Below are 288,358 nucleotides of genomic sequence, written 5' to 3' on the forward strand. Positions count from 1 at the left end.
CTTTGCTATTGTGAATAGTACTGTGGTGAACACGTGAGTGCATGTGTCTTTTTGGTAGAATGATTTGTTTTTTCTTTTCAACATACCCCTCATGATGGGATTGCTGGGTCAAATGGTAGTTCTGTTCTAAGTTCATTGAGAAATCCCCAAGCTGCTTTCCACAGTGGTTGAACTAATTTACATTATCGTCAGCAGTGTGTATAAGTGTTCCCTGTTCTCTGCAATCTTACCAACATCTGTAATTTTTGGACTTTTTAATAATAGCTGTTCTGATTGGTGTGAGATGGTTTCTCACTATGGTTTTGATTTGTATTACTCTGATGATTAGTGATGTTGAGCATATTTTTATAAGTTTGCTGGCTACTTTTATGTCTTGTTTTGACAAGTATCTGTTCATGTATTTTGCTCATTTTTAATGGGGTTATTTGTTTTCTACTTATTCAATTAAATTCCTCATAGATTCTGGATACTAGACCTTTGCCAGATGCACAGTTTGTGAATATCTTCTACCATTCTCTAGATTGTCTTTTACTCTGTTGATAGTTTCTTTTGCTGTGGAGACGCTTTTTAGTTTAATTAGGTCTGACTTGTCAATTTTCATTTTTGTTGTAATTGTTTTTGAGGACTTGGTCTTAATTTCTTTCTCAAAGTTGATGTCTAAAATGGTGTTTCCTAGGTTTCTTTCTAGGATTCTTATAGTTTGATGTCTTAAATTTAAATCTTCAATCCATCTTGAGATAATGTTTGTATATGGTTAAAGGCAAGGGTTCAGTTTCATTCTTCTGTATATAGACAGTGAGCTATGCCATTTGTTGAATAGAGTCCTTTCCCCATTACTTGTTTTTGTCAACTTTGTCAAGATCAGATGACTTTAGGTTTGCAACTTTGTCTCTGGGTTCTCTGTTCCATTCTGCTGGTCCATGTGTCTGCTTTTATACCAGTACCATGCTATTTTGGTTACTGTAGCCTCGTAGTATAGTTTGAAGTTGGAATGCCTCTTTCTTTCTTTTCTTTTTCCTTAGCATTGCTTCAGCTATTCAGGCTCTTTCTTTTTTGGTTCCACATGAATTTTTGAATAATTTTTTGCAGTTCTGTGAAAAATGACATTGGTAGTTTGATAGGAAGTATGTTGAATCTGTAGATTGCTTTGGGCAGTATGGCCATTTTAATAATATTGATTCTTTCAATCCATAAGCATGGAATATTTTTGCATTGGTTTGTGTCATCTGTGATATCTTTTAGCAGTGTTTTGTAGTTCTCCTTGTAGAGTTCTTCCACTTTCTTAGCTAGATGTATTCCTAGATTTATTTAACGTTATTATAAATGGGATTGCATTCTTGATTTGTCTCTCAGCTTGAACATTGTAGGTGGACTGAAATCCTACCACAAAAACACACTTAAGTATATAACCTACAGGCCCTATCAAGCAACTGCACAATAGAAACTACAAAGCCACCAGTTAATAACTTCAATATAGGATCAAAATTTTATATATCAGTATTATCCTTGAACGTAAATTGTCTAAATTCTCCACTTACAAGACACAGAGTGGCGAGTTGAATAAAGAAAAACAATGTCGATCTGTCCACTGTCTTCAACGGACCCATATTGCACATAAAAACACCCATAGGCCCAAAGTAAAGGGTTGGAGAAAGATCTACCATGCAAGTGGAAAACAAAAAACAGCAGGAGTTGCTGTTATTATATCAGATAAAACAGGATTTAAATAAAAAATAGTAAAAAAAAAAAAAAAAAAAAGGACATTGCATAATGATAAAGGGTTCAATTCAACAAGAAGACATAACCTAAATACATATGCACCCAACATTGAAGCACATAGATTCATAAAACCAGTACTTATAGACATACAAAAAGACTTAGACAGCCACACAGTAATAGTAGGGGACTTAAAGACCCCACTGACCGCATTAGACAGACCATCAAGGGAGAAAAATAACAGAAAAATTTTGGACTCACACTCGACACTTGACCAATTGAACCTAATAGACATTAGATTACTAAATAAGTAATAGACAATATATTACTCCACCCATCAACCACAGAATATACATTATAATCTGCACACAGCAAATACTCCAAGACCACCCTCATGCTCAAAAATTTGGCCATAAAGCCAGTCTCAATAAATTCAGAAAATTGAAATTATACCAAACATACTGTTGGACCACAGTAGAATAAAACTAGAAATCAATACCAAGAAGGTCTCTCAAAACCACACAATTATATGGGAAATTACATGAAAATTAAACAACTTGCTACTGAGTGACTTTTGAGCAAACAATGAAATTAAGACAGAAATTTAAAAAAAAAATAAATAAATGAAAACAGAGCTACATCATACCAAAATCCCTGGAATGCAGCAAATGCAGTGTCAAGAGAAAGGATTATAATGCTAAATGCTTACCTCAAAAAGTTAGAAAGATCTCAAGTTAATTATTTAGCATAACACCTAGAAGAACTAGAAAAACAAGAACAAATCAATGCCAAAGCTAGCAGAAGAAAGGAAATAACAAAAATCAGAGCAGAACTGAACAAAACTGAGATCCAATATTTCATCCAAAGAGTCAATGGAACCAAAAGTTGGTCTTTGGAAAAGATAAACAAGATCAATAGACTGCTAGCCAGATTGGCAAAGAAAAAAAGAAAGAAAGAAAGAAAAGAAAGAGGTTCCAAATAAGCACAATCAGAAATGATAAAGATGACTGCATTAGTCTGTTCTCATGCTGCTAATAAAGACATACTTGAGATTGGGTAATTTATAAAGGAAAGAAGTTTATTGACTCACAGTTCCTTAGGGCTAGGGAGGACTCAGGAAAGTTACAATCATAGAGGAAGGGGAAGCAAACATTTTCCTTCTTCACATGGAGGCAGCAAGGAGAAGTGCAGAGCAAAGGAGGGAAAAATTCCCTTATAAAACTATCAGATCTTGTGAGAACTCACTCATTATCGCAAGAACAGTGTGGAGGTAACTGCTCCATGATTTAATCACCTACCACCAGGTTCGTCCAATGACACATGGGGATTATGGAAACTACAGTTCAAGATGAGATTTGGGTGGGGACACAGCCAAATCATATAAGTCCACCCCTGGCCCCTTCCAAATCTCATGTCCTCACAATTAAAACACAGTCACGCCCTTCCAACCATCCTCCAAAGTCTCAACTCATTTCAGCATTAACCCAAAAGTCCAAGTCCAAAGTCTCATCTGAGACAAGGCAAGTCCCTTCTGCCTATGTGCCTGTAAAATAAAAAGCGAGTTACTTACTTCCTAGATACAATGGGAGTATAGGCATTGGGTAAATAAACCCATTCCAAATGGGAGAAATTGGCCAAAACAAAGGGGCTACGGGCTCTGTGCAAGTCCAAAATCCAATATGGCAGCCATTAAACCTTAAAGTTCCAAAATGATCTCCTTTGACTCCATGTCTCACATCTAGGTCACACTGATGCAAGAGGTAGTTTCCCATGGCCTTGGGAAGCTCTTCTCTTGTGGCTTTGCAGGGTACAGCCCCCAACTCTTAGCTGGTTTTATGAGCTGGCATTGAGTGTCTGTGGCTTTTCCAGGCTTACAGTACATGCTGTCAGTGGATCTACCATTCTGGGGTCTGGAGGACAGTGGCCCTCTTCTCAAAGCTCCACTAGGCAGTACCCCAGTGGGGACATTGTGTGGGGGCTCCAATCCCACATTTTCCTAGCAGAAGTTCTCCATGAGGGCTCTTCCACTGCCTGGACATCCAGGCATTTCCATACATCCTCTGAAATCTAGGTGGAAGTTCCCAAACCTCAATTATTGACTTCTGTCTACCTGCAGGCTCAACACCATATGAAAGTTGCCAAGGTTTGGGGCTTGTGCCCTCTGAAGCCATGGCCTGAGCTTTACCTTGGCTCCTTTTAGCCATGGCTGGAGCAGCTGGGATGCAGGGCACCAAGTTCCTAGGCTTCAGAGAGAAGTGGGGCCCTGGGCCCACCCAGGAAACCATTTTTTTCCTCATAGACATCCAGGCCTGTGATGAGAGGGGCTGCTGCAAAGCTCTCTGACATGCCCTGGAGACATTTTCCCTATTGTCTTGGTGATTAACATTCAGCTCCTTGTTGCTTATGCAAATTTCTGCAGCAGGCTTCAATTTCTCACCAGAAAATGGGTTTTTCTTTTCTGTTGCATCATCAGCTGGCAAATTTTCCAAACGTTTATTCTCTGCTTCCTCTTGAACGCTTTGCCACTTAGAAATTTCTTCTTCCAGATACCCTAAATCTTCTCTCTCAAGTTCAAAGTTCCACAGGTCTCCAGGGCAGGGGCAAAATGCTGCCAAACTCTTTGCTAAAGCGTAATAAGAATCACTTTTGCTCCAGTTCCCAAAAAGTTCCTCATCTCCATCTGAGACCACCTCAGCCTGAACTTTATTGTCCATATTACTATCAGCATTTTGGTCAAAGCCATTCAACAAGTCTCTAGGAAGTTCCAAATTTTCTCACATTTTCCTCTCTTTTTCTGAGCCTCTGCCAACCTCTGCCTGTTACCAGTTCCAAAGTCTCTTCCACATTTTTGGGTATACTTGTAGCAATACCCCACTCTACTGGTACCAGTTTACTGTATTATTCCATTTTCACACTGCTAATAAGGACATACCCAAGACTCTTTCCTTTATAAAGGAAAGGGGTTTAATTGACTCACAATTCTGCAAGGTTGGGGAGGCCTCAGGAAACTTATAATCATGGTGGAAGGGGAAGAAAACATGCCCCTTCCCATGATGACAGCAAAGAGGAAGGGGAACGCCTTTTATAAAACCATCAGATCTTGTTAGAACTCACTCACTATCACAAGAACAGCATGGAGGTAACCACCCCATGATTCAATTATCTCCCACTGGGTTCCTCCCATGACACATGGGAATTATGGAAATTACAGTTCAAGATGAGATTTTGGTGAGAGCACAGCCAAACCATATCAGTGACACTACAACCAAGCTCACAGAAATATGAAAGATTCTCAGAGACTATTATGAACACCTCTATATACACAAACTAGAAAATCTAGAGAAAATGGAAAATTCCTGGAAACACACAATCTCCCAAGATTAAATCAGGAAGGAATTGAGACCCTGAACAGAACAATATTGAATTCTGAAATTGAGTCAGAAATTAAAAATCTACTAAACAAAGAAAGCCCGGGACCGGATGGATTCATAAATTCTACCCGACATTCAAAGAAGAGCTGGTATTAAACTCTACTAAAACTATTCCAAACTCTACTGAAACTATTCCAAAAAATCACGGAAGAGGGACTCCTCCCAAACTCATTCTATGAAGCCAGCATCACCCTGATACCAAAACCTAGCAAAGACACAAAGAAAAAAGAAAACTACAGGCCAATATCATTGATGAACATATACACAAAAAACCTTCAGTAAAATACTAGCAAATCAAATCTAAAATCTCATTCACCATGATCAAGTAGGCCTCACTCCTGGGATACAAAGTTGGTTTGACATACACAAATCATTAAATGTGATTCACCACATAAACAGAATTAAAAGCAAAAACCATGCGATCATCTCAATATTCATGTAAAAAGCTTTTGATAAATCCAACATCCCTTCATGATAAAAACCCTGAAGAATCTAGGCATCAAAGGAACATACTTCAAGATAACAAGAACCATCTATGACAAATCCACAGCCAATATTATACTGAATTTGAGAAAATGGGGAGCATTCCCCTTGAGAATTGGAACAAGACAAGGATGCCCACTCCTATTCAACACAGTACTAGAATTCCTAGTCAGAACAATCGGACAAGAGAAAGAAATAAAAGGCATCCAAATAGAAAAATAAGTCAAACCATCTCTCTTTGCAGACAATATGATTCCATACCTAGAAACTCTAAAGACTCCTCGAAAAGGCTCTTGGAACTGATAAATAACTTCTGTAAAGCTTCAAGATACAAAATAATTGTGTCTTTTTTTTTTTTTTTTTTTTTTTGAGAAATCACTGATGCTGAACACCATTTATAAATACTCCATGCTTTCTAGTAGGTCAACTGTCTGGCTAAGTGCATCAGTTTTCTACAGAGGGGCTTTTGAGGCTTAGTTCAGAGGGAGTATGAAATGATGGCTCTTTCCTTACTTTCTCAATATGCTCATCAAACAAACAATTTTAGACCACACCTAACACCATGAGGGAACTTGGACTCATTTACTTTTGTTATGTCTAGCCTCTACCGCAATGTCTCACACATAGTAGGTACTCAATTATTATTTATTAAATGAACAAAATAACTTTTTTCTTAAGAGTTTACTTGAAATAAGACGTTTATTTGGAAATTTCTGTAATTGGAAGGTGTTCAGAGAAGGCACAGTAGTCCAAATTGAAAATAAACCATAAACTAACCCAGAATGAGCACAATTCTGAGTGACCCTAGAAACCATCCAGTATTCACTATGCCATTTTTTTTCTAGGATATTCTGACAGATGCAGTCTTCCATATTCACCCAAGGCTGATGTGATTCTAGGCCAACTCTGCTCATATATGGCCAGAATATAGGATACAAAATAAAATAATTCATTTTCCACTATCTCTCTATATTCATATTCTCTCTCCTCTTCATTCCCATTCTTTCAGAAAATATTAAAGTTGTCAACAATGTTCGGGGCCATGGGAACAGAGGTCGGTACTTACCTTCAAGGATCTTTCAGTATTCAAATTATAGTGGGAATTAATAGCTTAATTAAATATTATAAATCCTCTGACTAAGAAGTTATGGTCATTACAATGCTTGTACAGAAAAAATGAGATTGTTTTCATCTTGAAATTTAGAACGTGACACCACAATATCTTTGTAAAGTTTGTAACACTCTAAAAGAGTCTTAAAGTATGAATAGTTATTCTTTAGATATTTCTTAAAGTTTATGTTGTGTCACTTTAGAGGATAAAGAAAATCAGGTGCTAACCTGTAAATGAGAGCTTAAAAAAAGAAAACAAAATATGAAAACAAAAAATTGAAAAATATGAAATTGAAAACAAAATATGAAAACAGAAATTGAAAACAAAATATGTTTAAGGTTATCTCCCTTTAGAAGAATAGTATATGTCATATTAAGCCATCTGCTGCAGATATTTATCAGGTAGACTGTGAAGTAGGAGGATATTCCAAAGCACAGAGGAAGCAATTAGCATGGTGTGCTTGGTGAGCACAAGTTGTCCACTATGAAGCACAGGTTGGAGGTATAGACGATGCTACAGATATATGTCTCATTTGCTGATATGGAAAATGCATGACTTTCTTCTCTCAAATGTCTTTATTGCCTATCTGTATCTGAGGCTTGAATTCTGGAAGTTCTTGAAGATATTTAATGGTCATTTTCTGAGATATGACTATATAAAAATATAAGGAAGGCAGAAAGGAGAGAATACAATCATAAAATGATAAAATAAAAATTATAAGAATATATTTATTAGCGCTAAGTGCTATTCTCTAAATCTTAAAATTTCTAATGGGATTTCAGATCATATGGGTTTTTTTTTTCCCTAGCAGATGTTTATAGACAATTTCTGCTTGCAAAAAGCTGTGGGAAATGTCCAACCTAAAGGAGGCTGGAGCGATAAATCTGTGGCAGGTTTTTGTTGATGATTTTATTCAGATGATGAATACAATTTACATACTTAGATGCTTATTTTTATTGCAAAAGCCTTTGGAAAAAATATTTGATCCACTATTTAAGGTCTCTAATATCATAAATGCCTTTTAAATTGACCTATATCTAACCCTGCCTGTCATCTCAACTCAGCCTATTCTATTAACATCACCTTTTCTAAATCCATTGCATGGAATTTAGAAATGGAATAGTGTTCAAATAATATGATGAAAAGGGAAAACAAAGAGCCTTCTAAACTGAGCTTCCCAAGTGTTTTATTATTTTTTTCCCCTCATTGTGCTGTCTTTCTCACATTTGTAGACCCAGTAACACAATGACATGATCATAGTTCATTGGTCATAAAGACTAACTCATACTAACCAAATTTAAGTAAACTGATTTGTGTTTCATCAGTTCACAATAAGGGATTTTCATTTTCAGCCATTAAGATATCCTTCTTCTGCCCAGGTAAATTGCTACCCAGTTACAGAGTCTGAGGTTGTTGAATTGGCTATTAGGATGTTCATTGATAGGCACAGAATCAGAGAAAGAGAAACAGAAAGTTTGAGGTAGGTTTTACTCATCCTTGGTGAGGCTCTTTAAATCTTCCCTGCTTCACAACTGATTACACCTCTCTAGTGAGTAAGAAATGTGTTTCTGAGATTTCATGTCTGTTTTCTTTAGCAAGTGTTGAAGAACTACTGCCAAACTCATTCTCTGCTTTTCATTTTTCTATGACTCATAAAGATTGTTTCCACTTTTCTTAACACATTTCTTCTTTATGAAGATTTTTGTCACCCAGACTTGGAAGTCACATGGTGTAACTTCCACAGTACTCAGTGAGTGCAGGCAGTCACAAAACCCTACCCATGTTCACTATAAGGGGACATAGATACCACCACTCAATCACAGGAGACTCAAGATCACATTGTAAGATCACAGAATGAGAGAAGCTGATGATGGGCATCTTTGCAAATACAGTTTGCCACAATCCAGGCTCTGGTCACAACAATTCACATTGCTTTTATAGGTAAACTGCATCCACCCCTGCCCCAAGACTTCCAAAGTGTAATTCATTACAGCATCTGCTCAAAGCCCAGTATTTCATTATTTAGCTCAGGTCTATGTTCCTTAGATGCAGTTCCTCAAATACAGCTTCTTCAGTACTTGAAGGAATTCAGTTCCTCTCAATCTAAACACCTTTGAATTAAAAGAGACAAATTATCTGTTCTCTACCTTTCTCCTCACTGCCACAACATATAACTCTGGGAAGGAATAAGATAACTACTCAAAACCAGGGGATATGATAGACAGTATTCACTGGTTCATAGCAGCTGTAATATGCAATGGGACATATTTTGCCAATACTTTGATCAGTCCTATTCGTTGGGAGTTGCTCTCAGTATTTCTTGGTTGTGTCTTCTGAGTTTCTCCTTTTCCACAAGAATAGGTCTTTGGTTTCATTTGAGAAGCCTTCTCAGCCTGCTTTCTGCCTGTAGAATATTGTGAGTACAAAGGTTTCTTCTCATCTTATACTGTTTCTGCTTTTTTCATGTGTGATCCCACTGCTTGTGCAAAAACATTTTTTTAAAATGTTGAGACTGTTTTATGAATCTTACTAGGGTTCATCCCAATTTTAAAAAGCCACAAGTAGAAGTATCTTTAAGACTGGCCCTTGCCTATCTTGGAATCCCTGAAGGCAGCTACTCACCAAAACACAAGCTTCACATTTTGGTGCAGAGAATCTGCAAGACATTCTTGAAAGCACTTGAAAGTGCTTTTTGTTTGTCTGAAAGCTTTTAATGAGGCACTATATTAGAACTTTCTAAAGTTTTAACAAAATGGCTTATAGTCCCATCCAGAGTTTGACCTTTGGTGTGGTCCTTTCTTAATTTGAAAATCATTTCCAACCTGGAAACACTGGAAATGAAAAATAGTCTTATTTTCAAGCCCAGCAAGTCCTTACTCCTTGATATTTATTAACAGGTTTTTTTTTTCTTATTCGTCAACTTATTCTTTTCATATTGTATCAAAGGCTTGGAAAGGAAGCCAGGTGACAATTGTAATATTATGCTGGAAATCTCCTTAGCTATATCATTACATTCAAGGAGCACATGAGGTACATATTCTATTTTTTATCACATTACAGAGGGCAATGGTGTTGATAAACTCTCCATCATTACATAACAAGGAACATATTCCTGTATTTGCAATAGTTTTTTTTTTTTTTTTCCATTTAAGCCTTCACTTAACAAGCTTTTGGGCTTGAGACCTGTTAACTATCTCTTAAAACTCTCCTCAAATCCATTTCAGACATCACTAACAGTCTTCTCAAATTCCTTCCAGTTTCCATTCACCACTGCACCCTCAAAACCATACCAGGTGCTTTAGGTCTTTGTCATGACAGTATCCATTTACAGGTATCAAGTTACATATTAGCTGCTCATTAATACATAACAAATCACTCCAAATCATAAAAGCTTAAAACAACAAAAATCATTTATTTGTTAACAATTCTATAATTTGGGCAGATGTAACTCCTCTTTGCTCCACGCAGTGTCAAACGGGACAGCCATTTTCATGAGGGTTTACTCACTAGAGGCTACTGCCAGCAAGCTCAACCAGGGTTGTGGGCCAGGGACTGTGGTTGCTCTTTACATAGGTCTCTCCGTGTGGTTCTGAGTCTTCCTCCCAGCTGGGTTCCAAGGCTGAGAATTCCAAGAAAACAAAGTGGAAGTATGTGGCATTTTTGTAATGCTGACTCAGAAGACGCATAACATAATTTCAGCTGAAATCTATTGGGTAAGAAGTTTCAAGGTCATATTGTTAGAATATGTGGAATGGGAGATAACTGTAACTGCCATGTTTGGAAAAAAAATCGCCTGCTACAACGATTACTATTGAGAAAGGTCCTGTTTATGGGCCATTCCTGAACTACCTATTCATACCCATTGCCCATTGTGAAATCTTCATTTTTGACTTTTTATTGATTCATATATGTGCTTTGTATATTGAGAATATTAACCTGTTGTCTATCATATCTGTTGCCAATGTATTTTTTTTTCCTGAGGACATTTCTTTTAATGTGAATTCCAGTGGCTTCTTAACGGTGCTATACTGGGATAGGCATCCCCAATACACATGCTTGAACTGTGCTGTGGCTAAGATTTATAGGAATATTTGATTCCATCGGGCTCTTATTACATATTTGAAAATAAATAATTTATAAGTTAAAATAAGAACATTATACTTGCTTTGGGGTGGGGAAACAATATCATTCTGGGAGGACATTAAAGGGAAGTATTTGCAAGAGTAAGTAATAAAATATATTTTTTATGTGCAAAGATTAGACAGTGCCTAGCACCTAGTAAGTGCTTGTTTAATGGTCAGCTTCCTTCCAATTTCTCTTTCATCAGCGTTGATCTTAATTTGGGTTCTCCCCAAACGAATCTCCCAAAAGCATTCACTGGGAGAAGGAGGTGGGTATAAGTAGTTTATTTGGGAAGGTATTCCAACAAGCAGAGTGAGGTAGTGGGAACAGGAGACAGGGAAGAGAGGAGGCAGGGAAGACAGGATGATGTTACACTGGGCTACCCATGTGGACAAGAGAGACTGAGTCCACTGGGGCTCTTTATAAAGTTAAAAAAAAAATGAACTCAGAATAATTGCATCAAGTAATGAGAAAGCTGGAGTACCAGACCATCAGATGTAGCCCCTCATTGGTTGTGTTACTCCTGAGATCGTTAAACTATTGCACTTCTACCCTTCCATAAATGCAAGTGCTTGAGATAAGAAGCCATGGGCATGGACAGGAACTGCTTATGAAGCCACAGGTGACCTCTGTGGCAGACACAGGTATATGGGCAGCACGCTGGCAGCATTTATTGCAGCGATATATTGGATAAAGTGAAAAAGGAAATAACATCTATAAAGATGAAATAACAGAAATGGAGCAAGGAAAAAAGGAAATTCATTTGTGGAGGAAAGATTAATTCCCCTCTAACTTCTAAGAATTATGTAAAATCAAATACTTTTACTATAACTTTGGGGGTCAAATAAAATAAAGATCTTCATAAAAGTTTTATATTTAATTATCTGAGACGAATGTGTGAATGGGTACATTGCTAAGTCAAAAGTAATGACTTTACCTGAGTTATCTGCATAAAAACTGTCTTTTTGAAAGAAATAGAAAAGGTATTAGAAAAGAGAATGCTGATTTACTACAGAGAGATATGACTTTGACAAAATGAAAAGACAAAACGAAAAAAATTCATCCTTCCTTTTCCCTCCTTCCCTTTCTTCTTTCTTTCTTTCTTTCTTTCTTTCTTTCTTTCTTTCTTTCTTTCTTTCTTTCTTTCTTTCTTTCTTTCTTTCTTTCTTTCTTTCTTTCTTTCTTTTCTTCCTCCTTCCTTCCTTCCTTCCCTTCCTTCCTTCCTTCCTTCCTTCCTTCCTTCCTTCCTTCCTTCTTCTTCTTTCTTTCTTTCTTTCTTTCTTCTTTCTTTCTTTCTTTTTCTTTCTTTCTTTCTTTCTTTTCTTTCTGAGAATGTACAAATCAAAGAGAATGTTGTTGAAAGATGTATATACAAAGATAGATAGATTTTTAACCTTCTATAACTTTACCTTTAATTTATAAAGGACCTCTTAAGATAATAGCATTCTTATGATTAATTGTTACCAATCTTTTAGTATTTATTTGACCCTTAGAAACTGTATACTGTTTACATTAGCTGGAAGCTGCCACAGTCTGATCATCATTCAGTGAAGATCTCCCTGTAAATGATACTAGAAGTAACTTAACGAACATACAGAGTAAAATTAAATGTCAATTTTTATTCCATACTTTTCTTCCATCTGCCAGAGTGATTTTAAATGCCAGTTTTAAAAAGTGCAGAGCAACCAGCCGGCCTTTCCGCGGGGCCTGCACATGGCCGCCTATGGCGTGTGGTGTTCGAGTGTTCTTCTGCACACTGGCTCCCAGCACTGCTGAGCCCTAGCCTGGTGGTGGCACTGGGCTGCACATGGCAGTAATCCCTTGTCCATCTGTGCCCTTTCTCTGCCTGGAATAAGACGTTTTCTGATGATTTCTTGAATTTTGTATCTTGGCTATTATATCGGCAAAAGTTCTGCTTTCCTCTTTCAAGAGAATGCTTTATCTTCTCTTTCCTTCTAGACTGCTGTATTTGTTGGTTGTGAGCCAGCATTATACATTGTTATGTTTTGGGATTTGGTGGTAATTACCTGATGAAATATGAAAGCTTGTGAGCTAGATTGTGGGAGGAAACAACAGTTTAATTTTTAAATTTCTCTGTATAAATCAAATAGCCAAAGTAGGATATTAGTAATCTACCTGGAATAAATTACGCACTTCCATCAGATTCTACAATAGCACTGTGCACACCCCCTTCACATTACTAATTGATACTTGCTTAATATATATTTTCCCCTCTTGTTTATTTTTCATAATCCCATTAGAGGGAAAGTTCTGAGAAGACAGGGACTCTGAATTTCTTCTGTGCAGATATACATCCAGCATACCTGGTACATAGCAGGTGTTCAATAAACAAATCTTGAATAATTGAGTGCATGTCAGCTTGCTGCCTGTTGATCTCATCTACCTTAAATTGTGTTGTGTTAGGAATCAATAAAATTGGCAAGAACTCTGCCTACCTTTGTAAAAATGTATCACTTGGAAGGGTCACTGCAAATTTGCCTCAGAACAGTTTTTTTAAATCAATGTAGCATATAAGGAGTTTAAAAAATGAGCAAACTAGAAATAATACACTATCTATTTCTAGCTAAAATACATATATTCTTCTAGCAGCTTGCACCCATGTTAATCTGAATTTGAAGCTGGGAGGCACATAATCACATTGCTTAAGGTCAAGGTTCACAAACGTGAAATCCAAAATAATAGGTAAAGAGCCCCAGAAGGTAGTGATGTAGATATGAAAGCAGAACTGTTGAAAGAGAAAAAATAGCAACTAGAAAAGCCAGAGTCAAAAGCTGTGGGCACTGGTGAAGGGATCATTGGAAGGATGTTTGGGAAGTTAAGGAAAGGTGATGGTGAGGCAAGGTGAGGGTTAAACTGCTTGGTCACAAGAGGTGGCTAATATGTATATTCTTGCTGCCATTTGAGTCAATAACACACATCTTCCAAGCAGCCATGCTGGGGGTCATTCCTCTTCTTAAAAACGACCACTTCCTCCAGGCTCTCTGTTGATGTACTGGCCTAATCACCTATGAAGCACTCCAATGCTTTCTACAATGTTCTTATAGTGACCAAATACCAGTAGGGCTCATTTTTTTTAAGACTCCAAACCATCTTGGTATAGTTCTGATTGTTAAAATGTTTATCTTTTGGTTTTCATTCTATTCTTAGGAACGGATAGATCATATCTTGTTACTCTTATATATGACTGGCTTCTTAAAATACTTGAAGAGAGTCATTATTCCTTGTACTGGTCTGGGTAATTATTGACCGTATCAGACAAACCCTGAAATATTAGGGTCTTAGAAAAATAAAGGCTTATTTCTTTCTCATGTGGGTCAGGATGCCTTTCTGAATCCTTTACTATGCTTTCTGGAACATGTGACCTTTGGGATTACTTTTCCAGAGGAAAAGAGAGATGGAAGCAACAGAGTAACTGTTAATTGCCATGCCCTTGAAGTGACGTATCTCTCTGCCCACTGGCCAGAACTAGTCATGTGGCCACAACCTAGTCATGTGGCCAGAACTAGTCATGTGGCCGCAACGGACTGGGAAAAGTAGGAGAGCCATTGGATATTTAGACAACACTAAATGTGTTATCTGCTATGTAATGCTCCCAGAGTTTTTTTTTTTTTCTTCTTTATTTTTTCAACTGGCTAGATTTCTCAGAACCTTGAAATATTTTCTTTTAATTTCTCTTTCAATTATTTCTTATAGGACAGAATCTCAAGTACCCTAATTCTCCAAAACCTCTAACATTTTCTATATAGTTTATTAACTGTACTTTAGTACAGTTTTTACTGTCCAACATTGTATCCAAGCACTTTTGCTCACATAGCTTAAAGACTATTGGGACAAGCAAATAGGAAATTCAAGTAGGATGTTAAGAAGAATATTGATGATGCAAGTACAGAGGTGTGTGCAGCCACACCCAAAAAAATCCCTAACCTCAACCTTGCCTGAATGAAGAGATCTAATCTGAAATCGAAGAAATTAATTGGGGTCAGCCAGGAGGGAGTAAAACTGAGGCTGCCAGTGTCAGGGCAAAGGGAAGGGCACGCATGAAATCCAAGGCCCAAGTGCACAGTGAACATGATGCATTCAAAGAACTACTGGAACCTTATTCCTACTGGAGGATGTAATGTGAACGGGAATTGGGCAGGGATGAACTCAGATTTGAGCACTGGCCCAATCATTCAGAAACCTGGAAAATATACTTACGGTTTTTACTTTATAATAAAAGCAATGGGATTCATTGAAGCTTTTAAGCAGGGAGATGGAAAGGTCAGACATATTTTAGAAAGATGTTTTTTAGCTTCAATGGTCAGATCAGATTCAGACTAGAATGGCCTAAATTTAAAGGTAGAAAGATCAGTTAGGTGACACTCATAACAATCTCAACGGGAATGTATAGTATTCTGTAAGAGGATTTTTTTTTAAAAAAAAGATACTGAGGAGTTTAGACAGCAGGTTTCCAAGATATCTTCAACTTGCTCCATCCAGAACCGAAATCCACTCGGGTTTCTGACTCCAAGGAACCACATCCAATTAGGTGTTTCTAACCTGCTGATGTTGTAAATACCATACTTTTAGTTCGAGTTTAAATATGACACCTGGATAGATGTATATTTATCCCTCTTTCAGCTAAAATTTGAGCTTATTCGGGGATCACATTTTATATCTCACTTTATTTCTATTTGCAGTTGTAGGTTTATTATAAATAGTTTAACTAATGCTAATTTAAAACACAAATATAGCATAACATATAAAACAAAACCAATTTGAAATCATTATTATAATGCACTTGTATATGTATTATAATGTACATTATTATAATATATTATTATAAAGCACAAGTACAATGATATAATGTACATTATTATGATAATGGACATGTACATGTGGCTGCAATAATAAATAATAATGTCTTTCTCTGTCAAGTAATCAGAGATTATCTAATAATTATTTATTTATCCAATATTCCCTGATCTTGCAGTGCTGCTCTGGAATGTATTTACAGTTGAATGTCTTTATTCACCAACAGGAAGAAAGTAACCAAAATATGGGTTAAGTTGATGAAGGAGTCCCCCCTCAGGAGTGATATAGCTTAGAGGAAGGTTTGCATATGATTATCTCTTTAAACTACTAATCTGGCAAGGAAAAAATATTCAAAATAATTAAGCTAGTTCATTCTTTGAAAATGGATTAGAAGTACACATCTTGAAAGTAAATGAAACACATTTGTCATAGGAAGCACTGCAAATAGTAGTGTCTTTTTGACGTGAACTGGAAAAGAGGACAAACATTTACTGGATCCCCAGACCTCAAGGAATAAAGTGCCAACGTCTAAGAGAGGTATTGTTAACCACACCTTTACCACAAATATGGAGCTTCCTTGGTCATAAAGTATCAATGGTGAAACACATGTAAGAAAATATTTGTTACATTTGCAAAGCACATGTGTGGCATATATGAGGAAGCCTTTTTGCACACATATCTGCAAGTGAGTTACATTCACCATTTGCCTAAAAAGGAGCCAACATGTGCCTGCATAGTTGAAGCTGATCACTCTGTTTTGGCAAAGAAATGAACATCTCAGTGGGAGCTGAGCACCACCACAGAGCTGAGATTCTTGTTAAATTAAGATTATCCAATCTCACTGAGGAGAAAAATAATTTACATATTGATACCTCAAGCTCTTAATTTACCAGAAAGGTCTTAATAAGAACTGTGCTTTATATAAGAAAACAAGGAAACTAAATATTTATTGTATTCTTCTAAATATTAGTGTGGCCATTAATATTCCTAACAGACTTCAATTCCCAAAGTATTTAATTTCAAATATTTAAGCTTCTTGAAGAGGAGGATCTATTAGCGTTTGTTATATTCTTACCACATACAAAGAAAGTGTTCAGTAAATATTCTTAAAGTGAATATATGAATGAATGATTTACATTGATCCTATTTTGTATTTTGTTTCCTAAACTCTAACACTAAATAGTTAATTTTATGATGCTCTTATTCTAATTAGGACTAGGTTTATAAAGCCAACACTATATCTTATAATTAAGTACAAGAAATAATTGTTTTAATTTGGAAATATTAACAAAGTCGGTTATAAAAAAATCTATACTTTTTGCATCAATAAATGTTTAATGGTGCTAAATCATTCAAAATGTCTCTTCACTTGATATTTTAAGGAAACATGTTCAAGGAAATGTTATTCCTTTTTTCTTTTACATCTGTAAAAGATTTGTACATTGGCTATTGACAAAATAATAATCCCTATCATCGTTATAAGAATTCATTTTCATAGATAGAACAATTCCATTCGTTTCTTAAGATTAAAAAGAGACTTTAGGTAATAGATTCTTATTTGCTTTTCACAAGGTCTGGGTGTGCATTGCAATATTTACTTTTAGGAACCCAAGAGGACAGGAATGTGGCATGTGTAGTTACAGGTTCTGATTGAAGAAAGTTCCCAATTCAGCACTGCCAGCCGAACGTTTAAAATTCTGTCTGCCTAAATCTTCATCGTGCTAGCAGCTCTGCATCAGTGATTTAGTAGCAAATTGGCAGTAACTTTGTATCTTTCTTTGCTTTAAATATAAGAATAGGAGACTCAAGTCTATTAGCTATCAAAGTAAGTCAGTCTCTCGAAAGCTACACTTATTGTGAAAATAATAATTATAGAGATTACTAAAAACGTGAAGTCTGTAGGATGTAAATATTCAGTGGAATAAATTTTATTAAAAATATAGATGCAAATACACAAGGATTAGAAGCTAACATGCAAAAATTAAAAGAGCTAGTTAAGATTTAGGGTTATAGGTAACTATTTTTCCTTTTACAAAATTATATTCAAGACTGTTGGAGCACTATCTTTTTTATTTTTAAAATGATACAGCAGGACAATCTGGTGCCATTATAGCACAAAAGATTATTCTAGAAACATCAACAAACAGTCTGGGATTTCTTTGTAAAAATGGATTTGATGTCTTTAGAATTGTTACAGTATTCTGTGTTTCTAATACAGGCTTTTAGTTCATACTACCTTTTCCTACTTGTCCAAAACTAAATCTTCTTCATTCATGTTGTAACTAAACTACTAAGTCCTGGGAAGTTTAACTGATAATAATTTTAAGCAAAAAATAAACTATGGATAGTAAGTATCCAGATAAACTAGAAGATTAGAAAGGACTAAAATAAAAATAATCATTAATGAAAAGGAAAACAAAATTGTCATACTCGTATCAACTATTAATCTGAGTAAACACTGAATTACATTTTGAAATTATTAAAAAATTCTTAACCATTTTTTATTTTTAAATCTTACACATTAACATGTTCTTACTCATGGAATATTTACCAGTTGGTGACAGATACAAATAATAATGTTTCATGATAATAAAACTTGAACTCATGTCTTTTGTATTTGCAACAGAGAAAAGATGAATAAGTGGTATGTGATTTATTTCATGAGTGGAATAAAACTTCTTTTTCTTTTCTTTTCTTTTCTTTCTTTTTTTTTTTTTTTTTTTTTTTTTTTTTTTTTTTGAGACAGAGTCTCTCTCTATTGCCAGGCTGGAGTGCAGTGGTGCAATCTTGGCTGACTGCAACCTCCTTCTCCCGGGTTCAAGCGATTCTCCTGCCTCAGCCTCCTGAGTAGCTGGGACTACAGGTGTGTGCCACCACTCCCAGCTAAGTTTTGTATTTTTGGTAGAGATGAGATTTCACCGTGTTGACCAGGATGGTCTCGATCTCCTGACCTCGTGATCTGCCCACCATGGCCTCCTAAAGTGCTGGGATTACAGGCGTGAGCTACTGTGCCCGGCCCCCTTCTTTTTCTTAAAGTTATACTTCTTTAGAACAATATGAAATAGTTATTCATGGGAAAAATGCAAGTTTTACATATAAAATTACCTTGTCATTTTTTTCTCCTTTCTTATCAGACAGAGATCTTTAATGTTATACAATACTCTAGTCCTGTCATCATCCACAGCCCAAGATTAACCTGAGCTTTTATTCTCAAGAAAATTTGCAAATCACTTTTATATCAAAAATAAGAAATTGTTTCCTCTATCTCACACCACCAAATAACATCATGTATTAAAATTTCTCAGTAATCAATTGAGGAATATAGTAAGAGGTTACACAAGGAACAAATAGAAAATGATAACTGAGTTTGATGTATGACTGCTTAACCTGAAGAAGCCAGATCCTGCAAGGAAGAACACTTTTATGAAACACACACTGGCCGGGCGCGGTGGCTCAAGCCTGTAATCCCAGCACTTTGGGAGGCCGAGACGGGCGGACCACGAGGTCAGGAGATCGAGACCATCCTGGCTAACAGGGTGAAACCCCGTCTCTACTAAAAAAAAATACAAAAAACTAGCCTGGCGAGGTGGCGGGCGCCTGTAGTCCCAGCTCCTCGGGAGGCTGAGGCAGGAGAATGGCGTGAACCCGGGAGGCTGAGCTTGCAGTGAGCTGAGATCTGGCCTCTGCACCCCAGCCTGGACGACAGAGCGAGACTTTGTCGAGACTTTGTCACACACAAAAAAAAAAAAAAAAAAAAAAGAAAAGAAACACACACACACAGACACACACACACACCCCACAGCCAGTTAGAAGGAAATATTGATATTATTAAATACACTAGGGTGCCAATCTGCTCATGTAATACTAAGCATCAGAATAACATTCTGAGCATAAAAGATTTAGAAAGAAAGAGAATCGTGGCTCTGGAGTGAACAGTCAATAATATGACAACTATAAAAGGCCTATTTAGAATTCAGAGATCAAAAAGGAGCTGTAGTCTTTGCGGCTCCATTAGGAATTAGACCCAAATCACTTCCCTTTTTTATGACAGTATTCAACTACGCACTTTAGATCTTCCCAACAGAAAGCCTAATGAGCCCTGTGGAGGCCACACTGCCTGCCAAGAAAATAACCCATCCTCCAAAAGCCCCAGTGACAATATTTCTCAATGCTCAAAAAAAAAACCTGCTGAAATGATGTCACTCAAAAGACTTTCTACAATCCTCCCTGGCAATCCTATAGAATGTAATGAGTGAAAAGCCAAAGTACAAAAAGGAGTTATCATTTCCAAATTTAGAAAAGAAGAAAAGTGCCATAAGTCAGAAAATTAACTACTGACTGTCAAAGATGACCTTCAAGAAGTGTCAAACAATTCTGTCGTGGCTTCTCAAACTAGCCTAGCAGGAATGCTCAATAACTAAGAAGAGGCCACAGTGCTTCCATTCACTGTGCTGCTAATGTGCAACCTGTTCTTAAAATTCTTATTGCTGCTTCATTTTGGAGATACATTTTAAGACAAAACAATCCAATCCCTAGGTCACTGAGTGAGGAAATTTGGTAACAGGAATGTTACAAAGAAGAGAGCTTTCTTTTTTCGATATTTTTCTTCTTTTTTTTTAACCTCTTATTGGCCATTTTTTTCTTTTTTTCAATCGAATATCAATACTGTTTTTAACCTTTATATTTGAGAAAAGGACAGATTGCCCTCTGGGGTATTCAGAAATCAGTATTTATGACCCTGCTAAGGCTACCCCTCTAGATTGCTATTATAGAAATAAATGGACATGCATCATGAGTAAGGTACCATATCTACCCTCAGAAAGCTTGTATTATAGTTATTATACAACAAATATAGGGTACTAAGTGCTGTAGTAAGGCAACAATAGAGATCTAAGTAGTCCTATAAATGTATATCAAGTTTAGTCTTGGAGAATGCAAGAATTTTTTCTGGAAAAAAATGATGATTAAACTGAGACCGTAAAAAGAGTATGATATGGGAGGCTGAGGCAGAGGATCACTTGATGCCATGGTTTGAGACCAGCCTTGGCAACAAAGCAAGACCTCATCTCTACAAAAAATAAAAATAGAGAAGTTATCTGGGCATGATGGTGCATGCCCGTAAGCCCTAGCTACTTGGGAGGCTAAGGCGTAAAAATTACTTGAGCCCAGAAGTTCCAGATGCAGTGAGCCATAATCTTGCCACTGCACCCCAATCTCCAAACCAGATGACAGATGAAGACCCTGTCTGTTAAAAAAAATAATAATAAAGGAGTAGGAGTTTCCTTCTTAATGTGTCAGCCTTTGATTATACAATAAAGAACTTAGAAGATCAAAGTTGTTATTTCAGCTGGCAAGTCACTTAAGCTCTGTGTCTTGATTGTCTCTACTCTGAAACTAATTTTTCCAAACTTACAGGATTATTGTAAGCATAAGAATGTCTGAGATTAGGAAACTAAAAATGAGTGCTCAGTGTGATATGGTTTGGATGTTTGTCTCCTCCAAATCTCGTACTGAAACTGTGACTCCCAATATTCGAGGTGGGGCCTGGGAGGTGATTGGATCATGGTGGTGGATTGTTCATGAGTGGTTTAATAATATCCCCTTGGTGTTAAGTGAGTTCTCTCTCAGTTAATTCACGCAAGATCTGATTGTTTAAAGGAGTCTGAGACCTCCTCTTGCTCTCTCTCTTGCTCCCTGTCGCAACGTGTAAAATGCTAATTTCCCTTTACCTTTCACCATGATTTCAAGTTTCCTGAGGCCCTCACCAGAAGCAGATACTGGCACCAGGCTTTCTGTACAGCCTGTGGAATTATGAGCTAAAATAAACTATTTTTCCTGATAAATTACTCAGCCTCAGGTATTTCTTTATAGCAAGTTAAGAATGGATTACCATAGAAAATTGGTACTGAGAATGGGGTACTGCTATAAAGATACCTGTAGATGAGGACACAGCTCTGGAATTGGGTAACAGGCAGAGTTTGAAAGAATTTGGAGGGCTCCAAGAAGCTAGGAAGACGAGGGAAAGATTTCAGCTTTTTAGATAACTGGTTAAATAGTTGTGACCAAAAATGCTGATAGCGATACGGACAGTGAAGGCCAGGCTAACGAGGTCTCAGAGAGAAATGAGGAAGTTATTGGAGTAAAGATCACTCATGTTATGGGTTCAAGTGATTCTGCTGCCTCAGCCTCCTGAGTAGCTGGGATGACAGGCCTGTACAACCACACTGGGCTATTTATTGTATTTTTAGTAGAGATACGGTTTCATGTTGCCCAAACTGGCCTTCAACTCCTAGAGTCAAGTGATCCACTCACCCGGACCTCCCAAAGTTCTGGGGTTCCAGGTGTGAGCCACTATGCCTGGCCAGTTATTCTCTTTTCTAATGAAAAAACAAGGACCTAGAGAAGCAAATGATTTGGCCGGTCATCTAGCCCACACTAAATAACTAAATAATTTAGACACACACTAACAGATTCTATGTATATGACTTTTACAATAGACAAATCTATACTTATGGTGATAAATATTAGAGCAGTGATTTCCTTGAGAAATGGGAGGAGATTTATTGGAAAGGAGGAGCAGGAGGATATTTTCTGTGGTGATGGAAATATTCTACATCTTGCTTGCAGTAGTGGTTACACAGTTATATCTGTTGAATAAAACTCAGCAAAGTGGACATAAAATTATTTATTTCATTCTATGTAAGTAATACTTTAATATAAAAATAAAATATGAGGAAGAATCAAAACTGCACATGTTAAAAATAAACATTTTTTATTAAAGAAAGGCTTGAAATTTGAAACACAGTTTTGTGTTAATCTCTTTGGGATTGTTTTATTATTTGTTTACTTTTTTACTATACATCTGTGTCCTCAAATTTTTCTAAAATTAAAATTCATTTATTTTTATTACCATCTGAAAATTTATTAGATGTTTAAAGACCTAGGAAGAATATTTGTTAAACTCATTCCTCTTGTGCAAAAGCTTGACTGGAGCATCATAAATGTGAATGCTTCTGAGTAAGAAAGAGTAAAGACCAGAAAAGAGGAGAAAGAAACAGGAGGATTAAAAATACAAGTGTGTATTATTAATCATATATTTTGAAGGTGCAAATATGATCAACCAGAATTTTGAACTTGGTAAGGTGGAAACTAAAATACCTAATTATGAAAAAGTATCATTAATATATCCTCCAAGATCAAAGAGAAAATAAATGAGAGCATGTTGAGTAAAAATATGCATAGCAATGTAAAGTTTATTTTTTAACTGAGAATCATGAAGGCAGGCAGTTTATAAAAGAGGATGTGTCCTGATCCTAGGAGAAAAGTCTATTAGCAGAGGTACTATCTGACACTTTTACTCAGAGAATGAAGTAATGGCAAGGGATGCATTCTGTTGACAGCAACTAGTGTTCAAAAATTTTGATCTATGCTAGTCAAAGTTGTGTTTCACCCGGGATTTTTGGACTTGGCAATCAATGAGAGCAAATGGTATTTAGCTTCTAATTGGATCTCCTTCTTCATGCTGACTGTAAAGGAATCTGATCTGGCAAAACAAATATTTGTTGTAATTTGTTAGCAAGAAGAGTATGTTTTTACATGACTTCAGGAGAGCAGCAGATCACTGTGATTTATTCTGAAAAGTCTCTAAACATTATTGACTAGTACTTAGTATTGTAATAATACTATGCATACCAACCTGGAGGTTTGTAATTGAGGACTTTGTTCATTCCTTTAACTGTCTTTTTTCACTTTTTTATTTTTTATTTTTTTTTACCCAATGTGGTATTTCTGCAATGAGATTGAAATACCTAATTTGTTATTGAAATATTGTAATGTGCAACTTGATTATAAACAGGTGACAGATTCTTACCAGTACAGGCATACCTGAGAGATATTGTGGATTCAGTTCCAGACTACTACAATAAAAGGAATAGCACCATAAAGTGAGTAATAATTTTTTTTTTTTGTTTTCTCAGTGCATATAAAAGTTATGGTTACTCTACACTATAGTCTATTAAGTGGGCAATAACAGTTATGTCAAAAATGTGCATAAAGGTAATTTAAAAATACTTTATTGCTAAAAATGCTAAAGATCATCTGAGCCTCAGGGAATCATAATCTTATTGCTGGCAGAGGGTTTTGCGTCGATGTTACTGGCTTCTGATTGGTCAGAGTGGTCATTGCTGAATATTGGAGTGGCTGTGGCAGTTTCTAAAAATAAGAAAACAACGAAGTTTTCTATATCCTTTGACTTCCTTTCACCAAAGATTTCTCTATCATGGGATGCTGTTTCATAGCATTTTACCCATGGTACAGCTTCTTTCAAAAGTGGACTCAGTCCTCTCAATTTGTGCCACTGCTTAATTAACTAATTTTATGAAAGATTCTAAATTATTTGTCGTCATTTCAACAACGTTTGTGACGTCTTTACCAGGCATAAATTTATTCTCAAGAAACAATTTTCTTTGCTCATCCATAAGAAGTAACTCCTCATCTGTTTATGTTTTATGAGATTTCAGCAATTCAGTCACCTCTTCAGGCTCCATTTCTAATTAATATTCTCTTGCTTTTTCCACAACATCTGCAGTTACCTCCTTCATAGATCTCTTGAATTCTTTAAGGTTATCCATAATGATTGGAATCAACTGACTTCAGACTCCCATTGATGTTGATATTTTGACCTGTCATAATGTTCTTAATGGCATTAGAATGGGAAATTCTTTTCAGAGGATTTTAATTAGTTTCCCCAGTTCCATCAGAGGAATCTCGAGGCTCCTATAGCCTTACTTAATGTATTATTTCAAAGAATAAGACTTGGAAGTCAAAATTAATCCTTGACCCATAGATTATGAATGTTTTGTTAGCTGAAAACAACATTAATCTTACACATCTTCATCAAAGATCTTGGCTGACTAGGTGCATTGTCAGTGAGCAGTAATATTTTCAAAGGAATCTTTTTTTGAGCAGTAGATCTCAAGAGTGGGCTTAAAATATCGAGTAAACCATACCGTAAACAGATGTTCTGTCATCCAGGCTTTGTTGTTCAATTTACAGAACATAGGCAGAGGAGATTTAGCATAATCTTTAAGGGCCCTAGAATTTTTGAAACGGTAAATGAGCATTAGCTTCAACTTAAAGTTGCCAGTTACATTAACTCCTAACAGAGAGTCAGCCTGTCCTTTGAAACCTTGAAGCCAAGCATTGACATCTTTCCTCAAGCTATGAATGTCCTAGATGGCATATTTTTCCAATATAAGGCTGTTTTGTCTACATTGAAAATCTGTTGTTTAGTGCAGCCACCCTCATGAATGATCTTATCTAGATCTTCTGGGTAACTGGCTACAGCTTCTACATCAGCACTCACTGCTTTACCTTGCACTTTTATGTTATGGAGATGACTTATTTCCTTAAACCCCATGAACCAACTTCTAGCTCCAAAAATTTCTTCTGCACTTTCCTCACCTCTCTGAGACAGTTATAGAATTGAAGAGAGTTAGGGCTTTGCTCTGGTTTAAGCTTTGCCTTAAGAAAGTGTTGTGGCTGGTTTGATTTTCTAACCAGATCACTCAAACTTTCTCCATATTAGACATAGAGCTGTTTTCCTTTCGTATTATTCATGTGTTCACTGGAGTAGCACTTTTAATTTTATTCAATATATTCTCATTTATATTCATAATTTGGCTAACTGGCACAAAAGGCCTAGCTTTTGGCCTTTTTCAACTTTCAATATGCCTTCCTCACTAAGCTTAATCATTTCTACCTTGCCAGGATAGAAATCGAGGGTCCAATAGGAGGTTTTGTAGCAATGCAAGTGAGAGATGTTGATAATTTAGGCCTAATGGAAACGGTGAAGGTGGTGAAAAATAATTAGATCTTGGATATATTTTAAAGTTAGAGCAAACAAATAAAAACAATTTGAATGTGTGGTATAAGATAAAGATATCCCAGGATGACTCTAAGTTTTTGATCTGAAGAACCGGAATTTCAGAGCACCTAATGAACCTCAAAATACATGAAACAAAAACTGATCAAACTGAAGGGGGAAATAGACAAATTCACAATTATGAATAGAGAATTAACTCTCTTCTAAAACTAACTAATAGAAGAAGTAGACTGAAAATTCAATAAGGATGTAAAAGACTTAAGTAACACTATCAACAAACTTGACCCCATTTACTATTAATACAATATTATGGCAAACAACTGCACAATACCAACTCTTTCCTAATGCACCTCAACATTTTAAAAATTATTACCCCTTGCTCTGAGAAAAAAATAAATTTAAATTCTCCCTAATAAGACAAATTAAGTCTTAAGTAATTGTCTCCCTAATGAGAGAAATTAAATCTTACATAGTAAGTGTCAGATAAGGTTGAGTTTTGGAGTGCCACACATCATTGTAATATCCAAGATTTTTTTCTCTTATCACCAATAATCAACTTTCACCCCCTTGAGGCCAATATCACCCTATTAAGAACACGTACTGCAGAGTTGAAGTCATAAGGACAATATAATTCCATGTATAGAAATTCTAGAATGAGCAAAATTAATCTCCAAGATGATAGAAATTATATAAAATGTGGTTGCCTATGGTGGGTGGAGGCACAGGTCAAAATTCCAGGAGTGATAAAAATATTTCATATCTTCACTGTCCCATTGTGATATCAGTATCCCATTTGTCATATCTCATGAAATTTTGTACTTGAAATCACTGTATGTAAATTTTTCCTCAATTTAAAGATTGATACAAAGATCATAATTTAACTTAAAAGAATATATTTTCACAAATTTGTCTTCCCAAATATGTACAATTTTTTGTACATAAATAAAATGTTCAAATAAATACCTGCTAGTAAGCATATAAGAACTCTTGATACTCAGTGATAAAATATTTTCATTTTGCTTTCTAAATGTTATATGAAGATTAAATCCAAGAAAGAAAAGATGGCATAAAGAATAGCATATGGAAAGTGAAAACCAGAATGGCTGTATGGACACTTGAAACATGGTTTCTACTGAATGCATATCGCTTTCACACCAGCATAAAGTCAAAAAATCGTTAAGTCAGAGACTGTCTTTCCGTTTTGGTTTAGACACTTCTCAGGGATGGTGCAGTAAATGATCTCTTAGCTTATCTATATAGGAGCGGTGTTAGGTAAAAACATAGAACCTATCTAAATTTCTTAAGTTCAGAGGATTTAAGGGTTTCTTTTTTAATTCATTCATATATACACTCATGATGAGTTCACTCATTAGTCATTTCTCACTCCTTTCTCTAGGGAGCAGCAGGAAGTTGCCTAAATTAGAATACCCAGATTCTAGTTCTATAATTTCAGTTTATATCAAAGCCCTTATGTAGGAAAAACAAAACAAAAAATTAGCTTGACATGGTGGTGGGCACCTGTAATCCCAGGTACTTGGGAGGCTGAGGCAGGAGAATCACTTGAACCTGGGAGGCTGAGGTTGCAGTGAGCTGAGATTGCGCCATTGCACTCCAGCCTAGGCAACAAGAGTGAAACTTCATCTGAAAAATAAATAAATAAATAAATAACCAAACCAAAACACACACACACACACGCACACACACACACGCGCACACACACACACACACACCAGCTTTGAAGCTTGGAGGGCTAGCTGACTATCATGAATGATGCCGGTGACTGGACAAAGGGTCTGGTGATTTAGTGCCTACCTGTCGTGCCTAAGAGGAAAATGCTGAGCTCTCTGACCCTTTTGCCTATTTCCTCTGGACTCTGCAGATTCTTTCATCTCAGAACAGAACAGAACATGGGCTGAAGGCAAACAGAGACAATGAATGCTATGAATGTGTAGTTTTCATTCAATCTGTTTGCTTCAGCCTCTTGAAAAATGTTGCATGGTGAAAGGGGCAGAGGAAAGGGAAAATCTATAAGCAGAGTCTTTATTTTGAACTCCACTATTGAGTTTGGAATGAGACCTGGAAAATGCTTATTTATGACCACCTGGATTCCATCATTAAAAATTAATTTTAGAGTGAAATAACTACTTATTTGTTCAATTTTCTTGGCTTTGATGTGACAATGCATTTGGTACATATGAAGTCATATTACTTTATTGTGCAAGAGAAATTAACATAACTTCAAATCATTCTTTTCAGACTCACTTTTCAAACAAGTATCCTGGTTTCGTTGGAAACTGATGTCCTATATATTTGCAATGTGTAGGAAAACTGCTACTTTTTGATTGTGTGCAAAAGTAAATGAGATGTCATAAAATCAATCAGCTGTGTAAAGGATCGTCTGTCTTCAGTAATGAATGGTTTCCTCTTAACACTTGGTTAATTTTTCTTGCTGTGATTTTAAAGAATGTCTCTTGAATTCAAGCTACAGATGATATATGGTATTAGCGGCCACTTATAATAATGTCACCTTGCTACTCTGACTGCTTTTGAAGTTGATTTTGGGCTTACAACATATTTTTAAAAGGCTTCGTTTCAGTGACAACATTGCCACCAGCTGATGTTTCTTCTTTTTCACTTCTGGAAAATAACTGCAGAATCTTTGGGGAAACTCAAATTGCTGGTTCAACTCTAGTTTGAAGGAGCTACCACTTCCCTCTTCATATGACTGAACTGGGAGCCCTAGCACTAGAATAATGAAATAGAGACATAAATAATAGAGCAAAAGAGAAGATAGACTCATCGAAACTCATCTTTTGTTTTATATCTGAGGTAACAGAGGTCCACAGTGGTTTCCCCAGAGTCCTACATTGTATGTCTCTAGACTTAGCAACCAATCCCCTTTCCATTGAACCTCTCTTTTATTTAAAAATTAAAGCACTTTGGAAAGTCAGTGATACAAAATGTGTTAACCATGAAATTATTATGCTTACCTCTGTATTACTAGTTTCTAGGCCTTAATTATTAATTTTAATATCTGGAGCTCTTGGAATAAATTACTGGTTTTAGCTCTTATGAATATGACTACAGTTTATTTTGTTTTCCTTCTTACCATTGGTCAGGCGATTCGTTCCTAAACCTTCTGTTTTCCTCCTTGGAATTTGCAAACTCTCACGTACTTTTTCTGTATTGGTAAAAGGTCTTCCTTTCCCTGCCATTGAAATGGTGGCCTTTCACTAAATGCTTAGACCCATTTAGATAGGCTCCTGTTTTACTGCCAGAATCTATTTCTTCCTAAATACATAAGTCTTTGATTGTATAACAAACAGGGTTAAACAAATTGTACTCATTTCATCTAACTTAGCAAATAGAATGGCTAGCCATTGGATGCAACTTCTAAAACTTCAATAAGCAATTGTCTCACACTATAATTATTTCTGGTATACCTCTTCTCATCTATTACTAGTTACCTTTTTGTACTAAATTATAGTGCTAGTGCTTTTCTTTGATGAACTTTAATGGAATTTTTAAATAGATTTTGAACTTAAATCAATACTGCATTTTTAAGAAGGTTCTATTATTAAACAAATAAAAGTAGCACATAGAAACTTCATGTTTTCTTTGAGTATCATTTGTCCCCCAGGCTTAATAATATTTGCAGATAAAATTACAGAGTACCAATTTTTTACCATTACTTACAAAAAAATAGCCTTTGAAGGAACATGAGTGAGGAAACTATTCAGTCAGAAAATGTGTGTGTCACTCTGTGATTTAATCACTTATGATGGATATTAAAAAAGAAAAAAATAAATATATATTTGAGACACCCAGGCTAGATTGTGCAGTGGCATGATCATAGCTCACTATAGCCTCAATCTCCTGGGTTCAAGCAATCCTCCCTCCTCAGCCTCCTGAGTAGTTGGGACTACAGGTGCACACCAGCATGCCCAACTAAACTTTTTAAAAATTTGTAGACAGGAGGTATCCCTATGCTGCCTATACTGGTCTCAAACACTTGAGCTCCAGCAGTCCTCCTGCCTCAGCCTCCCAAAGTGCTGCAAATACAGGCATGAGACACCACACCCGGCAGATTATGTAATTCTAAAAGTTACCCAGGAAATAACAGTAAACTCTGCTCTTCTGTTAGGATAATATAATTTTTAATAAAAATTAATACAGTGAGCTATTTTCATATTGAACCCAAGTCTAAGTCCTCTAGCAAAGCATTTTCTATTGACTCACTTTAATACAGAACATTTAGCTCATAGATAAATTAATGCTGGCTATTGCATAATTCCCTTTGGATAGTTCCCCCTGCCTCAGTCTGGGACCAACTATAAGTTATTTGGTTGCGTTTATTAGTTCTTAGAAAATGTTTTCACAACCTGGCAGATTTCTTGTATAACTGCACGCCATGCATTGCATCTCAATAAGTGACATTCTCAGCACTGAAATTTAGAGCTTCTTATTGTGCATTAACAAATTGTACAGTTGTGCTGCTGACCTAGCTAATTTGAGGAAAAGGTCTTCTCAAAAGCCAAGTGCTGCTACTGAATACTAACTTTGTTTAAATGATCTTCTATCGAGCAAAATAACAACAACAGCAACAAAAATCCCAGAAAACTCAGTCATACCTCATAAGGTCAGACCCATCACACACAGAGTACACATGTATTATTAAAGACTGGCTGTGCCCAGTAATTATGTCCAATCTGATTTGTAGCCTTAAACTATCAGGGATAAGTGTAAGCAGAACCATGTGAAAACTCTTCACCCATGTCTAAATTCTTTCTTTAGAATATCACTCTGGAATACTATAGTAGTAACCACGTTCCTGAAATAGGGTTTAGTAGCATTTCCCCTGCTTATTTCTCTCCTTCCTCTACCACCAAGTAGGATTTTCTACTCTTGATTACATAACAGACAGTGGATTTTAGAGTAGCCCAGAACCCCAGAGAACCAACTTGGAGCTTTGAGAATGCTGGTTTTACGCCCAGACTATACTCTGTATTTCTTCCCCATTTGGAGCTTACTCCATTTTGTTGCTATATATAGGTTTAGCTCTGTGACAGTAACAGATATGGCTAAGCTACATCTCCTCCTTTCATAGAATGAAGTTGTTGCTGGAAGTTCTGCTGAGTTAGGAACTACATGTGCTGACCCTTACGCATCCAGGTTAAATAATTTTCATCAATGGAACATGAATGGGATGGTCACTTTTGGACCGGGGTTCCTAAAAGTTAGTCTTCGCCAATGTCTCTCCCACTCTCTCCCTTTTCTCTTCTGCTGGCTGGAGCAGAGGACACAGAACTTTTAAGGGAATCCAGTGCCACAAGACAGGAGCCTGGTTCTCTGAATGACTCTATCAAGGAAAGCCTGTCAAATAGGGACTATCACCTTAGAGTTTTGCCTAAGAAATACACATCTATTGGGTTTGGGCATGGAAATTTGGTGGTTTATTTGTTATAGCAGCTAGCATTTCCTAACTATAATAGTTTTTATGTGTTTTCCAAGAAGTAAAATGACTCATTCATTTTTGAAACTTCTTACATGCTCAATTCCCACTCAGTACCTAGCAGAGTATTTTCATACTAAATGGGTCACAATAAAACTGTTCCTTATTGAATACTAGCTATGTGGTAATCACTATGCTCATAGATTTTCTTATATTACACAATAATCTTTAAAACATGTCACAAAATAATTACAAGGAAACGTGAAGAAATATAATCTCTCCGTGAACACAGAGAGATTGTGTATGTTGCTCAAGGTTATACAGTTAATACGAGTTTAAACCCATGTTGTCTAATTTCAAAACATTTCTTTTGCACTAAGCTCAACTGCATCTTTGCAAATTTCACTTATGGAGAGATTTATCTAGGCTAGCTTTTTATTTTGCACAAGTTGTCTCATTTAATCATCAAATAAGCATATGCAGAAGGTACTCAATCACAGAAGAGACAAAACTATTTTATAGAGTATATACAATTAAGCATTTTTTCAGCACTTGCACTGTGTACAGCTTAATGATATGTGAAATCCAAAGAAAATAGATTTATTTTCTCTTTCAGAGAGCTGGTTAGACAAACACTAAACGCAACTGGAGAACCGAAGTAAGTCATAATAGAACATTAAAATCAAGATAGCCTATAACTTGGATGTGCAAGACTTAACTAGAAAGATATTACATTAGTTTGGTAGGGCTTCCATAACAAAGTACCACAAACTAGGTGGCTCAAACAACAGAAATTTATTGTCTCATGGTTCTGGAGACTATAAATCTAAGATCAATTTGTTGGAAGGGTTGATTTTTTCTGAGGGCTGTGAGAGAGAATCTATTGTTCCATGCTTCTTGCCCAGTTTCTGGTGGCTTGCTGGTAATCTTTCACATTTCTTGGCTTGTAGAAGCATCACCCCGATCTCCGCCTTCATCTTCACATGGCATTCTCTCCGTATGCATGTCTATCTTCTAATTTCTCCTTTTCGTAAGGACTACATAAGGACTCACTTGATTAATGCATATTCTAATAACCTCATTTTCATTTGATGACCTTTCTAAGACCCTGTCTCCAAATAAGGTCACATTCTGAGGTTGGGACTTCATCATATGATGTGTGTGTGTGTGTGTGTGTGTGTGTGTGTGTGTGTGTGTGTGTGTGTAGGGGACACAATTCAAACATAACAGAGAGTCACTCATTTAATTATTGAGCACATAACTATGAAATACCTGCTGGATGCCAGGCACTGTTTTAGATGCTGGGAAAGTCAGTAGTGAACAAAACAGATAAAGTTCCTGCCCTGAGGACATGTTGTCTCACTAGTGCCTGTCTAGCCTAAGGTGCTGTCCACTGTACCCCTCTGGACTCCTTATGAATTATCTCTATACATTATTATAACAATTTAATTTCATATTTCAAATAGCTGACAGAAGATACACTCTGCCCTTTGAAAACCTGGAAGATACATAAATAATTTAGCTATATTTAATAAATGAATTCATTCCATCTAGTAGTAAAGTTTGCAAAGCCGTTTTTATTTTTCTTTTGGGCCCCGGCATGACACTTAGTGAATTAATTTTGGTTGCTCATCAAATGACATAGCATACAACAAGGTAAGCAAATTAACTCTTATTTAATGTAACATTGCTTTGCATTAATCTTGCATTTCTAAATTATTAAAATGCTTTAAACACTCCAGGCCCGATACTTCTGGTGCTAAGAAATTTGCAAAATGATATACTAATGACTTTTTAAAAAGTTATTGCCACATCTGCTCTTTGCCCAAGTGCAAGAGCCTAGTATACAGAAAATAATATTAAGCTCCAAGTGGATACAAGATACAGGAAAGGAATCTTGGGAAAAGGGTTCAGCAGGGTTCAAAAGAAGGAGATCCTCATGGACAACAGCTAACAGGAGTTATTCTGAAAAAAGATGTATATTTTAGAGCTTCTCCTAGAAGGAATCCAGAAACAGGCCTTTATGATATAAAGTGAAAAAATTAACACTTGATACTATAAAATCTGCCAATTTCTTGAGAAAAGAAAAATAAAAAATAAATTCTCCTCAGGTATCCTCTTGGACCAGTAAGGCTCAGCACTCACTATTGTTGGCATCAAGGTGACATCTGTTGAATAGTAAGAGTGTTTCTCCATCTGAATATAGGACAGTTCTATGAAAACATTCTTGGAAACATATTCCCAGACTTTCTTTTTCTTTTCTTTTCTTTTCTTTTCTTTTTTTTTTTTTTTTTTTTTTTGAATCGGAATTTCACTCTTGTTGCCCAGGCTGGAGTGCAATGGTACAATCTCAGCTCACTGCAACTTCCTGGGTTCAAGGGATTCTCCTTTCCTCAGCCTCCTGAGTAGCTGAGACTACAGGCACAGGCCACCATGCTCAGCTAATTTTTGTGTTTTTAGTAGAGATGGGGTTTCACCATGTTGGTCAGGCTGGTCTAGAACTCCTGACCTCCTATGATTCACAGCCTTTGCCTTCCAAAGTGCTGGGATTACAGGTGTGAGCCACCACGCCCAGCCCACTCCCAGACTTTTTTGTTTCTTCTTCCTGGAACACCTTGCCTTACCCACACTTATCTTCTATTTGCCTAGCTAATCTTCTTAGCTTCAGTTGACAAATTTGAGTTACTACCTTTGAGAAGTTCTCCCTAAGTCCTCAATTATAGATTAATGTCCCCTGTTATTTGATCCCCTAACACAGTGCTACTTAGCCCTGCCACAGTCTCCGCCAGTCTTCGGGGTAAATATCAACCCACTCATTTGTCTCTTCTACTACACAATGAACTTCAAGCTAGAAATCACATCTGTTTCACTGTTGTAGACCTGGTAGCTGGAACATAGAATTGCTCAGTGTTAACTTGTCAAAAGAAAAAGTGAGAATGATAAACAATGATAAACACTGTATCCAATTACTTTTTCTAATAACCTTGTTATATTTAACTTACACTAGAAAAGCACAGCGTAGAGTGAATGAATAGTAAATGAATAGGGATTTTCATTCACTCTTGCTGTTCTATCATTCATAGTTGGGTGAGATTTGAGAAGTCAACCTGGCTGAGACTTAGGATTCTAATGAATAAGATATAAATAACAATAATAGTCTTACTTCATAGGTTGAGGATTACTTGAGACATGTATGCGAAAATGTTTGTGACAGGTTATATAACTATTAGGTTTGTTCTTATCACTTAAAACATAAAATAATGTCACATGTCAGGAGGCATGAAATCCACTTTCAAAAATAAGTATGCAAACATCCCCAAATTCATTTTTTTGCTAAAAATGCTTTTGGTAGGTTATCCTCTATATCATCAACAAATATTTACTGAACTCATACTGGAAATAAAATTTCTTTCCTTTCATCAAAAACATTTGCATTTTGGGTGAAAGCACAGGAGGCTTGGCATTGTCAAATGCATTTCTTAATTAAATAATGAGTCATTTGATCCTTTTCATTTTCTAGATTGCATCCTTTGGACGGCATTTGTTCAGAACAGAATCTTAATGTTGTTATTGTTTTCTCACTAAGCTCAGAGAAACTTTCGTGAGATAAAGTAACGAAACCTACCACTCTTTTTGGCTCTTTGTATGGTTATTTTTTCCTTGTGGCACAGTATCAACTTACTATTTTAGTTTCCTATTACTGCTGTAATGAATAACCACACAATTAGTGGCTTGAAAGTACACAGGTTTTTTCTCTTACAAATCTGGAGTTCACCTACAATCAAAATGTTGACAACACTGTGTAACTTCTGGGGGCTTCACTGGGGAATCAATTGTCTCACCTATTTCTGTTTCTAGAGGCTGCCTGCATTCCGTGGATCATTATCTTTTTTTTTTTTTTTTTTGTACCATTTGTACCTCTTGCTTCCGTTGTCACATCTCCTGACATCTCATGACCCTCTTGCCTTCTCCTCATAAGGACACTTGTGATTACCTTGGACCTACCTGTCTAATCAAGGAAAATCTCCCCATCTCAAAATCTTTAATCACAACTACACTCCCTTTTGTAATGTAAGGTATCATATTCATAGGTTCTAGAGATTTAGACCTCCTTGAATCCTAATGAACATCTTTGGGAGACCATATTTCTATCTACTTCAATGCTCAAAACCTTTTTTTCTTTTTGAACTATTGCTACTAAAAGCACCAGATTCACTATTATCTGTGATTATAAATAATCCTTTCTGGGTTGCATCAGGTATCTTAATTAGGTTGTATTACATAGCTTTAGTTGCTATGTAACAAATTAAAACTTTGTGGCTTGAAAGAACAGTAGATACTGATTATCTCACATAGTCTCTGTGGGTAAGGGATTCCGTAGTGGCTTAGCTGGGTGGTTCTGGCCCAGGTTCTCTCAGGAAGTTTCAGTCAAGATGTTGTCATGCTGCAGTCATCCGAAGGTCTCACTGAGCAGCAAGGTCTGATTCCAAAATGACACACTCACACATATAGCAAGTTGATGCTGGCTATTACTGGAGGCTTCAGGCTTCAGTTCTTCACCAAATGGACCTCTGCATAGGCTTCCTAAGAATCCTCATTACATGGCAGCTGAGTTCCCCTAGAGAGAATAATCCAAGAAATGGAAAGGTGAAAACCACAATGGTTTTGGATCTACCCTTAGAAGTCATCACTATCAGTTCCACAGTGTCCACCTGACCACGCAGGCAAGCCATGAGTCAGTGTATAGACGACTATACTGATTTGCTTTAATGCGACCCCCAGAGCAAATGCCAGAGAAAAGGCAAGTAGGCAAGGCAAAAAAAACTTTATTTACAAGCCAATGTGAGGGAGGGGCGAGGTTCACCGGCCTCCGGCGGTGGAGGCCGACGAAGTCCCTCTGGCATTCTTGGGCGAGGTTCCCCGGTCCCGCGCAGGAGGAGGGGCCGAGGAAGCTCGCTCCGGCGTTCTCGGACGAGGTTCCCGGGTCCCACGCACGAGGAGGGGCCGAGGAAGTTCGCTCCGGCGTTCTCCGACGAGGTTCCTGGGTCCCGCGTACGAGGAGGGGCCGAGGAAGTTCGCACCGCGCGCCCGCCGGGAGCGGCTTTTATGTCCCGGGCCCGGGAGTGGGCGGGCAGTGGGCGGGACATAGGCGGGTCGGGGGCAGGGTGGTAGGCGTGGCTAGGCGACTTCCGGTTCTTCCCTGTCAGAGGTCGGGTTGCGCCTGCGCAGTCGACCCGTGTCTTTCCAGGGCGCGGGAAAGTTGACAGTGAAGAACCCGGAACTGCGCCATCTTGCCTCCGTTTGTCCAAACATATACGACATCATGAATACCAGGAGGGAAAAATCTTTCTGGGCCATTTTTGAGCTTGGTTGTATACATAGGTTTATACAAATGAGTGTGCCTTTGGGTGTGCTTGAGTGTTAAATACATTTGAGATTAAAGGAGACACAGCTCTTCAATTGGTCTTAATAAATGGCAAAAGGAAATTATGAACTTTTTCTCAGACAGAACTTTATTTCTTAATATATTCAGTCACATGTATAGTATTTTATGTTAACAAAATATAGTTGTGTATATTTATTGGTTACAAAGTGATGTTATGCTTTTAAAACATAATATGAAAAGATTGAATTAAGGCAGTCAACATATCCATCATCTCAAATTTCTAACTTTTTAAAACACTTTTATTTTAGATTTAGTAGTACATGTGTGGGTTTGTTACATAGGTAAATTGCAGTGTCATGGTGATTTGGTGTACAGATTATTTCACCATTCAGGCAATAAGCATAGTACTCTATAGGAACTTTTTCAATCCTCACCCTCCTCCCTCCCTGCACTCCCAAGTAGGCCCTGGTGTCTGTGGTTCCCTTCTTTGTGTCCACATGTACTCAATGTTTAGCTCCCACTTACGAATGAGAACATGTGGTATTTGGTTCCTGTGTTAGTTTGCTTAGGATAATGGCCTCCAGTTCCACCATGTTGCTGCAGAGGACAGTGACCTCATTGCTTTTTATGGCTGCATAGTATTCCATGGTGTATATGTAGCACATTTCCTTTATTCAGTCTACCATTGACGGGCATCTAGATTGATCCCATGTTTTTGTTATTGTGAATAGTGCTGTGATGAACATGCACATGCATGTGTCTTTAAGGTAGAATGATATATATTCCTTTGGAAATATCCCCAGTAATGGGATTGCTGGGTCAAATGGTAATTCTGCTGAGTTCTTTGAAAAATCACCAATGTGTTTTCCACAGCGGCTGAGCTAATTTACATTTGCAGCATCAGTGTATAAGCATTTCTTTTTCTCTGCAACCTTACCAACATCTGTTATTTTTTAACTTTTTAATCATAGCCATTCTGACTGATGTGAGATGATATCTCATTGTGTTTGTTTATTTGTTTGTTTTTGAGATGAAGACTCTCTCTGTTGCCCAGGCTGGAGTGCAGTGGCATTATCTCAGCTCATTGCAATGTCCTCCTGCCAGGTTCAAGCAATTCTCCTGCCTCAGCCTCCCGAGTAGCTGGGATTACAGGTCCCTGCCACCATGCCTGGCTAATTTTTGTATTTTTAGTAGAGAAGGAATTTCACCAGTTGGCCAGGCTGGTCTCAAATTCCTGACCTCTAGTGATCCACCCACCTCAGCCTTCCAAAGGTTGGGATTACAGGAGTGAGTCATCATGCCTGGCCTCATTGTGGTTTTTATTTGCATTTCTCTAATGATCAGTGATGTTGATCATTTTTTCATATACTAGTCGGTCATGTATATGTCTTATTTTAATAAGTGTCTGTTCATGTCCTTTGCTCACTTTTTAATGGGGTTGTTTTTTGCTTGTTAATTTGTTTAAGTTCCTTACAGATTCTGGATAGTAGGACTCTGTCAGATACATAGTTTGCAAATATTTTCTCCCATCCTGAAGGTTGTCTGTTTACTTTGTTAATAGTTTCTTTTGCTGTGTAGAAGTTTTTTAGTTTAATTAGGTCCCTCTTGTTAATTTTCGGGGTTTTATTTGCAATTGCTTTTGGAATTTTTGTCATGAAATCCTTGCCAGGGGCTGTATTCAGAAAAGTATTTCCTAGTTTGTCTTCAAGGGTTGTTTTAGTTTTAGGTTTTACATTTAAATATTTAATACATCTTGAGTTGATTTTTGTATACGGTTCAAGGAAGGGTTCCAGTTTCGATCTTCTGCATGTGAAAAGATATTTAATCTAGCACCATTTATTGAATAGGGAGTCCTTTTCCCATTGCTAGTTTTTGTTGACTTTGTTGAAGATTAGATGGTTGTAGGTGTGCAGCATTATTTCTGGGCTTGCTATTCTGTTCCATTGGTCGATGTGTCTGTTTTTGTAGCAGTACCATGCTGTATTGGTTACTATAGCCTTATAATATAGTTTGAAGCTGGGTAATGTGATGCATTCAGCTTTTTTCTTTTTGCTTAGGATAGCCTTGCCTATTCAGGCTCTTTTTTGGTTCCATATACATTTTTAGTTTTTCTCTAGTTCTGTGAAGAATGTCATTGGTGGTCTGATAGCAATAGCATTGAATCTATAAGCTCCTTGGGCAGTATGGCCATTTTAATGGTATTGATTTTTCCTATCCATGAGCATGGAACATTTTTCCATTTGTTTGTGTCTTCTCTGATTTCTTTGAGCAGTGTTTTGTAATTCTCATTGTAGAGAACTTTCACCTCCCTGGTTAGCTATATTCCTAGGTATTTTATTCTTTTTTTGTGGCTATCATAAGTGGCGTTGCATTCTTGACTTGGCTCTCAGCTTGGATAGCATCGGTGTATAGGAATGCTAGTAATTCATGTACGTTAATTTTGTATTCTGAAATTTTGCTGAAGTTGTTTATTAGCTCAAGGAGCTTTTGGGCATAGGTGAGAATCATACCATCTGCAAACAGGAATAGTTTGACTTTCTCTCTTCCTATTTGGATGTCTTCTATTTTTTCTCTTAACCGATTGCTCTGGCCAGGACTTTCAGGATTATGTTGAATAGGAGTGGTGAGAAAGGTCATCCTTGTCTTGTTCTGCTTTTCAAAAGGAATGCTTCCAGCCTTTGCCCATTCAGTCTAATGTTGGCTGTGGTTTTGCCATAGATGGCTCTTAATATTTTGAAGTATGTTCATTCAGTGTCTACTTTATTGAAGGTTTTTAACATGAAGGGGTGTTGAATTTTATTGAAAGCCTTTTCTGCATCTATTAAGGTGATTGTGTATTTTTTTTTTCAATTTTGTTTATGTAATGAATCACATTCATCGATTTGCATAGGTTGAATCAACCTTGCATCCCAGGGAGAAACTTTACTTGGTTGTGGTGGATTAGCTTTTTGAAGTGCTGCTGGACTCAGTTTGCTAGTGTTTTGTTGAGAATTTTGTCATTTATGGTCATCAAAAATATTGGCCTCTAGTTTTACTTATTTATTATTTATTTCTTTATTTTCCAAGACAGAGTTTTGTGCTGTTGCCCAGGCTGCAGTGCAGTGGCACAATCTCAGCTCAGTGCAACCTCCGCTTCCCAGGTTCATGCAATTCCCCTGCCTCAGCCTCCTGAGTAGCTTAGATTACAGGTACACATCACCATGCCCAGCTAATTTTTGTATTTTTAGTAGAGATGAGGTTTCACGATGATGGCCAGACTGGTCTCAAACTCCTGACCTCGTCATCTGCCCGCCTTGGCTTCCCAAAGTGCTGGGATTACAGGCGTGAGGCACTGTGCCTCGCCAAGTTTTATTTTTTGTTGTGTCTCTGCCAGGTTTTGGCCTCACAGGATGATTTAGGGAGGATTCCTTCCTCCTCAATTCTGTGTGATACTTTCAGTAGAAATGATACCAGTTCTTTATACATCTGGTAGAATTTGGCTGCAAATCCATCTGGTCCTGGGCTTTTTTTGATTTGCAGTCTTTTTATTACTGATTTAATTTTGGGACTCATTATTTGTCTATTCAGGAATAAATTTCTCTCCTGGTTCAGTCTTGAGATGTTGTATGTTTCTAGGAATTTATCCAATTTATCCATCTCTTCTAGATCTTCTAACTTGTGTGCATAGAGGTGTTCATAGTAGTTTCTGAGGGTATTTTTTTTCCTGTGGGGTCAGTGGTAAAGTCCCCTTTGTCATTTCGAATTGTGTTCAGTGGATCTTCTCTCTCTCTTTTTTTTTTTAATGTGTTAGTCAAGCTAGTGGTCTATGTATCTTATTAATTCGTTCAAGCAACAAACTCCTGGATTCATTGCTCTTTTGTATGTTTTTTCCCATCTCAATTTCCTTTAATTCAGCTCTGTTTTTACTTACTTCTTGTCTTACGCTAGCTTTGAGATTGGTTTGCTCTAATTTACCTGTTTCCTCTAGTTATAATGTTAGATTGGTAATCTGAGATCTTACTAACTTTTTGATGTGGGTATTTCATGCTATAACCTTCCCTCTTAACACTGCCTTAGCTGTGTCACAGAGATTCTGGTGTGTTGTATCTTAGTTTTCATTAGTTTCAAGCAACTTCTTGATCTTTGCATTAATTTAATTATTCACCCAAAAGTCCTTCAGGAGTTGGTTGTTTAATTTTCATGTAATTGTATGGTTTTGAGCAGTTTTCTTAGTATTTATTTCTATTTTCATTGCACTATGGTCCAAGAGTGTGGTTGGTGTGATTTCAGTTTTTAAAATTTGTTAATGATTGTTTTGTGTCCAATTATATGGTTAATTTTAGAGTATGTTCCATGTGCAGATGAGAACAATGTATGTTATGTTGTTTTTGGGTGGAGAGTTCTATAGATGTCTATTAGGTGTATTTGGACAAGTGTTGAGTTCAGGTTCTAAATATCTCTGTTAGTTTTCTGCATTGATGATGTGTCTAATGCTGTCAGTGGCACGCCGAAGTCTCCCACTATTATTGTGTAGTTATCTAAGTCTCTTTGTAGGTCTCTAAGAACTTACTTTATGAGTCTGGGTGCTCCTGTGTTGGGTGTATATATATTTAGGATAATTATATATTCTTGTTTAATTGAGCCCTTTACTATTATGTAATGCCCTTGTTTGTCTTTTTTTATGTTTGTTAATTTTTTAAACTTTTTTTGTGGTGAGAATATTACAAATAAACTCTTTTAGTGAAACTGAAATTTACAATTTCAATGATTAGCTATCTTCACACTATGCGATTGATCTAAAAATAAATCAGATATATTCCTCTTTTCTAACTGAGGAAGTGCTCTATATTATTCTTCTTTTTAAATTGACATATAATAGTTGTACATATTTTAAAGGTACGTGTGATATTTTGATACCTTTACATAATGTGTACAGGTATCCATCATGTCAAACATGTATGTTTTCTCTGTGTTGGGAACATTGCAATTAATAGTTTTTATAAATGTAGATGTAGAGGCATAGGAGGTAAATTTGGGGGACCAAAATTCTTTACATACTCCCGAAGAAAATTTTTAAATTTTTGTATTTCTTAAGCTATGAATACATCCAATTAAAGTTACATTTAATTAATTTTAAGCTATGTATTGAACAAATGCAACTTACCAAAAATAAAACTATTTCATGAAATTATGACTATTCCACAAAAATTAGAATACATATTTGTCATATAAATAATAGCAGTTGTTTAAGGCACTACTTACAGCTGAAATGGTGAGTGGTCAGGTGACCTGCAACCCATGATGCGTTACTTCCTATTGACTTTGGAATGGCTGGTTTTATAAACTAAAGAGAGGGCTTCTAGGTAATAAATTCTCATTAGTCTTTGTTGATAGATTGTCTAGATTTCTTTGAATAAATGAAGGCCTCTGCAACGTCGCCCAGCAGGTAGAAAACACTTAGCAAATCCTCTTCAGATGATACATTATGGGATCTACACACAATTGCCATTTTCCAGTTCTACTTTTTCTTTAGACTATTAACCTGGAGAAATAGAATAAATTATTTCTACAGACCAACATCCAGGTTATAGCTTCCATTCACATTTAAGATAAAGTCTAAATATATGCAGACTTTCATGACTGGGTGTCTGCAGTCCTCCCCAGGTTCATCTCCCTGACCTTGCCAGCCCTCCCTCCTAGGATACATATTATTTTCTCTGACAGTATTAAATGATCAACATTCTTTAAAATTCACCAATCACTGTATCACCTCCATGACTGCGTATGTTCATGCCTCTTCCTGAAATAATATGCCTATCATTTTTCCCCACTGATTTCTTACTGATTCTTTAGGTCTCAGCTCAGGTGGCTCCTTATCTGAAAAGTACTTCTTGAGCCTACCATTCTGAGTTATGTATCTCTCTTATGTGTCATGACATAATTGTTATAATATTATAACATGTAAGATCATATTATAAGACTGAAACTGTGGCTCATAATGCCCTCTTTGCATTTCTTTGTATCCTAAACACAAAGTACTTGCTCACTAAATATCTGTTGAATGGGCAGATGGTCAGTTATATGTATAAATGAATGGCTAAGGTATAAGTCCATCAGTTAGAAGCCTGAATCTACCTGTAAAATTATCAGCTTGTGATTAACATTGAGGATGCACTTTATCTGACCTCATACTCAGTGGGGTTATGATGATAAGCGCCACTCACAACAAAATTACCTAGTAAGGTAATCCATTCATTATCATACTTAAAGAAGGCAGTAAGGCATCTCCAAAACCCATGAGGTAACATTTTGTCTCAGAATTCTGTAATTTAAAGTTTTTAGGGGACATTTATAAATCTAGTAAAATTTAAAGTAGGTTCTCAAATTCCTAGGACTTTTTTGGTTTCTTGAAGCCCACTATCAAAAAGTAGTTAACAGATCCTATGGAAAATAAACACTTGTTACTAGGAGAAGTAGTAAAAGTTAATGGTGAATTAATCACGAATATACTTACGCATGGTTTCACGGTCCAAGGTTTCAGTGATTCATGGTCAACAATGTTCTGAAAATATCGAATGAAAAATTCCAGAAGTAAACAATTCATACACTTAAAATTGCATGGCATTCTCAGTAGTGTGATGAAATCTTGTGCCAGCCTGCTCCATTCCAGCTGGGATGTGAATCACTTCTTTCTCTAGTGTATCTAGGCTGTGAATGTTACTTGCCCAGTAGTCACTTAGTAGCTGTTTCCATTACCAGATAAATTGTCATGTTATCGCCTTTCTTGTGTTCAAGTAAGCCTTATTTTACTTAATAATGACCCCAAAGCACAAGAATAGTGGTGCTGTCATATTGTTATATTTGTTCTATTTTATTATCATTTATTGTTGTTAATCTCTTACTGTGCCTAGTTTATAAATTAGATTATTATAGATACATATGAATAGGATGAAACATACTATATATACATTTTGGTGTTAGTTACTAAATGTCTTGGAACATATTCTCTGCCAATAATATATGCTGATAATACTATTGTATCAGGAAACTGTTTGATGCATTAAGAAATCCTTCCTATTTGATAAATACTTTAAAGGTTTGAAGTGCCCTTAGGTATACTGGATTCCATAGTCCTATGCAGTTGACAGACTGGATCTGAAGAAACTGAAGTTCAGTATGTTATTCGTCCAAATCAGACAGGCAGACAATGAGCATTTCTTGATTACCTTCTATGTAGATGCTGGTAATATGAGCTCCCTGGCTTCAGAGAGCTTGCAGTTCTATAGGACAGACATACATTAATCAAATAAATAAAAATGTATACATTTCCAATAGAATGCAAAAGAGAATTTCAGGGTGCAACAGCAGACTATTATCAGAATAAGAAGTATACTTAGGGGGAAAATTTTCTTGGAGAAAGAGATACTGAAAGTAAGATTAGTAGGATGAGTAAGAGGTTGGTCCTATAGCAGAATCAGAGTTGGAGTTCCAATACCCTGATTTGAAATTCAGTTATCTCTAATGCAAGACATGTTAGGAAGGAAAATTTAGTGAATGGTCCACTGCAAGTTATTTCACATAATTCCATCACAAAAATGTTAGAAATTGATTTCTAACTGTAGTCTAATAATCTAGTAAATTAATCCCTAAGAACATTTTCCCTCTGCTGAGGAATCACCTTAAAGTGAAGAAATGTAGCAAAGACAAAAGGGAAATGGACATCTGGTCATCAATAATTTTTCTTCTTTAATATAATTCGACATTTTCCCAGCCTGGAAGTCTCATTTTTCAGAATTCTCTCTCGTTGCTTTCAGAATTCATCACATTTCTACTTAGTGTGCTAGAGAATACTGACAAATTGCATACTTCAGTTTTATATGTAATGTTTTCTCATAGTCTATTTTTCTTATTTTCTGGTTCTAACAGGAGCCAAAAGTGTTTTGAATACCTCATCATCTCTTCATTTGTCTTCCCTCTCTAAACGACAGAAAGGGTGGTAAGAAGAGAGAGGGAAGGAGGGAAGAAGTGAGGGAGACAAAGAGAAAGAGAGAGAGAGAAAGAAAGAACCTCCATCTCATCACATGGAAACTGATTTTGTTATCAATAGGTGTGAAATCTTCAAAGTTGTTAGTAGTTCGGGGGTTGGTTGAGACTGCCAGAGATGCAGCAGTAACACTTTCTTATGGCACCATAGGAAGCGTCAAGACCGACCAGACACTTCAGCAGCCAGAAAAGCAGATTTACTGCAGCCATTCTTTCCTGGGCTATTTATAGAGACCACGATTGTTGTCATCAAAAGTAAGATTGAAATCAGACTCTCTTTTGAATCTCTGTGAACATCTTTGAAGCTCTCCTGTGAATCTCTTTTGGGGTGGCTTTTCCCCTCCTGCTCTTGTAATGCATCAGGGCCTGGAGGTGGCGCAGGAATGCCTTTTGCTCCTCCTGTCCCTTCCAGAACATTTTATTTCCTTTCCAAGCCCTACCCCTTGTGTGTTAATCTCATGTCAACAAATGACACTCAGATATAGCCCATATACCAATCTATCTGCGAACTAAAGTCAGCTTTTTCCTTGAAGATGTTAAATCCTGGCTTACTGTCCATCTCTTCCTCAGTACTCCTATCATAACTGTGTGTGATTTCAGTAATCATATAGGTTATTTTTCTAAACCCCAACATTTCCATTTCCTTAACTGTTCTCCTCAAATGATATTTTTTCCTCTAAACCGTCTCTGACATTCATTCCAATGACTGAAATCACTCCATAATCTTAAATGTAAGCATCCTAATCTCTGAAAGTATCTGTTATATTTTCTGCTCATTCCTACTATTGTTCTGACTTAGTGTTTCAACCCCCTTTGAGAATTAAATCCATTGATTCTACCAGCTTTTTACTTATCCTCATGTCCTCCCTTCTTTCCTTAAATTCCATTGTTAATCTTCATAATCATTTCCTCAAATACCTTTCATGTGCTTGATTGAGGCAAAGCCTCAATCCTGGTTAAATGGAAATCGCTGCTGTCTTGCACCTGTAGCTGCTCAGATGAAAATGCATGGAGAAAAACAAACAACCAGGATTACTGGTCTCACTTAAATTCACAATTGATTACTGTAATTGTGCCTGTATATGCTGCTCAGCAGTAGTGCTCTTTTTCCCACTCCATTCATTTTTATGTTTTCCAGAATGAATACTTAGTACTTCCTCTTCTCTCCTGAAGCTTCTAACTCCCACCTCCTCTTCACCGTCCTCATTCTCAGCTGATAACGCAATCAGAATTTCCCAAGTTTCTGTCATTCTGTACAATCTGTGTTCCCTTCTATTACAATAGAACTGCCTGTCCTCTGTTTTAAAGCCAACCTCTTTTTCCCTTTGGTGCTAAATCCCATCACCTTTTGCCCAATTAAAAATATCATTTCAACAAACTCTCTTTTTTTAAAATATCTGAATGGTAGTTATTTTCTCTCTATTAGATTTTTGTTATTGGTATAGAAAAATGCTAGTATTTCTTATATCTTAAAAAATTCTCTTAACCCAACTTTCCCATTATTTCTCTTCTTTTAGAAAAGCTATCCTCAAAACAGTTATCTCCACACACTGGCTTCTTCTGTATCCATTTTCTCTTACATTCACTATAGTGAGGCTCACACTCCTACTGTTTCACCTCAAGCGTTTTTCAGGTCACAAATTGACGGGTTCTAAATCAAAGGTCAGTTCACAGTTTTCACCTTAACTAAGTGGAAGTTTACAAATTTGCTTATTTTCTCCTCCTTGAAACACTTTCTCTCCTTAAAACACTTTAGTAGAGATGGGGTTTCACCATGTTGGCCAGCCTGGTCTCAAACTCATGACCTCAGGTGATCTGCTCGCCTCGGCCTCCCAAAGTGCTGGGATTGCAGGTGTGAGCCACCGTGCATGGCACAAGCATCTTAAACTAGTGGTTGTGATCAAAACTCAGCTCATACTATTTCTGCTCCAAACCTGGTTCTTTTTTAATCTCCCTCATTTCAGTTAATGGTGGCTTCATCTTTTTGCATACTCAGGCCAAAATCTCAAATTAATCCTTGACTTCTCTTGTTCTCTCAAACCTTATGTTTATCTATCAGCAAATCCTATTGTCTATGGTTTTACAATGTATTTATAATCTGACCAGTCCTTACACTCTGTTACTATCCTTATCCATGCCAACACCATCTCTCACCTGGATAAATGTAATAACCACCTAACTGGCATCCTTATCTCTCTTCTTGTTTCTCTTTCTTGCCTATTCTTACATAGCAATCAGAGTGATTAAACATATTTTCTAATATTTATGACAATTTATTCTTTGACACATCTATTTAGAAGTGTGTTATTCAATTTTCATATCTTAGGGGACTTTTCTACTTTAAAATTGATTTCTAGATTTAATTTTATTGTAGTTAAGGAACATACTTTTTGTGATTACAGTCTTTTAAATTTATTGACTCAATTTTATGAGCTAGCTTATGATCTGTTTTGACAAATGTTCCATGTATACTTAAAAGTAATATATTTTCTGCAGTTGTTGGATGTAGTACTCCATAAATTCCCATCAGATCAAGTTAGGTAATAAAATTGAAAATTCTTCCAATTTTCCGTATCTTTATTGAACTTTTGTCAGTTAAATCTATCAATTACTGAGAGAAAAGTGTTAAAATTGTCAATCCACAAGTATTGTGGATTTTGCTATAATTTTTTTTTCCTCTTTTCATTTCTTTCAAATACTCTGAAACTGTATTATTCAACTAAATGTATTTAGGGTTGTTATAGCTATCTTATGAATTGACACTTTAATCATTATGAATTCTTTCTTATCTCTATTAATCCTCTTTGTCTTTAAAGTCTGCTTTGTCTGATATTAATAGAGCCACAGAATTTTTAAATTGGTGTTTGCCTGGTATATAATTTTCTATCCTTTTACTTTCAACATATCTATGTCCTTATACTTCAAATAGAACCTAAATGCTAAAATGGATCCTAAATGCTAAAATAGATCCTAGCACTGTAAACAGCATTTAATTGGTCTTTTTCTAGTGGACAATCACTGTCTTTTAAATAGAGTGGTTTAGTCTATTTAGATTTATTGAATTTACTGATGTGGTGGAGTTTAGGCCCTCCGTCTTGTTCCTTGTTTTCTATACGTCCATGTTTCCTTTGTTCTATTGTTATTCTAAACAATGTGTTATTAGAACATTTAAAAAATAACCTTTCATATTTATCCTCATGTTTCCCATCTTCGGTACTCTTCATTACTTCTGGTAGGTTCAGATTTTTATCTGGGGGCATTTCTCTTTGACGTGAGAATTTCCTTTGTATTTGTGTAGTGTGTGTCTGCTGATATTGAACTTACTAAGCATTTATTTGTCCAAAATATCTTTATTTTGCCTTCATTTTGGATAGACATTTTTGTGGATAGATATGTTTCCTGGAGAGATATATATATATATATATATATATATATACATATAAAATAATATTATATATAGTCATATAAACTAATACTATGTATATATTTCTCTCTCTATATATATTCATTCTAGGCTAGTAGACTTTTCCTTTCAAAATATTAAAGACGTTCTCCTATTATCTTTTGGCTTCTATTTATTTATAATGAGAAGACAGCTATCATTCTTATGGTTGTATCCCTGAATATAATGTTATCTGCCCTTTGCTGGTTTTAAGATTTTCTCCCCCTCTTTTTTTTTTTTTTTTTTTTTGTATGCTTCTGTTTCAGTTTGATGTGCCCCGTGTGGCCTTTATATTTACTAAGTCTCCTGAAATTTGCTGGACTTGTGGGTTGATATTTTTAATAAAATTTAAAAATGTTTTGGCCATTATCTTTTCCAATCTTTTGTGTCCTCCATTTTCTCACTGTCTTTCTGGATTCTAGTTGCATGTATGTTAACGTGACATTATCTCACTTGATATGAAAACTTTAGCCTGCATTTTCCATTCTTTTATTTTTATTCTCTGTATGTGAGATTAGATAATTTCTACTGACCTGACTTTGAGATTATTAAAACTTTTTCTGCTTTTTTAAGTCTGCTGTTAAGCACTTCAATAAATTATTTGTCATAGAGAGATTTTACTTTTAGACTTAAAATTTCTCTTTGGTTCTTTTCTAGTCTTTCAGCTTTTTGCTGAAAATTCTCCATCTGTTTGTACCTATCTGTATTGTTCACTAAAGTTTTTGACATACTTATAATAGCCCTTTTAAATCCTTTACTGCTAACTCCAAAATTTGGATTATGTATGGGTCTTTCATAAGCCAATTTTTTATTGATGGATTTCAGGTTCTTGCTTCTTGCATATTTAGTAATTTTATTGATGTTGAATGTTGCAAATTATATATGGTAGAGCTTCTGGATTATATCATTTCCAGCTCAAGAGAGAGCATTGTACTGACCAACAGTCAAATTTGTGGCAGATAACTTTGATCTAATTTTCTCTGAGTCCTGGCATGTGGTCTTTACTCTTAGGCTATGGTCCTAACCCCTGAGGCATGGGCTTCCTAGGTTCTCAGCTGAATACTAACGTTGTTCAAAAAGGTGTCTTCATCTGGATGGATGGGAATGCCAATATTTCCCCAGCACCGTAAGACCTTTGAAGTCTCTATTCACCTTTCAGTTCCCCAACAGTTTTTTTGCTTATCCTCACAGAATCATGCCCCATGCATGTACAACTTAGAATTTGATCAATGTCTTGGCAGGAAACTTCTATGCAAATTTCTCAGACTTTCTTGATGTGGTTTTCTCTCTTCAGAGCCTTGCCCTAACAACTCCAAGGTGACATTAAGTCCTCAAACTCTAATATCCATCTTTTTAACCCACTTATCTTTTTCTCTATCCAGTTATGTAGAGGTTTTTTGCTTATTCAATTTTCTGAAAAATAATTTGGAAATCTCCCCCAGACAGAAAGGCATAATGAGTGAATGAGTGAGTGAAACCGACTCCATGAGGCTCCCTTCTTTCAAGGATCACAGCCTTGTGCTTTCCATTGTTCAATATCTGAAAACAGTTTTTTTAAAATAATATTTTTTCCAATTTTATAATTCTTTACTATGGGAGGGTAAGTACAATACTAGTTATTTGATTGGGAACTGAATCGTGATTTGTTATTTTTAATCATTTTTGACAGTTTTAAGTTTTCCCCTAGAAAAAATTTTAAAATGGCAATTTTTTTCGGTCCTAGGAAAACATGCTGTAGAAATTCTGAGTAATTAATATAATGAGATCACATTTTAAGTGCTCACAATGGTGGTTGTGGTAGAGATGGTCATGGGGTATGTACATGTGTCTAGGGTAAATTCTCAAGTTGGAATATAAGACATACGTTACATATGCTCATAATTGTTATTGAAAATCCCACAGAGTGGAGAGTCACATGTTGTCTCTTGGGAAGTCTAACAGATAGTTGCTCTGCTTCTTTGAGCATCAGATGACGAAGTTAGCTAGTGTTTATGGTCCACGTTATTAAAAAAATTCTTCTATCCGCAAGCCTTAGATCACAAAGTGCTTATAGTAGGAGAGAAACTTGGGAGATTGATACCTACGGAGGAAACATTAGGTTTATATTTCCTGTCTTGTACCCTCCTTGGGGAATGCGCTGTTTAGTAAAATGATGGACTTGTTTTTCTTCTATCTTTTTCCTATTTCGTAGTGAATTTTATTCTCTCTCTCCCCCACCCCTTTTTCATCTGTGAATTTTGTTTTCTCTTCTTTCTCACTCTCTCTGCCCTCACATCCCCCTCACTTGAGTACAGGGCTAGTGGCATTTTTCATAAGTTACATATGTAGACTGGTCTCCAGTAGTGTGTATAGCCAGAGACCTGTGTAGATGAATTGGTTATAGCATAGAGTTACAGGTTTGGGACCTGTTATTCTACAGGCTGATGAGTTTCTTTTCCTTGGTTACCTGGCCACAGATATCATTCTGACACTCATAATTATATTCAGGTGGTTTTGTATTAGATCAGTAGAAAACCCATGATGACTCTAATAATAATTCAGTGCAAGTGCCATGCTACAGGTTTTCAGGTATGGAGGATGTTAGGACAGTCTCTTTGCTATTTTGTTACTTGAGTCATTAATTCTGGTCAGCACTGATGGCCATCTAATTCCAGCTTGTCTTGAGTAATTGGAGAGGAGGATAATTAAAAAATTAGAAAAAAATTTAAAATATTTTTTCTGCCAATTCTTTTAAATTTATCAACTTTATCTTCTTTTTATCATATAATGATAGGTGTAGTTTTTATATAACTAAAACTTTATTCACCCATTTATGCCTGAGGTTGCAATTTTTTGAATTTTTGCAATCAAAGTTTGGCGATGACCTTGAGCAGTAGAATATAAATAGCTCCCACATGCTTAGCATTCCAATAATGGAACACTAGGCATAAATGACTAAGATAAAATTAAAGTATAAAACAAGCACACATATAGAATATGTATAACTTAATTTGTTTTGATTCATGCATATTCTTGTGAAATTGTCACCACAATAAAGAAAGTGAATACATACATCATCTCCCAAATTTACTCATGTCCCTTTGTAATCCATTCCTCCTCCACTCCCATTTCAATGAAACTACTGATTTGCTTTCTATCACTGTAAATTAGTTTACATCTTCTAGAATTGTATATAAATGAAATATAATGTATATACTATTTTAAGTTCTTTCACTCAGCATAATACTTGTAGATTCTGGATATCAATTTTCTATTGGTTTCATAGTTTGCAGATATTTTCTCCCATTCTGCAGATTATCTGTCCACTTTATTGATTATTTCTTTTGCCATGTAGAAGCTTTTTAGTTTAATTACTTTCTGTTTGTCTATTTTTGTTGTTGGAGGTGGTGGTGCTTTTGAGATCTTTGTCATGAATTCTTTGCCTAGACCAATATCCAGCAGTTTTCTCTAGGATTTTTTCTAGTACTTTTATGGTTTCAGCTCTTACATTTAAGTCTTTGATCCATCTTGAGTTGATTTTTGTATATGGTGAGAGATAGGGGTCTAGTTTCATTCTTCTCAATGTGGCAATCCAAGTTTTCCAGCACCATTTATTAAAAAGGGTGTCTTTCCCCCAGCATATGTTTTTGTCACCTTTGTCAAAGAACAGTTGGCTATAGGTATATGGCTTTATTTCTGAGTTTTCTATTCTGTTTCATTGGTTTATCTCTCTATTTTTATACTAGTGTCATGCTGTTTGGGTTACTATAGCCTTCTAGTATAATTTGAAGTCAGGTAATGCTATGTCTCCAACTTTGTTCTTTCTGTTTAGAATTGCTTTGGCTATTCAGTCTCCATTTTGATTCCATATGAATTTTAAGATTTTTTTCTACTTCCATTAAAATGGCATTGGTATATTTGTATTTTGAAAGGGGTTGGATTGAATCTGTAGTTTTCTTTGGGCAGTATGGTTATTTTAGTGATATTAATTCTTCTGATCAGTTAGCACAAAATATTTTTTATTTGTTTGTCTTATATATAGTTTCTTTCATCAGTGCTTTATAGTTTTCCTTGTAGAGATCTTTTACCTCCTTCATTAAATACATCCCTGGGTGTGTGTGTGTGTGTATATATATATATGTAGCTATTTACATGGGATTGCCTCCTGAAATTGCTTCTCAGCTTGATTGTTATTGGTGCATAGAAATGCTAATAATTTTTGCACAAGGATGTTGTATCCCGAAACTTTACTGACTACGTTTATCAAATCTAAGAGTTTTGGAGGAATCTTAAGGGATTTTGGTGTAATATCATACCATCTAAGAAGAGAGATAATTTAAATTCCTTTTTTCCAATTTGGATGCCTTTTATTTCTTTCTCTTGCCTGATTGCTCTGCCTAGGACTTTCACTACTATGTTAAACAGAAGTGGTAAAAGTGGGCAACCTTGTCTTGTTCCACTTCTTATGGGACTGCTTACAACTTTTCTCCATTCAGGATAATATTAGCTATGTGTTCATTGTATATGACATTTATTATTTTGAGGTATGTTTTTTCTGCTTTTTTTCGGGGTTTTTTAAATCATGAAGAGATGCAGAATTTTATCAAAACTTTTTCTGCACCTATTGAGATGATCATACAGTATATTATTCTGTTTTCATACTGCTGATAAAGACATACGTGAGAATGAGTAATTTATAAAGAAAAAGAGGTTTAATAGACTTACAGTTCCACATGGCTGGGGAGGCCTCACAATCATAGTGGAAGGGCGAAAGCACGTCTTACGTGGCAGCAGGCAAGAGAGAAGGAGAGCTAAGCAAAATGGGAAACTCCTTATAAAATCATCAGATCTTGCGAGATTTATTCATTACTATAAGAACGGTACGGGGAAAACTACCCCATGATTTAATTCTCTCCCACTGGGTCCCTCCCATTCACATAGGAATGATGGGACCTACAATTCAAGATAAGATTTGGGTAGGAACACAGCCAAACCGTATCATTCCACCCCTGCTCCCCATGAAATCTCATGCCCTCACATTTCAAAACCAATCACACCTTCCTAACAGTCTACTAAAGTCTTAACTCATTCCAGCATTAACTCAAAAGTTCATAGTCCAAAGTCTTATCTGAGACAAGGCAAGTCCTTTCTGACTATGAGCCTGTAAAATCAAAAGCAAGTTAGTTACTTTCTAGATATAATTGGGGTACAGGCATAGGATAAATACACCCATTCCAAATGGAAGAAATTGCCCAAAACAAAAGGGCTACAAGCCCCATGCAAGTCTGAAATCCAATAGAGCAGCCATTAAACCCTAAGGTTCCAAAATGATCTCCTTTGACTCAATGTGCCACATCCAGGTCACACTGATGTGAGAGGTGGGTTCCCATCGTTTTGGGCAGCTCTGCCCCTGTGGCTTTGCAGGGTACAGCCTCCTTCCTGACTGCTTTCATGGGTTGGCATTGAGTGTCTGTGACTTTTCCAGGTGCACGATGCAAGCTATCAGTAGATCTACAATTCTGGGTTGTGGAGGATGTAGGCCTTCATCTCACAGCTCCATGAGGCAGTGCTCCAGTAGGAACTCTGCGTGGGGTCTCCAACCCCACATTTCATTTCTGCACTGCCTTAGCAGAGGTTCTCCATAAGGGCATTGCCCCTGCAGAAAACTTCTTTCTGGACATCCAGGCATTTCCATACATCCTTTGAAATCTAGGTGGAGGCTCCCAAACCTCAATTCTTTACTTCTGCACTTGCAGGCTCAACACCATGTGTAAGCTGCCAAGGTTTGGGGCTTGCACTCTGAAGCCATGCTCCGAGCTGTACCTTGGCCCCTTTTAGCCAAGGCTAGAGCAGCTGGGATGCAGAGTACCAAGTCCCTAGACTGCACAGAGCAAGAGGCCCTGGGCCCAGCCCATGCAACCATTTTTTTTCTCCTAGGCCTCCAGGCCTGTGATGGGAGGGGCTGCCATACAGACTTCTGACATGCATGGAGACATTTGCCCCATTGTCTTGTTGATTAACATTTGGTTCCTCTTTACTTATGCAAGTTTCTGCAGCCTGCTTAATTTCTCCTTAGAATTTTTTTTTTTAATTTCCTATCAGATAGCCTGTAAATTTTCTGAACTTTTATGCTCTGTTTCTCTTTTAAAACTGAATGCTTTTAACAGCACCCAAGTCACATCTTGAATGTTTTGCTGCTTAGAAATTTCTTCTGCCAGATACCCTAAGTCATCTCCCTCAAGTTCAAAGTTCAACAAATCTGTAGGGCAGGGACAAAATTCTGCTAATCCCTTTGCTAAAACATAGCAAGAGTCACCTTTACTTCAGTTCCCGACAAGTTTCTCGTCTCCATCTGAGGCCACATCAGCCTGGATTTCATTGTCCATATCATTATCAACATTTTGGTCAAAGCCATTGAACAAATCTCTAGGAAGTTCCAATCTTTCCCACATTTTCCTGTCTTCTTCTGAGCCCTCCAAACTGTTCCAACCTCTGCCTGTTTGTCAGTTCCAAAGTCACTTCCATATTTTTAGATATCTTTACAGCAGCGCCCCACTCTACTCTGTTAGTCTGTTTTCATGCTGCTGATAAAGACATACCTGAGACTGGGTAATTTATAAAGAAAAAAAGGTTTAATGGACTCATAGTTCCATGTGACTGGGGAGACCTCACAATCATGGTGGAAGGCAAAAGGCACATTTTACATGGCAGCAAACAGGACAGAATGAGAGCCAAGCAAAAGGGGAAGCCCTTGATAAAACCATCAGATCTTATGATACTTATTCACTACCATGAGAACAGTATGGAGAAAACTGCCCCATGATTTAATTATGTCCCACTGGGTCCCTCCCACAGCATGTAGGAATTATGGGACCTACAATTCAAGATGAGATTTGGGTGGGGACACAGCCAAACCATATCATATAATTTTTATCCTTAATTTTTTTATGTCATGAATCACATACATTGATTTGCATGTATCAAACCATATATTTATAGTATTCAATATATTACATGAGATAGTCACTATTATAAAATAAGCTTTGTGTTAGATGATTTTGCTTAACCAGAGGCTAATGTTCTGAACTCATTTAGGGTAGGCTAGGCCAAGCTATAATGTTGGGTGGATTGAGTGTACTAAAGTGTATTTTTGATTTACAATATTTTTAACTTACTATGAGTTTATTGAGGTGTAACCCCATCATAAATTGAGGAACATCTGCATATGTGTTCCAAATATTTTCTTGCAGGCTCTGGATTTCCTCTTCATTTTCTTAATGGTATATTTCAAAGAAGAAATTGAGGCCAAGGCAGGTAATTTGACTTGCTTAAAATTTCCCAGTTAGAAATATCAGATGTGGAATTTGAACTCAATTATTTTTGTTTTCCAAATCCTACCTCTTAGTCCTTATGCTTTATTACTAAAGAATCATGAAATTATTTATTTATGCTAAAATATTTTAATAAATGCCTCTTATTTTGTAGTTTCAGCACTTGAGCGGTGGTTTTATATAAACAAACAACACATGATCCCCATCTACTTTAAGATCCCAAGCAAATATAAGGAAAAATAAAAAATCTAAAAAGGTATGTTGAATGCTATCATAAAGGTAAATAGCACAGGTAAGGAAAACTATTACTATCTGGGATTGTTGAAGAACTGGTCAAATAGAATTGCCATTTGGTCAGTGTTCAAAAGATACAATGGGTATGAATAGCTGAAAAGAATAGTGTAAACATGGTAAAGCCAGAGAGGTGTGAAAGCAAGTGGTCTCTGCAGAATTGGGACTAAATATTAGGTTGCTTGAGAAAGTGGCAAAAAGCACCATTTTAAATAAATATTTTGTTCTGATAATATCACATGCTTTGATGCATAGACATTAACCTACTATGAACATTACCTGATTATGATAGAAGCATAGATTTTAAATAGTTATTTGGGCATAAGTTTCAATGACTGGCAAAATGAGAATGAGACTTGTGGTCAGGAAGCAATTGAAAGCTTATTGTAATACAAGAAGAGAAATTAAACTGACAGGAACTGTTCAGGGGAAGAGGAAGGGCTGAGTTTTAATGAATAATCAATAGTTCAGTTATGGAGTATGTATCATCCTCTTCAAGTACAATTAATTGGCCAAATTAAACATAGTTTATTAGATTACTAGCTAGCTATGAAAAACCCTGAAGGAAAAGAGTACCCAACACTCCACATATTAGGTAATTGGGAATCATTATTATTTTATAACATGGCTGGGCTATAACATTGGCTCAAATGCCAACAAGCTGAAAAGAAGGCAAGAAGGTCTGTAATAAGGAACAAACACAGAAAACCCATATACGTATATAAAATGAATGTATGACCCAGACAAAAGGCAAGGTCATTCTAATATTCTACAATATTGCCAATATACTGTCTTAGGCATTTACATGAGCTGGGCAAAACTGCTGTAATCACTATTAAACGAGGGTGCCGCATGATACGTTCCTTGCCCCACAGTCCAGTAGACTAATGTGTCCTAACACAGTCAGTCAAAGGTCTTAGAGAGCCAAAGGCTGCATATGTCCTGAGAAAAGTAACCAGAGTATCATTATTTTAGAATTGAAAAACAAATGATAGCATGTTGCATTGGATACACAGACCTAACTTGTGTATCCTCAAGTGGTTTATAAAAATCAATCCAACTAAAGATTATAAATTTTCTCGTAAAATTCAGATTTCTGGATTCTCTTGAAATATTAGATGATCCAGTGGTGAAGGGTCTTAATTCTGGTATCACAACAACTGACATGAGCTACACATAGCAATCTTCACCCATCTGTCTGGGCACATACCCCTCATTCATACAATGAAAAACATATTTACAAAAAGACCAAGGTATCACTCATTCTTATCTTCCTGGTCTTCTAAGCATTTGCTTTCATGGTCTCTGATTTAAGGTGCAAGTGAAATCTCAAGTGCCAGAGTATTTCATAGCTGGATCCAATAGAGAAGAAACAATAGGACTCCTAAAGGATGAGTAAAGAAGTTGGAATTACTTATTTTGAAAGATATAATGAGAAGTTTTGAGAAATATCATCAGCATGAAGGCTGACACCTGGAAAAGAAGATCTCAATTGCATTAAATTAAGTAGGATTTCTGATGAGGTCCTACCTAAGGCAAAATTACCAAGTGGCCAAATTTTACTTAGTGTCTAAAAAGCCACCTTTCCCTTTGCCCCTTTCTTTCTCTTCAACATTAAGTTATAGCATCACATTTTCTGGTCTTTATGTAAAATGTGCATATATTTGTATATAATGTATATATTATACATGTACATTTACAAAATATCTTCCAAAATATTCTCAGTGGCTAAGAAGAATGGGTTTCTATAATTATCTCTGGTTTTAATTATGGGGTACTGTCAAAGGCTTGGGTTTTAGATTCTTTTATTCTTTCAACAAATATTTATTTAGTTCCTAAGAATCTAGTCATGGTCAAGGTTCTTTATTTCTTGAAGCTTAAATTCTAGTAAGGGAATATATGTAATAAATAATAATGATACAAGTAAATATTTCTGCATATTGATAAGAGTTATGAAGAATAAATGAGTTGTTGGGTTGGAGAGTGGCCAATGGCTATAAACAATGGCCACTTTCTGTGTAGCAAATTTCCCAATGGAGATACTGTAGTTGGTTTTAAAAATTACTTAAAACACAGTGCCACCCAGCCACCTAGCTAGGAAGTTGCTATTTGACTATTTCATATTCACTATATGTAAGGGTCATCCCAGCAGTTGTAAATCTGCCAAGTGTTGCTATACAAAGATTTCTAGGATTCAGCATATTTAATTACCTAATTGGAAGCACTCCTTGCATCTAATGGGCATTTTTTTCTTGATACTTTTTTCCCCACTTATCAAAGAAGCCAGCACTTTCTTAAATGTCTAAGGTTTGCTAAGGCCAAAAGGTTATTTTCGAAGCAATGAGTCTATAAATTGCTAAGTTTTGTGGTGGAGGAAATAGAAAAAGTATATTTTGGAAGGGAATGAAGTATGGTAATCACTCTAGGCAGGCTTAATTATGGAGAAACTAAAAGGTGGGCATGTGGGAGGAGACTTGAAACTTAATTTAGTCTCTTCCATAATTTTGTCTAAGTTCAGCTCTGTCAATATGCTTAGGATATCCTAACTTTGATGTGCTCTATCTCTAGGATTAATTTTTCCCTTCCAGAGAAGACATAATGTCATTAGAGTAAATCATGACTTCTCATATAATTGCTCATCTGCTGATAAGGAAGATAGGTCCACCTGATTCCAGTCATGAGCAGATTGTGCCTTCCCTATTCACCGAGTTGCTGAGTGAAGCCTGATTCTGAAGCTGCATTCAGGTATTATCAGTGCCTTCTGTTCTTGTAATGTCTCAAGAAAGATTACAATAGAAATCAAGAGAGATCACTAGACATAGCAGCAAAGAAAAAGAGAAAGCATTATTTTAGCTTGTGCACAAGGTAGTCAGCACCACAAAAGGAAAAGGGCAGCCTGCTCCCCAAGGGTAGTATGTGGATTTCTTTTATGTGGACTTTCTATAGGGAAGGATTTCATCAGGGCATGTATAGGAGGGTTTTTTCTAGCACTTCTGCAATGACTCTACATGTTTCTTCATACACCACTTGTAATATTACAATTTTAAATCTCCACCGCTGGGTGTGTGACTTTTAGTATTAAAATGAGGGGGAGGGGCAATTATAAGTTAAAGCTTAAGTCTACCTGCACATGTGGAGCCACAGGGAAGTCCTTCGCCCCCTAAAGCAGGAACTTCTGGTTAATAGCTTTTGGGGTTTTTTGTTGCTGATTGGCTGGAAGTTAGGTAAGCTACAGTTTGAGTAAAGCGTTTTTGATCTTTTTCTCTAAACCACATCAAAACAGGAAATGAGCCAGTCTGCCTGTCTGGCTGACTCAGTGAGAACGGATTCAGTCATAGATTAGCAATGTCTGCCATAAAAACAGAAATAAAAGCTAAACCTATGAGGGCGTGGGACATAGAGTTGTGGCAAAATGAACTAAGAATGATTTATCAAAATGCTACCCTTTGGAGCTTCTTGACTTATAGATAAGCAGGAATAGTAGGCTAAGCATGTTCCCAGACCAATTTCCCAGGATACTTGGTAGATCTTGGAATAGGCTTTTCATGTAGAAAAGCAAATAGGACTGAGAGGTGGCTGCCCTGGGATGGGAGGGGCCTGTCCTCAAATTTGTCTCTCTCCAAACTTGTCAAAAGTCAAAAATCCATTCTTGAAAGAACAAGTTTTCACAGTGTGTAGAGGGTTAATTAACTCATCCATTGTTTTCAGTGTAGGCAGATGGAAATCACACAAATAGAATCCTATTTAGGCTGTGCTAGAAACGAATTGCAGTCTGGCAGCACGTCCTGTACCTTTAAGAGACATGAGCCTTGTTTCCCTTTATTATTTTTAATTTTTCATCAACGATCTCAACATGTCTAGTTTTTGTTTTTTGTTTGTTTGTGTTTTTTTTTTTTTTGAGACAGAGTCTCGCTCTGTCGCCCAGGCTGGAGCTCCACCTTCTGGGTTCATGCCATTCTCCTGCCTCAGCCTCCCGAGTAGCTGGGACTATAGGCGCCCACCACCACGCCCAGCTAATTTTTTGTATTTTTAGTAGAGACAGGGTTTCACTGTGTTAGCCAGAATGGTCTGAATCTCCTGACCGTGTGATCCACCCATCTCGGCTTCCCAAAGTGCTGGGATTATAAGCGTGAGCCACCGCGCCTGGCCAACAATGTCTAGTTCTTAATATGTAAATGAATATTCATAGAGAGGCTGCCAGGTAGATGTTAGGCAATTTTATGAGTAACTGATAACAAACAATAGATGATGTTGAAGTCTAGATAGCAAAGAAAGTCTTCTGTGACATTCAGGCAGTTCAGCAAGAAGAAGATGCAATGACTAAAAACAGTTTTTAAAAATTGTAATATAATAAGCATTATTTTTAAGTAAACTCTATTTTAGAATAGGTTTACAAAAATTGGTGAATGTGGTATAAGAGAATTCCCATATACTCTAGTAAACCCATTTGGACATTTTACATTAACGTGGCACATGTTTCATAGTTAATGAACTCAGCGATACATTATTAACTAAAGTCCATACTTTATTCTGATTTTCTTAGTTTTTATCTAATGTCCTTGTTCTGCTCCAGGATCCTATCTAGGATATTATATTATATTTACCTGTCTTATCTCATACTGTTCTTGGCCATGACAGTTTTCCAGGCTTTTGTTGTTTTTGATGATTCGGACCACTTTGAGGGGTACTAGCCAGGTATTTTGTAGAATGTCTCTTAATGGAGATGTGATTGATATTTTTCTCATGATTAGACTGGGTTTATGGTTTTGAGAATACTACAGTGGTAAAGTGTCATTCTCAGTGCATCACATGGAGGGTACATACTATAAACATGATTTATGGCTATTAATATTATTTTTGATCATCTGGTTGAGGTAGTATTTGTCATGTTTTTCCATTGTAAAGCCCCTCTGACCATCTGTATGGACCCCTTCTCTTGGCCTAGGGCATTCCAAAGTTAGCCTGGAAATCTCACTCAGGCCATGATGGAAAGGGGGAGTTGGACATGCCTCATTATGCCCACCTCCCTTTTGGAATTCAGGCCCAGCTGACTGACATTAGCATCAACACAGACCTTAACACTGATAAGACAGACTCTTTAAGTCTGATAAGAAACATTTACAATCGATTCTCTGAAGCCTGCAACATGGAGTGTTCACCTGCATGTTAGAACCTTGATCTCTACAACCCTTTATCTTAACCCAGACATTCCTTTCTACTGATTCTAAGTCTTTAGACAACTTAACTCTCAGCCAATTGCCAGTCAGAAAATCTTTGAATCTACCCATGATGTGGAAGCCCCCACTTCCAGTTGTCCCACCATTTTGGACCAAACCAATGTACATCTTACATGCATTGATTGACGTCTTATGTCTCCCTTAAATGTATAAAACCAAGTTGTAGCCTGATTACCTTAGGCACATGTTCTCAGGATTTCCTGAGAGCTGCGTTGTGGGCCATTGGTCACTCATATTTGGCTCAGACTAAATCTCTTCAAATACTTCACAGAGTTTTACCCTTTTTATCAACACTCTTCTTCATATCATCCTTTCTGTACAGGAGTCACTATATGTAGGACACACTTAAGGAGTGGGAGCTATATTTCACCTTTCTGAGACTGGAGTATCTACCTATTCACAGTTATGCTGTGTAGATGTGTCTATTCTTCCCTCATTTATTAATGTATTAATTCAATCATTTATTTACATCAGTATAAAGTCATTGTTTTTCTTTTAATATATGTTATGTAATCCGTACAATATTGTATTATTTATTTTCTTGCTCAAATTGTTCCAATATTGGCCATTGGGATAACGTTTAGTTGAGTCCTATGTCACTTTAACATCCACCTATCACATGTCATGGGGTTCAGGACACATTACCCCAAAATATGACCTTGGCATTTGAGAAACAAGCAGAAGTTGGAGGATCACTCTCATCTTCCCGCCTTTCTTCTCTTCTGCATCAGATCATAAAAGCTTCCTCCAGAGGCATCTCTTTAAGCTTGGTCCTGAGGTCCAGAAACATCCTGTCCTTGAAGACACAGAGACACTAAGAAGAATCTGAAGTTAGGCCTTGCTAAATTCAGTCCGATTTATTACCATAAGATCATCCCTCCACCTTGTTTAACTATACTTCTGCACAGGTTTCCACTCTTTAAACCTAAGCATAAAAATACACAAATTTCCCTGTTTCTTTGGGTCTTCATTTCTGAAGGGTCGTTCTCGAGTCACTTACAAAAAGTTAACTTACATGATTTTCTCTTGTTAATCTGTCTTTTGTTATAGGTGCCCCAGCCATAAACCTTACAATAGGTGAGAAGATACTGCTTTTTCTTCCCTACGTGTGTGTGTGTGTATGTGTATGTGTGTATGTGTGTGTATGTGTGCCACTTTTTTACTGCTCCAGGCTCATCTTGTGTATTTTCTCTCCCAGTCCGAGAATTAACATTTCTTTAAGGAGTCCTACCTAAAAGGTATGTACTTTTATTGGAGAATGGTATTAAAACCAAGATAAAGGCACTGGGTGTGCTCATTGCTACTGATTTTCATTTCTCTGATGACCAGTGATGATAAGCATTTTCTCATGTGTCTGTTGGCCACATAAATGTCTTCTTTTGAAAAGTGTCTGTTCATATCCTTTGCCCACTTTTTGATGGGGTTGTTTGATTTTTTCTTATAAATTTGTTTAAGTTCTTTGTAGATTCTGGATATTAGCTCTTTGTCAGATGGGTGGATTGCAACAATTTTCTCCCATTCTGTAGGTTGCCTGTTCACTCTGATGGTAGTTTCTTTTGCTGTGCAGAAGCTCTTTAGTTTAATTAGATCTCATTTGTCTATTTTGGCTTTTGTTGCCATTGCTTTTGGTGTTTTAGTCATAAAGTCTTTGCCCATGCCTATGTCCTGAATGGTATTGCCTAGGTTTTCTTCTAGGGTTTTTAATGGTTTTAGGTCTAACATGTAAGTCTTTAGTCCATCTTGAATTAATTTTTGTATGAGGTGTAAGGAAGGGATTCAGTTTCAGCTTTCTACATATAGTCAGTTTTCCCAGCACCATTTATTAAATAGGGAATCCTTTCCCCACTTCTTGTTTTTGTCAGGTTTGCCAAAGATCAGATGGTTGTAGATGTGTGGTGTTATTTCTGAGGCCTCTGTTCTGTTTCATTGGTCTATATCTCTGTTTTGGTAACAGTAGTATGCTGTTTTGGTTACTGTAGCCTTGTAGCATAGTTTGAAGTCAGGTAGCATGATGCCTCCAGCTTTGTTCTTTTCACATAGGATTGTCTTAGCAATGTGGGCTCTTTCTTGGTTCCATATGAACTTTAAAGTAGTTTTTTCCAATTCTATGAAGAAAGTCATTGATAGCTTGATGGGGATGGCATTGAATCTATAAATTACCTTGGGCAGTATGGCCATTTTCATGATATTGATTTTTCCTATCCATGAGCATAGAATGTTCTTATATTTGTTTGTGTCCTCTTTCATTTCGTTGAGCAGTCGTTTGTAGTTCTCCTTGAAGAGGTTCTTCACATCCCTTGTAAGTTGGATTCCTAGGTATTTTATTGTCTTCGTAACAATTATGAATGAGAGTTCACTCATGATTTGGCTCTCTGTTTGCCTGTTATTGGTGTATAAGAATGCATGTGATTTTTGCACATTGATTTTGTATCCTGAGACTTTGCTGAAGTTGCTTATCAGCTTAAGGAGATTTTGGGCTGAGATGATGGGGTTTTCTAAATGTACAAATCATGTCATCTGCAAACAGGGACAATTTGACTTCCTCTTTTCCTAATTGAATACCCTTTATTTCTTTCTCTTGCCTGATTGCCCTGGCCAGAACTTCCAACTCTATGTTGAATAGGAGTGGTGAGAGAGGGCATCCCTGTCTTGTGCTGGTTTTCAAAGGGAATGCTTCCAATTTTTGCCCATTCAGTATAATACTGGCTGTGGGTTGGTCATAAATAGCTCTTATCATTTTGAGATACATTCCATCAATACCTAGTTTATTATTGAGAGTTTTTAGCATGAAGCGCTGTTGAATTTTGTTGAAGGACTTTTCTGCATCTATTGAGATAATCATGTAGTTTTTGTCTTTGGTTATGTTTATGTGATGGATTATGTTTATTGATTGGCATATGTTGAACCAGCCTTGCATCCCAGGGATGAAGCCAACTTGATCTTGGTGGATAAACTTTTTGATGTGCTACTGGATTTGGTTTGCCAGTATTTTATTGAGGATTTTCACATCGATGTTCATCAGGGATATTGGTCTAAAATTCTCTTTTACTGTTGTGTCTCTGCCAGGCTTTGGTATCAGGATAATGCTGGCCTTATAAAATGATTTAACAAGGATTCCCTCTTTTCCTATTGATTGGAATAGTTTCAGAAAGAATGGTGCCAGCTCCTCTTTGTACCTCTGGTAGAATTTGGCTGTGAATCTGTCTGGTCCTGGACATTTTTTTTTTTTTTTGGTAGGCTATTGATTATTGCCTCAATTTCAGAGCCTGATATTGGCCTTTTCAGAGATTCAACTTCTTCCTGGTTTAGTCTTGGGAGAGTGTAAGTGTCCAGGAAATTATCCATTTCTTCCAGATTTTCTAGTTTATTTGCATAGAGGTGTTTGTGGTATTCTCTGATGGTAGCTTGTATTTCTGTGGGGTCGGTGGTGATATCCTCTTTATCATTTTTTATTGCATCTATTTGATTCTTCTCTCTTTTCTTCTTTATTAGTCTTGCTAGCAGTCTATCAATTTTGTTGTTTTTTCCAAAAAACCAACTCCTGGATTCACTGATTTTTTGGAGAGTTTTTTGTGTCTCTATCTCCTTCAGTTCTGCTCTGATCTTAGTTATTTCTTGCCTTCTGCTAGCTTTTGAATGTGTTTGCCCTTGCTTCTCTAGTTCTTTTAATTGTGATGTTAGGGTGTCGACTTTAGATCTTTCCTGCTTTCTCTTATGGGCATTTAGTGCTACAAATTTCCCTCTACACACTGCTTTAAATATGTCCCAGAGATTCTGGTATTATGTGTCTTTGCTCTCATTGGTTTCAAAGAACATCTTATGTCTGCCTTCATTTCATGATTTACCCAGTAGTCATTCAGGAACAGGTTGGTCAGTTTCCATGTAATTGTGTGGTTTTGAGTGAGTTTCTTAATCCTGAGTTCTAATTTGATTGCACTGTGGTCTGAGAAGACAGTTTGTTGTGATTTCTGTTCTTTTACATTTGCTAAGGAGTGCTTTACTTCCAATTATGTGGTCAGTTTTGGAATAAGTTCAATGTGGTGCTGAGAAGAATGTATATTCTGTTGATTTGGGGTGGAGAGTTCTGTAGATGTCTGTTAGGTCCGCTTGGTGCAGAGATGAGTTCAATTCCTGGATATCCTTAATAACCTTCTGTCTCATTGATCTGTCTAACATTGACAGTGGGGTGTTAAAGTCTCCCATTATTATTGTGTGGGAGTCTAAGTCTCTTTTTAGGTCTCTCAGGACTTGCTTTATGAATCTGGGTGCTCTGGGCACTCCTGTATTGGGTGCATATATATTTAGGATAGTTAGCTCCTCTTGTTGAATTGATCCTTTTACCATTTTGTAATGGCCTTCTTTGTCTCTTTTGATCTTTGTTGATTTAAAGTATGTTTTATCAGAGACTAGGGCCGCAACCCCTGCTTTTTTTTTTTTTTTTTTTTTCCTTCGGTTTGCTTGGTAGATCTTCCTGTATCCCTTTATTTTGAGCCTATGTGTGTCTCTGCATGTGAGATGGGTCTCCTGAATACAGCACATTGATGGGGCTTGCTTCTTTATCCAGTCTGCCATTCTGTGTCTTTTAATTGGGGCATTTAGCCCATTTACATTTAAGGTTCATACTGTTATGTGTGAATTTGAACCTGTCATTATGATGTTAGCTGGTTGTTTTGCCTGTTAGTTGATGCGGTTTCTTCCTAGCATAGATGGTCTTTACAATGTAGCATGTTTTTGCAGTGGCTGGTACCAATTGTTCCTTTCCAAGTTTAGTGCTTCCTTCAGGAGCTCTTGTGAGGCAGGCCTGGAATTGACAAAATCTCTGAGCATTGCTTACCTGTAAAGGATTTTATTTCTCCTTCACTTATGAAGCTTAGTTTGGCTGGATATGAAATTCTGGGTTGAAAATTCTTTTCAATAAGAATGTTGAATATTGGCCCCCACTCTCTTCTGGCTTTTAGGGTTTCTGCTGAGAGATCCGCTGTTAGTCTCAGGGGCTTCCTTTTGTGGATAATCCAACCTTTCTCTCTGGCTATCTTAGCATTTTTTCCTTCATTTCAACCTTGGTGAATCTGACAATTATGTGTCTTGGGGTTGCTCTTCTCGAGGAGTATCTTTGTGCTGTTCTATTTCCTGAATTTGAATGTTGGCCTGCCTTGCTTCGTTGGGGAAGTTCTCCTGAATAATATCCTGAAGAGTGTTTTCCAACTTGGTTCCATTCTCCCCGTCACTTTCGGGTACACCAATCAAATGTAGATTTGGTCTTTTCACATAGTCCCATATTTCTTGGAGGTTTTATTTGTTTCTTTTACTCGTTTTTCTCTAAACTTCTTTTCTTGCTTCATTTCATTAATTTGATCTTCAATCACAGATACCCTTTCTTTCACTTGATCGAATCAGCTACTGAAGCATGTGCATGTGTCATGTAGTTCTCATGCCATGGTTTTCAGCTCCATCAGGTCATTTAAGGTCTTCTCTATACTGTTTATTCTAGTTAGGCTGTTCGTCTAATCTTTTTTCAAGGTTTTTAGCTTCCTTGCAATGGGTTTGAACCTCCTCCTTTAGCTTGGAGGAGTTTGTTATTACCAACTTTCAGAAGCCTACTTCTGTGAACTCATCAGTCATTCTCCATCCCGCTTTGTTTCATTGCTGGCGAGAAGCTGTGATGCTTTGGAAGAGAAGGGGTGCTCTGGTTTTTAGAAATTTTAGGTTTTCTGCTCTGATTTCTCCCCATCTTTGTGCTTTTATCTACCTTTGGTCTTTGATGATGGTGACCTACAGATGGGGTTTTGGTGTGGATGTCCTTTTTGTTGATCTTGATGCTATTCCTTTCTGTTTGTTAGTTTTCCTTCTAACAGTCAGGTCCCTCAGCTGCAGTTCTGTTGCAATTGGCTGGAGGTCCACTCCAGACCCTGTTTGCCTGGGTATCACCAGCAGAGGCTGCAGAACAGCAAATATTGGACAACAGCAAATATTGTTGCCTGATCCTTCCTCTGGAAGCTTCATCTCAGAGGGACACCCGGCTGTATGAGGTGTCAGTCCCTACTGGGAGGTGCCTCCAAGTTAGGCTGCATGGGGGTCAGACACCCACTTGAGGAGGCAGTCTGTCCATTCTCAAAGCTCAAACACCATCTGAGAGAACCATTGCTCTCTTCAGAGCTGTCAGGCAGGGACATTTCAGTCTGCAGAAGTTTCTGCTGCCTTTTGTTCAGCTATGCCCTGTCCCCGGAGGTGGATTCTACAGAGACAGGTGGGCCTTGTTCAGCTGCGGTGGGTTCCACCCAGTTCAGGCTTCCAGACTGCTTTGTTTACCTACTCAAGACTCATCAATGACAGACGCCTCTCCCCCAGCCAGGCATGCTGCCTTGCAGTTCTATCTCGGACTAGCAATGAGCAAGGCTCTGTGAACGTGGGACCCACTGAGTCAGGCACAGTATATAATCTTCTGGTGTGCCCTTTGCTAAGACCATTGGAAAAGTGAAGTGTTTAGGTGGCAGTGTCCCAATTTTCCCAGTACAGTCTGTCACGGCTTCTCTTGGCTAGGAAAGGGAAATCCCCCGACCCCTTGTGCTTCCCTGGTGAGGTGATGCCCTGCCCTCCTCGGCTTGCCCTCCATGGGCTGCACTCACTTTCTGACCAGACAATGAGATAAACCAGTTCCCTCAATTGGAAATGCAGAAATCACTCATCTTCTGCATCAATCACGCTGGGAGCTACAGACCAGAGCTGTTCCTATTCAGCCATCTTGGAACAGAACCCAATATAGTACATTTTAGCTTCTCAAAGTACTATAACTTTGTTTCTTACTTTACTCTCAGAACCATCCTGTGAGATAAGATAACTCTTATATACTTTCACTTTACAAATAAGGAAATTCAGGGACAGAATGTAAGCGGCTAGCACAAACCCATCCTTTTTAGCAGTGGAAATAAAGCAAAAAGCTAGATTTCTCTATTCTAGATTTTTTTCACTGCCTAATCCAGGGTTTTGCAACCTTAGTACTACTGACATTTTAGGCCAGATCATTCTTTGTTGTGGGACTTGTCCTGCAGCTGTACCATACATTGTAGGATGTTTAGCAGCATCCCTGGCCTCTACCCAATGAATGCCAGGAGCAAACTTCCCCTCCCCAAGTTGTGACAGCAAAAATGTCTCAAGACATTTCCAGATGTCCCCTGGGGAACAAACTTGCTCTCTTTAGAGAACTACTAGCTTTAGTACATAATCCACTTTTAAGCAATGAAGGCAGAGATGCCTTGCCTCCAAACTTCAGGAATGTGGATATCAAATATCTAAAAATTTTTAATCTATGTTTTAAAATAATGTATTAGAAATGTGTTGATATGAGTTATCTTTGTGTCCCCACCCAAATCTCACCATGAATTGTAATGCCCAGGAGTTGAGGGAGGGTCTTGGTGGGAGGTGATTGGATCATGAGGACAGTTTCCACCATGCTGTTCTCGTGATAATGAGGGAGTTTTCAGGAGATCTGATGGCTTAATAATGGCAGTTTCTCCTGCTTTCTTTTGCTCCCATGGAAGATATGCCTTGCTTCCCCTTTGCCTTACACCAAGATTGCAAGCCCCCTGCGGCCTCCCCAGCCATGTGGAACTGTGAGTCAATTAAACCTATTTTCTTTATTAATTATCCAGTCTTGGGTATCATCTTTATAGCAGTGTGAAAATGGACTAATACATATGTTATAGCTTATTATATCATTCACTAAATTGCAGATGTATTTGTTTAAGAAATAGGGCACCATTTGCAACAGTAATTTAAAGTAGAAATCACAAAAGTGCTGATTTCATGAGTATAAATTAGTATAGAGTAAAGTTCAGTCAGATTACAGGATATAGATACTAGGATTTTAGTCAAGATCAAATCCATTGAATGGGAAGTCACTGTTCTCTGTGGTCATTTTAATTATATTTTTTAATTAATTACATAAGCAGTACTGTAGAATTACTTAAGCATTTGACAAAGGTAAAGAAATGACTACAGTGTTTTTTTAAATGACAACACATTTGCACATTCCAGATTTCACTTTTCCATGTTCACTTTTAATCTCACACATTTACATTTATGATTTTTACATAACAGTAATTGTAGGGTATAATTTGTATTTTTTTAACATAAAATTATATCATAAACATTTTCCTGTTGCTACAGAATGTGCGTAATTATCATTTAATGCCTACATAATATTCCATGTAATTGGTAAACCATAATTCATTTAACTGTTCTCCTATTGCTGTGTATTTAGGTTGTTTTTGCTATCACAAATAACACTGTTACAATCATCTTTGTGATTATTAAATTATATTACTTTTGGAGACAGATTCACAGGAATGAAATTACTGAGTCAAGGTTATTCGCATTTTAGTGGCTCATGAAATGCAATGCCAAAGTACTTTCCAAAGGGATTTATACTGCCAGCAGAAATATATATTTGCATCAGAAATATTACGTTCTTGCCAGAATTAGGCATTTTAATCTTTTCTGTGTTTTATAACTGAATTGTTACAAAATTTATTTTGAGTCTTTCATTTTTGATGCTGGAATACACACACACATCCCAAAATTTAAAAATAATTTCCGTGAGTTTATATCAGGATATAAACAGTATAAAAAATTCTCTGACAACGTCTGGATTAACCTGGATAGAAGAGAATTTAGCTTACTATTGCTTCTGTTATCCTTACAATGTTCCTGGGAATTTGGTGAATTAGAAATAAAAAGCAATAATGAAAAAAAAGAAGAATTGAAAAATAGCAATGTTATTTTTCAAAATATACGTTGTTAAAGTGAACAGTGTTAGAGTTTCAATGGCTGGTGGCCCAGCTGCTACGTCTATATGTCTTTAGTATTTCAAGATTAGAACCAAGTACTCGGAATAAATATAAAGGCATCTGAAAAGGTATGGATCTGATCCCAGATGCTGTCACCATATGTCTTATGAAATTCCCATTTAAAAATACGAAGTCTATATCATTTGACTTATCTCGTGTAATATACAAGTTGTTCTCCTATAACACAAAACACTGAATCATAAATAAAGCAAGCTAGTTAAGATTGTATGAAATTTTTATAGCATTGAAGTTTCACATTCAATCACTGCAATTTAGGATCCCTGAGGTTTAAATTTCGTTTGTAATAAAACTGTTTTAACATCGAACCATATGCTAGAATCATTCTCTAAGAGAGCAGATATTATTATTTGAGATCTGTTTGGACGCTCGAAGATTATTCTTCGTCATGACATCCATGAACCTCACATTTCACTTTTTTACTTTTAGTAGTGAGAAAAAAAAAAATTCGACTTAAAGATATACTTATCCACAATCATAGATATACTTATCCATAATCATAGTAACACTTTTGGTGATCAGATGACTTTAATTTGAGCCATAAATAAAGGGCCATCTGAAATCAGAAGTACAGGAAATAAGTCAGAGTAGCAGCAATGAAAACATCCCTCACAAAGCCCAGACATTTTACTTTATATGACAGAAGTAGAGTCCATTTCTGCCTAATTGACTTAATTTTACATACAATAACACCATGGTTATCTGTGTTACATTGGCATCTTTTAGTTCTTCTGCAGGGCATAACTATGAGAGATGAAATTTCAAGACAGTGGATAGCTGTTATGGATTGAATTGTGTTTCACCCCCCCAAATTCATATGTTGAAGTCCCAGTCCTTAATGTAACTGTGTTTGGAAATTGGGCCCTTAGGGAGACAATAAAGGTTCAATCAGGTCATAAGGATGGAGCCCGAATCCTATATAACTGGTGTCCTTATAAAAAGAGACACCATAGATCTCTCTCTCCATGTGTGTGTGGAGAAGGCAGTCATCTGCAGCCCACGGAGAGAGCCCTCACAAGACACCAATCCCACTGGCACCTTGATCTTGGACTTCCAGTCTCCTGTGGGAAAATAAATTTCTGTTGTTTAAGTCACTCAGTCTATGATAATCTTTTATAGCAGCCTGAGCTGACAAATGCAATAGCAGATTGGAAGTAGGTGAGCAAGTTTCTAAGATAGTTTTCAAGACAAGAAATAATGAGAATTAACAGCAGAGGACAGATAAAGCCATTAAAAAAGGTGAACAGATAAAAACAAAACAAAGCAAAACAAAAAAGCAACCAAATAAACAATCATAGTTTCTGAGATGCTTTAGACCGAGGGACCTAACTCCCCGATATAGCTCTTTATAACTTTCAAGAACTTTATTAGAGCACCAACAAATGATTCATGTTCAAAGGTTGTGGTGGGTTAAATTATGTGTGTATGTGTACCAAGCCAGAATGTGAGCAATATAATTTTAAAAGATGGTTAAAATATTAAATACAGGCTGGGCACGGTGGCTCACGCCTGTAATCTCAGCATTTTGGGAGGTCAAGGCGGGTGGATCACCAAAGGTCAGGAGTTCGAGACCAACCTGGCCCACATGACAAAACCTGTCTCTACTAAAAATACAAAAAGTTAGCCAGACATGGTGGTGAATGCCTGTAATCCCAGCTACTCAGGGGGCTGAGACAGGAGAATCGCTTGAACCCAGGAGGCGGAGGTTGCAGTAAGGTGAGATTGTGCCACTGCACTCCAGCTTAGGCGACAGAGTGAGATTCCGTCTTTAAAAAAAAAAGAAAGAAAAAGAAAAAAAATCAAATACAAATAACTTTGAGAAAACATCACTTTTCCTCATCCCCCTTCCTCTGAATAGCTGAAGTGATACTCTAATACAAATACTTTTCTATCCATTGATCAGAACAGTATTTTAAAATTTGGCCATAGGAAAACAAGTGACAAGAGAAATACATCTAATAATCAACTTAGGAGACTACAAAGTTCTTTGCTGTGTATACTTAATATAAAGTATAGACAATGTTTATTTTAAAAGGAAGGCATATATATGGGATTTTATTCATATATATAGGGTTTTATATATGTGTGTATAGGTGTGTATATATGTATTAAAAATAGGTATATATCTATATGTATTAAAACATATATGTATTAAATACATATATACACACACCCCTATATATATGTATAGACAGGACTGCCTGTGTATATTTACATATAGGGATATATATGTGGGTGTGTGGGTTTGTATATGTATATCCCTATATGTAAATACAGACAGGCAGTCCTTACTTTGTATGGCAGTGTGAGAACAAAAAACAGACCATGCAAGCTGAAACCAAGAAAAGTGATCTTAATAAACAATGGAAAAAAAGTATAATTAATGTTACCTCTAAATGTTTACATTTTGTTTACATTTAACAAAATGTTTACATTTAACAAAATGCTTACATTTTGTTGAAGTATTTAAAACTCTCTCTCTTTTTTTTTTTTTTTTCGTGAGACGGAGTCTGGCTCTGTCGCCCAGGCTGCAGTGCGGTGGCCGGATCTCAGCTCACTGCAAGCTCCGCCTCCCAGGTTCACGCCATTCTCCTGCCTCCGCCTCCCAAGTAGCTGGGACTACAGGCGCCCGCCTCGTCGCCCGGCTAGTTTTTTGTATTCTTTAGTAGAGACGGGGTTTCACCGTATTAGCCAGGATGGTCTCGATCTCCTGACCTTGTGATCCGCCCGTCTCGGCCTCCCAAAGTGCTGGGATTACAGGCTTGAGCCACCGCGCCCGGCCAAAACTCTCTTAATGACAGTTTTAAATATAGAGAAAAATAAAAAATAGCTGATATTTATTCCATACTCTGTTATCTAAAACAGAAATGTTGAGAATTAAATGTCTTATTTCTTTGTAAAAATTATATCGAGTAGTTTTATTATAGACTGAATGTTTGTGTTTCCCGTAAATTCAAATATTGATGCTCTAATCTCCAATGTGGTGGTATTTGGAGGCGGGGCCTTTGGGAGGTAATTAGGTTTAGATTAGGTCCTGAGTGTGGGGCCTTCATGATGGGATTAGTATCTTTACAAAAGAAAGAAGAAACCAGAGCTCACTCTCTCTCACCATGTGAGACAGGTAGAAGGCACAGGGAGAAGGCATCTGTCTGCAAGCCAGCAAGAGAGCCGTCCCCAGAACCTGGCCATTGTAGCTGGCACTCTGATTTCGGATTTCCTAGCCTCCAGAACTGTGAGAAATAAATGTCTGTTACAGTCAAGTGCCACATACTGATGATGTTTCAATCAGTGAGAGGCCACACCTATGACGCTGGTCCCATAAAATTATAATACCATATTTTTACCATAACTTTTCTATGTTTAGATATGTTAGATACACAAATACTTACCATCATGTTACAACTTCCTGGAGTATCCAGTCCAGTAACATGCTGTACAGGTTTATAGCCTAGGAACAATAGGTTATATATCTTAGAGTCTAGGTGTGTGGTGGGCTCTAACATCTAGATCTGTGTCAGGACACTCCATGATGTTCACACCACAAAATAACCTAATGATGCCTTTCTCAGTACACGACCCCGTCCTTAAGTGATGCATGACTGTATTTAAGCTGCTCAGTCTATGGTAGTTTGTCACTGCATCCCAAGCTAAGACAAGTTTGAACAGTGTTTACCACCACCTTCTTGTCATATAACTTAGGATATGGGGCAAGCATCTTTTCCGTGCCTACGCTAATTGCCATATCCTTTTCTAAATTTGGATCCATTACTAATTAATTTTTTATCTTTTGTATTTCCAGTGTTGTGAAATATCTCCAAGAATTCCTTTAATGTGAGGTTTTTTTAGTCAGAATTATTTCCTTTACAATGTCTTCATATTTTTCAGTCACAACGTTTTCTCCCATTTATATTAATAAGCTGAGTTTATATCAATTCACTGAGTTTCTCTGGTTGCATTTCTAGAGTCTCTCAGATGGTGGTGGTAGTTTCAGCATTTCCAAGGTTGGCTACGCTATGTCTTTTATAAGTCTATTTATATTCAATATTCAAATTTCACTTTCAGTATTGCCACCTTTTTGTCTTTGCTGTAGTTCCATTTTTGTTGACCAGATCCTGTTTAAATTATGCATTCTTTTGTAAGATGTCATGTGGATTTATTACTGGGAGACGAGCAGTCAGCACATACATGCTTTGCTGTCTGTGCATGAACAGAACAGCAAATATTCAGTGACAGATCACTGGAAGACTTTGAAGGAAGTGAGATAACTGGTCACTAATCATATGTGCATTTGTTATTTTTATAGTGATTTCTGGACTGAAGAACTGGCAGCAAAGTTTGTACATTTGATCGTTACTCTCAGTTATTATGCTGTAACTAAAATTTGAAAGCTGTTTTGGAGGGAGTAGTGTTATTTGACTAAATCATAGTAACTGAAATTTCTAAAAATCAGAATTATACAAAGCAAGCATATGCATATATATACATGCGCACACACATCACACGTACATATACAGAATCAATGTGTCGTTACCTGATCTTATATTTTAGTTACTTTCCTATTCTTTCTGCCTAGATGGTTTTTCTCCTTTATTTTTATTTCTGCTTATAAAATTATGCTCTCTTCCTTCATTATTGCCTATTGAAGAAGATCTAGGAAATTTGTAGACAAAACTTCAGCAAGCTCCCTGTTGCTGTCAGGTGCTGGACAGACAGTTCTCTAGACAGCCATCACAAGGGCATTTTGGAATGTCCTTGGTGATCGGTGGCATGGCCAGTATTTTACAGTTACAACAAGCTTGCTTTCTATTGTCATTTGTGGGTTTCTCATGTTTATCAGAATAAATTGGTACTGGACAAGTTAGGAACTCAACTCTGGGGAGTACTGCTTGAACAAGTTTAGTAGCAGTAAAAGTGTATGATATATTGAATGCAAAAATGGCCCTTGTTCTCCACCCATCTCTGTGTTCACCTCTTTGTAATGTGACTTTGTAGCTCCTCCCTCACTTCTTAAATCTGGCTGGCCTTGGGACTTGCCTTGGCCAATTGACTGAGATGGCCAAGTGACAATGTACTACTGCCTTGCATGCCTCTACTCTCTCAGCCCATTCTGCCAAAGAGCCTACCTAGCCTGATGGAGTTTGAGAGACCACATAGAGAAAAATGAAGTTATTCCAAGAGAAGCCATCCTAGACCAGCATACAGCCAGATGACTCCCATATATGAGACAGCCCAGTGAAGATCAGCCAGAGCCTCCCAACACAATCATGGCTGCATGAAAACTTCAGCTCAGACTAGAAAAGGGACTCGGCTGAAGCATAGACTTATGAAGGATAGTAATGCTTATTATATAGAATTTTAGGGTTTTTAAAATTACCAATAGTTGAATAATACAATACTGTTTATGGAGGCACTGATTTTGTTTTCTTAAATTAACCTAGCTGCTGTTGTAATCTACAAAAATGCCCTTTCTTTAGTCCTCAGCAGCAGATTAACTCCGAGCCAGTTCTCCTACTTGAACTTAAAAGAGATCTCTTACAGCTCCATCACAGAGCTGCTGAAGTGTACAGTCTGGAAGGGCAGAGGCCAGATCGTTTGATGCACTGTTTAGTCAGCACATTGCAAATTATCTGCTTCACAGGATCACTCAATAAATACACCAAATGAATGAAGGCTGAAAGTGCTTCTTCACAAGGAACAATACATCTAGAGATACCTGATTAGTGCTCAAAACATCTCACCATTTCGAAAAGGTTTTCCTTTAAAAAAAAATTCAATTACAATTTCATTTTTGCTCCTCCTAAGAAAAAAAATTCTTTTTCTACAAGCAATAAAAGTTTCCATGCAAAAATGAGAACACATTTATAAATAAAATAATATGAAGGTAATCATACCAGAGGATGGCACCTGTCCATATCACTTGTCTAAAGAATGAGACCTGGCCGAGCGCGGTGGCTCAAGCCTGTAATCCCAGCACTTTGGGAGGCCGAGACGGGCGGATCACGAGGTCAGGAGATCGAGACCATCCTGGCTAACACGGTGAAACCCCGTCTCTACTAAAAATACAAAAACTAGCCGGGCGAGGTGGTGGGCGCCTGTAGTCCCAGCTACTCGGGAGGCTGAGGCAGGAGAATGGCGTAAACCCGGGAGGCGGAGCTTGCAGTGAGCTGAGATCTGGCCACTGCACTCCAGTCCGGGCGACAGAGCGAGACTCCGCCTCAAAAAAAAAAAAAAAAAAAAAGAATGAGACCTTTGAGACACAGCTTTGAGTTTTCCTGTGAATACTAAAGGCGGTTGTGTCCACTCATCTATATTTTCTTATCTGAAGCTCCTTTGTGAGCAAGGCCACAGATTTGAAAGACAGGAATCTGAGTTTAGAATTTAGATGCTATGATCCATTCATGGCTCATAAGACTTGGGGTAAAGAGAGCAGACTTATTATTTTATTCAATGTTGGCCATGTCCTGAGGATCTATTAGGCTAAGATCAGACTATAATCTAAAGTGGACAGGAAAGAGTAATTTGAATACTCTCGTTTTTCTTAAAAGAGATTCATTCACTTAAAGTCTGGAGGAAATTCCCTTAATTGATATTCTAAAAGAACTGTAATTTGGATTCATTAGAAAGCCCATGCCTGGCAAATTTTGAGATCAATATTTTCAAAGCATAAATAGAACCATTTGGTATATTTCCAGGGCAATTTTTTAGAGCATGCAATCAAAATGTAATAAATGGTGCCTTAGAGGCAGGAATATGCTAATTTACATCCAATCTTAAATGCTTTGTTCAACATAGAAGTAAGCCTATACAGTGGATCATATACCCGCTCAGTGTCTCAAATAGTTTCTAGGGGGTTGTGATTTGGAAATAAGGATGTCGGTAAGATCCCACGATGGTCCACGAGATGCAGAGGATAATTGAGCTGTCCAAGGAACTGGTCTAATCTGATCCATTGTGATCCATTTCCAAACATTCTTCAGTCACTCTGAGAATTCTTTCAAACACATTAACAAGCATTCCTTATTCCTCTACCCACTATCAAGACCAATATATTACAAAGTCAAAAATCAGTTTTCAATTGAATTTTTAAATTTTTATTTGAAAAATACAATACACAGCAGAGAATTATTTCCTCCCCTACTGTTCTTTCACAAAGGAAACTGTATGGTAAATGTAACTGAGATATTTGGCTAGGATAGATCCTGAGAAAAGAGAGGCCCAGTTAGAAGTGGAAAATACAAAGTCTGTCAAAGAAGATTCACCTCTCTTTTAACATAAAAGAGCCTTTTAAGTTATCATAGGAATCAGATAAAACATGTGCAGAATTTCTGCCATGCAAACAGAGACTACTGAAATTTTCAAGTTGACCAAATTACACTGACCTGGGCCCCAAGTAAGTAGAATAAAAAGGAGATGTCTTCATCAGAAAGATATGTGTTTGCCTGCTTTTACTAGCCTACATATGTACATATTTACATATTAATGTTTTCTGAAATACGATTTTCATTATTCTCAGTAATAGCATCATGAATAAGGGCTATTTTCTGGCTTTTGCCTTATTCACATGTATCTTGCCTTTTTCATCTGAATTTTCTTCATGACAGCATCACTCACTGTACAATCTTGAGCCCATGATGTGTAAATAGTAGAGATGACTTTACTCTGGTTCTGGGTTAAATCTGAGTTTTTGAAGAATTTATAACACTTGCATTCAGATCAGGTTTAGCAAGGTGCAAAGAAGCAGCCTTGACATAGGAATATATAGCTAAGGCTTCCAACAGGAAAAACATTCCTGGTTGGCTCCTTGGAAGTCTGATGTACAATGAATAGAACTGATAAAACCCTGGAAGCCTTACTAGTAATCCAGCTTTCTAAGACATTATGATCATCCCCTTCATTTTCATTCTCAATAAGTGAATTCCCTATTATTGTTATTGCCTAAAAAAATTTTAAAGAGGGTCAGGACATTCAAAGTTTCTTCATGTTCTAAATTTCCAACAGGACTGAATTGCTCTAGAGGTCTGAAATTAGTAGAAATTTGGATTTTCTTTTCTTTTATTTCTTTTCGGCTCTACTAGAAGTGTTTTAGCTTCCACCGTGACAGAAATGGGCAAATAAAATCTATTTGGGGAGCAATGGACAATCTTTGGTTATATTTATTTGCTGATTTCTGTTGAAATTACAGAGAAAATTAAAAGTTTGCTGTCTTTAGTACTGCAAAGTTTAGAAAGATTCATTTCAGTCAATTACTGCCAAAGTTACTTTGCCATATAAGCCAAAGTTACTTAGGGTAGTTTTAATTATTGCAAAGTTATTGTTGAGGAGTTTGCCTTCCTTATATTATGGTGATTTTAATCTGTAATTCCACATGCTAAATGTAAGTTATGTCCCTTGGGCCCTCTCCTGAGTGGGAGGCTGGGGCCTGAGGGTGAGGGTGGAAGGAGAGATGTTGAGTTTAGGCTTCTCTTTTACAAAGAGCCTCACATCTAGACTCTTGATATTCATTATTTTAAAACTGGATTACAATTATTATATAGTTTTGTATCTGAAAACTGTTCATTCTTAAAACAAACATTTAAAATACAGCAGAGCTTTCATAATTGTATTCTGGCATTTATTTTTTGAACCATAGGTAGTTGCCCAGGATTCTACTGAGCTCTAAAAGGCCTCAACGTCCAAAATGAGATGACAGCTGTGCTATATTAGAAAGGAATATGAGTTCAGGGTCAGAAAACCTGAATTTAGGCTTCAACTATGTCTCTTACTAGTTTGTGATTTGGCATGCTATTTACCCTGTCATGGCTTCATTTTTCTTATCTGTAAAAATAAAGCCATACTCTTCATGTTTATACCAGGTTATTATGAGGATTACATAAAATAATTGGTGTAAATAAACTTTGTAAACTATAAAGTACTAAACAAATGCAAAGTAAAATACATTAACGATATTTCTAGCATTTATATAATTTAAATTATGTGTCAGGGTATAGTTCTTTCCCATTTAAATTATGTAGAATCTTTAGTAGTAAAAAAGCCTAAGAGCAGAGCCTTTGACCACTCCTGAGACACTGCTACCCATGGGAAATTACTCAATAATAAGGGACCAGTGCTGAATTTACGGATTTAAGCTATCCTAAATACTGCCTGCATTCAAAAACAAGTCTTGAATTAAGCCACAATTGTCAGGAGAAGAAGTCCAAATAAATAATTTTTAATTATGATACATTACTTATTACAGTAAAAATTGGCATTTTCCCCTTCAAAAGCAGAAGCACCAGTCTTAGAATGTGTAGTATGAATGGTATTTTAAGTGAAATGTAACATAATATAATGTGGAGACATTATTTTACTATAGAACATACTTTCTAAAAGGAATTTCACACACTGAAATGTTAGAATGGAAATAATGTCATGCTGAATAATAAAATAAAAACCCCCATGACTTTCAAAGTCCACTTCAAATTAAACATGGCATACTGCTGAAATTAAAAAAAAAAAAAAACAACTAGCCCAAAATAGAAGGTTTTCATATATGTAGAGGTTTCTCTTAACATAATTGCAGTGATTCTGTGAGAAACTAAAGTGAATGTTTTATTGAAGGATTTTGTTCATTTGGTCATCACATTTTTGTTGAACACCTACTTTGTGCTAGGCTTTGTTGTAAGTGCTGGGGACACAGAAAAAAGAAAGACAATCCTGCCCTCGAGGAGCTCACAGTCTAGTGGGGGAAACAGATAGGTGGACATTGATTTTAAAATTATAAAAAATATTAAACAACTTTATAAACTTCCTTTGCAATCAAACAAACTTTGGGTGTTATGAGTGGATGGTAAAAAGGGATGATGTCCAATGCAGTGAAAAACCATCTGCTTCAATATCATGTGACTTCTGCGAAGGCAGTGATGTGGTTCTGCAAAAAGAAAAAGGAATGACAAAGTGAGAGGCTTGGGAACATTAGCTTTGTAAAACATGTAGTACCTTTACAAATAATCATTAGCTTATATGCTGAATGTTGAAGTTGCCAAAACATCCAGCATTATTAAAGTAAGTTTTATGTATTAGTACATAATTTTCGCTGCTAATTACATATTTTATTCAATAATCTTAATTATCCAAATAGATTAAAATGTTATACCTGCTTTATTCAAAATTAACTCTGAAATTTGAAAAGATAAAAATGGCAATGCCAGACACGTTAATATTCTGTTCAGTGTTAATGGAATTTTAATGCTGCATGTTGGAGTTTCAGATTAATTGCTCCCTGAGAGACAGATGGTGTAGAATGAGGTGGTGAAATGCTCAGACTAAAATGGCATTTGCTAGTTGACAAAAATCTACTTAAACACTTCATTTTTGATGCATGAATCCTGACTCCAGACTGTGGTCTCTGTTGTTTCCCTCTACCATAGAATTCTTTACAGAGCCTTTTTTTTTTTTTTTTTTTTTTTTTTTTTTTTTTGGAAAGCAACAGAATTATGTACAAAGAAACTCTGTGGAATGGCTAATATTTAAACAGATTCAGGCATGAAACAGGCCATGTCATGCCTGCTGAAGTATTGCAATGAAAAACTACTATTACATAATTAATCATGCTACATATGGGCTTATGTCAAGATCTAACGTGACTGACAGCCCCAACGAATAACATCAACATTACAAAAGGGTTCTACCATCATACTACCCATTTTAAATGTGTTTTGTGTAGTTTTTGTATGGCTTTTGCATTGGCTTTTTTATAATAAATGATATAATAAACAGAATTTCATATGATGAATGTATGCCATAAAATTTTCTCAACATACATGTAGCTTTTTTCAAGTTTAAGTATTTTAATTCATCAAAGCATATTTAAAATGTGTGTAAAGAAATTAAAATTCATTTTCATCGAATTTAGGCATATTAAACCACACAAAAGGAATCTCACTGATTACAACTTAGGGCATTATCTTCTAGGCTTGACCCACTTAATACTAGAGAAAAACAAAATTAGTAAGAATCAGGAGTGAGCAGAGCATGCTGAGATTTTCACTAACCCCTGATAACACTTTAGAAACTTTAATTTCCCATTTAAAAATGCATGATGAAAATGCCTGAAAATTCAGTAGCTCATCTCTAAGTTTTCTTTTGCTTTCCTTACAAAAGCTCAGGCATGACTTTAGGGTAAAGATGACTTGTCAGAGTTGCATAATGCACTATGAGTCAATTAAAACAATAAGAACTGTGGAAATCATACATCACAGTTTTACTTCCAGTGGCCCCACGGGTACTTGAAACCAGTGACTGAGAAAATGCAATTTGATATAGAGTGTTTCAGCACAATACCGTCATGAACATCACACTTCTTAATAGGATCTAGAACAACATAATTTCTGGAAAGATGTTAGGATAGAAATTAAAGATTAATCAGTCAGTGACAACTGGTGGGTAGAAAAAGGGTCAATAAGGGGCAGTAGAGAGAAAAGAAATGAGGTAAGAAAGAACATGGGTGGTGTCCCAAAGGCCACTGGCCTTGGCTTCAGTGTTCCCATTGTTGACCTAGATAATGAAGGGAGGGTTCACAAGGCTCATTAAGTTTGCTGAAGATGATCTTAAGGGGACAACCACCAATCTGGAAGGCAGAATTAAATACACATTAAAGGACTTTAATAAACAGAGAAATAATCAGAAGAAAATCACTGATGATCAGTGCACAGCTTGACAGAATAGAGGGAAAAACCAAGTGCACAGTGCAAGCTGGAGAGTATGACAAAGAAAACTGTAATAACTGTAGGGTGACCATATAATTTATCATCTAAATATAGACATGTGGAAGGGGGAAAAGGGTGCTAATACTACACAAGGACAACAGGCTTAAATGAGGATTGTCCCAAATAGTAATATAAAGTCACCCTATACTGTGGTTTAATGTGTCCACTAAAATGCACATGTTGGAAACTTAATCTCTAAGGTAACAGTGTTGATAGGTGGGGCCTAATGGGAGGTGATTAGACCTCTAGGGTTCTGCCCTCATGAATGAATTAATGCCCTTATCATAGGTCAGGGTTTGTTATAAAAAAGCAAGTTTAGTCCCCTTCTCTCTTGTTCCCTCTTTTTGTGCTTCCACTATGTTATGATGCAGCAAGAAGGTGTGAGCACCTTGACCTAGGACTTCCCAGCCTCCAGAATCCTGAGCTGACACATTTCAGCTCCTCATAAATTACCTAGTTTGTGGTATACTGTTATAGCAGCACAAAACAGACTAAGAAACCTTCATAATGAGGCATGGAATATATAACTGTAGGTGAGCTACTGGGATCTAGAAAATACTGGAATTCAGTTTTAGCATTTAAAATCATATGCTTCAGTGATCACTAGATCTCCCTTTAACTGCCCATAAATTTTAAGCCATATTAGTCTTTTCCTATGCCAAAATATTACCAAGTTAAACTACAAGGACAACAGTTAATTTCTAGACTGACTATATTTTTAGATCCCAGGATTCTAGGGAAAATTCTTGCCCCCTCCCCCAAATTAGCAGCCTTTCCACTTCACATCACTTAAGTTTTCACTTCTGAGATGACTTCATTTTTTCCTATTTGACTGGGATTAGAAGTATCCTGCTTGGGGCTCATTGTTTTAAGGTAGTTGTGGTTAGCAGACAGATAAACAGATGAAAATAAAACACTGAAGTGACTGTGCCTAGGGAAGAGAAAATTAAGGAGAAATTTAATCATAGTACATGACAGGAGTGTACAGACATATTAGAGAGCTTCTGTTCATTCACTTTACTGTTTAAGAGCAAATTAACCTATGTCATAAATGAAAGAGATGGATTATTTATCTCAGTAGTTTTTTTTTTTTTTTTTAAAGTTTAATTCTCTTCTGGCACAGGGGTGATTTTCCCTGAAGGAATCTAAAGAAGGGCCAAGATAATTACTTGAGGTCCTTTTATAAGAATCTATTATATGATGCTACATTATACAACTTACATTACCAAGGTGTATGTACATGCATAATTTGAAATGTACAGACGGCCTAATTCCTGTGCAGGAAGTTATTGTCTAGTCACTTCCCAGCAGCATTTTTCCCAGTAACATGGAAAACCAGAATTATGTTTACTATTTTCAGATTGTTGTCTTGAGAAATGGACTGCCTATGAGGCAAAGTAGTTGACCAAGTGTTTTTCTTTTTCAATATGGCTAAATTCTTAATATGCAACATTAAACCTTATTAGATGATAGTGCAAAAAAGTGGTAGGCAAACCAAAACACTCATGCTTAAAAGTTCTATTCAGAATCACGAGATGAAAGTGGTCATAAAATTTACTGTCACAATTCCTGGTACCTTCTGCAATTACATTAACAGAGGCCTACCATGGAGATGACAAAGCTTGGCCCCAAATAGCTGAAGATTAGAATATGCTACATGAAGCATCCATTAGAAAGTGTTCACTCAGGTGCACAGCAAACCAGTGAGCAAAATACTGAGTCTGATCCTTGAGTGCAGGGGTCACAAGGGAAAGCAAACACTTTGTTTCTGGGAAGTTGTACTGGATACTTAAATTTAATAAATTTGAAAGTCTCTATAGCATGTCCATTTTTAAAAGCTTTAAGTTCTGCATGAAAATCTCTGTTTTACTATTTATTCTATACCTCCACATAGAAAATACAGTCTGTAATTTTAAAAAATGTTACTTAAGACAAAACTGTCATGATTAATGACATGAAACTTTGGTGATGACTTGCCATCTGGCAAGATCTGTCACTCAACAATCAACAAATCAGGGGGAAAATGTGGGAAAATGCAAAAAGAGCACTCCAGGGAAGTGTTTGGAATTACAGCTATAGGAATACAAGCAAAATGCCATTGTTAATGGCTTCTTAGTTAAGAAATGCTAAATTCATATTAATGGTGGAAAAATAACATGTATTTGAAAGATTAATAATTATAGCAACAACAGCAGCAAGCAAAAGCTCTAGTTCCTATATTGCTTTTGGTTGTAAGGAAAACCTGCACAGAAGGACACATTTTTCTGCATTTGTCTTAGCTTCGCAACCCAACTCCAACACCAGTGCGCTCCAGCGCACATACGTTTATTGCCTTAATTGAAGGTGTTCACGGTGGCTTATTCCCATCATCCAGCTGAAGAGCCTGGCAAGACAGTCTTTAAAAGACCTTTCCTGTGAATTTCCTTCTTCACCATTCTCAAAAGGTTGATTTCGGCACACCTATAAAATGTGTTTTACATATTACTTAAATGTTTATTTAAACATTGACTTAATTTATTCAAAGTACTAGTTTATTTAAAGTTCTATGTGGTTACATTGTTAGGCCAAATGCTGAGATTAAATATTATTCCAGTTTCATTCTTTCAAGATGATTGATGATAAAAAGCTTTTGTGTTTGAGTAGAAGAGGTTATCAACGATCAGCATAGGTTTTTAACCTAAACATAAAATGGAATCTGTGCATCTGTCTTTCATGCAATGATTTATGTCTTTGACTCTGTTGCTGAGGAAACTGTGTGGTACAGTGGTCTTTGCGGTCAAGTCATCTGAATGTCAAGTGTTTAAATGTAGTCTCCATCACAACTGAAATTTTAGCAAGCAATTTAACCTTTCACAGACCCAGTTTTCTCATCTGTGAAATAGAGATAAGAATACATACTTTTTGAAAGGATTTTTATTAAGATTAAATGGGATTATATACACAAGGGTCCCTGTCCCTACTCAAACATATTCATCATTTATTTATAGTTACTAATAAAAGTCACAAGCTAAAAAGGAAAGTTAAAAAAAGAAAAAGTAAAATAAATAAATAATTTTTAATTGGTTAGAATTTTACAAATAAAGCTCACTATCTGAATATAAAATACACTATTCTACCGATCTGCAATGCTCATATCCAAACAAACTTTAAAACCCAAAAAATGTTTCTTTTAAGATTGGTGCAAACTAATTTGGTGGCAAAACCTGATCTGTTGTGAGGCAATTTACACACTGTTTTGCTGCAGAAATTCTCATCTGTGATTACAATTGTTGCTCCAGACACTGCTTGTGTAACCGAATATGCATATTCCTAAAACACAAAGTATTTTGAATTCTGTAAAAACATCTGACACTAAGGATTCTGGAGAAGGAATCATGGTCCAATAAATTAATCAATTCTGACATAGCCTACATTGCATCAGGAAAAGATAGGTGGATGTCATGATCTCGAATATTGTCCCTATTTATTTTGCGATTTGCTTCTTTAACTCATTCATTTGCTTCATTCACTGTGCCGTTTAAAGAGGGGAAAGTGAGCAGAAGAGAGGAAAAAAGCAGAGTATATGGAGTATGTGTTGGAAGGTTCTACTTTGTCACGTTGTTTTCCTTCTGCTAGCTTGTGAAGTTGGTGAGTATTTTTGTAAAGAGAAACAATGTTAAAACCATTTAAGAAGACATTGGTTAAATTCAGATTTGAAGCTGTGAAACTGATTCTAAAATTTATGTTCAGCAATTTCTTGTTGTTTTAAGAAGCTGGAGACATAAAAGCTATCATGGAACAGAACCAAAGTTTTCTTGGGAAAGGTGACTTTTTGGGGGGATTATTAACCTTTCTGTACAGTGGTTCTGTTTCAGTTCAGAGTTTTATATTGGTTCAGAGTTTTGTTTCCATTAAGAAGTTTCTTTTTTTTTTTTTTTTTTTACTATTCAGAGAAAAGAGCTAACAGCTACCTTCTGAAAGAATCTCTCGGCAGCTTTCTCTGATAATTAAATCAGAGGCAGGCCCAGTTTTTATGAGAGCATTAGCTACAGATCTTATGAAGTATTTCCGAGTCCTGAGAAGCCAAAGAAGCTTAAGGCTTTTCACACCAAATCTTTAGAGGCACTGATTCTCTGCTGTGGCTTCATGCTGGAATCATCAGAATCTTTAAGAAAATACTGATGCAACCCCAGAGACCAGGATTTAATTGGTATGAGGCATGGCCTGGTTACCGGAATTTTTAAAGGCTCTCTGGATGATTGTAATATACAGCCAATATTGAGAACCACTGTGTGAGAGGTTCTGTAGGCCCCGCTGTATCCAGATCAAGTGCTGGCTCTAAATCCAGATCACCTGATATGCCTCATGTAGTACAACTCCTGGGGCCCAATCCCAGGCCTTCTGGATCAGAATGTCTTGGTGTGAAACCCAGATATCTTCTCTTTTTGCAAATGCCACAAGCAATGGATTGTCTTTTATGCCTGTCTGAGTACCACGGCCTAAAGTTAAAGAAAAGTGATTAATGAAGTAAGCGTTATCCGGGATGTAAAATCAATTCCTTCTTTAAGATGCTATCCTTTCAGTGGCAAAAGAGTATTGCTTAAAAAATTCAGTGAACTTGAATAATTCCAAAAAGTACATCTTTGAATTCAAGCCTTTTGACATTAACTGCACATTATATGTCATGCTTAAAGCTGCACAATGCATAAAGGTGTTAAGAAGACCTTCAGCAAATACCTGTTTGTTTCAATCTTCTTTTTTTTGAGACGGCATCTTGCTCTGTCACCCACGCTGTAGTGTGATGGCAAGATCTCGGATCACTGCAAACTCTGCCTCCTGGGTTCAAGCGATTCTCCTGCCTCAGCTTCCCAAGTAGCTGGGATTACAGGTGCACACCACCACACCCAGCTAATTGTTTGTTTCACTTTAACTCAATGTTTCCCAAATGTATTGACATGAAATTTCATGGAAGTCTATTAATACTAATGTGTTCATGGTATTTGTCTTCTAAGTTTGTTAATCTCCTCAACTATAATAACCTTCCTCTCTACCACACTTCTATCCCATATCCATAGCTATATTCTCAATCAGTAATCATGTTTGAAATGTAAAATCCCAGCTTACCTCCTGTCTTACCTCCCTCACACAACAAGGTTTCTTTGTCCATGAGGAAACTTCCTGACTACTAATTTATGCATCTGATCCAGTCTATCATGCTCCTTATGAATTCTGCTTCTTTTTCACTCCTTCTGGACCCCATGGTTGATCATATGATCAATCTTTAACAGCATCCTCAAGTTTCTTGCCCTGGTGCCCTAGTCTTGCCTGCTAAACAAAACCGTTGTATGAACTGGATTATCCACCTGGAACGTTCTTCTCTCTCGCCCTCACTTGGCTCATGGTCCTGCAGCTCTCTCCTAAGATGATGTTTCAAGCATTGCTGCATTGCTTCAAGCATTGCTGCATTGCTTCAAGCATTGCTGCATTGCTTCAAGCATTGCTGCATTGCTTCAAGCATTGCTGCATTGCTTCAAGCATTGCTAAAGGTCTCCCTTTAAGTGTTCCTCTGGTATAGTCATCATCATCTTCTGTATATGATTACAAAATTCTCTCTGTCCCCACGAGACATACCATAGTGCTCCGTATTTGATATTTGTTACATTTCATATATTACAAATCTGATTCTAATGATAAGGTAACTCAACAGTAAATTGTATCCATGCCTTGTTTCATATACTAATACTTTAACCTATAAAATTGGCTTCTTCTTAGTTATTTCATTTTCCTTTAACTTTTTAAAATGCTTTAGATTTACTAAATAAGCATCCTAACGGTACTTGACAGAGGAGAACCGGAGGATGTGGATAATGGACCAAGTGCATGATAAATTCTTGTAGAACCAGGAGTTGATTAAAACTCCTCATTTAAAAACTTGCTTATTTTCACAAAAAGGCACCAGTTGATAAGAATCTGAATGAGCTACATCAAGATTCATTTCAGAACCATTCAAAATCATAAGGGCCATTAGAAATGACACAGATAACTTGAAAAATGTTTTATAAAGGTAAATATATGCTTACCATACAACCTGGCATTCTCACTGCTAGGTATTTATCTAAAAGAAATAAAATATATGTATTCACAAAAAACTGTATGTGAATGTTTATATCAGCTTTACTCATAATTGCCAAAAATGGAAATAACCCAATCTTCAATTGGTAAATGGATAAACAAACTGTGGTGCATCCACACAACAGGATACTACTCAGCAATTAAATGGGAAAAACACAGACTACAGATGCATGTAACAAATAAGTCAGACTCAAAAACTCAAAATGCATGAGTCCACTTATATGATATCCTGAGAATGGCAAAACACGAGGAACCAAAACAGATCAGTGGTTTCTCAAAGTTGGAGACTGAAGGAGGGATGACTAGAAAGGGGAAGGCAGAAACATTTGGGAGTCACAGAAACGTTATCTAACTTGATTATGGTGATAATTTCATGAAAGTAGGCATTCGTCAAAACTCATAAAACTATATGCCAAGAAAGGATGTTACAGGATGCAAATTATGCTTTAATAAATCCCAATTTAAAACATTAGGACCACCAGCCATAACATGAAGTCTAAAGGCCAAGACATGTCTAAAATTTGGTTTGTCAGTTATTGAATTATTGTTTTAACATCTGGGTGTTTCAGTACTAAAGAAAAATACAAAATAAGTTTATTAAAAAATGTTCGAAAATATAAATTGAAACGAGAACTTTATTATTTTTGGCCTATATGATTGTAAAGATTATGAAGAACAATATTCTCCATTGTTGCGAGAACATACGGATATGAGTTCAACCAAAAGCCTTAAAAGTGTTCATACTCTGTTTCAGCATTTCTATGTCTATGACTTTATCTTAAATTATTAATTGAGCTTAGAAAAATATATATTTAAGGAACATTTACTTTAGTATTACTTGTAATTGTGGGAAATTGGAAGTGGAAGCAATTATCTGTGTAACAAATGTAGTGGTTTATATATGGATTATAACTTTTACAAAAATAATGTTATTATGCAGCACAGTGACTATGATTTGGAGCTCTGAAGTGACAAATATGGAACATATTTCTGTGAAAATGGAAAGTAAGGATTCATATTCTTGTTTCAGAACACAGACCAGTTGTGTGACCTTGGGTGTATTACTTAACCTATGTCCCTTTCTCTGTAAAATGGAAATAAGACACACTCAAATGACTTCACATATTTTATATGTGAAGTTCTCTGCATAATTCCAAGCACATATTAAGCTATAATTGAAGATTAGCTTTTAATATTATTCCTGATATGACTGTTATATTTATTGATCTGAAATTATATGTCTATGATGCATTGTTATGTGAATAAAAGCAATAAAATATACAGGGAAATTCTGTATTCAACACAAACCCACACACACGTTCATTGGGTCTTGAAGGTTATTTTAAGAAAATGTTTCCTCTGATTATTGTGATAACCCTATAGAGATACTTCCTATTCATTTTTTGTTTGGCTTATTCAGATTTTCAGATCATAAATATATACAAATTATTTACTAATTACTTCTTTCATCAAAACTATGAAAAATAAACTTCTTGTTTCATAAAACTGTGAATTGAGTCATTGCCTATTTGCCTAGTTTTAGTCAAATACAATTTTATATTTTTTCAACAAAATATTTTCACAGAACTGTGATTCTCTGATTGATTTTGAAGGCCCTCCATAGTGTCTCCAGGATGGTCCCCAATAAGGAAACAGACCTGTAAAAAGAGGGAGATGAACGACTGGGATCAGCTTCCCATCCATGTGTAACTAATTATGTGTGCATTGGAAATTATTTTTAAATCTGTCATTGATTATGCTCTCCTTAATTAATGACTGAATGAATCATATAATTTAAAGATACAGTCATCAATTCTATGTTTATTCACATAAATCAGATGAGAAAGTTTCTAGTCTATATTCCAAAGTAATTTAATAAGAGATGCTTTTATAAAAGGCCTGTTAGATAACTGAGGGGAAAAGCTGTCTTTTATTCTTCATGTAGTATGTAATAATTCATAAATAGTATGGAAAAATAGATACTGAGTATACTGGAGTATAAATAGGAAAATGACATATGGTAAAATAATAACAGAATATGCTAGTATTTTTAACCTAAAATGTTGATGACTGTTGGAAATTTTTAAGCTTCTACTTTCAATTTCCTTTTTTTAAACAAAATTAAATTTTACAAATGAGAACACATTATAGCATGTAAATATTGATTTACTTCAAATATTTTTCATAAATGCTCAAAGCTTAAAGAAAAATGCCTACATATGAATATATTTAGTTCCACTAACTATTCCAATATCTAATCACTAATAAGATTGTTTTGACAAGGTCCTATATATAACATTTATATTACAGTTCAGCAGCTCTGTAAAACAAAGATTTGCATTATAGAAAATCAACTGAATCTTAAATAGATTGCCAGAGTTACTCACGCACAGCATTCTGAAACCTCAAAGGAATTTATCACAGGAAACATAGTAATGTATAATCATATTTGTCTTGGCAAGAAACCACAGGATTGTTTTGCTATTGCTATGACACTAATATATGCAACATTTTATACTACAATATTTCCTGCATATGTGCAACGTATGAAATAGACAATCCGTATAAACTTTTAAATCCATGAAGTCTTTGTATGGGAGTATCCTAGTGTGAAATTAAAAAAAAAATCTCATTAAAGAAATTATTGTTGCGGGAGGGAACTAACTTGTGTGAAGCACCTATGTGCCAAGAAGTTTATCTGTGATGTGTTAATTCCAACAATTATCCTACAGGGAAACCAACATTGAATCAATTCTTCAGATACGAAGAGGAGTGATTTGTCTAACTCCACTTCAATATTATGCAGCTGCACCAGGCTTCAAACCTAGCTCCAAAATCCAAGCTCTCTGTCCGCCCATCACTCTGACTAAATTCCACTTCATGTTTCACCATGACCACTGTAATCTTATAAAATCTGCAAAAGAGTCAATCAATGTAAAGTTCAATTCCTTGGGTCACTGGGAGCTCTTTCAGAACATTCCTATCGATGTAATTTTTTTTTTGCAGTTGCCATGAGAATTAAACATGGCAATTTTCATCTGTAATAATATATACTCATTATAATATTTCTAAATTTTTGGAGCTATTATCACTTCTTATCACTGTCATTCAGCTGATGTTTCTGTTAAGAGGGGTGAGCTTTTACATGATGAGCTTCACTGGGTAGTGTAGGTTGGTGAAAAGCCCCTTATCCTAGGTATAAAACTGAATCTTGTAAACTATTTCTATCACGACTTTCCCTTTCTTTTTGGCAAGAGACAATTCCCTTTGGTTCAATTGATTAAGAGCACATCAACCTAAGAATAAATAGTGGCTGGGTTTAGATGGAAAAAATCATTTCCTCAAAAAGCATTTTCAAATTAGCCAGGAGTGGTTATTGTGGCCTGTCGTACCTGCCTTAATAAAACTATACGGATATTAATTTCCCTTTGATCTACTAGAAATATCACATTTTCTGTCAAATCCTATTCATCCTTGTATTTATTTTTAAGTACTTTTGTTCCTTTACCAGATAAAGCCTTTTTTTTCTAGATTTTCTATATGGCATCAGTTAAAATGCATAATTCATACATTATCTCCCTGTGCTGACCTCTGCCAGTCTCATAGACTCAGCATTGGTCCTTGGAGTGAGAATAAGCACAGGCAGGAGAGGACTACAGAGCTCAGTGCTTTGCTGCTGGGGTGACTGCAGTCTGTCCTATGAGGATTGTCTGGAAGGAATGCCAGTGCACACCTTACCTGTTAATTATAAAGGACAGGAAGCTGTGAAGAAAGAACAGGGAAAGGCCATAGATGAAGGATCAGCATACACTATGGGTAGGGGAGAGGGATGGTTTTCTTAGTGACACTCTGGCTGGGAGCCCTTTTCTACTGTAAATCATGAGGTGAGATAAGTCCTCTAAATCAGCACCTTACAGCAGACTTTGCCAAATGACATCTGGTCAGTCACAATGGCATAACATGGCTTGGTTTTACTGAGATCTAGTAAGCATCATCTGCAGCATTCAACTGGATTCTTACGATAGCCTTTCAGATTCTTTTGTTGTTTCATATTGCTCTCTTATTCTCCTCTCTGAACAAGCCCTTTCCTTCCTTAAAGTCCTTTTTGGAAGGTACCCAATTGCTTACAGCATAAAAATCAACTTCTTAATGTTGTATAAAACATCCTTCATAACCGTCATCCAAGGTCACACAGAACACTTTTCCATGTATTTATTTCCTAATTGTATTTGCTCTCTATGATTTGCCTATTCATGAACTTCACCAATCAGGATGTTTTCTATATTATAGACATCAACTTTTTGACATGTGTGTTGTTTATATTTTATACTTTGTAATTGGCCTTTTGTAAATCATTTTAAACTACTCTTGGTAACTTATTTTTTAAAATGCTTGAACATTTTTTCTAGTTACCAATGCCAAGAATGAAGCACTGATAATGAGTCCCACCTTTATGAAATCTGGAGAATTTTATATTTTTACATTTTTGCTGGTATTATCTAGAATTTGTCTCATTTTGTCATCTTAGATAATTTTCTTTTCTTATATATCTTCTACTTAAATTTTATAGTTTTGTACAGTTTCTGTTAATTTATTTTACTAATTAGTTTTAATTTTACTAATTAGTTTTATATTGAATTGGTTTCTATTCTTTCTGCCAATTCATTCATATCCTAATTTGATCTCTAGTTACTGGTGTATTACTCAATTAATTGCTAAACATTTTCTGTACCTTTTTGTGAGTAGTTAAATCCCTGAATTCTTGCATATCTGATATTTATGGTTGTTTTAATACTTAAATGACCTTTTGGGTAGAAATAGGATTACATCATGAACTAATTCCTTGAAAATTCTGAAGACATGACTACATCTAGAAAAGATAGAGTAGGATAGATGTTGCATCTAATGTTATGCAGACACAAGTCTGGGACCAGCATGCTGTCAGCCTTGGATAGGTCAACAACTCCTTCTGTCTTTGTGGTTGTATTAGTTTTCACTAGGTAATGCTATATACCTAGTATATACACAGTGTGTGGCTATATGCAGTGTGTGTATATATATTATATATATTATTATATTATATATGTACACACACACTAGGTATATAGTATTACCTAGTGTGTGCATACATATATTGTATATATATACTGTATATATAAAAACATATATATATATATATATATATATAGTATAACAACCCCAAAGGCTCAGTGACTTCCAACAATAATACTTATTTCATCCTCATACTACATGTTGTTGGTCAGGTTCTTAATCTGCTCTAGGCCACAGGTTGGGGGCAGGCTGGCTTCTCCCATCTTTCCATTTTACAGCCCAGGCTGAGGCAGCAGTACTTGTCTGGAAAATGATCTTTTCCTGCAAGAAGGCAGGGGCAAGAATACTGGCAGAAACTCATGATAGCTCTACATGTTTCTGATTAATAAAGTTTATATCAGGTCTATTCACATGTTATTGACCAAGTCCAAAGTAACTGGAGTAGGAAGAACACTCTGCCTAAGGAAGGAAATAGCTAATAACTGGGAACAATTCTACTACCTATCACAGAACTTATAGGGTTCTTTCTTGAGTACTGAAAATCAAAAATTTCACTGAGAAACATCTAATCCCAATACATATTTCAGTAGTTATTTTTTTATCTGTTTAACCCTTCCAGCTTAAAGATTCAAGTATTTATTTGGAAGAAAAGTTCCTTTAAAGTGTATTTCTAAATATTGCTATTGCCCCACTTGTCATCTTCTTCAGATACAATGATTCACATGTTAGGTTTCTGTGGTATGTCCTCCACATCTATGATCTTTTCTCAGATATCAATTTAATTCTCATTTTTTAAATTATAAAATAATATAACCAACAACTTTTTCCAGCGTGAACTTTGTTCTTTGTGGTTTCTAGTATAGTTTTAATCCCACCATGGCATTATTTGTTTTCTTATATTACATTCCTGATTGTGTCAGCTTTCATCTGACATTCATTTCACAAGTTTCCTTTAATTTCCTTGACTGTGGGAAGAAGATGGTATCTACAATAAATTTAACTATATTTATTGTTATATATATATATAGAGAGAGAGATATATATAATGTGTTTTTTTTTTTTTTTTTTTTTTTTTTTTTTTTTTTTTTAAATGAAGTCTCACTCTGTTGCCCAGGCTGGAGTGCAGTGCCATGATCTTGGTTCGCTGTAACCTCTGCCTCCCGGTTTCAAGCGATTCTCCTGCCTCAGCTTCCCAAGTAGCTGGGACTACAGGCACGTGCCACCAGGCCCAGATAATTTTTGTATTTTTAGTAGAGGCGAGGTCTCACCATGTTGGCCAGGCTGGCCTCAAACTCCTGACCTCAGGTGATCCACCCGCCTTGGCCTCCCAAAGTGCTGGGATTACAGGTGTGAGCCACGGCGCCCAGCCAAATTTCTTGTAATCTTTTTGTTTGTTTGTTTCTTAAAAAAACAAATTGTCCAAATGCACAATTTGGCAGAGAAAAATAAACCAAATACTTTCAGAAATGTCGTGCGAGCCCTAAGGAAGGACAGTGCTTTAAATTACCCTGGGGGAGTTTTTCTGAGGACCTTTTGTCTATCTGAACACATCAGCAGTCAATCCAATAAGGAAGCACTGGAACCTCCTCAGAGAGCAGGTTTGTTTGTTTGTTTGTTTCTTAAAAACAAACAAACAAACCCCCACCCCCCAAAAAACCCCATGCTCTATTAAAATATCTCTTTCTCTCTCTTCTGTGTCATTTGAAAGGATTTAAGTTCTTGTCCTGATTATTCATGCTTGAAATAGGACAGATTTAGCTCAGTTCATTTTCCTAAAATGAGTGGGAAAGGATTCATCAGTTATCTCTTAATGATAACCATGAATTGCTAGGGAATCCTCCACTTAGATCATGAGCAGAAAAGCTGGAGGATGTAGTTTTATATCATCAGTCTGAGAGGATTGTGAGAAGCAGCTAAGATCATGAGCATTTTCAGGAAGGTCACTTGGTTTCTACACAATTTCATTCATTATGTTTGTTGAAACCAGGAAGACTACCGATCAGTTCAGTCGAGCTTCTATTCCAGGAGTATGTGCAATCCTTGCAGGTAGGTTTTGGTTCTGAACAAAGGGAAATCTTCATCCAGGTGTGAGGTACCCATCCAGTTCACAAAAGCTTTCCTTCATCTGGCATGAACCCCTAATAGTGAGAAGCCTAATCTGAGGACAGCTTCTTGTCTCAGAGCTTTCTTTGGGCATTTGCTTATTTGCTAACTCTGTCTCAATACGGTGTTGATCCAAGGTGTTGAGATGTTCTCCAAATGAAACGAACTCTTTACTCTGTTAGAGATTGTTCCTCGCTCTCACTCCCAGTCTTTGGAATTTTGGGATATTATTGGGGCTGCATAGAATTTTAGCTACTCGTACGGCACTGTATTTCTTAAAGAGCAAAGGAAAAATGGCATTGTCCTTTGTGGGATTTCCTAAAACTGGGTTTATTTGTACCATATCTAGTCAAAATGCCAAAAGAATTTTACTTTATCTAGTTTTCACTCTTGGTGACACAGTTATTAAGCTATTAATTCCTAGGAAGGAAGGAAGGAAGGGAGGGTCAGAAATGTGGATAAGGTCATGGTCCACTAACCTCAGTTGCCTCCTTCAGTTTAAACATTGCTCTGACTGGTGTCTGTTTCTCTCTTTCTTTCCTTCCTTCCTTCCTTCCTTCCTTCCTTCCTTCCTTCCTTCCTTCCTTCCTTCCTTCCTTCCTTCCTTCCTTCCTTCCTTCCTTCCTTCCTTCCTTCCGTCCTTCCTTTCTTTTTCTTTCTTTCTTTCTTTCTTTCTTTCTTTCTTTCTTTCTTTCTTTCTTTCTTTCTTTCTTTCTTTCTTTCTTTCTTTCTCTCTCTCATCCACATGTTCCTTTCCATACTATTAAAGATAGATAGTATTTCACATAATTGATTTTATTATATGTACATTTAATATACATATAAAGTCTTTTTAAAAAACTTTCCAATATGTATTGGAAAACTTTCCATGTCTTGATTTACCTCATCCATTTTAGCTGTTAAATAATAATTATTATTATAGTTATGATTATTAAGGGTTTCACTGGTACCAGACACTGTTTAAGTGCTTTACCATTAACTTATTGAACTCATATAATGATCAATTTATGAAAGAGAAAACTGAATCACCAAGCATTTAAGTGAGTTGCCTAAGGTCAAAATTATCCAAAATTCTCAGCTAGTTTGCCTCCAGAACCTACAAGCAAAAGCACTACACTACAATGTACTGGATCCCATTGATTTAATAATTCACTACTCATATATATTTAAGCTTTTCATGATTTAATGTGACAAAGAGTGATAGAAAAGTTACTAGTAACCTGAATATTTAGTGGATATTAGGATACAATGGACCAGTTTCCACAGATGATTAATTACTTTCACAAACCAAATGTAATGAATGTTCAGATATACTTGGCTTTCAGAAAAATCAGGACTTTTCCTCATAAACTATGGTAATTAGCTATATGAAAAACTCCCTATAATTAAGGAATAAATTGCTGGCATAAAAATAAAGAATGCTTGTATGCTATAATTACACTGCAGCTTATAGTTTGTCAAACATGTACTTTGAACATAAAAGGTTATATAAGTACATAACTTCTAAATGAAACCCTTTGCCTTCTCCATACAAAAGTGACGACCAGAAAATGACATCTTGGCATAATAATGCTAAAACTCTTGGTCATGCTTGCAGACCAAACTTCCACTCTGGGCTCCCTTACTTTTTTCAGAGGGCCAGCTTTAAGGTCTAATGCCACTCTCCAACTATCAATTATTAAGATCAAAGTACTGGGAAGAATTTTGCATTTACTTATTTACCAATATGAGCCATGATTAATGCAACAAGGTGAGTACTCGCTTAGTGACGTTCACCGGTTCTTGGAAACCAAGTTTAAGTAGAATGAAGTATAATGAAACCAATTTGACCATAGGCTAATTGCTATAAGCAGAAATTAAGTTTCTATGGCATATTTCTGGTCACAAAGACATCATCAAACTTCTAAATAAAGACCAAAATGGTTCTAATATAAAACACTGGAATAAATGTGATTATACATACATACATTTAAGAAAGATTAATAGAAACAAGCATGATAATTATCTGCCCAATTATTTTGGTTCAGGGTAGCATGTGGCCACAACCTAGCATAGCAGCTCAGGGCAAAGGCAGTAACCAGCCCTGGATAGGATGCCATCCCACAGCAGGTGCACTAACACACACACATCACATTCACCCACACTGGGACCATTTAAGCATGCCACTTCACCTAATAGGTAGTCTTTGAGAGGTGGGAGGAAAATAGGGTAGAAAAGCCATGCAGACATGGGGAGAATGTGCAAACTCCAGACAGCAGCCCTAGCTAGAGAGTGTGTGTGTGTGTGTGTGTGTGTTTTGTTTGTTTTTTCTCATCGGTGTTAGAAAGAAATGATATTGAATGAAATGATGTAATTCGAAGACCTGCTGTGTATTTATCCCAAATACTCCTTATCACACACAAAAAGAGAAAGCTATTGTAGGCTTCCCTTAAGTGGTAGCCTTCCTCCCTTTCTGCCTGATGAACACAAATACATGTCCTCTCAGCAGCACAGTTCCAAAGGCATGCCTGAGATGTGTTCTCAGCATCTGGCCTTGTGATCATCCCATGCTCTTTTTGAGTGCAGGGGGCAGAACTTGCACTGTGCAGACAGCATTCTGCCTGGGAACAGGAATACAAAGATGAGAGAGTAAAGCTGGAACTCAGCAGGGTGTGGTGCCAATGTACTATAGTGAGTAAGGGGAGAACCGAATCAGATTCAAACCATTTTTATTTCCTAGCTACCGGAGTGAAAACAGAGCGCATAAATTTGTTATAAACCAAAAAATTAATGAAAGAAACATGCCACTTAACCTAATATGTACATGAATACATATATTAACAAATACTCATCTCTAACAATTTATACATGAATAGAATATTTTTGCTTTTACTATCAAATATTTCAAAGCTCCCTATAAATAAAAATGAACTAGCATAACATTGACAAGAACCTTTTAAATAATTTAATAGATATAATGATGTAATGATATATATGAATATTTGGCAATGCTAGAAAGCTACCAAAGAACACTCATGCAAATAAATGTTAAAAGGTAGAAGGCAGTGATTATTACTGAAGTTAATTTCAGACGTATACAAAATCAAAAGGTTGTAATAGTTACCCTGACCATATTATTCAAAATATGTCTAAGATCTCTTCCTATATTTCACAACCCTTATTTTTTAGAGATGGGGTCAGAGATGGGGTCTCCCATCTGTTGCCCAGGCTGTACTACAGTGGTGTGATCATAGCTCACTGCAGCCTTGAACTCCTGGGCTCAAGCAATTATCCTATCTCAGTCTCCTGAGTCTCTAGGACTACAGGCACATGCCACCACACCTGGCTAATTTTCATTTTTAATTTTTTTTTGTAGAAATGGAGTCTCGCTATTGTTACAGCCCAGAGTGGTCTCGAATTCCTGACCTTAAGGGATCCTTCCCCCTTAGCCTCCCAAAGCACCGGCATTACAAGCATGTACCATTATCCCTGGGCTAAATTCTACTGTTTTTAATCTTTATTTAGTAAATTAAACAAGATCTAATTTTGTTCAGATTATTCAGCTTTCAAACACATTTTCTTACATAGGTATGTGTCTCAAAATGTTACATTGTATAATTTTTCTCAGCTGCTTATCAATGATCTGGACTTTTGTAAATTACTTAACCAGTTGGAAGTTCAGTTTTCTTAACTGTAAAATGGGAATATGCATTGTAATAGGATATCAGCTAAGTCACTATAGAAAAGAAATTAGAACAATTCAATGGCTGAGAGGAGAAAGTAGTTCATTTCTTTCTCAGAACCATCTAGGCTGGGTGCTAGCAGGATAGATTGGCCATCTTACAAAGGGATTTCCGAGGTTGCTCCAGTCATTATCTTTTTCATTTGGTGAGAAAGGGTAGAGAATGTCCGGGGCAAGAGTCTTCAAAGAGATAAATCAGAGGTTGAACTTATTCCTTCTGCTCACATTCCATTTGTCTAAACTTGGTCTCATGGTTACACCTAACTGCAAGGGAAGCTGGGAAACATAGATTGTAGCTGGGCAGTCATGAATGTAGCTAAAATTAGGGGATTCAATTATTAAAAGGAAGAAGGGGAGAAGGAATACTGAGTATTAGCAGTTCTTACCATTATAATGAGGATCATGTTTAAAAATTGCTGTGAGTACTGAAATTGTATCTGTAGAGCATAGAAGTATTTTGTGGGATTTATATAAACCATCAGCACAGGGCTTGACACATACTGATGATCATTAAATGGTAGTCATTATTAGTGTTAGTATATTATTATTATTATTAAATACTTCTATCCTTACCTGAATGCTTGAAATCTCTCCAAAGTATCATGGGCAAGTAATTATTTAGCTATTCTGGAATTCCTATAGTAAAAGGAAATTTTATCTCTCTTAAGGCAGCCATTTCATTTTCAGAGTTTCTTCTTTCTAGCCATTATTTGTCTTCTTACACTCACTTTTCTTTGCTTTGTCCTAACTGTGATCTCAGACACCATCCAGAACAAATCTCACCCCTCTGTCATACAAGAGTCCTTCAGATTCTTATGGGAAGCTATTGCTTCTTTCATGAGTTTTCTTTAAGCACTTTTTTTTGTTCCTCTAACAGTCCCTCATAATCCATGTTGAGTACATCCCAAAGAAATTCATTCACTCATTTAACAAATATTTATTGAGTATCAACTATTTTATCAATGCCCACTTTAAAACTGTGTTGTCAAGATCAGTACACAATATTCAAAGTTGGTCTGACCAGAGCCTAGCAGTGCACACCATCAACCCCCTCATTCAGGGTATCATTTTCCCCAAGCAGGCCTTAAGACAATTTAACTCTTTTGGCAGTCTTATCACGCTGTTGACACATGTTGACTTGGTGCCTATTACACCCCAAGCCTTTTTCATTTGTGCAATTAACCTAGATGTACCCTACTTTACACATGAAGTTTTTAAAAAATCCGAATACAAAATGTTTCCTTTATTTCTAGTTAATTATGAATTGCATCTCATTGCAGTCACTGAATAATTTTTATTCTTTCGTTGAATATGTTAATTATCTTTCACAGATACACACAATCTGAACACCTGATTAGTGTGTAACTGACTCTTCAGCTAAGATACTGACCAAATGTGGAAGTGAACAGGACTGAAGAGAAGCCACTAGTATACCTCAGAGCAATCATTTAACTAGTTACAAATGCACATAACTGCACCAACATTTAGGAAAGATTATCCTATGTGGTTCTTCCAAAAGTCTCAAGAAAAGTTTTTGTCAAATACCTAGTTTCTGTGCTCACCTGCCATGCCCAATGAGGCCTTGGCCGACAAGGCCAAGTGCTACTCTCTGGCTGCATTCAGCCCAATGGAGTCTCAGAATCTCCCTCATTAGAAGAGCATGACTGGTGTTTTCCTAATGTCAGACCTTTGTGCACTGAGATTCAACAAATCTTTATTGAACTGTGAATGTGTGTCAGGCATTGTGCTGAGCACTTTCTCATATAAATGGAACATGGAAGACATGGAATATATTTTGTAAAAAATGCAATATATCCTCAAGTAAAACTTTTTATTTTTCCTATGTGTGAGACCAGTACACAATGTTCCTTATTTAGAAACTACGGCAAAGTACTAAATGGATTTCACATACAGGTACTCCTCACCTTTTAGCATGAGGAAGACAAACAGATATATATATTTTTTTTTATACGGAGTCTCACTCTGTTGCCTAAGCTGGACTGCAGTGGCATGATCTTGGCTCATTGCAACCTTTGGTTCCCAGATTCAAGTGATTCTGGTGCCTCAGCCTCCCAAGTAGCTGGGACTACAGGTGCATGCCACCGCGCCCAGCTAATTTTTGTATTTTTTTGGTAGAGACGAGGTTTCTCCATGTTGGCCAGGCTGGTCTTGAACTCCTGGTCTCAAGTGATCTGTCCACCTTGGCCTCCCAAAGAGCTGGGATTGATTACAGGCCAGGTGTGAGCCACTGTGACCAGCCTACAAACAGATTTTTTAAATGTGATATATATTTTTCTATTATTATGTCTTTAGTGGCTAAATTCTTGCTAAATATCACATTACACTCTGAGGCTAAGTAAATCAACACAAACTGTGTGGACATGCTCCAGATATACATACAGGAATAATGATTCATTTGCTCTAAATATTATAATTTCGAATTTAAATTGTGAATCACCTGTACAGATGTTACCTTTTCCAAAGGACTTTCTACTCGAGGAATGCTGATTGTTGGCATCTGTGCCAGATTATCCATGTGTATATGCTCATTTTCTGCTTGTCTTCCTTTGAAATTATTTACCACGCACACAACCTAAAATTTCAGAAAACAATTACAGTTAAAGCAAACTGTGCTCACTGTGACTTTCACCCTTTTGAGGAGCTTAATAAATCTAAACATGTAAGAAAGTATCAAAATTACTTAAATGTTACATGTATATGAATTTATACCCAGATTTATTGTATACATTTATTGTAAAGTTTATTGTATAAATTTTAATAGCTGCTCCAATGCAGATATGTTTAAGAAAACTCACAGTTAATATGTAGCTCACTCAATTATGACAATTTTACTATTCCAAAATTTTCATTAAAGTATAGTCAATGCTCAAATCGATCATAACACCATAACCTTATAAAAATTCATAGCAAGCTATCCTTTTCCTAATATGGTTAACCTACAACTTAATTTAAATGCTAATTATTTTTCATTGCTTCAGTATCATTATATTCATAATAAACCTTTTACAATTGGCACTCTCTAATTTAGCAGCATTCCTTAATTAACCTAGTTTGTCATCTATTATTGTGTCCCATATATACTTGGCATACCAACAGTAGCTTAATGGGGCTACCACTGAAATAGAAAACCCTCTACATAAAGAAAATTGACCCTTGTTTCAATGGACTATATCTCACAGGTGACAGAATTTGAACTAAACCAGAGGTTCTCATACTTAATGTGCATAAAACTACATTTTTGGCATTGTTAAAAATGCATACTCTGAAGCCCTCCCCTAAAGATTCTGATTTAGTAAATGAAGAATGGGGTCTAGGAGTTGGCACTTCAAAAATACATTCAAGAAGCTTCTAATGCAGGTGAATCATATTTAAGAGATAATGAATTAAACATACCTGGAAAATTATTTGCTACTGTTTGCTTATGCAATAAACAAGGTATTCTTGGGAAAGGTATTCTTGAGTTTTATTTTCTGTGCTTCATATTCTATTACAAATCAAAATATAGGACTTACTTGCAGCTATAACCTAACATTCATTTTGTAAAGTACTTAACATATAATTATACATTTACAGTTCATATTTTCACAAATGTTACACTGAAAAGTCTTTTCTTTAGTAGAATTCATTACTGAATATCTTCAAAGGCCAATTAGATCTTGGTTGCTTTCCAGTTTTTAAATAAAATTTACAAATCCATAAAATAATAACATGTACTGAGACTTTATGTCAGAAAAATACTTCTTTGCAAATTGTTATAGACTTCTTATCCTTCCACTTCCCAGAAGAACTACAGATTAGAAACATAGATCAAAGCCTGATAATTTGATACCTCAACTTTGCAGTTGCCACTTTAAAGATCTTTAAAGTAAGGGACAGTAAAGGCTTAGAGATGGGTACTTGATAAAACTACTACCTCATGATGTTACCAGCTTCATGACCTCAAAAAAGTCGAACAGATACTGATTGCTCTAGAGATAAGGTAAGCAAATTTTTCGTGTAAAAGGAAGATAGTAAATACTTTTGGCTTTGCAGCCTTACAACCTTTGCCGCAACTGTTCAACTCTGCCTTTTTGGTGCAAACATAGCCATTGACAGTTCATAAACAAATAGGAGTGTCAATATTCAAAAATAACTTTGTTTACAAAGATAGGCAGCAGATCAAATTTGGTCTGTGGGCTGCAGTTGGCTGACTGACCACTGCTCTAAAATACAAAGGATACAGTCAAGAATTTTAGCCAGCAATAACAACAATGAAACAAATGAGCAGTTTCACACCCATTCCATGAAATACATACACATATACACATATTTCCCTTTTCACTGGTATTAGAAATTATTGGAAAATTGGGAAGATGAATAACATTGCTAATAATTATTTCGAAGTAAAATTTGTTAAAAATGAAATAACTGTACATAGATATATGGCTCTCATGTGATAAAAGTTTATCTAGAGACAATATGGGCTTCTGGAATGATAATTATTTTACATTATGTAGGTTTTGGAAACTCTTTGAAACGATGTATTGGTTATCTCTTTGCCTTAATTAAGGATCAAGGTAATTCCACTGAAGCAGCTAAGAATTTGCATATGAAATACTTAAGTGACTAACCCATAGCAGATACTTATCAAATTGTATCTACTAGCATCATGATTATTATTCTTATTCTTAGTATTTTAATTATCGGGAAATAAATTACCTAATCCTCTGTAGAGTTAGACTCCAATATTTAATAAGTCTTGTCTGCTAACATTTACAAGTATGGAACAGATGTCCTGTTTGTAAAAATGGTAAGAAAAAGTGAGGGACCTGGTTTTTGATCTTGAGCATGCCTGAGTCTATACATTCTCAGACAGTTCTCTGGGTCTCAGTTTTATCAGTTTGAAAGTGAAAAGGTTGCAATAGATCACTAAATTAACATCATTTCTTTGTCTGGCAAAGGTATGACAACTCAACAACTACTCAAAACTAAACTCAAGATCTGCCCCCTCCAGCACCCACTCCAAACTTGATCTTTTCTCTGGACACTTTCAAGGAAAGGCAACATGCCACCCCACCCCTCAACACCCACCTCCACCCCAATGCAGCTGCACAAGGCTAAAAACTTGAATTAATCCTTTACACCTCTTACACATGACCAGTTACTGAATCTGCTCAATGTTACTTTCTAAATATCTTGATATCTAAGTATCTTGATTTCTTTTTTTTTTTTTTCAAATGTTTGCAACTTTATTTTGCTGTTCATAATCCATGGCCAGGAATAACTATAGTATCTACAGTTTGGTGGGCATTGACGTAAAGGCTCCTGAACAGATTTGGTGGAGAGATGCCAATATGAGTCTGAATTACAAGGTTCAAATAAGATAGCATATGCTAGCCTGTATCTCCAGTTATTTGGCATGAAATATGTACTCATCAAATATTAGTTACCTTCTACATTGATGAAACGTCTGCCCCAGGTCTTTCACTTATAACTTTACAAGTTGTGTTAATCCATGTATTTCTTATATTTTCTTCATTTTATCTCCTCCACCAACTCCAAAAACTAAGCAACTACCACCTGTTGCCTGGATACGTACACAGCTTTATAAACTCTCTCTCTAAATCTCATCTTGGCCCCTCTATTTCCACCATAATGTGAGAATGATCTTTGCAAATGCAAACTGGATTGTGTTACCCCCTTAACGCCATTCATGGCTTGGCTTTCCACATTTCTTAATGTGTAAACTCTGGCCCAGGCCCACTTTTGCAGCCTTCATTCTCTGTTTTCAAAACACTTTCTGTTAGCTTTCACTTCCTGCTGTTTGGATACTCCTCACCTTCACTGTCTTTGGATGCCATATCTAACTCAGCCGTGATATCTCATCTCAGCTTCACTTCCTCATGGATGCCTTCCTTGAACTCCTAGCTAGGACGGTTTATTTTGTTTTTGTTTGTTTGCTTTTTGCTCACATGGAGCTGTGATTCTTTTTATCAGAGCACTTAGTATGAAATTAAACATCATTTAAAGTAATACTTTGATTGATGTGTCTCTTCCAAGTTCCACAAATGCAGAGATGTTCTTTTTTGCTCACCGCTGTGTTCCCACTGTCACAGTGAAGGATCAGATTAATGAATGAGCAAGCATCTAGGACAGAAATTGTCAAATTTTCTGACGTGCTTATACAATTTAACGTTACTCTGCTTTCAGACGTTCTGTTTTTACATGAGTGACTTCCACATGTATAATTCTTGTAATTCTATTCTCTCCTACCAAGATGATATGAGTAAATCATCACTATATATATTTTTTCTTTTTCCTGTCGTGATGATTACTTAATCTGATCCATTCTTGTTCATTTTCACTCTTTGTGGTAAATGAAACATCATTATTGTATGGGGTTAAGTGCATGGGCTTTGGGGTCAAACTGGTCTGGATCATAATCCTGGATCTCTCAGTTACTAGCTTTGTGAACATGGGCAAGTTACTTCATATAATCAGGCTTCAATTTTTTTTAAACCTGCAAAATGAAGACAATAAAAACATTTCACTGAGCTGTTCTGAGGGTTAATTGCAATAATGTAGTAAAGAGCACAATAGCTATTATTGTTACTGTTATATATGATAACATGACAAGCTATTGTTGCGGCTCAATAAACTTGAGCTATTCTGCCTGACACTGTCATATGTATCATAATCAATCTACAAATATTGTTCAACTAGTATTTGTTTTGTATCTTGCTAAGTATGGTGATTCTGTCTAACCTGAAACAAAATGCCCATGAGATAAGAGTAATATAATTAACACAGCATTAATTCCTTATTAAATTATAAGAGGACAGACTCAAAGAGTGGTAGAAATTCAGAAAAAAATGGAAAAATCAGCCAATCAGGGAAACTTCCTGGGGAAACTGGATCTTGTCTGAGACAAATCTCAAGTGTCTAAAGGGTTTGAATATAGTCACCAAACGTGAAGACTGTGGTATTCGATGTCTTGTCTGCACTAGGCTGCACTTCTTACATGTGGGATTTCACTTAATCCTTAAAAGAATTCTAGGAAGTAAATAAAACATTCTTTATTCATTCTTTCATGTATTAATTCATTCATCATACATTTATTCAGTACCTCCTCTGTACCAGACCTTGTTCTAGTTACTGGGAATATGCAGTGAACAAAACAAAAAAACTTCACAAGGAGCTTACATTCTAGTGGGATTGATAGGAAAGCAAAACCAAAAAAGTTCCATATGGTACACTGCACACTAATTTATTACACATTAATTAATATTACATATTAAAGGCTGAAACATCCTATGTAGAAAAGTAAAGTAGGGAATGAGGAAAGGAATCCTCAAGGAGAAGTAGTCATTTTAAACATGGTTCAGGGAAGGCCTCACTATTTTAGTAAGAAGTAATAATGTCTACAATTCAAAAGTTATGGTCAGAGAGCAAAGATACAAGACATGGAAGAAATATTTTGATAGTGGAAATGAACCTGGCCTAAATGAATCACTGGTGTGTGGAATGAAACAGGAGAAGGAGCCAAAGGCAAATGTTAGGCATGGAGTCTGGGTGACTGGCTATTCTGGGTTCCTTTAACCAAGACAGAGATCTGGAGTAGATTAGCATTAATTTTATTTCGGAATCACTTTAGAATTCTGCACACACTACAAGATAATTAGAAACACCCTAGGATATTACAACATATTACAGGCCAGAGCTGAAGTTACTGCTCAAAATAAATGTCTTGAGTTTCCCAAATGAGAAAATTGGGAATCATCAAAGAAGGCTCCCTGTGCCTCATCCATATCACCTTCCATGTTCCACCAGGCTCCAAAGCATTCCACCTCCTAAATATTCTGGAGGACATGATGGATATCCTCCCTATTTGTGCCACTGAGGACCAATCTGCACCATCCTGTTTCCCTGGTTCTGCATAACCCATGTCTTCTATCCTCAACTTTGTCTTATCGTCCTGCAAATATATTTTCAAAACACAAACCTCACATAGGGCAAAAGGGACTGAGAGGAAGCCAACTATAGTTTATGGAACTCTTTCCAGTCATTCATGTAGTCATTCACTGAACTCGTACTACTTTGTTTAACCTTTATAGAGCCTTATAATGATCCTTTAGGGAGGCTGTTATTTAGCCACATTTAAATATACCTATAGGCATTCACATTCATAAATGGTTGTGAATGAATGCATAAATGCATTTTTAGTCATTATATAGGCATTATTTACATATAATCTTTTCATGAAGTCATTTTCCTGGGAAAACGGGAATGTTCAAAGGGCTATCATGGAATGTTCTCAACATGTGCAATTGTAGGGTCTTGAGCTCAAGGGGGATCCAGAGCTCAGCTCAACATTCACCAGACAGGGAAGCGACTTGGAAGGCACCAGCACTCTGGTGTTGGCCTTGTAAGGTAAGGTGTTCACTGGAAGTACAGGGAAGGTGGCAATAGCCACAGATAAACAAGAAGGCTGATGAAATGCCAGTGAATATGTTATGGACCCGCAGAGCTGAAACACAGTTGCATCTGACACTACTGCTTTGAAATTTTGACGACGTGTATGCTCTTGGCTTTGCCTATAATATTTTTGTAAGGATTTATGTAAAGTTTGTTGTTGGTTTTGCTTTCTGAATGTTAACCAGTTTCAACTGTGTGAGTGAATGCAAAAAAAAAAAAAAAAAAAAAAAAAAGGTTTTGGTTCAAGCCAGGGCTCCAGTTTTCATGAGGCTACAGGATACCTCCAGGAATGAGAGAAGGTTGAGTCTAAGTCTCCCAAGGACCTTGGGAATCACAGAGAATGGTATCAAAAAGAAGCACAGGATGCAGTACAGAGATGAGGTCATGGTGACTACTTTACCACAGGAGATTCTAGAGGAAATAACTTATTTAAAATGCCCAGTACATAAATTATGTTTCAGCATTTGGTAGCTGGAAAGATTCACTGAAGTGTTTGCTTACTGATTATTAACTAGTAAAATGAGGCTAACAAAGTAAAGTCACATGTAAGGGCAATTTAAATGTAATCAAAATGGACATAAAGTATTTTTTAAATTATAATGTGTCAATGCAAAAATATGTTTTGATTCATAGTCTACATATTGTTTCATTTGTGTAAAATGTGGTATACTCATAATGACTAGTGCACATGAGTACAGAGGGAAGTTCGCGCTGTTTATCACATACTTATAAAATGTTATATACTCATGACTTATACTGCACTTTAATAGTATAATCTAATAGTATAATCAGATTTTATGGTATAAACATCAGTAAGTATTTGGTACTGATAGTAAGTCAGAAAAATACTTAGAAATGCATATAAACCCTTGACGATTATCTCTCGTTAAATAAATAATGATGAATTCTAAAGTCAGACTAAAATACATTTTCTAACAACCAAAACCTATGGAGATATTCCTAGAAGATTTTATAATAAGAGCATAAATGGAATGCTTACTTCATAATAAGTCACTGTGTATGCTGTTTACTATGTGATGAAATATGATTTGACACGGTATGGTCTTGAAAACTATTCATGAGTTTTCAGTTACTGACGTAAAACGCCTCATCTCACAGGTGAGGTTGACCTGTTAGAAAGCACTGGGACATGGAGGCTCAGGGAGAGTACAGCAGGGAGGCACTAGGGGACTTTGGGATGCTCTCCATACCACAGGATGCCAACTTCCCTGAGGAATTAAAAAAAAATATCCAAACCAGTCCTGAAACTTGCCTATAACATTTTTGAAGATTTATATAAAGTTTGTTATAAATCCTTAAAACATATTATAGGCATTTTTTACCCCAGTCTTAAAAACTATTTGGGAAGGACAGTGTGTTTTTTGGCCAGTTCTATTTTATACGAAAATATATTGTTCAACTGTAAGTGTAGGATTTGTATTTTTTTCATCCCCAAACCTGACTTGTGGCAGAACAAATGGGCGGGGGAGGAAAAAATGAATGACTTAAATGAATGACTTGTTTGATATACTACATTTAGACAAACCCAGTGATTCACACTTGTATTTTCTCATAGGTGATTATGCAAGTTAATTAAAAGCTCAATGATATATACAGAAATTGGCACTTACCAGAAATACTGCTATAGATATTCCAACCAGAAAGCCTGCTATAACATCTGACCAATGATTTCGATATTCTGCTACTCTGTTGAGTCCAGTAAGAAATGCCAAACACATTAAGCCCAAGCATAGAACTGGCTTAGCAAGTCTGGTTCCCTTGGCTTTGATTGTGTTGGTAATGTACATCTGAAATGTTAAATAAAAAACATGACTTTTCATGAAGGCATTTCCTTTATTAGCATAGAATATCATGTGTATATACAAACATATATTTATAGACATACATATGGCTGTATGGTTCAAATCATTAACTGGAGTTTATTAAGTTTTTCAAATAAGTTTCTTAAAAGCAGAATTCAAGAGTAGCAATTGTTTCATTTTACTTACCTTATATGGCAATCTGTTACAAACGGCCAATTCTTAATATAAGATTATTAATCATCTAGAAACACCAAGCACAGATAGTCCAATTGTCTTTTTTTCTTTTTATTCTTACTATATCCATTCTTGTTTTATCTGAACTTTCATTTTAGATCAACCTCAACAATATTGTTAGAAGGGGGAAAACTCATGAAGTGTTTAAGTGTTTTTAATGTTTCCATTTGTGTATGCCATATTTAGAGGATGCATACTTCATAAAAATCAGGATTGTGAATATAGCTAGAAAAAATAAAGTGGAATAGACTTCTACCAAACAGATGTTACTTTGAAGAAAGAATTTAAGATTCAATGTAATGCCAAGGTTGCTTTCATGTTGTTAAATGAAGTTGTGAAATTACTTTAACTACATTTTATCAGCTAGGATTAGGACAATAAAATACTTAAGTACAATAAGGGAAATGTGTGAACTAAAAACAAAACAATGAATAGATACCTACATTTCTGGCATCTGGACATACGCTAATGAACATATGGTGTCAACTGACTGCAGGGAATGAAATGTCATAAGCCACCATGCTCAAGAATTATTTGATCCTTCACCCATCTAACTTATTCTATAGCTCAACCGCTCTTAATTTTATGCATTACTTTATAAGCAAATTTGTTGACTGTATTCAATTATTATTTCAAGTCATTAGTAGAGCAATTGTAAAAGAGATAACTCTGATAATGTAATCAGGTTTTATGGTATAAACATCAGGAAGTATCTGGTACTGATAATATACTCAGAAAAATTTTTAGAAATGCATATATACCCTTAACTATTGTCCCTGGTTAAATAAACAATACATCTGCTTAAGAGAGTAAACTAAAATCAGAATTTCAGTTTTAAGTTCATACTAGCCATTTTAGAACACTATGAAATCCAGTAATTATCTTCTCTATTTTTTTTTTTTCTGGGCAAAGTTTGCAGCCCTTGTAGCTGCCAAAAGGGGCTGTTTAAATATGTAAGCAGTCCAAGTGATACAAGTCATCTCTCTAGCCAAGTTCTAGCCTTTTACAGTCCATCCCAGGTCTCAATAGTCTGGGGTGGGGGGAGCTGAACTGTCACCATCTTGGCCTGTGACCTTCAGAGCTGGGTCTGTGTGTCTAAGCCTGTGCTTGGAAAAGCTTGATAATTTCAGTTATGGAGGATAAGTATACATGAGAGGGGAACAGGAAGAGATGAGAAAGAGAAAATGATGCTTTTGCCAATCTGAGAGAATGTGTTAAAGAGTTCTGCCCACATGAATAACAAGGCCAGGCTATCACACCACTTCAGGTTTCAGCCACTGGGCTGAATTTCAAGGATTATATGAATTTCAAGGGTTATAGATTTAATTTTAAAGTAGATCATAGCAGTGCTTTATAATGTACAAATTTTTCTGTAGCATAATCAGTTGGCATGGATGTTACAAAAGAAAAATTAAGAGAGCTTTCACTTGTACTCAGCAACTCTTTAGTACTTTATGAACATAAGTGCCTTTTAAACCAGTCTAATTGTGTTATCCTTACAGAAAGTCTATTATTCTTAATTTGCAGAAAAGGAAATTATGGCATAATAATCTATTAAGCATGTTGGATACAGAACAGGAATTGATTATTTATGCTCTCTTGGTTTTTAATTCACTTATGAAACCATCTAGGTTGACCAGATGTCAAATGTAGCTAAAATAAAATGCAAATAGCAGGGTGTGTGATTTGAGCAGGATGGGTATTCACTCAGTCCTCTAGGGTCAGTAGATGCTCACTACCTCGCAGGCCAACCCATTTAATCATTATTAGCAGAGCTTATTCATCCATTCCACAAATATCCATTAGCACTAAGATGCAGAAAGCCAAAGCTGATCATTTGCTCCCTATTAAGAGCCTCGTGTATATTCTTCTATACTTTTTCTCTTTGCTTATACAAATATATACAATAATTAACACACATATAAAAAGGTTTTGCTTACTTGTTTGCTTTTACTAAAATATAATCATAATGGCCTATTAGTCTGTAATATGCGTTGACTCACTTGTTATAATATATATCTATTTTTTGTGTAAATTGAGAAAACACTGAACTATTATTAATAACAAAACAATACTATTATAAAAATAAATGAAAATAAACGTGCACACACATATTTATTAAGCGCCTACTATGTACCAGAGACTGTGCTAGGTTTCTTCAAAGAGGAGACATCTATGGTTAGATTCTGAAGAACGAGCATGAGAGTTCCGGGTAAAAGTGAAGTGGTGGGGGAACCGTATCCTAGACAACATATGCAATCCTCCTCTGTGTTCTCAAAGCACCTTGTTCCTCATCTGAGAACCCTGGCCACAATGTATGGTTATAATTTATTTTCACTGGTTCCTTCACTAGAGTGAGGACATAGAAGCCAAGTCTAGGCTATTCATTGTGGTCTAGCTTTTGGAGAACCTTTTTCCTTCTCTTGTTTTCATGCTTCTTTCACCTTTCTTATGCTATTTAGCCCTAAAGACATCCACTAATTGTTTATTTGCAGATGATTATATGTATTCTTTTATTATTTGTCTCTTCTTTTCTACAGATGAAACAGCCTCAATTCCCCTCAGTATGGGAATAACTCAGTGGCCAGATCCCTCAGCACTCTGCACACTCTAGTGCTTTTGACATCTGTTAGTACTTCTCTCAAAGAGTACAGCCCAAAATTAAGGAAACCGGTGCCCACTATCAACTGACCAGCCCAAAGTGCAGCTGAGACTTTTCTAGATTGCACCCTATAGTCTTACTCATTGATCCATATCTCATAGTCAGGTCAGGATTGGATTATCTTTAAACCGATTTCCAGATTTTGATGACTTTGATGCAACCTAACAGGGCACTGGGTTTGATTTGTGTGTGTGTGTGTGTGTGAGAGAGAGAGAGAGACAGAGAGAGAGAGAGAGAGTGTGTGTGTGTTTTAATAACTTCATAGCATTATTGGTCAAATTGTGTTTGTGGTCCACTGAATCTTCCATGACTTCTTCACATGAACTGATGCCTTATCAAGTTCCCCTTACCCTGGGCTCCTGAAATTGTTCAAAAAATCAAATTTATTATTGTTTTCAAAACAATATTTTACCTTGTCAACACCATTTTGAACTTTTATGCTGGCATCTATCATAGTATATTAGTTATCTTTCTCCCAGATTCTAGTTAGCTCCAGACAGATCACCAATAACAAGACAGCATCAAGGACAGAGCCTCATGGCACTTCGCCTGAGATCTGTCTACAAACTGCTACTGACATTTTTCATATAAAATTTTTATTTAAAAAATGAGGCATTCATTTATTAAGCCAACCTTGTAGTGTCCTGAAAGTTTTATTTATGTACCCAGACTTGATATTCTTGTTTCATTGATAAATTTGCCAAACAGCAATGTAAAGCTGTCTGATGGGGTATGTAACAAAATTGTGATGCAATGGTGGAAAGACCATGGACTTTGCCAGACAGACCTGTGTTCACTTAGTTCAGACTTTTCAGGACTGTGATGGGGGTCAGGAGTGGTAATGGTGGTGCAATAAGCAGTGGGATATTGAAGTCATAAATTTTCTGTACGGTGCTATAATCTAGATTGCATAAAACATGCAATAACTCTAGTTTCCATAACTGATCTAAACTTCATCATAAGCACCCATCTTCCACTGAATAGAAATGGGATGGGAGAAATTCTGAATAAATGCTTAGTTGTTCTGTTTCTCACTATTCTCTCTTCTGGAAAAATGACAGTGGGGTCTAGTTGGAAGTCTGCAATACCTCAAGGTCAAGGTGGGGAGGCAACCCACCAGCCTTCACTGGCCTCCACTGCCAGGTGTGTATCCCACTGCTTCACTGGTGCCCTACTGACAACCACTGTTAATGTCCTTGTGGCCCCACACTGACCTGGTCCATTTAGGCTCACAGGAAATAAAGATCCTTTTCATCTCCCGCACATCTTCCTTGTAGTCCCAGGTGGGCTGTCTACCCTCCCAAGCTCTGCTGCAGGGTCCCTGGGCTCCCACTGTCTTCTCTGCGGACTTACCTACTGCAGGTGTATTAAGAGAAATTGTTTTCCCAGTTTCAAGCCAGAAATGAAGTACAAGCTCTTCTACTTTCTGTTATCTCCACAACCTCTCTGGAGTTTCTGTTATCCAGTGATCAACTGCCTTCTTTGGGTTTCTAATGTATGGGTGCTCACCTAAGTGGGCAGATCAAGCCCTTCCCTCTCATCCAATCCTCCACTTCCTAGGACAGAAAGTACTCCCTTCCCTTCCCTTTATAAGTTGTGTTTTCTCTATAAAATACTCAGATAACAAAATATAATAATAATACTTACATTACATATATTTTATTACACTCAAAATATTCAGATATTCAAATTTTGCTTTTGATATGTAAAGCTTTGATATTTAGAAATTCCTGTTCTCTCTTGACAAAGCTAGCCTCATTTAATTACTGAAGCTAAGCATTTCTTTTTCCTCTTATCTTGAAGTCTTTCCTTGAGGCACTGAACCAATACGGTAGCCAGTAGCTACTGTAGCCATTGGCACTTGAAATGTGATGAGGCCAACTATAGTACCAAATTTTCAATTCTATTTGATTTTAATGAAAAGGATTTCAAAACTGGTACTCAATTAGATTGTTAGAAAATGTTAATATATGTTGGAAACAAATTGGGCTTCACATCTACTTTTTACACTGTAAATTTTATATCTAAATACAGAATAAGGATTTCAGATGAAAATGTAGCGTCTGAACTGAGATGTATTTTGCAAGTGTCAATACACTGGATTTAGAAAATTTTGAAAAAGAAAAATGCAAACTATCTTATTACTAACATATTGATACATGTTGAAATAACATATTGATACATGTTGAAATAAAATATTAATACATGTTGAAATGATTGATAACAGTTTGGATATACTGGGTTAAACAAAATATTGAATATTAATATCACTTTTTTACTTTAAAAATGTGACTATTAGACATTTTAAAATCATATATATATGGTTCACTTTCTATTTCTATTGGACAATGCTGACCTAAACAAGAGCATCATAATTTAAAGGGTATACAAAATGATCAGTGAATATTCCAAAAAAGATTTTACCCATTTCAGCAATTATTGCTACTTTATTATTTTTATTTATTTTATTGCTTCAAGTTGGGTACTGATCCTAAATCCATTTTCCAGGCTACCTGAGCTTCATTAGACAACATTTATCCACATATTTTTATTTATTTTTAAATATTTGTTAATATATTACCATTTCAAACGGCACATAGTGCAATAAAATGATACTATCATGGAATTATTTAGAGTTTTCTAAGTTAAACTATCATATACAGCCTATTTTTTCAGATTCTAATTATCATAATGGCTACTTTTAAAAAAACTTTACTTCATCAAAGTTAACCGGTTGTTTTGTATTTTATTGATACCTTTAGAGACTTGGGAGATTTCCGTATTTAGTCAGTGTAAGCTAGGAGGAAAAGTTCAGCTTTAGGAATTTAATAGTCAGGGTTAAAAGTTCAATCTACTACCAGTTAGCTCTGTGACCTTACACAAATTACTGAACTTCTCTGACTCTTATATCACTTGTAAAATGAAAATAACTATACTAATCTGTAGGATTTAGAATGGTAGTCACAAAAGAAGTGTAAGTTTCATTGCCGTCACATGGCACCATGAAAATTTTTGTTTGCTTTGTGATGAGAATAAGCTAAAAGGATTAAAACAATATATTTGGATTAAAACTATGTACGTGTTAGGAGAAATAATGTATTCTAACTTATGGGCATGGGGATAAAGCTCCTTATTGTATTCGAAAATCAAGAGTAAACATCCACTTTCTTTACAATATCCTTAATGGGTACCTAACAAAAGATTACATCATCATGAACACAGAATTTATCCTGTAGCTGATGTCCTTGAATGAAAAACACTGAGTCACAAATGTGATGTAAGTAACAACAACCTCAGTGTTCAGGACCAGCTGGTACATGAAGTTAAGATCTGAATATGCTCAGTAACTCTGCTGCCCACAGCACAAAGGCCGATTGATGGCTTGGTTATGAATAACAGCTCCTTCATCACGGACACATTTACCTAATCCCTAAAATGCAGCCATGGCTGATTTTACATGGAGACTATTTATCTCCAGTATGACTGCCCCCCAACCCAATAAATATACTGCACATGTGGCATTTCATCCATCAGCTAGAAGAACAATACACTTTTGCTTGACATTATCATCTATGAAATCAAGGACCATACATATTCACCACTTAACACTTGTTTTCCATACACTAGATAGAAAGTGAGATGATATTTACATAAAGATAGCTTGTGATCTTATTTCTGGGTTTTATACAAGCACAAAAAATATATAATAAAAAAGCTGTGTAGCATCTGAAGAATTACCTGCAAGCAAAAGATATTTGATGGCTATAATTCTATCTCATCATCTCCAAGATTTAAAATTCCCTGACAAGCAAGTAAGGAACTAAAATCAACATGTTAAAGACTAATCTGGAAATTTTAAATACTAAAAAAAATTATGCACAAGACTGTTGAGTGAATTGAAGGGTTAGATCTGGTATACCTTAAACAAAAATGAAGTAGAACCTGAAAAATTTAAAACACATAAATAAAAAAATTAAGTTTACTATCAGGGACAAGAAATTAGTAGTATAACAATAAAAGCATATTTCAGATATCTCTGAGTAGTCCTCAAAGATGTCTGAATTTGTACTTAAATCTTTAGGACTCAAAATATTTCTCAGGATTTCTTCAGATAAGGAAAGAAACTATAATTAATGTTAATGTGATTATCTATATGTCTGATCTTTGTATGATCTATACTATGTATATAATATACATATATAGAACCAGAAAATGTTAAATATTAAGTGACAATTGGATTCTAGATCATGAGATACTGTCGAGATACTGTCTTAAATTATATAATAACAGAAAAAGAATCATCATACCTTAGAAAGATAAATATAATATTGCAGCACATATGGGTTTGTGATCAGCAACAAAATACTGTAATCAACTCCACACTAATTTCAATAAATATCATTAATATTAATGACAGTGTGACATTTCAAAGGATGTCTTAAAATTAAGAGTGTGCTTATAGCATATTTCTGACCTCATTCCTAACCCTCATCGGTGAGTAAGTAAAGGGCAGGGGAGAAGCTTTCCTAGTTGGGTCCTCAGGAAGTGCTCTTCTTTCCCCTCTCAAGGCTTGCGATTTTCCTCCCCAACTCCTTCAATTTTCATTCAACCAAAAGCTTCCTACATCCATTCCCACTGAGTCCCCACCCAGCTTCCAACTCTCACTTTACTCCCTTTCAAGAAGGAGGAAGGTGATGTGGGTGAACCTCTGTAACCTCTCTTCTCCCACACCTACAAGGTTCTACCATTCACAACAAAAACTGCGTTTAAGGCATGTTAAGTTATCAAAGGTGTCAAAACACATCTCTCTGCTTAGTGCCTGCTTGCACCTCAAATCACATCCTCAGCCTTAGTCCCAGCTATTGGAGGAGCAGAATGACTCTTTCTCACTTTGCTACCAGTATTCTGTTCATAATTATTATAAAAAGAGTTATTTTTACATAAAAATATTTATCTTTTTCTCCCATGCTAGCTTATATGGGATAGAAATATCCTTTTCTCTTTGTAACCTCAGTGCCTGGTATGGTTCTTGGCTCACTCTCAGTAACAGCTAATCATAATAAAAGTTAAAATTTCATGAATGCTTACTATGTGTCAAGAACTGTGCTCAGTGCTTTACATGCACTCAATCAGGTAATCTAAACAATTCCATGACATTGGTACTCAACAACAGAGGTAACTAAGACACAGAAAGGTTAAGTGACTTATCCATGGACTTAAGGCTTGAAGGTGATGAAGCCGGGATTCATACTCAAGCAGTTCAGTTACAGAGCCCATGCTCTAACAAAGATGCTATTAATATATGCCGTACAGGAGTCGAGGATCCTCTCTCCCTCAGCCTTGGAGAGGAAGGCGGGGCTGAAGTAGTCCTCAAGCAGAGGTAAGACTACTTACCTTCAACAGCATGCCTGAAGCGGGAGCTGAAAATGACTCAGTGTGTCAGTCTGAAGGCTGTGCGGGTGGAGGCGGGGGTGAGTACAGAGGGGAGTAGCAGGAATTAGGCCAGAGAGGTTAACGGGGGCCAGGTTCAAAAACCTTTGTGTGCCAAGTGAAGGAGTTGGGATTTATATTAAAAGGAAAATGGGAGTACATAAAGGGGACATGAGAATTTGACAGGAGTACCTTTGAATTTTAAAGTATCACTTCGGAAGAAGCGGTTCCCAGTGCTGGATCATCACATCCTGAACTAGAGTCATGGCTGCAGTCATGAACAGACTGGAATATTTAGGATGTTAAACTGGCCAGAATTCTTGGTTAATTGGATGCGTGCTTATGTGCATCCATGAGTTTGAACTGCGTGAGGTCATGGGTGGAAGGTGAAAGTGCAGTGAGGGAGGAATAAAACATAACAAGTCTCAGGCCTCAGTGGCCAAGAGAAGTTTCTAGGCAGGAAATCTATAGTTCCACTTGGAAGTACAATTATATCCAGACATACAACAAGAATCAAGATGTTCCAAGTGCTTTCTCATGGAAACACTGTACCTGATGGTAGTCCTATAGCACGATTAATAATATATTTTAAGTACATTATGGGTTAAACAGGGTTTTGAAGGCTGAGTTAGATACCTAATCTCTGTGTATGACATGATTTCCATCAGGTCAAAGTTTTAAACAACTGAGTTAAAACACCAACTAGGCCTCCATGGAGACAGGGGATATGTTTGTTTTGCCCGTTACTCAATACTCAGCCCTGGCACAGGGTCAATCAATGGATGAATAAATGAACATACTGCTTTGGAGAGCTGGGCTTGTGTATATCACACTGCTTATATCTAATTAGAACAAAAATATATACAAAATGTACAGCAACTCTCGCAATGAATAGTTTATGTGACCTTTCAGCCTTATGCATTACTTTAGCTATTTTTTAGGTGTGTAGTAGTTGCTGTATTTTGGAAATGACCTCTAAGAAACTGTATATTTTCCAGGAATCTATTGATTTTTCTAAAAAACTAATGTACTTAACAGGCTGTGGTAAAAGAATCTCTACTTTCCCTCCAGCCTGCAGTACGCATGCACATTAGTTGCCTATAATGAGTGGATAATGGCCCAGATAGCATCAGAGGATCTGAGTTCCAGTCTTGATCCTTCAGTACATTAGGGCTATGATGTTAGGTGGGTGATGACTTATCCTCACTGAGTCTCCTCACTGGTCAAATCTGGAAAGCAGCAAGGTCTGCTTTACTACAGCTCCACACTCCTTTATCAGAGCCCTCAAGTAGAGAAGTATTTCAGAATTCAGAACATTTTAAGATTTTGGGTAATATGATCTATGTACTGCCCATTGATACCTCCTGTGTGGTCAGGGCTGCACCCTACAATAAAACACATTCCCATTTCTACCTCAAAACAGATGGCTACTCACAGGAAGCAGAATAAGTAAAGAACTCCAATAAATTCAGGTCAGATAAAGTTTTTCATCCAGGGACAAACAAAATTTTGTCTTTCCTTGCATAGAGAGGGCTTCTTAAAAAAAAGATTTCAGAATTAAGAATAAAGTTTCAGAATGAAACTGAGCTGTTCTGAGGACCAGATGAGACAATGACACTAAAGAACAAAGTGCAGAGATGAAAAGCCGAGCTTTGCATAACCAAAGCTGGTGTTGTAACTACTTGGCAAGCTCCAGTTATGGTGGCAGGAAGGCATTTACATCTAGCTCTGAAACCTGAGAAAGTGCTGAAGACACACTGACCATTCGAATAGCTGGAGAATGTTGGTTGATTTGGGAAGGCCTTTCCTGGTAAAGGGGCAGCCAGGGTTGGGGTTGTCTCTGATGCATGTAGTGAGGTGAGGAAAGGCACCAAGGGGCAGGGAGTCAGGCACGATTTGGGCAACATGAGCAGATACGTATCTGGTTAAAGCTGGAGAATCATGGTGGGAAAACTAGCTTGGCCTTGAAAGCTGTGTGGAGGAATTTGTTACTTGTGCAAAAGGAGAGGGGGTAGTGTCCTAGGTGCTTGAGGGGCTAAAGGAAGATGTTTCTGGCAGGTGGGCACCAGGGAGCAAGACAGAACACAGGGATCCTAGGCTCTGACTGGCAGCATCAAGAGACACAGAAGTTGCAACCAGAAGGCAGAGAAGTTTAACCATGCTTCTGGGATAAATGTCCATGGGAATGTGGGACACAGGAGAAATTATTTCACAGGCCTGTTCTCCCAACTCTTGCTTTTCTGGGACCTGGAGCTTGGGTGGCAATAGGACACAGTGAGGGAGCAGAGCAGGCGTGTGCTTGCTGATAGGTAAGAGCCAATGGATGCAAGCTTGGCATCCCTGGGCAAAACACAGAAGGAAGAGTGGATGCAGACTGTATGTTTCATGGCAGATAAGAAAAGATTTCCTAGAATACCACTGAACATGTAGTATACAGCAAAAGCTATTAATTAAAAGTTTAAAAACAGCTTGAGGCTTCATGAGAAGGAAAAAGTGTGCAGAATACATTCATTCATTCATTGCTACTCTCATTCATCCAGTTTCAATTACTATTTATGGTGTCTTGCTTATGTCCTGGATAATGAGTTCGGGCTAGCAATATAGAGATAGGGAAGTCTGTCGCTGCTGACCTCAAGGAGCTCTTCGTCCAAGAGAAAGCAGAGACACATAAAAGACTAATTAATAAGCATAACTGAGGTGTATGTTGAGGAGCACAAATCACAGAAATAATTCACAGGAAATAGAAGTCAGGTTGATCAACAGTTTCTTCTAAGTCTCGAGTATAAAAAGACTCTTACCCTCAAGCAAAATGGAAACAACAACCGACCCGGACATGAGGGCAGCGTTAGGCAAAACTTTCTGTAGGGGCCCTTTTTATGAGAGAGTTGAAAATGAGGGGGCAGGAGAAGAAGAGTGAGGGGAAAGGAATTCCAGGCAGATAAGAACAGGAGACACTATGTGTAAAGAAAGGGTTACAAATTCACTTAAGGTAAAGTCAGGTAATATAAAGGAGCCAAGTGTCCCAGTAAAGGCAAAGCCAACAGCAAAGGCACAGTGATATAAAGCCAATGGCTCCAGCCTTGTGTTGAAGACACAATGAGTGAGGACTGAGACTAACAGATGAGAACATGTGTCTTCTAGAGGGGAGAGCAGTGCTCAGATCCAAACAGTTATTGCCATTACTGACCATAAGTCCAGGGCCACCATATCACTCATATTTCAAGAATAAGGTGTAAAGTTCTGATATGATATTTATCAACTTTAAAAGCTTGGAAAGTCATAAAATATTTTTTTAAATGTGCTAGACTATTGTGAATAGTGCAAAGACTTGGATACAACCCCAATGTCCATCAATAATAGATGATAAAGAAAATGTGGCACATATACACTACGGAATACTATACAGCCATAAAAAGAATGAGTTCATATAATCTGCAGGGTCATGGATGAAGCTGGAAACCATCATTCTCAGCAAACTATCATAAGAACAGAAAACCAAACACCACATGTTCTCACTCCTAAGTGGGAGTTGAACAATGAGAACACATGGACATAGGGAGGGGAACCTCACACACTGGTCGTGGGGTTGGGGGGGTAGGGGAGGATAACATTAGGAGAAATACCTAATGTAGGTGATAGGTTGATGGGTGCAGCAAACCAACATGGCACGTGTATACCTAGGTAACAAACCTGTACATTCTGCACATGTACCCCAGAACTTAAAGTATAATAAATAAAATGTGCTAGACAAATACTAACAGATTTTCCAGTTGGACTAGGAATGCACCGTTAGTTCACTTCCCTAAAGCAGTGAGCAAGAGCACAGAAAGCTCACCAGACGGCAAGGAGTTAAGTAAATTCCTACTGCACTCAGAAAAAAGTTCCAGCTTCCAAGCATTAGGAAAAAGGTCTTTCCTGACATGGCCTTTAATTGCTTTTCCGCCTCATCCTATCCCTCCCTTTCCAGAATCTATGTTCTAGCCATGTTAAACTACTTATGATTTGCTCCAATTTGCTCTGTTATCTCATCTCTCAGACTCCTTGTAGTGGGTGGAATAGGGGCCCCCAAAAAGACACATCCAAGTCTTAATCCTGGGAACCTGTGAATATTCCCTTAGTTGGAAAATCATCTTTGCAGATCTCATTAGTTAAAGATCTTAAGATGAGATCATTCTGGATTTAGGGTGGGCCCTAAAGCCAACAGGAAGTATCTTTAAAAGAAGAAGAGAAGACAAAGACAGAAGAGAGGGTGGGATACATGTAAAAGGCCATATGAATGATATGAATGTGACCTTGTGGAGGCGGAGACTGGAGTGATGCTATTATAAGCCAAGGAACACTCACAGCCACCAGAAGCTGGAAGATGCAACAAAGTGTTCTCCCCTAGAGCCTTCAGAGGGAGCAGAGTCCTGCTAAACCCTTGCTTTCAGATTGCTGGCCTCCAGAACCATGTCAGAATAAATTTATATTGTTATAAGCCACCAATTTCGTGGTAATTTGTAGCCCTAGAAAATGAATGCAGTCCTCAACTACCCACCATCCTTGCCTGTCTCTTCCTCAGATATCACTTCTGCCTCCTAAAAGCCTTCTGGCTGCCCCATTACCCTGTGCCCATGCATGAGAGCACTTATTATACATGTAATTGGTGGTGCTGGGTTGTTTTTGGCCTCCTACTCCCAGCTGCATCTGGGTGTTAAGCACCCTCAGAGTATGGGCTGCATGTCTTTGCCTTTTAAGTTCCTAGACCCGCTGTGTGCTCAGTAATTGTTTGTTAAATTGGCTAACAAGTGAATCAATTTTCATTTTCAATGTTTTGTAATTTAACTAACTTATAATTGTTTGGTTTTATGACCTATATTTCTTCTCTAATACGTAGTCTAGAAGTTATAAATTGATGTAAAAATATAGTGAAATCGGTCGGGCGCGGTGGCTCACGCCTGTAATCCCAGCACTTTAGGAGGCTGAGGCGGGCGGATTACGAGGTCAGGAGATCGAGACCATCCTGGCTAACACAGTGAAACCCCGTCTCTACTAAAAATACAAAAAATTAGCCGAGTGTGGTGGCGGGCGCCTGTAGTTCCAGCTACTCGGGAGGCTGAGGCAGGAGAATGGCGTGAACCCAGGAGGCGGAGCTTGCAGTGAGCCGAGATTGCGCCACTGCACTCCAGCCTGGGCGACAGAGCGAGACTCCGTCTCAAAAAAAAATAATAATATATATATATATATAGTGAAATCAAGATTCAAATATTTTGAGTTCTTTTAGAAATCTCTTATTAGACACTAAGATAACTGGTGACAGTGAAAATGACTAATCAATAATAATAACAATCTAGATCTGTTAATGTAAAGGAAAAGATAAAGGTCACTACAGAAGAAAAATCCTGGGAATTGTCTGTGACCACCAGGTCAGTACAAGTCAAGAGCATGATGTGTCTGATCAAACAATGAAGCAAGCACACTACAAACAAAAACTAATGCCATATTTGGTTCATTATCACTGGATCATTTTTGCGGTGTTTGTACAAACATTAGGTCTGTGACATCTCTCCTCTGTAAAGTACTTTATGGTTCATAGAATTAAAAAAAAATTAAAGCTGAAGGAAGTTTACAGAAAATCCAGATGCTTCTTAACCACATTCATGAATTCTTAGGTAATTCACAGAGGGGCTTCTGGAGCCTTTATTGAGTTGGGCGTGGATTACATGATTGCATGTTATAGGACTGGGTATATAATTTGTAGGGTCTAGTGCAAAATGAAAATGAATGACAGACCTGTTTTTCAAAAATCATTACAAATTACAAAGTAGTGACAGCAGAGCATTAAACCAAGCATGCAGCCCTCCTGAACACGGGCCCTGTGTGAGCTGGTAGATGCTGGAGACAGGACCTGAATCAGGTCACACATCCATGAAACCAGGCCAGCACATCATAATCTCCATTTCAGAAAGTTGCGTAGGCAATTTATATAAAGAATGAATGAATTTCAACCAGCAAGAGTAGAGGCTATTAGGAAATTTTTATTAGCAATCCAGGCAAGCCATAATGAGGGCCTGAACTAAGTCTGTACAAGTGGGAGGGGAGAGCTGTTTTATCATCCTAGGTAATATGACTGTTCACCTTTACTATTTAATTGTCTTCATTTTAAGTATATTTGTAATAACCCCCAATTTATGATATCAACACCACAGAGCTTCATGTAATAGAAAGTACCCAATAAGAAAACTTTATGGGATAAGGAAAATCAATTACAAGAACAAGTCAAACGTCCCTGTGATTCTATGTTGAAAATAGCCCCACTGAATTAGTGGGTGTCACTGTAAGTAATTTAAACTTCATAGCAAGGAATATGAGAACACAGGGGCCATTAAGAATAGTTAAATATAAGAAATATGCTTGCTTTATGTGCAGTGGTTCCTTTCGTGTTCCTTATCTGGCAGGTGCACTCTGATTACTTGCTCACTCTTTACTGAGAAGTCAGCAGTACCAGAACACTGTATTATGCCATGGCCATGTAGGTAGCAAAAGACCACGCTGGAAATCAAAATCCCACTCTCTTCCAAAAAAACTACAGAGACATTCACCACCCGGAACGAAGTGCCCAGGGTAAGGGACCTGGAATTCTGCATGGATAGTCACCTCAACGTGCACCTGAGTTTACTGGCTGCGAGGGGGAGGCAACGGAATGAAGCAGTTCCAAGAATAGACATGGGGGATGTTCTGGATTCAGATCCTGTCTCCAGCATATACCAGCTGTGTGACTCTGGACAAATATACCAGCTGTGTGACTCTGAGCAAATATACCAGCTGTGTGACTCTGGGCAAGTTATTGAATTTCTCTGAGCCTCAGTTTTCTCATCTTTAATTTGAGAATTATAATAGTACCTATGGAATTTGACTATAAGGATTAAATGAGATAATCTATGTAAAGCACTTAGCACAGTACTGGCATAAATAATAGAAAGAAATCACTTATTATTCACACAAATACAGTGAACCCTTCTGTGAAAAAAATGAGTTAAAAGGTCTTAAGTTTGAGGGCTTTTTAGAGTGTGTAAGGAGCATTCTGAAGTGGGTTGCTGAAGGGTTCTGTGCTGTACAAGATGCTGAGGACATGGCTATGAGCAGCCACAGACTCAGCTAGAGACAAGGAGTCCTCCAGCCAGCATCTCCAAATTCAACCCAGTTGTCTCCATGTCTACAGGCATGTTGGGAGTACTCAGAATTATTTATGGGTGTGCAACAAAATTTCCTGATCCTCAGGATGTGCATGGATCCACTTCAGGCAGTATCTCCAACTATGGGATTGCTTAAAAGTTTTCCCAGTTGAGACTGGAGAGGTGAACAGGCTTAGTAGGAGGACGTGTGGGGTCTTATATAAATGCCAAGGTGCATCAGACAATCTCTCTTGGCTTTAACAGAATTGTCAGAGATAATGCAAATGGGTACTTTATTTAAGGAACTAGACCTATTTATTCAGAACAATCGATCCAGTGCTTTGTGTAGGCACAACCTCTAAGTCTTGGGTATTTTTTCTGCATCGGAATACATTGAGACAATAGATTTATTAGAGGACAAGGGCAAGTCATCTATTAGAAAGTCTTACTTCCAAATAATGAGCACTGAATATATGGCTGTTGTTGTTTGAACCAATCAACATATTTTTCTAAGTCTGGGTTATATTTACACGCCAGCTGGCATTGTGATCGCTATAGAGAAACAGTCTGTAGCCTCAGAGATGTTACAGTCTACATGAGGTAGGAATACACACATGATAACTGGACAAGGGTAATCTCTAACCTTTTTAAGTGCCACATCTACCAAGACCTGCAGAGATCAGAACATGGGCAGTGGCAAACTAAGGGTGGGGCATACCAGCAGTCTGCCCAGGTGCAGGCAGTGAGGGGATGCAACAGTAAAACCTACTAAATGTCTATCTGCTTTTTACTGTTGCCATGCTCTAGCAGTTCTAAGCAGTGTCAGTGATAACACACTCCTGCCCTCTAAATCTCCCGTTGGTTGCGGCACACTGTATTCTCCAAAGATGGCTGTAACAGTCTCTAACCCCTTGCATTCTTAAATCTTCCCTATTAAGTGGTGGAGTCAAATTTCCCTCCCTCTGAATCTGAGCAGCCTTAGCAATCTTCTTGTAATCAAGAAAACACATTAGATGTGGCACCATGAGTTCATAAGATTGAGCTCATAAGATGCATTTCTGCCCGGTTCACTGGAACACCGGTGCTTGGAGTCTTGTAGGAAGTTGCACTCCCTGGAGCTGCCACACTGTGTGGAAGCCAAGGCATGTGAGAAGACTACAGGTAGGCTGTTGTGTTCTTCACCTCCTGCTAGCCCAGGTGCAGTAGGGTGAATGAACAATCCTTCAGATAATTGCAGGTCCTGGCTATCAAGTCACCTTTGAAGTCAGCCTTTGAGTCTTCCCAGTTAAGGTTGGAAACACTATGGAGAAGAGAAAAGATAGCCACACTTTGCCTTTTTCAAATATCTGACCTACAGAGTCTGTGAGCATAGTAAAATGGTTGTTTTATGCTAAGTTTGGGGTGGCTTGTAATGGAGCAATAGTAAACAGAACATTGATATAAGTTGAAATAACTGTTGTAGTTATTGTTGAGTATTAATAATATGTATGTAAGCTTCAAATAAGCACACTTTTGTTACATAATCTCTAATAAATACTGTATTACACATGGAAATTAATTCAAGGAATGCCCAGCTATATACATTTGCCCCCTAGCAGATATGTGGACTCAGCTACTTACAATCATCTAGAGAGTAAGCTCATAGAGGTTGGGAATCATTTGTGACTTTTGCTACATTTAGTGCCTCCAGTCAGTCCCTGTCGTGGTGCATTTAAACTGTAGATTTGAAAAAAAGAAAAAGGAAAAAAAGACAGGATAGCATAGTAATTATAAAAATGAAGGAGAACTTGAGCTATTTCAGTTCTTCCAATCTATGTGACCACCTGGATTTTTTTTTTCATGTCTAAAACTTAAAACAGTAAACTAGTGTGAATGCAAAGTATAGTATTTTTGCTGGGTGTGTTGGCTCATACCTATAATCCCAGATACTTGGAAGGCTGAAGTGGGAGGACTGCCTGAGCCCAGGAGTTCAGGGCTGCAATGAGGAATATACATAATGAAGCAGCCTGAGAAACAGGGCAAGATTTTCTCAAAAAAAAAAAAAAAAAAAAAAAGAAGTATAGTATTTTTACTGGGTAAGTACAAATTTTAGTCTATACATAAAATAGCATACTGAATATTTATAGCTTTAAAATTAAAATACATTTATATATTTATATAAATGTAAATATATATTTAAATTACTTATTATTTATTCAAAGTAATATATATCATTCTATCACAAAGACACATACACATGTATGTTCACTGCACCACTACTCACAATAGCAAAGACACAGAATCAACTATGGCCTCATAAAAGAAGATGAAGTTCTGCCTGGTGCACTGGAACACTGGTGCTTGAAGTCTAAAGTCCCATCAATGATAGACTGGGTAAAGAATACGTAGCACATATATACAATGGAATACTATGCAGCTGTAAAAATGAATGAGATCGTGTCCTCTAAAGGAACATGGATGTATCTGGCAGTCATTATCCTTAGCAAACTCATGCAGGAACAGAAAACCAAAACCAAATACCACATGTTCTCACATATAAGTGGGAACTAAGTGATGAGAACACATAGAAAGGAACAGCGCACACTGGGGCCTATCGATGAGTGGAGGGTGAGAGGAGAGAGAAGATCAGGAAAAATAACTAATGGGTCCTAGGCTTAACACTTGGGTGATGAAATAATCTGGACAACAAACCCCTATGGCACATGTTTACCTAGATAGCAAACCTGCACATGTACCCCTGAAATTAAAATAAAAGTTAAAAAAATTAAATATACCTTAAAATGTTTAAATTTAACAATGCACATATAGTATATTTTTAAAATATATTTACCTATTCTTATCTTAAAACTAAAAAATAAATCAATAAAATAATGATTATTATCACATAATTATTACTTAAAATAATTTTTCCATATAGACGAAGAGATGCTAAAAGTGATTTGCTTTTGTGTCAAATATGCTAGGTGCACCACTGAAGATGCGCAGATTAATTTTAAATAAAAAGATGAGAAAAAACTTTAAAAAGGGGATCAGCCTTAATCTAGGTTGCAAACGTAAAAAGAAGTTTTTTTTTTTTTTTCCCCCACTACTTAGCATCTAACCCCCTTCTTGTGATTGGGAAATTCTCCACACGTATTGTCTCCTGTGTGGGAAGCATATATTGTATCCCACTACCAAAGCTAAACAAAAATCTGAGTGTGGCCTTCCTCAAAGCCTTGGCAGGCCGGCCACTGGCACATGATCTACACTTAACCAGATGCTCTGCAAACGATGCAAAGAAGCGGGTGAAGTGAAACATCCCTGCCACTGGCAGCTGCAGTGGTGGCAGCGCACGTGGAGGCATGGAGAAGCGGTGGTGTCAGCGATACCAGGGTCCTGCAGTCACAGCCGTGTATCCTCAGCACACCCTTCCTGTTGTCTGGTCTTGGCTGTGGTTCTGGCTGCTTAGGTTCTATTGGTTCCTGCTCATTCCCTGGGTCTCATTTTCAAGCCTCTCCTTTCACCTCATTTTATTTAAACCAACTTGACTCATTTTCTATTATTTATTGTAGAGAACGCTGATGGATACACAAAAAGGTGAACACAGTTTTGATGGGTGGAGGCACTGGAAATGTAGGTTGAGAGAAGAGCATAAAGAGTCTAGTGTAACTGGGTTCGCATGAAGTGACAGAGGGCATTATGTAGTAAGGGAGGGGGTTCAGGTTGGGCACCATGACAAAATACCATAGGCTGAGTGGCATAAATGACAAAACTTCATTTTCTCACAGATCTAGAGGCTGGAAGTCCCAGATGAGGGTGCTGGCATACTTGAGTACTGGCGTGGGCTCTTTCTGGCTTGCAGATGCTGCCCTCTTGCTGTGTCCTCACATGGTGGAGAGAGCCAGGAAGCAAGCTCTCTGCTGTCTCCTCTTATAAGGACACAATCCCATCATGGGATTATGATCTCATCTAACCCTAATCAGTTCCCAGAGGCTTCATCTCCAAATACTATCACTTAGGGGTTAGGGCTTCAACATATGAATCAAGGAAGGACAAAATTTAGTCCATATCTGGAGGGAAGACAGCTTTTTAGCCAGGTCTAAGAGGGCCTTGTATAGCACACGTAGGAGTGTAACGCTTGAAAGGGCTTTCACTGGGAGGACAGGTTATGGAGAGATTTTATGCAAAGGGAGAAGTGCTGATAACTCATGCTTTAGGGATGTTACTCCAGTGGCAAAGTGCAGAATGGACAGGGATGAGAAAAGAATTATGTTAGGAAACTTATTGGAGATGATCCTGCAGTAGTCAAGGCAAACAACACAAAGAAGCTAAATTCAACCAGTAGAGTAACATATATGATGAGTCTGGATTTGAGAGATATTTCAAATATTTCAAATATTTCAAACCAACAGAATTAATCAGACATCTGGATGTGCGGATGTGGAAGAGGGAGGAGTTGAGAATGACTCAGAGATTTCAGGCTTGGGTAACTGGAGGGTAGGAATGCCAATAATCAAATCAGAAGACACAAAAGCAGGAGATGGTTGGGAGCAGTGGTAAGATTGTGGTTTTGGTTTTTGAAATTCTGCAAGTAAGTGCGGAGACACTCCAGAGATATGTTCAAATTAGGCATAAAGTCTGGAGCTGAAGAGAGAGGTTAAGGTCAATGAAGGAGTTGTGGGGTTCACTTGAAAGGCATGGAGGTGGGAATAGATGAGATCACTGTTGGAAGGGATAACAGAGGGAAGAAAAGATCTAGAACAGAAACTCGCTAACTGCTGGTAACAGTTTTCTGACATTGCAATAAAGCACTTAATGAGAAGAAAAGCAAATTTGAAGAATATAATGTTTCCAACATATTAAAAAGAGAAAAGCTGAAATACAGGGATTAATTAAGAGTATCCATGCTATTGAGAAGGCCAGCAAGACAAGGATCTGAAGAGGCTCTTGATAAGATCTGGGGGATGAGGTCTGAGGAGTGGTTTCAGGAGAGTGAGTGTGCATGTGTGTATGTGCGTGCATGCGTGTGTGTGTTGTGAAGGTGGAAGGGGCAAACCCCATGTAACTGGTTTATAAGGTGAGAAAGTGTAAAATAGTCTTTCCAGAAATTTCTTTCAAAGATGGGATGGTAGTTGAATTAATGGAATATTTTTGTGCGGTTGTGGGTTTTGTTTTTTTGATAGTGGAATTTTTAGCCTGTCCAAGGAGAACATATTTCCCTAAGATGTACAGAAGTTAATAGCATAAGTCTCTGTAATAGAAAGATGCCTGATCTTTATTTGACAGAACAAATAAAGCAGTAGATACACTGTACATAAAGTATTTAGCATAGTAAGAACACAATAATTATTTTTATACCCCAAATTGCTGTATTATTATAGAGAGATTTCTACTTGTTCTTTGGAGGCTTTTGTTCTCTTTTCAAGAATTTCTTTAAACGGCATAAACAAACAAACAGCTCAAAGCAGACGGCTTACAAGAAGAAGGTAACCTTTATTGTAATGCAACAGAAGAGGTACCAAGAAATCTCCTCGATTTAAATGCATCCTCAATTTAGAAGGAGTTTGATAACTGCAATTACAGCGAGAGAGAGAGAGAGAGAGAGAGAGAGAGAGAGAGAGAGAGAGAGAGGGAAAGTCTCGCTCTGCTGCCCAGGCTGGAGTGCAGTCTTGGCTCAATGCAACCTCCGCCTCCTGGGTTCAAGTAATTCTCCAGCCTCAGCCTCCTGAGTAGCTAGAATTACAGACATGCACCACCATGCCTGGCTAATTTTTTTTTTTGTATTTTTAGTAGAGATGGAGTTTCACCCTCAAGTGATCTGCCCGCCTCAGTCTCCCAAAGCTCTGGGTTTACAGGCATGAGCCACTGCACCCGGCCTACAGTGCTATACATTTTTTTCCTATATGTTAAGGCACTTAAAATGTAAATATAGACACAGGGAGGTTCAGAGACGGTACTATATCATGCTGTTAATCTCTGGCTGTGCATTAGCTTGTTAGATCCTCTCTGCATTAGGACTAGGTGAAAGCAGTGTGTCAGCCACAGAGGTAAGTTTCTCTCATCTCTATTTCAAGAAATATTGTGTCATTCTGCTGTAAGGAGACCAGTGAGCTGAGGTTCCACCTCTAGTGTATTGGATGGTAAAAACTTCCTGCTGATCTGGCTCCTACAAGCATGGAGAAAGTGATAGTTCTATCTGAATGAGGGTGAACTGCCTGAATTGTCTTGGGAAATGGGTAGAAGAAGGAATTAAAAGGCTCCAGGAAGTGGGCATTGCTGGAATGTACACATCACGTGAGAACTGAAGGCCCACCAGATGATTATTAGCCTTGAGGGGTGGACACATCATTCACTGAGGCGTCAGAGTGTACTGGTGAGAGGGACACCAGCATCACTCAAAAGTTCAGTGATGCCTTTCCTCTGCAGGTCAGGGCTAATGGTAGGGGAGGCTGTCACAAAGCTGGGTGCCTTAATATCAATGGGGATTACAGGGTCCCTGAAGAAAGAGAAGCCAGATGCTGGGCTTAACCACCAAAAGCCAGTGGATTCCAACTGTCACAACAATGCACAAAGTCAGAGTGACAGCCAAAGGGACTTAATACACAGAAAGTTACAGAGGTGGTTTATAGAACATAGAATCCAGTACAGGCAAAATAGGGAGCCACGAGATTACCTAATATATATCATCCCAAGAAAATGGGAATGTATGATCTGAGGGTGGGTGCCCCAGGGAAAATCTTCAACCCTTTGCACCGTTACCAACACTGAATGACTTCATTGCCTAAAGAGGCATCAGGTCCCCAGAGGGAAGGACGCTGAAACACTACAGGAGGTATCCATTGTAATGACATCCCCTGTCCTTCTTCAGAAAGACCCACAGCCATTTACTCAGGTTGCCATACACTGGAGAAAAAACAATATCCAGATAATTTGAGGATGACTGGACACAGGGTCTGTGTAGACAATGATACCTGGAGACCTGAATTAGTGTCACCACGGCCCCCTATTAGAGTAGGGACATATGAGCCTAGGTAATAAATGAGTCCAGGCCAAAGTCTGGCTGAGAGTGAATCTCTTAAGTCTGTGAGCATATCCAGGGGTCAATTTCTCAGTCCATGAGTGCATAAATGGGGATGCACAATACTTGACAAGAGGAGTAACTACTTATTAGGGGAATTCAATTGAAGTCTTCTGAAACTCCAAGATAATAATTAAAAACTACTACTGCATTATTGAAGGGAGAATGGTGAAAATTTAATGTCACCTCTTAAGATCTCAACAATGCAGGAGTGCTGGTTTTTCTATTTCCACGTAATTTGCAAGACTATTCAGATCCTGAAGGATAAGTGTAGACCACTGAATCTTCCACCAACTAGTATTGGCCATTGATTTGTTTAATGGGTTCTTTCCAATTCCATTCAAAAAAGAGGATGAGGAATAGTTCACATTCACCTGGTATAGGCAATTCCTTACATCATAGTTGATGTCAGTGCTATATTAACCCTCCCACTCTCTGCCATTACTTAGACTAAAGAGATACAGATAGTTTGGATGTCCCACAGTTTAGATGTCATTGATCATTTATATACAAGACATCATGCTGGCAAGATAAACAAGAGGCGGCTAGTACACTGTAGGCCCTGGTAAGACACACGCATTCCAGATTTGGGGAGATAAATCCTACAATATTCAGGGCCTAATGACATCAGTAAAGATTTTAGGGATCCAGTGGTCAGTGGCATGCCAGACATTCCCTCCAAAGTAACTGATAATTACTGCATCTCATACCCCCACCACAAAGAAGGAAGCACAGTACTTTGTAGATCACTTTGGGTTTTGGGAAAAATACATCCCATACCAGTAAGTATTGCTCTGCCCCATATACTAAGTGCTATTGTCTGAATATGTATATCTCCCTCACAAACTTATATGTTGAGATCCTAACTTGCAAACTGATGGTATTAAGAGGTGGTGTGCTTAGGTTTTGAGGGCAGAGTCCAGAAAGCTAGCTCATACTTTCCACCATGTGAGGGCACAATGAATAGAGACCATGTATGAACCAGAAAGCAGGCCCTTGCCAGACACAAAATGACCAGAGCCTTGATCTTCTACTGTCTAGTCTCCAAAGCTGTGAGAAATGAATTTCTTTTGTTTATATGTTGTACCCAGTTTATGATATTTTGTTAGAGCTATCTGAATGGACTAAGATACTGGGTGGCATACAAAGCTGCCAACTTTGAACAGAACCTGAAGCAAGAAAGGGCTCTGCAGCAGCAGGTACAGGTTGTGGGGAAAGCAGCTCTGGTACTTGGGCCATGTGATCCAGCAGATGTTCTAGGGATTGATGTGTCAGTGGTGGGAAAACATATAGTCTGGAGCTTATGGCAGGTTCCAGTGGGGGAATCGCAATGTATGCCCCAGGGGTCCAGGAGTAAGGTCATGTCACCTGCAACAGATAAGTGTGTTGTTTGAAAAACACACTCGAGCATGTTGCTGGGCCTGACATCAAATGACCATGGATTCAGAGTTGCTCATTATAAGTTGTTGTTGTTGTTCTGTTCCACCTTGTCAAAGTGATATTACCTACCATGGAGTTCTACCCAGCTATAAGCACTGCCAGTGTTGGTTTTGTTGTTATTCAGTCAATTGTTGCAAATGGAAAAGAAGTTAAAAATACGTAGAAGTTGTCACTTTAAGAAGCAAACTTATTTAACACCTTAAATGATTTGCAGAGCAGAACATATAAAAATTATAAATATGCATTCACTTAAAATTAAAGAACAACTAAAATCCAATAATCAAGACTATTTATATGACTTTTAGTGCTTGAGCTACCTGGTCATCTGGAAAATAAGACATGAGACAGGAATTTCTGGAGCACACACGTTTTCAACTATCTTCCTAATTCATATTACTAAAATCAACTAACAAGTTTCCTTCACCTACTGTGCATGAGGCACTGCACTCTGAGGGTAACTCAAAATTAGGCTGCCTTCTCTTCAATGGGGGTACATTCCAGGAGGTAGTATGATATAAAAGACCAAATATCGACTCTGGAGCCACAGTGGCCTGGGTCACATTTCTGGTTGTAAAACATACTAGCTGAATAACCCTGGACAAGTAAACTAGCTTCTCGTAGTCTCAATTTTGTTACCTGTAAAATAAAGACAGTCGTACTTTCATTTCAGCCACTCTAAACAATTAGCCATATAAAGAGGTAATGTAAAGTAACTAGTACAATAGTAGGCCGATAGTCACTTTTCAATAAATGGTAATGGGTTTGAAGTAAAACAGCAGAACAATTGGCCCATAAACTTGGCCACATTTAGCCATAGTGTAAGTAAGCTGGTGATGGTTTAGAAACTCTGAGGTGTACACTACAGTACTGGTTCTAGGTCTAGATCTGACTTGCTTATTCCTATGCTTTAGGAGAAAGTGCTTAGAGATTCCCTAGCAGCTCCAATCTGTACTCACCCTGCCATGGCTCAGGCTTGGCAGCTCACAGAGTCCTAGCTTACTCCATCCCTCAGAAACTATGACTTTCATTTCATTTTACCTGGTCCTGGTCGCATCAGTATAAGGGCTCCCAGTCTTAAGGAAACCAGCTAAATCCAAATCCAAATCCAAATCCTGACATTCTGTCTAGGGATTTTGATTTTACACCCGAGATTCTGTGCTGATCTTCTTAAAAGCTTTCCTTTGCCTTTAGTTTCTTTCAATTTTAATTCCCTCTTTACTCTCTACCAGACCATTTTTAAGCTCCTGAAGGAGTTTATATCAGTATGTAGAGACTTTATGCATTCTAGGTATTCAATATATATTTATGGAATTGAATCAAACACAACCATTCTGAAGCACTGCTTCTGTAATGTCATTTCTTAGTTCCACATTGCCTATTAATTCAAGTCATAAAGCCTCAGATTGGTTTACCAAGTCTTCCTGGTTTATTCACTCTTGCTAATCCTTAAATCCCGCAGTTCCAAATATACGCCCCTGTGCTGATGTTCCCCCTTACCTGTTTCTGATTGTTTCAGTGTTTCTTGTTTTTTGCCTTTACTCCTGCTATTGCCTTTCCCTGGGACACTTCTTCTCCCCCTATCCAAATAATGTCCATCTTCAAGACTCACCCGAAGTACCACTCACCTCTGAAGCACTTCCCATGATGCTTGCCAGCAGGACCTCATCCCTCCTGGACATTGGGTGGGACTCGTCATTACCAGATACTCTAACAATCATATTCCATAGAGAACTTTATTATACGCACTCCTCAGGGCAGACTAATCCAGCATTACAGAAAGCATAGTACCTAGGGCTCATGACACTTTGAAGTACCCGTGAAAATATCGTAACTTTTTTTAGAAGCAGAAGGTAAATGTGAATTTTTAGGTTAAAGAAAATGTTTACTGTATAGCATTTATATATTATTTTTATAGAAATACACTTGTAAAATATCCTTTTTAATTTTATTTATTGTGGAAGGGGCCCATGAAGGCAAAAGTACCTAGGGTCCATGGAAGTCATAAATCAGCCCTATCTTATATTGTCCTATAATAGAAAGTCCTCTTTTCTTAATTAGAATGTTCAAGATGCTATCAACAGTACCCAAGCTGACGTTTGCTAACATCTAAGAAACCCCAGACACATAAATATAATTCTGTGGCATATTTTTCAATATTTCAAAGAGCCTAATCAAATAGTATATTTACCCATAATAAGCCCACTTGCATTAACTAAAATGTCAATGTTCTTTGCTTTTGGCTGGGAGTATACTAAGTCATTTGGCAACACTGGTGATCTCGTGCTGGTTAGTGGTTGTTGAAGACATGGGAATTTCTGTGATGTAACTGAAGAACCAGAAAACCATTATAAAGCCACACGTCACTCACAGAATACCCAAATATAAGTGTCTTTTACAGAAGCCAAGTAAAATTAAGGTAAGGATGCAGAGTATCCCTGGGTCTTTAGTCATTTACTTAACTGTTTATCATCATCTAAGCCATTTTAATAGTTTTATGTGTGTAATTGCAAAACAGCATTATTATATTTTATGATTATGAGCAATTATGTAATACCTGGGCCTAAGATAGAATGGGAAAGTATGTTAAAGATTTAAAAACTGTTTTAAAGATTTTAAAACATGCAGTTCATGGAGGAGTGTGGGGAAAGGGAGACAGGGTTAATACTGAAAGGGGTCCATGGCAGTGAAAATAGTGGAACCCAGTGGATACTTCACGAATGTCTTTTGTACTGTTCCCAACTACATCAATAACACTTAGCTGAAGGCTAATAGGTGAAACATCAATCAACTAATAATAGTGGTCATGGCACCAGTAGTCATAGCAATAGTATAGCAGTCACATTATGAGTGCATGCTCAGTAAATATTTTTGATGTATTACATAGTAAATACTTCATCAAATTTGCTTGTTTGAAATTTAGAGCATAGGGACCTTATACATTTCAGCATTACATTATTCCAGGGAGCTTTAGAGGAATGGCTTTCTGGTTGCAGCCAGATCTCTTTTGCCAGTGAAAAGAAGCACATGATGGCAGCCCGGAGCTTTTCATTTGGCTCACCCTATTGTTTCTCCTCCAAACACAATCACTGACCAGTCTCATGAAATCACCTGCTACAAGTAAACTGACATGCACTCCCTGAATTCTTATACTTCTGAGTGAGGGCTTGCTCATGCTCTTGTACGGAATTAAGTAGTAAGTCTCAAAAGAAGAGGAGGGCAAATAGACACTAGTGGGTTGTGTTTATTTAACCCTTGTTTCAGCAGCCTGTGAGCAGTGGTTGTTGTGCATGGGACTTTGTGAGCTTATTATAAAAGATGACTGTGTGGGAAGTGAGAGTGGGATAATGCCAATGACTGGCCACCAATGGGGAGGGGGAGAGAGGGAATGATATTTTAGAATTTCCACCAGTATTCTGGGAAAAGACTGGGATAAATTGTTTAATGCCACAAATTCTTCCCATCCCAGTATACTCTCCTTATTACAATATGACTTTGCTGCACCTCCCATCTCTAGGTGGAATCTATTTCTCTACTCCCAACAATCTGGGCTGGCCTTGTTATTTATCTGGACAATAAAATACAGTGACAGAGATGTGTAACAAGCTTAGGAACCTAAGTCTCAAGGTACCCTGCAGCTTGGGTCATTACCCTATTGGAAGGCAGCTCTGAGATGCCATCAGGGAAGATGACCTCTTGTGAGAAAGACCTCTTAAGAAGGAGAGAGGCCCAGCTATTTGTGCTGTCTTGGCTGAGCCCAAACCCTAGATCTCTGAATTAGCTGAATGTGTCCCATGAGAGAAGCAAGGATTGACTAGCAGGAAAACCGCAAGTCAACCCTACATATCCTGACAATAACAGATTGTTGTTGTTTTAAGGTCTGGGGTGGTTTATAATGCAGCAACACATAGCAGAAACAGAGGCCAATACATATAACTGACCCTTTTTTCTTGACATTTTCAAAAATCTAAGGTCAGAATTGGAAGTGACCCAAGGAGGTCAATTCATGTCTGCCTATTTCAAAAATTTATGAGGTTAACTGGAAATTCACCAAACATAATTTTTCATTCTCAACCTTGATGTTCATTTTCTTTTAATTGAAAAAAAAAAACCTGTAACCATTTATATGAAAATAAATACCACAAAGATAAATTTAAACATTCTAATGTCACTGAACACTGAATTGTAAATTTGATGACTGAGGGTTAAATAACTCTCACAATTTTTTTTTTTTTCCTGGAGAACCAACAGTACTTACAAAAACAGGAATAGAGCTTATTATTATTATTATTATTCCTGAAAGTTCTCAGTAAAGCAAAATAAACCTCCATGATCAACTTAGCCCCAAAACCTTAATTAAAGTCAGATGTTAAGGGAGAGTTCAAATTCCTTAGTTTTATTTCCTAATCCACATAAAGAAGCATCAGAAACATATTTCTCAGTTATTATTTACGTACTCCATAACAGGGCTCATTGATTTTTATTTACGCATTTATGTATGTTTATAACACCAACACCAAATTAAATAAATATGCCTTTAACTAAATACAGCCATAAGGCCATTTCCACAGAGGACACTGAATATATGGCTGTTTTCTACTATTTACTACCCATCAACATTCTGGCAAGCATTTCATGAGACTGTATTAGTTTGAAACACCCCAACATTCCTACTATCAAGTTTTCCCAAGGTGCCTCTAGTGAAAGTGGGAAAACATATATTTGTATGTAAGTTCAAATATAATGGCAAAAGCTGCCTATAAGGCTGACATGTGCAGCAGGAGTTATATTCAGAGTTGCCATAGCAGCCACCCACACTTACACACACACAAAGGGGTGGTGGGGTAAGAGAGAGAAACAGCAGAGAACAGAATCTATTGTTAAAAAGACAGAAGTACCCATCAATGTAATTACAAGCAGGAATCCTAGTTTGTAGTCTGAACCAGTGTTTAAAGGTAGAAGATTCCCCAGTGCTGGAATGTCTATTAAGGGATTTTGCTCTAAATGATCTACCATCTGCACCCTTGGCCTTACAGTTTACTGGATGCTGGTATTATGCAGGAAAGAATTCAGCTGCAGATACACACACTAGAGCTAAAATAATCTAATGTTTCCTTCTCTGGAACATTCAGAAACATTGTCACCAGAAAAATTTGTGGTTCTATGGATCTGAGAAAGTTACTTTACTTTTTGAGTCTCTTCATTTATAAAATAAGTAAAATAATATCACATACTTTAAGAAAATGTTACGAGAATTCAATAAAGTATCACAAATAATCAATTATTAAATAAATAATAATTATGATAAATAACTAAAAATACAAAGGAATTAGTAAAGTATTAACTAAGTTAGTAAAAGTGAAGCAATTGGTGCCTGACACATGGTAAATGTTCAACAAATGTCTGCTATAATAATTATTATCATTAATATTTCCCAATTTTTATTACAGAACAGTATGATTTATAATTCAGAAGTTTATAAAACAAATGCATGCTGGCGGCAAGTAGATTGTAGCAAGACAAGATGTTAAGATTTTTCTAGTGTATAAACAATAATACTTTCTCCTGTAGCAATGCCTTTGAAACACTATTTTGCCAGAGTTAAAAGGCCAAGTATATTATTATAGCAGCACAATCAACACCACTGGCAAACGTTGGTTACACAGCAAAATCTAACATGTACTGTGTTTTAAATTTTTATTGATTTATTTATTTATTTAGAGACAGAGTCTTCCTTTGTTACCCAGGGTGAAATGTAGTTGAGTGATCATAGCTCACTGTAACCTCAAGCTCCTGGACTCAAGAGATTCTCCCGTCTTGGCCTCTCATGTAGCTGGGACTACAGGCATGCAGCACCACAGCTGGCTGAGGTTTTGCTTTTTTTTTTTTTTTTTTTTTTCCTCTCTCTCTTTTTTTATAAAGATGGGGTCTCCTAGGTTGCCTAGGCTGGTCTCAAACTCCAAAGTGATCTTTCTGCCTTTTGGTCTCCCACAGTGCTAATATTACAGGTATGAGCCACCACGTCCCATCTGAATCTAATATCTATTAGTATTAAAATATTTGTATAAGAATATTTGGGGTCAGAGAGTATTCTTGAATTTGTCTCCCATCATTGACTTGGCCATGTATTTATCACAGATATATTTGCAATTCACACCCAGATACAAACATAAACATCAAATTTAGATGTGATGGCAATGAGTGAAAAGTATTTTGTGACTTCTGATTCACTCAAGTTTCAATCTCTGTTTTAAGGCTGAGTGCTTCATATTCTAGTAGAGGTGAAACATATAGTCAAGCAATTTCTTTAACAGGAAAGAATATGCATGGGTTACCATACTTCATATCAGGCCCAGAGGTACCTTAGAATGTGCAAGAAAAAGCAAGGCTAGTGGGCTAAAGGAAACAGGGGAAATTAGAATAACAGAATTTGGGGGCACAGTGGGATGGCAAGGAGAGAGTTGTAACGGACAAACTTTAGAAACGTTAGGAAGCAGTGGAAGAGAAAATAAATAGGATAGGATTAAGGAAAGAATCCCTGACTCCATAAAAAGTTTCTGGATGGGAGTTTTAAAATGTCCAGGCAGTGAGGGATAGAATTAACTTGGCTTAAAAACTTTAAAAATGTTAAAATGTATAATCTATGGTTCTAAAGTTATCCTGTCATTCTAAATGTTATGCATAACGTTACATTTCTCTTCCTAAATTGTCCTTCTATTTAGTAATCTTTATTTGAATCTCAAGTAGAGATGTCACCAGGTATTCCATATATTCTCTCTGCCTTTAGAAATAACAAGATTGTATGGAAAACATTTCCATTATCAAATAGCTCTCTGAGGGAAGAAAAATAATTCCAAGTTTTTCCAAATCATTAGAAATAATCAAATTTGGTTTCAAATTGGTCCTGAGACTTTACAGATCTCTAGTTAATGAGCTGAAATTGGAAGGAAGTAGATTTAGCACCACTGGGAAGGAGAACCCCAGAAGACATTTAAATTCTCTGGTCTGGCTGGGTGCAGCAGCTAACGCCTGTAATCCCAGTACTTTGGGAGGCCAAGGTGGGCGGCTCACTTGGGGTCTAAAGTTTGAGACCATCCTGGCTAACATGGTGAAACCCCGTCTCTACTAAAAATACAAAAATTAGCCGGGCGAGGTGGCAGGCGCCTGTAGTCCCAGCTACTCAGGAGGCTGAGGCAGGAGAATGGCGTGAACCCGGGAGGCGGAGCTTGCAGTGAGCGGAGACGGCACCACTGCACTCCAGCTTGGGCAACACAGCAAGACTCTGACAAAAAAATAAAAAATAAAAAAATTAAAAAAATCTGACCTTATAAGGGTTTGTGGAAAAGCCTATAGGGAACACCTTTGGAGTCCACCTCCTGAGCTGCAAGGCACACCCTTGTGAGGAGGGAGAGGTTGATGGTACCATTGCTGGGGACAAGAGCTGCCTGCCAAGGCTGCCCTTCTTTCTCCTTCTGTACATGGGTAATGCACTCACTCACTTCTAACTAAAGGTCCTAGGATAGCTGCACGGGGGCCTGGCTCTTGCCACAAAGATGATGGCCAATACTTAAGATTAAAGGAAAAAATAGAATTTCTAAGGACTCTTTGGTTAGTTCTATGAGAAAACATTCAATGCTAATTGAGATATGATGATGATACAGTTGCCAGTAACAATAGTGCTTTCTAGAAAAAATAAAAGGACCCCTTTCACCCCTAGCAGGGACTATGAGAGCTTGGATAGGCAGCTAAGAGGCCTAGGTAGTTCTCTTAATCATGCTATTACAAGTTCATGGGGAATGCTACAGAACAAATTTGTTTCCACTAAGTCCTATTTAATATAAAGACAAACATATTCTCAAATAGAAATGCTAATGGCTATATTTTTTAATACAATCAACTACCCACACATAATCTCATGAGAGACAACTGTCTTAATTTTGTTCAGAATACCAACAGCTATTATTAAAAATAGATTAAATGGCCTACAGAAAGATATGAATGTGCTTTAAGTGACTTTCATTATGGCAGGGAAAAAGAATTTCTACACTGGAAAAATTAACAGTAATACAGACTAAGACAACAAATTTATAATCCTTACTTACGGTCAGATACATAGCTGCATAGACACTGAGAGCTGCTTCTTTGGATGGAAAGGTTTTTCGCGCTCTCATGATGAGATCTGGGTTGCCAGTACAGGCCTCTTCCCCACTGATGAACTGTGTATACTGTTGACATCCAAGTGCTGTATAATTGGGCTTACACAGGGCAAGGAAATGTGGGGCCAGATTTCCTGTGACTACTTGTCCAGCATTTACAAAGATATCTGTAGCAAACAGTCCAAATGTATAAATTCCTGGGGAAGAAAACAAATAATTTTAACTTCTTGCTTTGTGTGTGTGTGTGTGTGCGTGTGCGTGTGTGTGAATTTCAGTTTATAATAAACGAAAATGGAAATACCTTAAAAACTATAAATGTTCCATACGTATACATAGTTCCTTTCATTTCATTCCTCTCCAATTCTTTCCTTGGCTTTCTGGAGTGGTGAAAGTGGTAATTGCGCTACTACTACATGGTTTTTGTGCATGACAGGTTTATAAGACATAAGATAAAATAAGAACATGTATTCTCAGACTCCGGGTAATGCAATTGTTTCCTGGAGTCGTGTGTTCCTTGAGAAGGTGTAGTCTATCATGCTCTACTAATGTCAGCAATTTTATTTTTTCCCCTATTTTTGAATTTTTTTTTTTATCGCACTAACATAAAGCAAAGCAGTTGTCTCTCTTTGATTACGCTCTTACTCCCATTCAGACTGATGTTAACGCTGCTGGAGGTGCTAATTAGCAGTAAATCCAGCGTCATCGGTCTTCATTTAAATATGGAAAATCTTAAGTAAAGCAGAATGCTTTCAGAGCAATCTCTACATTGCCTTCAGAAACACATTTTGTTAAAGTCATAGAGCAGCTAGCAATTTATTTCTACCTTATCTTTTATGGATTGACTTTCAACTGATCCAATGTGGGCTACTTAGTAAACAAGGCAATCAAAATTATAGGTTTTTAATTATTTTTACAGTTTTAAAATTTATTTACTTTGGTTACCTGAAGGTATAGAACTAAGTGTGTAGATATTTTTTCCTCCTTTGCTAAGGAACTTCCCAATTTACTTGAATACCAAAAACATTTTCTAAATTCAAAGTCATTGGTCATTATTGTTAAAACTTATTTTTCTATTATACAGGCAAAACAATTTTTGGCATTAATTTAAATTAAACTTACAGCTACAGTCTTTAAGGATGTGGTACCAATGAAAAGCAATTCATCCTTTTATAATTTTGGGAATAAAATCCAACAGGACCTTTTAAAACTATCCCAAATGAATACTTCTAAAAGTATTGATTTATTAAAATGTCATATACTTATGTTACAATAATTAGATGTTTTTCTTTTTAGTCATATATTTCTGGATTGTTTGTTTCCCAAGTCTTTTCATCATTGTTAGCTGTTGTATAGTATATCACCGTAAAAGTTGTACTAGATCAAATAATTTTCCAGTATTAGATGGATAGCTGTTCTTTTAAATTTTTAAAATATTATATAAGATTACAAAAGGTTTACATACAAAAACCGCCACACAGCAAAACTCTATGTATATACAAATGGAAACGAAACAAAGATATTAGTTCTCTCTTCACCTAAAAATTCTAAAAGAAAACAATAAGAAGCCCTTTTTTAACATCTCACCAGCATTCCTCTATGAATCATACAAAGTAAAGGTTATCAAAATCAGAAATTTGAGAGAGGCAGAGAAATTAAAGAGAACCGAGCTCAATAAAACTTCTCCTTCCAAAATCTCATGGCCAAGCATGGGAACCTAAATACAAGTCTTCTTCATTCATACGCATTTGAAATCTAGGCTGTTTGGTGCAATGGGTTTTCCTGTTGGTAACAGAAATATTTGATAAGAATGTGGAAATGTCTCTTGACACTCTAAAGTTCCCAAATGTGTTTTCGAATTAAAATGTCAGTGCACCAGGCCCAAGGCTAATACTGTAGTTGACTACAAAGATAATTATTAAAGTGAGATCCTTCGAGTGTATCTACTCCACTGACCTAAAGAATAAAGTCACTGCACAGAATGATGTACTATTATACAGTGATGCTTCGCTTACATGTTTCCACTTTATTATAGCTAGAAACATCCAAATCATAAGGGAACAAGAAACAAATGAGGCTTTTGTATTTTATAAAATCATATAATAAGAAGCATGCAGAGACTTAAAAGCATACTGTAAGCCAAATATTCTTTAGAAATATGTGTGCAAATGCAGAAAAATATTTTACTTAAATAGGTACAATGTAATTTGCTTAACAGTATTTAGGAAAGCATCGATTTCTTTAAATACTTTTAATTCTGAGCATATTGTTGTATATTGCTTTTTTTAAATTAAATGACTTATACAAAAAGAAATTAGTCAGGAACACAGTATTGATACATGTGAAAAAAATAACTTCTAGGGTTTCATATAAAAATTGTCCCTTCAACAGGATAAATGAGGGCTTTGGAGATACAAAACTTGATGTCAGTAAAAGTAACAGTCTCGGATATGAAGGCCTTTCGTCTTCAGAGAGATCCAAAAGCCTGATGACATTTGGCTAGTCTTTAATGGGTTTATAGATAGATTAGGTGATCTATGCATAATATCTTCAAAGTCTTCATCTTGATCCCTTCAATAGGAGAACTATGTTGAAGAGTTCCCTTCAATATGAGAACTATGTTGAAGAGTTACATTATCTTTAGTGCATCTCTTAATACTAATAAAAAATTATCTTAAATGGCATTTAGTAGATACAGATATACTTATTTTTATCTGACAAATCCAGGAAACAATTATTTATATTACATTGTATTGTGTCAGTTAAAAAAAAATGTGTCTAGGCTAAGTTCTCACTGAATTAAAATGATTTTCAATAATTCATACATGCATATATTTATTATTGCTAGTATTTCAGATTAAAAGTTAAATTATTAGTGAATCTTGTCCTCTACTAAAATCCTCAATACGTTTTTGTTTATATAAAAATCAACCTAGAAGGAGCACATGGAGTGCTACGTTTCTTCTATTTGCCAAGTTATTTTTCTATCCTTCGTGATGTTCAACGACCCACCTGGATTATCACCACCCTCCCACTAAGTACGGTCCAAAGATTTTCATAAACACAGTAATCATGTAACTTTTGGTTCTTAAAGAATATTAAACATCCAAAGGTGGTGTTCTTTTTGCCTTAAAGGAATGTGGAAATGACACCCTAAAGTGGGATCTTGCTATATTACAGAGAAAGTAGTATGTAATGTTTACTTTAAAAATTTTTTATTTCAGTAGATTTTAGGGGAACAGGTGGTGTTTGGTTACATGAGTAAGTTCTTTAGTGGTGATGTCTGGGATTTTGATACAACCATCACCCAAGCAGTGTGTAATGTTTACTTTTAAAAGCAAATTAAAACATTTCAAAGAAAAAAAAAACAATATTTGCAAACAGTTAAAATGTGAGTCATTTTAAGGGTTAGCTTATACACAGACACTGTTTCAGAAATATTACAAATAATTTAATGAACACATACCAAGAAATCGGACAGTTCGGCGCACCAGCGGGTTTATATAGCAACAGTCTCCAGTTAAAATAGTTTTTTCCTGGTTTTCAAAATCCCTTGTGGCTAGTTGTAGGCAAAAGACAGCAGTTTCTCCAACTATTATCTTGAAAGAAAATAAAAGATTAAGGAATATTAGAATTTAACCAGTATAAATGTAAAATACTTTCATTTTAAAAAGGTAAAATGGAGCTCTTTTGAATGGTAACAATCTCAATGTAAAACGGAGCCATAATCGATTTCCTAGATCCTTTGATTACAGCCTTTCCCTATGTATGTAAACCACATTTTTCTCATATTGAAAAATTATGAGCAAAAATAGACAACATTTTTTGTTTTCTAAAAGTCTTAATTAAAAAAATAAAACATACAAAAGATATGTAAGGAAGTACTCATTTATTTTTGGTGTGTAATTAAGCTCCATGTTTTATTTTTTTAAGTTACTATCTTATTTAAATTTGACTCTGCTACAGAATTCACAACAGATTCTCCATGCAAATATTTTTTAAAGCGTCGGATATACACATACTAATTTAAAATCATATTAATACTTTTATAAATGAGAAAAAATAAATCTGCACATGTTTGACCTTGAGAGCCTCCTGTTCTGACACATTACTAGGACTTGTCATAATTAATATACTACTTATACTTTAGTATAAATGTTATTTTGATCTTCATTAAAACCATATGAAACTACGAACAGCATCCTACCCTTTTTACAAGTAAAGAAACACCAAGACTTAGAAGACAAGTGAGTTGCCCAAGTGCTGGCAACAGGAACAAAGTTCTGTTACAGATGCTTTGCTCTACTCCGCTGACTTATTAAAGGACCTGGCTATCTTACATTGGTATTTGTACCATTGGTTGTGATTTTTACACATGGTCCTCAAAATCACCTAGTAAGGTATTACAGCAAGTATTATTATTCCATTTTACAAAAGAGGAAATGGAGATTTAGGGAGTTTAAATAATGTGTTCCTTTTAAGGCCAGTCAGAAGCCAAGCAGAAATTTCTGACTATTTAATACTGTGAACAACAGCACGAGAAATAAGATTAAGAGAAAAAGAAACTGGAGCTAACAGTGTGTCAACTAATTTGTCATTGTGAAGTTTGCTTTTATTATGTCTTGTCAAGCTTAATTAACATGTTATACAGGGAGTCTCTGACATTCCCTGGGGAAACGCTTTTGGGGTCTCTATGAAAAGTAGTATCTATGATTACAAGATATTCAAAATAGAAAGAGTGAGGCAGAGAAGGAGGTTACAGGAGATTAGGTGTTTGACCTACTTTTACCCCAGTGTGAACAGAAGATTATGAGACATTTCTTCATTTTCATCCTTCTTTCTACCCCCTTTTCCTCTTTTCTTACTATACTTCTTTTTCCCAGTAGCCCAGGGTTCAATGTTAAATCAGAAGACGTTGAGTGGAACTAAATTAAGAGAGACTAGTCTTGCCTATTTGGTGAGACTGGATTGAGCTGGAAGAGAGAAGAACTTCCAACTTCCTCCTTAATTTTAACTCTGGCATTGGTGAAGTAGAGTGGATGTGTGATGAAACAGTTCATCCAGCCAAAGGATGCACAAGAATTATTTTTCATGAGTATCTGAAGAATCTGACAAGTAGATGAACTGTGTGTTTGATACCTTATCTCTCTTTCTGAATAACTTTTTTCTCATGTCCTACCTCCTCTTCATTGCACCTTGAAAGAAATTACCATGATGATGTTTTCTGGGTTTTCAGATTCAACTTCTTCTGGGTCTGTTTTACCACAGAATGTTCCAAACTCTAACAAAGCATCATCCACTCCACTTCATGATCTGACCGGCTGTGCACATGATGGCTGTGCTCTCAGCCTCCTATTCTCCACTGCAGCTTCCACTGGGTCTCCATCCCCAGGCAGGCCCCACTCCATGGTACACTGAACCCCAACCCAGGCTAACATGCTAAACTCCCTAGAATGTAGTAGATACCCAATCATTCTTATTTAATGCATAAAGGCATCACATTTTCAAGAAACTCTCAGCTTCAACAGATCAGAATGTCCTAGTCTGCTATTAACCTTTTGCCTGACTTCTAATAACCAACTTCGGGCTTGCTCCTGTGATGAAGGATCTATCCTGTACCTAGTTCCTAAAACCGGAGCCTGTATATGAAGTCCTTGACTTGATAATTCTTTTTAGTTACCAGGGTCTTAACAGACCAAGAACTGCCTTGTTGGGGCCACCTTTCCCGGGGCTCTCTTCCCAGTGGCTTTCTAACTGACCTCTTGCTTGCCTGCATCTCAGCACATTTCACATTGCTGAATTTCCGATTTGTGTCCTGGGCATTTCTGTCAGAACAGTTTCTCAGTCACTGTCAGTTGGCTGCTACTATAAGAAACACACTTGAACTATGTTAAGCAAAATAGTAAGTTTATTCTAGAGTTAGTTTCCTCAGAATTGAAGGGCAGGGAGCTTGGGGATTAGGCCCATGAATGGAAAGTCCTCAGGAGTCCAGGCAACAACTGTCGCCATTTCATTCTCCCTCTTTCCCTGGAGTCACACTGTCTCTCATCTCAGTTTCTCTGTGTATGCCTTTCTGCCAGCCCGTGTTCCTGATTCTGAGCATACATGATTTCCCCAATTGTCTTCAAGAAGCTTATCTTGAATTTATCAGCTCAGTTCAAGGAAACAGTTCAACTGATAAGATTTTCCAAACCTCAATTCCAAATTCCCAGGAGGTTTAGGTTGAGATAAGGCATCTCCCCCAGTCCAATGAGCCAAGGTTAAGAAGGTATGTCATGTACATGAAAATGTCACTGTGGGTAGAGAAGGCAGTTCTCAAACACAGAGTTGCTGTGCTCAGATGCCGATGTCAAACGCCTGTCCATCACATCTTGCTGGACTCCCTCCAGCCAATTCTTGGTCTAGACTAGCTCTTTCCAGCATGTTCTCTGGATACTGTATTCTGTCCACCTACTTGGACTTCATCTCCAAGGACCTACTTGGACTTCTGCTTTCCTCCAAGGGTGTGTCTAATTCATATGCCCTAGTTCTCTTTCCCCCAGAGCTCACTGTGATATCCATGGAACCGCTCATCAAAACCATATTCTCTCTTAACTTCCCCCACCCAACTTCCTGAGTTAAAACTCCAATTATGTACTGTTCTCAGATAATAATAATAATAATTATTATTATTATTTTAGATGAAGTCTCACTCTGTCACCCAGGGTGGAGTGCAGTGGCGCAATCTTGGCTCACTGCAACCTCCTCCTTCCAGGTTCAAGCAATTCTCCTGTCTCAGCCTCAGGTGGGACTATAGGCACATGCCACCACACCAGGTTAATTTTTGTATTTTTAATAGAGATTGCGTTTCACCATGTTGGCCAGGCTAGTCTCGAATTCCTGACCTCAGGTGATCCATATGCATCAGCCTCCCAACGTGCTGGGATTACAGGAGTGAGCCACTGTGCCCAGCCTGCTCTCAGATAAATTCAAATAATGAAAATAAAATAATTCTAATTATGATGAATGTATTTATGTAAATGCCTTCTGAGTTAAGGGCACGGTGCTAGACACTAACGTTTGAAGAAAGGTTTATAATCTAATGGGGTAGACACAAGCAAATTGATTAATAATGGTACAAAGTTGCACAGGCTGAGCTTTATTTGACTGGTTTGGCCAATACATGCTAGGAGAACGTTTAGGAAGAAGTGTCACTGCGTCACTGAGGGAATTTGTGGTGGCAATGAAACATGTCACTCAAATCTCCCACTGCAGAGATGTTTACAGACAGATGGCCCTGGCTGCTGCTCCTCTGGATCCAGTACTGTATCCATGCTGAGGCCACACTTCTACAGGCTCCTCCTAGCTAATGACTAAGCATGGTGGGGGTACTAAGGTGAGCTTAATCTTCTGAAACATGGGATACCTCCAACTGGCAATTTTGGTTTAAAGATTCTCCATGAGCCTGACCAAATCCTTCTTAGAGTCATGCTTCCTATACAATCCACTACCCCAGTGAGACTACCTAACCTAGTCTGAAGTGTTTCCCACCCAGTCTTCCTTCTTTCTCCCTCTCGTGCACGGAGGGGGGCAGACCTCCATCACAGTCTGAAGGCTCTCTTTGCTGTCTCTGGCTTATCCCTCAACTTCTGCTTTTCACAGATTTTTTTTCTAACAACTCTTGTACTTCTAATCTCACTTGATAATTGCTTCTAGGAGAATATAAACATACACAGCATCAAAGATAGACAGGGTGTGATCCTTACTACACTTAGAGCTTGTTATTAGATAAATGTAGAGAATTCAAAAACAACTCCAACTAGAAAGTATTTGGAGAGAAGGAGGTAACCTTTCTCCTATTAGCTCTCAGCTTGACCTCAACAGAGGCTAAAGTAGATTGAGTTTGCCTTGAAGGCAGAGGCACAGCAGGTAGCATTTGGTAAATGTTAACCACTGTCATAACTGTTGAAAAAATTATTGGCAACAAGAGCATCATTAACAATATATATGTAATTGCATGCAGTTTATATTTCTATTAATAATTGATATTCATATCTATTCTTTCTTCCTAAGTTTAACACACTACTAGGCACGAAGTAGGGAATTTTCATTTTCTACTGTCCTATATATCCGCCCTTATGACTAATTTAATACCAGGTCATATTGACTCTAATGCATATATTTCTCTTTTTCCTCTTGAATTTAATCAGAGACTCTGGTCAGTGAGTTACAGACCTAAGTTTTATATTATCTGGTATTTTATTTTGGCTCTCTTTTCCTGACAGAAGCTCTCCTTAGGAGGACTTCATTCCTCCTAAGACTTTACCAACCTCTGCTCCACTAAGGAATCCCCGATCTTCATATTTCCCCTAAACCCCAGATGCAGGTCTCCATCCACCTATTAAACAGCAACATCTCAACATGCTTATATCTACCTATTGGAAGGCCATACAGCCTTTACACCCAAAATAAAATCCATGTGTTCCTCCTAATCGTCCATGTCACCATCTCAATTAATCCATTCAGTTTCTACTTGGACTCAAGCTAAAACTCTCATTCATACATTTACGTATCATGCTGATACCTCCAGTTCCCTCATTTGTCTCTTTTTATCAATTGCTCTTATTTATATTATTTTTAATTGACACAAAATTATATACATTTATGGTGTGCAACATAATGTTGTGAAATACGTATACATCATGTAACGGTTAAATCAAGCTTATTTAACATATGCATTACCTCACATAATTAGCATTTTTGTGGTGAAAACACTTAGAATCTACTCTGTTAACAATTTTTAAGTTTACAGCACATTCTTATTAACTATAGTCACTATGATGTACAAGAGATCTTATTTCTTCTAACTGAATCTCCATCAATTGCTAAATCCTGTTGATTATATACCTTAACTCTATTTCAAATAAGACCACTTTTATCACTACCTCCATTTTAAAATCCAGTCCCTCTTCACTTTTTTCCTGCATTAAAGGATACGCAGAACTTGCATTTGTGCTTCCATTTTCTCTGCTCTTCAAACTGTTACTGTCGGATTGGTCTATTGAAAGCAAATTTTGTATAATCCAAATTTTCCTTTCTTTTTCTGGAAACAGGGTCTCCCTCTGTCACCCAGGCTGGAGTGCAGTGGTGCAATTACGGCTCACTGCAACCTTGAATTTCTAGACTCAAGCCATCCCCCCACCTCAGCCTCCTGGGTAGCTAAGACTAACTATTAGAGGTATGTGCCACTACGCCCAATTAATTTCTTTTATTTTTTATTTTTAGTTTATGTAGAGATGAGGTCTTGCTATGTTGCTGGTCTTGAACTCCTGGCCTGAAGTGACCCTCCCAAAGCACTGGGATTACAGGCATGAGCCACCACACCCAGCCCCACATTTTCTATTTACAATTTTCAGTGTGTCCTCATAGCTTGTGGATTAACTAAAATTTCATAAGAGATCATTTATTGCTTAGCCTAAACCTATCTTTTACAGTTTCCGCAATTCCTACATAGTCTTCAGACACTCTGTGCTCTAGTCACAGCTAAGCATTTTCATTCTCCAACATATCCAGTATTTCCATACATCCAGGTTTCTATGCTTGGTCCATGGCTTAGTATATCTTGGTAGGCAGTGCATGGTTCTGTGCTATTCTATTGCAACTTTATTTTATTCCTGGTGCAGTTCATCCTTCCCTTCTCTGTGTTCCAATGGGACGCTGTACATTTATTATGATAATTTCCGTATGCTTTTATAAGTATCAGTAACATCTGTGTCTTCCACTCAGTTGAGAGCTTTTCTGAGGTATGGATTGCATAACATTTATCTTTAAGCTTCTACTATTATAGCACAGTGACTGACAATAAATGTGAACACTGTATGAATGAATAAAATGCAGTTCAATCTTCCCATCTCATAGATAAGGGAAACTACAGAGAGAGAGAGAGAGAGAGAGAGAGAGAGAGGTTGAACATGCCTGAGTCACATGGTAACCGGCACAGCCAGAGTCTGAATCCAAGTTCAGAGTTTTAGTTTGACCATAGCCTCTGGCTGGGAACTTGTGAGCCTCTCCTCAAGCTTTTCCAAGTTAAGATAGGTCAGTCTCTGCTGCTCACTTACAGGTCACACACTGGAGTCCTACCACATTCCTAGCATCTTTACAGTTTCAAAAGGTAGGAGATGGGGCATAAAGCACCTCAGAAGGACTTCTGGACTCCTCTGGTGTCCAGGTATAAGAGAGTTGAGTATAGAAAAAAATATTTTCCTGATCCTATTAACGTACAAGCCAGTCTTCCAACAAACACCAAAAACATTTACATCGTCCTTTCTAACCCCGTTGTAATTTTTTGAGACACTCTTTTCACTGAAATGTCTTCATGTCTTCTTTGCATATCCTTGGCTCTTAGGTGCCACTGAGGATCTGGTGTTTTGGTCGTTTTCTCACCTTTATTAAGAATGGATTCTTAATTCTGGAATCATGGGCTACCATTTTCACTGATTCCCAAAGCAGCCCTGGGGCAAAGAGCATAAATGGTTTGCTTTCCCCACTGGGAGTGGGAAATATGAGGTTTCAAGGTCACAGAAGCCAGAGATAGAGATGCTAAAAGCTTTGTCATGTCATAATTTTCTTTGATAAAACTTCCTTTCTTCTGTGAACTAACCAATGAAAGCTGTTTCTAGACAGAGTTGAGAGGATGGATGGTATTAACTGAGATCGACTGAGAAGCAGCATGGTCCCTCCTCCCTCCCACAGGCACCAACTGTCTATAGAGCAGGAGAAAGAAGCAGAACCTTGGGGAGGACACCTGTGGTCCCGGTGGGAAGGATCAACTGGCCTCCCATGGATCAGCCTTTCACGGAGGTGATCCTCCCCCACCTCAGCAAAAACTCTCCACTGCCTGGGACATGAAAGAAAAAGGAGCAGAAAAAGGACTCTGCTGGTAGACAGAGGGCAAGCGGGCACAGTAAGTGCAGAGCTGTCAACCCTCACCCTGTTTCTCTTACATCTGCCTTCCAAATCCCCTCATCTGGGCCCACTAAACTCAACCATCCCTCCTCCTCCTCTGCCAAGAGAAGCAAAGCACCTGCCTGTTCCCAGTTGTACAAGAAGCCCTCAAACAACTTCCAGGGAAGATGAGTAACTGTTTGTAGTCCTTATCAATCTGACATGGAATGTGATGAGATGCCCACCAAGGGCTCAGAAACTAATACTGAAGAGCTTTCACTGCTTTATTCAGTTATTTTGGAAGCAGGCTCTTGTTCTGCTGCCCAGGCTGTAGTGCCATGGTGCAATCTCGCCTCACTGCAGCCTCAACTTCCTGGACTCAAATAATCCCCCCGCCTCAGCCTTCCAAGTAGATGAGACTACAGGCATGTGCCACTATGCCCAGCTAATTTTTGATTTTTTTTTTTTTTTTTGGTAGAGATAGGATTTCATTACGTTGCCCAGGCTGGTCTTGAATTCTTGGGCTTATGCGATCCGCCTACCTCAGCCTCCCAAAGTGCTGGGATTACAGGCATGAACCAGCACACCTGGCCTCACTACTTTATGCATTCAGAGCTGGGTCTGAGCAATCTGTGGTGTTTCTTAGTCACAGTCCCATCCTTATTGTAATCTGACAGTCCATCTCATTGGGAGGAAGAGTTCTGCTCCTGTACCCCAACCTGATAGAAGCCCTGCACCTCACTGACAGATCATCTCAAACTTGAGTATTACATTCCTTATTGCACTCCATCTCCTTGCTGGACATTACATTATGCTTTATTGATCTCAGTGTTGAACATTATGAAGCTCCTCAAATCTTGCCCTGCCCAACAAGCTGGATCTACACACTGTCTGTCCCTTCCTAATGACTCAACTAAGTCTCCATCCTGTCTTTGAGGACAGGTCTGGTATCCAGCCTTACTTTTTTTCTTTTTTTCTTTTTTATCAATTACCTTCTTTGGTAATGAGTAAAAAGTCCCATTCTGCTGATGAATAGCAACCTACAAGAATGCAAGTGTGAATCATAAATGTCTCCAGGATGCACACATCACTTTGTTCTCATACCTTAACCTTTGTTATGCATAGGCCAACTTTGTTATCTACAGTCCTTGATGACAAAATACTGAAGTTTTACTAGGAAGGGAAAAATTGGTGTAGGTTTTCATCAAATGTCAAACTCCAAATAGCTCTATGTTTTCATTTATAAGTACACAATTAGAAATTCCTCTCCCCTCTAACTGGTGGTGACTCAAAGATATTCACGCATCCATTTGAAATTGGTACAAGAAAGCCATTTCAGATGTAATGCAGCAAAACAGAAGTTATGTAATCAGTGTGATAGTATTTGGCATGCGTTTCACATCCTTCAGAGAGGTGTGAAATAATATCCAAAAAGCAAAATTAATCCACAGAAGTACACTTATGGGACACACCTAAACTTTAAACTCTGAAGGTGGGAATCCAGTGAAATGTGGGGTTTTATTTGTTACAGAAGCTGGAACTTGCTAATTTCCCTGTTTTTAAAAAGAGACAGAACAAGTCTCAGTCTCAGGGTCTTTTGCAGAAAACAATGCCTGGCTAGAATTTTTAAAACAATGTAGACTTTCTGTATTCATTTCACGGTTCCCTTCTGCTTATCAAGTGATACTGGTTTTCCATTTGTAGTAATAATAAAATGTGTTCTTTTATAATAATTTGTTAGTAAAGTGAACTGATTTTAAGAAAAAATGAATGCTACCTGAGTTGGTATGCAGCTATGATGTAAGGCATGAAGGTGATGTCCTGAGAGGAAAATTTGGGAAACATTTAACATATAATAAAAGCTCATTTACACTGTTGATGTACATAGGGCCTAGGTTTTAGGCACTGTTCTAAGTGCTTTCCAAATACTGGCTAATTTAATCTTCAAAGCAATCTGATGAGGTAGGTGCTATTATTGAAATCCAGTTACAGAAAAAGAAAATAAAGAATAAAGTAACCTATATATGTTACTAGGCATGGTTATAATTGTGGGGATGTGGCAACCAGGAAACTCTAATACTCTGGGAAGAGGGCAGTTTAAGGGAAGTGGAGGGACAAAGGCTGCTTAGATGGAAGGATATGAAGTCAAGAATTGGATTTGATCCTTTGAATTGTGGATTTGATCCGTTGAGTTAAGATTCACAGTTTTTGGAGATCCCTGTAAAATGTAGATACCAGAGGATAAGAAACATGAAGCTACCATCCCAACCACTGGGTGGGATGAGCTTATTAACTCACTTTTCAATTGGGAAAGATATGTGTCTATTTTGAGAGCTCTACAGACAGTAGCTCTCAAATGTGGTCCCCGAACCAACAGTATCGGCAATCTGGGAGCTTGACAGAAATGCCCCACCCCTACTGACTCAAGAACTCAGAGGGTGGGGTCTGGCCATGCATTTCAACAAGCCCTCTAAGCTCTGTAAGATATTTCAAGGGGTCTAAAGCTCCTTTTTATTACGTTGTAAATTTGTCAAGAATATGTTAAAAGGGATTTTTAGATACTGATTCAAACAAATAATTATTATGTACTAGTACTGTGCAAAGAGCTATTCTAGGTATTGCAATAAAAGGGTGTGATTATAGAAAGAGAGGTTAAATAAATCCTAAAGTAAAAATGAATCCAACACTCTCACTTTCTAGCTATTTTAAGTGAGATGTGAAGAAATGAACCATCCTGAGAAGGATGGCTCACTTAATCAATGCTCAGCACCCAGGAAGGCCACTCCCATCCTGTCTGTGAGTCTACTGCATGGCCCTGCATGGCCCACTGTGTTTAAAACGGGGAGGTCATCAAAGAAACTCATAACTTCGCTTGCACTTACTTATGCATGTGCCACATGTAAAAATACTAGTAGAAAAATGAAGAAGGGATGAGATTAGGGGTAAGTGATGATTGAGAACTGAGTGTACACCTCACCAAAACTTGCACAAAAAGAGACTCAGTGCTCCTTTTTGAAACAATCTGGCAGAAAGGTATCTAATCTTTCTCAGCCTCATGTAAGTGGCGTAATCAATATTAACCCTCCAGGACCTGAGAACTTGAGAGTATAGGATGGAAATGTACTGCCTGGAATCTCTGTCTCAAGCACTGAAAAATGACAAATGTTTGTCCCTCCAAGGCAGTACAGTGAGTCTGAACTCAAGAGCCAGAATGCATGGGGGTGAGTGTTGGCTTTACCTCTTATTAGCTGAATGACCTTAATTAAGTCATATAACTTCCCTTCACTTCAATGTTATCATATACAAAATGGAAACAACAGAAATAATGCCATCAAGGGGCTGTTGTGAGGTTATTGTTATAACATTCATAGTAAAGGGGCTGGCACAGAATAAGCACTATGTAAATTTTAGTCATTATTAGGTAGCCCTGAGGGCTCTTTCCAAGTCGTATCTGTGATGGATTAGTGTTTGTTTTAAGGGAGTAAAGGAGTCTGGGATGCCCAGAATAGGGTAATAGAGTTGTCTGATAATTTGGGATAAAGTAAAAGTCCTGTCACTAATCTTTCACCGCACATGTAGATGCAGGATCAGTGGGAAGATAGAGAAAAAGGAGATTCAGTCTGCTGAACAAGAACACCAAGATTCACACGCTACGAGCATTCTTTTTAAACGACAAGAAGCTGGTGAAACCATTAACAAACACTTCCCTAGCTAAAGCAAATGCTGCTGACTAAACTTTACATGATGTTTATGCTTTGCCCAACCACTCACATAAATGTAGCAAACATAAGCTCTAAGAAAAATGAATGATAAGAGTACTGTAATATAAACTCATGTTATATACTTACAGTTTGCTTTTAATTTTAACATATAAAGTCAATGTCTCCATGTTCACAGATCTACTGTTGGCCAGTACTGTTATAATGTACCTATCATTCCTCAAAAGAGCAAGCTTATAATTAATAAAAAATTAGTATATAGGTTATTAGTAAGATTTCCAGTTTTTCTAAAATACCCATTAGAATTATTTTCCCCTCTTATGAACAATAAAAAAGCAACATGATAAAATTTAAATACTCTCTTGGACTTTGAGATGATGGACATTTTAGAAATAAACCTTTGAAGCACAAGCAAAATTTAACTGTTCCCTAGGTCAATGTTTCTCAAATAATATTTATGTAGCAGGATGTTAAGTGATATTTTCTAGCCAAAAAAAATTCTGGTGAAAAAACATCAGCTAAAACCTTACTTGTTCATCAAGATTCATAAATTATATTACTAGGCATTATATGCCTGTTTCAAAATATTTCATGTACTCCATAAATATATAAACCTACTATGTACCCACAAAAGTGAAAAAAATAAATTTAAAAATAACGTTAAAAGATTCATAATTTCCAGCAGCCGCATGATGGCATTATTTTATTGTGTTCAGCATATAGAAAAGGACACAATGGCACAGAAAGATTATATGACTTATGTAAGGTCATTCAGCTAATAAGGTACAAAGCCAGACCCAATCCCATGTAGTCTAGTTTTGGAGTTCAACTTGACATTATAATATTTTATTATTTTGCTTTATGTTAGGAAGAAAAGTCTAGCAGCTTAAGCTTCCTCACATGACATTCTGAATTTATGAGTATACTTTCCTCCCAACTACTTTTCTTGTATGAATCAAAAGCATGACAATCTGTTAAAGAAAATTGTTAACTTTATTGTCCAGTGTTTTCCAAACTTATTTGAGCTTAGAAATATATATTCTACAGACAATCCTAAATATCTGGTAGAACTTGGGGCCCAGAAACACTATAGGGAATAGGCAAAAGCAAAAGTCTTCTTCTTTTCTAGAGGACAGAAGCTTAGACTGAGGAAAGACAGTGTAGTGTAGCTACGATATGATAAAGAAAAGAATCAGAGGTCTTCAGAAGGCAAAAGTAAGGCTGAGAAATGCCGTCTTTAGAAAGTAACAAACTCATTCACCACTTCCCTGGTTATTAGAAAAAGAAGAGCGGGAACTTTAAAACGAACGAGAACAAATATTACTTCACACAATGGGATAGAAAAAATATGATTCTAAAAGTCAACCCAGGTAGGAAACTAAAAAGACATTTAAGTAGAGTTTTCAGATTTATGTGCAGCAGAAGTGGCTAGGGGAGCATATAAGGATTTACCTGATCTTTCAGATCTATGGCTTAGAAGAATAACATTCTTTTTCTTATAGTATGGAAGACCTATACTTTTCCTCACTAGATTTCCTTGGAGTGTCTCTGACAACTGTATCTGGGGAGAATTATCCCAGACCTGAATCAGTGGGGTGGCTCTTTGCCAATGTCTGGTAGCAGACAGTAAATCCTACCTCTTTTTCTTTTTCTCTTTCTCTCTTCCTCTCTTTCTCCTTCCTTCCTTCCTTCCTTCCTTCCTTCCTTCCTTCCTTCCTTCCTTCCTTCCTTCCTTCCTTCCTTCCTTCCTTCCTTCCTTCCTTCCTTCCTTTCTTTCTTTTTCTTTCTTTCCCCTCTCTTTTCTTTTTTTTGCTAATTCAGAAAAATCTATGTTGCTATGTGGTTGAGATGTCCTCAGTTCCAAAATACATGTTTCTGTTGTACAATGGGACTGCATTATTAGTGGTCACCTGTAAGTGCCCTCCTGCTGCATTCAGAGAATATATATTCAATTGACTAAACTGTGATACTCTGAGTTACACTCTCCTTTTCATGAAAATAGGCTTTTGAGGTGACAGCTCTGCCTAGGAAAGCAGAAACAGTATTCCTTGCAATTTCAAATTCATCATACAGATCATTCCCTTGAGGCCATCTTCTTCTGGTTTTCTTGGCTTTCATCTCTCCCATCTTTAAACAGACTGCCAGAACAAATGTCTTTTAAGGCCACTTATTTTTTGCTGAAAAAAGGACTAGACATTTGAAGGACTTTATTTTTAAAACGCTTTTCACAGGAAGAGTAAATGTTGATTACATAGGAAATCCTTCTATTTTACCAAGCCATTAAAAATGTTTGATGAGAATACACAAAGAAAAGCATGATTGAAACCCAAAAATAAATGAATGAGTCTTGGAACATAAACTCATTTTGCAGTCTGGTCTCATTTGTGCTTGGGATAAATGCAGCTTTGCAGCTTACTGTTCACGTGTACCAGGAAAAGGTGCGATTATAATTTAAATGTGAAACCCTAACAGCTTGGAATGGGCTGAATTTATTATGCAAGCCAATTTAAGGGTTTCCAATACACAATGGGAAATATATTTAGAAAACAGATTATTATTCCAAATGTCTTTAATTTCAGTTTATAATATATATGTATAAATGTTTTTATTATACAGATTCATAAATATATTCCCTTTCCTTGTCATTTTAAAAAGCGACAAATAACATTTACCCTACACCAAGTACTGTTTTTTTTGTTTTTTTTTTTTGAGACGGAGTCTCGCTCTGTCGCCCAGGCTGGAGTGCAGTGGCCGGATCTCAGCTCACTGCAAGCTCCCCCTCCCGGGTTTACGCCATTCTCCCGCCTCAGCCTCCGGAGTAGCTGGGACTACAGGTGCCCGCCACCTTGCCCGGCTAGTTTTTTGTATTTTTTAGTAGAGACGAGGTTTCACCGTGTTCGCCAGGATGGTCTCGATCTTCTGACCTCGTGATCCGCCCATCTCGGCCTCCCAAAGTGCTGGGATTACAGGCTTGAGCCACCGCGCCCGGCCTGACCAAGTACTGTTATAAACATCTTACATACATTAATTTGACTCGGTCCTCACAACTACCTTATGAGGTCGACATTATCACCTCATTTTACAGGTAAGGAAACTGAGGCACAAAGAGGTTAAGTAATTTTCCCAGGGTCTCACAGGTATTAAATGACAGACCTGACAGTCTGACTTCAATTTTAATATTATATTCATCATAAGAGATTCTTGTAGGAATGGAGTCAAAGCACTTTATGAGATACATATTAACCTACTTTATCACTCAATGTCAAACTTGACATTATAATATTTTATTATTTTGTTTTATTTTAGGAAGAAAAGTTAAAACTTTTTATCTGAACTTCTGCACTTATAATTTCTTTCAATAAGCATTTCTGCATAAGGCATCAAAATGCTTGACAAACCAATAAGATGCTCTAATAAACAGTGACATTTATTCAAATGAGGAGTAGAGAACAAAGTCTGTATTGGTGGGCATTGTGATGAGGCCTGGAATGTTCATTTCTGCAGTGTTTTCCCAGACTACTACATCGTATTTTTAGAAGCAGCCTGCTACTCCAAAATGTCTTTTGAAATATTGGTGATGGGGCAGTTTGGTGAGACGTGAAGAAAATAACATGATTTCAGATAATATTAACAGGAAGTTCATTTATGAAAAATAAACTTCGAGAAGAGTTATACATTCATATTACTTCTCAAAACAATAATGATTATATATTTATTTGTAGATGTTGCATAGCATAGCAGAAGCCCATAGAAGTGGTGTGTAAGTCTTCCTATTGATTCTAAATGTTAAGGAAAAAAAAGTATGACTACACTATCTCTTTCACATATAACTTACTCAGTTTTTATCCGATTTCCCCTCCCTTCAAGATTCAGATTAGCATTTCCACTTTTTTTTTAACTCTGAGATAGGAATCCTTGACTTTTATACTTGTGAGGCAATCTGTCTTATCTAGCCCCTTCATCCTTCAGAGTATTTGTCCAAATGTCCAAAAATCATGCACAATCTTAGATTCTGCTTTTCTACTGAGTCCTATTGTGGGCTGCTAAAATATTGAGAGTCATCGCATCCCAGCAGTTAGCATGAGTGTTGCTGAGAACATAAAATGCCAGCTGCAAGCCCCCTGGCAGCAAGGTCTATAACTCTGAGCGGCAATGCCCAGAGAAATTTTTATAAGCAGATTCTCTCTGTTCTGTTCTTTCCATTTCATTCAAAAACAGAATCAGTCTTTCTGACCCCTTCATTCTGATGAATATTTTCATGTTAAGAGTTCTCATGTTGACCCAGAGCAGGCAAGGCCCCCTCATGGTCTCCCCAATGGGACCATCTGTGTTTCTGACTGGTGACAACACTTCAGAGGCTTGAATGAGCCCCCATTTGCAGAATACAATACTAACTTCTGTGCTACATTCTCCACCTGCCACCTCTGACTTAACCATGGAGGATCATGAGTGGGGTTGGGCCTGAACCAACCCTCAATGGGAAGAAAGAATTCCTAAAGGATGTGAGAGACAAGGATCCTCATTTAGCAGCCTCTCTTCCCTAGTTCCCTTGGTACTACAAGACATTTCAAAATCACAGTTTTTGACCAATTATTTGTCACATTTCACAGCTGGCAGATATTTGAGAATTCTGTAATCCAATACCAAAAGGTGAATTTGCAATATATATTTGAAATCCTATGAACAAATACTTAGACATTGCCTCAAAAAGCAACAGAAAACAATTCTACTTAATGAGCAATTCTGAGCACAGTTTGCCGGCCAGCAGTTTTAGATGGCTATTAAAATCTCAATCAAGTTTTCTTTCAAAATCTTAATTATAATCTCCCCATATGATCTTAAGGAAAACAGTATTAAAGTGAACCTGTTATGTGCAGTACTGATACTGTTTATAGCCTATTTAACATCAATTTTTATAATTTATGATACCATTAGAATATTGAGGTAAATCAAAATTCTTAACATTCTGAAGTCAAACTAAAGCCCTATTTAATAATTATTGTTTAAACTTAAACTTATAAGTAGCAATGCTGTTGGCCTAATCAATGTTAATTATCTTTCCTTCTCAAATAGCCTTAGTTTTGTTCAGTTACCAACCTGCTTGAATGGCTATGATCTTCAGGGGAGTCAGGGCCATACTTTGCCTCAAGGGATGAATGATTTGTTGGGTCCTGATGGCCCTGATCTGGGACTAGTGTAGGCCTGGGCATGGCATGAGATTCTGCCCAATGAAGCATGAGGAGACTTCTGGTGGGGACAGATGCTTCTGAAATAGGGGTTTATTTCTTTTAAAGGGACTCACAGAATACTTTTTTTTTAAATGCTAGACATCCTTATATTTGGATGTGATGTTTAGAAAAAGGGTGGTCATTGTGCAATCATGAGAGGAGTCAGCCAAGAGTAGAACAGACACATACTGTAGCAGAGTGGACAGAGAAGAGACACCTGGATCTTTGACCTGTTGTTCAGATATTGAATTAGTCATTTCTGAGCCATCCTAACTTGACACTGCTTGTTATGTGACAGAAAAAAAATTTCCTAATTGTTTAAATATCTAAGCCACAGTTTCCTGTCATGTGCAGATGAAAGCCATTTAATCGTTACAAAGACCCTGAACCTGTGAAGTACCATAGAAGATAAAATTTAAAATATACAAATAACTATCTATAAATACAAATAACTGCAATACCATGTTGGTAAATGTAAGGACTGACAGTAGGAAGAGAATACCTTAAGTTAGGGACAGTAGGTTAAGGAGAGAGGAAGAAAGTCTTATGAAAGTTGATGTTTTCATATGGCACATGGCTTGAAAGGACAGGGTTATGCTGGTCACAAGCAAAGTTAAACAGAGTGGAGACTGGGGACTAAGACTCAGAGAAGCAACACGCGGAAGAGCTTTACAGGTAGGGTGATCATATAATTTATCATTCAAACTACTATACTTTTGAGTGTAAAATGGGAGGCTTAATAATAATGATACCAAGACAAAAGAAATAAACCAGGACTGACCCAGGCAAACCAGGACATAGGGTTGATGCAGTTATAGTGCAAAGAAGAATACAAATGAAGTCTTAGAGGAGGGGAAGTATAGAATATCCTTGAATAACAGCAAGTGGGTCCACGTGGCTGGCATGCAGACTAGATACAGGGGCCTAATGGGACATTATCCTGGGACCATGATGTAAATGGTTTGGGATCCAAGTGAGGTGCTGGTACTTAATTTTGTTCACGGTGGGAGGCCATACAATTTCTGGGCAGGGGAGGGGTGAGGTCAGACCTGTGTTGCAGGAAAATCAACCTGGAAAAAGGCAGGGGAGACTGGAGAGAGGAGGTAGAAAGCCCAGAAAGTGGCTGGTGTAGTAAATCCTTTCCGGGTAGCGAACCATGTTTAAATCAGTGGGAAAGCAAAAGGGCACATGCAAATAATGAGGAGAAAAGAGCAAAGGGAAAGGAAGGCTCCAAAGTCCATTTTTAGATCACTTACACTTGGGGAGTGGGCAATAAAGAGAAGCAAACAAGAAGGAAACAAAGCACACTGGGCAGAAGTGTCAGCAAGTCGGAAGAAAATTATCATGCCATGGAAACCAGAGGGGACAGACTTTCAAGACGGGGGTCCTTGATCAGCCACATTCAGTGTCACAAAGAAGTGAAAGAAGTAAATATTTAAGCAAGCAGGTTGTCATTGGTGACCTCTGAGAAAAAGCTTGACAGTAATGAAAGCACAAAACCTTTTCACATTGCCTTTGCCTTTCAGAAAAAATGTATTAGTTAACTCAATGGAAGGATTCTTCACACACACAGCAAACCTGACATTAGATGACTTGGCAGTGGGTTTGACTTAAACGATGAAATCAATTAGATGAGGAGTAGAAAATGGAAGAAACTCTGAAATGGATTACAGGTGCTTCATCCTATTTCATTCTTAGGTCTGTCCCACCATCTTCACTCTCTTCACAAAGTCGCAGGTGCTTAAATGTATTTCTTTTCCCTTGCTCTCTAAACTGCCTCTGATCTCTGAAAACTCCGATCTGAGGCAGGAGAGAGTTACAGAGCTACAGCCCAAGCTGTGATTCAGTATCAAGTGTCCTCTGCTAATTCAGGTTGTACATTCTGACCTATATCTGGTAACAAGATGTATGCATTATTCCTGAAATGCAATTTCTACTTTGTACCTGAATTCCATTAGCAGATCCCTATTCCTGAGCTTTCGCTTTGATCATTTACTTCGCACCTCAGTTGCTCTAAGGCTGGGACTGTCTGGGACTGTGATTCCTGTCTGTCTTACAGGCAGTGGAGTTTTGCTGCTTAACCCTATATGGTGGCTAAGGCACTGTTCTCTTACTTAGCAACAGGTTTTCTCAACACCCACCTGCTCCTAGATTCCTGGGAACTATGTTCTGCCCACCTACTAGGACAAGCCACTACTCCCCACAAGACCTCCCTGATGCAGTCTCTTTTGTAACTATTCTGTTTAGAGATCATGTTCTGTTGCAGGACCAGATGCCCAGAGAATCATTAGGAGAGTCTACCCTTCTAAGCCTTGACTGTATCCATGCCTCAAATATTTCCACACCCTAGTTCTTGCTGACTTAATTCATCTCATTGGTTTATAGAGTAGGACTCTGCCTCACCCTGTCCTGATGCATAATAGGTTTTTGTGTCCGATCTCATCTTTGCATAAAGTATTCAGGCAAGTGGTAACACTTGTAAATTGGAACCAGAGGAAAACAGATTTTGCATTGTTCTCTTCCATCGACAAAAATCACGGCATGTGATTCATGTCCTTGGAGATGTACAGGAAGCAGGGAGAAGCACTGATCCATGCATACAGATGAACTGAAGCCTTTTAAGGTTTCAGTGGAATATTTGTTGCCAGTATTTGCAGTATGAATAAAGTTGTCAATAGAAGTACAAATATAGCCTACATGTTATTTGGAGATAGCACAGCACTCACTTCTTTCAATATCTATCCAATCTGATCTGATGCCTCTGAGCTTCCCCTGATAGGAGTACTTACCGGGAAAAAGGGTCAGTTGGAACCCATACACATGAACATAATTTGTACCTTTAAGAAAAGTCAAGGAAGAGAGGGACACTTCTTGATGTCCAGCAAATCAGGATATCTGCACCCAAGCTCTACCAAACCAACAAGGAACAAATATGTCCTGTTGAGGGTAGTGGTGAACAACATATGTCAATATTCATAATCTTCTTATACAATTTTCCCACTAATGTGAGATCGTTGAGGACTTCCTTTTCATTATTGGATCCCATGCCTAGCAAGTTGCCTGGCATGTAATATACATACACTAAGAGTTTATTAATTAATATGTATGTTAAATGGACTGTGATAGAGTCAGGGCAGTTGTGGCTCCACGGAATACAGAGGCCCTGCAATCTGTAAGGCACGTGCTGAAAATGGGATCATCCTACTAAACAGAAAAAAATAAAAAAGCTAAATGACGCCATGAATAACCTTTCTCAAACAACTTTTTTTTTTTTTTTTTTTTTTTTACATATAAAACGAGCTAACAAAAGGAAGAGGGGTTGGGGAAAGAATCCACACATAGTAATGAATCTTTTCCTCCCACAGTGAGATACATGAAAGGGAAATCTGTAAAGTGCCCTGATTCAAGTTTAAGCTTCAAAAATGTTCTAATATTTTCACATCCTTCTCTATGTCCTAACATTAATGAAAAAGTGTTTTTATGAAAAAGTGATGTAAAAATGATATTTGACTCAGCACTTTGGGAGGCTGAGATGGGCGGATCATGAGGTCAGGAGATCGAGACCATCCTGGCTAACACGGTGAAACCCCGTCTCTACTAAAAAATAGGAAAAACTAGCCGGGCGAGGTGGCGGGCGCCTGTAGTCCCAGCTACTCAGGAGGCTGAGGCAGGAGAATGGCGTAAACCCGGGAGACAGAGCTTGCAGTGAGCCGAGATCGCGCCACTGCACTCCAGCCTGGGTGACAGAGTGAGACTCTGTCTCAAAAAAAAAAAAAAAAAAAAAAAAAAAAAAAGATATTTGAAACAGGTACAGTAAACCAAGTATTTGAGAAAATGGCTTTAAAAATCTATTCAGATACATCTTCTAAAGTACAGATCAAAATAGTGCATAGCAATTCAATGGTATTTCCTAAACACACAGAAAAAGTAGACTAGGAAACCAAGTTTCTTTAATTAGCAAGAAAAAAAAAATCTAGTTCTGCCCTGTTTGATGAAACCACCACTTGCCTTGAACACTTGGCGACTGAGCACCAGAAAGGTGGCTAGTCCAGATTGAGGTGTGCTGTAAGTGAAAAATTCAGACTGGATTTCGAAGACATAGTACAAAAATGATAACTTATTAATAACAATAAAAATAACTTATTAATACACGTGTATATTGATTATGTGTTAGAATATTTTGCATATATAGAGTAAAATAAATTATTAAAATTAATTTCACCTGTTTCTTTTTTTAAAATGTGGCTACTAGAAAATTTAAAATATGGTTCACATTATATTTCTATTGAACATCATGTGTCTAGATTCTCTTCTCATGTCCCCTGGCCCATCACAGCAGCAGATAATTGCTCCACAATAATAATTGCTCAATAGGTCCCAGGTTTAAAAGGAGCCAGAGTGGAGGAGAGAGCTGCATAGGTATCATGGATATAGATTTTTTGAGGCCTCTTTTGGCACGCACATCTGATTGATTTTTTAATAGAAATATAAATATGAGCAGAACTTTTAGATACATTTCATCTTGTTTCTTTATTCCAGTGACTTGGTCGTTAAAAGATAAAATTCCCTATGATGGAGACTCCACCAGGCAACTGGGCATACATCTGTGGATGGATTAAATAAATACATGTGAAACTCTAGTGTATTTGATGGGCATTTTAATCAATTGTCCTAGTATTTTTCATGTTCCTGAGTTAGATCCAGCTTAAACATGTCAATCACATCTGAGGTCTAACCTGTAACAATCCACGATCCATTATTCCCACATATTCTATGATAACTAAAACAAATAATCACAATGGAATCAACTCAAAAAATTGTTCCTTATTTTTTTCTCCCATCTTCCTGCCCCAAAGCAATGTTCTCATTGGCTCTATGAATGTATGCTAATACATCTAGAATTTCTAACCTGTTTTTCTTATTATGACTATTTGCTTATCATCTAGGATGCTAGGATGCTTAGATAATAAGCAAAAAAGACCATCATGTCTTTATTGACATAAGTTATTTGAATGCAGCAAGTTCAATACATTCTTCTTTGTGAATCACATCCCCTTAGCTGGTTCCTCATGCTGATATTTGAATATGCCTTCCTCTTGGCATGTTTTTATTCAGGTTAATTTCTCTATACGTGGTGAACCGATCTCTAACATTTTCTTGGAAGAAAGGTTTATCTTCTGGTAGAGACCTAGCCTCCGACCCAGAGAAGGCTCTTAAGGAGCATTCACATCATATATATAGTATACATATACTATAGTAAATGAGGCTTTAGAAAAGTACCTTTTCAATCAGTCTTAAAAACCAGTAACCAAAGAAAAAAAAATAATGGCATGGTAGAATATCAAGAATGCTAACTTTTTCAAAATGTCCATGCATAATCAAATCAAACTACCTCTGGTGCTATAGCTATGAAATAGACCATGAATGTGACTTTAGATATAAGTTGTAAAATCTTTTGCTTGCTCCAAATTTTGTCTGTCAAATGCAAGAGGAGAAAAGTAGAAATGATTTTTAATTCCTCTGGCATCGACACTGATTACATTCGACAATGAATTCCTGACTCTATCTTTGTATCACTAGACCTCTTCCCAGTTCCTTACATAGAGAAGAAAATCAACTAACGATTGCTAAAGAAGGAATGAAGGAAGAAAGGGAGGGAGGGATGCTACATTTTCAATTGTGTATTTCAATTGTTCAAATAGTGCTACATTTTCAATTGGTAGCTCAGCCTTTGATTTTCACACAGAATTTCCATCCCAGCTTCAATCTTCATCTTCTCCATTAATGATGGTTCGATGTTGCATTGGAATTTGTTTCTGCTACATGTAAATTATTGCTCTCTTCACTCGTTCATAACTCTCTTTCTCTTTCTACAAATTCCTCAATACTATAAAATGGACTAAGTAGAAGCTCCTTGTCTTCAGAATTCCCCATGGACCCCTGTAACACGTCTCTTGCCGTTACTGGAGAGTGATGGAAAAAGAATGAATCTTGAAGCCCGGCAAACCTGGTTTCAAATTACTTAACTTTATGCAGATTACATGATGGTTTTTAAATCTGTTTCTTCTTTTGCAAAAGGGTAATGATAATACAAAATGGTAGATCTGTTGTGAAGATTAAATCAGCTCTCCTTACCAAAAAAAATTAAGATGTTCAAAAGCACTAGCTTCTATACAATGAACACATACCATAAGGAAACTAAGAATCAATGAAGTCAAACAATTCATTCCACATTATAAGAATTAGTAGGAGAGCCAAGATTCAAACACGGGCATGTCTGATTCTAAATCACCCTCAATGAATATTAGTTATCTTTCCTTCCCAACTAAATCCAAATACACCTGACAGGATGACATGAAAACATTCTGTCATTGAATTGCTAAAACGCATGTTCTCACAGAAGCCTTCTCCATATCCTGAGTTCGAATTGATTATTTTCTTCACTGGACTACCCCAGCATTTCACCTCTACTCATTTATACCTGAAACAGTGACTGAGTACCTCCCAGGTCCCAGGCATTCTTCTAGGTACTGGAATGAATTTTTGAAAGTTTAGCGTCTCATTTAGGTTATTTCTTTATGATTTTAATGTTGACTGTAAACTTCCTGAGGTCAGAAGAGCCCTTCTAATTTATCCTCAGAGCAGTTTTCTTGTTCTTTACTCACTGCAAAGTACTTAACAAAGGTTTAAAAATGCTAGGGTTATGTTCTAATTTAAGTTTTGCTACTGTTTTGGTTGCATGACTGTGAGCAAGTGTAATTTTTAAGCCTCAGTTTTCTCATCTCTAAATGACCGTAATATCCATGCCATTTGATTATTGTGAGCTATTCTCTAAGTGATAGAGCCTATACAAATGTAAGGAGCCATGTTGTTGCTATTATAGGCATCACATTATTATTTAATATATGAATGCTAGGATGAATGTTCTGCACATGGCTTCTGTATTAGCAAATGTAAGGTCAGATTGTTTGGTTCCATATCAAGGCTTTCATAATTATATTACCTCACATCTGTTGCTCAGACTCTCCTCAGAATCAATTTCTGGTCCCAGGTTGCAGATTTCTGTCTCCTACAATGGATTTCTGGCCTTTGACTGCTGGTAATCCGATGTGCTCTGCACCCCAGATCGTGTGCCTGGGACCTCATCTCACCATGCTCTATACTTTGCCCTCTCTTGACTTTGAAGCTGATCAGCCTGCCTCATCTTACTAAGGTGTCTTTTCTCAAATTCACCACATCTTTGCTTCCTCCAAACTGCTATGATCTGCCTTAACTCTCAGCATCCTGGCTCCAGGCTGCCCTCGTTTCTATAACTCTGGCTCAGCACTGCTCTATCATGTCCAAGTGACCCCGCCCCCCCCATTAGAGCTATCGGCCTGATGCCTGCCTGCCTGCCCATAATCCAAGCAGCCATCCTTATCTTGGTCTTCCTGGTCCTAAATGCACCACTGGTTTCCGTGGCAGTCTCTATAACCAAAGCCCCCTCAGGCATCAAGGATACTCTAGGCCCTTTTTCTCTTGAAAGAAGCAACAAAATCTTGTGATCTGTCTCAATCTTCAGTTTCCTTCTTCCTATGTCCAGGTTTTCTGGCTTGACCTGCCTATATATTGCCAAAGCTTTTACTACTTTTGTTCTTCATAGTGTGTTCTCGCCATGCCATTAACACGACTGCTTTCACCTGCTTCCTTTGCGAACTTTTATGTGTTTTCTCTTTCAAACTCCTTTAAGATCTCTCTCACAAGTGAAAGAAGCCAAGACTGTAGTATATTCACATAAAACTTACGCAAATCCAATTAATCCAATCAAAGCTTATTTATGTAAAAGCCTGTCTTATGTGCTCTTTGAAGTCATTTCCCATAAATGAAAATCTTAATTAGATGACTAAATTTAGAAGGATAATGCATCTTGCAAGAAAACCAAACACATTTAATCCTTAATAGTATAAACTGGAAAAACCTGAGTTTTACCTGCCAGGAATAGTACTGTTTGACTTCACATTAATTACAATCAGTGTTTTTCTGAAAGAACCGCAGTATCATATTCTCAAAGTTATAGAGCAATATATAGGTGCTTGTGTTACACTTTAATTTCCAATTTATAATGAGAAGATTGAAGACATGTATTATACAGGTGAACACACCTGTTATGCAATTTAGAAAATGCAAGTTAAGATGACTTAATTATAGAAACAAAACATAGCAAGAGAAATAAAAATAAACTTACCAAGTTAAATTTTAATTCTACATTTCCAACACAAACTTTCATAATCGCACAAATATTTATCTTTTAGCACGTCCACGATGCAAATAATGGTTTAACGTCATGTAGTATGTTTGTGACGAAAGTTAACTTCTTAGTAACCATCTAATTAAAAATGTATTTCACAGTATTAATTTTTATTTCAAAGTGAGAAAAACCTAAAAATTCTGCAAGACACTTAGCAGCTGAGACCCATGTGCTAAATATTGCCCTAGATTCCTTAAAACTCTAAACCAATATTATATTTTTTTATCTTTAGTTTACTAAACTAAAATTGGTCACAGAAATAGAATTACTTGTATGACAGAGGTAGATTTACAAGCCCCATTTTGCAGATAAAGAAAGTGAGGGTAAGATGTTAGATTGTGTATTTTAGGTTTACCTCTTCAAGCTGGTAAAGGAATCTTGACTTCAACTTCTCAATATCATTGTAACACATTTTCGACTAAACAACTTTATATTCTGAACCTAACTACCTCTGTGCTATACACCTTCCCAGTCTAGGCATTGTTGTAGTTCCTTCAACCTACCAAGTTTTCTTCAGCCTAAACAACTTTGCATGCTGTTTGCTGGGAACACTCGTCCTTTACTTCCCTGACTAGCAACATCACCTCCTCTCAGAAACCTTCTCTTTCATGATTACCTCTTTCATTTTTTTTTCACTCCACTCCACCTCATTCCACTTTCAGTTACACATACCTCCATCAGGATTAGTTAAAATATACAAATACAGGGATCCTTTCTTCTATCTCTGACTATCTAGAACCCATGACACACACAAAGACTTCTCCAAGAAAGACTTGGTAAATGTTTTTAATAACTATATGAAGGAATGAATTACTGCTTACTGACTTAAGCATGCTTAAGCCATTGTGCTTTAACATGATTGCTAATAGGCCATTTCATTTTCAACCCATATGATAAGGTGAGAAGCTAATTTGCACTTGTTTGATATTTCACAAATTGGGAAATCCTGAATTTCAATGAATGGTATCTATAAACAATAAAATCCTAATTTTATTTTATCTGTTCTGCCTGAAGTTAATTGAAGTTGTAAGTGATTGCCTGCCCAAGCAGCACCAAATCTTCCTTTACTCATTAATGTCGTTCTCTAAAGTACCACTAATTTTTACCACAATCCCAACAAAGAGACTTTTCTCAAAAATAGTTCCATGTATTGAGTCAAATGTTTCAACTCTTACTCTGTGATTACTGATGAAAACGTACAGAGTATGATTCAGAGATCCTGAGTGACAATAAAATCATGACTCATCTCATTTAGAAACTCTGCCAGCCATCTGAATGCACAATGAGAACAACATCCAAAAAAGTGTTCTAATTTTATCATATATACACATTATAAGATGTAAATTGTACTGGTGTTGTTAGGTAAAATTTATAGGATGCCAATGGTTTGGACTCACCTCCTGCACCAGGCTCAGTGAACCAAACCAAAATGGCGTCACTCATACTAACATTCCATGTCATCAAACAGAAACTAAGTTGTTTATCTGACCTTCCAAGAAATCAGAAGTGTGAGAGACAATAGCCAATTCCTCAAACAAGCCAGTTTTAGCTGGCAGGTTAGGGAAGTTCCTTCTGCTTTAACCTTTACACAGAAAGTAGCTTTGAAACAACCAATCTGCTTTTTGTTTTCTATTTCTGCTTTCCTCGGCCCTTTTCTTTCCATAAAACCAACCTCCTCTGCCCAGCTCATTGGAACACTCATTCTATTTTACAGAATAAGGTGTTGCCAGATTCCAGAATCACAAGTAAAAGCCAATTAAGATCTTTAAATTAAATGTGTTGTAATTTTGTCTTTTGATGGTTCTTGAAACCAAAGAGACTTGAATATCACTGCTAACAACTCCAGAGATCTCTTGAGGAAAGCAGGAGAGGCAGTGCTGACCCTTTTGAGGTCCCCTGTCTTCCTCATGGAGCTCCAAGGGTTGTAAGTTCCTCTTAGGTAGGACTCTGATCTTTTGTATCAACCCGCTGCTTTTATGGGTTTTTGAAGCCAGACTTAATTTGTGCTGTGAGAAGACATTTGACCTTGGGGTAGGTACCAAGGGTTAGTTTGGGGCGGCTGAGGAGTCACTGGTAAAAGCTGCAGTTTTAAAGCTAACTGACAGCTACCGCAGTAAGTGCTTATTACTGCAGAGGGCATAAACTCCAGTTTTTGAAATTCACATGTAATTTGAATTCTGTTCTCTTAATTTATTTTTCTTGTTCACTTAGGTAAGGGAGGTTTCAGGTGCCTGAATGAGTCAGACAGAAACTAGAATATCACTATCTAAGTTGCTCAAGTGTATCTCAAAGTCAAAGCTACAGCTTGACTGGTGGGCTCAGTTCAGGCACTTAAGAGCTATTAAAGCAGCGTGGCAACAGAAAATAAGACTATTAATGTCAGGATAAGCTGGACATGGAACAAGGCAGTGTCCACCAGCATCAAGAGGGTGTCCATGCAATAAGATACCCTGTCAAAGCATTACATGACCCAACTCTGTAGTCTTTCCCTCCTAGGATCTTATCTTTATTCTAAGAGAACCAAGATTCAATGTAAAAATGGGATCCTTAATTTCTAAAGAACTGACTACACCCCATGCCTACCTTTTACACGTATAAGTATTAGTCCCTGGAAGCTTCAAATGCTTACAAAAATGGTGAAATCTTATTAAAGGTAATTTAGAATTAATGTGGCCATTATGTAGAATGTTCCAGATGAACAACACTGAACTTTAAAGAGTGCATCTAAAATTGAGGGCTCTCAAATTAAGCCCACTCAGGAACACCTATCAGAAGCTTCTAAAAAGATTTCAAAACATTTTATTGACTCTTTAAAAATATTCTTTTGCAAAGGTGAATAAAAATCTTAAGTGACTAATTGAGAAGAAAATTTGAATCCACTAACCCTTTCCCTTAGTTACTATCCTATCCCAAAGGTGAAAAGAAATCTAAGATGTTTATAGAAGTTAGAACCTCAGGTAGAACAGGTTTGCTTCTTTTTCAGAGGTATCCATGCTGAGTCCAGGCAAAGAAAATACTTTCTCTGCTCTATTTGTTAATAGGTTCCGCCCTGAAGTTGGTAATCTAGTAAGGAAACAAGATAAGTTGAGAAAAAGCTACCTAGCTAACTAAATTTGTCTCCAAAAAGATATCTTTCTTGTTCTGAGCTGGCTATGTAAAAGCTCTTCATAAAAATTTATATTTACAAGAAAAACTACTCAAAATTCTTACAACAGAAGAGCTCATTGGTCTCAACAAGCCTGACCTTTGACCATTTTGTCTTAACCTGGCTTCCTACCTACACCTTTTCCTGTTTGGGATGAAGGAGCTCTTAGAACAATGGATGACAGCTATCTAGGTTTGGTGAAGTCTCCTCTCCTTTAATAAAAGATAATGGTCCCTGATTGCTGGAACTTCCTAGGGAGAGGACTGATAATAACTGAGTTCCTCTGGGATGATCTGTCTTTAGGCAGATAAGGGGAATTCAGAAAGCTCCTCCTTGCTTTATACTGTTTTTCAGGTGCCCTCAAACTAATCAACAGAGTTACGGGCTGCATAAAAACATTTTGGTCATTGATTGACTACATGGATGACTGTGGTTTCAAAACCTTTTCAGTGGAGCTGAAAAATTCCTTAGTGATATTACACCATCAAAACATTGTAGCACAACTACTTTATTTTTTAAAATAAATTTAGTGTAGGCTAAATGTACAATGTTTATGAAGTCTACAATAGTATACAGTAATGTCCTAGGCCTTCACATTCACTCACCACTCACTCTCTGAATCACCAGAGCAGTTTCCAGTCCTGCAAACCCCTTTCATGATAATTGCCCTATACAGGTGCACCGTTTTTTAATCTATCATACCATATTTGTACCGCACTTTCTCTGTTTAAATATGTTTATATATACGGATACCACTGTGTTACAACTGTCACAGTTTTGAGTATAGTAACAAGCTGTACATATTTGTACATAACCTAGAAACAATAGATTATTCCATATAGCCTCAGTGTATATACATTATGCCATTTAGGTTTGTGTAAGTACACTTCATGATGTTTGCACAATGACGAAATCACCTAAGAATACATTTGTCAGAAAGTATCCCTGCTGTTATGAGACATCTGACTATATACAACGCAACATATTTTGAGGTGGCATTTCCTCAATTCCTTCAATGGCTAGTTTCGTTTAAGGAACAATTGAAGTATAATTGTTAAGAATGAGTAAATTTGGAGAATGTAAATGGGATACAAGTTTACAAATGCACTTGTCACTGTTTCAAAAATATTTTTTCAGTAACTTGAAATCTTAAAGTCACATTATATTAAATTAAGTAATGGATATTTATGAAATGTCTGAGTCATTTCTAAGTTAGCTAAAATACTGAAACATTAATTGCTGAACATATGTTTAAAGTATATATACTTTGGCATCTTATTTTTATACAGTATGGAGAAGCTAAATATATTTAGGTCTGTTAGTAAACATGAAAAAATTGTTCTAGGGGAAACATATTTTTAAAAATTATAAAATGTACTAACATTCATAAAACGTTAGTATAAGACACGGAGTTCAAAATTGTTTAATTCCTAGGTTTTCACTAAAACATAAGGTTACTAGGAATTTAAAATTCTAATTAACATGTGGTAATTAAAAGTAGGAAGAATAAGGGGAACTCCTCTGGATGTGAGAAAAGTAAGGCTTTTTTTATAAAAGAAGTTATAAAGTATGAGGATATACTTTTGTTAAGGGAATAAGAGAATAATCTTTGTTCCAAAGTAGAGTGGTTATTCCAAAATGAGAAAATAGGAAAAGTATAGGACAAAAACTGAATGGATAAGAAAATTGTAGAATATTTGTGGAAGATGAATCTTGTGAAAAGAATTTTATGCGTGATAAAGCTGGCTAAAATTAGAAGGTAACTCTTTATGTTTTTCTAAATAGGGAGCATTATGCATCAAAAGTACACTGATGCAAAATGCAAGTTTGATCCTCTGTTACAATGACAAGGTTTTCTTGGAGTGTTGATCTGCTCTTAATAGAAATTACTAAATTTTTTTTTTTTTTAACCTTTTAGGTAACTGGCCTAGGAAACAGGGATTCTCTGTTATCAGAATGATTCCCTGTGCTTCAAATTTTCTTTATTAGTTGTTTGATTACTTAAGAAAATTGAGTCTTCTCCATATTGAAAGAGCTACGGTTTTCTGACAACTATATAACCTCCTGTATTTCCCTCTTAAAGTCTTTCAGTTATCACTCTGGATAAACAAATGACTATTACTTTACAGTGATATGTAATATTGTTTTGATCAAGTGTTTTAAGTACTTTGATATTGACAAACTTCCCAAAATCAAATGCTAAATTAAGTCTTCCTGATCTCGAGTTAACTTTGGGATTTTCCACTTAAGCCCTGGAAAAACCTCTAAGGATGTGTCTCTTACGTAGTATAAGAGAGGTATTAAAATAATTAGGCTTAGTTGATATGTTAAATTATATGGGAAGCACTTTCAAATATTAAATGATTTTTCTTTAAGTGATATTTATGGGTATGTTACTAATGAGTGTCCTAAAATATTGTATGAAATTACCAAAAATCTGATCTGTTATTAGTCATAGTTTTGGTTTTTATTTTAAAACATGGTATACAACAGGAATACCATATTTCCCTATGAGTTGTACTATTATCATAATGAACTCAAAACAGATCTTTAACTATGGTCATTTTAAGTCCTTTTGTCCACAGTTAATTGCTTTATTCTAATGCTTTTCTGAAAGCCTTTTGCAAGCAACTGTAATTCCAATGTGTTATGCATTCAAATAAATTCATGGAAAGGACTCTGACAAATACTGTTTTCTGATAACTTTAGATCATACCATGGACTGGGTAAGAATTTCTATCACCCTAATAAAGAAACCAGTGGGTTCATGAAACTGTTAGCCAAAGGCAAGCAGAATAAAAATTAATTATACGAGATGAAATAAATTGATAAAGAATTATGCACTTTACAGTTTTTTTTTAAAACATTGCTTATTCTTTTGATTTGTTTTTCTAGGTTTAAGAAATTTTTTTTCTCTTAAGCTACCCAAAATTTATAGCAATCTGGTATAGTACACTTTCATGAACAAAAATTGAAATGTTTACTTTTTCTCCATAACTGATCCCTTCAGAATTTGGAAACTATTATGGGCATTCTTATTTTTATGGAAATACAGTTATTTGCACAAGTTCAGTACGAATATGTTCTGCTTATAACAGTATAGAGTCAGAAATATTGGTTATATTACCAAAACTTTGACTGGGATATAGTATATGAGAAAATATCTAGAATCAATCTATATGTACTGCAGGTAAAGTCTAAAGTCCACTTTGATTTGGCTTCCCAGCCTTGAGAGGTTTTAAAAAGTCAAATCTGAAATTCTTTGTCAAAAGTTGCAACAAAGCAAACTTACAAAGAACCTATGTGGTCAATTACTATTCTTGTTTCATTTATGTAAGTAATCAGGCCAAGTTTAATGAGATTAGACCTACGTTGCAAACAAATTGGTCTTACTCTAATTATCTTTATTATAAATGGGATAACTGCAGAGAAAAATCTTATGTTTATGAAGAAAAATTATACTATACCTGTTATTAGGTTATAGCCCTATTCATTGTTTTCAAGATTTATTATCAACTTGTAGGTTAGACTATATATCTAATTTCCTCCAATATCGGGCTACAACTCTCTAAGAACAAGATCTGCTTTGTTCCTGAAGCCCTATAAGCTAAAACTGGACAACTCAATTTAAATTTCAAGGAATAAGTCTCATGCCTGATATGTGGGCCATACTGAGAGCTCACCAAACACCCAATACCATAACCAGAAACATTGACACTATAAATTAGGAGAAAAAGTTGATGACTTCATACCATGTACTACTTTTCTCAAGATGTCTGAACATATCATAATGAGATTCTTGCTTCTCTTAAGTTTTCCTTGCTTATGTCTATATTTTCTCCTTGGCAGGATCACACTACAGTTGTAATTTCACAATCAGTGCCTTCTGTGGGTAATTTGATGAAATATTGGATCTGACATGCCAGACTCAGATCCTTATATGAACTAAGGAATCCTTTAGTCCACCCAGTACATAACTTTAGCAACATTCCTAACACAACTACTGTTCAAGTTGTACCAGTGGTCCCTTTTATGGAGTAAGACTTCTAGATCTGTTTGTCCTCACTTCTCTTTAATTTAACAGAGTCATGGGTTGTCAGATTACCTACTAACTGAACAGGGAAGAGTCTGTGCAGTTGCTGACACTTCTCACTGCACATGAATAAACACATGAAGCACTGTAGGAACTCAGTTGCAGAAAGTTAATAAACAGCTTATTTAGTTAAAATGGGCAGAATTATCACATGCTCATTCTTTGATTTGTTCAATTTTAGTTGGTTTGGTTCATGCGGACCCTGGCTAAGAAACATATTCCAAACTCTTGGAATTATTCTCCTGATAATCATAATAGTACTCTCCTTGGTATGCTGTATTATTTCAAGTGTTAAATGTTTGCATTCAATTATTCATGGAATGTCAAATGGTCTCTTTGACTGGAATAGAAAAACTTCAAAGAAATGCTTAATCATGAGGACACTGTAACCCACAAATGGTGTGTTAAGACCCGAAACCCAGAATAATAGTAACAGAGTTGTGGTAATGCTCCAATATACCTAAAGAAAGAGTGTGATCAAAAGAGGAGAACTGTTAAATAAAATGTACAAAACACGGGCTTGGACTGAGCTCCTGCACTAGGCCTAAGGAACCAAACTAAGTGTAATCATCCATGCTAAAGTTCCATGTCACCAAACCAATCTAAGTTATTTATCTGACCTTCCAAGAAATCAAGAGAATAAGAGACAATAGCCAAAACCCCAAACCAAGCCAGTTCTGGCTGGCATGATAAGGAAGTCCACTCTGTTTTAACCTGTATAAGAGAAGTGACTGTGAAATAACCAATCTGCTTTTTGTTTTCTGTTTCTTCTTTCCCCAGTCCTTTTATGTCTATATAACCAGACTCCTCTGCTCAGCTCATTGGAACTCACTCTGTTTTATAGAATGAAGTGTTACCCAATTCAAGAATGACAAATAAAAGCCAATTAAGATATTTAAACTAAAATTGTTGTAATTTTTTGACAGTGGTTTGATTTATAAAGGTGAAAGGAAGATGATCTTAAGTCATCTGATTAATTTCAGAAAAAAAATTGTTAAAAAGTGTACAAAGTATATAAAATATCACCCTTGAAAAAGAAAGAGCAGGCCAGGCATGGTAGCTCATACCAGCACTTTGGGAGGCCAAGGTGGGTGGATCACCTGAGATCAGGAGTTTGAGACCAGCCTGGCTAACATAGTGAAACCCCATCTCTACTAAAAATACAAAAATTAGCCAGGCATGGTGGTGCACGCCTGTAATCCCAGCTTCTCAGGAGGCTGAGGCAAGAGAATCGCTCGAACCCAGGAGGCGGAGGTTACAATGAGCTGAGATCACGCCACTGTACTTCGCCCTGGCTGACAGAGTGAGGAGGTTCGTCTCAAAACAAAAAAAACAAAAAAAGTAAAAGCACATACAGTGCTATATAAATGCTTAAGTAGTGACAATTTAAAGTTATGAATATATGTGCTATGTACAATTAAAGATATGGGAATGTGAAATAGTAATTACACAGGCAAAATATGACAATGTTAAAGATTTTTAAAACAAAATGATGAGTATGTGAAATATTCTCCATTTGAAGTAAGTGAGATTTATTTTGGACTGTCTTATACAGCTTTGATTAAATGAAAAATGGAATGAATATACATGAGGAAGATATTAGAAATCAGTGATGATTAGGAAATAAAGTAAAACTAAAGACAAGTTTTGGAAAAATAATTTGGACTTTATAACCTAGGCCTCTATGGATGGGCAGTGCACCTAAATATATTTTCTCATAAAAATTATATTTTATTCAAGTGCCCAGGAAATTAATAATAGTCTTAAAGAAACAAGAGTATCTAAAATAATTTTAATTTCCATTAATCTTATTTTTTTAAATACACAACTATTAGGGTTACTTATATCTACAATTTTAAAGGCATTGTGGTAGCCAGGATGTGGTGAGCAAGAAGCAAAAATATGCAAGACAAATATCCTAGTCTATGGGAACGTATAATCTTTTGACAGCCAAAATGTGTGTGTATGTAAGTAACTATAATGCACAACCATGTAGTATACTACATCATATATACTACATACAATTGAAAGCATTTTAATAATCATCTGATTCCAAGACAGTAAACCCAATTAGATGAGGTTGCCTGGTGTGTTCTCTTAAGGTTTAGAAGCCCAGCTTAGTCTCAGCAGGAGAGAAAATGCCACGATCTCTTAGCAACATTTATTGTTTTCATGAAGCAGGACAGTGTCACAATACCATGTTTTACCTACTTGGAAAAAAAAAAAAAGATGAATCTACTCTAAGGATGAGACAAATTAACCACAAGGTATCTTTATACCCACCCCAAGTCTAATGCATTGGGGAAAAAAAATAGCATGCAAAATAGGTACACTTTCTGCTCTACTTGCAAGACTGAAAGTACACTTAAAATACAACATTCAGTAGCAGTGACAATAGTTAAGAACGTAAGACATCTTGTGTACAGTCAGATATGGGCAGCCAGAATAGTAGAAGGGACTCAGGTCCATGTTCTATGAAGTTAAAGATTCTCAGTTCAAAAAAAGAAGAGTCAGAGAACTGAAAAGTAACTTCAAACACTATGAGACCACCTAAGTTGTTCCAAATAACTTCAAAAGGTTGAGTGAGGTCAGTGAGGAGATTCAGAGAGACAGACTTTATTTCATTGGAAGGTAGAGCATCCCAATAGTCAGACTTGATTTTTACATAGAAACAGCTGCCTGGGGAAGCAATGAGTCAGTATCCTGTCCCAGTTGGAGTTCAAACCTTTGCTAACTAGATAGCTAATGATATAGAGGCTGACAAAAAAAGGACTAGACTTTCTCAAGGGCTTAAAGCTAGTAAGCAGCAGAGCATGGAGGAACATTTACGCGCCTGCCTGTTAGGCCAATGAGTCACTGTTCATTTCATTTGTCTTGCTTTCTCTCCAGCAATCCATCACATACCCACAGGTACCCTTTTATCTTATGCAAAGTATATAAGATAAGGGAAAAATACAGGAGTTTATAGAAAAGATGGATTACTGTTGAGTAGAAGCATTAAGGAAAGATTATGAAAGTGATAGTATTGGAGCTATCTAAATTAAATGATGGAAAGTGTTTAAATAAATCCAAATTAAGAACAGAGAAAATAACATCAAGTACAGTAGCTCACAGAACTGCTTTATCAAGTCACTGCTGCTTGCCAGGAAATGGTACCAGGCTGGACCAGTCCTGCTATTATGTTAGCTATTATTTTGAAAGTACTCCTAGGAACAGATTGTGTCCCTTCAGAAATAAATATGAGTTCAAAATATAAATATATTATGTGTATGCTTTTCTCTTAAACTTATACCACTGAATAACTCTTCTGCCTTTAAGTAGTTGTCAAACTAATGACTATGTCTCAGGTGCAACAGATATTCTATATGTTACTTATGCTGTTATATTATGTGTGAAAATCACAGTGTAAGAATTCAAAATCTGTGCATCAAAAATGGGTAGATTTTGGTTATATCCACTTGTAGCAAGTTTCAAATGTAGTGTTACTTTTTGTCTGAAAAGATTTGATGTTAGAAACAAAAAAGCATCATCATCAAGCCAAATGATGTGGGTGTTAAATGCTCTTTTTCCCTGTCTTTTGCTACCTCTTCACTATCACAGTATTTAACTATAAATACAGTGTTCAGTAAAATCTTTTGAGACAACAGTATAGTCACTCGGAAAAAACTCTCATAGTAATCACATACTCTTCATCTATCTTCCAATTAATACTGCCATAAAGAAAGATTCATTGCAGATGGCCTTAACATCTCTAGGAAGTGGCAAAAAATAAGTAACATAGTACTAGTGAGAAGGGCCATCCCTTTATTAAAAGCACATATGGAACCACTGTGTCGAGGTATGTCACTTCCTTTATGTGGGGTCACAGGTTAGCAGCTTAATCTTTCTGTGCCTCAGTGTCCTCATTTGTAAGCTGAAATAACAATGGGGTCTCATAATGCTGATGTAAGGGCTGTGTTACTTAATATGTATAAAGTAGTTGAAACAATGTCTGCTACACACTAAGTGCTCTATATATGTTAGCTACTTGTGTATTTGTGTCAGCTCATTAGTTGCATAACCTTGGGCAAGTCACTTAGTCTCTCGAGGCATTAATTTGAAAATTACGAGATAAAACTATATAATCTCTAAGCCCTTCTTCATCACTAAAAAGTTCCAGTTATAAAGAAACATGTTCTCTTTCACATTGGATTCATGAATCTTTTCAAAAAATGGGATGACAGAAAGAGCCTGATAGTGTGCCTTGAAAAAAGTGTCTACTGAATTCTCATATCTGTATTCTAGATTTAGCCCAGGAAAAATAAAAAGGGAACCCCAAGTAATCATGTGATAAGGAGCCAGAGAGAAGAGGAAATAAAGATCTCTCTGTGAAAGACCTAAAAGATTGTCACATAGTTTTGACTAAGTCTCTTCATTTTAGTGACTGAGCAAACTCAACACTGCGAAGACACATGTGAACGCAGAGGACATTGTCACCAACCCAAAAATACTGTCTAGTATTTTTTTAATTGGAAATTTTAGGAGTTCATTTTAAATTACAAGATGAATCCCCAGGTGCATTATTTCCATCCAGGACTGCTCAATCTTGGTGTGTGTGAGAACATAGTGTACTGCTTTGAGGAGATCTCTGGAAATACAAGACGTTTCTGAGTGTAAAAGGTAATTCTATGAACCCCAGTGTGAGAAAATGCTAAATATGAAATGGATATTAAAAAGTACAGTTTCTGCTGGTACTATCAAAAGCACCCTTTAAAAAAGGGATCACTGCACTAGAACACAATTTACTCAGCACAGAGGTTCTGGTTATATCAACACAAATTCGATTTTCCTTAGGGAGGAAATGCCACATGTTATTTTAGTGTTATGCAGATATGTCAGGGGTACCTTTGTACATAACTGCTCTATAATTTCATAAGTATTTTATTTCTAGATATTTCTTTCAAAGATTTGAAGAAGGAGTGGTGGGGACTGGGCTTTATCCTAGTTTTAGGATTTGGCACAAGTCACTTAACCTCTTCAAGCCTTAATCTCAAGGTATGGTGCACATGGAAGGTGTTCACCAAATATTTGTCCAGAGAAAGGAAAGATGAGAGAGGGAGGGAGAAAGGAAAGAAGGGGGAAATGAAGGGAGAGAAGGAAAAAGAAATGGAAGGAGGGAGGGGAGAGGGGAGAAAGAATGGAAATAGAAAAAGTTCCCTCCTTTACTCTCCTCTTTTTGTACTTTCATTCTTTCTACACTGTTTCAATTCCAAGTGTTTTAGATATTTCCATACCATGCCAAACACAAAACAGGTCATCAACAAATTAATGAAAACTTGAAGAATTCAATAGACTAGCAAATGTAATTGTGGCAATATGGCAAATAAAATTCAATCACTTCCACAATTATTAAGTTACCCATTAGCTAACAAAGTTTGTATGTCTATTCTAGAAATAATGAGGACAAAGAAGACCTAGTTCCTAAGTTATGAAGTTTGTAATTTACTTTAAAACACTTCACCATAATCTGTATGATATGTACTTACCAGTTTGTTTAAATTCCGATTTAAGGAGTAGTCAGCTAAAATGCTATCAAAATGCCAAGTCCTACATAGTCACCAGCATTTTATCAGAAAGGCCCCACTCCAAAGTCTTTTTGCTATCTGCATGTTAATTAACAACTAATTTAATTAGCATTGTGGATGTAAAAAAGAATTTTTCATTGATGAAAGTAATGACTGAATTCGCATGATGAATGCTAAAGATGAACTCACTGGTATAATCAAAGATTTTCAAAAGAAGATATACTTGCAGCCAACAAGAATATGAAAAAAAGCTCAACATCACTAATCATTAGAGAAATCCACATGAAAATCACAATGAGACACCATCTCACATCAGTCAGAATGGCTATTATTAAAAAGTCAAAAAATAACAGATGCTGGCAAGGTTGCAGAAAAAAGGGAATGCTTATATTCTGCTAGTTAGAATGTAAATTAGTTTAACCATTGTGGAAAGCATTTTGGTGATTTCTCCAAGAACTTAAAACAGAATTGTCATTTGACCCAGCAATCCCATTGTTCGATATATACCCAAAAGAATATAAATCACTCTAGCATAAAGACATACGTACATGTATGTTCATCGCAGCACTATTCACAATAGCAAAGACATGGAATCAACTCAACTCCAACATTGAGTATATATGGACACAAAAAAGGAAACGATAGACACTGGGGCCTACTTAAAGGTGGAGGATGGGAGGAGGGTCACGATCAAAAAACTACCTATAGGATACTATGCTTATTACCCGGGTGATGAAATAATCTGTACACCAAACCACTGTGACATGCAATTTACTTATAACAAACCTGCCTATGTACTTCCTGAACCTAGAATAAAAGTTTAAAAAGAGACTTTCAAGCTATGTGGGTTAACTAAAATAGTTTGGAGTACTTCCTACTTTTGAATGAAAAGGGTATAGGACTCTAGTAAGGCCTACACCTTCTCCCCGAATGGCTTATTCTTAACGGATTTAGAGTCTAGTCCTTGGTTTAAAGGGGTTTCTGCTTGGAGCATGTCAACTTGGGGACCTAGAATCCCACTGTGGCTGTGCCCACTTTCATACAAGATTTCATGAACTAAAAACTTCTCAAGGACAGAGAGTTGGGAATCAATTGAACTTAGAGAACTTAGAGAACAGAATATGTAAACTGTTTGCTTAATAAATTGTTATTAAATAACTGTATGCACAGCAGAATTTATTCTGACACTTGAATTTAATTCGTTATAACATCATCACCACGAACTTCAGTTGGTGCCTGGACACCTTATCTAGTAAAAATAACCTAAAAGCTGGCCATGACAAAACTGGTTTGAATCAGATAACACTACGTGACTTTGAGATGTTCAAGTCTAGTTATAGAAATGTAAACAAAATACAATATAAATTATAATATAAAGTTATCTGAGTTTCACAACTTGTATAAATGATGAAAGGATCATAGAGGAGAATGCAGTTATTCAACTTAGAGACTCCAAGAGACCTACATAAAGGCATTGGTGCTAGCTTGGAAGAATATATCAGAATATTCCAGGAAGTTGTTTCTGTTTTTGTAGGGGGTGGGGGAAGCATAACAGAGGTGAGAAGAAAGGAACATAAAAATGAATTCATACAAGAAATTACAAGTGTATTATACACACACATACACTACCCCCACCCACACATACACACACATGCTTTAACTCATACATGTTGTATCAGTGAGAAAAGCCCACAATAAATTATCTATAGAGTTTTAAATGTACCTGGCCTGGAGAGTAAAGCTCTAGAATCCCGCTTTTGCCACCAAAAAAAAAAAAAAAAAAAAAAATGGTGATTTTACTGACAGTGATTCTCAAACTACATCTGTCATAATAAGACTAAAAAAGTAACCAGCCTGCTGAGTGAAAACTGGCGTTCTCATAAAAAGTTTAAACAGTACTGAATATAGAACTCCACTTCACATATGTTAAAATATCTTTCATAATAATGATACTCCTTATTATTTTCCAAAGTCTGTTATAAGGGTGCTGCTAACTATAGGTTAAGATCCTAACTCTGACCTCAGAACTTACCTTCTCAACTGTATAAATGGGAAGGATAAGCTGGGAAAATCTTGTTCTACTGGCTATTCTACTGGTCTTAGGAATCAATAAAGTTTTATCTTTAAACATAGATGTTTTTCTTCTTTTTATGTTTGGTTGTAACTAAACTTACATATTAACAAGTATGTGGATACTGTAAGGAACATATTGGTGTTTACTCAATATGTTTTAACTCTCCCTTGCCTGCTAGGAATGCCATCATTTAAGCTATAAGTCAAATCAGGGGGCAACTGCAGCCAACAAAGCATCAGACCTGAAGTAATAGGTTCAGATCCTAGATATGTGATTTACCAACTGGAGCAAATTGCTAAAGCTCCCTGGATATGTTCCTATATATGCTATCTAAAAGGATTAAAGAGTAAATGGTTTACCTCATTCATTCAACAAAAATGATTAAGTACACATAGTGTCATTTGCTCTGCATTATCAATAAAAATTATTAGCATTTATGTTAAATAACTAGCTATCACTTATTGAGCACTTAGTGCATGCAAATATTTAACACTTATCAGGTATCAGGTTAAGTATTACCTCAGTCTTACAGATCAAAAAAACTGAGACTTGGATATGTAATTTTAAGTATTTTTGTCTGAACTTCCGAAGGGCAGAGATATGCCTTACTTACTTTAGAAGCCCAGGCAATAGCACTATACCTATTACATAGTAGATACATTGTCTTCTTTCAAAACTTTTTGCAAATAATGTGTTGTGGCACAGTACCAATTTAAAAATTCATATGATACATGACATACTTAATATATGGTATCAGCTATGCTCCCTAGAAATGTTATTTATTTCAAATTACAAAATGAACGAGATGATTCTTTCTAATCATGTTGACAATACTCAGAGCTTATTGAAATATTTTGAAAATAGTATTGCATTAATAATTAGGAGACCATTGTACATTTTTTTTAAATCTTTGCTATTCTTTCTACAGAAAAATCAGAAAAGAAGTGTACAAATCTTACTCATTTTTCCACACCACAGACTTAGGCTGGCAAAGTAGTGCTACAAGCAGTGCTAACCATCTCCAATGACCAGGTAGCCACACAACCCGTGTAACCTGCTCACGTTATATTTTCCTTATATGTATGAAGTGATTTACTGTCTCCATAGTGTTTTCTCAACCATTTCATTCTCACAACAGCACTGAAAAGTAGGAAGAAATAAGTCAATATTTTTCAGGTAAGGAACTGGCAAGAGAAGCCACATGGACAATGAGCAATGAAAGACAGAGGGAGAGACAGGAACAGGAAAGAGAGAGAAGGGTAGGAGAGGTGAAGGGAGAACAAAACATTACTGGTGTTATGGGTCTTTGCTTTTCCCTCAGCATCACCATCTCCTTAGCAGTATGCAAAGGAGAGAAAATAAATGGAAAAAGAGACAAAGAGGAATGAAGAGAGAAAGGGAAAAAGAAAGGGAGGGAAACAGGAAAGAAGGGAGAAAATAAATGAGCATGAGTGAAAGTATCTAAGTGAAGCAAAATCCTAAGAGACACAAGAAGAAGTTTAAACAGACCCACATATCCCCAAAGAGTAGTTCTTAACTTTTAGGGGATTTTGGATATATCCGATAATCTACTAAAAGCAGAGGCTCTTACTAAAAAAACTGCATATGTATATACATACATGCAATATTTTACACATAATTTCCTTGCATTCACTGCACCCCCAAATCTGGTGCCAGGTCTCATTTTAAGAAACATGCCTTAGTAACAGAAGTACCTTCACCTCTCCATATACCATGGTTTGCAGATCTAGAACCAGAGGGTGGTTCCGCATAAATGTGGTACTTGTAGCACTGTAATAGAGTGTGCTACTGAGATGAGATGCATGCCTTCAAATCAAAACAATAGAAATATCTTTGACTCCCTTCTGCTGCCACCTATTCCTCTACAACATTTCCAAGCTTAATAGGAAACAAACAATGTCCACACCACCCATTGAAATGATCATCTACAATAGAACACGAAGCTTTCCATCAAAGCAGGAAAATTAAAATCGAGGATAAAAGGTTTGAGAAAATTTTGATTCCTGGTATTGAATCACTATGAGTGAAAATCTTTAAAGACTAATTAACATGTTAGGATAAAAGTATGTAACAAAAAGTGAAATGCACAGCCTTTGGTGATTATGCCATTGCCATCATCAGACTCCAGATGGGTCATCTAACCTCTTTACTTCCAAATCTCCTTCATAAATTTGTTGTGAAAATTGATTATATTAATGAATTTAAATAATTAGAGTCTGACATACAGTAATCTCACTAAACTTCCCATTTCTCATTTATAAAATAAATATATTTAATGTTAGTCCTCTATATGTATAAGGAAAGTACTATCCTGGGGAGTAGTAAATGAAGTAACACATTAAATGCACCTAACACAGCGGCTGGTGTGTAAGAAATGCATGACGAATTTTAGCTAATATTAGCCCACTTGGACAAACAGAGGAGTCACCAAAGATAGGAATCATTAATTTCATTCTAAGAACTGAATTTTGATTAATTTTTGCTTTTCTTCCTATTCAGACTCCCAATTTGTGAAGGTCAGCAGACTAAACTAGGTGGTTTCTATCTACATTTAATTTCTTACTGGCCCTGGAATCTACTAACAAACTAAAGTATTTTGCTAGGTGCTTTAAAGAGGTTTCCTGATTAATCAACACAGGCTTGGAAAACCTAATAGGAGCTAACACATACAGCTGGGCACTGCTCTGATACTTACACATGTTAACCCATTTCATACGCAGTAATCCTGTGAGGCTACTACTCATATTTACCTCAATTTTACCATCGAGAAAACAGAGGCATAGAGAGGCTAACTGTCTCAAATTCTCACAGCTGGAAAGTAGCAGATCTGGCCTTCAAACCCAAGCAGGCTCCAGAGTCTGTGATCTTAACCTCTACAGGTACTGAGTCTCCGAGAGGTGGGTGTTTTTATGTCCAGTTTATGAATGAGAACATTTTGACTGAGGTTACATGGCTAGTAAGTGGGAGAAACCAGGATAAGAATCCAGACACATCTGAAACCCATGTCTGTCCTTTGTCTCCTACACCACACAAGAGTGTTCCAGGAATGGGGATGGGCAGTGAGCCCAAGGCCGGGTTTGGGGGAGAAGAGGTCTATGGGAAAGCTCTAGGCACGTTGATCCAATGGGGAGCTCTGGGTATGAGATGACTTTCTATCATCTATCTTCACCACATACAATGATGCCAGCACCCTGGGGATAGCAGCAGTAGCTACATTTCTCAAATCTGAGTCTCCAGGTCCAGAGGGAGCTTCCTGGGGTTGCAGATATAAATAATCTGAGATGCACCTTAACATTCAAACCTGCCGTGCTCAGTGTCAGGGGCTGCCTTGGTTGGTGCTGGTTTTCTTTATCTTTATTCTAGCTTTGTGAAGATGGTGATCTAGCTTCATCTCCTTTAAATCATCTATGTTGCTCAGAGATCTAAGGAACAATAGCTGCTAGTGGCCACTGTATCCAAATTTGGGGAGCAGAAACCACTGCCATCACCAGTTCTTTTAATCAATGAACACCAAGGATCACTAACTAAACTTGTATCCATACAAGCAGTGTCCAGTGCTCTGGCAAATGCTATAGAGAACCAACTGAACAGTACCTATTTTCAAAGAGTTTATAAACTATATCATCTGAGTAAATAAGCCCAAATTACAGGTGTTTTCTGAAAATGCAATTGCAGTAACGTTAGACAATGCAAAATAAACTTGGAGATGAAGGGTTTGAAATTAGGTATTTTGATAACATTAGAGTCCTATACACTACTACCTAAAAAAAGTCCTAAAACACCACCCATCATACTTTTTTATCTCTGCTAAATTCCTACCAAATTGAGAATATCTCTCAGCCTGGCATGGCATTTCAGGCCTTATCAATGTGACCCCAGCCTTCATCTTCAGATGCATACGCCATTTTCCCCACACACCACTCTTAGAAACAAACCAACCAACTGCTGTTTCAAGAGTACAGTCTCCATTTGCTGCCTCCACGGGGTTGTTCACGGAGCTGTTCACGGAGTGATGTCCTAACTCAAATTCTATTTCAGCCTCTCCTTCAAGACACACCTTAAATGCCACCATCTTCACCATGAAGCCTTTCCTCTTGTCTCCAAACAAAAGTGGTTTATCTCATCCTCTTCTGAACCACTAGAGGTCTTTGTGGTGTATGTAGATGCATGTATATGCATATAGACATACATATGTATAACTTCTGTCGTAATTATTTATATTATGAGCTGTGGTATGGTTATCTAATTTCACAAATTAGGCTGTAAATGCCTTAGGATCAGTTACTATGGTTAACTTCTGAAGTTGCCTTTATAACCTCTACTCAGCCAGATATAATGCTTGGAACACAGGAATTCAATAAATTTTTACTGATTTTTTAATAATAATAATGTTAATTATGTAGTGAACTCCTATAGAGTATCAACTATGGGCCAAAGATGACATTTACATATTATAACTAATTTGATATTCAAAACTTTGTCACTAAAGGGAATTGAAGCTTAAGGAGCTTAAATACATTGTTCAAGGTTACACAGCAAGTAGAGTTCCCAACTGTTAACAATGCAGCAGAGTGTACTTTGGATTTGAATCCAAATTTACTGGACTCTGAACCTGGGCCCCAAGTCAGCATTACATAAAAGTGATAAAATTCAAAATATATATTGTTTTTAATTTGTACACAAATGAATTTAGCAAGTATGAAACAAATCTGTAGATTGTGGTAGTGAGGAGAACGACTTTTCAAAATTACCCTCAAGAACTAGAAATGAGTTTGAAAGTTAAAGAGATATATACATGATATAGATATATAGATCATATATATATCTAGATATATATATGAACCGTTATTGCTACAGGACAAAAAATGTAAAAGAGACTTTTTGAGACATTTATTTAGAAGAATGATACATGAGCAAATTGAATTTTCATCCTGTAATAGAAAAACTACACTTGAGAGTATGATAGAGTAGGGGGAGAATTCTGGGTGTAACATTCTTAGCCTTGGTCCTTGGAGAAGATACTTAATCTTTCTAAGCCTTCATGTTCCCCAATATTAGGTAAGAATAATAATTATTGCTTTCGGAGATAATGCAAATATCAGAAGGATATAAGGTATGTAGAAAGTTTATTAGAGTATACAGAAGAAAGTAACAACACATGATGGGTACTGTTATTATTATTATTATTATTATTATTAGTTTGATGCCCAAGTGAGCATGCTAGCCCAGTGTTCTTAGGAGGAGTGGAGAGGCAGAGCTGCCCTTACTGCTCCCAGATCCTCACATGGTGACAGAGTGCACTATTCCTAGAAGCAGAAGGGAAAATAAACGCCAGCAGCACAGCTATCCTCCAAAACCCGCCACTTCCTTCTCTTCTAAACTGATTCCCAAATCTATTCTCCTGTACCTAAAATAACTAAAAGCCAAAACATCGAAATCAAGTTGGATTCTGACTTCAGAAAAATCTATCCACTTTTATTCTCAATGCCTGCCTGACTAGCTAGCTTCCACCTTCTTTCAGAGAACAAGCTCTTTGGAAGCAATGGAAGTCGCATGACATTCAGGCATCAGTCCTATAGGCATACAAATGCCATAGCCACCTTTATTTTTGTTTTCAGACATTCCTAATTCATTATCTGAACCTCATTTTCTTCAAATATTAATTGGAGATAATATCTCCTGAAAGAGCTGCTCTGAGAAATATACATGACTATGACTATTTGGTACCCAAAATAGAGTAGGCACTAAATAGTGACTAATTCATTCCTTTTCTCCGTCCTACATTCCCCCAAGTGGAGAATCATCCAAATCTTTGGGCTGGTGTGTTCTTGTCTCTAACTAGCACCTGCCATCATGATTGGATGGTTAGGACTGAAAAGTGCTATCTGATTTAAATAAGACATAGAATGATAATTAAAGGAAGAGTTACAGACATCATTGATTATAGTTATGACCAAACTAATGAACTGAAAGTGATAATCTTTTCCTTTTTTCTTCAAAACAATCCTTGAAAAATATCTGAGCTATTTAGTCTCCTGGAAAAAAAAACGTATATGGGAAACCCTGATCTCCAGAAAGCAAAAAGGACCCCAAAATGTCTCTGCCAGCTTGTCAAATGGAGAAAAGAGAACACAAACATGAAGGCTGGATTTGGGGCTTCGACAAATTTTAGCAACTTATATATATAGTAAAACATTATCTGGGGCAAGGTCTAACACATTTCAAACTATTATGCTAGAGGCAATTTGAAGTCAACTATCACAGGACATGTGATAAAGTTACTTTAAGGTTATCAAGAAATTCCTTGATTTGTTCATTGAATTCTATTTTATGTGTTAGGAACTTTTCATTATTTTGCAAATAAGTAAGTCATTGCTCCTAAAATAAATTTAAAAAATGATGAATATCCAAACGTAATGGATTCAACAGACACTCTTAACATTCAGTTTAGACATTTAGCTACCGAAAATAAAACTTCATTTTTCCTTTCTCCTTCATTTTCTTATTTCCTGGTTGTTACCTGCTGAGGGAGAGAGAGAGAGCGCGCATCACAGGAAGGGAACCTCCAATACTTTGTCAATTTTAAAGAAACCATAAAATATCAGGTTTTCCTAAGAAATACTAACAATTCTCCTAAGAATAAATATGTAGAATATTCACATATGTAAATTATAATAAAATTAATATTATGTGTAACTTATCCCAATAATTTCACATGTATATAAGTGAAGTGTGGGTATATATATATATATACGTGCGCGTATCTGTATAGCCATTCCTTCTCTCTCTCACACACATAGACTCAATAAATCCAAAAGGCATGTTTTGTGAGGTTCTAAGAGAAAAGGACTTAAACTGCCCAGGGAGCGGAGCAACCTTTAAATAAATCTGAAGTGCTCTTGTAATTGAGGCACAGCTCCTGCTTTTCAGCAAGGCACTGGTGCTGAGGCCTCTTCATTTAGAAATTCTCAAATTCTTTTTTCAGATATTTGTTCCCTGGTCAGCTTAGTCCCATTGGCACCTTCATCTGAAAAGGAAGGAGGTGGTGAAGTAGAAATACGTGCCCCGACTCGGGAAGCGGGAATCCCTTCCACACCCCAGCAACTGATCCCCTCTCTCCTCGCCGGCCCGCCAGCCGCTGCTCTTCTTCCAGGCGCAATAGGAGAGGAGGCAGTGAGTGAGGCAAGGCCACAGAGTGAATGGAATCAAGGTTCACCCCCAAAGCTCACCTCCTTTGCAACCCCGATCCCCACCCCTCACCACCTACGGCCCCTCTTCCCTTCCATCCTCCGCCCCGTCACCCAAAGCTGAAGCCACCGCGGGGGGTGCGGTTGTGCGGGGGTGGCGTGTGGGAAGATCTGGGGGCTCCCTTCGCACCCACCCCTCACGCGCCCTAGAATGTCCTCTGGGGAAGGGGCTGCCCATAACTTGGAGGAAGTTAGAAGGCAAAACCTACCGCGCCCCAACCCTCCGCGGGGCCTCAACCCCGAAGGCGAGGGGCGAGAGAAGGGAGTCGGCGGCGAGAGCAAGCACCCCGGGACTTACCACGAGCACGGGGACCCCGGCCGCCAGCGAGTAGAGGAGCACGGGGGGCACGGCGCTGCTGTCCTCCGGGCCCGGGTAGGGCTTGCGGTAGGCGCTGTCGTGGCAGAAGAAGCCCTGCACGTTCACGGTGAACGTGTCCGTATACTCGAAGTAGTACGCCAGCATCACCGTCCCTGCCATGATCACCATCTGGAAATAGAGCATGCTGCTGGTGAGCGCCGCGGGCAGCAGGGGCATGCACGCCTCCCGGGCCGGGCCGAGCCGAGCCGAGCCGAGCGGGCGGCCGACGCGGTGGGCCCCCTCCCCGGTCCGCCGAGGCAGCCACCGGGGGCGCGGCGGCGGGGGCGGCGGGAGGACTAGGCGCGGCAGGCGGGATGGAGCCGCTGGAGGAAGAGGCGGAGGCAGGTCCGGGCTTCGAGGCGCCGGCAGGCTGCAGAGGAGGCGGCTACCCCCGGACGAGCCCCCTCTCCCCTGCCCGCCCCCTGCCCGCCGCAAGCGCCGCCCGCCCCGGCGCGGGGTCGCTAGGGAGGGCGGGGAGTCCCGGGCGACGGGCAGCGGCCGCTGCGCCCCTGCACGAGACCATTCGAGAAGCGGCGGCGCTGGGTCAAGCCCCCTGGCCAGCCCGGAGGAGGCGGCGTGGGCGGACCGGGCGGCAGCCGGCGGGACAGCTGCACCTGTACCCCTCAAAGGGCGGACGCTGTGGGGCTGGAGAAGCTGCTCGCGGGGGTAAAATGAAAAAGGGGGGAGGGGAGGCAGTAGAGATGGAGCTTCCAGAAACTCTTCCGAGGCACCAGCTGAGCGGTTTAAGAAACCCGCACAACGCCTGGGAAAATGGTGCGTGGACGCGTCTTCCGAGCGCAAAGCCCACCAAGGCGCAAAGTGCCTGTGCGGCGCCTCGAGTTTCAACCGGTGCGTCCAGCCTGCATTCCTCGAATTCCTTGACCCAGCCCGGGGTTGTAGCCTGGCGGTGGTTTCTAGGTGCTGTTAGAAAAATCTCAGAATTTTAGATTCGGGGTTTCTTTGCCTCCTCTGCAGCCTCCCAGGGCTTTGTATGTATATATATATATATGTATAAATAATAATAGAAATCATAGCCCAGTAGCTCCCGAAGCGTCATCTCTTGTACAGCGGCCCCTTCCTGGATCCATGCATTCTCTTGCTCGTCTTTTCAGTCTGTCTTTATTAGCTGCTTGTGAGAGGAGGCATTGCAGATTCCAGGCACTGAGCGGTTCCAGCCACCGGGGTAGGAGAAAGGACTATTTGCCTCATCTCGTTATTTATTCCCTGAATTCCAGGGAGCTGCAGGGATTCCTCAGGGGTCAGGATAAAGGAGAGGGAGACCAATGCTGGCTCACAGCACATGCATACAAAAATTCATACGTCCATGGGTGTCCACGCCTATGCGTGGGTATGTAACTAACTATGGAACTGCATATATGCAAGGAGCCTGTTCTGTCATGCCATGTGGGTCCCTGCTGCAAGCTTAGTCAGCAGACTCTCAAGGGGTCTTTCTTTGAACCTCAGGCTGACACCCCTCTAGTCCAGTGAGCGGGTGAGGAAGCATGAATACAAGCAAGAGGAGGAAAATATTTTTAGAACCCTGCCCTGCTCATTAAAACCTGGAATCACCTTCGCAGGGTTCTAGAATGTGGTTCATTGTAATAGGCTGTAGCTTGATGAATTTTAGAGGTGGGCCTTTGTCATCAGGAAAAACAAAACAAAACACTGTTGGCTTAAAAATCTGTTGAAATCTGGCAAATGATTGGTAGTTTTGGGATGGGATAGTAATGGCAGTGTGAGTTTCTTTGCATACCTCACCCTCCGCATTGTTACAAACATAATTCCACAACTAATTACTTAGAGCTACAGGATAGACAACACTAAGCAATGTGTATAACAAGCAATTTTGGGCAGTGGGAGTGAGCTGTTCCAAAATGGACATGAGCAGCTTATATTATGAAAATATAACTACTACAAAGATACACGTTTTAAGGCTTCATTAAGAAAATCATTCTAAGACTGTAAGGGTATTTAAACTGCTACTCTGGTTCTAACTAGGAATCCCCCCAAACTATCTCATTCATTGAGGAATGCTCCTGAATGCCCCTGAAGTCTTGTTTATAGACATTTTTCCAATTTTTGGAAGAATGATGTTAATTTTTAAGGGTAACTCATTTCCTCAGTCTAATGAAAGTGTGCACTATTTTCACAATTAAGACTCATTGTAATGTGCTGTTAATGCATATGCAGTGCCCAGCACAGTACATGCAACACAGCAGAGTCCTTGTCTGACCTGTTCACTACTGTGTGCCCAGCATGAGCACTGCACTGTATTGCTCATTATGGTTATTTAAGAAAAATTTGTCAAGTAAATCAATGAACTGGCTCCTCTAAGAACAATGGGAAACTGTTTTCACATAGAAAATTTGTCAAGGGTTAAGGAGTCAGAATCTGGATAAACACAGCCCACGTACTTACATGGTCACACTGAAGTAGAAGGTGTAGGTTCAGCATAAGAGCAGTGACTCTGGTATTGCCTCAGTGCAAATGCTAGCTCTGCCACTTACCATTTCTGGAAGCCTGGGCATGATGCTTCAACTCTTTCTGCCTTAGTTTCATCACCAGTAAAACTGAGATAATACTAGTACCTAATTTACAGGGTGGCTATAAGGATTAAATGATGCTAAGCTTATTATGTCTGGCACATTTAGTAAAATTTAATTTCTAGGCATAAATGTATCTAACCTACCTCAAGTAACTCAGGGCATTTCAACAGCCATCACCAGTCACTTTCTTCTCATTTTATTGCTTACAAAATGATTCTGGTTGAACCCATATTTTTGTAAGTGTGCAAATATTTTTTATAGATTTGTGCACATTCTGTCTTCTCCTTCAAGTGCTATCCATCTCAGGAATAAGATATTATATTCCTTCAGAATTCTAATATCCCCTAATATTTGTCTGTTTTAGATGGTGAAAGAATGTTGTTGACTGATTCATGGTTGACTAACCACCCAGTGCTGAAATTCAAAGTTAATATTGAATCTTAACACATGTTATAAGGATACCAGTATTAAATTCACCTTCCATGAATATTTGAGCAGACTAGATATTCATAGAAGTGGTTCAGGGTGGATGAAAGAGCATGAGTTATGTGCCCTTGGGCTAATTCCTTTACCTTCCTAAGCCTGAGCTTCTTTGGGGGCAAAAATGAAGTATTTTTTTTTTTAACCTTTGGGCTTATTTTGGCAATTAAATGAGAATATGTGAGCTGCCTGGTCCAAAGTAGGCACTTATTTAGGTGTTTCTTCACTTTATTTTCTATTAAGTCATTTAAGCTAATTCTTTTCCAAAATATATCTTTCCAACTACAAAGAATTCCTTGGAATCCTGCCTCAATTTTTACTTGTTTCTGGCTCTTTCTAGATGAAAAAAGCACTACTGATATTTAATCCTTTACAATCCTGCCTGAATCCTTAATTTCATTCTTAGGCACATCACTGTGCTTTCAAATGTATTATAGCTGTCAGTCTTAGCAAAACACCGTCTTGTCCTTCAAACTGTCCCTTATCTCAGCTGCTACCAGCGTGAATAATCTAGGTTAAAAATGTGGACTTTATAATTTTTATTTTCCAGTTTCTCATCATTCAAATGATAGTTAGATGTGCACGACTTAACCACTCTCACTCCCACCTTGTTTCTCCACCATAAAACATGAACATGGTAAACGTTAAGACAAATCTTGGGAGGAACATTTATCAATTCCAACACCTCTCCTCTCTCCACCCCAATACTATATGCTCTGGTAAGAACTAGTAAGGTGCTCGACTAGCATGGGAAGATATAGTCCTCATCCATATGGTTTATAACTCTTCTTCCACAGACAGAAGATGGACATACAAAAAGTCGAGGTGGCGGGGACCTTTATCTTGGTAGGAAGTACAAAGACAAACTGAATAGTCCTTGGATGGGCGAGGATAGAATATTTCTTGATGGCTTAGATAAGTGAATATATTCTCCCTACTTAACTTTGAAAACCTAAGGTGCCTGCTAGAAGAGTACAGAACATCTGTACCTGGCTCCTCAAGATTATTATCAACTGGGTCCTATACAACAAATATTTTATTGTTGAAAGAGCTAGATTGAGATTTTCCTCTAAGGGCCAAGGATTTGACTTTCATTGGTTTATAGACATAGTGTTGGTAGCAAAAACATACCTGAGCATTTCAAAAAAAAAAAATACAGAATGTTAAATGTTGATTTCCATGTGTTTCGGGTAAATAGTGCATAAGCCCAGACATTCTCCTGAAATGTTCTCATTCCGTATGCAAAAACAGAAAAAAAATTATAGCTGAGATGGTGGAATATGAAGGATTGAGACAGTTTTACATAAGACAAACTAGGGAAGCATCTTCAAAAGAATAGATTTCTCCTTTAAACAACAACAAGAACAACAGCAACAACAAAACCTATATTCATAATGCCAAACCTGAGCTAGAGCTAGTTAAGGAGATGCAAGGGTGCACAAAGTTAGATGAGTTTGAACTAATGCGGAACTTTAAATATTAACGTATAGATTGGTGGAAGATCTCATGAGGATAAATTTGGAAAGAGATTTTTTTAATAGGCCAGGTAACTGCTTCCAGAATAAGTAAGAGTATCTGATATTTTATTCTAAAATTATCTAAAAGCCTACAAAAGGCAGTATCTAGCAGCTTATTATTGGACTGAATCTGGGGAATGAACAAATACACTGATCTACTAACTCCCAGACTACTTGATATGAGGAATGCCCCTGAAGCTTGAATAAGAGAAATAAGATGTAGAATCTGATTAACTCAAGAAATGTTGTGCTTAAAGACATTTACACAAATGCAAAGATACAAAATTCTGAAAGGCAAATTTGAAAAGGTAGGAATATTTGGGATTACACCCTTGACCTCTTCTTATTGATACCATACAGTATGAGATCCTCACAAAATGATTTCCAGTGTTTAATTTAGGACATAGCTGCTTTTTAAGCAAACAGGAAGAAAAACAGCTAGGGTAGTAATTGGAGTGTCTGTCTTTGAATTTCCAGTTGTTATGGGATGTTTAATTCAAAGGCCAGATGCTTCTGACCTGGACAAGTTGTACTTATCTTGGGACCACTGAGATGTCTTTAAAATGCCTTACTCTGTGTCTGTATTATAGCTTATTCTGTTCTACATTTCCAGTATTTTAAGTTTGCACTTTTAACACAGTTATCACAAGCAAAATGTATATTTTATTAGAGAATCCAGTTATATTTCACCGAGGGTACAGATATGAAATTAATGGACCAGGTGAAAAGAGCTAAAATAACCTAAAATATTAAGGCTGGGAAAGAAATGAAATACTTAACTGATATGTAAGGGAACACTCCTATGTGAACATAACATTTTTAAATTATTAAGTTAGCAAAAGTTAATTGGAACATGCTCATAATGTTTACTGTGTAAACCTGGCAATTACTTAGTCTGTCTGAGTCTCAGTTTGCTCATCTCTAAAATCGGGTGAATGAATCTTAACTATGCAAAGATGTTGAAAGGCTTATATTTATAAAATGCTTCATAAATAGTAAAGCATTGGGAAGATCTGCATTAGAAAATATGTGATCAGGAAAAGAGAATGCCTAATCTAAGTGGGTCCTGGGTTTTCTTCTCATCACTGGGTTCCAGCTCACAAAAACTCAGATTCGTCACTGCCTGGTCTGTTTCCACATCTGTGAATATTGGATTGTTTACTATATGTTTTCATCATAAAAATACACATTGTTAAGTATAAATCCATGAGTCTATAAAATCAGAGGATGTTTCAAAATATTCAAATTCCCTGAGAATAACTTTAAACAATTACTAAGAAAAGTACATAAGAGTGTGTCAGTGAAATATGGTGGTTAAATGCAAGGATTGGGGATTCAACAGATCAGAGTTTGTATCTTTGCTGTGTAGAATTGTGACTGTGGGACTTGACCAGGTCATTTCAGTTTCTCAGTGTCTACAGTGTCCTCAAATGAGGCTAATGTTTCCTACTTCACCGAAATGCTGTACAGAGCCTAGGCCATTCTTGATAGCCACTGACCATTACTGCGATTGTTATTCATCACCACACTGGTATAATTCAGCCACTGCTGGATCAGCAAACCTTTCATTGATCCATTTGAAATTGTGGCAGCATTCCTACAGAAGTGTTTTTGTAACTTCACGTTTCTTGAAGACACTTGAAAGTCACTATTTGTGTTATGATAAATGAGGACCACTCTAAACTAAATCACACGTCCTGTTAATACTTCGAGAAACAAAAGTTCTTTAGCAGTGATACAGAACACATGGGGCAACTAAGCTGATGACAGCTGCAGGTTCTTTGTCAAAGCTTCAGACTGTGAATGCTCATCAGTATTTGCCTGGTTGTCCTTCAGTGTCCTGCACTAGGTAAATGACCGAAATAAAAATATGGCAGAAACTAGGCACTCAAAATCATTCTTTATGTTAGTACTTGGACCATAATCAACTATTGATTTTCATCTTTAAAAACTGGGATCAAGAGCAGATGAACGAATCAAGGTTCATAATCTTGATTGATGAAAACCTGATTTATTCATAACTGGACCCCCTGCCACACTGGAAGCCTCAGTTAAATGGAGAAGATTTAATAGTATTCTGCACACCACTTTTTGGAAGATAAGTAAACCAAAACTAATGCTGTTACACCTCTTCAGTAAAGTGGAGATAGTTGTGAGGATCAGAAATTTGTGAGTAAAATAGCACTCCCCTCCTTTCTGATGTATAGTAGTCACTAAATAGTCTTGTTGTTGTTTAAAAAAAATAAACATATATCAGGCACTTTTTTACAAAAGGCCCAGAGTTTACCCTGCCATCAGCACTTAAAAATAATCAATCTTCTTCTACATCTTGTTCTGCTGCAGTAATGAACAGTAAGAACGGAGCATTAGAATAATGACCCCTATGTCAGACCATCAAAGATAAATGCAGTATATTCAGCATGTTTTGATTACTAATTTAAGAGTCCTGACAGAAAAGAGGGTTTCTATTAATAAAAGCTGTAGTTCCCCAGGATACCCTCTTTTATGAGACTTTTATGAAGTTAATTGAGTTTTTACTATTTGTGTTCTGCTATCTTTATTAGAGATCTATATAAGCCTAAAGATGTATTAAAGCAAGTCATCAGTGACTAAAAAAAACAAGTGGAAATATTTTGTACTTATCCATTAATTAAACATGTAAAGCATCATTACACATTAAAGCATTGGTTATAATGGTTGATTGATATAATAATGAAATGTCTTTAGAAATACTGATACAATAACAGTGATACTCAGAAAAGTAAACAAAACAATATTCACAGTGATATGCTTCTCTTCCAAATACTTCCCCCGACTTTCTTTCAAAATGATTTTGTTTAATTTCACAGTAGTATAGTATATAAATACTTATTATTAATTATTATTATTTTTGGGAAAGAGTCTTGCTCTGTAACCCAGGCTGGAGTGCAGTGGTGTGATCATGGCGCACTGCAGCCTTGACCTCGTGGACCTAAGCCGTCTTCCTACTTCTGTCTCCTGAGTAGCTAGTAGCAGATATGCACCACTACACCTGGCTTATTTTTTGACGTTTTTGTAGAGAGGACATCTGACTCTGTTGCCCAGGCTATTCTTGAGCTCAGGCTCAAGAACTGTTCTGAGTGCAAGCTATCCTCCTGCCTTGGCCTCCCAAAGTGCTAGGATTACAAGTGTGAGCCACTGCATTTGGCCTAAATAATTATATCTATATGTATTTTTTGAGGTGGAGTTTTGCTCTTATCACCCAGGATGGAGTGCAGTGGCATGATCTTGGCTCACTGCAACCTCCACTTCCCAGGTTCAAGTGATTCTCCTGCCTCAGCCTCCTGAGTAGCTGGGATTACAGGCGCACATCACTACACCTGGCTGATTTTTTTTTTTTTTTTTTTTTTTTTTTTTGTATTTTTTTAGTAGAGATGGGGTTTCACCAGGTTGGTCAGGCTGGTCTTGAACTCCTGATCTCAGGTGATCCACCCACCTCAGCCTCCCTAAGTGCCGGGACTACAGGTGTGAGCCACCATGGCAGGCCAATAATTATGTTTTTAAAGTTAAAATCTTCCATGACTTAGTATCTTCCAATTCGACAATTAAGATGTTATTTTCTTTCCTTAATGAAAATTATATTCCTTGCTTATAGTTGTAAACTCTTGGGGAGAATATAGACCCATAATTTGGTAATCCATTCAAGTATGATGAAATTTAGGGCAGAGTTTTCACCATCACCAAAATAGCGTTCTGAAAATCATCTGAAATTTTTATGGAAAAACGCCCTTGAGACAATTGCTGCGATTCGTCCACTTTTTCATTCTTCATGACAGAATACCTCATTCAAAGCAGATGATTAGGAAACTAGACAGAGCATGAAGGAAGGTCTGTTTCTCCTAAGTCTGTTATCATTCTCAAAGACAAGAAGAGCCAGAAGTGAACCTTGGATTGAGCTACAATTTGAATCCCATTCATCTTAAACAAAGAAACCAGTCCCAAAGTAATTAACTAATTGTCTGAAGTCACGTTAACTATGGAGCAAGGAAGAGAACTTCTTGGTTTTCTAATTTCCAGTTTACTTTATTACTGTTATTATTTTCAGCAAGACAAAGTCCTGTTTTTATCATAATCAAGTAGCTTAGTTCTTTGGACTGAGTGTGTCTGTATCTATTATATTTAACTCTGTCTAAATGACTTTGTATGAGAAAGGATTCCAAGCATGTCCTATATCTAGGTTCTCTGAATCTTAGTCCAGATGTTCTTCTACTGTAAAATATTGCTTCTTGGCCAGGTGATGTGCCTCACACCTGAAGTCCCAGCACTTTGGGAGGCAGAGGAAGAAAGATCACTTCAGCCCAGGAGTTTGATACCATCCTGGGCAACATAGCAAGACCTCATTTTTATAAAAAATAAAAATGAAAAACTAGCTGGGCATGGAAGTGTGTGTCTATAGTCTCAGATACTCTGGAGGCTGAGGCGGGAGGATCGCTTCAGTCCCAGGAGGTTGAATGCAGTGAGCCATGATCGTGCCACTGCATTCCAGCCTGGGTGACAGAGTGAGATATTGTCTCAAAAAAAAAAAAAAAAGAAAAGAAAAAAGAAAAAAAAGCTTCTTTCTGTATCTACTTGATTAATATAAATGTTAAGGAATAAAAGTTTATGTGGGAAATTTCAGTTTGCATAATGGGCCTAACAACAATGTGTGTTTTTGTTTGAGAGAAATAAATGAGAGAACATGTACAAATATACTTTGTAACTTATGTTACAAAGGGATCTGCCACAGGTGTATTTGCAGTTTCACTTTTAAGCCTTGTTAACTGTTAGGAAACATGTCGCTAATGGTGGCATTTCAGGGATGTGGTAAAGTGAATTTGGGGCAAAGTGGACAAAATACATGATAAGCACAGGACTTTCGTGCGCTGTTACAGCATGCATTACAGAGACCTCAAGAAATTTCAAGCTTGAGTCTGCAGACTTTTAAACCTAACATATTTGTAAATCTACAAGAGCATAAAATTACTCTTTTGGAAATAGAAATGGAAGTTACTCTTGAGTGACACAGAGTTTTCATTTTGGTGTTCAGTGGACCTGCAGATGAGGCTGTAGGTTTGAAGAGTAGGTGCCCCTATATCTCTTTAATCTTTGATAATCTGTCTTGGTTACCTAACCAGGATATTAGAGGAGAATTGGGTGTAGACACCTGTATCAGTCTCCTCAAGCTGCCATAACAAAATGACAACAGACTGTAAACAACATAAATTTATTCTCTCACACTTGTGAACACTGGGCGTCCAAGACAAAGATACCCATCAGGATTGGTTTCTGGTGAGGCCTCGTTTTCTGGCTTGTGGATGGCTGCCTTCTTGCCCTGTCCTCACACGGTCTTTCCCTCTGTGTGTGCACAGAGAGACATTGATTTCTGCTGTTGCTGCTGCTTATGAGGACACCAGTTGAACCTGATTAGGGCCCCACCCTTATTTCCTCATTTAACCTTAAATTACCTCCTTAAATACCCTGTCTCCAAATACCATTACGTTGGAAGTTAGGGCTTCAACACATGAATTTAGGGGGATACAATTTAGTTTATAACAGCTTCCGGAGTAACTTAGACTCTACTTGGGAGGGTGTTACACACTAAATTCTACTTAAAAGAATCCACAGCTCTCCTAAGTCAACATCTTGGGATTTTTTATTAGGTTGAACCATGTGAAGCTGCCATTTCTTTAGGTGAAAAAGACTTGCTCACTGACAACTTTAATTGCATCAGTCTATACAAGGTCATGTAGGTATGCTTTATTGCTGAACCATCTAGGTGATCTCATAAATTATAACATTGAAAAATAAATCATATGTACTCATTTTTAATGATGTCATGCCTCCCAATCTGACAGATTTGAACTCTTTAAAGTTAAGTGTGAGACAAAGTTAATTTTTATTACCTCATTATAAAAGTCAAAAAGCATGAATTAAAACTGAATTAATGGCACATAACTTTAATGATTTATTTGGCAAAACAACTCCACTAAAACCCTTTTCAATGTGATTTTCATACTATAAATATTGATAATGAAGGTCACTGTTACTCACTTACATATAGCCAGAAGTAGGAAATGGCAAAATATGAGGAGTTTGGAATAAGCACACTCATATTTTTTATCTTTGGATTAGAAATTTAATTGCATCTTCTTGCTTATACTGATAAAGTCATATGCTATGCTTCAGGAATTGCAACAAGTCAATTACTGACAAGTGATGCGGTCTAGTATCAACTGAGATAAGGATGCTTAGAAATCAGCTTCATCAGAAGACTTTCCTAATGCTGTCTGGACCACCCAAGCCTTTTTTGCACTTAAGTTTTGCTTCCTTCTTTCTAGTTGGATATGACTGCATGAAAAGGAACAGATAAAACTTGCATCAATCATTTATCAGCATCAGATTACATGGTGTCACCAGTTCTGCTGGTTATATTTCAAACAGATGTACCAAATTCCTGGCCTCTGGGAACTCACTCCATAAGATAACCTTGTACTAGAAAGTCATGTTACCTAGTGTTTTGCACTTGTATAGAAACCTACTTGTTAAGAATTTATGATATGCAAAGATCTCTATTATGCATAGTACTATAGATTGTCTCTGGTCTGTTAAGAAAATCATTCATAAAAACGTCAGTATTAAGAGTTTCCACACCTATAAATCAGGATGATGACAATTTCTAAACATATACCAGGCTACCTCAACTTTATGACAGATGGGGGGAAAGATAGACATGTTTGGCTATTTACTCTGTGCCAGACACTTTACATGCTTTAATTTTATATACTTATTTTGAAAATCATATGAAAGTAATATCATTACTCTCTGCTTTGCAAATTTTGAGGGTTTGAGTACTTTCCTACTTGCCCACAATTCATAAATAGCAGAATTGATGTTTGAATCTAGATCTGGCTAGTTCCCAAGGTATTTCTATTACATCATATTGACAATTTTTAATATGTTATACCAATTCCAAAAATACCATTATATGTATTCAACAATACATTTGAGTAAACAAGCTGTGATATATCCATATAACAGAATACTAATGAACAATAAAAGAAAAAAAACTCCATAATTTGGATGAATCTCAAAGACATTATACTTCAGGAAGGAAGCCAGTACTGTACTGTTCTGTTTTTATATCATTCTTAAAAAGACACATCTGTAGTGACAGAGAGCAAATCGGTGGTTCCCAGGGCTTTGGTGTGACTATGAAAGAATATCACGAGGAAATTCTTTGGACTGATGGAACTGTCTTGCATCCTGGTTGTTACAGTGATGATCTGAACTATATATATATTATAATACATAGGCCTGTATACCAAAAACATCAAGGAAAAAGAAATATCTAAAACATGGAAAAAGAAGAAAGGATGACAGTATACTAAAGCTTCCAATATTTTTATAGTTTTATTTTTACATAGAAGGTGACGTGTTTTGTGAGAGTCTTTAGTCCCATATGGACAGATACATATTCTGAGGTATCTGCATTTGGAAGATGATAAAACATGATGCTTAGGAATAATGGAGACTGACATGTAACAGTCTTTTGAAGTTGGTATGTACTGTGTTTATCCTAAGGAGTATGGTGGACACCTCAGTCAACAAATCAATGCATTAAGAGCAGATTCCATTCAGTAGCCAGAGAGAACTTAGATAAGTCCTTAAATCCAATAGTTCCTTCCCAGGATAGCCAGTGGGTGGCAGGAATAGGCACCCTGTCTCAGTGATTAGGGAGACTGTACCAATTCCTGTGGAGAACTAGGGGACTAGGAAAGAGGCATTGGAGGGGAACAAAACACATTTGTGTCAATTGAACCTAGAAAGTGGAGTTTGGCAGGATGCTGGGGCTGGTGAGGGGCGGTAGAGTGCCAGAATCCAATCGGGTCATATCACCCTCTGACCACATCCACTGACCGTGTCCACTACCTGAATCTAACAGCTTATTCAGAATTAGCTTAGGAACTTGCATCTTTAAAGGTTAATGACGGAGGCTTGGGGGAAAGAGCTGGCTCTTTAAGTGGTTTACTTGTAGCTTCATAGGGTTATTGAACCTTCCCAAGGGTTCAGGAATGCTATTAAATGAGTTCATGTATGTGAAGAGTACTATAAACATTAGGGTATCACACAGGAGTTAGTCATTATTAACCTTGAAATTGGGAGACTGACTCAATGGAATATAGTTAATTAAAGGATTAACATCTGTAAGGTAACCAAAATACCAAATGCTCAGTCTTTCAAGTTTTTACACATGCATTTCAGGTAAACATAATCCATATGTGCTTGTACATTGTGTAAATATTCATATTGCATATTAGCAAACACACATAAATGCGTTGAAAATTGTGACTTACTCAGTAAAACCATAGCAGCCCATCTTGATTAGAAGATTACCCTTTCAGAAAAACCATTAAAATGCAAATATATTAAATAAATCAAATTTGGGGGGGTCAGATTTTCTGGGGACATACAATCTTTTAGCAATATTGCATCTCTACAAAATTTCCATCTGAATTGTACTAATGATGTGCAGACTGAGAGTGCAATGAAAGAAAAATGTCTAAGACTATGGGATTTAGCTGTACCAGATGTTATATGTTCTGACAACTAAATCAAAAGGAGATGGATAAAAAAATCTTTGCACACACTTTATATATATTTGCTAGGAGAGATACACTCTATAATAAGTAATTCACAGGGAAAATAAAATAAGTGTGTATTATTTTTAATGAAAACAATTCACGTATATCAAAATATTAAGTATATTTACAGCATTATGCTAATATTTTTATGAGGCACACTGAGTAAAGGCCTGAGTTCTGTTTTAACAATGACTTTTTCAGGCAAAGCCCCTCTCCACCCAACTGATTCACAAATGTTATATTCACAGATGTATGTTCTGACAACAAAATCAAAAGAAGATTGATAAAAAATCTTTGCACACACTTTTTATATATATGTTAGGAGAGATATACCCTATAATAAATAATTCACAGGGGAAATAAAAAAGTGTATGTTATTTTTGACTAACATAATCATATATATCAAAATATTAAGCATATTTACAATATTATGCCAATATTTTTTACGAGGCATACTGAGTAAACGCCTGAGTTCTGTTTTAACAATGACTTTCTCAGGCAAAGCTCCGCTCCATGCAACTGATTCACAAGGGACACTGAGAAGGTCACCTTTGATGTATCTGTGGCTACCAGCCTTCTCAAATGAAAATGACGATTTAGGCTGAGATAGTAAACAGCTATTTGGTCATCATCAGTATCTTGTTTTGCTGAATGCTTAGTCTTACCCTTTTGAAGTCATCCAAGCAGGACTGTTCAAAGCCACTCTCTGAGATAACCCACTGCAGAGGAAGTCTGACAGACTCTCAAAACACTAGTTGTTTGGCCGGGCGCGGTGGCTCAAGCCTGTAATCCCAGCACTTTGGGAGGCCGAGACGGGCGGATCACGAGGTCAGGAGATCGAGACCATCCTGGCTAACACGGTGAAATCCCGTCTCTACTAAAAACTACAAAAAACTAGCCCGGGAGGCTGAGGCAGGAGAATGGCGGGAACCCGGGAGGCGGAGCTTGCAGTGAGCTGAGATCTGGCCACAGCACTCCAGCCTGGGTGACAGAGCAAGACTCCATCTCAAAAAAAAAAAAAAAAAAAAAAGAAAACACTAGTTGTTGTTGTCTTGTTGTATTCTGTGACTTCACCTTTTTTTAACCCTGACAGGGCTCCCAAACTTTGCTGCTCATTGAAATCGCCTGAGGAAATTTAAAACTCTTGCTGCCCAGGTCACACCCTATACCAATTAAATCAGAATGTATGTGGGTGGGAGCTAGGTAGTCACAGTTTTTAATAATCCCCAGGTGATTTCAATATGTAGCAAAGTTTGGGAACCACTGCTTTATGGCCAATCTGATATAGAGTATAGTGCATGACACAGCCAGCACAGCACTTGTATTTGCAGAATAAATCAAAGAATCTAGCCTCAGGATAAAAAGCCTTCTAGCTGTTGCAACCTTCTAGTCCTGCACCCATTCTTGCTGTAATTTCCTCAGCATTCAATCTCTCAGATAGTTTGTATACAAATGTTAAACCTCATTAAATATGGATATTCAAATGAAAATAATAACACTACATTACTTTTAAATTATTGGATTACTAAAGATATATGCAATGATAAAAACCCATGTGAGTGAGAATGTGCTGAGATGAATATTTTCATGCACTATTTGTAGTACAGCCTTGTTGGAAAGCTATTTGGTGATAGTGACAAAAACTGGCTTCTTGACCCAGTAAGTCTATATTTTTAAATCTGTCCTAAGAAAATAATTGGGACCTATGAAATTAAATTATGGTTTAACCACACTATTTACATCATAATGAAATGGAAAAATTTTAATGTCCAGAAACAGAGCATGGTTGAATAAATTGTGGAATAGCAACTCAGTAGTAGATCATGAAGCAACTAAAAATATTACGAAAAAAACTTATAAGAACACTGAATGAAAATCTTTTATAAGAATTAGAATTAGACTTTTATTCTCTTTTTCTTTTTCTCTATTTTCCATATCTTTCTTTAGAAAAAAAAATCACATTCATAGTGGAAAAACATAACAAAATGATACTGCTAAGAAGATCATAACATAGGTCTAAATTGACATTTGAAGCCAAGATGATGGTGCCTAAAATAGGAAATAAATTGCGTTTTGCAAGGGATTTCTGCCTGTGAAAGGCCCAGTCTTGTTTAGCTCTGTCACAATTACACAAGTACTATCGGGGTTTAGGGGCAGTGCCCTCACGCAATGATCTGGATTGGTTAGGGAACATTTTACAGAGAAGGGAGGATTTGAGTGGAATCATTAATAGGTTTGATTAAGAGGAAAGATTTTGGCAGGAGTTTCAAAACCTCAAAACTCAAAATAAAGAAAGGAAAGGCAGAAGTGAGATAGATGTGTTTCCAAGGCAAGTGGAAGATTGACTTAGCCAAACCAATCAGTGTTAGGAAGAAGTGGAAAACTATTTTTGACAAGGGGACTGAACCCAGATGCTAACAAGCTTTAGCAGAACAGATCTAATAGTTTGGGCTGTATCCTAAAAATAATGGGAAGCCATCTAAACTATTTGATCAGGAAACAGATAAGATTAAAACAGCACCCCGTGATGATTATGTGGACATTGGTATGTATAATAATTCACAAGGTGAAGGGATAGGAGGCACACATACAATCAATTGGGAAGCAAAGGCAGTGATCCAAAAATGCAAAAGTGATCTTTTGAAAATTCAGTCTGATCAGGTCACCCCTTTGTTTAATCATGTCAATAACTTTCTTTTATTTCAAAATAAAGAAAATATTTCTTAACATGTTGTTCAAGGCTCTACATAGCCTCTCCCTACCTCTCCAGTCTTCTGACTCTGTACCATGTTCTCCCAAATCAGCACTTAGCTTCTTGCAACCTCTCTTCACCATGCTACCTCCAATTATAAGGCATCTGCACATGTGGAGTGTGACCTAGAGTGTTCTGCTCTGCTTTCTTTGTCTAATTAACTCCTACTCATACTTTACATTTCCACTTGAGTGTCACTTCCCAGAGAAGTCATTTCCCACCTCCCTAATCTTCTGATTATAGGCTCACATAGCACTAAGTGTCTTTGAGACACTGCAGTTGTCTGTATTGAGTCTATACATTTGTTTGGGCTACTATTTGATAACTCTTCATTCACTTTTCTAAGTCCCATGAAGGATGAATTGATGTACCTTTCTTTTGTATCCCCACTGCCTAAAAAATGTTCTGACATTTGGTATGTCCTTAACCAATAGCTGTTAAATGAATGCATGAGAAATAAAAAATGGAATAGGATGGCAGAAGTACAAATTGGAGAGAAAGGAGAAACACGAGAGATGTTTTAAAAGAAGAACCAATAGAGCAAAGAAGAGTGATGAATAAAAGATGATGCGAATGATGATTACTGAAGTGTCATAGTGCCACTGACCAAAACAGAGGGGAACATGGGGTAGGGAATGGAGAGAGAGAGTAGGCAGTTTTAATAATGGAAAGTTTAGACACACATAATGACTTGGAGATACAGACTTGGGAATTATTTACATAAAATGATGATCAAAACATAAAAATGGAGAATATCCCACACTGTGTATGTACACATGGCTTCATATTTCCTTGTGGAGAGACTTCTACTAGAGTCCTATTCATGGTGTCTTCCTCATTTCTGCCCAAGTGGGAGCAGTGATTTACCTTACTGGGAGTGACAGTGACATACATTGGTTCACATTTTTCCACTAGGCAAATGTTATTTACTTAAAAGATGAAAGATCTGGAGATATGTCCCCTCTTTTTGTGGGAAGGCAGGAATTCTGAGTATATATGTCTGCCCCACAGATCTATTTTGTTTCCTTGAGTAGTTTCTTTCAATCTTGGAGCTTGGACTAAGAAGGGAGGCAGAGGATGTTAACATTCCTTTTTAGTCACAGATCTAAAGAAATAGTTAATATACCTTTGCTGATCTGCTATGTCTAATTTTGTAACTAGTTTAAAATTATTTGGAAAGCCTGGTACAGTGGCTCATGCTTAAAATCCCAGCACTTTGGGAGGCCCTAGTGGGGGGATCTCTTGAGACCAAGAGTTCAAGACCAGCCTGGGTAACATAATGAGACCCTGTCTCTACAAAAAGTATTTTTGAAAAATTATTGGGCATAGTGGTGTGTGCCTGTAACTCATGCCTGAAGATGAAAGGCAGGCCTAAAGTGTCGCATCTCCAGGACACATGTCCTGCCCTCCCTTGCCTCCGTCTGCTCCCCATACCACCCCTTTTTATTCCCTTTTCCTTTGGAAAAAATAGCAAGAATACACACAGTTTTATTTTTATTTTTTAGCAGCTAAAATATATTATGAATATGACTCCTTTTAAAAGAATCTTATGTCAGAGCAACTAAAGTTATGCCAACTTCACCGATTGATCCAATGCCATGTTTTGAGACTGAAATAAGTCACGGGCACATCAAATCAGCATAGCATGGGAAAAAGGCAAAGGAGAAAATTAATTTCACAAAGTTTTTCATGTGGTCTAGCACTTGTCAGTGAAAATTAAGAATGTGTTATGTGCCCTACCTTTTTTTTTTTGATGAGAAAATGTTAAAGTGTTTCAAATATGCAGTAAACAAAAGGCAAAAGCAATGTAATCATTGACAAGGTTACATATAAAACATTTTATTTATTAATGATAAAGTTATATGTAACTTTATCTGAAAACGAACACTATTTCCTCTTTAATTTAGCTCTGTTATCAAAATCTTTCTTTTAGATCATAGAGTAAGTGACATATTGGTTTCATATAAAATCTTTATATTGAATAATGATTTTCTTCAAGCAATTTGAAGCACAGAAAAATAAACTGTATTAACAATGAGCTTTCATTTGTTTTTATTTTTAAAAATAAGAAAATTGAGTTATAAAAGGAGTAAGATAATTCAACAATTTCCCCGGAATCAATGAGTTAGTCTCAATTGAAAATGAGTTCCTTAAAATTCATAAAAAGACTGAAATCCATAAAATAATGAATAAACAGTCATAGTGGGGTGCCGATTACTTTCAGGACATGATAATAAGAGCTATAACTTAAATGTCTCTTCCATGAGAGGTACCGTACTAATCAACCTATTTTTTGTAGTATTATTAGGAAACATTTCAAACTTTCAGAAAAATACAGAAGTAATGTCTTAAAAGAATCCCAGTGACATCCCATAACTAAGTGATGTTAGTTCGGATGTTTATCCCTTTCAAATCTCATATTGCAGTGTGACTGCCAATATTGGAGGTAGGGCCTTGTGGGAGAAGATTGGATCATGGGAGCAGCTCCTTCATTAATGGTTTAGCACCATCCCCTTGGTGATAAGTGAGTCCTCCTTCAGGTAATTCATGGCAGATCTGATGGTTTAAAAGAGTCTAAGGCCTCCCTCTGTCATATTCTTGCTCCTTCTTTTGCGATGTGATATGCTGGTGCCCCTTGGCCTTCCACGATAATTATAAGCTTCTTAAGCCTCTCATCAGAAGCAGATGCTGATACCATGCTTCCTGTACAGCCTGTAGAACTGTGAGCCAAAATATACCTTTTTTCCTTATACATTACCCCCACTCAGGTATTTATTTATAGCGACTCAGAAATACACTAATACAGTATTTTTAACAACTCTGCTTAAAAAGTCATGGAAACTTTCCAAAATGTATATAATTAGAGAATAGTATAATAAGCCCTCCTGTTCTTACTGCCCACCTTTGATAATCATCATGTTATAATCAATCTTGCTTTATCTTTACTCTCATTCTCTGTTTCCCCCAGATTATTTGGAAGCAAATCCCCAACCTGTCATGTCATCCACAAATAGTTCAGTATATATTAATTAATCCACAAATAATTCAGTATATATGCAATGTAAACATATATGTATACATATGCTTTTAAAAAATAAAACTAAAATAATGACTATTAAATATTCAATATTCAGTCAGTATTCACATTTCCCCATTGTCTCTTTTCTAAATAGATTCTTCAAATAAAGAACCAAATAAAGTTCAGATTTTGCAATTTCTATATTAATTTATAAGTTCCTCTTCCATATGTTTTTCCCTTGCAATTTATTTTAAACCTTAATCATTTAAACCATAGAGTTGCCTGTAATCTCAGCACTGTGCAAGGCCAAAGCAGGTGGATGACTTGAGCCCAGGGGCTTTAAGACCAGCCAGGGCAACATGGTAAAAACCCATCTCTAAAAAAAAACCCAGAAATTGGCCAGGTGTGGTGGTATGTGCCTGTAGCCCCAGCTGCTTGGGAGGTTGAGGTGGGAGGATTGATTGAGTCTGGGAGGTCAAGGCTGCAGTGAGTTGTGATCATCCATTTACATTCCAGCCTAAGCAACAGAGAAAGACCTTGTCACAGAAAGAAATAAGAATTTAAAAAAATTGAAAATAAGCGATAGAGTCCCCACAGGCTAGATTTTGATAATTGCAACCTGATAGGGTTGATTGACATGTTCCTTTGTCCCCTGCAATTTCTATGTATTAAAAGATTAATCTAGTGTTTTGTATTTTTTTTTTCAAAAATACCTCATAGGCATTGGTATGTACTTTCATTAGGAAATACATAACATGTTTTGTTTTGTGTTTCTCTGTTACTGATATTATCCACCATCGATGATTATCTCCTAGATCTGTTTCTTCTTTTAGGGGTTGAAAAATGTTGAAATTTTATTTTTATCATTCATTCCTCATTTATTAACTATAGTACATATATAAAGAGAAACTTCACCTAATCCAAAATTTATTCAGTAGTACAGTTTATGTAGTAAAAACAGGATAAATTTTTCTTTAGCCCCCTTTTAGTATAAAAAGTGAGTTGGTTTCCTAGCATCCTGCAAAGGTGAACAATCTAGATATTAATATATTTTATATAATATTTGTATATATATTTCATGATATATACATTTTAATGTATTGCATACATTGTATATAATATTAATATAACTGATTATGTTATTAGTATTTAATATATTTTATATTACTTATACATCATTATATAATTATGTATTATTAATATATAATATATTTTATAGTTATAAATCTATTAATTTAAAGGCATTTAATATATTTCAATTCATTATGTTGTTATTCTTGACACTCTAGTGATTCACTTTTTGGCCAGTAGAAGCCTCTCCAATTGATTTCCTATATCCTTTTCACAGAACTGTAATTACAGTATCACCATTAGCTTCCTTCTGGTATAAGATGTAGCAGTTATCGTATATATATTTTGTCTCAGAACTAGAGCTAGCTATTTTTCCAAGGTGCTTTGATTCCTTCTAGGGGAAATGGTATTTATTTAGAGACCAAAATCTGGTCAATAGGGTTGCCAATTGTTACCTATTGGCTGGCCATTGTTTCCAGTTCTTTTCAGTAGAAAGAACTAGAATTTTTTTTTCTTTCCGAGAAAATATGCCACGAATTTATACTGACATTCCAATTCACAGTCAAGAATACAGGATTTGTGCTTAATCTCTTTAATCTTACATCTGTACTTTCTCTCATGCTGAAATCCTGCTTCACAAGGATATCGACATAATTATGCATCTGTTTATCACACATCACACAAATAACAGACCAACAACATCGACATTACCACAAATAATATAATCATCGAAAAGAGTTAAGTGTTTTCGTTGTTGTGCTTTTTCCCACAACAGTGGGGCAGTTTTGTCTGCTTGGTTGGTTTTAAGCTATTTGCCACTAGAAATATAGAGACAAATAAATTCCTGTGTTTTGAAGTTATTTTAAATAGTTCCTCCCTATGTAGTTATGTCACCAACTTGAAAAATAGTAAAGTTCATTTGTTTCATTTTGCTTTTAAGTTTTAGGGATTATATTTTTTCTTCAAAATACATTATAGCTACATAAACTATTTATAATATGATTTGGAAGCAAATTCTTCTTTGGTCTGACCTTGAGATGACAGCAGTCCTAGCTGACATTTTGATGGTAACCTTGTGAGAGACCCTGAGCCACAGCCACCGTTAAGCTGTGCCTGAATCAGTGACCTATGGAAACTGTAAAATAATAAATATTTATTGTTTATAGCTGCCAAATTTGGGGATAGTTTGCTACTGGACAATAGATTACTAATATACTGCATTTATTTTCTTGCTCATATGTTTAGCCCAGTTTTTTGTAAAGTTGCTGGTACTTTTCTATTTTTCAAGACTCTCTATATGTTAGGGCTATTATGTTACTACATGTAATATAAGTATATTCTCAGTTTGAAATTATTTCATGTTTATGTACTCACGTTTTTAAATCTTTTCTCTACTTTTTCTCAATCTTGAAAACAATAAAGTTTTCCCAGTACTAATGTATCCATTCTAGTTTTTGTATGTCTTTATTCATTACATTCTGGCCTTTCACCCATTTGGAATTTATCCACGAGTTGCAATAGCATAAGACAGTAAAACATTATATAGCTTAGGCACCCTGGTACAGTAGAATCATAATGAAAATTAAACAGATCTGGGTTTGATTCCCAGCTCTGCTTTTATAAGCCCTGTAACCCTGGGCAAGTTATTTAACATCTGTGAGCTTCAGTTTCCACATCTCAAAAATGAAGTAAAATGAATTTACAGTGTGGGGCATAGTGTTTAGATAGTCATTCTATTTTAGTTGGTGCTAAAATTATTGCTCTCATTCTACTTCAGTTGCTGCTAATATTGCTCTTATTGTTAATATACATTTTGTGACTCACCTATGTTTGCATTAAACCTATGAGTAAAGCTAAACTGCAGTTTGCTGACCACTAACCAAGCCCCAACTTTCATAAAGTTTGTATGTGTCTGGGAACTTCATGTAAGCTTATGAGAATGTCATCCTTTGAAAATTAAGATTATAATGGGTCTTTTGTACTCAAATGCAAGCTCCCTGAGGGCAAAGTGTGTGTGGGTGGGGTGTGTGTGTGTGTGTGTGTGTGTGTGTGTGTGTGTGTGACAGAGAGAGAGAGAGAGAGAGAATGAGAGAACTGCTTTCAATTTCATCACTGTATTCAAGATCGTTCTAATGAAGTTTTCAAGTGTTCCCCTAGCCGTCTTCTTAATCCATTTATTCCTTTAATATCTGGTTTTTTCCTTTGTTGTTTTTTCTTTCTTTTTTTTTAAGCAGCACTTTTTGAGAAGAGTGGATCATATCTACTGAATTGAATTCCTTGTATCTCGTTCTCATTTTATTTCATGGTAATATGGCTTCTGATCTCACTGCTCCATTGAAACTGTTCTTTGTAAATTCAACTAAATGCCCAATTTTTTAAAACATATTATTGTCTTTATAGTACTTGACCTCTATGAGTTAGAAGTTTAATATTATGAATTATTCCTTCCTTCTCCAGATTCTTCACTTCCTTGACTTCCATGAGGCTGCCCTGTCCTGGCTTTTCTTCCATTTCTCAGATTTCTTCATGCACTTCCCTTCCTCCATTAATCCCTTAAATGTTGGTATTTCCTTACATCAGAAATTATATATTGCCCCTCATTTTCACGTGGGACTCCAGCATCTTATGTTCGTGATTTCTGAAATTCATCTTCTTTAACTTCCTTTGTTTCTCTCCATAGTGCTTGTCACCATCTGGCATTTTTGCCCTCCTCAACTAGGAGGTAAACTCTATGATGGCAGATAAGTGATTTATTTTGTTATTTCTCAGAATCTAGAACAATGCTTGGAACAATATTCAAGAAATAATTACTGAATGAATGAGCAGATTTTCCCATTCGTTTATATACAAGTGTTTATATTTGCATGCCCACTTTGTGCCAGGCACTCATCTAGACACTGTGGATAGAGCAGCAAGCAAAGCAGACAAAATCTTTGTGCCCCAGGGAGCTTGCATTTGAGCACAAAAACAAGACATGTAAGTACAATGCAGTGTAGGTTAAATAATGATGAGTACAAAGGAGAGAAAAATAAAGCTGAGAATGAAGAGATGAAATGACAAATGAGAGTTGAAATTTTAGATACAATCACACAATTTTAGATACAATGGTCCCAATGAGAAAGAAGATAGCTTTTGAGTAAAGATCTATAGGAACTGAAAGAACCCACTACAGGTTTACCTATAAGGAAGAATGTTCCAGGAAGAAAGCACGTCACGTGTAGCAGTTCTCAAGCTCCTCCCTTGAAAAATAACAAAGAACTTGCCTGGGTGAAGTAGGAATTTGCCTGGCTTGAAAAAGAACAAAGGCACCTGTGTGGCTAGAGAGGAGTATGTGAGAGGGAAAGTATACTTAGGTTTACATTCTGGTATTGTCTGTTCCTAGCTGTGCAATTTGAGACAAATTAAGCTCTTTGAACCTCAGTTTTCTCATCTGTGAAATGGTCAATTTACCATATAGGACAGTTGTAAGAGTTAAATAAGGCAATGCCTATACAATGTTCGAATTTGGTATAACTCATAAGAACTTTCCATAAATATGAGCTCTTACTACTATCCTTTATGCAATAGAGAATTAGTGAAGATAAAATGAGGATAAGGTCAGCCTCCAAGGGAGGCAGTCATATCACTAGAGAGGCAGGTACTAAAACAAGAAAAGCAGAACTGGGGCCCTACTGGGGACAGAGGCTGTAGGTCAGTCAGTGGCTCCCCTAATTAGACCAGGAGTGACAGCTAAATCAGACCCAAGAGGCAACTCTCAATTGAGGCTGTCAGGAGCTGGCTGAGAAGAAAAGTAGGACGCACAAGGGACAGTTCTCAGAAAAATGCTTTTCAAATAGCTTTTTTGGGTTGGGTGATTTGAAGTTACGTGGCTCTCCTAAGCAGCAGTACTTTTAGTGGATGTTTGGTGTTACAGGTTGAATTGTGTCCTCCCAAATATATATAGAAAAATTCTAACTCCTGGTACCTCTGAATGTAACCTTAATTTGGAAATGGGGTGTTTAAAGAAATAATCAGTGTGAGTTCTTTTCACATCGCTTTTTTTGGGGTGGGTGATTTGAAGTTACATGGCTCTTCTGAGCAGCAGTATTAAAAGTCAATGCTTGGTGTTGCAAGTTAAATTGTGTCTTCCCAAATATATATATTGAAATCCTAACTCCAATTACCTCTGAATGTGACCTTATTTGGAAATAGGGTCTTTAAAGAGGTAACCAGTTTAGAACGGGCTCTAATTTGTATGACTAGCGTCATTATAAAAAAAGAGAAATTTGGATACAGAAACAGACCCGGATAGAAGGAAGATGATGTGAAGATGAACAAGGAGAAGATAGACATGGAAAGCCAAGGTTACTATAAAACATTAGAAGCTAGATGAGGCAAAGAAGGATTCTCCCTCCTAGAACTATCAGAGAGAGCGTGGCTTTGCCAACCCCTTTATTTCAGACTTGTAATTCCCAGAACTGTGAGACAATAGACTTCTATTGTTTTAAGCCATCCATTGTTTGGTACTTTGCTATGGCAGCCCTGAGAAACTAACAAATTTGATGATACAAAATAACATCCAGTTCTTCAAGACTAATATACATTAGGCAATGTGCTGAGCACATTTTTTAATTTTAATTTTTTAACTGACAAAAATGTTATGACCATCCTGGCTAACACAGTGAAACCCCGTCTCCACTAAAAATACAAAAATTAGCCAGGCATGATGGCATGCACCTGTAGTCCCAGCTACTCGGGAGACTGAGACAGAAGAATGGCATGAACCCGGGAGGCAGAGCTTGCAGTGAGCCCAGATCACGCCACTGCACTCCAGCCTGGGTGACAGAGTGAGACTCCATCTCTAAAATAAAATAAAATTAAATTAAAATTAGAAATGTTATATAATCATGTCATACAACATGAGGTTTTGATATATGCATACATTGTGTAATCATTAAATCAAACCAGTTGGCATATCCATTACTTCACATTCTTATCATTTTGTGGTGAAGACATGTAAAGTCTCTCTTAGCAATTTATATATATATATATATACATACATATATATATACTGTATTACTATTAAATATATTTTCTGAATTTATTTCTTCCTTCCAACAAAAATTTTGTATCCTTTGACCAATATTTCTCAAATCCCCAGTTGATATGGTTTGGATTTGTGTCCCCTGCTCAAGTCTCATGTTGAATTGTAATCTCCAACTTTGAAGGAGGGGCCTGGTGAGAGGTGATTGTATCATGGGGGTGGATTTCCCCCTTGCTGTTCTTGTGATGATGAGTGAGTCCTCACAAGATCTGGTTGTTTAAAAGTGTGTGGCACCTTCACCCTGCTCTCTCTTACTCCTCCTCTGGTCATGTGAGATGTGCCTGCTTCCCCTTCACCTTCTGCCATGATTGTAAGTTTCGTGAGGTCTCTCCAGAGATGCTTCTTGTTCAGCCTGCAGAATGTGAGTCAATTAAACCTCTTTTCTTTATACATTACCCAGTCTCAGGTATTTCTTTATAGCAATGTGAGAATGGTCTAATACACCACCCCATACCCTAGCCCCTGGTAATCACCATTCTACTTTCTGGCTAAGCACTTTTCATGGATTTTAATATTCATTCCTCATAGTTTCATGGGTTGTGTACTATTATGTCCATTTTATAAATGATAAAACCAAGGTTTAGTGAAATTAAAGCAACTTGCCTGGGACCACACAGCTAGTAAAGGGGAGAGCCTAAATTTGAACCCAGTTTACCTGACTGAGAGTTCACGCTTTTAATCACTACCTACTGTTTTCCTGGTGCATACAATAGGACACAGGAGCTTTAGAGTAAATGTGGAGCAAAATCCCAGTTCAAGAATGTTGTTATCTTGAAAGTGATGTCAGCTAGATGGGTCTGACAACCTCTGTCCTGGCTGTGAACCCTGAAGCTGCCCTCTAACTCAGCTCTGGCCTCACCCTACCATGGGCTGGGGGCAGTCTTGCTCACTCAGGGATCTGGTGAGAACCATGTCCATCAATAACCTCCCTAACAGGTCTGCTGACCTTGGACCTGGATGTAGACCCTGAGCAGCCCTATGATTTGGTTGTAATCCTGCTCTACTGCAGTCTGTGGGGCAGTTCTGCCCACCCAGGGACTTGCAGGCAGTCATACTCGTCAGCACCCACAGTTGCAGGCCCATTTGCCTCAGACCTGACTGTGTGCCATGAAGCAGTCCTGTGACCCAGCTCCAGCCTCCCTCTACTTCAAGTAGCTGGATAGCATGCCCAGAGGGCTTGTGCCTTAACTTCATCCCCCAAGGACCTAGATGGAATCACACTCATCTATACCACTGGAATAAAGGCATCCCATAGTTTGACCTGGCTCCAGCCCTGCTTGACTATGCTCTCAGAGGCAGTCCCATCAACCTATCATCTCAACAGGAGAAGGTATTTACCTACCAAAATCAGCCTGTAAAGAATGAAAGAGCTGTTTGCTCCTTCAAATACACAGACACCAAGGCAAGGCTGCATAGATTATGAAGAATTAGGAAAATATGACACCACCAAAGAAAATTAAGCACTAGTAACCAATCCTTAAAGTGAAGTTCTATGAACAGCTTGACAAAGAACTCGATCATCTTAAAGAATATCAATAAACTACAATTTAATAGACAATCAAATGAAATTAGGTAAGCAAATGTGAACAAAATGAGAAATTTTATTTTAAAAATAGAAACTATTAAAAAGAACCAAAAAGAAATCCTGGAGGTGAAGAATACAGTGAACAGCAAAATTCAATAGAGAGCTTCACCAGCAGACTCAATTATGCAAAAGAAAGAATCAATAAACCTGAAGACAGATCATTTGAAATTAGCCAGTTAGTGGAATATAAACAAAAAAGAATGAAGAAGATTGAAGAAAGCATACAATATGGTACACCATCAAATTAACCAACATATGTATTGTGGGAATATTGGAAGGAGAAGAGAGCAAACAATTCAAAGCATATTAAAAGGGTCATACATCATGACCAAGTGGAATTTATCTCTGTTATGTAAGAATGATTCCACATATGCAAATCAATCAATATGATACACCACATTAACAGAATGAAAATTTATACTACATGATCATCTTAATAGATGTAGAAAAAGCATTTGGCAACATTTAACATCCATGCTTAGTAACAACTCTCAACACACAAGGCATCAAAGGAATTTAACACAATAGACATCATATGTAAAAAGCACACAGCTAACATCATAATTGATAGAGGAAAACTCAGATCTTTTCCTCTAAGATCCAGTAAAAGGCACAGATGCCCACTCTCACCACTTCTATTCAACACAGTACTGGAAATCCTAGCCAGAACAATTAGATAAGAAAAATAAATACAAGGTAACCAAATTGAAAAGGGAGAAGTAAAATTATCTCTTTTTTTTTTGCAGATGACACAATCATATATGTAGAAACTTCTAAAGATTCGACCAAAACAGTACTATAATAAACAAGTTCAGTAAAGTTTCAGTATACAAATTAACATACAAAAACTGGTTGCATTTCTATACACATACAGTGAGCTATCTGAAAAGAATTTCATTTACCAAAGCTGGAAGCAGCACACTTCCTGGTTTCAAAATGTATTACAAAGCTACATGATCAAAATTGTATGGCACTGGCATAAAAACAGACATACAGGCCAACAGAGCAAAAGAGAGATCTCAGAAATAAAATCCAAGCATTTACAATCTATTGGTCTACAGCAAAGTTTTCAAGAACACACAATGGGGAAAAGATGGTCTCCTCAATAAATAGTGTTGGAGAAACCATATATCCACATGCAGAAAAATGAAACTAGAACTTTAACTCACACCATATATAGAAATCAACTCCAAATCAATTAAAGATATACATGCAAGACCTGAAATGTAAATCTTATAGAAGAAAACATAGGGAAAAACTCCATGACATTGGTCTGGGCATTGATTTTGTGGATATGACCCCAAAAGGACAGGCAACGAAAACAAAATTAGACAAGTGAGATTGTAGCAAAGTAAAACACCTGTACAGCAAAGGAAACAATCATCTGAGTGAAAAGGCAGTCTACAGAATGGGATAAAATATTTGCAAACCATGTATATGATAAGTGGCTAGCATCCAAAATGTATAAGGAATTCAACTCAATAGCAAGAAAACAAATAATCTGATTTTAAATGGGCTAAGAACCTGAATAGACATTTCTAAAGAAAAGACACAGAAATAGCCAACAGGTATATGAAAAGTGCTGAACATCACTAATTGTCAGGGAAATGCAAATCAAAACCCCAAGGATATATCACGTCATGCCTGTTGGAATGTCTGCTATCAAAATGACAAAAGATAACAAGTGCTGGTAAGGATGGGGAGAGAAGAGAACCCTTGTACACTGTTAGTGGAATTATCAAAGCCATCATGGAAGCAGTATGGATATTCCTCCAAAAATTAAAAATAAATCTACCATATGATTCAGCAAATCTCAATTCTGGTTAAATGTTCAAAGGAAATTAAATTATTATCTTAAAGAGATATCTGCATTCCCATGTTCATTGCAGTAATATTTGTGATTGCTAAAATGTGGTTATAATTTAAATGTCTGTGGACAGGGAACGGATAAAGAAAATTGGGTATATATTTATACAATAGAATATTATTCAGCCTTTAGAAATAATAAAATCCTACCATTTGCAACAGCACAGATGAGCCCAGAAGACATTATGCTAAGTGAATTGAGCCAGACACAGAAAGACAAATACTGCCTTATTTTGTCAATATTTGGGATCTAAATAGTTAAACTTACAGAAACACAGAGTAGAATGATGGTTGCCAGGGGGGCTGGAGGGTGCAGGAAATGAGAAGATGGTCAAAGATAAAACGATTCAGTTATGGAGGATGAATAAGTCCTGGAGAGCTAATGTACAGCATGTTGACTATAGTTAGAAATGCTAAATTTTAAACTTGAAATTTACTAAGAGGGTTGTATTAGTCCATTTTCATGCTGATAATCAAGACATAACCAAGACTGGGAAGAAAAATAGGCTTAATGGACTTACAGTTCCACGTGGCTGGAGAAGCCACAAATATGTTGAAAGGCAAGGAGGTGCAAATCACATCTTACATGGATGGCAGAAGGCAAAGAGAAAGAGCATGAATGGGGAAACTCCTATTTTCAAAACCATCACATCTCATGAGACTTATTCACTATTACAAGAACAGCACAGGAAACACCCATCCACGTGATTTAATTACCTCCCACCAGGTCCCTACCACAACATGTGGGAATTGTGGGAGTTACAGTTCAAGATGAGATTTAGGTGGGGACAGAGACAAACCATATCATTCTGCCCCAGCCCCTCCCAAGTGTCATGCCTTCACATTTCAAAACCAACCATGTCTTCCCAACAGTCCCGCAAAGTCTTAGCTCATTTCAGCATTAACTCAAAAGTCCACAGTCCAAAGCCTCATCTAAGACAAGGCAAGTTCCTTCCACCTATGAGCCTGTAAAATCAAAAGCAAGTTAGTTACTTCCCAAATACAAGTATTGGTTAAATACAGCCATTCAAAATGGGAGAAATTGGCCAAAATGAAGGGACTACAGGCCCCATTTATGTCCAAAATCCAGTGGGGCAGTCACATCTTAAAGCTCCAAAATGGTCTCCTTTGACTCCATGTCTCACATCCAGGTCACTCTGATGCAAGAGTGGGTTCCCATGGTCTTGGGAAGCCCTGCCCCATGGCTTTGCAGGGTACAGCCTCCCTCCTGGCTGCTTTCACAGGCTGGCATTGAGTTTCTGTGGCTTGTTCAGGTGCACAGTGAAAACTGTCAGTGGATCTACCATTCTGGTGTCTCAAGGATGGTGACCATCTTCTCACAGCTCCACCAGGTTGTGCCTCAATGGCAACACTGAGTAAGAGCTCCAACCCCACATTTTCCTTCTTCACTGCCCTAGTAGAGGTTCTCCATGAAATCCCTGATTCTGCAGCAAACTTCTGCCTGGGCATCCAGTTTCCATACATCTTCTAAAATCTAGGTGGAGGTTTCCAAACTCCAGTTCCAGATTTCTGTGCACTTGTGGGCTGAACACCACATGGAAACTGCCAAGACTTGGGGCTTTCACCCTCCGAAGCCACACTGCAAGCTCTACATTGGCCCCTTTCTGCCACGGCTGGAGCAGAGCAGTTGGGATGCAGGGCACCAACTCCCTAGGCTGCACACTGCATAGGCACCCTGGACCCAGTCCACAAAACCATTTTTTCCTCCTAGGCTTCCAGACTTGCGATGGGAGGGGCTGCCATGAAGACCTCTAACATGCCCTCGAGACATTTTCCCCATTGTTTTGGGGATTAATATTTGGCTCCTGCTTATGCAAATTTTTGCAGCCAGCTTGAATTTCTCTACAGAAAATGAGATTTTCTTTCTTGTTGCATAGACAAGCAGCAATTTTCCAAATTTTATGCTGTTTTCCTTTTAAAACTGAATCCTTTTAACAGTATCCAAGCCACCTTTTGAATGCTTTGCTGCTTAGAAATGTCTTCTGCCAGATACCTAAATCATCTCTCTCAAGTCCAAAGTTCCACAAATCTCTAGGGCAGGGACAAATGCCGCCAGTCTCTTAGCTAAAACATAACAAGCATCACCTTTGCTCCAGTTCCCAACAAATTTCTCATCTCCATCTGAGACCACCTCAGCCTGAATTTCATTGCCCATATCATTATCGGCATTTTGGTCAAAGCCATTGAACAAGTCTCTAGGAAGTTCCAAACTTTCCCACATTTTTCTGTCTTCTTCTGAGCCCTCCAAACTTTTCCAACCTCTGCAGCTACTCAGTTCCAAAGTCGCTTCCATGCTTTCGAGTATCTTTTCAGCAGCACCCCACTCTCAATATCAGTTTACTGTATTAGTCCATTTACCTGCTGCTGATAAAGACATACCTGAGACTGGGAAGAAAAATAGTTGTAATGAACTTACAGTTCCACGTGGCTGGGGAAGCTTCACAATAATGGTGGAAGGCAAGAAGGAGCAAGTCACATCTTACGTGGATGGCAGCAGACAAAGAGAGAGAGCTTGAGCAGGGAACCTCCTGTTTTCAAAACCATCAGATCTCATGAGACCTATTTACTATCATGAGAACAGCACAGGAATGGCCCACCCCCATGATTCAATTATCTCCCATAAGATTCCTCCCACAACATGAGGGAATTGTGCGAGTTACAATTCAAGGTGAGATTTGGGTGGGGACACAGCCAAACCATATCAAAGGTAGACCTTAAGTGTTCTCACCACACACATACACACAGATGCACAAATGTTAACTATGTGAAATGATGGTTATGTTAACCAGTTTAACAAGTTGTACACCTTAAACTACACAATTTTTGTCAATTATACACCAATAAAGCTGAAACAATTTAAAGAGCCAAAACACAAAAAAGTGATATTGTCATCTTAGTAAATGACATGCACCATCTCTGTTATGTGTCATATTCCTGGATAATGCCAAAGGTAGGCTGTTGTAGTAACCTTGAAAAAGAATAAAGTTAGAATTAGATGATCTGGGTTCAAGCCTCTACATTTTAATTCGTTAACTATATGACATTGGGGCAGACATTTAACTTTTTTATTTATTCTTCTGCAAAAGTGACTCCTGATGCTCTAATCCCTCTTTGTATTTCTTTATATTCATTCATTCATTCATTTATTCATTCAACAAATGTATCTTAAGCGATTACTACACACTGAAGAACAAGATATGGCCTTGGTATTTCAAAAGGGAAAAGATAGTGCCTTCTCAGAACTTTCAGTCCCAATTTCGTACTTGTATTACATTATTGTAGTTGATTATCTTGGTCAACATTAGGGATGAGTCATATATTTTTTACTATTTCTTTATTAGTATATACAGCAATTAAGAGCACTGATTTTGGAAAAGACAGATCTGAATTCGAATCTTGGATCATCATACCCTGTTTATGTGACAATGGACAGGTTACCTAAGCTCTCTACACTTAAGCTTTCTCATTTGTAAAATAGGAATGTTAATGCTTACTGCATATTGCCATTTTGAGGGTTAAATGAGGTAAAATATACAAAACAAACAGTTCAGTTACTGTCAAATGGAAAATCTTAATTAATCTGACATGATTATTAATCGTTTGGCACATTTTCTGCAACATAATTACTCAAATTGTTAATTATTGAAATAATATAATATAAATGAAGGGATTATATAAACCACTGGGTTATAAAATGTAACATATTGTCTGCAATATCTGCATATCCACTAAATCATTCTCTGTTACCACTTGTTTTCTAAAGGATAATGTTTGTTAACCATTTAGAATGCTGCTAAATTTTAATTTTTTGAAAATATTGGTGATAAAAGAGATTGTTAATATTTGTTCCACAAGTTAGAAAAGATAACTCAGTGTGAAAAAGCTGGTGCTTTGAGAGCTCACTTATACACAAACCTTTGATTGGCTATTTTACTTGTATTAGTTACTTAGTTAAAAAGTAGTCTGTATTTAGCTGGCAAGATGGCAGAATAGGAACAGCTCCAGTCTGCAGCTCCCAGCAAGACCAATACAGAAGACAGGTGATTTCTGCATTTCCAACTGAGGTACCCTATTCATCTCACTGGGACTGGTTAGACAGTGGATGCTGCCCATGGATGGTGAGCAGAAGCAGGGTGGGGTATCGCCCCACCCGAGAAGTGCAAGGAGAATGGGAGCCTCCCTTTCCCAGCCAAGGGAAGCTGTGAGGGACTGTGCTAACCGGCACAGATACTACACTTTTCCCATGGATTTTGCGATATGCAGACCAGGAGATTCCCTCTTGTGCCTACACCACCAGGGCCCTGGGTTTCAAGCACAAAACTAGGCAGCTGTTCAGGCAGACACTGAGCTAGCTGCAGGAGTTTATTTTTTTTCATACCCCAGTGGCACCTGGAACTCCAGGGACAGAGAACTGTTCACTCTCCTGGAAAGGGGGCAGAAGCCAGAGAACCAAGTTGTCTTGCTCAGTAGGTCCTACCCCTATGGAGCCCAGCAAGCTAAGAACCACTGGCTTGAAATTCTCGCTGTCAGCACAGCAGTATGAAGTTGACCTAGGATGATCAAGCTTGATGGGAAGAGTCGTCTGCCATCACTGAGGCTTGAGTAGGTGGTTCTCCCCTGACTGCACTAAAAAGTCCTAGAAGTTCAGACTGGGCAAAACTAAACACAGTGTGGCAAAGTGCCTGTGGCCAGTCTGCCTCTCTAGATTCCTCTTCATTGGGCAGGGCGTCTCTGAAAGAAAGTCAACAGCCTCAGTCAGGGGATTATAGATAAAACTCCCATCTCACTGGGACAGGGCACCTGAGGGAATGGGCAGATGTGGGCATAGCTTCAGTGGACTTAAATGTTCCTGCCTGCCAGTTCTGAAGAAAGCAGTGGACACTGACAAGGAGGGTTCTACCAGCACAGCGCTCAAGCTCTGCTAAGGGACAGACTGCCTCCTCAAGTGGATCCCTGAACCCTATGCCTCCTGACTGGGAGAGAACTCTCAACAAGGGTTGACAGACACCTCATACAGGAGAGCTCAGGCTGGCATCAAAGTGGTGCCCCTCTGGGATGAAGCTTCCAAAGGAGGGAGCAAGCAGCAATCTTTGCTGTTCTGCAGCCTTCCCTGGTGATAATCAAGCAAATAGGGTCTGGAGTGGACCTCCAGCAAACTGCAGCAGACCTGCAGAAGAGAGGCCTGACTTAGAAGAAAAAACTAACAGAAAGCAATAATATCAACATCAACAAAAAGAACCCACACACAAAACCCCCATCAAAAGGTCATCAACCTCGAAGATCAAAGGTAGATAAATCCACGAAGATGAGGAAAACCCAGCACAAAAAGACTGAAAATTCCAAAAATCAGAATGTCGCTTCTCCTTCAAATGGTTGGAGCTCCTCTCCAGCAAGGGCACAAAACTGAGAATGAGTTTGATGAATTGACAGAAGTAGGCTTCAGAAGGTGGGTAATAAACTCCTTTAAGCTAAGGGAGCATGTTCTAACCCAATGCAACAAAGCTGAGAACCTTGACAAAAGGTTATAGGAACTGCTAACTACAATGACCAGTTTAGAGAAGAACATAAATGACCCGATGGATCTGAAAAACACAGCACGAGAACTTCATGAAGCATACACAAGTATCAACAGCTGAATCAATTAAGCCAAATAAAGGATATCAGAGATTAAAGTTCAACTAACTGAAATGAGGCATGAGACAAGATTAGAGAGAAAAGATAGAAAAGGAACAAACAAAGCCTCAAGAAATACAGGACTATGTTAAAACATCAAACCTACGATCGATTGGGGCCCCTGAAAGTGACAAGGAGAATGGAACCAAGTTGGAAACACACTTGAGGATATTAACCAGGAGAACTTTCCCAACCTAGCAAGACAGGCCAACATTCAAATTCAGAAAATACAGAGAATACCACTAAGGTACTCCTCAAGAAGAGCAACCCCAAGACACATAATCATCAGATTCTTCAAGGTTGAAATGAAGGAAAAAATGTTAAGGGCAGCCAGAGAGAAAGGTGAGGCTACCTACAAAGGGAAGTCCATCAGACAAACAGTGAATCTCTCTGCAGAAACCCTACAAGCCAGAACAGAGTGGGGGCCAATATTCAACATTCTTAAAGAAAATAATTTTCAATCCAGAATTTCATATCCAGCCAAACTATGTTTCATAAGTGAAGGAGAAATAAAATGCTTTATATACAAGCAAACACTGAGGACTTTTCTCACCACCATGCCTGCCTTACAAGAGCTCCTGAAGGAAGCACTAAATATGGAAAGGAAAAACTGGTTCCAGCCACTGCAAAACACACCAAAATATGAAACCAATGACATGATGAAGAAAGTGCATCAACTAATGTGCGAAATAACCAGCTAGCATAATGATGACTGGATCAAATTCACACATAACAATATTAACCTTAAATGTAAATGGGCTAAATGTCTCAATTAAAAGACACAGACTGGCAAACTGGATACAGACTCAAGACCCATCAGTGTGCTGTATTCAGGAGACCCATCTCGTGTGCACACACACATAACCTCAAAATAAAGGGATGGAGGACTATTTACCAAGCAAATGGAAAGCAAAAAAAAAAAAAAAAAAAAAAAAAAAAAAAAAAAAGAGAGAGAGAAAGAAAAAAGAAAAAAGAAAAAAAAAAAAGCAAAGGTTACAATCCTAGTCTCTGATAAAACAGACTTTAAACCAACAAAGATCAAAAACAAAGAAGGGCATTATATAGTGGTAAAGGGATCAAGGCAACAAGAAGAGCTAACTACCCTAAATATATATGCACCCAATACAGGAATATCCAGATTCATAAAGCAAGTCCTTAGAGACCTACAAAGAGACTTAGACTCCCACACAATATTAATGGGGACTTTAACACCCCACTGTCAATATTATACAGATCAGTGCGACAGAAAATTAACAAGGATATTCAGGACTTGAACTTAGCTCTGGACCAAGTGGACCTAACAGATACTTAGAGGATTCTCCACCCCAAATCAACAGAACATACATTCTCCTCAGTACCACATAGCACTTATTCAAAAATCGACCACATAATTGGAAGTAAAACTTCTCAGCAAATGCAAAAGAATGGAAATCATGACAATAGTCACTCAGACCACAGTGCAATCAAATTAGAACTCAGGATTAAGAAACTCACTCAAAACCGCACAACTACATGTAAACTGAGCAACCTGCTCCTGGATGACTACTGGGTAAATAATGAAATTAAGACAGAAATAACGAAGTTATTTGAAACCAGTGGGAACAAACACTCTACCAGAATCCCTGGGACACAGGAAAAGCAGTGTTTAGAGGGAAATTTATAGCACTAAATGCCCACATCAGAAAGCGGGTAAGATCTAAAATCGACCTTCTAAAATCACAATTAAAAGAACTAGAGAAGCAAGAGCAAACAAATTCAAAAGCTAGCAGAAGACAAGAAATGACTAAGATCAGAGCAGAACTGAAAGAGATAGAGACATGAAAAACCCTTGAAAAAAATCAATGAATCCAGGAGCTGGTTTTTTGTCAAGATTAACAAAATAGATAGATTGCTATCAAGACTAATGAAGAAGAAAAGAGAGAAGAATAAAACAGATAAAAGGGGATATCACCACTTATCTTACAGAAATGCAAACTACCATTAGATAATACTACAAACATCTCTATGCAAATAAACTAGAAAACCTGGAAGAAATGGATAAATTCCTGAACACATACACCCTCCCAAGACTAAACCAGGAAGAAGTCGAATCCTCTGTATGCTGAGTGCCAGTCTCCTGGGCCCACTGTTCTTTCTCTATATTTTGTCTCTGTGTCTTATTTCTTTTCTCAGTCTTTCATCCCACCTGATGAGAAATACCTACAGGTGTGGAGGGGCACCCATCCCTTCATCTGAAGTTCTGAAATCGAGGCAGTAATTAACAGCCTACCAACCAAAAAAACCCGGGACCAGACAGATTCACAGCCAAATTCTACCAGAGGTACAAAGATAGAGCTGGTACCACTCCTTCTGAAACTATTACAAACAATAGAAAAAGAGGGAATCCTCCCTAACTCATTTTATGAGGTCAGCATCATCCTGAATCCAAAACATGGCAGAGACACAACAAAAAAAGAAAATTTCAGGCCAATATCCCTGATGAACATTGATGCAAAAATTCTCAATAAAATACTGGCAAACTGAATCCAGCAGCACATCAGAAAGCTTATCCACCACGATCAAGTCGGCTTCATCCCTGGGATGCAAGGCTGGTTCAACATATACAAATCAATAAACATAATCCATCACATTAACAGAACCGATGACAAAAATCACATGATTATCTCAATAGATGCAGAAAAGGCCTTTAACAAAATTCAACACCAATTTCTGATAAAAACCTCTCAATAAACTAGGTATTTATGGAACGTATCTCAAAATGATAAGAGCTATTTATGACAAACTCATACTGAATGGGCAAAAGCTGGAAGCATTCCCTTTGCAAACCAGCACAATACAAGGATGCCCTCTACCACTCCTATTCAACATAGTATTAGAAGTTCTGGCCAGGGCCTATCATGGGGAGGGGGAAAGGGGGAGGGATGGCATTGGGAGTTATACCTGATGTAAATAACTAGTTGATGGGTGCTGACGAGTTGATGGGGGCAGCACACCAACATGGCACAAGTTTACATATGTAACAAATCTGCACGTTGTGCACATGTACCCTAGAACTTAAAGTATAATAATAATAAAAAAAAAAAGTTCTGGCTAGAGTAATCAGGCAAGAGAAAGAAATAAGGGGTATTCAAATAGGAAGAGAGGAAGTCAATTGTCTCTGTTTGCAGATGACACTATTGTATATTAAGAAAACCCCATCGTCTCAGACCCAAAACTCCTTAAGCTGATAAACAACCTCAGCAAATTCTCAGGATACAAAATCAATATGCAAAAATCACAGGCATTCCTATACACCATTAATAGATAAGCAGAGAGCCAAATCATAAGTGAACTCCCATTCACAATTGCTACAAAGAGAATAAAATACCTAGGAATACAACTTACAAGTGACATGAAAGACCTCTTCATGGAGAACTACAAACCACTGCTCAAGGAAATAAGAGGGGACACAAACAAATAGAAAAACATTCCATGCTCATGGATAGGAAGAACCAATATTGTGAAAATGGCCATACTGCCCCAAGTAATTTATATATTCAATGCTATTCCCATCAAGCTATCATTGACTTTCTTCACGGAACTAGAAAAAGCTACTTTAAGTTTCATATGGATCCAAAAAAAGACCCTGTATAGCCAAGACAATCCTAAGCAAAAAGAACAAAGATGAAGGCATCATGCTACCTGACTTTAAACTATACTACAAGGCTACAATAACCAAAACAGATATATAGACCAATGGAACAGAACAAAGGCCTCAGAAATAATACCACACATGATCTTCGACAAACCTGACAAAAACAAGCAAACAAACAAAAAACAAGCAAGGGTAAGGATTCCCTATTTAATAAATGGTGATGGAAAAACAGGCTAGCCATATGCAGAAAACAGAAACTGGATCCCTCCCTTACACGTTATACAAAAATTAACTCAAGATGGATTAAAGACTTAACATAAAACCGAAAACTATAAAAACCCTAGAAGAAAACCTAGGCAGCTGGGTGCGGTGGCTCATGCATGTAATCCCAGCACTTTGGGAGGCCGAGGTGGGTGGATCACAAGGTCAGGAGTTCAAGACCAGTCTGGCCAAGATGGTGAAATCCCATCTCTACTAAAAATACAAAAATTAGCTGGGCGTGGTGGTGAGCATCTGTAATCCCAGCTACTTGGGAGGTTGAGGTGGAGAACAGCTTGAATCCATGAGGTGGAGGTTGCAGTGAGCTGAGATTATGCCACTGCACTCCAGCCTGGGTGACAGAGCAATACTCCATCTCAAAAAAGAAGAAAAAAAGAAAGAAAACCTAGGCAATACCATTCAGGACATAGGCATGGGCAAAGACTGCATGACTAAAATACCAAAAGCAATGGCAACAAAAGCCAAAATTGATAAATAGGATCTAATTAAACTAAAGAGCTTCTGCTCAGCAAAAGAAACAAGTGCCAGAGTGAAAAGGCAACCTACAGAATGGGAGAAAATTTTTGCAATCTATCCATCTGACAAAGGTCTAATATCCAGAATCTACAGGGAAATTAAATTTACAAGGAAAAAACAACCCCATCAAAAAGTGAGTGAAGGATATAAACAGACACTTCTCAAAAGAAGACATTTATGCAGCCAACAAACATGTAAAAGAGCTCATCATCACTGGTCATTAGAGAAATGCAAATCAAAACCACAATGAGATACCATATCACACCAGTTAGAACGGCAATCATTAAAATGTCTGGAAATAACAGATGCTGGCGAGGATGCAGAGAAGTAGGAGTGCTTTTACACTGTTGGTGGGAGTGTAAATTAGTTCAACCATTGTGGAAGATAGTGTGGCAATTCCTCAAGAATCTAGAACCAGAAATAGCATTTGGCCTAGCATTCCCATTACTGAGTATATACCGAAAGCATTATAAATCATTCTGCTATAAAGACACATGCACACGTATGTTTATTGTAGCACTATTTACAATAGCAAAGACTTGGAACCAACCCAAATGCCCCTCAATGACAGACTGAATAAAGAAAATGTGGCACACATACACCATGGAATATTGTGCAACCATAAAAAAGAATGAGTTCGTGTCATTTCAACAACAAGGATGAAGCTGGAAACCATCATCCTCAGCAAACTAACACAGGAACAGAAAACCAAAGAGCACAAGTTCTCATTTATAAGTGGGAGGTGAACAGTAAGAATACATGGACACAGGGAGGGGAACATCACACACTAGGGCCTGTCAAGTGTTAAGGGGCTAGTGGAGGGAGAGCATTAGGACAAATACCTAATGCACATGGAGCTTAAAACCTAGATGAACGGGTTGATAGGTGCAGCAAACCGCCATGGCACATGTATACCTATGTAACAAACCTGCATGCTCAGCACATGTATCTCAGAACTTAAAGTAAAATTAAAAATAAATGAATAAATTAATTAATGAATGAATAAAATAGTGTCAAAAAGTAGTCTCGCATAATGTTGACAGAATAAGTTAAGCAATAACCATAAAATATTTGAACAAATTATTAGAAGTAGATATTGCTGCCTACTTTATTTGCTTCTATCTTGACTATCTCTAAAGTCTAAATTAAATCTTCTTATCTAAAGTTGGGCCCAAATAACACCTATTCCAGAAACCATTTGTAACTGCTAGCATAAAGTAAACTTCAGTTTCTGTTTCTCTTACTCTTCTCACCACAGACCATGGGGTATTAATATTTGAATATTGGTCTTATTTCTTCTGTTGGGATCTAGATTTCTTGCAAGAATGAGATATATTATCATTGCTTCCCATGACACTTTATATAGTATTTTGCATAGAATATGTGTCACATGAACGAACTAAAGAAAAAATCAGTGCATGAATAAATGAATGGTTACATTTATGAATCATTACGTTATTTAGAAACATTCACTATAAGCATTACCAAGATCTTGCATGTATGCTATTTCTAAATTTAGAAGAAAATGTTAATGTATTATACTCAGGCAATCTCCCCTGAGTCCTACATGCCACCATTCACTCACTCACTCATTTATTCAACTTTTTTTTTTTTTTTTTTGAGACGGAGTCTCGCTCTGTCACCCGGGCTGGAGTGCGGTGGCCGGATCTCAGCTCACGGCAAGCTCCGCCTCCCGGGTTTACGCCATTCTCCTGCCTCAGCCTCCCGAGTAGCTGGGACTACAGGCGCCGCCACCTCGCCCGGCTAGTTTTTTGTATTTTTTAGTGGAGACGGGTTTCACCGTGTTCGCCAGGATGATCTCGATCTCCTGACCTCGTGATCCGCCCGTCTCGGCCTCCCAAAGTGCTGGGATTACAGGCTTGAGCCACTGCGCCCGGCCTTGTTTTTTTTTTTTTTTTTTTTTTTTTTTTTTTTTTTTTGAGATGGAGTCTCTCTCTGTTGCCCAGGCTGGATCTTGGCTTACTGCAACGTCTGCCTCCTGGATTCAAGCAATTCTCCTGCCTCAGCCTCCTGAGTAGCTTGGACTACAGGTGTGTGCCACCACACCCGGCTAATTTTTGTATTTTTAGTAGAGATGAGGTTTCACCATATTGGTCAGACTGGTCTTGAACTCCTGACCTTGTGACCCACCTGCCTCAGCCTCCCAAAGTGCTGGCATGAGCCACTGCACCCGGCCTCAACATTGTTTTTTGAGTACCTATTATATATAGTTCTCCCTCTGTAGCTGCAGTGGATTGGTTCCAGGACCTCTCTGAGAGACCAAAGTCTGTGGATGCTCAAGCTTCTGATATAAAATGGCATAATACTTGCATAAAACCTGTGCACATTCACCTGTATACTTTGTCATCTCTTGATTAATACCTATACAATGTAAATGCTATGTAAATTGTTGTTACATTGTATTCTTTATGGAATAGTGACAAGAAAAAGTCTGTACATGTTCAATGCAGACACAATATTTTTTCCATATATTTTCTTTCTGTGGTTGATTGAATCCATGAATGTGGAACTGACAGATACAATGGGCCAACTGTATCAGGTACTGCACAAAGCAATGAACATCATTCTTTACTTGCCAACTTGAGTGTTCTTTTGAAAGCAGAAAATCTCCTGTGTTTCACTATTATCTTCCAGACAAAGTTGAAATTTTTTAGCATGGTACATATGTATCTGCCTTCATCTCATTCATGTTGCTAATAGTTTTGTCTTTTTCAGAAGACAGAAAAAAGAAAATAAGTATATCACTATGTAATCCAATAAATCTGATTATTTTCAGAGCAAGGGGTGCAGTATTTATTAAGTACTAATTGAATAGCTTTAACAAGTGCTCTGGGAATCTAAAAGGGAAGATTTGATGGGCATTCTGCTCTCCAGGTTCCTCCTTCTCAGTTTGAACTTTGGTCCCTAATTTCAGAACTTCCTGACTGAAATTCAAACCTTATTCAAAGTTTGTTTTCTTAATGTTTTAATGTAAATGGTATAAAATATTATTTGAAAATGTTAATTAGCTCGAGTGGATTTAAACTGTGCACTATAAGTTTCCTAAAGAAAAAAAAAAACACAGTAACATTTCCAGGTTTTCATATCAAGTCCTTATTCTTGAAAAATTCAAATTCAGAGATCTTCATAGCTGGCTAAATTTTCACATTGGTTAAAAACACCATATATCTTATTTTTACACTTTAATGAACTAATTTGTATCAACATTTTCTGTTTTAAATAATGATTTTCTCATATTCTTTTTTTTTTTTTTCAGACAGTATCTTGCTCTGTTGCCCAGGCTGGAGTGCAGTGGTGCAATCTTGGCTCACTGCAGCCTCCACCACCTTGGGTTCAAGCAGTTCTCCTGCCTCAGCCTCCTGAGTAGCTGGGATTAAAGGTGTGCACCACCACACCCAGCTAATTTTTGTACATTTAGTAGAGTCAGGATTCCATCATGTTGGCCTGGCTGGTCGGTCTTGAAGAACTGCTAACCTCAAGTGATCTTCCCACCTTGCCCTGCCAAAGTACTGGCATTACAGGTCTAAGCCACCACGCCTGGCCATCTATGCTTTATTTATAAACTGATGATACAAAAAGTCTTCTGAGGTTTAATGATACACGATCCTTGCTCTTTAGAAAACTAAATATGTGTATAAATATGATTTTCTCATATAACTGAAGCATTCATTACAGACAGCCTTTAAATAGGAAGCTCTTGATGAATTTAAATGCTGACAGTTCATCAATTAATTGACAGAATATCCTGAAGGGCAGAGAAATGGCAAAGGTGTTATGAAGGATTGTCAATTGCAAATCAATCAGGAATGCAGATAAAATAAACTGTTCTAATGCAAGTCAATGTAAGTAGATTTGCCCTTAATTTGCATATGGCTTTTTAGAAATTTACCTAATTAACAAAAGACACATTTTCATAATGTTAATTCAAAGCATTAACATTTCTATGCTCTTGCCTCCAGGTTGCAAATTTCTCAAATTAATCTCTAAATTTTTTAAAACATGATTTTGGCCCAAAGAGACTAGGCTTTCTTACACAAAATTAATTACATGTATATAGTAAACTCTTTATACATTTCCAAGCTCTAAAAACTCCTCTGCCACACCACATTGTCCAGCTTTTTTGTCCAGCTTTTATGCAAAGTTCAAATCTGCTTTTTTTTGTCAGAATATTTTTCCTGCCCTTCAGTCCTATTTTTCAAACTCCAAACAAAAAACATGTTTACTAAATCCTCAAACTCAGTAGAGCATGTTTTCTTTAAAAACTTCTTTAGGGAAGACCTTGTGCTAGGTACCAAGCTAAGTGCTGATAAAGCAGTGCTAAGCAAATAATACTTTCCCAATATTATTTAGGCTCCAATCTAAAACCATCTCCAAACTCCCTCCATTACATACAAGCTTCCAATTATTCCTCCCATTTAAAATCACACTTTAGGCTGCATTCTCTGAAATCATTATTTTAGTTTTTCTTTCTTTCTCCTCATTCTTTATATTCAGTTTGCTACATAGTACTACCTTCTACAGAATTTTGGTAATATTTATCTATTAATTTATAAAAAATTCATTGAACAACTACCATGTGTCAGTCACTATTCTAGATTGTGGAAATATATAGCAATGAAAAACAGACAAAACATGTTACATATTACAGGGGAGGTATAGATAATAAATAAAAGTAAAGTGGTAAGGAAAGCTATGAAAAAGTAGTTCCTGGAAAGGATTAGAACGTGTCATTGTGAGCAGATTAATTTTAGTAGTCAAAGAATGACCATCTTTTGCTCTGTATATGACATAGAGTATCCCTGGCCTCTTACCATCTCTTACTTGCAATCTGCAGTCTCCCTGGTTCCACATCTCACCCTCCCATTCATCTTTTTTTTCAGTCATTCCAGACTACTCTTCAGTGGGGATGAAATTGATCATATCACACATTTTATAAGGACTTCCAATGGAGTTTATGTTAAACATTGACTCTATTCTAATGAACTCTAATCTAAACATAGATTCAATTCTAAAATCATCTGTTTGTTCCGAAACTCCTGACGTCACCTGAAAATGATTTCCCACTCCTCCCTGATGCTGACTCCCAAGCTTCATGATCTTCCTTCTATATCTCTGTTCATGCCATCCCCCTGTCTTGGAATTCTCTAACTCCTTCTTTTCAGTATTCTTTCTACCCTTAAGCTTCACCTCAAGCCTCACTTTTCTTTTGAAATTATTCTGTCTAATCTAGTATTTATACACAGTCTCTCTCCCCAAATTTCCACATGAAGATTGAAAATCAACAACTGGCCGGGCGCGGTGGCTCAAGCCTGTAATCCCAGCACTTTGGGAGGCCGAGACGGGCGGATCACGAGGTCAGGAGATCGAGACCATCCTGGCTAACACGGTGAAACCCCTCTCTACTAAAAACTACAAAAAACTAGCCGGGCGAGGTAGCGGCGCCTGTAGTCCCAGCTACCCGGGAGGCTGAGGCAGGAGAATGGCGTGAACCCGGGAGGCGGAGCTTGCAGTGAGCTGAGATCGGGCCACAGCACTCCAGCCCGGGTGACAGAGCGAGACTCCGTCTCAAAAAAAAAAAAAAAAGAAAGAAAATCAACAACTTAGTTCTGCATTCTGTCCCAACTTACGTTACTCTGATTACCACGTGTTAGGCTCCATCCTCCTTCAGCCCTCAGTACTGACATCAGCGCTACTCATCACGTGGTATCTTTGTCTTCTGGGAGCAGGCACAAAGTTTTTGAATGTTCCTTTAAATAGACCCCATTTTCTATAGTAAAGGCTCCATGTGTGCTTTATGTCCACGTGTACTCAATGTTTAGTTCCCATTTATAAGTAAGAACATGTGGTATTTTGTTTTCTGTTTCTGTGTTAATTCAGTTAGGATAATGATCTCCAGCTGCATCCATGTTGCTGCAAAGGACAGAATTCTGTTCTTCTTCAATAACAAGTTGATTGATTGTGAATATTTTTGTTTGTTTGTTTTTGTTTCTTAAGACAGACAACCTGGAAACACTGCCTTTCTTAGATTTTAGGTGGCTAACCTCCCTGTTCCAACAAAACCTTGAAGCCCTACTTGAAATATTCAATCTCTCGTAGATTCATTTTATCACTACCTACCTCCAGTGAATATTTTCGTTTCCTACATCAAAAGTTTTCACTAAATAATAAAGTTACAAAACTGTAACTCCAGAGAACATTATTTAGATTACTTCTTCTAGAGAAAAATATTTTTAAAAAATAATTTCAGCACTTATATTAGATTCAGCAGGTGCATGTGCAGGTTTGTTACTTGGGTATATTGCATGATGCTGAGGTTTAGGGTATGTATGATCTGTCATCCTGGTAGTGAGCATAGTACCTTATAGGTAGTTGCTCTGACCACACCCCATCTTCCTCCTCCTTCTTGTAAAGGCCAGGGTCTATTGTTCCCATCTTTATGTCCATGTGTATTCACTCAATGTTTCACTTCCACTTATAAGTGAGAACATGTGGTATTTAGTTGCCTGTTTCTGTGTTAATTTGCTTAGAATAATGGCCTCCTGCTGCATCCATGTTGCAGCAAAACATAAAAAGAACGTAATTTTGTTTGTTTTTATGGCTGCATAGTATTCCATAGTAGATGCATACCACATTTTCTCTATCTACTCCACCATTAATGGGTACCTAGGTTGATTCCATGTCTTTGCTCTTATGATTAGCACTGTAATGAACATATGCGAGCATGTGTCTTTTTGTAGGATGATCTGTTTTCCTTTGGGTATTCATACGGTTTGCATCTGTGTCCCCATCCAAATCTCATGTTGAAGTATAATTCCTAATGCTGGAAGTGGAACCTGTATTTATTGATGGATTTTTGCCCTGGGTTTCACAGGCCATGTTTATTGTATATTGGTGTTATAATTTGTGATGTGAACTAGTAGATGATGGTTAAGAGTAATGACTGGCAGGTAGGTTCTTACTCAACCATGCATCTCCTTTGTATTTCAGCACATTTGCAGCAGTTCTTTGTGGTATGGGAGGGGGAGAAAGATGATCCCCTCGCCATGTCTCCTCCTGGGCCTTGCAGAAGGCCCGCACTGGCAGAAGGCCCGCATTTCCTTTGCTAGGTATTCTGAGCCGCAGGGCTCCATCAGGCAGAGGCCACAGCTGGCAAATAGGTCACAACCTTCTAGGACCAGCCCTGTAAAGGAAGGCACATCCTGCTCTGGCACTGGCCCACTAGCCCATGCATCTCATCTCTCTGTGTTCTCAGAGTGGGGCTCCTTCCCAACATGAGAACCAGCTTTGAATCTTGGTTCAGCACTCCTGAGCTGCACTGCAGCCCTGTGGCATTGAGACCAGCCCGTGGCTCCATCTCCAGTCCCTTGAGGTTGGGCGCCAGTGGTGCTGGAGGATCCAAAGTACACCCAAGCTTCCAGGAAAGTACTCAGATGGGCCCCATGCAAAACACCCAAGTTGGGCAGCAGAGGCTGCACTGTGTACACAACACTGCAGGAGCGGCCAGGTGTGGGCTTTGGGAGGGACTGGCAGGCAGGTAGACCTGAAGAACAGATGTGCTCCAGTCCCAGTGGAAAGTCTGCTGTGCTCTCTCTTGGCCCTGTGGTCAGCTTGGACTAGAGCTATTCAAAGGGAGATGGGGAGCCTTGGGAGTTGAACACCTATTAGTATGTCCACATTCCACTGCAGCTGCCCTGTGCGCTCAAACTGCCTGGGCTCTGGGCAGGCGAGAGCTCTGACCCTGCCTACTTTTGGTGCAGATCCCCCTGCCAGTTCAAATGTATGGAGGTGGTGGGCTCTCTTGTAGTTAGGATCCCAGGGGTGTGCAGCAAGAGTTGGCTGTTCGTCTGTCTCTTCATTCACCCCTTTCTTAGTAGCTACTGAGGGACAGGCACTAGCCCTGGCATTCAGCAACCCCACACAGGTCTCCTAACTTTCCCCTTCTTCAACCTTGGTGTCTGAGCCGTGGTTCCATTGACTCAGTGTTTTCTCTCTAAAGATCTTTTCAAAGTTCGTTGGTTTACTTGATAATTTGGTCTCTCTCCATGGGAGTAGCACTTCTGGATGCCTCAAATGGCCCATCTTATCTCTCCTCAATATTTACTTTTATTCACTCTCAAAACTTCCTTTAATCCTAGACTGCATTCTAGAATCTATAGTTGGTTTTAAATTGTAACACTTTGTAATTCATACCAAAATTCATCATTGTGTACCAAAAATCCAAAAATAAATTTATCTTTTCAACCTTGTATGAAAAATTGTGATTATATTTTGTCATCCCTTGATAGTCTACCTGTTTCAGACACCTCTGGGCATGGTAAAATTGTGACCAAAAATTTGCTTATCACTCTTCAATTTATAAGACAGATGAAGGCAAGGCAATCTTAGTCTGGTCCAGTTTTCTGTAACCCAGGAGACCAAAGAATGTAAGCATGAACGGGCCCTCTAACAGAGTACACGTGTCATGTTTTATGTAGCTAATCTGTCCTTGGGTGCATCCTCATTGCCTAATTTGTAAGAGGTACACAGATAGAAATCTGAATTATTTAGATTGTTTTCTGTGCTCTTGGCTGCTTCATCCCATAGTATCACATATAGCATGCCTCATAGAAACAAAAAGTTTAAATCTTGTTGGAACTTTGCCTAGGGAGATTTTGTTTCTTTTTTCAACTCCACTGCCATAACTTCAGAGTCTCCCTAGGATAATATACACACAAAGAGAGAAAAAGCTGATTCTCTGCTTTACTTAAATGCTTCTGGGTACGATAAAATAACATTCTGTTCCTTTGTATATCAGTATGATTTCACCCAGCTTTACCTTCTATTGCTAGTTTAAAATTTGAGTTATTTTTAAAGGGAAAAAATACAAGTACATATAATGCATATTTTTATTATTGCTAACTCTGTTCATTATGTAGCTCTATGCTGAAAGGATTAGCATAGGCTTGTAAAGAGAATGAGAGTGATCCATCCCAATCATGTCTAATCTGCATCTAGCACCTTAACTGGAACGTAACAAATCCTTGAAAGGGAAATTTCAGATGTATGAATAAATAAATAAATGCAAGTTCATTTTTTAAATTTAATATTTCTACAATGAGGGCTCTTCTGATAATTTTTAAGTACATATCAATATTTAAACAAAAATGATCATATTGGGAATTGGAAGAATATTTTGAAGTATTTCAACCATAGCAAACTTTAAGTAAATCATGTGAGTTTTCAGGCATCATTCAGAACCCAAGGTTGTGACTAGTATAAAAATGAAAGAAAACAAATTGATCGAATTATGAAAAAATAAGTTGTCTTAATGTCCACATCAATTTAGCAATTCTATTTTTATATCCGTCAAATCGAGGTGAATTCTTTTACTCAGGCAGGATAATCTTCCTTATTTGGTCAGACTGAGCTATTTCTTGGTTCCTGTTTATACTCTCTCACTTCACCTAGGTTTCCCTTCCCCATCTCTCTGTACACAAATTCCATCTATCCTTCAATAACAATTTAAATGGCACCTCTTCCATAAGTACTTCTCATAATTTCAAACTTAAAATATTATTTTCTTTATAAAATTGTAGCTATTTGCTTATGAAACTTGCTATAATGACCATTAATTAATTTCAAATACTGAAAGCCTGCTTAAAGTTCCAGCTCTGCATTTACTAACTGAATAGTCAAAAGCCTGTCTATCAGCCCTTACGTATCTCATTATACTAACCTGACAGAGAGGAATACTAGTTCTTGTGGCAGAGACAATGCTTTTTCTTTGTTATACGATTTCTTTTTTATAGGCCCATTGGAAAACAGGATTTTCTAAATTCTTTTGGATTCACCTTCAGATCATTTGACTGATTCTAATCAAGAAAATGAGAGCAGAAATGACCAGACTGAGGGAGTTATCATGTGGTCTGCCTCTTTCACTGCACCCTATCCCTTATCCAGTAGCCCTGTGTTGAGATGGATGGACTAGCACTAAGACTTGTAAATGGTAACCATTGTCAAGGATTTTAGTCTCTCTGATCTATGCCTGAAGGTGGATGCATGCTGACCCACATGGCACTTGGCTTGAGTGAGAAATAAACTTGTGTTGAATTATGTCGGGTTAATTTATTATCACAGACAGCTTCTCTTACCTGACACCTTGACTCTATGAAATATGAGAGTATTTCTTACATATTACAACGGAGACAAGAAAACATTTAGCTTTACCACCTATTCATTTTCCTGATCTACAGGTTCTTTAAAAATGGATTGGAATGCAATTTATACATTGAGGGCAGTGCAGCATGATGTTTAAGGATATGGGTTTTAAATCTGAATCTCATCCTTGCCATATACTAACTCTGTGACTTTGTAAAAGTTGCTTAATATCTCTATATCATAGCTACTCATCTGTAAAACAGGGTGGATAAATGCACCTACCTCATAGAAATTTTGCAGAGCATAAATTATTTAACACACACGAAGTGCTTAGAAAAATACCTCTCATAAACCAATGGTTCAAAAGAGTTTAACTGTTCTTATTCTTTTACAAGTTCTTCCCAAAATTTAGTAGTCTTTTAGAAAATGAATAGGTGGTAAAGCTAAATGTTTTCTTGTCTCCGTTGTAAAGAATTTTCCTAGATGGCCGGGCGTGGTGGCTCAAGCCTGTAATCCCAGCACTTTGGGAGGCCGAGACGGGCGGATCACGAGGTCAGGAGATCGAGACCATCCTGGCTAACACGGTGAAACCCCGTCTCTACTAAAAAAAAAAAAAAAACTCCAAAAAGCTAGCCGGGCGATGTGGTGGGCGCCTGTAGTCCCAGCTACTCAGGAGGCTGAGGCAGGAGAATGGCGTCAACCTGGGAGGCGGAGCTTGCAGTGAGCTGAGATCCGGCCACTGCAATCCAGCCTGGGCGGCAGAGGGAGACTCCGTCTCAAAAAAAAAAAAAAAAAAAAAAAAAAAAAAAGAATTTTCCTAGATTATAATGTGACTACTTATTATGTCTATAGTCAAATGTCCTATAATTTATTTTCCATATTTATTTTTTCCCTTTCCTTTTAGCTTAACTTTTTAAATTAAGAATTTCCCTTGAAAAATAAAGAAGCAACTTTTATTTTTGTGTCATGTAGTTGTACAGATGATGTGGGACCTGGTTGATCCCAAATAAAGATACTCATACATCTGCTGAGTCTGCAAAGGCAGTTGCTCTCAGACATCTATTTGCACAAGTTTCTTTGAATATGGCAGAGTATGAAGGCAATGAAGGCAGACAACGTGACTTCCTTTCCCAGACCAATACTTTAACCTAAGTAAATCTCAGCCTTGTAGAGGAAAGGACAAGAGGCATAAATTGAAGGAGATGCTTTTATGAGGGACATTGCAAGAAGAATATCCATAGTCCTGAGTCAGATGTGCCTTCACTTTTAATTAGGGAACCTCAGCATATATGATCTAATAATTAATGCTTTGTTGATAAAGTTGATATTCCAGAATGAAAATTTTGCTCATTTAATGTAAAAAAGTAAAACCCTACCATATGACTATACATATTTTTGTTTTGTTGATAATTTTAAGCTTACTTAAGCTTAAATTGGCTTAAATATCTTGTAAAATGACCTAAACCAAAGAATTTTGAAAATGAAAGTACAATATTTCAACAAAATGGAATAGTCAATCTTTACTAAATTCATCAAGCAATTCATTCAGTTGTTCATTCATTCATTCATTCAACAATTATTTATTGAGAAACCACCATATGCCAGGCATTGCACTAGACCCTGGGTCTCCACTGGCAAGCAATATAGACATTGTTTCTGTCCCATGAAGCTTAGTCTAATGAAAGACACATAGAATAAGCAAGTAAATAAGTAATTGTGAGGCAAAAGGTATTATGAAGAAAATTCAAAAATATTATGAATAAAACTCTGACAAAGAATACAATGAGAGCAATTACTTTGGGTAGTCAGAGGGAGCCTCTCTAAGGAAAAGCCATTTAAACTGGGACCTGAAAGTGAAAAGAAGCCAACCCTGCAGAGTTTGGGAAAGAGCATCCTAGGCACAGGGATGTTCATCCGCAAACCTTTCAGCAATGTTTCATGCACAGAATGGTAGGCAGTGAGAGAAAGTGGTATTATTAGCCAGGCTAAACACAGAATCCTATAGCTTATGGTAAGGAGTTGAACCTTTTTCTTTAACACATTGGGAAGACATTGAAGTGTTTTGCATAAACATGAATTGATTTGTCTTTAAAATAAATCATACTGGCTGTGTATTTAAAAGATTTGACAACTGGAAGACATGTGAAAGTTGTTGCTATAATGCAGGAGCTTGGGCCAGGGTTGCAGCAATAGACAGACAGAGAAGTTCATACACTGGAGAATTATTTAGAAGGTAAAGTCAACAGGATTCAGTGATTGATTTGATTGAGGGGACAGAAAGCATGGTGAGAGAAAAGAAATGCCTAGGATGATTTCCAGGGATAGTGGAACTAGATACGGTGCCCCTGGACAAATGACATAAACATGCACGGAGGTGAACAAGACAGAGGGGGTCAGCAGTGAAGGAAAGGTTCTGTCAATTCCAGCTTCTTTCAAGTTTCTAGATATTTATAGATTCACTCTAGAACTTTAATATCATTGCTTCCTTAACAGGGGATTATATGGGAGTGAGGGAGGCACATCTAGAAAATTACACAGAGAATTTGGGAGGGCAAATTTCTACTTTTTTCATTAATTTGCTCTAGCCTATATTGCATCTGTAGGAATTAGAACTATTAAGTCCTGGGAGATGGGATGTGGGAGTGTGGGTAGAAAGTAATAGAAAATTAGTGGCATAAAAATAAAGCCTGCAAAAATATTAAAGGTTGGGTTATTGAAAAATTTAAATTGATGAATAAAACATTTAAATTCAAGTTTCATAATACTTCATTAAGGCTTACTGTTTCCAAAAATATTTCTAAAAATAAAAACTTCCATGTCTCACTGAGCTGAAATGGTGTTTTTCCAGACCTTCATGCTCAATAGTTTAGGCAACTCCATTATTTTGTAGAACTCTAAGTGTGTTTTCATTAATGAATATGTGTTTTCATTAATGATTATAGAAGTAAATAAAGGCAAATGAGAAAATAGTTCAAGTAGTTAATTCAACTGCAATTTCTACAGATCAAAGTTTCAAAAGTGTATATGTGATACATTTAGTTAACTTGATGCTTAACTTAATGAAAATTTCTTAAAATAACGTAGGTTAAATTAAATGTTAGAAAATTCAACTAAAATGTAAAGTAATAGTAAAAGCCTTTTGTTTGATGGTTAGGAATGAGGTTATTGAATAGTAATCATGTTGCAGATTTAAGCTCTCTGAATGTGTTTCTGCATCTATAAAATATTAATAATATTCTTATCTCAGAGTTGTAAGATATAAAACAGATAATGTATATAAAATGCAGGTCTAGTGTTTGACATCATTGGTTGCTCTAAAGAAAATAAAGTGTATGTATGTGGAACTACATACATAGTGAAAACAAGTTATAATACATTATATAATGGAAGATCAAACATGTTATTTAGCCAGTAAATATCGTTTGGATTCCCGCGAGTGAAAGAACAAGTGGAAAGTGTGATTATTGATAACTTATTGAGAGATTTTGCTGTAAAGAGGGGCAGAAGAAGAAGATAGTAGCTGGAAAAACATGTAGGGTAAAGAAAGCCTTTTTCTTAAGATGGGAGATATTGTGGCATGTCTTTATGCTGGTAAAAAATTATCTACAAAGAGGGGAAAAATAATGATAGAGGAGAGAAAGGACCAATTACAGGAAAATACCTTAGAATAAGTGAGAAAAATATATCCCTATGCAAAAAGGTATGATTTGTTCTTAGAGAGAAGCACAATCAATTTGTCATTATCCTAGGAAAGAAGACAAGTTATATGAATATAGATGTACATAATTTGGTAAATTTGGTAATAAGAGCATGGGAAAATTGTATTGTTGTTGCTTATATTTTCTCAATGACATAAGAATCAAGGGCATCCCACATGGATGAGGGTATTGGAGTTCTATGAGTGAGGAGAAAATGTGAAATATGTACCTAGGATATTGAGAAAGTGAATTAGCTGAAGAGATGTGGTAGAATAACTTGCAACTTAAGGTCTGTGTTGATTAATTTAAAATTACAATGGTTATTGTGACTTTTTTCCTCTAGCCATGTTTTGCTACTTGGGGCAGGAGAGGAAAAGGAAAAAAATGAATTTAACCAGGATTGATATTTTGATAAGGTATTACAATGGAGAGATACTAATTCCAAATGGAGAAATCAAAGATTCGTATAGAACTTGAATGGCCAAAATATTTGGATGGTCTTTCCAAATAGAAGGACAGTTTTGGAAAACTAAAAGTCTAAGTGAGTCAAGGAATCATGGAGATCATCACATAGATGGGTCTAATTAGCCTCTATATTCTAAATATCCTAAATCTTTTAACGGAGTGAGCATGGGTGGGAGGTGATGAAAAAGAGGGAGGAGGGAAAGCTCTACCTGTTGGAAGGGACCAAATGTTGGTGACTTTTGACTGATGTCTTTTGTTAACACATACACACAAAAATTATGAACTTTGAATTTGACAAAATACCCTATTGGATGCATCCTTTTTACCCACACAACTAAGACATTTTTGTGAGTTTGAAAACCTGCACCCAATTTAAGAACTAAATGAAATGTTTTTTAAAAAGAAACAAACAAAAAAACTTTGTCGTTTGGACAAGATTTTAACTTTTAAAATTCCTTGCAGATAATAACACACATCAGTAAAAAATGAGATTGATCAGGCAACCATGTGATTAAATATGCATTTTAGTATGTTTATTTTTTTTCTATTTCATTTTTGAAAGTAAGTCATTTTTATGCCTTCTCTATTTGATATTTTGGTGGACAAAAAATACCAGCTTATGCCTTGTAATAAACCAAATGTTATTTCCCTGTTCATCTCTTCTTTTTAAAATTTTATTACATTTTAAATGTATTTTAGAGACAAGATGTTGCTATGTTACTCAGAATAGACTTGAACTCCTGGGCTAAAGTGATTCTCCTGCGTCAGCCTCGAGAGTAGCTGGCACTACAGGTACACCACCATGCCCTGCTAGGGATTCATCTCTTTGTGCCCCACCCACCACACTCACCCCATTCCACCAGTGGAATCAAATGAATATAGAAAACAAAAGGTTTTACCCTTAAATTTTTGAAACTCCTGTAATGTTCATATCCCTAAATGACTCAATAGAGAAAAAAACATTTTTTTTTTTATTTATTGGGATCTGTAACCCCTTTAAGGAGATTAATAATGCTCTCAAGTACAGAAGATTAAATGATCAGGATTTCACTTGATGCTAATTTTTTTAATTCTAAAATTGTATAACTTTGTGATTAAATCAGTATAATCAATAACCCATGAATAAGTTACCATTAATAGCTTCATTTTTATTTTCTTTGCATGGTATTTTTTCTATTAGATGCATAATGCATAATTTCTTTGTTATTAAATTGAAATATAATTTAAATTGTATTTCTGTATAAATGATTTTCTCTAAATAATTCTCCTAAATGATGGAAAGAATGTCCTGGCCAATGTACACAAGAATTATTGTAAAAAATATCTCCACATTGTTAGTGTAATAGCATAGTAATATACAATTTAGAAGGAATATGTGTTTAGTGTTTAAATGTTTGTTCTTTTATTTTTTAAGAGAAATGTAAGACATACAGGGTACGTATCATAAATTAGTTCTGTTGAAAATTCATGTTGTTATCTTACTTAATCCTTGTAACATCAGTATGAGATAAGTGTTACTATCTCAACATTATTTATGAAGATTTCCCTCAGAAACACAAAATATTTTCACAATATTGCATAGAATATAAATCCTTGAGCAAATAATTAGATACATAGGTACATAAAATAATGCCTACATAAACTACTGCCAATTCAAAATTTGTGGAAATATTTTTAAATAAGTGATTCTACATCTTAAAAGTATATATCATAAACTGTAACTAGATATTTACCATTTATTTATGGAGTATATTATAAAGTGACTTTCTGCATCAGAGATTTAAGTACCTGGATGTCAGGGTTCCTTATACGAAGGAGTCTATTATCTCTGTTGTTTGTATAATAATTTTGATTTTGAAATCTTACCTTGATTGAGTAAAAGAAATTTATCATATAAAAAGCTTGCCTGCCAGATGTTTGTGCACGGTATGGAGGTTGTAAAGTGAAGCACCAGGAAAGGAGGCTGAGGCCAGGTGGGAGTAGGGGAAGAGGAGACAGCAGTCTACACCAGTGAAGGCAGCAGTCAACTGTAGATGAATCATATATGGGATACTGGGAAACTCTTTCTTGAGGAATTTGTGTGTTGATAGTGATTTGCAGGCCTGTAATGAGTTATTGCTTGGCTCATTGGCAAGATTTCAAGTCAGAGGAGAGTCAACAGTCCCAAGAGGATAGCTGTGAGGTCCCAGAAACAAGCCAGGATTCTGACTGGATTGAAAGAAGTCATTTCCAACACCTCCACTGATCCTGTGACATCAGGATCCATAAGAAGTTCTACATATTCTTAGAAACAAGGAGTGCAGATGAAGAGAGGTGCTTATTTCGACTGAGTTCCAATAGAAGGATTTTTTTGTTATTAAACTAGATTTTAAGATTGATGGACTTAATAGCCTTCACAGAGGTTACAGAGGCAATTATGAATTAATTACTTGACTAAAGACTATTTGTGACATAGATGTCATCATAGTTTGAAATCCTTACTATCTGCTTTAATTTTTAAATTTACTTTATATTCTTTGAAGTTTTTTTGTTGTTATTAATTTTTAAATTCTTGAGCTAATTGACTTGTTTATACCTTGTATAATAATGAGGACGTCCATGATTAAAATATTTTCTCTGAGGAATGCTTTTTTTCCCCTATCCCATAACTTTAACTCTTGAATTTTAGAAAAGTTTGAACCTGCACAGAAGTAGAACAGTGTCATGACCCCCCAGTGTGCATCAATTACCCAACTGGAGCTATATAAATTGATAACCAATCTTCTTTCATGTATAGGTGTCCAGATAGATGTCACACCATTGGATCATTTTGAAGTGAGACATTGTATCATTTTATGTAACGATTCTTATCTTCTTCTGTAAGTTGGTATGTCTTTTAAATATACTGTACAGCTTTCTCTCTCTCGCTCTCTCTCTCTCTCTCTCTCTCTCTCTCTCTCTCTCTCTCTCTCTGTCTGTCTTTCCCCCTGCCTTTCCTCTCTGTGTCTCTTTCTCTCCCTGTTCCCCTTTTTTATTGAAGAAAAACTTATTCTATTATTCAGTAGCATTTCTCTCAGTAGAGATTCCGATGATTATTTCCTTTTGGTGTCAACTTATTCTATTATTCAATAGCATTTACCACAGTATAGATTCTGATGATGATGATTTTTTTTTTTTTGGCGTCATTTGCTAGGTTTTCTCTGTCTCTTATTTCACTTTAAATTGATTTGTATGTTGAGAAGCTTAAGCATATTCATTTCATAGGTGGAGTAATATGCTTTCATCAAGAGATACATAATATGTTGATTATGTTTTTATCATATTAGCAGCCATGAATGATTACTGCCTAGATTGTTTACATTCGATTTACATTAGAAGTTGCAGAATGGCCATTTGCAATTTTATCATTCTTTATTTATTAGCTGCAAAATTTCCACAAAAGAGAAACTTTCACTCATCAATTATTTGATTATTCTGAGATATAGTTCCTATGGGAAAAGCAGGTTGAATTATTCCTTTTGCTAATTTTTTTTTTCAAAATATTGAGTTGGTTCCTTAGTGTTTTCATAGGTATTCAAGGAATATTTTGGGGAGTTGGAGAAGTACTTAACCTTATAGATTCAGGAATTTAATTATACATGATTTGTTTCCATCCAGAGCAGATATTATTATTATTGCTTAAAATGCTCATCTTTGTCCAGTGGAACCCTCTTCATGTTTACTACTGAGTCGTTCTGATATGAAATTTGCATGCTATGAGAACTTCCTTACTTTCTGTTATGACAAATGTTCCAGACTTATCTTGTGAATTTCCTTACCCAGACCTGAAATTAGTTTTCTTCAGTGAGATACCATAATTACAGTACTGATGTCATATCTCATAAGTTTTAATGGAAACTCCTTATCATTGTTTTCTAAATAATCTGCAATTACAACTTTAATTTCTTCTTTGACCCAAAAAGTATATTTAAAAATTTTTCAGTTTTCTTCAATTATCTGTTTTCTTTTTTGTTGTTGTTTTCTTGATCAAAGAAAACCATTTTTACACATTTTTGCTTTTGTGGTTTAACGAATTTCTTATGGCCTAACATATTTTAAAATATTTTATCAGCTGTTGAAGAGAATGTATTGTATCTGTTGTAGGATCCTTAAGTTGTTTTATATCAGTTAAACAAATTTACACCTGTATTATTGAAAGGCTGATTCGTTGCAGTTTATCTATATTGACACCTATGTGATAGTAAGACCCTAAAATAAAAGCAGCTTAAAGAAGTCCAACATTTCTTTCTGTCTGTCTTTCTCTCTGTAATAACCACAGAATAAGCAATTCAGGGTTAATATGGAGGTTCTTTCATCTTATTGCTCTGACATTTCCAGAATGTTGCCTTATCCACATCGAGGAGGGCTCCCCACCATGCTCACATCTCAGCCAGCTGGAAGGGGAAAGGGAGCAAAGTGGTAGATACACTTCTTCCTATTCGGGGAATGGGCATGGACTAGAAGCCATGTACAAATTCTGCTTATATCATTGGACCAGAACTTGATTACATGGCCAATTGAGACACAAGGGAGGCAGTGAAAGAGAATCCTTACTTTAGGAGCTCTGTTAAAATATTCTTACCACAAAAGAAGATGAGAGGAGATATTTGGAGCAGGGGGGTGAGGAAAAGGGGGAGGTATCAATTAGCAGCCTCTAATATGACCGAAAAGATGTTTTGTCCTTGAAATTAAAATTTTTCTAACATTTGTAGAAAGGATTCGGTCTCTTTCATTAATTTTGGCCTTTGAAACATACTAATTTGCTTTGATATAAATATAAGTTTTATTCCGAATCAGGTAAATTTTCTTCAGTCTCACATGTACGGTTCTTTTCTTCAGGCTCATTTATTTCTCTAAGGTCTGCACCTCTTAAGTTCAGATGACAAGCACCTAAGTGCACAGTTACAAAAAACATCATTTTGCTCAGTGGAGGGATTCTGGCTGGATGATTTTTATGGGTGAAGAGGAATCTCTAAGTCTTGATTGAAGCTTTGACTGATGATTTCTGAGAATCTTCTCAACTTTAGGATTATATCTGATACTATAAAATGTTCATACAATGTTGAGCTTATTTTCTCTTTTGTGTGCTTCATATGGAGCTTATAGACCCTGTGAAACCTACAAGTATTCTAAAAGAAGTCAAAGCTGCAATGACCAAATCAAGGTGAAGTTGTATTATTTGCGGGGAAATATTTGCCTACACAGAGCATTTGATCTTGACTGAAGTACTTAGAAGTCCTCTGGAGCATCATAGGACAAAGTCTCTTGGCTCCTATCCCTTTTCTTTTCCAAGGTGGTGCCTCATGAACACGTTTGGGTGTCCCTTAGTGCAGAGAGATTTGAACCAGGTATATACTCATTCCTATTTGGTTGTGTCCTTACCACATCCAGACTCTGTGTTGTAAAACAAAGCTATAAAAGACTTGCCTGTGTCCTTGTGGATCTTATGGCCTAGATACATGATCTAGGCATCTGATTAGAAAATTTATCTTGAAAAGTGTTTTACCTCTGATTACATATGTACTACAAATAGCTGTGAACGGTAGAAAAGGATTAGTTCTGATAAAGTGTTAAAAGTTAGCTATCGCCAGATGTGGTGGCTCATGCCCATAATCCCAGCACTTTGGGAGGCTGAGACAAGTGGATTATTTGAGCCCAGGAGTTCTATACCAGCCTGAGCAATATGGCAAAATCCCATCTCTACCAAAAAAAAAAAAAAAGAGAGAGAGAGAAAAAAAAGGAAGAAAAAAAAAAAAAGTTAGCCAGGCGTGTACCTGTAGTCCCAGCTACTCAGCAGATTGAGGCTGCCAGATCGGTTGACCAGTGCAGGTTGAGGCTGCAGTGAGCCTTGATCATGCAACTGCAACCCAGCCTGGGTGACAGAGTAAGACTTTGTCTCCAAAATAAAAAGAAAGAAAAGAAAAGAAAAAAAGAAAAAGTCAGCTATTGGTGAAGCACAAAAGTAATGTTTACATAGACCAGTGTTAATGTTAGTTCAGCTTACTGAGGAAGTAAAGTAACCTAAGGTCATCTTGAATTGCTGATTAAATAGATGAATCACCAACCAATCAGTCTACAGAATTTTGAAAGAAAATAATACAGTATAATTTTTTAAAATGGTCTTTATATAGATACGGAATTATAGGGGTACAATAGTTTAACATCTATCTAACATATACAGATCACTAGATTTTTCCCTTTACTATTTTGGAAAGAAATTATATAACAGTTCCAATACTCTTTCTTATGAAAACAATCAGAGGCCAATTTTCAAATTGAGTGAAAGCATTAGTTCCATAAATCATGTGATTTTATTTTTGTAATATATAAGTGGTTGAGTACCGCTTTGTGAGATTTAGCACAAAAGACATTTATTGAGACATAAAAATTCCCTAGGTCTTAAAGAAAAACTTAGTAAAGTACTCACAGTCCATGCCCAGTGGGCATGCAACCTAATTAGACTGATAGACTTAATGTAATCCTAGGAACTCACACTACATTAACAGGTCAGTTAATTACATTTTAAAACTGGGCCGACAATGTTAAAATCACATGAGATTCATTATGCCTTAATGCAAACTGGGCATCTCTAAAATTGTAAATAATTTGAGAAAATAAAGACTACTGACAACAATTTGTATACTACAAAGCGGGATCCAGACACCTTTTCACCTGCCAAAGGATATATCTCTATTATGTTTGTTTGCATCAATTGCTCAGTCAGCCTCAATCAAAAGCTTTTGCAGCCACTTGGTGGTGGTGGTTCTGCTTTCTGGGCTGTGAGTTAAGCTAATCTAATCCTATGTACATCACTAAGTTAGGTCAATTCTTAAATGGAAAATTCCAGGGGAGATTAAAGGCCTTTTATAGCACAAGCTGGGAATATAGGATTTGTATCATACCTGACATGTACACATGGCTATCACACCAAACACCAATTGTGACATGGAGACATAAATCAGTTGCACTGAGGCCTAGGTCAAGTGCTGTCTAAACAACTCTACCTCAAAGAGGACATAGCCTCAGAGCATGTTCCTTCTGACCTCCTCTTGGAATCTTAGGCAGAATAAGAGCCTTAGATAAAACTTCCAAGTCTCTCTTAACTCCCACATGCCATGGAAAAGTCTTGGAAAATACCACATGCCCACAAAGCCAGGTGAATGTGGGGATGTAGAGATAGTTGGGAGTCCAGCTATGGTAACCGCTGGAGTTCCACAGTGGTCTGGCAGGCATCGATTGATCTAGGAATCAAGTACAGCTAAGTACAGTACCCTACAGTCACACCCAAGCCCTCTCAGCACCAGTAAGTAAAGGTAAGCTTGAGTCAGGAGGGGAGGATCTCTGGGCCTTGATCAGATCCAGGAGGATGCAGTGCATTCCCCAGGCACAAACGTTAGTATGGTACACCAGCAGATAGCAAGACCTGTGAGTGCAGCAGACCTTTTCTCAACCACTATGGGTTATGTAACCCTCCCCCTTTTGCAATTTGAGACCCTCTTGGACATACCAGAGGGACAGGTGGGAACCCTGAAAGATGCACAATTTGCCCAAAAAAGATGGTCATCTGTAAAACAAAGTTTAAATTGTTGGATCAATATAAGTTACTGAATTAAACTAAATTATATTTTCTCAGCTCTCCAGCATTGTTGGTGAGGGTGGCATGAAGACAGTCTTAAAGAAGGATTACATCAGTTAGGGTTGCAAGTAAGCCATATTTTCTGTGTAAATTTGTGACCCTTTTACAAACATAAACACTGATTTAGTGCAAAATCAAGTTGCTATGTCTTTGTTACTAATTGCCATGTGGAGTTTATTGATGTTAGGACAGTCAAGAGTCAAATATAAAATTCAAACTATCAAGTCTGAAAAGCTGTCAGAAAACTCACTATGTTCAAAAATTCCAAAGATCTGAATTAGATATTAAATATCTAGGCATATCTGAGTCAGGTTGCTGAATCACAAAATAGTCATTCATTAATTACGAGAGCAGCAATTTCTGTTTTGTCTACTACTATATCTCCAGAACCTACAATATAACCTGGAATATAATAAATGCTCAATAAATAACTATTGAGTAAATGACTGAAGAATGAAATATGGATGTTGAAATTATAAATACAGAGTTCAGGCTCATATGTTAGCCATGATACATAGTAGTAGACCAATCATCAACTGGAAGTAAAGTTATGAAAGATTAAATGTCTGGCTACTCATAGCTGTTTTTCTTCTACTTGTTTTTACTGTGAGGTCAATCCCTGAGTTTGGTTTACTGACAGTTTTTCTGGTCCTAATTGGTGGTCTAAAAAGATTCCATAGCAAAGTATGGGTAAAGCTGTGGCAGTGAGTTGACTCAGGGCTGCAAGGATCCACCTCTGTTTTCCCATGGGTATAAGATACTTCTCTACATATCTAGGCCAGATATTACTACCCTTTAAAAAAGTGTAATGTTCTTCTTCATTGTGACATAATCCAGCAGATAATTTATTTTTGACCTAGTTGTTTTAACTAGTGGTTGAATAACCTAGAGATAAAACAAAATTTCTCACAAAACAAGAAAGCGTTGTTGAAAATAACAGAATGTTCTTGCAAAATTAAAGACTGTGTTTCAAAAAGTGCTGTACATGTTATCTTATTTGCAATTCTCTATATTTAAAAACATAGAGTTTAATGAAAAATATTAACAAAAATAGTTACAAAAGCACAGAATAATGGAAAAGTTTATAACAACAATGGAAATTACATTTATAGTCAAGCTAGTTTCAAACTCTTGCAAGAATTTTTAATGGCAAGATCAGTGAAACTGAATTGAGGAGTAGATCATGACTTAGACTTGCTTTGCCTTCAGAAACAAAATAGATTTCTCAGTATATGCTCCCCCTTCAGACACATTCTGATTTGTATGTACCAGCAAATGTCCCCGATTTTTAATACATCTTCTGCAAAAGACTAAAAAATGATCCATTTGTTCATCTTTTGGATTATAATGGGACAAATGCACAAATATATATGTAAAAGAATATTCATTTTAGCATACATTTTAATACTGGAACTAATTTAAATGCTGATTATTGGGAATGGATATATAAATGAAGATATATCCATACAATGGACTACCTCAAAGTATTAAAAATGTTGATGTCTATATGTGTTAACATAATTCTTTTGTTTTTATTTTTGTTTGTTTGTTTGTTTTTGAGACAGAGTCCCACTCTTGTCACCCAGTCTGGAGTTCAGTGGTGCAATCTCGGCTCACTGCAATTTCCGCCTCCTGGGTTCAAGCGATTCTCCTGCCTCAGCCTCCTGAGTAGCTGGGATTACAGGTGCCCGCCACTGTGCCCCACTAATTTTGTATGTTTAGCAGAGACAGGGTTTCACCACATTGGCCAGGCTGGTCTAGAACTCCTAACCTCAGGTGATCTACCCTCCTCGGCCTCCCAAAATGCTGGGATTACAGGTATGAGCCATTGCGCCATGCCTAGATTTTTTCCAATGATATATTATTAAGAAAAAACAAAATAAAACACATTCTTAAACATTAGTAAGTGCTTTAAAAGTGGACGTAACACTTTACCTTTTCTAAGGTATGTGTGATTACAACAGAAAAAAACAAAGAGATTACACCAAAATATTAAAGGAATTGCCTCTTGGAAGTAGCATCACCAAAGATTTTCATTTTCTCTTCCTTAAGCATTTTATCATTTTTTGCAACGACTTGTCTTATATTATTTTAAAATCAAAGCAGTTTTTAAGGAAAAAAACCTTAATGTTTGTATATAACTGTGAATAAATGACCAAGCACTATTATAAAATATAAAAGGGAAGTAGTCACACAGTCACAAGTTAAATAGTAATCAACACACAAAGCTCTTCCTCCACACTGTAGGAAAGACAGAAATATGATGTGAATTCATCAACAGGCTGTCCTTCCATTATAACGGTGAGTAGTCACATCTTTGGCTGAGTGTGTTGAATTTAGCTGTTGTTGAAGAGCACAGTTATTCCCTCTCTCCTCACATGGCTATAGAGGGTTAGAGACTTTTGCAATATGCTTGAGAAAAGAGCAGCAATTATTTCAGTAATGAGAGTTAATTTATGTGAAATCATTTAGTCTCCATGACAATTCAGTTAGAGAGTTTGGACCACTAACCACAAGGAAACACTGCCTTTTTCTAGTAAAACAAACATTTTCTGATATCTCCACCTCTTTGTTTACTCATCTCTATTGCAGGAGTGACTGATAAAATGAGGAATTTTGTGTATCTTTATTAGGGATATAGATGTTCTATTAAAGTGTGGACAATGGGTAATTCATCTCTTTCCTCTAATTTTATCTTTTAGTTTCATCTAAATTTTGTAAAGTTCACAAAATACTTTAACCTAATTAATCATCAATACCCTCATCTGTATAACTTGGAAATAAGCATGCCTACCTTTAAATCTCTAGGCATAAGATCTGGCACCTTGTAAATGCTCAATAAATGTCCGATGTCCGTTGTTACAATTAATATTATTATTGCTTTAGATAAGAGAGGAGAAGAAGAGAAAACTTTGAGAAACTAGTAAAATTTTAAAAGCTCAGCTGGGCATGGCTGACAGAAGTAGGGGAACAGAGAGAAATAGAATACTCTGGGGAAGTGCCAAAAAGATGGCAAAGAGCAGAATTTGGGATGACATGGAAGGAATCTAGGAATTGAAGTTCTACCAACTCCAAAATTCCAGAAAGGCAGTATTGGGCGAAGTGCACAAAGAAAGGAAGCATTTGTCCTCTCTTAACCCGCTAAGGCACAAGCTTTGTAAAAAGCAGCAGCTGCTTCAGTTCAAGAATCTCCTGAAGGAAAATCTCCAGCCAAGGCAATTGTGATGCAGAGACAAGGGAAAGAGCCCTCTAAGGCACAGGATTCATAAGCCCAAGGAATTCTAGAGGGGGAGGCAGTAGCAACAGACAAATGGCACACTGCTAAAAATGCCTTTAGATATTTTTGTGGTCAGAGAAATCCAGAAACGAAAAAGCAGAAGATTGACATTGTAGAGAATGCAATGCAATGAATTCTGGAGGATGGACTCTTTAAATATGGGACACTCAGCTCTCCAGAGGAAGAAGAGGTTGTATCCCTAGGCAGTATGCTCACCCTTTAGCATCCACATGCCAGCATCATAAGGCTCCGAGGAGATATGGAAATGAAAAAATGTGAAATGAATATAAAATGAAAGAAAAGAGTTTCAAATAAGGCCTGAAGGTTGGTGAGGCCATCACAGCAAATTTATATGTATATATTTTTGCAACATGAAAGAGTGTATTAAATGTAGAAGCAATGCTGTAATTAACTTCTTAATTAAAATATTCTCATACTTACATTTAAGTTCACAGGTTAAATATTCAATAAACTAACCTAGATTATTGGGCATTCTGATAAAGCTGAATTTAAATCTACTCTCTTCTGCTTTTCTATGGTTCAATGCTGGCAATTGCAATATTGCATTATATTATGAACAGAAATAACAGCTTTGGGGGAATTGAAATTATTTTGTCTATTCTGAATTGCATGGGTGAGGGCTGCAGCTGAGATCATCATATGTATCCTATTGACTTTTTGGATTCTTTGTCTGATGGCATGTCACACATGATGTGCCTTGAAATTCAGTGACTTGAAATTGGAGTAATTAAATTTTAAAGTTGCTATACTTATTCTCATGGAAAAGGGCCAATCTGCTTCTGAAAGAGCCCAGATTCCACATGAGTGAAATTGTTCTGGCTGAAAACAGAAAACCATTGGATAGAAAAGATTTTAGATTTTAATTTCTTTAAAATCTAATGAACTTTAACCTGGTTTTGTTTTAGGTCCCTAATTTCTCTCTGAGAATATAATAATCCAGGGAATCCTAAGCGATTGAAGTTTGAATCAACCATAAAGTTATACTGTATTATTGGAGGTATTTTTGTTTGAATTTTTTGGTATATTCTCTAGTAAGAACTATGTGACAATATGGCTGGGCATAATTTAAAGTTGGAAATTGAATAGAGAATGAGCTGTTGGCTAAAGTGCATTGTACCCTGCAAGTTACATCAGTTAATGGTTTATTCTGAGCTACGCTGGAAATTTCTGGGAACAAAAATGAAACTATTCACTAATGTCCCAGAAGGAGATCCAGAGGGGCAGTGGTAGGGAGTGAAAAGAGCCTTCCCAAATAGGAAGTGGCGCTCCTCTGATACTCTGCTAGTCACTCCTCTGAAAAGATACAGCCACAACCTTGGTTGACCATATGCTTGGTTGTGGTCAAAGGTTAAGGGAATAAAAAGTTTGAGAATGTTCAAGAAGAAAGCTCATTTCCTGACTTCTTTTTCTATTATTCCTTGTAGAGAGGAAAGTTTGAACATAGTCACACAGGAGCAGAGGTAAAATATGTAATTGGTGAGTTCTTGAAGAGCTTAATATCTGTGAGCCACACTGGGAGGCAGAGGGTCACTAGTTGAACTGCTGCATTGCTAAGGGTGTCCCTTTTCCCTCCCCAATGCCAAAAATCCATTTACTCTCAAGTGCTAAGGGCCTGACTTGCGCTTCCATCATCCTTTTGTAACCAAACCAAAAAAGACCCCTGGCAAGCCCAGCTTGTCATCTGCTCTCTCTGATCCAGTGTCTCTACCTGTGAGTGGATGAATCATCCCTAAAAGCCAGGTAGCATTAGTTCAGAAGAGGGCATAGGAAGTGCCAATCTGGCCTCAAATCTACGCAGGGCTCTCTATCTAGCTTTACCAATAATAAAGTTGGCACTGAAATTTGTTCTTTATTTAATCTCTTGATTCTATTTCTCAATTAGCTAGCACCAGGAGTTATACAACACATATGCCCATTTTAATTGAAATATTGCTATTTTAGTTCTCAAAGAACCATTTTCAAAATTAAACCAAAAAGAGAAAGGGATTTAAGAAAGAATTTTTAAATTAAGATTATTAAAACAAGACAAAGAACTTTAAAATGTAGGAAATTATATAACAAGCACAACCACATGGGCAAATAATTCTGTTTCTGTCTTCAGAGGGAAGAAATAAAGGCAGTCTCCAAATATGTATAAAACATATACATGTATGTTTATATAGCTGGATGACTGGACATATGCAGAGAAGACTTAATTTTAAGGAGAATTTAAACGTTTTAACCTATTATAAGTCAAATTACCCTGGCTACACAGAAAAAAATCCAACCTTTGAAAAAAGTCTTATTTCCTACCACAGCACCCCCACCCTAACTCCACATACCTGGCCATGAATGATTCTGAGAGTACCCAAGAAATGTCTCATACAACAAGACCTAATTCAGCATCAATGCTGCTCCTCTGACTGTATGCTCTATATGGTGCTTCGCTGATGCAGCAGTTTCTCTACTAGCAGTCTTTGCAGTTCCAGAGTGTGTCAGAGGCCGCTTGCTGATCACCACACAGCTCGTTGGTTATGAGACACTCGCCTCTTGCTTGTCTGGGCACCCAAGGTCTCTGAATGCCCACACTAAGGCCTTAGTTGCAACAAAGCTGGATGTGGTCTGTGAAAGGATTTGAAAGTTGTCCTGTGTCCCTTCACATATTTTTTAAACAGATTTTTGTTACAGTGGTGAAAATTAGTGTCGCCTGTGCCACAAAGTGTTTACACACTTTACAGGAAGCAGCCTCTGATACACCCTGGAATTGCAAAGACCACTAGTAGAGAAGCTGCTGAATCAAGGACGCATCCTATAGTGCTTTACAGTGTTCAGTGAAAAAAAACAAAAAACAAAAATCTTCCTGTTTTAACTGTGAGATCCATGAAGCTGAGCCTAGAAGGAAATCATGCGGCAGCCAAGACATTGTACCCAGAGTTCTTTCTCCTCTGATGGCTTTGTTGTTGGGTCGGGACCATTTGCCTGGTTCCTTGGAATGAGTTCCCTAGAGCTCTTAATCTCCTGCTCACAATCAGACTTCTTTGGGGACAGCTCACCAGTTCATCAGATAGGATCAGATATGTTTGACACTGAGCAGAGGACACAGCTTATGTTCTTTCGTAGAAAGCTTCTTAGTCATGAAAAAAATTTCTAATAAATCTGTTCTATAACTTATGTAACCTCAGCTCAACCCTAGCAGTGGACAATAAGAAGACAATAGTTTATTCTGAGATTCCTCCAACACTATTTATAATTATTTAAAAGCAGAATATGGAATCATGTGGCTAAAGGGACTCAGGGAGCAGCACCTCAATACCTCATTAACTGCTAGCAGTGTCACCAAGACATGTTTTTTGTTGTTGTTGCTTTTGTTTTTGTTTTTGTTTTTGTTTTTGTTTTGAGACGGAGTCTTGCTCTGTCACCCAGTCTGGAGTGCAGTGGCAGCATCTTGGCTGGCTGCAAGCTCTGCCAACCGGGTTCACGCCATTCTCCTGCCTCAGCCTCCCGAGTAGCTGGGACTACAGGCACCCGCCACCACGTCTGGCCATTTATTTATTTATTTATTTATTTATTTATTTATTTATTTATTTTTTGTATTTTTAGTAGAGATGGGGTTTCACCATGTTAGCCAGGATGGTCTCAATCTCCTGACTTCGTAATCCTCCCGCCTCGGTCTTCCAAAGTGCTGGGATTACAGGTGTGAGCCACCTCGCTGGGCACGACATGTTTTTATAAATACATCTACCAGGGAATTCAATTGCCTGCTTGTAGACCCTTATTGCTCTTTGTTTTCTGAACCAATGGTATTCCCACAAGCGCAGCTGTAGGTACAATCCTAAACCGTAGTACCCATAACCTTCAGTTGAAGTAATTACCATTTTGATGTGGTGCTGTGACAGGCAAAATCCCACAAGTATTAATCACTTTGATTGTCCAAAGTGTATAAGGACTGTCAACTCTTAAGTTGATTTAAGAACAAGTTGGATAATTCTATATTTGTGAAAATGATCTTGAATTACTTTGATTATTAAAGACCTTCTATTTTAAAGCATTTAAAAATGGTGTTGCTCCATGACCCTTTTCTCTAGAGAAAATAACTTTTAAATTTCTGGAAAATTAAACTCATATATAAAATATGACTTTCTATCACAGTGGAATAATTATGCCTAAGAGTTGCTTTGGGATCCTAGACTGGGTGAAAATGGGTGGTAAGAGGGGAAATACAATTGATGCAGAAACAAGCAGAGCCTAGTTCAAAGGAAAGAGGATTCACAAAAAGAAAGAAAGATGAAAATTATTCAAATAAAAACTGAAGATGTAAGGGACTTTGAAATCAGCTGCTGATAAAACTCCCATGAATCCACAGAATAATGCTTGGAGCCTATGGTGAATGTAAGACAATGTAGGATTGTTGAAAGTTTAATATTTCTGTATTTCAATGATAAGAAGGCTTATGAAAGCAATAACTGTGAAAGCAAGTGCTCTTCTTTTATTTGGTAGCATATACTAACAGAGGATTATGAGCATATTGATGAAAGGAAAAGATTTCGAATTTGGAAGTTTTTGTCTAAAAGTAAAGGAAACAAAAAGAGAGTATAGGTCAAAGGCTTAAAAAAATTTAGAAAGTAAATATAAGAAATAAACATATCCCAAAAATAGAACTTGATACCTCTTACATCTACAGAATGATTATAATGAAAATACAGAAAAATGCCAAGTAACTGGAATTGTCATTAATTGCTGGTGGGAATGAAAATCTGTGCAATTACTTTGGAAAATGGTTTGGCAGTATCTTCTAAAGTTGAACATATGCGTGTCTTATGGCCTAGCAATTCTGCTTCATATCTCCAAATAGCATGCACTAGAATGTTCATAGCAGCACTATCAGTAATAGTTCCAAACTGGAAATTACTCACACGTCCATCAACAGTAAAATATGTAGAAAGAAAGAGTAATTTTTCCTCTACCCTTCTGAGTTCTTGGCTGGGATATCTGCAACAAAAGACAGATTAACAAAGGAAAAGCAAACGGAAGTTTATTAACATGTGTATTTCATATATACATGTGACATACCCAAGAAATGAGTAATTCTCAAAGAAATGAACTAGAATTTTAGCTTATATAACATCTTTATCTCAAAGAAAGAAGGAGGCAAGTTATGGGAAACTAACGGTAGGTAAAGTTTGGTTAATAAAGTTTGCTTTGTTGATTCCTCTGGTTCTGTCTCCTGGCTTGTAAAATTCTAAATTTATCTCTGGTAATCAATCTTTGTTTTTCCTGATAAAGAAGGAAGGTAAGACATCTTTATAAATGTATGCCTTGCTTTGAGGCAAATGTGAGAGGACGGAAAGCTTTTCTTGTATCTGCTTCTTCTCAACTGCCTTCAATTCAAAATAGCCCTTATGCCAAAGTGGCAAATTTTGGGGTGACATATTTTGCTATCCTTCAAATGAGTAAATTAATTTTGATAGAATCACTGATTGAATGGTATAACAGCAATGAGAATTAACAAATTATAATTGCATGCAGAAAGATGGAAAAATCTTAAAATACGGAAAGATGGGAGTGAAGGACATGAAAAATTATGATTCCACTTACACAAATTACAAAACAAGACAATGCAAAATATCCCAACAAAATGTATCTACCTATGCTGTTAAAAGTGAGTGTAGTGGTGGTCCTTATAAGAAGAGAGGAGTGCCTCCTCCCAGCCCCCAAACCATCTGGGAAGAGAGGAGCTCCTCTGCCCGGCAACTGTGAAGTGGCAGTCTTGTGTGTGATCTTTCTGCCCTCCCCAAGTTTGCATTTTTGACATTAAAGTTTACTTTTAAATTAAGAGTTTTAAATTGGGGAAAAAAAAGAAAAGAGAGAGAGAGGGTAATCATGCCTGGAGGAGAAGTGAGGGGGTTTCAAGAGTACTGGCAAGACTTTCAAACTGTAATGACGCTTTCCTCTTTGCTCCTCTCCTTCAAGCTGCCATTACCTTTACCTAGACTATGAAGACAGCATCTTAACCAGTTTTCTTCTGTTCTTTGTCTACTCACAAACTATTTTCCACTTCATGACCAGGGTGACCTTTTTGCATATAAATAAAATTGGGTCAGTATTTTGTTTTAAACCCCTTCTGTGGCTTCTCTTTACACTCCAGATATTTCCCGAAGCTCATCACAAACTGAATGGTCCTGCATGGTCTGCTCTCTGCCCACCTCTTCAAGATCACTGCCTACCATCAAAGCTCCCTCATACTGGCCTTTCATTTGCTTCCCAAGCATGCCTGCTTGTCTTCTGTCTTTGCACTAGTTATTTGCCCTGCCTAAAATCCTCTTCCTCCCTAGATCTTTATATGACTGATTCCTCCATACTATTTACCTCTCAACTCAAATATTACCTCCTCAAAGAGACTATCTCTAATCCATTGTTTCAAAAGCAGTCCCATCATACCCATACCACCAGTGTATTTCCACCATATTATGTATATGTGTATGTATATGTATAAGTATATGTATATGTATTTCCACCATATTACGTATATGTGTATGTGTATGTATATGTGTATGTATATGTACATGTATATGTATTTCCACCATATTATGTATATGTGTATGTATATGTGTATGTGTATGTATATGTACATGTATACGTATTTCCACCATATTATGTATATGTGTATGTATATGTGTAAGTATATGTATATGTATTTCCACCATATTATGTATATGTGTATGTGTATGTGTATGTATATGTACATGTATACGTATTTCCACCATATTATGTATATGTGTATGTATATGTAGATATGTATGTATATGTATATGTATTTCCACCATATAATGTGTATGTGTATGTATATGTATATGTATATGTATTTCCACCATATTATATCATGTTGTCTTTTTCAGAGCACTTATTATTATCTGAAATTTTGCTAATTTCTGTGTTTTCATATACATTATCTGTCTTCATTCCTATAATATGAGGTCCGCAAAAGCTAAGACTGTCTTTTTGTCTTGTCTACTGCTTTATCTCCAGCTCCAAATACAGTGGCAGGCACAGAGAAGATGTTTAGTAATTACAGAATAAATGAAAAGCCTTAAGAAACTTCAAGGGTTTAAGAGCTCAAAATGTTGAACAGAAATTTTCTGGGAAAGAGGTGATGGAATGAATGTTAAGTCTGAGAAAACTGAACAGGCAGGGAACTTAGGGTAGAAAAAAGGTTGGGGTTTGAGCAACTTGGAGAAGTATAAAGCTTCCAGAGAGATAGTAGAGGCCGGGTGCGGTGGCTCACGCCTGTAATCCCAGCACTTTGGGAGGCCGAGGCGGGCGGATCACAAGGTCAGTAGATCGTGACCATCCTGGCTAACACAGTGAAACCCTGCCTCAACTAAAAATAAAAAAAATTAGCCAGGCGTGGTGGTGGGCGCCTGTAGTCCCAGCTACTCTGGAGGCTGAGGCAGGAGAATGGCGTGAACCCGGGACGCGGAGCTTGCAGTGAGCGGAGATCGCGCCACTGCACTCCAGCCTGGGCGACAGAGCGAGACTCCGTCTCAAAAAAAAAAAAAAAAAAAAAAAAAAATAGAGATAGTAGAGCGGTCCAAGGTAGCTCAGAAGTATAGGCAAGCTATTAAGGTCTATTACGAAGAATTTGGATTTTATCTTTCATCAGGAAAGCTACTAGAGGGCTTTTAAGGTGAGCCCTAACGCATTCCGATTGATACTTTTAACATATTACTTGGTTGCTGGTTGAAAGAGGAAGATCAACTTGAAAGGTGGGCCTTAATGAAAGATGATGGCAGCTTGAATTAGAGGCTTACAAAAATATGGAGAGACCTGGATGGATTGATGACCTGTACTGGAGGGAAAATATTTAAATTTGCTGATAAATTGTATGTATGTAGTGTGTATGGTTAATGGAGAGGGAGAAGTCAATTATTTTTAAATTTCTCATTTGGGCTATTGGGTAAATGCAGCAAAACTGGAGAAAAAATGTATCTTAATCTTTATATCCCTGGAGTTTTGTGGGTTGTATAAAGCAATTAACAAACATAGGTAAAAGGAGTAAGTGAATAAATAAATGAATGAATGAAAAGTGCAATGCAGAGAAGAGAGAGTAAAATGTAATCACTATCTTATACTGTTTAAGGGAAGCATATCACTATGCAGGGTCCTATGGCAGGTATTATATTTTATTACATTTTCACATAGCTAACACATTCACACCTATGTAATGTAATACTTATGAACTTAAAAACTTTTAATATATGAAAATTTAGCCTTGAAGGTCTCCAGATTCCATGAAGATTAGTAGTACTATTCCTCCCAGACCCTTCTTAAAACAGAAGAACTTAGGGTATATGTAGCAAACAAACATAGGAAGCCTCCAAAATATAGAAGAAAGATGTTCTGCCTAGGGATCTCAGAACTTGAGGAAAGACATAGCAGTGGGTCCACTGGATTTCTTAGTGCCTTCCATATACCCTGGACAGGGAGATCCAGAAGCCTGCAACCCCAAAGCTCCAATAGACATGGACACAAAGCTCCAAAGAAAACCTGTCCCTTTAGCCAAGAGACATGACAAAAGATTGCCTGACAGCAGAAATGTTCTTTTTGTTTTTTTTCCAATATCCTCCCTACTCCAGCTAAACACCAATAAAAAATCTCATTCATCCCAAGGAAGTAGGGAGCAAATTTCCACTCCCCAACAAGGTGGTGTTGGAGTGTAAAGCACAGTTTAATAGAACCAGATGGTTCCCTGACTCCCTGCTGGGGTAGTGTCAGCATTGAGAAGGGCTATGTGTCTCTTTTTCATGCTAGTACCGTGCTGTTTTCATTAATATAGATTTGCAATAAAGTCTTAAATCAGGAAGTGTGATGCTTCCAACTTTGTTTTTTATTTTATGAATTGTTTTGGTTATTTGGGGGTATTTTTGGCTTCATATTGATGGATTTTGTTACTTCCATAAAGAATGCCATTGAGATTTTGATAGGGATTGCATGAACCTGTATATTGCTTTGCATAATATGGACATTTTAATAATATTAATTCTTCCTGTCCATGAGTACAGAATATTCTTATATTTATTTGTGTCTTCTTCAATTCCTTCCATCAACGTTTTAAAGTTTTCAGTCTGTAAGTCTTTGGTCAAATTTACTCCTCAGTATTTTATATTTCTTGATACTTTTATCAGGAAATATAATGGGATTGTTTTCTTTTTTAAGTGGGTTGTGATTTCTGGATAAAAATGCTCCCAATTTTTGTACATTAATTTTGTAACCTGTAATTTTATTGAATTTAATTATTAGTTCAAACAGTGTGGAATTTTTACAGTTTTTTAATGTATAGGATTATAACATGTAAAGACAGACATAATTTTACTTCTTCCTTTCTGATTTGGACAATTTCTTTCCTATACATACTATAAATGAATATGTGGAAACTGAAATTAAAGGATCAATACCATGTATAATCTCTCTAAAGAAAATGCGATACTTAGGTATAAATTTAACAAAACATGCACAGGAACTGTATGCTGAAAATTCCAAAGTGCTGATGAGAGAAACAAAGAAGACTTCACTAGATGGAGAGGAATACCATATTTATGGGTTGGGAGACTTAGCATCATGAAAAGGTCAATTATCTCCAAACTGATCTATAGGTTTATGCCATTCCTATCAAAATCCCAGCAAGGTTTTTACAGATACAAACAAACATATTCTAAAATGTATGAGGAAAAGCACCCTAGAATAGCTAAAACAATCTTGAAAAGGAGGAATCCAGTAGAAAGAATCACACTACTTGATATTAAGTTCTACTATGTAGCTATAGCAATCACAACAGTGTGTAGTGTCAGTGGGGGGGACAGATACATTGATCAATTGAACAAAATAGAGAATTCAGAAGTAGACCGACAAAAATATGCCTGCATTCATCTGTTTTGTGTTGCTATAACAGAATACCACAAACTGGGTAATTTATAAAGAAAATAAGTATGTTTCTTACAGTTGTAGAGTCTGGAAGTCTAAGGTGGAGGAGATCACGTCTGCTGAGAGTGTTCTTGCTATGTCATTTCATGCTAGAAGTAGAAGGACAAGTGGGCACAAGACTGCAAGGGGACCAAACTCACTTAAACAAACTCACTCTGTGGTAACTAACCCAGTTTTGTGATACTGATATTAATCTACTCATGAAGGCAGAGCCCTTATGATTCAATCAACTCTTATTAGGTCCCCCTCCAAATACTATTTCATGGAGGATTCAGTTTCCAACATTTGGACTTTGGGGGACACATTCAATCCATAGCAATACCAAACTTACTTTTGAGAAAGGTGCAAACACAATTCGATAAAAGAAAAGAAACCTCTTGCACAAATCATGCTCAAGCCAATGGACATCCATAGACAGAAAACTTAAACCTTGGGCTGAACTTCACACCTTTCACAAAAATTAACTCCAATTGGATTGTGAACTTATATCTAAAACATAAAGCTGTAAGGCTGTTTGAAAAAAACAGGAGAAAATATTTGGATCTAGGACTAGACATAAACTTATTATCCTTTACAGCAAGAGTATGGCCGATAAAAGAAAAACCTGACCAACTGAACCTCATCAAAATTAAAAACTTTGATCCTGCAAAGACACTGTCAACATGTTGAAAATATTACTACAGACTGAAAGAAAATTGTTCAAACCATATTACCAACAAAAGACTAATATTCATTACAAATTAATTATCATCAGGGTACATATATTAAGGATAGTAACACATAGATGTTCATTAATATGTTAATGAATATTAATATAGAGAACTCTCAAAACTCAACAATAATAAGAAACCCAATTAGAAATATGGACAAAGGTATGAAGAGATATTTCACTAAAGAGGATATACAAGTGGCAAATAAGCATATGGTAAACTGTTTAACATCATAACCATTAAGAAAATGCAAATTAAAACCACAAAGAGGTATAATCATACATCTATTAAAAGTGTGAGAATAAGAAATAGTGACAACACCAAATGCTGATGAGGTGTGGAAAAATTGGATTTCTCAAGAATTGCTGGAGGGAACGTAAATGTTGAGCTGTTTTGGAAAACTGAGAGTTTCTTTTAAAACTAAACATTCAACTACAATGTGGCTTAATCATTGTACTCCTAAGCATTTATTTCAGAGAAATGTACCCTTATGTTCACAAAAAGCCTGTAGATAGATGTTTATAGCAGATTTATTTGAAATGGAAAGAAACTGGAAACAACCCATATGTCTTTCAATGGGTAAATGTTTAAACAAACTATGGTACATCCAAACCATGAAATACTATTCAGCAATAGAAAAGAATGAACTACTGTATTGATACATGCAACAACTTCGCTGGATCTCCAGGAATTATGCTGAGTGAAAAAAGCTAATTCTAGTAGGTCATATACTATGTGATCCCACTTCTATGACATACTTGAAATGTCAAAATTATAGAAATGAAGAAAAGATTAGTTGTTGCCACCTGTTGGCGACAGCGTTGGGGAGATGGAAGTGGTTGTGGTTTAAAAGGCAACGCAGGGAATCCTTGCAATGATGGCACTGTTCTGTATTGTTCTGTATTTGTCTGTATCTTTACTATACTGATATCAAAATCCTGGTTGTGATATCATACTAGAGTTGTGAAAGATGTTATCTTTGGGGAAAACTAGGTAAAGGGTATTTGGCATCTCTCTGTACTATTTCTTACAACTGGATGTGGATCTATACTTATACAAAATAAAAAACTTAATTTTAAAAAGGTAGCATTGGGGGGGAAAAAAAGCTCTCCTAAAGAATATTCCAGAATTCCAGAGTTCAAAAGAGTGCAACTACTTAAGGGAGAAGGGTTCAACACTGGTTGCTGAGCGCACATTAGAAAAAAACTAGATGACAATTGGCATCGTTTGGGGAGAAGATTGTGAACATATGGTTTTAAGAATTATATGTGAATTTGGTATGAACAAAATAGGATGGTAAATAAAAATATTTAGTGTACATTCTAAGAAAACAAATATGCTATCATGTATAAATACATAAAAAAAGAAAAAAATGACAAGACATCTTATTGAAACAGAAAGAGAAGAAGCTGTAAGAGGAAAGAATAAAAAATTACTGTGGGCCGGGCGCGGTGGCTCAAGCCTGTAATCCCAGCACTTTGGGAGGCCGAGACGGGCGGATCACGAGGTCAGGAGATCGAGACCATCCTGGCTAATACGGTGAAACCCCGTCTCTACTAAAAAATACAAAAAACTAGCCGGGCGACGAGGCGGGCGCCTGTAGTCCCAGCTACTCGGGAGGCTGAGACAGGAGAATGGCGTAAACCCGGGAGGCGGAGCTTGCAGTGAGCTGAGATCCGGCCACTGCACTCCAGCCCGGGCGGCAGAGCAAGACTCCGTCTCAAAAAAAAAAAAAAAATTGCTTACTGTGATTATATGAAATGCATTAGCTTAAACGATAAGAAGTTAGCCAGAGATTGACAAAGGGACAGAAATGAAGAGGGGATATGTTGTAGTTAGAGGAATAACAAATGCAAAGCCCAGGACTGTGATTGAATATCTTAGGAAATGCCACTAATCGGGTGTGACTGAAGCTGAACATGAGGTGTATTTATAGAGGTTACAGAGGTTCCCAGAGCAAAGAATTGTCTTGTAAACAGTAAACCATGACAGATAGTTGGAAGTCTATCTATACCGGAAGTGGTAGGAAATTATTGGAGAAATATATCTCTTTGCCTGTTTGCTATCCCTTATTCTCACCCTTCCTGCTTCTTTCTTTCTTTCTTTTCTTTCTTTCTCTTTCTTTCTTTCTTTCTTTCTTTCTTTCTTTCTTTTTCTTTTTTTTCTTTCTTTCTTTCTCTTTCTTTCTTTTTTCTTCTTTCTTTCTTTCTTTCTTTCTTTCTTTCTTCTTCTTTCTTTCTCTTTTTCCTTTCTTTCTTCTTTTTTCTTTCTTTCTTCTTTCTTTCTCTTTCTTTCTTTTCTTTCTTTTTTCTTTCTTTTCTCTTTCTTTCGTTCTTTCTCTTTCTTCTTTCTTTTTCTTTTTTCTTTCTCCTTTCTTTCTTTTTTCTTTCTTTCTTTCTCTTTCTTTCTTTTTTTTTCTTTCTCCTTCCTTCCTTCCTTTCTTCCTTTCTTTCTTTCTTCCTTTCTTTCTTTCTTTCTTTCTTTCTTTCTCTTTCTTTCTTTCTTTCTTTCTTTCTCTCTCTCTCTCTCCTTCCTTCCTTCCTTCCTTCCTTCCTTCCTTCCTTCCTTCCTTCCTTCCTTCCTTCCTTCCTTCCTCCCTTCCTCTCTCACCTCCTCCCCCCCTTCCTTCCTTCCTTCCTCCCTTCCTCTCTCACCTCCTCCCCCCTCCCTTCTTTCCTTCCTTCCTTCCTTCCATTTCCCTACCCTCTGCCATCCTCCCCTCCTCTATTCTTCTGCATTCTTCTTATATTATTTTCTACTCTGCAGTAATACACTAAACTAGGCATCAAAAGTGCAGAAAAAAATGGCTGCTCTAAGTGCTTATAGTCTAGTAGAAAAAAGTACACATGCAATTAGCTTATTATCTTTAGAATTTAGTTTTGTTTACTTTTGGTGACATAGAAATGAAATATATTAAACCCTATAATGTTTCAGACTCTGTGCTCAACATTTTGCTGGTGGTATCTCATTTTATCCTCATAGTAGGAAAAATTATGTGTAAGCATATTAACATATTATATAAATACTTTTTATAATTAAAACTCTGTGGAATTTTGTACACGAGGTGTTCAAAACAGTCTAGACATCCTTCTGTTGTGAGTACTCCAGTGAAACCTTGAGAGATGCTGTAGTCTTTGACTCAATGAAATTGTCAGTTTCCATCTATTTCAAAAATTATATTACCAGATGGATGTGGTAGTGAACTCTTGCACTATTCTTAGATGATTTAAATATGATATATATTGTTTGAAGACAGAAACCAGTGTTTTACCGTATCTTCTTATTAAAAATGCCATGCCATTCTCTCTGGTGTGGTGGTGGCTATGCTCATGCCAAGACCAACTTCCAAGAGAATCATTTTACATGGCTTGCTTAAGTTCCCTAGGAATTTCAGAGGCTTAAGACATTGTTTTGTTCTGGTTTCAGTAGTTGCATAGTTGTATTGGTCATAATTACACTGAAGTTTAAATGGGGTTAAATGCCCATATGTGTATATATTTACATATACGTATATAAAATTGAATCATCCTATGTCCAAAGCAGTCATATCTAACAAAATAATGTAATTTGAAGAAATCCAAGAGTCCTGTAAATGACTGCTGGTGCTCTGGCACACGGAATTCAGAAAGAAAAGGGCAGTGTTATTAAAGGATTCTTGAACATTTCTATGACCAAGAAATGTTCCTAGGTGTGAAATGTCATGTTTCTGTTTCCTGAAATCTGTATCCTCGATGGGAAAATTTTGATTGATTATGATACAAGATGCTTTACTAAATCAGAGATATTATCTCTAAGCAAAATTCTATTAAATTTTGGTTTATGATTAATTGACTTTGATGAAAGTCAATACATCATAGAATATATCATTAATATAAAGCAGTAAAAATTAATGTTATAAATCTTGATATTCTAGTATAACTTTTGTCTCCACTGAACTATTGCCCTGAAGCAAGTAGCTTTATGTCTGTGGGTCTCTGTTTTCTTCTCTAGAAAATGAGGAAGTTGGAAACAGTGACTTTGAAATTGTGTTTCATGTCCCAAGAATCACTGGGTCAGGAAGAGGGTACTGTGTTCAATGGATCCCATTTTCTGAGGTCAGAGATTCTCTAGGCTCTAAAGACCGGAGCCCACTGGGTGGTCAAATGCAAAAGAAAAGTCTGAATAGTAATCCTTTTCAGCCTTATGATTGTGTCATGATTGATGAAAGGTTCATACCAGACACAATTTCTAATTTATAAAGATGTACCTCTAGACCACACGTTTCTGAAAATCAAATCATCTACCCTTTTGCAGAAGCAGAAGCAGAAGCAGAAGAATGGGGAGGAGTAGGAGGAGGAGGAGAAGAAGAAGAGAGGACTAAACAAAAGACTGTCAAAGTTATGCTCATGTATAGTGATCATAAAGACAGAGATTTTTTTTTTTTTTTCATTCCATGAACTGTATCATTTTGGGGAAGTCTTCAGAAACTACTTTGCTGTAAGAGATTGAGAAACCAGATCCCTTACGCATTTGTGAGATCACCTGATCTGAAAGCATGTTTCAGCCAGGGTGGCTTGCTACCTCAGAAATTCAAATATTGTGCAGACCAGAACTTCTTTGTTAAGAAAATCTGAAAGAAATTGCCAATCAATTTAGTTTCTATAAATCCCAAAACAAAATATCAAAAGTCTAGTTAGATTTTTATGGCAGTGAAACTATTCTGTGATGCTTTAATGGCAGATACATAATCATTAAATATTTGTCAAAACCCACAGAATGTATGACACCAAGAGTGTACCACAAAGTTAACTATGGACTTTGGGTAAAAGATGTGTCAATATAGGTTTATTAATTGTAGCAAAGTTCCACTCTGGTGCAAGATGTTAATGGTAGGGAAGCTGTGTGTTGGGGCAAGGGGTTATAGGGAAATTCTACTTTCTGCTCAATTTTGCTGTGAACCTAAACCTGCTCGAAAAAATAAAGTTTAGTTTTTTAAAAACTCTACCATGACTACTTCTTTATTTATCAGCAAATAAAATGTTTTCATTAACTGAACAAATACTTATAAAGCACCAACCATGCATAGGTCTGTAAGCTCCATGGAGCAGGAACCAATTTCCTCAATGCTATTTCCCTGTCATTTGAACAGTGTCAGATACAGAGAAAGTATGCATGTATTCAACTAAACAGTGAGTAAATAAATGCTTGCCTACATACATGTATGAATACAAAGGAACTGTGATAGGTGTTTCAGATACAATGGTGAATATGAGATCTACTGTCCACATTGTCTTGGCAGAACAGATAGAGGCAAGTTCATTTTCAGTTGTGACCAACAATTTGAATGGAATCAGGTTGTATGTGTTTGTGTGTGTGTGTGTGCGCGCACATGTGAGTACATTTGAGAGACAGATAATCATATTTAGGGCAAGAGTGTATCACAGATGGGTTTCTAATTTTTCAGATGACATCACAGATACAAGGATTGGATACCATGAATTAAGGAAGCCTCTCTACAGTTTAAAAATATCAAATGGATATTATTGAGATGAAGACTAGAGTTATTCTTATAACCAAGGCAACTAAATTTCTTTCCCTTATCTCTATGTGTTGGGATAACTTATATTGCTGCCCTGGAAATGAGTAATATCTGTCTAATGGTGCCAAATGGGAAAACTGTATCCAAATTAGTGCAAGAGGCCATAAAACTGTCAGACTGTGCTCGAAATCATTTGTATCTGTGTGACAAATTTCCAGGAGTTAGGTCTTAGTGCTGCTGAACTCTATTTAAGCAATCCCAGATGCACAGTTCCAGTTTTAACAAGCTTATTTGCTTATGCTTCAACTTAAAATTTCATTTAACATAATTCATAAAAAACTTCAAAACTACTGGGCTGTTAAATATTCCAGTTCTAATAGATATTCTAGCTCTAATTGAAATTAGAACAGACTCTAGTTTCTTTATTGATTCACACAAGGAAACATTCTAGAATGTATTAATTTGTACCTTATGAAGTTCCAACTGTAAACATTACCTTACTATTCTGTACTATTTTTTCTTAACAGTGATATTATTAGCTTTATTTTTCAGCTGAGGAATCTAAGGCAAAGATTGACTCAGCTAGAGACAAACCAAGTGTCATATCCAGAAAGAGACCCAATTTGTATTAATGTTAGAACTGACAGTCTCTTTGAAGGCCGGAAATATGTCATTTTCTCCAGAGAATCCCTTCATTCCCTAGCAGCATGCTCTGAATTTAATTGACTTGAACCAAGCACCAGATAACACCGTATTCTCAGAATGAAGTAAACAATATTGACCTGGATACTCATGATAAATGATGATAAATGAATTGCTTAGCTGAATTTCTGTAAAAGCCATAAATACCAACCAAACAACAACTATGACTTTAAAAAATAATTTATATTTTTAATGTTGTTTTGATTTAACATAAAGATCCAAGAAAATTTATCAAACCAGTGATATGAATACAAAATATAGAAACCTGGAAAAACTATAGAATTTAAGAATGACGCCACCAAATACATTTCCTAATGCTTGTGAGGCTTCCAAGTTCATGTCTGATTAATATTTTATCTGTTATTTAATCATTTCATCATTATTTAAATAAATTATGTTTATTGAGTATTTTGGTCACTAATTAATTGTATGTAGTCAGCCACTAACGCATGCTTGAGTTTGTCAGGTGATAAGCTGACAAACTGGCAGGCTAGTTTGTTAGTGCTTATATCAAAGATGATGTGCTTGAGTCCAGCTTAAATAAAACAACTTGTTAGTAGTAGGAAAGAAAGTCTAAGTTTCTATACAAAACTTTTCTTCACTTATCCAACACCCAACTCTGAACCATTGTGGCTCATTCCTTCACTTAATACTCTGTCCTAGGCACTCTTCCAGGCACTGGACATATAGCCATGAAAAAAAAAAAAAAAATAGAGTCTCTGCCTTTCCATGAAGCTCACATTTACATGGGTAGAAATAAATAAATAAATAAGAACAAATATCTATACGATGTCAGATAATAGTAAGCATTACAAGGAAATAATAAAGTAGGATGGGGATCAAATGACAAATATGGTCGTTTAGAAAGGACAATGAGGAAAGTGCTATTTTGGGGAAGGTACTGGAACAGGCATCTGGATTAAGTGAGTAAATGAGTTATGTGAATATCTGGGAAAAGAATTCTCAAGTTAGAGAATGGCAAACCAAAGGCCCTGAGATGAGAGCTTTCTTGGCATGGTAAAGGAATTGCAAAAAGGCCCAGTTTGGCAAGAGAGGAAGTTGTAGAAAATGAAATCAGAGAGAGGTCAGGTGATATGGTTTGGATTTGTGCCCATACCCAGATCTCTTGTTGAATTGTAATCCCCAGTGTTGGAGGTGGGGCCTAGTGGGAGGCTATTGGATCAGTGGGCAGTACCTCATGAATGGTTTAGCACTGTCCCCTTGGTGCTAGGTTCTCATGAGATCTGGCTGTTTAAAAGTGTGTAGCATGTTTCCCTTCTCTCTATTCCTCCTGTTCCAGCTATGTAAGATGTACCTCTTCCACTTTGCCTTCCACCCTGATTGAAAGTTTCCTAAGGCCTCCCCAGAAGTCGTCATGCTTCTTGTTCAGCCTGCAAAACCCTGAGCCATTTAAACCTTTTTATAAATTACCCAGTCTCAGGTATTTCTTTATAGCAGTGCAAGAGCAGACTAGTATACCAGGCATGGTGGCTCATACCTGTAATCCTGGCACTTTGAGAGGCTAATATAGGAGAATTCCTTGAGCCCAGGAGATCAAAACCAGCCTGGGCAACATAATGAGACTTGAAAAAGGAGGGAGGGAAGAAAGGAAGGAAGGAGGGAAGGAAGGAAGGAAGGAAGGAAGGAAGGAAGGAAGGAAGGAAGGAAGGAAGGAAGGGAGGGAGGGAGGGAGGGAGGGAGGGAGGGAGGGAGGGAGGAGAGAGAGAAGAGGAGAGGAGAGGAGAAGGGAAAAGAGAAGAAAAGAAGAGAAAAGGAAAAGTAAAAAGAAAAAATTAAATCAGAAAGGTAAGCAAGGGCAAAATAATGGAGTCTTATAAACCATAGTAAAGATTCTAGATTTATTTTTTTCTAAGTTACCTGGAAATACTATTAAAGTTTATTATTTGCCAGACAAACTATACATGTGGAATAGGCAAGAGAGGAACTGATATGGTGTGACTGTGTCCCCACCCAGATCTCATCTTGAATTCCTGTGTATTGTGAGAGGGACCTGGTGGGAGGTAACTGAATCATGGGAGCGGGTCTTTTCCATGTTTTTCTCATTATAGTGAATAAGTCTCATGAGATCTGACGGTTTTACAAAAGGGTGCTTCCCTGCACAAGCTCCCTTCTCTTATCTGTCACCATGTAAGACATGCCTTTCACCTTCTGCTATGATTGTGAGTCCTCCCCAGTCACGTGGAACTGTAAATCCATTAAGCCTCTTTCTTTTGTAAATTGCCCAGTCTTGGGTATGTCTTTATCAGCAGCATGAAAATAGGCTAATAAATTGGTACCAGCATTGCTGAAAAGATACCAGAAAATGTGGAAGTGACTTTGGAACTGGGTAATATGCAGAGAGGTTGTAACAGTTTGGAGGGCTTAGAAGAACACAGGAAAATGTGGGAAAGTCTGGAACTTCCTAGAGACTTGTTGAATGGCTTTGACAAAAATGATGATAGTGATATGAACAATAAGGTCCAGGCCGAGGTGGTCTCAAATGGAGATGAGGAACTTATTGGGAACTGGAGAAAAGGTGGATCTAGTTATGTTTTAGCAAAAATACTGTCAGCATTTTGTCCTTGCCCAAGAGATATGTGAAATCTTGAACTTGAGAGAGATGATTTAGGGTATCTGGTGGAAGAAATTGCTATGCAGCAAAGCATTCAAGAGGTAACTTGGGTGTTGTTGATGGCATTCAGTTTTATAAGGGAAGCAGAGCATAAAAGTTCAGAAAATTTGTAGCCTGCCAATGTGATATAAAAGAAAATCCCATTTTCTGAGAAGAAATTCAAGCCGGCTGCAGAAATTTGCATAAGTAAACAGGAGCCAGATGTTAATCCCCAAGACAATGGGGAAAATGTCTCCAGGTCATGCCAGAGGTCTTCACAGCAGCCCCTCCCATCATAGGCCTGGAGCCCTAGGAGAGAAAAGTGGTTTGGTGGACCAGGCCCAGGGTCCCTGTGCTGTGTGTAGTCTAGGGACTTGGTGTTCTGCATCCCAGCTACTCCAATTGTAACTAAAAGGGACCAAAGTACAGCTCACATCATGGATTCAGGGGGTGCAAACACCAAGCCTTGGCAGCTTCCATGTGGTGTTGAGCCTATAAGAACACAGAAGTCAAGAATTGGGGTTTGGGAACCTCCGCTTACACTTCAGAGGATATATGGAAATGCCTGGATGTCCAGGAAGGAGTTTGCTTCTGGGGCAGGCTCTCATGGAGAACCTCTGCTAGGGCAGTGTGAAAGGAATATGTGGGATTGGAGCTCACACACAGTCTCTCTACTGGGGAACGACCTAGTGAAGCTGTGAGAAGAGAGCCATCATCCTCCAGACCCCAGAATAGTAGATCCACCAACAGCTTGCATTGTGTACCTGGAAAGCTGCAGACACTCAACACCAGCCCATGAAAGCAGGTGGGAGGGAGGCTGTACCCTGCAAAGTCACAGAGGTGGAACTGCCCAAGACCATGGGAACCCACCTTTTGTATCGGTGTGACCCAGATGTGAGACATGGAGTCAAAGGAGATAATTTTAGAGCTTTAAGATTTGACTGCCCCATTGAATTTGAAACTTGCATGGGACCTGTAGCCTCTTCATTTTAGCCAATTTCTCCCATTTGGAATGGCTGTATTTAGCCAATGCCTGTACCCCATTGTATCTAGGAAGTAAATAATTTGCTTTTGATTTTACAGGCTCATAGGTGGAAGGGACTCGCCTTGTCTCAGATGAGACTTTGGACTGTGGATGTTTGAATTAATGCTGAAATGAGTTAAGACTTTGGGGGAATGTTGGGAAAGCATGGTTGGTCTTAAAATGTGAGGACATGATATTTGGGAGGGGCCAGGGGCAGAATGATATGGTTTGGCTGTGTCCCCACCCAAATCTAACCTTGAATTCCCATGTGTTGTGAGAGGGACCTGGTGGGAGGTAATTGAATCATGGGGGCAGGTCTTTCCCACGCTGTTCTCATGATAGTAAATAAGCCTCATGAGATCTGATGGTTTAAAAAATGGAAGTATCCCTGAACAAGCTTTCTCTTTGCCTATTGCCATCCATAAAATATGACTTGCTTCTCCTTGCCCTCCACCATAATTTTGAGGCCTCCCTAGCCATGTAGAACTGTAAGTTCATTCATTAAATTTTATTTTATATATTGCCCAGTCTTGGGTATGTCTTTATCAGCAGCATGAAAATGGACTAGTATAGGAACCAGAAAATTATTTGGCTATTCTGTGGTCTTTGGGAAATGATGGAGATGATGTTGGAATGGAGATGTAATAAGTAGTTGGATTTGGAATATATTTGTCATCATTAGAAGCAGTAACAAGAAAGGTTTATGATATCTGTGTTTCTCAAGATGAATTTTCTATTATTAGCTCAGACTTTTAGAGTCAAAAGGCACAAAATTGGTCAGTCCCATTGCTGTACTGTAGCAGAAACTATGGTGTATAATATATAGAGAATTTATATAGAGGAGCAAATCTTAACAAGGAGATAGAAAATCCTTTCTAGTTTACCAAGTAACAAAGCTAGCTCCCATCTACAGAGCAAAGTAGAGGGAAGAAAAACTTACCTAGTTTCTGTTTTTTCTAAAGCTTTTATTTTAGGTTTAGGGGTACATGTGCAGGTTTGTTATACAGGGAAACTGCTGTCACAGGGGCTTGTTGCACAGATTATTTCATCACTCAGGCACTAAGCCTAGGATCCAATAGTTATTTTTCCTAATCCTCTCCCTCCTCCCATCGTCTACCCTCCAGTAGAGCACAGTGTGTGTTGTTCTCTTTCTGTCCATGTGTTCTCATCATTTAGCTTCCATTTGTGAGAACATGCTGTATTTGGTTTTCTATTTCTGTGTTAGTTTGCTAAGAATCATGGCCTCCAGTTCTATCCATGTTCCTATAAAGAACATGATTTCGTTCTTCTGTTAATGGCTGTATTGCATTCCAGGGTGTATATGTGCCACATTTTTTTATACAGTCTACCACTGATGGTCATTTAGGTTGATTCCATGTTTCTCTACTGTGAATAGTGGTGCAGTGAACATACACATACATGTGTCTTTATGACAGAACAATTTATACACCTTTGAGCATACATCCAGTAATGAGATTGCTGGGTCGAATAGTAGTTTTGTTTTTAGCTCTTTGAGGAATCATCACACTGTTTTCCACAATGGTTTAACTAATTTATACTCCCACCAACTGTGTATAAGTGTTTCCTGTTGTCCACAACCTTGCCAGCATCTGTAATTTTTGACTTTTTAATTACAGCTATACTGACTGGTATGAGACGGTATCTCATTGTGGTTTTGATTTGCATTTCTCTAACGATCAGTGATATTGAACATTTTTTTTTTCATATGCTCATTGGCTGCATGTACGTCTTCTTTTGCAAAGTGTCTGTTCATGTCCTTTGCTCACTTTTTAAGGGAGTTGTTTGGTTTTTCTCTTGTACATTTGTTTAAGTTCCTTATAGGTACTGGATATTAGACCTTTGTCAGACACGTAGTTTGCAAATATTTTTCCAATTCTATAAATTATCTATTTACATTGTGGATCATTTATTTTGCTGTGCAGAAGCTCTTTAGTTAGATCAACTAATCAACTGATTAAATTGTCAATTTTTGCTTTTGTTGTGATTGCTTTTGTCATCTTCATTATGAAATCTTCACCAGTTTCAATGTCGAGAAAGGTATTGCCTAGGTTGTCTTCCAAAGTTTTTAATAGTTTTGGGTTTTACAGTTAAGTCTTTAATCCATCTTGAATTTATTTTTGTATAAAGCGTAAGGAAGGGGTCCAGTTTCAATTTTCTGCATATGACTAGCCAGTTCTCCCAGCACCATATATTGTATAGGGAGTCCTTTCCCCATTGCTTGTTTTTTCAGCTTTGTTGAAGATCACATGGTCATAGGTGTGTGGCATAATTTCTGGGCTCTTTATTCTGTTTCATTGGTCTATGTGTCTGTTTTTGTACCAGTACCATGCTGTTCTGGTTACTATGGCCCTGTAGTATAATTTAAAGCTGGGTAACATAATGTCTCCAGTTTTGTTCTTTTTGCTTAGAATCACCTTGGCTATTTGGGCTCTTTCTTTATTCCATATGAGTTTTAAAATAGTTTTTTCTAGTTCTATGAAGAATATTATTGATAGTTTGATATGAATAGCATTGAATCTATAAGTTGCTTTGGACAGTATGGCCATTTTGCTGATATTGATTCTTCCTATCCATGAACAGGAAATGTTTTTCCATTTGTTTTTCTCCTCTCTAATTTCTTTGAGCAGTGTTTTGTAATTCTTGTTGTAGACATCTTTCACCTCCCTGGTTATCTGTATTCTTGGTATTTTAGTCCTTTTGTGGCAATTGTGAATGAAATTGTGTTCCTGATTTGGCTCTTGGCTTGCTGAGGTTGGTGTAGAGGAATGCTCATGATTTTTGTACATTGATTTTGTAACCTGAAAATTTACTGAAGTTGTTTATCATCTGAAGGAGCTTTTGGGCTGAGACTATGGGATTTTCTAGAGTCATATCATCTGCAAACAGGGATAACCTGAATTCCTTTCTTCTTATTTGGATGCCCTTTATTTCTTTGTCTTGCCTGATTGCCTTGGTCAAAAACTTACCTAGTTTCATTAATAATGAAGGCTTTTCATAAATTTGTTAGTCAATGATCTTGACTACAAAGAAGAGGAAATTATTGTGACTTATTTAAGCAGAAAAAGTATTTATTTAAAATATATTAGATTTTTCACAGTATTTCTGACAAAGCTGGAGAAATAGGCTTTTCATATTGTGCAGAAGCAAAGGAAGATAGCAGCAATAAGAACCTCAGCCAGAATCACAGCACAGACAAGTCTGGTAGAGATATTGCTGCTATTGCTGCCTTTGGCCACTGGGAGCCACAGTATGCATTATAACTGCCACTTTCACAAAGGCCAGTGCTGGATACTGGACATTTCCACTGGAGCCATGGTAATAGCTGCTTTTGAAAGGATACTGCTACGTCTACTGCAACCACCATCACAATGTCCATGTCTGCTTCTATCTGTCACTGGCTTCTGTCTGAATACCTATAGCATTTGGTTGGTTTAACCTAGATCAGTTGCATGTTCCTGTGCTATAAGAGAGTTTGGAATGAAGATTATGTAACCATTTAGGCAATTAAAATGGCTCACCTCTCACCAAGACCAAGACTTATACAGTGGTGAATTCACACAGCACAGGAGGAGAGATCAAATGCCAGGAAGACAAAAATATAGAAAAAAAAATGTATTGTAGAAAATGGCAAATATATAAGCTAAGATTAATAATTTTCTTCAAGAACTACTAAGGTATCTTATGAAAGAACATTTTGTCCTAGTACAAACCTTGACAGGAAAATGGTGACAGTCATTACATTAAAAAAATAATAAAGAGAACCTGGAAGAAAAACAATTCAGACTGAAGATAATTCCCTGAATTGAGAATTTCTATCAGTTCGTTAAGGAGGAATCAAAAATTTGTATCTGAATCTCTGGTAAGAACTGAATTATAGCTCATCAAATTTTATATGTTGAAGTCCAAACTTCCAGAAGCTCAGAATGTGACTATGTTTGGAGGCATGGTCTTTAAAGAGGTAATTAAGGTAAAATGAGGACATATAGGTGGTCCCTAATTCAATATGATGGGTACCCTTATAAAATAAGAGGACTAATGCAGGCAGTACAGACACAGACACAGGGAGAAGATGAACACCTGCAAACCAAGGAAAGTACTCTCAGGGGAAACCAAACCTGCTGACACCTTGATCTTAGACTTCTAGCCTCCAGAACTGGGAAGAAACAAATTTCTGTCGTTTAAGCCCCCCAGTCTGTGGTGTTTTGTTATGGCAGCCATAACAAACTAATAAAATAATGAATCAATAATTCTTATCCAAATCCCTTCATCTTTTACAATCTAGTCCAAAAATGGCAAATGTACACCATATGAACCTTCACTCCATGTGCTGAGCTAGTTTAGACACTGATAATAAAGAATCATATTCTTTCATGTTGAACCCAATCTTAATTTCAGATTTCTTCTCCATACAATGTTCAGGCAGCCACTGCTAATAGACTAGTGTTGGTGAGTCGGTGGAAATCCATTTTCCTCTCTGTTAGTGAACCTGTTTGGTAAAATGCCTACTTCCCCCACAAAAAGTAGGCTCAATAATTTCTAAGTAATCTCTATTGGATTCATGAAATCTTGAGTTAAATAACTTCTTGATGTCATAGATATACACTAGAGTGTTATCTATGTTGTTGTATGTATCAATAGTTTTGATTGCTGAGCAGTATTCCATTGTATGGATACACAAGTTTCTCAGTCAAGGATCTGAAATAAGGCTGGGTGCAGTGGCCTTACAAATCCCAGAACTTTGGGAGGCCAAAGTGGGCAGATCACTTGAGGACAGGAGTTCAAGACCAACCTGGCCAACAGGGTGAAACCCTGTCTCTACTGAAAATACAAAAATTAACTGGGTGTGGTGGCACACGCCTGTAATCCCTGCTAATTGGGGGGCTGAGTATAAGAATTACTTGAACCCTGGAGGCAGAGGTTTCACTGAGTCGAGATCCCACCACTACACTCCAGCCTGGGCAACCACGTAAGACTCTGACATTTTTTAATGGTCAGTTGTAGATGTATGTATTTGTTTCTATACTCTCCATTCTATTTTATTGGTTTATTTTTCTAGTAAAAATACCATACTATCTTGTCCTTGTTTCACCCTCATTCTTGAAATACATTTTTATGGGTGTGGAATTCTAGGTTGGCAATTTGTTTTTCAGTTCTTTGAAGATGTTACTCCGTGGTAGCCTCCTTGCATGACTTTCCACCAAAAGACTGTTGTCATTTTTCTCTTCCTTGGACAAAAAAAAATTTCCTTTTATGTCTCCTTTTCAGAAATTTGATTACAATATGTCTGGATGAATTTTTCTTCATGTTTTGCTCTTATTAAACTTCTTGGATGTGCAGACTTCTAGTTTACGTGAAAATTGGAATTATTTTACCCAGTCTTTTATTTATATATTTTTCTGACTTCCCCCCTCCACCTTTGGGCACTCCATATGCAGGTGTACCATGTTACTTGTATATTATTATGTTGCTCTGTACTTTCCTGTTCATAGTATCTGTTGCTATGTTTTCAAGTTCACTAATTTTTCTTCTTCAGGTTCTAATGTGCTATTAATCCCATTCAGTATACACATACTTTTCAGCAATATAGAAACATTATAGTTTCTATATCTAGGTTTTCATTTGGGTATTTTTAAATATATTATTCCGACTTAATATGTTTAATCTTTTGTTTATCTTTTTGAATCTATGAAACATAGCTAAATGATTGTATTATTGTCTTTGTCCACTAATTCAGTCATCTTTGTAATTTCTATTGTTAGTTTTGATTAATTTTTATTTTCATTATGAGTCATATTTTCTGCTTTGTTGAATGCCTTGTAGTTTTTGACGATGTGCTAGACATTGCAAATATTTCTCTTTTGGGTGCTGGATATCTTTGGATTTCATACATAGAAATACATGAGTGAATGAATGTGATGTGATGCGATGTGAAGAATCTGTTAATTGGTAACTGCTTGATATTTTTGAGGACTGCTTTAAGCTTGTTATTGTGGATCAAAGCAGCATTCAGTTGATGGCTTTTTTTTCCAGCTATTGAGACAATACACTTCTGTATACTTTGAACAAAATCTCTTGAAATGTGAGGGGTTTTTTGCAAATTCTGACTGGTGGAAATGCAAACTACTTTCTGATATGGCATTTAGTGCTATAAATTTCCCTTTCAACACTGCTTTAGATGTATCCCAGAGAGTCTGGTACATTGTCTCTTTGTTCCCATTGGTTTCAAAGAACTTCATTATTTCTGCCTTAATTTCACTATTTACCTAATGGACATTCAGGAGCAGGTTGTTCAATTTCCATGTAGTTGTGTGGTTTTGAGTGAATTTCTTAATCCTGAGTTCTAATTTGATTGCACTGTGGTCTGAGAGACTGTTTGTTGTGATTTCAGTTATTTTGCATTTGCTGAGGAGTGTTTTATTTCCAATTATGTGGTCGATTTTAGAATAAGTGCTATGTGGTACTGAGAAGAATGTATATTCTATTGATTTGGGATAGAGAGTCCTGTAGTTGTCTATTAGGTCAGTTTCATCCAGAACTGAGTTCAAGTCTTGAATATCCTTGTTAATTTTCTATCTCATTGATCTGTCTAATATTGACAGTGGGGTGTTAGAGTCCCCCATTAATATTGTGTGGGAGTCTAAGTCTCTTCGTAGGTCTCTAAGAACTTGCTTTATGAATCTGGGTGATCCTGTATTCGGTGCATATATATTTAGGATAGTTAGCTCTTCTTGTTGCATTGCTCCCTTTACCATTATGAAATGCCTTCTTTGGTTTTGTTCTGTTTTGTTTTTTGTTTTGTTTTGTTTTGTTTTAATTTTGTTGGTTTAAAGCCTGTCCTATCAAAGACCAGGATTACAACCCCCTGCTTTTTTTTCCCATTTGCTTGGTAAATAGTCCTCCATCCCTTTATTTTGAGCCTATGTGTGTCTTTGCACATGAGATGTGTCTCTTGAATACATCAAGACACCAATGGGTCTTGACTCTTTATCCAATATGGCAGTCTGTGTCTTTTAATTGGGGCATTTAGCCCATTTACATTTAAGGTTAATATTGTTATGTGTGAAATTGATCCTGTCCTCATGATGCTAGCTGGTTATTTTGCACATTAATTGATACAGTTTCTTCACAGTGATGTTGGTCTTTATATTTTGGTGTGTTTTTGCAGTGGCTGGTACTGGTTTTTCCTTTCCATATTTAGTGATTCCTTTAGGAGCTCTTGTAAGGCAGGCCTGGTGGTGACAAATCTCTCAGCATTTGCTTGTCTACAAATAATTTTATTTTTCCTTCACTTATGAAACTTAGTTTGGCTGGATATGAAACTCTGGGTTGAAAATTCTTTTCTTTAAGAATGTCGAATATTGGTCCCTACTCTCTTCTGGCTTGTAGGGTTTCTGAAGAGAGATTTGCTGTTAGTCTAATGAGCTTTGCTTTGCAGGTAACCTGACCTTTCTCTCCGGCTGTTCTTAATGTTTTTTCCTTCATTTCAACATTGGAGAATTTGGTGATAATGTGTCTTGGAGTTGCTCTTCTCAAGGAGTATCTTAGTGGTGTTCTCTGCATTTCCTAAATTTGAATGTTGGCCCATCTTGCTAGGTTGAGGAAGTTCTCCTCAGTAATATCCTGAAGTGTGTTTTCCAATTTGGTTCCATTCTCCCTGTCACTTTCAGGGACCCCAAACAATGGTAGGTTTGGTCTTTTCACACAGTCCCATATTTCATGGAGGCTTTCTTCATTCCTTTTTATACTGTTTTCTCTAATCTTACCTTCGCACTTTGTTTTAGTAAGTTGATCTTCAATATCTGATATCCTTCAGTAGAAGGATTATATATCATTCTACTGTAAAGAGACATGCACTCGTATGTCTATTACAGCACTATTTACAATAACAAAGACTTAGAACCAAGCCAAATACCCATCAATGATAGACTGCATAAAGAAAATGTGGCACATATACGCCGTGGAATACTATGCAGCCGTTAAAAAAATCAGTTCATGTCCTTTGCAGGGACATGGATGAAGCTGGAAACCATCATCCTCAGCAAACTAACACAGGAACAGAAAACCAAACACTGCATGTTCTCACTCACAAGTGAGAGTTGAACAATGAGAACACATGGACACAGGGAGGGGAGCACCACACACTGTGTCCTGCCTGGGGATTGGGGGAAGGCAGAGGGAGAGCATTAGGACAAATACCTAATGCATGTGGGGCTTAAAACTTAGATGATGGGTTGATGGGTACAGCAAATCACCATGGCACATGTATACCTATGTAACAAACCTGCATGTTCAGCACATGTATCCCAGAACCTAAAGTAAAAGAAAAAACAAAACCAAAAACAAAAAAACAAACACAAACTATTCCTGGCCTTATGTAATAACTATCAATTGTTTCCCCTACTTCTTTTAAATAATCCTTTTTCTAGCTTTGAGTACTTTTCTCAAATGCATGTACTGATCCATACTCAGCTAGATATTCAAAGAGGATCCTCTGCATTTCTCTCTCTCTCTCTCTCTCTTTACTAATACCGTGCTCCTGAACTCTCAACTTCAATTCTTCAACTCAGAAAGAACATCGGGCTGTACTTAGGTTCCCCCTCTGTTCTGTGGCCCCTGTGGAACTGCTGAGACAGTCATTTGACTTACCTTATCATTTCATCTCTCTCATGTATAATTTTCTGGCATTGTCTGATTTCTAACATCTGAAAACTGTTGTTTTACATATTATGCCTGCTTCTTAAGTTGTTTCATACGGGACTGCAAATACAATTTTTGTTTCTCCATTTGGTCTGATGCAAAATTCCATGTAAGGACTTTAAATAAAATGTGGTATATTTGTAAGTAAATATATTATAATATATTTCATATATATATAATTTAAGTTCTGGGATACCTGTGCAGAACATGCAGGTTTGATACATAGGTATACACATGCCATGATGGTTTACTGTACCCATCAACCTGTCATCCACATTAGGTATTTCTCCTAATACTATCCCTCCCCTAGCCCCCCATTCCCCAACAGGCCCCAGTGTGTGATGTTCCCCTCCCTGTGTTCATGTGCTCTCATTGTTCAATTCCCACTTATGAGTGAGAACATGTGGTGTTTGGTTTTCTAGTCCTGTGTTAGTTTGCTGAGAATGATGGTTTCCAGCTTCATCAATGTCCCTGTAAAGGACATGAACTCATCCTTTTTCATGACTGCATAGTATTCCATGGTGTATATGTGCTGGAAATAGGAACGCTTTTACACTGTTGGTGGGAGTGTAAGTTAGTTCAACCATTGTGGAAGACACTGTGGTGATTCCTCAAGGATCTAGAACCAGAAATATAATTTGACCCAGCAATCCATTACTGGGAATACACCCAAAGAATTATAAGTCATTCTACTATAAAGACACAAGCACTCATTTGTTTATTGCAGCACTGTTCACAATAGCAAAGGCTTGGAACCAACCCAAATGCCCATCAATGACAGACTGGATAAAGTAAATGTGAGATATATATATATATTATTTCTAAAAGCAGAAAACCTTTTCCTGGAAAAGAAATTCTTAGATGGTAAAGCATTTGACATTTTTTCCAAATTTGTAAGATTTTAGACAAAAATTTTTGTTATCTCATTCAACTTACACCTAGAGGACTAAATTTGGACCTCTCTTCCTTTAGAACGGTTTCTTAAATTTTTCAGAAATTAAGCCCCAATATGAGAAGTAAATATTTCTGATATCTAGCAACACATAAAAATTAGAATTAAGGATGCATTTGCATAAAATTGGTTTTACTACTGAGGAAAGCTCCTCTTTAAGTCTCAAAATAATCTACATATTTTTCATGTTTATAATTTTTTAATTAAGTAAAATTAGAATCCCAAACAAGTGACTTTAATCACTGTAGAATTAGCAGAAGGTAATTTACATATTTTATGTGGGTTCATTAATATATATCATTAGTATAAAATATTACCTTATGGTTTCAAAAACATTTTCCAGGAACCCAGTATATATTAATTATGCAAAATATAAATTTTAATAAGCAATTACTATATATTCACTACTGTATTCCATGTAGAAAATACATTAGAACATGAGTCAGGGCATTACTGGGGCACACAATTTTGAGACAGGGATTTTTACCATTTTACTAACAAATATTATTTGCAAGTTATAGTATCAATGAACTTTGACCACTACTATTATTAGAAGTTCCACAGTTTCGTAGCTTAGATTTTCATAAGGAAATGGTTGAGAATAAAAGTCTGCTGAGGAAGCAATAATACATTCAACACAATTTAGTTTGGGTCCCAGGCATGCAGTAACTTTGCTACTCAGTTTTGATTCAGTTTTCAGTTTTCTCTTTCTACAGCTTCTCTTTTTATGATTAACAACAAATCTTACATCAGATTGGACTTGATTTCCAGATCTTTAAATATTAGTTCACTCCCTCACATCAAATCATGTGTCTTAGTTAAAGCACTTTGGTTTTAAGTAATAGAAATTAAATCATACAAACTGAAAAAAAAATGATTAAGATACAGATTTTTAAATTTAACCCACAAACAGCAATTACATTTTGCTTTTACAAAGAAATGGAACCAGAAATTGGAAAACTTACAGAAAGCAAAGCAACTGTACTCTCAGTCTTTTTCACCCTACCTTATCAAATTTCTCTAATTCATTTTGGAATTAGCTGATCATGAATCCCATAATTTCTGACTATGCTTGTCCTCAATTCAGGTAATAATCAGAGGCCAGTTTTCATTTTTGAATGTCAATTCAAGATTCCCTAAAGCCATAAACTGACTGGTTCACTCTGAATCGAATATCAACACCTGGTACAATCACGCAATCAAAAGAGCAAAACCGTAGAAAACAAATACAGCCTCCAGGGCTTGCCGCTATAGGTCCTGCTCATTTAAATGACTTGTCTGTGAGGTTATCTTTTATATTAGATTGGAGACTCCTTGAGTGCAAAACTGTTCAATTTGTAATATCTAGAAAGGATTACAGCATGAAAGTAGAACAGTAGACATTTTTTGAATAAATATAAAGAATTAACTAACACTAAGGAGAACCAAATATGTATCAGGCATGTTGATAAATACATTACATAGAATAATTTATTTATTCCTTACAACAATCCTCTGTGGTAGCCACTATAATTATTTTCATTTACAGGTGTGAAAACTTGAGTCTCAGAGAGAGATTGCAGTAACTTCCTAAGCTTTCACTTCTATTGAGATGGATTTGAATCTAATACTCTAATTCCCAAATTATCAACAAATCAAAACTTATTCTGTACAAAGTGATCCCAGGTTTCCCAGGGATCCTGAGCATCTCAACTTAGGGGACTTCCTCTCTAACGCACTGCCCTTTCATCATTTGTATTAGTATTTAGTAGCCTCAGTTAAATTTACAGCTATTTTTCTTCTCTAAAAAATGAACTGAGTAAAAGCAAGTATTCATCACTATACATACATCCAGCTACTTACACAGAACTTGACAGATTACTTTTCTTTGGGGAAGTAGATTTTACAAGGTGTTCCATTATATCTTTAATCAGAATGAAGAAAAACTTTTTTTGGGGGGAGGTTGTTTTTTTAATAATTGTTTTTAACTGGACAATTTTTATAGAGATTTAAATGCCAAATCTTCTAAACATTTCTGCTCTTACCATTTCTCCGGAAAGTTAGCAATGATAACCATCAAGTCATCTTGTGATGAATGTAAGAATTACAGCAGGATGTTACTGGGACCAGAAGTTGTGGTTGGGTGGAAGGCCTGTTGTCGGAAGTTGCCTTCATACCAGATTCCATAGATTTGAGAAAGCAATAAGCCTGCTGTGGAAGATGCCTTTAGTGGAGTCTGAATGCTACCCAAAGGGAGTGAATGCAAATTGCTAGGTTACCAAAGCAATTCAAAATGTCTGATGGAAAGAGTATTGTATATGGCAACAACACTGCTCTTTGATGCTTTAGAAGTAACTTTTGAAAAATGTCTTTTCTCTAAAGATAAAAAGAAACATGAGAGAGAAAGGTGAAGGATTAGCAGCAGTCACAAATAATTTTTAAGAGCCAACTGGGTTTAAAATGTGTCAGATGGATTATAAATAAGATAAATATCCTATTGTCTTATAGTAAAATAGAATAGAAAACACTATCTACTTATTCATGGTGAATTTTTGAGACAGTATGTGTTCTAGTTATCTACTAAGTTAAAAAAAATCTAAGACAAATTCAAACACAAAGAAGTAGTCTGTTGGAAATGTTGCTCCATTTCTTCATTTATTTTGTTTGCTTACACATTCTCTATTCTGACAGTTTTGAGGAATTAAGATATGTAGGATAATTTCTGGCAGAGAATACAGAGACAATTTCACTTAAGACTTAGTTTTTTTTAATTTAATTTTTTTATTTCATTTATTTATTTATTTATTTTGTTATTATACTTTAAGTTCTAGA

General features: G+C 37.2%; 1 protein-coding gene across 2 annotated transcripts; it reads right to left on the reverse strand.

Moving 5' to 3' along the window:
• Positions 1–76,629: 76,629 nt before the first annotated feature.
• On the reverse strand, positions 76,630–192,284 carry PLPPR5 (phospholipid phosphatase related 5). Of its 2 annotated transcripts, none has more exons than XM_010367728.2 (6): positions 191,321–192,284; positions 144,188–144,320; positions 140,671–140,921; positions 108,403–108,579; positions 100,755–100,889; positions 76,630–79,472 (listed from the first exon to the last, which is right to left on the reverse strand). In XM_010367728.2, the coding sequence occupies exons 1-6, from the start codon at positions 191,555–191,557 to the stop codon at positions 79,440–79,442; spliced, it is 966 nt and encodes a 321-aa protein (XP_010366030.1). In that variant the 5' UTR covers positions 191,558–192,284; the 3' UTR covers positions 76,630–79,439. The 2 variants fall into 2 exon arrangements, with proteins under 2 accessions (XP_010366030.1, XP_010366031.1); XM_010367729.2 differs by having other exon boundaries at positions 78,758–79,472; positions 100,770–100,889.
• Between the last annotated feature and the right edge of the window lie 96,074 nt (positions 192,285–288,358).

Source organism: Rhinopithecus roxellana, chromosome 8 (genome assembly GCF_007565055.1).
Source record: "Rhinopithecus roxellana isolate Shanxi Qingling chromosome 8, ASM756505v1, whole genome shotgun sequence".
Lineage (NCBI taxonomy): Eukaryota > Metazoa > Chordata > Mammalia > Primates > Cercopithecidae > Rhinopithecus > Rhinopithecus roxellana.

Coding starts and splice junctions, on each gene's coding strand:
- PLPPR5 (XM_010367728.2), bottom strand. CDS start 191,557: ATGCCCCTGCTGCCCGCGGCGCTCACCAGCAGCATGCTCTATTTCCAG. Junction 144,321..191,320: donor CCGGGGTCCCCGTGCTCGTG/GTAAGTCCCGGG, acceptor TTTTCTTTCAAG/ATAATAGTTGGAGAAACTGC. Junction 108,580..140,670: donor ATGCAGCTATGTATCTGACC/GTAAGTAAGGAT, acceptor TTAACATTTCAG/ATGTACATTACCAACACAAT.